Source organism: Dipodomys merriami, unplaced genomic scaffold (assembly GCF_024711535.1).
Source record: "Dipodomys merriami isolate MVZ:Mamm:240054 unplaced genomic scaffold, mDipMer1.0.p SCAF_35, whole genome shotgun sequence".
In the NCBI taxonomy this organism is placed as follows: Eukaryota; Metazoa; Chordata; class Mammalia; order Rodentia; family Heteromyidae; genus Dipodomys; species Dipodomys merriami.
In genome coordinates this window covers 11,796,661-12,040,453 of record NW_027205048.1, presented here as the reverse complement: position 1 = coordinate 12,040,453, position 243,793 = coordinate 11,796,661, and the positions used below count along the sequence as shown (strand labels likewise).

Below are 243,793 nucleotides of genomic sequence, written 5' to 3'. Positions count from 1 at the left end.
ACAGAACTATTCGCACCAGTCAAGTTGTGGAATCAGCCTAGGTGCCCTGCCGCACACGCATACACACGCATGTGCACACACACACACCTGTTGGAGTATTATTTAGCTGAAAAAAAGAAATTATGCCATTTGCAGGAAAATGGATGACACTTCATATTAATTGAAATAAAAGGCAACTATTACATGTTTCCCTTTTATGTGGAACCTAGACCATGTATAGGTGAACATTAATCTATTATGGATATCATGGATGTAAGGGTGGGGCTGCTTGGGAGGGAAGGGAAAGGAGGCAGAGAGTGATGGGGCGAAGCGGTGGAATCATATCAACTAAAATCAACGAATATCCGTATGCAGATGGCATAAGTAGAACCTCAAAAAAATAAGGGTGAGGGGGTCAGGGGAAAGACAGAGCAACTGAAGAGGTAAATCTGATCAAAGCACAACACACACATGTATGAAATGCCATGATGACACAGCTTTGTGCAATCGCAGGAAAGCACCAGACTTTAGCTTCCATCTCTCCAAAAGAAAGAGCCCCAGTGCGGCGGGGGAGCTCCAAGCAGCAAGAGTAGACGTTGCCTGCCTGCAAGGCAGGGCTCACATTTCATACTACGTTCTGCGGCAGTCTGCAGTCTATGACCATCCGTTTGCAGTCTGGCCTTAATTCTGTAAGTCAGCATTCCTTTGACTACAGGACACTTGTTTGAACGTGGGGGGGGGGGGGGCACTTTACCATGCCTTGTCTTGGCAGCCTGGCTTGGAAGTGGTTGGGGAGCTGCCTTTTGCCCTAGTCAGATCTGTAAAGACTAAGTTGAGAGATGCGAAACTTTAGCCTGGTTAAAAGAAACTCAGTCCATATGTGGGCCCCCGACAGGATCCAGAGTGTGGTAGAGATGGAAAAATGTGATGATCACACTTTGTTTGGGACCTGGGAGGGGGAGCGGGGGAATGGGGTAATTTTTTAGCAAGCAGAGGCATGTGGAAGGCATAGACCCGGGAGCTTTTCTGTAAACACATTTTTTTACAAGCAGCATGCTGAACTGACTCATTTGGGGGAGGGGAGGGGGAAACAGAAACGTGGTTGGAAACGTTCTGTTGTAGGTGATACATGTTTTACAGGGCGGTGTGTTGATTGCCCACCATGGCCTGGGAGCCACACCAGAACCAGAGGCTTCCTGGCTGATCTCTGGAGAGGATAAAGTGGTAAACGACTGGGGGAGTTGATGGGTAGATAAAAAGCACCCTGGGCCGGGCTCCGGCTGCTCACGCCTGTAATCCTAGCTACTCAGGAGGCTGAGATCTGAGGATCACACTTCAAAGCCAGCCCGGGCAGGAAAGTCTGTGAGACCCTTATCTCCGATAACCCACCAGAAAACCGGAAGTGGCGCTGTGGCTCAAGTGGCAGAGCGCTCGCTTTGAGCTGAAGAGCGCAGGGACAGCGCCCTGGCCCAGAGTTCAAGCCCCACAACCGACAACAACAACAACAACAAAGAGCACCCTGGTGTGGCATGCACACACAGGCAGAATTCAGACAAGGAAATTTGGAGCCGCATGAGCTGGTGTGCTGCTAAATGTTTAGCAATCGGTTCTTAAGAAAAGGAAAAAGGCCCTGGCTCATAGGTGGTTTGCCCGTGGACCTGGTGTAAACACTTCCACCATGCCTGATTGGAAGCTAGCCACGAGACTTCCCTGGACACCACCTTGTCAAGAGATGCTTGCGGCTGCTCCAGCCTGCAGAGGCGGAAATGACAGTCCTGCGGGCTGGAGGGGGAGATGGAGGGCACAAAAGTGGGAGATTAATCTGGGTGGAGGAGCTGCGGTTCTGAGGAGTAAGCCACCACGCATCTCTTATCGCTGCAGGTCAGACTTGTCCTTCAGCAGCCCCGTGCTGGGTCCTGTCTGGGTTTTCCTGTGAGAACCGTGACCACAGGCCACCCACTGGGCCGGCCACCCTGTCCCTCTCTCCCAAGAACTTAGCTTCTAGAAGCAAATGTGTAAATGAGAGGGCAGCGTGTGGGAGCACTTCCTGGAGACAGAGCATCAGTATCGCCAGTCAGACATCAGGATGACACAACCACACTGGGAAAGAAGACAGAAATCGGTGTCACCAACGTCAGATCAAACCACCGTGTCTGACACAACTATAGTAATATCTTTCTTTTTCTTTCCCTAAGCAGACACTCTACTACTTGAACCACGCCTCCTGCCATTATTATTGTTGTTGTTACAATTACTATTATTATTACATTAATTTTTGGATAGTCTCAAACTTTGTGCCAGGGCTAGCCTCAGACTATGAGCCTCCTGTCTCTGCTCCTGAATAGCTGGGATTATAGATGTGAACCCCCGCCCCCAAGCCTAGTTAGATGGTGACATCTTATACTTTCATGCAAGAGAGCTCAGATAGATTATTTTAGTTCCAGTTCTGGCATGTGATGCTGTATGGCTTTGGGTAAATATCTTCAATTTCACTCTCTTCCTTTGTAAGTTGGTAAGGAGTAGAGAGCATGTCTTCCTATCTCCTCTTAGCCTTATTCATGCAGATGACAGCCTGGAGTCGCCCACGGGCTGAGCCCAAGATGGAGTCGAGTGTGCCCCAAATCTGTGTTCTGCTCAAAGGCAGAGTGTACATCACTTATAAACTGTTCAGAGCACATTCACTTTGAGTGTGCAATAAATCCATCTGATCCTTTCTACAAAATAATAATGAGCCGCGTGGCCACGCCCCCAGCTGGCGATCTGACACGGTCATTACTGCGCTCTAATCGCTGTCACGTCTCGAGCAGCACCAAACGTTCTCAGGTACTTGCTCCTTCCCAGACGCGGGTGGCTGGATGCGGCTCAGGCCGATGGGAGGTTGGATGCCAGGGTCTCAGCCAGCCCACCCCGACCACGCTGGATCCCCGACACCATCCTCCTTTCAGAGGCCCACCACATCGTTGTGTGTGGTGTGTGTTGTTCCGTGCTATCCTGTGGCTCCACAGAGCTTTCCAGAAGCAGGGTCGGAAAAACTGCACCTGAAGTTGGTTGTTGCTGGCTCTGTCTCCAGGCCCACAGTCTGGGGTCCCATCAGGCCTCTGGCAGCGGCTTTACCCTTGGGACCCGGTACCTAGGTCAGGCAGCACAACCCGAAGCATTAGCTGAAGTAAGGCAGCAGTTAAGGAGGTACGCTGGTTGCAGCTTGATAATTGTTCTTTATCCTCCACCACGTGGGTCAGATTCCCAGAGATGCCCCACCTGGATGCCAAGGAGGGGCTTAAAGAGACAGCACAGCTTTTCCAGGCAGAGCTAGTTCCCTTGATGCAGGGATAGAGGCAAGAGAAAGGCCTCGGGACAGAAGGTGTGCAGCAGCTTCGGTGCTCATCGGTGGAGAAGCCTCTGTGTGTTGGGCACTGTTCTAGATACCGCTGGGTCGGAAGGATCCTGGGATTTGAACTCGAGACTTCGCACTTGCGAGGCAGGCACTCGGACACTTTGGCCGTACCTCAGGTCCTTTTTGTTTCCATTATTTTTCAGATAGGATCTTACATGTATTCTTGGGCTAGCTGGGCTACGATCCTCCTATTTCACACTTCCCGTGTTGCTGGGGAACAGGCAGGCACCACCATGACCAGCTTTTTATTAATTAAGATGAGGTCTCCTGAGTCTTTTGCTCAGCTGGCCTTGAATTTCAGTCCTCCCAGTGTCAGCCTCCGGAGTATCTAGGATGATGGGTGTGAGCTACTGACCATGCTGGATCCCTGACACCATCCCTGACACCAACTTAGACCTAGTATGGGGCTTCTTCACCCAGGCATCCTGAATTGCCTTTCCCTCAGACTGCTGTGGCTCCATTGGCGCGCGGTAGCCCTCAAATAGCTTCCTTCCATCTTGCAGCTAAGGGTCCTGACTTATCTGTTTGTGGCTGGGTGGCTTCCGGCTTCCAGACCAGACATGCTTGTGGCACCACCAATGTCTGCTTCCTCTTTCTACGCCAGGAGAACACAGTGAAAGCAGAGTTGCCTTGTTTTTAGATTTACTTATTTATTGTCTCTCTCCCAGAATGTAAAATTTGAGTAATTCTTTTATTTTTTTGCTTTGTTTTGTTTTTGCCAGTCCTGAGGCTTGAACTCAGGGCCTGGGTGCTGTCCCTGAGCTTCTTTGTGCTCCACCACTTGAACCACAGCACCACTTCTGGCCTTTTCTAAGTAGTTTATTGGAGATAAGAACCTCACAGGTTTTTCTGCCCGGGCTAGCTTCAAACGGTGATCCTCAGCTCTCAGCCTCCTGAGTAGCTAGGATGACAGGCCACGGAGGACCAGCAGAGGGGTTCTGTGTTGACATGACCACATATGTGTACCTAGGTCAGACTCTTTCCCCCTCTCCCTCACCCCCTTTTCCTTCCTTCCCCAAACAACCACAGCGGGCCTCACCATTCCATTGTCACACATGTTCAGGAAGTATTTCAACTGTGTTCTCCTTCACCCTGTCTGTTCACCCTTCTCCTGTTTTATATATTAGTATCCCCCAGCCCCCACCCAGTACTGGGACTTGATCTCTGGGCCACTCTCTCTCACTTGGCTTCTTCTCTACCACTTGAGTGTGCTACCACTTGAACCATGCCTCCAGTCCAGCTACTGGCTGGATAATTAGAAATAGGGTCTTGTGGACTCTTCTGCCTGGGTCAAACCGCAGTACTCAGACCTCAGCCTCCGGAGTGGCTGGGGTTACGGGTGTGAACCACTGGCTCCCGGCTGGACCACCCTCCACGTCTTCATGACCCACTGCTTCTGCTGGCTAAGGTCTGGGGGGAATGGATGGCTGGTCAGAGTGAGGCCAGCATCAGCCCCACCTCTCTGGCAGGGTGGCCTGGACAGGAATTGGGGCTCCCTGGAGCCCAGCTACCTTGCTCAGCCCACACAAGGTGAGCTTTCTGTTGTGCTCCGGAGACAGGTAGGAGCAGAGTCCCCAGACAGCTGTGTGGCTGGTGAGCAGTGCGCCTGCGCCCTGAGGACACCCCTCCACACACCGGCTCCCTGCCCCAGCTGCCTCGTGGTAGTCTTGGAAAAGCTATTCAGGCCCAGGGCTGTCTGAGCGCAGCTGGTCAACCGGCTCCCCATTTTCCACCCCGTTTGTAGGTGGGAAATCAGAGTCAGAGATAGCTGTTGAGCCCAGCTGCCCAGCAGGGTGACAGTTATGGCCTGAGACGACTGTCTTTTCCTAAGCAACAGCGAATCAACTAGACGGATGCTCTCTGGGGCTGCATCTGGAAGAGGTGACCTTGTTTTAGTTGCGATCAAGTGCTCCTGCAGTGGTGGAAATGAAATTTTGAGCGTCTGTGTGTGGTATTTGGAGTCTGGGTCACCATCGCCCACGTGAGATGCTAGGGGATCACTAGATGCTATTACTTTTCCCCTTTTTCCGCTTTGTCTTCTCGCTGGAGACCAATAGATCATGTGATTTGTTTTTTGCAGGCATGCCTGCTTCCCAACCTCCTCACACCTGCCTGCTCACCTGAGCAGACCTCGCGGGCCACTGCGGGCATCCTGCTCCTGTTTGCTGCTTCCCCGAGTCCTGGCACGCCAGGTGCCCCGTATGGGTTGGTTGAGCGACTAAACAAACAACTGTGTTCTAAAGTGGAAGACGTCCTGCGTTTCTTAGTTGTTTATTGCAGGTTTGTCTATGTGTCTTTTTCTTTTTAATCAAAACCACTGGCACGCTTTGATGTGGGGACTAGCCATCTTCCTTTTGTTTCATTCTGTTTGATTTTCACTTTGCTCTAGGAAAACCTTGCAGAAGGAAGTAGAACACTATGTGGCGGTGGCTGATGAGCTGTGCATCTGTCTCCCCGGGGAGCTGAGGTGCAGCAGGGCGCCCGCAGACCTGGCCGGTCCCCAGGCTTCAGGCCACAGCTTCGACTTCACGTGCTCTGGAATTCCCTTGGGGGTTAAGAAATCAACTTCTGGAAGCCTGCTGTGCCTTTTACATGACTCATTTGAGAAGCATTTATTTCCCACACCTACCTCTCAGCTCTCCGGGTGTGTAGGGGTCTTCAAGGCCTAGCTCAGACTCCCGCTGGCCTGAGGATATAACATCTGTGGGGAGTGTGTCTGTGTGTGTGTGTGTGTGTGTGTGTGTGTGTGTGTGTGGTCAGTATATGAAAATGAATTAAAAACCAGGAGCCTCAGTGAGTCTCTCTCCAGTGTGCTCTGTTACTTACCATGCAGGAAGCCCCGGAGGAAGCCCCACTTTATTTCCTCTGCAGCTTGGTCACTGTGGGAAACAGATGGTTAGAGCTGGAAGTGGAAGGGTGCAGGGAGGAAGTGGACTTCCAAGCAACAGCCCTCAGGTAGGCATTCGCCATCCATGGACACTTCCTGATTGTGGCAGCAACATCCAAACTCCAGAGGAGAGAAGGTGGCTGCACAGGGCCACCCCGCCAGCCCCCAGCCCTCACCATCTCACACGCCGAGGGAAAGGCAAAGAGGTTTCTGCTTCACAGGACTTGGACCTCCAGGCTGCAGGTCCTCTGAACAGTTGTAGCTGACCCTTCTTCTGTCCAGTCCGTGTATCCTCAGTCACCAACGATGTAGTCAGAGTGGCTCTGTTCTTCCTCTCCCTGTGGTGGCCACCTGCCACACCTCCTGTCAGTGGTGAGGACATGTCACTCCCTGGCTTCTGTGCCAGGTGGAGTCCTGTTTTGCTCATGGAACTTGACAAAGTGACAAGCTGTCACTGCTAAGCCCAGGCCTCCAGAGATCTGTAGCTTTTCATGCACTTAGAAAACTGCTCCTGGGCTGGGAAGGTGGCTCAGTGGTAGAGTGCTTGCCTCGCATGCATGAGGTCCTGGGTTCGATTCCTCAGCACCACATAAGCAGAAAAAGCCAGAAATGGTGCTGTGGCTCAATGGTAGAGCGCCTTGAGCTGAAGAGATCGGGGACAGCGCCCAAGCCTAGAGTTCAGACCCCGCGACCAATAAAAAAAAAAAAGAGATAAGAAAAAAAGAAAGAAAGAAAAAGAAAGAAAGGAGGGAAGAGAGAAAGAAGAAAGAAAGAAAGAAAGAAAGAAAGAAAGAAAGAAAGAAAGAAAGAAAGAAAGAAAGAGGAAAGAAAACTGCTCCTGCTTGGAACCCAGTGCCATGCTGGAGGAGCTCAACCCTATGGAGAGGTACATGGAGGGAAACTGAGGCACTTCTGCTGGCAGCCAGCTGACAGTCCTTGTCAGCCATGCACATGCTTGAGAACATTCCAGCACAGCTGAGTGAGAGAGCATTCCAGCGCAGTGTCTGATGCCAGCACCCTAGGGTAGAAGACCCTGCTGTGTCCAGCCAACTCGAAGAATTGCATGACAGTACCTGGTTTTCAGACACTCCATTTTGGATCAGTTGCTATGCACCAGTACATAAGAGAGGAACCCAGAGGTGAGTTCTGAAGGCAAGAAATAGGATGTGGCTTTCCAGTGCACACAGAGCTGGTTGGTGATGCCACCAGTGACAGGGCAGCTGTCACCTCTCACTTCCCAGCATGCAACCTTCCTTCTCCCGATGTCCTTGACCAGCCCAGTCCTCACGCGCAGCCCCAGCCCCTTCTCTTGGTGATCTGCTCAAGCTGTGTTCATAATTCAGATCATGGGGCTGAAGCTCAGCAGAGAGGAAATGCTGGTTCCACATGACGGCCAAAGTTGTCTTCATTCATCTTGGGCAGGAAGGGAAGCTGAGGCAGAGTTGAGGTCCTTGGTCTCCAGGCTTCCCGCCTACAGCAGGATTCCCCAGGCTACCCCAAGCTTCTCATCTGGAAACCCCATTTTAGCAACACCCTGAATGGGGTTTTCTTTTGGCCAATTCTAAAGATGCTACAACTGAATATAGGTATGGATCCACTTTTATTTTGAACTTGCCTCTGCTGGAGAAAAAACGGAAGTCCCACAGCCCTGCCAGCCCCAAATTCTACTTTCCCCCGGGCCGTAGGTCAGATTCCCACGAGACAGGGTCTGAGGCCGAGATGGTACACAGGACAGGGTGGGCCCGGCAATGGAAGGGTGAAGGAAGTGGCGCTAGAATGAATGAACTGGGCCGGCTGCCTTGGCCCCTCAGGGCCTCGGGGGCCTGTGGTCCTCCGGAGTCGTCTCTTCCTGAGTCAGGTGCGAGGCCTTTCATGCCACACCATGGTCCTCTGCTAGGGCGCCCCGTGCCACAGTTCGGGGGCTCCTGGGACACGGGCTTTGCGTTCTGCACACTAGGATGGACTGAGCGGACTGGGGTGAGTTGGTCACCCATGTTGGCTTGGGTTGTTGCTGGAGATGGCGTGGCCTTAAGGGGGAGGGAGGCATCTCTTCCCAGAGGACAACTCCTCCTTGAGGGTCTTGGCTGCCGCAGAAGGCACTGGCTCTGTGTCTGCTCCCCGGAGGTGCTTGTTTGCCCTGGTGCTCTGGGTGGAGCGATGGCTAACACAGGCCCAACTTCCTTCTGGGTGCTGGAGCGCAGTGGCCCCCTCCTGCTTTGGGTGAGTAGGGATGTGGGGAGGGAGAGTTTACAGAGTCCCTGTGATGCCCCCCCCCCGGGCTCCTGCAGTGCTGGGACTGAGTCTACAGAGTCCTTCCGTGGCATGAGGTGCTGGCTCCGTGTTAGCCTCGAGCCTGACCATGATGCCAACTCCTGTCCTGGGCATCCCAGGGTCTAGGACAGTGAGGATGTGGCCTAGGCCACCACTTAGAGTGCCTCCCTCCCCTCCCCTCCCTGCCTCCCCTCCACCACCTCTCCTTCTCTTCTTTTTCCCTTCCAGTTCCCTTCCTTTCTTCCCTCCTTCCCTCCCCTTTCCCAGGATGTAAGCTAACATGTGGTCAGCGTGCAGCCCACTGTCCCTCCAACGGGGCAGGGTCTGTTACCTCAGCCTCTACCCTGTCATCCAGCTGCCAGCCTTTGAGCTGAGGCCGGCCCCGTGCTAGATGCTGGACCGCCCCTTGGGCGACCTGTGTGTCACCCGCCTGGTGTCCTGGGCTCACCTGGGCTCACCTGGGAGGAGGCAGGGCTTGGGCTTGAAGGCCTTGCTGTGTGGCCTCTCCTCCTTGAGCCTCATGGAACACGTGCTCAGAGCAGACCCACTGCACACGGGCCGGGAGGAAGGCTCCAGAAGCGAGGTCCAAAACAGCTGAAAGGCGAGCAGCTCAGGCGGGACGATTCCGTCAACCGCCACCACATCTGTTTATTTTGTTTTTACGTTTCTGAGTGAATGTATATTTCTGCATGTTTAGAGATTGGCAGCCCTGAGGATGAAGTTTATTTATCCACCAGATTCACATCATATAAACAGTTGCAAGCCGGCCTGGCCTCCCGAGTGGCCGGTGCTCCCCGCTCGGTCCTGCTGCAGGGCCAGACGTGGGGGGCAACTCCGAACGTGAACAGCCTACTTCGGGTGGGATTGAGAACAAGCATCTACTTACCATAGGGTCGCATCCAGATCTTCTGTGGCGGCGCCTGGAGTCATTTAGTTGATTGATTTATTCAGCAAACCATTATTGTTCCTTGCTAAGCTGCTAGATTCTGGTGGTGTGAGATGATGAGGCTGGTGGGGGGGGATGCCCCCTTCCTCCCCGGGGCGGGGACGGCAGGGAGCAGCACCCTAAGGGCTCCTCGCTTGTCTCTTCAGTTTCCCCAACAAGCACAGCTGTCCCTTGTCTCCCTCCAGCTCTGCTCTCAGTGAGAGGAGAGTTGAAGGAAGCTTCCAGAAGGGAGGAAGGGCCCGAGGCTTCAGTGTTAGGAAGGTCATTCTGCATTCTCCACAGCAGCCTCTCCGGACTGGGGGTCACTCTGCACCCAGCCTTGTTCTAAGTTGTAACATCTGAACGTGCTGAGAGCGTGGAGCATGGGCCGTGTCAAACTCTTTCTCCTCGGACCCTAGGGCCAGCAGGAAAACATCCCCAGCAGAGCAAGGGTGAGAACCAGCCACATCCTTTCCATCCCGCCACCTCCCCGAGTTAGGGTCCATAGATGGCCCTCCACAGGGGCCGTTAACAAGAGGGAGAGTCTTGCGACCCGGAGAGGCAGAGGTGTGATTCCGTGCCTGAAAGTGACTCTGCTGAGCCCTACAGCTCTCGGAGGCTGGGCCTTCCTGCCTCCATCCCCAACACACAGGCTTGTTCCAGCCTCCTGGAGCGGCCAGATTTCCTTTATCCTTTATCCGCCAGTGGGGCAGCGTGGGCTGGGAGCCATAGCCGTGGGATTGGAAGCGTGGCCAGGCCTGGGCTCGGGGGGCCCCGGAGGCGTGAGAGAGAAGCACAGTTCCTCCCCACACATTCACTTGCTACCCTAGTGGCTGTCCACAGTGACCCGGAGGGGTGTGATTTAATCCTTGCCACCTGCCACTGCTTATTGAACCAGCCAGAGGTTTGGGCCCATGCTGAGCAACCTGTGATTCCCCACCCCAAAAAATAGAATTTGAAGTTGTGCCCCCTCCCCCCATGTCTACGGCATTGTTTGATCATGAGATCTCTGCCAGTTGAGCTCATCAACTTGAAGTGAACTTGAGAGGATCCATGTAACTGGCACCTTCTAAGAAGAGAGACGGGGGGCACAAGGGACAACATGGGAGTGGAGGAATGCTGAGCAATGCCAGGGGGCCCGGGATGGCCCAGGGAGCTCATGGCCACCGGGCATGAGAAAAGGAAATAGGGGAATATTCTAGAAGCTATAGCTGTGGTCCAGCCCCATAGTCACCTTTCTCTAGGTAGGGACCTCTGGCACCTGCAACCTGGAGATGAGGGTCCCTGTCATTTGGCACCACTGGTGTTGTGTCGCTTGGTTACAAACAGCCTTAGGAAAAGAATACTCCTTGTTTTCCCCCGAACCATCATTACCCCATCTGTTGTAAGTAGAAAAGCACCCCATTAAAGGTATATCTCGTTTAATCCCCAGAATCTAGTAAAACAGACTTTGCAGACCGAAGGGAGATTATTTGCGGGGAGCCAGGTAATCGCGCCAGGCCTTCTCAGGCCTCGTTTCTTCAAGGGGAGCGGAGGAGATGAGGCAGAAGGGAGCCATTTGGCATGCTGACCATGTGGGCCAGGCCCCTGGGCTGCATAGCACAGGAGCTGAATCTGGCCAACACCCGGCCCGGCATGAAGGTAGATGATTCCAGAGTCTTATCTGTAAGGGAGGGAGCCCAGGTACCCTGACAACTCCTCCATCTCAGTGGAGCCCACCCAGACTTCTGGCCCAAGCCTTTCCAGACAGCACACTGGCGTGGTTGTCAGCCTGTAAACGTGGCTTGTGGTGGCAGCAACAGGGAGCCACAGTCCTTCCAATCCAGTGCTGGAAGTGAGGCTCAGCCCAGCCAGGCCAGGTGACCGGTCCAAGCTCAGAAAGCTGGTCAGCCGAGAAACTCATGCACCCCAGGTAGGACTGAAACCCAGATCTAGGAGACTTACCTGTGGAAAGCTAAGGACTCTGTAGCGGAGGTAGGCAAGAGGTAAACCAAGTCAGGTAAGCCAGTTGTTCCTGAGAGGAACGTGGCGGGATCACAGGCGGGAGGAGCTGTGATTCAAGCTGGGGGGGGGGGGGCTGCCCGGGACCAGCAGGCCCTGCGGACCAGAGAGCCAGGGAGAGCAGCCGCGGCCAGCGCTGGGCAACAGCCAGAGAAAGGAGCTGGGGACTGCGCACAGTTGTAGCCAGTTTGTTTGCCTCCATTTTGGGCAAGGGTTCCATTTTGCCCCTTAGCTCCCCCTAGGATGGCAGAGATGGGACAGGAGCCACAGAGACGGCTGCTACCGGCTCTTCATCAATCCTTCTGAAGTCTCCAGCAGACCCTGGCCGGAAGGTGGTGGGCAGGTGGTGTCTGGGCTTTGGGGGGGGGGGGGAGGACAGGCCTCCGGCAAGGGAGTGCCAAGTGCTTCCGGTGTGGAGACGCTCAGCAGGTCACTGGGACTCCAGCAGGCTGACTGCGGCCTGGTGCTTTCACTCCACACGCTCTCCCGAGTAGCTTCGTATTCCAGTTGTCTGCGGGGTCTGAGCCCACAGCTGCCCGCAGATGCCGGCATCTGCCCGTGCAAGCGCCTTTCTGTACGCTGGCATCGCATCTGCATATAACTTCCCACAGTCTATCATCAACTTAAAATCACCTCTCCAGTTATTTCTATGCCCAACATACTATCAACCTGGGGTGGAGAGTCACCATGCTGCACACAAGTGCTGTATACGTTTGGTGGAAATTTGATTTCTTTTTCCTTCCCAAATACTTTGAATCCTCAGCTGGGTGAACCTGTGGTTATGAGATCTGTGAGAATGGAGAGCTAACTGTATACTTCATTTGACAGATGAGAATGTTCTAGAAGGAGCAGACAGGCTCACTGTGGGTGGACTCCAGCACCGCATTCATAGTCCCTGGGGACACGGGCCAGGCCCTTTCCTCTTGCCTGTGCGCTAGAGCTCGCTCGCAGTGCTATAGCCCGGTTGGGGGGGGTCACAGATCCCCCTCCCCCAGTCTATGAGAGGGACTCAGGCTAGCCCACCTAACACCCAAGGCTGGGCCCGGGGGACAGTTACCATGGATTTGCAAGTGGGGTCCTCCCAGGGCTTCCAGTGACCTGGATAGATGACTGGTGCCCAAGGCCGGGCAGCGCGGGCGGCCGAGGAGAGAAGCGCCCGCTGTGTAGAGGTCCCCATGCAGGACAGCTTTGGGGGTGCCAGGGAGGAGGGAGGGGCGAGGGCCGAAGCTGGGCTTGGGGGAGGGAGCTGCGGCCCCCTCTCCTGGAGTTCGGGGCCCAGGCGCACACCCCGGGTAGGCTGCAGACCTGCACCTCGATTTTGTGATCCTGGGTGGAGAGATGCCATCCCGAGCCGGACATGTGGGGCGCTCTACCTGGGGCGAAGCCACCCCGAAGACAAGCCCAAGGTGGTAGGCAACAGGCCGGGGGTGGGCTGGGGGGCAGCCACCCCGCATCCCTGCAGGATGCCGAGCCCCAGCTTCAGGCCAAGCTCCTGCGTCCCTGCTGCGCACACGCCTTGACCTCGCTCGGCACCTGCCCAGCCCCGGACGGCTGCGGGGCGCGGGCAACCTGAAAGCCCCGGGCCTGCGCCCCGGGCCTGCGCCCCCCGCCGCCCTTCCTGTCCATGCGCGGACGCCCGCGGCCACACGGGGGCGCTGGCGCCCACCGCCCGCCTCCCTGAGCGGAGCCCGGAGAACAAAGGGAGCCCGGGGCGGGGCCCGGCTCACCTGGGCCACCTGCTCCCGGCCTTGGGCCCTGCGCCGGGCCGCGTCCGCCCCGCGAGGGAGTGAGCTCTGGGTCAACGTTCCCCTTCGAATCCCCTCTGATGGCCCGGGGACAAAACGTAAGCCCCCTGGGACTCGGCGGTTCCGGCCCCGCTGCCGGTGCTCGGCTCCCTCGGCGAACCCAGGACCCTGGCCCTGGGCCCCCTTGCGGGTGTGAGCACGGAGCTTTCCCTCACTTTAGGACCAAGTGGAGATGATGTCTCCAGCGCAGAAATCCACAGGAAAGAGGAGGAGGAGGCAAATGAGGACCCAGCACCCTGCGGGCAGCACCTGCACTGTCTGACTCCCCACCTTCTCAGCGGAAGCCTGTGAAGGGGCTTCTGGAGACTGAGTTGGAGCTGTCCATCAACCGGCCAGAATCCACCGAGGGGCTGCTGGGTGCAATTCCAGCGCGTTAAACGGCCCCAACTAGCCAGGTAGGGCTAGTGGTTCCCCTAAAAGCCCCTTTCCCCCCAAAACGGTGGTCCACGATCAGTTCCCAAGGCCTTGGCCCTCTTGGCTCAGGAAGCCTTTTTCCCCAGGGCCCACCACCCAGTGTGCCCAGCTGGGAGTCCTCAAAGATCTTCTCACAGAGAGGATCCTCACAGAGAGGAACTGAGCGTGTCTAGAACGTTCCTCAGAGACCAGAGGCCCCCTGAAGGGGCTCCCAGGCTCAGGAAGAGGTTAAATCACTTTCATTTAGTCAACAGTGAAGTGTTGTATGTGTCTGTCTTGAAGTTCCCATTCTAAGGAGTAGAGTTCTTGTTCCTAAACTCACAGTCAGCTCAGGGATGCAAGTTCCCTTGGAAACTTCCAGGAGGAGAATGTGGGAAGCCTGGGCATCCCGTAGCCCAGCTTAACACAGCATCTGCCATGACGGAAATATCCTATCACCTCTGAACTGTACAGTACCACAGCCCTAGCCACAGGTGGCTGGGGAATACTCAAAATGTGGTCAGCATGCCCAAGGTGCTGAAGTTTAACTCTAAATGATCGCATTGATCAGTGACTACTGAACAGCTCCAGGCAGTGATGTGGGGCCAGAGGGGTGGGAGCTGGGGGTATAATAGAAAATGATCATGGAGCTATTTGTCATTTGTCCCACACTGGCTAGCACTACGTGTGTGGTTTTTCTGCAGTCCGCTGGGAGGCGCTGTGGTGGCTGGGAAGGTGGCAGAAGGGCCTGGAGTCTTGCCCCCAGATATGCCGTAAATTACTCACAAACAGCAACAGGCTAGGCTTAGCTGATCTTCCTGGCACATCCTCATTACCAGTAGTCAGGAGGTCAGAAGCAATCTGGTGTGCTTCCAGCCTGAGGTCCAACAATCCTTTAAAGTGGACTTCCTGTGACACCCGGTCATCCTGGAAATGTAAACGTCTCAGCTTCTTTGAGCCTCCAGCCAGAGGCCGGAATCTTCAGCAATGGCCAGAGATCATAGAAGGGTTTATCTCCTAAGGAGGGGGACACACTGAGGACACTAGGGAAGGTGAGGTTAAGGGTGGGGATAGGGTGGGGCACGCTCGCTCAGTGACGTTTCCCAGAAGCACACCTAGCCCTTTGGATAACCTGGGATGGAAAACCCATCTGGGTTGCTGAGTGAAGTGTGGTTTCTACCTGCCCTCCTCTTCCTGTATGGCTTGTCAATCATCTGGAGGCTTTGAGCATTGTAGACATTGCATGTGGCTGGTTTGGCCAACCAGTTAATTGACCAATTTCTCTTTCTTTATATATACAGACAGGCAGATGCTAGGTGCCAAAGGTCAGAGCTTGCCTCTGGCCACAGAGGTGCATAGCACAAGGGGGCAGTGGCGAGGCCACATGGAGGGCTCAGGAATACCCTCCCTGGAGATTTCCGTCCTTTCCTTTCCTTTCCTTTCCTTTCCTTTCCTTTCCTTTCCTTTCCTTTCCTTTCCTTCCCTTTCCTTTCCTTCCCTTTCTTTCTGCCTCCCCCCTCTCTTTATTTCTTTCTTTTGGCAAATATTAATATGTTAGATTTCTCAAACTTTGGCACGAGTCTCTCTTAGGAACACAAAGATTTTCCTACAAAGTCACTGACTGCCATATCTCACCTGAACAAATCTAGAACAATCTCCAACACGATCTCATATCCAGACCATACTAAACATTTCCAACTACCCCCTCATACTGTCTTCAACAGGGTGTTTTGAGGACTAAGAATGCAAACCAAGTTTCCTCAGTTGCCTGTTACATTTTGAGCAACAGATCTGGCCCCCCATTAATCAAAGTCAAATGGGTAGAGGGTTTTTAAGGGTTAACTAATCTCCAACCCAAGTCTTAAGACTTTCCCATGGCCATTTACTTATGTTTAAAAACCGTATTGATAAGATTCACCCTTTGAGCCACCAATTGGCCCTTGAGGCTTCTATACTGAACACTTCAAACTGAGCTGATAAAACGTTAGGCATGAGTAAGAGGGGTCTCATCCTCGGATGACCTAAGGATGCATTTGAACCTGCAGGTCTTTGAAGCATTTACGGCCAGGATCACTATCGCGTCCTTCACAGATGGGCAGGTGATGGCTTTCTGGAAACAGTTAAGTTTTACTCAAAACATCTCAGTTCTATGAAGAGCTGAACTTCTGAAAAAGAGCTGGATGGCATGATGGGCTTGAAGGCCAACTTCCGGTCTCCTGTGAACCTCCTTGCTCTTGGTCGGGTGGGTCTCATAAGGAAGAGCCACAGTGTCTCACACCATGCACCGAGCAGGGAGGGAGCACAACAGGAAGAGCGGCCGCTCTTATTTAAATGCTCTTCAGAGAAGCTCAAGGTCTCGAGCTTTTTCCTGAGCTCTGGGTGTTACAACCCGTGAGGGCTCAGGTCCATTCCCAGCACATAGGGAAGAGGGGAGCAAGGGAGGCTCTTTCCTTGAGGCTAACTGTGGCCTCCAGTGTGAAAAATACCTTCTCTCCCACACTGGCCAACTCCCTCCCTTGCCGCCTTCCAGGAGCACTGCTCGGGAGCACTGCTCGGGAGCAGAGGGTCTTGTCCAGTCCCGGATAACCTTCTGTGCAGATGACCCAGAGTCTGTCTCTGGAAGCAAAGCCTCAAAGCCAGACAGAGCTTCCAGGAGGCCTTCGTCCCCAGGGAAGCCGGGGAAGCCTTCCGCTTGGTTGATCCAGACCCCCTGCTAAGTTTAGCATCACTGCTGTCTCTGGGTAGAGGGATCAATGATTTTTACTGGGTGCAATGCTCCCCGGAGATGGGCAGAGCTGCACACACATTCCAATCCCTCCGAGTTCCAGGAATAAAGAGGCTTGCTGGCATCATGAGCATGGGCTTCCTTCACGTTCCGGCCATAGATTGAGATGTCCTTTAAAGAATGAAATCTATCATTTGCAGGTAGTAACTGGTAAGGTTCAAGAACACTTCCGTACTCAGCCTGTATTCATCTAACTTTTCTATGGCTACTAAGGAGGCTGAAGCGTGAGGGTAGTGCTTCGAAGCCAGTTTGGGCAGGGAGACTCAGCTCCAATTAACCAGCAAAAAGCTGGAAATAAGAGGCGTGGCTTAAATGGGGAGGCCCATTCTTGAGCAGAAAAGGCCCAGAGAGTCAAATCCTTGCATTCAAGCTCCAGGACTGGCACACCCACCACCACCACCACCACCAATCCCAAGAGAAGTTATTTAAAAGAAGATTCCAGATCTCTCCCAGGAAGCCAGTGGCGGTGGGGGGAGGGGTGCTCTAGCCCTTTCTTTTTCTCTGAGCTCAGCCAAAGAGGGAGCCGCTGCGTCTTTTGAAATGTGAGGGGCGTCCTGACTCCTACTATCTGAATGTCCCTACTATCTGTATCTGCGGTCCTCTTCCTTACCATTCAAGGATCCTTGCTGGGGGGGGGGCGGGGGCGGAGAGAGAGAGACAGAGAGAGGGGGGGAGAGCTTCTTGAGGGCTTTTGAGAAAAATAAAAAGGTGACTACTCAAGTCATTTTGTGAAGGGGAGAGTTGGGGAGAATGGGCCGGGGGCGGGGGTGGATGGGGAGGTTGGTGAATGTGACCTTGTCTGGACCTTCTTTCAGTGGAAACCGGTGCTGTTGGCCGCTCTTGGTTGAGTTCAAACCGTCACCTTTAGTTCTTGCTGCTGTTCAGCCTTCACCCCAGAACATCAGCAGATCGGGGCTTATTTATCTATTCACACTCAGCAGTGGAAGCTCATTAATAGGCTGATTAGCAAAACCATTCACGGGAGGCCAGGGACAAAAGGGGTTCCAGCCACTTGAAGAGGGAAGAGAGAGGGGGAAAACTATAAAGAGATTCTTTTCTCATTCAGAAACCTTCTGGGTTGGGGCGAACTTTTTCCAGGGCCCTCCGAGGTTACTGGGGCCTAACTGTGATGCCTAGATTTAAAAAAAAATTCCAAACATGCTTTTTTTTCCCCCTTCTCCTCCTCCTCCTCCTCCTCTTTTTCTTTCTTTTTTTATTTGCATTTCTTACAACTCCACACTTGTGAGCTCTCGGGCTTCCTTCGCGTCAGCTTGGACACTCTCCTTCCCGTCTTCGCATCCCCAGAGAGCAGAGCCTTGAAACTGCATCTGGACATTAAAATAAGTGTTGTCACTTGTTTTCCGAGAGGGCTTCCTTCCCACTCACTGGACATAAAGGTAGCTATGAATGGGGGACAGGGACTTCAAGTTTCCTGCCACATTAATTTATGTGAGAATGTGCCGTTTTTAATGGCCACGGCGGCCCTGGAAGGATTGGGCTGAGAATATAAAGATGTAAGTTTCAGCTCGGGTCAGGCCGACCGACTTCCAACCCAACACACTTTGTGATCCTATGCCTGAGAACTCAGAATCACATTGGACTAAATGACACCTGGGCACCTGGCTTGGGAAGTCGTTTACTCATTTATTTATTTATTATTATTAATTATCTGTGAGTGTGTGTGTGCACACGTGTGTGCGTGCACGCGTGTGTGCACCCATCATGGGACTTGGACTCAGGGACTATGTGCTGTCCTTGAGCTTTTTTGCTTAAGGCTAACCCTCTACCACTTGAGTCACAGAGCTACTTCCAGCTTTTTTTTTTTTTTTTTGCTGGTTAATTAGTGAAAAGAGTCTCATGGAATTCCTTACCTGGACTGGCTTTGAACCGTGAGCCTCAGATCTCTAGAATTACAGGCCTGAGCCACTGGCACCTAGCTGTTTTTTTTAAAAAAATATATTTTAAAGTAGCTGTACAAGGGTTTTCAATTCAACATGTAAGTTTCCGAGAACATTCTAAGCATCTAGACTGATCAGTCTGTTTGCGAATTGGGCTATTATTTTTGTTGTCAAATTTCCAAGCTATAATTTCATAGCCTTGTGCCCTAGGCGTTTAAGTGGATTCCTCACCCTAGGCTTCGAAGTCATTTGCATAAAGTTTTCCAGGTTGCGTTGTGAATAATAATGCTTTTCTATCTTGTGATGTTGGTACCTGGAGAACACAGGACTGCAAATGTTCTGACCTGTTCTCAGGTCTGTGAGCCCCACTTCCATCCTGCGGGGTTGGGTTTGTCCGCCCCCTCCTACCTCAGGCCTCCTGGGCACTCTAAAGCAACTCTGGGTTTAGGGACCTTCTTTATAGAAAAATAATTAAGGCTTTATCCATGTGGACTTGAATTCACGCATGGACCACTCAGGAGCTGGAAGACTGAGGAGGGAGAAGTATAATTTGAAGATAAATTATCCCAAAGACAGCCAAGGGGAATGGATGGATGGAAACATACAAATTCTAATCAGTTACAGCCTAGTAGTTAGTGGAAAAATCAGATTTTTGCACTTGAAGACTATAAGATTTAAAGTGAAGAAATTATCTATTGAATGTCAGCAGTTGTTAATGGCAGAGTTGATTATTTGGGCTTTTTCTTTAATTTTTTTCTATTTTGTTTCCTTTCTCCTTCCTCTCCCGCCATTTTTGTGTGCCACTACTGGGGGTTTGAACTCAGGGCCTAGCGAGGCATTGTCTCTTAGCTTTTTCACTCAACGCTGGTGCTCTACCACTTAAGCCACAGCTCTACTTCTGGCTTTTTGGTGGTTAATTAGAGATGTGTCTCATGGACTGTCCTACCCAGGTTGGCTTTGAACCACAATCTTCAGACCTCAGCCTCCTGAGTAGTGAGGGTTACAGGCGTGAGCCACCGACGCTCCGCCTTTTTAATGTTTTTAAAATTTAAGTTTTGTATTTGCGCTTGGGATGGAATCTGGGCCTCACATATCCTAAGAAAGTGCTCTCCTACTGGGCCACATCCCTAGCTGCTCGTTGGCCCCTTTTGAATTTGTTTGTAATAATCCAAACTTAGGTTGTTAAAGAGCATTCCCCCCCCCCCACAGATTTTAATTTTTATTTATTTTTACTAACCGCGCCGCGATTCAAAGCCAGGCTCAAACCACTAGCCGGCTGTGTTGCCCCGGGGAGATGACTTAACCTCTCTTATCCGCAGTTTCCTTATCAGAAACCCGGAGTTTTACTCTGCGGGGCTACCTATTCAGCATGCCCTTCCCCTGGCAAGGCCTCCACAGAGCCTGCTCCCCTCTTTTCTGCGTTCCTTTTGTTCAGTGCAGAAAAGTGCAACACCGTCCTGCAAACCTTGCCCAGTGGCTCCCTCTTCTCCACACACTTCCCTCGCCCGGGTGCCCGGCAGCAGCCGTCGGCGAAGGCTCTTTCGGGGGAGAGCATCCCGCCCCTCGAGTCCTAGGAGGCCGGGGGGACCACGAACGCCCCAACCCCGGGCCACCCTCGCCGGCCAGAGCGGGAAGGCGGCGGCGACCCGGGGAGTGGGGCGGCGCAGGGATCCGGCCGTCTTTTCGGGAGTCCCCCGCGACCCCGCCTCCCCGGCCGGCCCCGGGGACCCGGCCTCCGGGGGGGGTCTCCCCGCGGCTCCGGGGCGTCGGGAGGCGCGCGGGGCTCGGGGCGCACGGCGCTGATTGGCAGAGCGGGCGCCGCCGTCCAGGAAACGGCTCGGGTTTCAGCGGGGGCGTGACCCGCCGGCGGAGGCGGCGGCGGCGGCGGCGCGGGCGGCGCAGGGAGAGCGCCGGAGAGCGGCGGCGGGCGCGGCGCGGGCGCGGAGCGAGCGAGCCAGCCCGAGACCCTGCGGAGCCGCGCGGCCCCTCGAGCTCGGGCGCCGCGGGCTGCCGGCGCGTGCCTCCTCCTCCCGGGCCGGCGGGGGCCGGGCGCCAGCCCCGGAGCCGAGCCGCAGCTCCCCCGCGGGCTCCGAGCGTTCGCAACTTGGGAGCGAAGTTTGGGAGAGGAACCGCCGAGCCCCAGTCCTTTATTCCTCTCCCTCCCCGACCCCGAGGGTGGCCTGCGGGGGAGCCATGGCCGCGCCCCTCCGTCGGCGGGGGAGCGCCTGAAGCCTCGGAGCCCCGGCGCCCGCCGGAGCCCACCGATCGCTGTCTGCGTGGAGTTCCCCCCCTCGCCGGGGCTGCTCGCCGGCTCCATCCCGACCCGCGCCGGGCGCCGGGACTGCGCGGATCTCCGCGGCTCGTTGCCATTCAAGGTAATCGCCGCGCCGGACGTCCCCGGGAGCTTCGCCCGCGGGAGGGTGGGCGCCGGGGCGCGGGGCGCCCGGTCCCCGCGGGGCGCGGGGCGCGGGGCGCGGGGGGCCGCCGCGCTGGGGGGGAGGAGTGCGCGCCCGGCACTTCCCCTGTGGGCTGGGTAGGTGATGGGGGAGGCGGGTGCGGGCTGACGGCCGGACTTCGGGGAGTGCCGGCTGCAGCATCTCATCCAGATGCTGACATCTGCCTCCGCCACCGGCGCCCCCTTCCCTGTCAGACTCGGGCGGGCGCAGTCGTGCGGACCCGGGACCTGGGGCTCGCCGTGGGGTGGGGACTCCCCCCTTCAGGGGGTGGTGGTGGTGCCAGGTGGGTTCCCCGGAGGGGTGGCGACGGCTGCGCGAGCGGCACCCGCGGGGAGGTCCTGCGCCCCTGGCCGCGCGCCCGGGGACGAGGAGGCGCGCGGGACCGACGTTCCCCGGCGCGCCGCCCGCTCGGCCGCGTCGCCAGCCCCGACGAGTCCTAACTTGCGCCCGTTGCTCCCGCGCCGCCGGGTCGGCGGGGGCCCCCGGCGCGGCGCTGGCTCCGACCCGCGCCGTCCCGGAGGCTGGCGCCGGAGGCCCCCGCCCGGGGGCGACAAGCGTCCGCCGCGAGCCTGGCTGAGACTTGGTCCCGCGGCCGGCGCGGCCCGGAGAGCTGGCGTCTCCCCCGAGCCTCCTCCCCGCCGCCAGCCCTCTCCGCGGCGGACCTGCTTCCAAACTCCGGGCGCCCACTCCGTGTTGGGTGTGAAATGCTATCAACATTTAAAACCCCATTGTCCCCCGCGTCCCCGATCCTGGTAAATCTGCCACCGGCCTCGGCTCATTTTCATCTGAAAAGCCTGTTTAGTTTGAATAGAAAAGCAATCAGGCGCCCCTCTCCCGCTCTCGCTGGAATGTCAATTAAAATGCAGATGTCTCCGCGCCCCCGAGCGCCCCGGGGTGGGGGGTGCACGGGGGTGGTGCTCCCCGCTGCCCCTCCGGCCGGCCGGGCCCTCGCCCTGGCCCGCGGGCGTGGACCGAGGCCGGCGTCCCGGGCCCGGGCCGGCGTGCACGTGCAGATGCGGACGTGTGCGTGTGTATGGGTATGTGTCTATCTTTCCATATGCTCAGGAATCCCTCCCCGGGATCCGAGCCTTTGACCGCCCAGCCCCGGGGAGCAGTAGGCAGCAGACCTCCGCACCCCCGAGCGGGGTCGGCCCGCAAGGCCAGCAGACCTCGCGGGGCTTGCCTGGGACGCTGACTACCTGTGAACCGCGCTGCACGTGCTCAGACCTGTCTGTGGTCAGCCCTGGACAGCACCCCCCCTCCCCACGGGGGGAAAGCCCCGGTGCCGCCTCACAGGGCCCCAGCCCTGGCGGGCCCTGGGAACCCCAACCCAGCCCGGCCCCTTCCCAGGATGGGCCCTTTGCCTGCCTTGGGGAGCCGCCGTTCCGTGCCGAGGTGCACATGGACTGGGGCGCGGCCGGCGGTGAAGAGCCGTCCATTAGAGGGAGGCTGGACTCCGCCCTTCCCCGTGCTGCGGAGAAGAGAGTTCCCTTTCAGGGGGAAAAATAAACACGCCGGGGCTTTCACTGGGGCTCAGACTCCAGGAAGGATTATGGTATTGAAGGCAGGAAGCTGGGATTGTGGCCGCCAGCAGCATGCTGGGCCTGTGTTCCCAACACGGAGTCTTGGGACCTAATTATCCCGCCGAGGAGGTCGCAGCGCACTTTCTGTCCACTCTGGTTGTGGGTCTCCGCCTTCCTGGGTTTTGAGGAGGGGGCCTGCTCCGAACCAGGGCCCCGGCCTGTAAATGGCTGAAATTCAGCTTTCCAGGGCAAGCCAGGGGGCAGATGCAATGCTGAAGAAGGAGCTCTGGGCACTGTTCATTTCTTTCTTTTTTTTTCCTTGGCTGGGCTGGGCCCCGGAGGGGGAAAAGGCTGGAGAGGCTGCTGGGGGCAAGACCTCCCACGGGGGCGAGGTTGCCTGGGAGGCTGAAAATTCCCCTGCGTTCTGGAAATGCTTAGTAAATCATTGAGACCGTTGCTGTCCCGTCCTCCCACATCTATGTAGACATAGAGAGGGAATTTATCGGCAAAGGCTTTTTGGCCTTCACCAGAAAGAAGAGTTGGGAAGAATCCTTCAAGCTATCTATCTCAAGGCACCGGGCGCTCACACTTGTCATTAGTTCCTCCCAGGCCTTTTTTAAGGAGGCGTTTCCATGATTCCTCTCCTCTCAGCCTCTGTGACAGTAAGGAGAGCAGCTTTAGGGCAGAGCATTGGGGAGATCCTGCCAGTGAAGCCCCGGGTCAGGACTTCACACGTGAGTCCAGTGTTTCAGAAGCCCATGAAGCCCCGGGTCAGGACTTCACACATGAGTCCAGTGTTTCAGAAGCACACATGTAGAGATTTTTGTATTAAACATCTCACTCCACCTTCAGTCTTGTAAAATGTGCCCACTTGACGAACTGTAGGAGCCTAAAGTTGGTGCCGAGTTTTCTGCTGTTGAGTTGATCAAATTCTCTTAACTTGTGCATTTTCACCCAACTCTTTAGTCACTGAGGGCTATTGAATGAATTTAAAGGTATTTGGAGCCAGGAACCGATGACTCCTGCCTGTAATCCTAGCTACTCCGGAGGCTGAGATTTGAAGATCTTGGTTGGAAGCCAGTCTGAGTAGACAAATCCAGGAGACTCTTATCTTCAGTTAACCACCCCAAAAAGCCAGAAGTGGAGCTGTAACTCAAATGGTAGAGTGCCAGCCTTGAGTGAAAAAGCCAAACCAGAGTATAAGAGGGACTGGGGATTTAGCTCAGTGGAAGTGCACTTGCCTGGCAAGTGCAAGGCCCTGACACACACACACACACACACACACACACACACACACACACACACACACACACACACACACACACACACACACACACACACACACACACACACACACACACACACACACCCTCCATTTGGACTATTTATGCTTTTGGGAAATTATTCTGTGCCTATGCTTTTGGGAAAATTTTCAAGTAGGTAGACAGAATAGTAAGTTGAGTGCTCCCCTGTAATTTCTACTTTGAAATTTTAGCCAATAGATGAACATATTGAAGTTTCAGAGCCAATCGCACACCCTGAAACAGTGTACATATCATCACCATTCCTAATAATCCCTGCATTATTCATCAGACTTTACATCTGCTGTTTCTTAACCTCCCCTCCCTCGCCCCCCTCCCCCTTGGTCACAGGTTGAAGACATTTATTTAGCAGGCCTGCATTGCCATTTAGCCAGTGGAAGGGAATTCAGGCTTTGAATCCCTTTTGGATCAGCGGCTTTGAATGTATTACAGTTTTCTTCATTCTCTGTGAGTGGCTGCTTGGCGAAAGATTGAAACACACGTCTGTGTTTGAAAATGAATCCTGACAAGTGTAAACTGGTGGGAATTTTTCATAGCCTTCCTGAGATTCTTTTGATTTCGCTGCTCTCCTTTCTTCCTGGGAACTACAGCCGTGGTGGGGAGGGGGCGGGGAAGGGGAAGGGAGGGCACACTGCTCAGCTCCAGCCCAGCTCAAAATGTGAAATGCCTAGCTCAAAGTAGACGCCTCTCCTCTCTACTGGTCAGCTTCCTAAAGCCCAGCTGGACTAAAGCGAAGTTAAACGAGTTAGGTGTGCCAACATGAGCATTTTTTTCAACTTACTTTGGCAGTTGCCCTTGAAACTAAGGTCAGGTTGCTTCTGCTTTTTTTGAGGACGGTCGGGGCGTTAGTTAGCTAGAAGAGATCCCTGCCTAGCTGAGCTGGCTGGCAGCAAGTACCCGCCTGAATCTTAGGGCAAGGGTTTCTGCCCCCGGTGGAAGCACCGAGGGCTCCCAGGTGAGGATGGAAAGAGCTCACGCTGTGCACGTTTGAGGGCTGACCGGCGGCAGTCATCCGTTTGGATTGAGGAGAGCTGGCACTGGGGAAGATTGCACTCACTCACCTCATCTCTTGCAGCGGCAGCAGCGGCAGCAGCAGCGGCAGCCCCAGCCCCAGCCCCGAGTCCAGCGTCGCTCTCCGCTGCCGCCTCAGCGCCCTGGTTCTTGAGCCCCCAGCCGGGCTGAAGGCGTTGCTGGCGGCCCATGCTCCTAGAGGAAGTGTGCAGATGGGATTAACGTCTACGTGGAGATATGGAAGAGGACCGGGGATTGGCACCGGAACCATGGTCGGCTGGGGTCGCTTCATCTGCCTGGTGGCGGTCACCATGGCAACCTTGTCCCTGGCCCGGCCCTCCTTCAGTTTAGTTGAAGATACCACGTTAGAGCCAGAAGGTAAGTGAGTTCTTTTTTTTTTTTTTTTTACTTTTAGGGTACCAAGTTTGGAGTATATTTTGGTGGGGGGTGGTACTTGGTGGGAAAGCCTGTTTGGGCATCAGTTTCCCTTCTAGGGGAGCAAGGAGAGGGGATGCTGAGCCCCTCCCAACACTCCCTCATAATAGCTTGCCCAGGTGGTTTCAGGGTGTGGGTTTCTCTGTGCTGGGTGAGGAGGCGATGGCAAATGCTCTTCAGAGAGTGCCCAGGAGAGCCGAGGGGGTCCGTGTCTTGGCATGATGGCAGGCTGGTGCCCCGGCCTCCGGCCTCTGCGTAGCTGTCTCTGGAGGGAGGGCCCTGCTCACAGGGTACAGCCAACTGCTGTTTCCTCACAAAAGGAACCTCTAAGGGACGGGGCCCACCTCTGAAATGCTGACATTTTATTTTCAAGGTTGGAAGAGAGTAGCAGCTTCTGAAGTTCAGCCTATTAGACTGGTTTTGTTTTTTAAGCCATTGTAATTCGAAGTAGTTACAGCAGTGGGTCCCAGAGTGGCAGGTTCTATTTTAGGGAGACTTGGACGTAGATATACCAAGGGGTTCCCCTGAGAGGTCACAGGGCACACACAGGTAATTTTGGTTTTGGAGACTTGATGGCAGAGGCCAGAGCCGGCCAGCTGGGCGGGTGACACCAGGCTGAAACGCAGCACTCGTGGAGCCAAATCTGGAATCTGCCCCTCAGGTCTTTAGAAGACACTCTCGTTAGCTTCGCTTCTGCTTGGTGAAGCTTTGAAATCTGTCATCAGTAGGGAATATTGGTAGCCGAGTTATTTTCCAAGTGGTAATCCGAGCGTAAAACGGCAGATCCCAGCACTCATCGCCACTTAATGAACCTGTTTGCCGAGTGCCCACCTGGTGTGGCCTGGGCTTTGGAGCCTGCATGGTCTTGAGTGGTGTCTGGCCGGCTGACCGGGCGGGGGACGAATGCATCAGCCACCTGGTACCCAGAGCTGTCAGCTGAAAAGGAACAGAAAGCTCAGCCTCGTGAGCCAGCCAGGGCTGCACCCATCCAAGGTGAGAGCCTGATGGCTCTCCAGTCATGGCCACCAGGTGCCCTTGTGAGACCTGGGAACTGTTTTGGCCCCATGGAGATACGATTGCTTTAACAAGGCCAGGTGTGACTGTATGCTGCTGCCTGCCTGTCTTTCAGAAGGGGAAGCAGGCGGGAATTTTGTGTTGAGGCTTGTTCAGGTTGCAGCTTCTTTGTGACTTGGGCTGTGACATCTCGATGAATGTAATTTACAAGGGTGAGTTCATTTTTTTTTTTAAGGGCTTAAAGTGAGGGGAGAGGTTGCCAGTTCCTGCAAGCCAGGCGGCCTGTATTCCTTTAATTTTAGTCAATAATTAAAATAGATATTCCCCTAATTACTAGTTTCCCCTTGAGGAAGGGGCTCGGCCCTAATGAAAGAATTCCTACAGTGTGGGCTTTAGGGACAGGTTGGTGTGTGTGTGTGTGTGTGTGTGTGTGTGTGTGTGTGTGTGTGTGTGTGTGTGTGGAAACCTGTCATTTTTCACTTCAGGACAAGAGTTACTGTGAGTTTATTTCAGTGGAAAGTATAAAATGGTCCTGGAGGAGCTGTTTTACTGAGTTTAATTATTGGAGGAAGTTTAAAATATCTTTGTACGTGCTGGGAGAGACAGGTGAGAGATAAGAGGGACCAGTGGGAAGAATCAATACACAATAATTGAGCATGTTGAAAGCAGACTCCCCAACGGAGCCTCCAGGGACGCGAATGTGTGCACAGACCTGGGCTCACAGGTCCTCTACTTCAGTGTCCTTTGAGGCAGTTTCCTGAGTCCAGAGATCTCAAGAGGTTGCATCCATAGTGGTGTGAGATAATCAGAAAGTCATGTGTGAGGGGAAGGTGCCAAGCTCTATGAAGAGGAGGGTCTAGAAAAGCAGTTTCTGGAGCTTCTGCACCTCCGTTTCCTTTTTGGTCGCTGGAAGGTCGGGGTCAATGGTCTCTCGCCTCTAGGTTGGTATTTAGTGCTTGTGTTTCCCTTGATGTGAACCTGAAGGTTGGGTGGCAGCATGCTTAGCGTCGGTGTGGTCATCGCTGTGGTCGCAGCCCCAGTCAGCTAGGAGCAGGGGTCCTCCTGGGTCCCTTGTCCCAGCCTTTGCACTGGCTGTGTCCATTTGCCAGTGTTGAGGAACAGATGCAGAACGGTGAAGTTTCTCTTGGAGGGGGAGGCAGCTGAGCTTGTTTTCTGTGGGGTTTGGGCTTGCTTAGTCTGGTCTTCTAGCAACTTCCATCAGATTTGAGCCTGAAGACCAGTTTATTTGCCTTTTTTTTTTTTTTTGGCCAGTCCTGAGGCTTGAACTCAGGGCCTGGGCACTGTCCCTGAGCTTCTTTTGCTCGAGGCTAGCACTCTACCACATGAGTCATAGTGCCACTTCCAGCTTTTTCTGTTTATGTGGTACTGAGGAATTGAAACCCAGGGTTTCATGCATGTGAGGGAAGCGCTCTACCACTAAGCCACATTCCCAGCTCTGTTTGCTGAGCTTTGATGTAATTAGTTTTCAATACCTGGAGGTCAGCTAAAGCAGCCCACCTTCCCTCCCCCCCCCCCCCCCAGGCCCTGGTTGCTGCTGAATTTGTGTGTGTGTGTGTGTGTGTGTGTGTGTCTGTGTGTGTGTGTCTGTGTGTCTGTGTGTCTGTGCGTGTGTGTCTGTGCCCATCTCTCTGTTCATTAGTGTAGCTATAGCAATTGTTAACTTCACCTTTGACCTCCTGAGGTCTTATCTTGGAAAACTTTGTGGTTTAGATAATATGGATTGGACCAGAGAGAGATGTGATCAAGAGGTTCCTGGAAGGAGGCTGGTCTGTCTTTTGGCTCTTTGGGGGAAGAGTTACATTTAGTTCTCTCAGCTCTGTGTGACATCATGCATACATATCATCTTGTCATGTCTGATCACTGTGTGTGTTATCCAGGGTTGGGTCTACTCAGTCTCCTGAAGATTTTACTTGTTGATATTGCAGGCTTGAAGTGATTATTTCCAATTGATCATTCATTGTTCCAGGGCGTGGAGGGGGCTCTTCTCAGTACCAGGTACTGATCTGTGGATGAATGTTCTGAATGTTTGGAGTAGAGTCAAGGGTGATTATAGATGAGGGAGAACTCTTACTTTCAAATTCTTCCCAACAGTGTCACCTCCTCTGGTTAATTAAGCCATTGTTGACATCTAGGGGATTCTTTGTTTACACCAGCCCAGTGGGAGCTAAAATAAAAGGGCTTTTCTACCCCAAACCTTAATTACTTACCCTCCCCCCCCCACTCCTGCGATTCTGAAAGGCCACAACCTGGGGAACAGTAGGTTGCCTGCTTAAAAAAATTTTTTTAAACTACTTTTTGGGGGGAAATCTCCTGAGGGTGAGTGCTGTCCTGGACCAATGGGAGTTGGTCCAGAGTGAAAAACGGAGCATAGGATGTGCAGAAACCTCCGTTAATCACTTTTCCTGGGTGGTTTAAGTTCTTTGTTAGAAAGTACCATAAACACTACAATATCCCCCATTCACAGTAAACTGCAAGTTAAAAGAAAAGAATAATATATGTGCATCCTACGAGGGAGTGATTTAAAATGCCATGGGTATTTTTGTTCCTTACTATGTGTGTTAATATTTAAGAGTTGACTGTAACTTGATAGTTAGCTAAGGAACAAGGGCTTATTCTTGGTCAATTAAACCAAATGCAGGCTTATGTAGTTAAATACACAATGAAGTACACATTCTTTATTAGTATATAAAGTATTTCACAATTCATAGACAAAGAGCTGTGTTTAATATTACTTCTAGAGAAAAAATCTGCCAAGCCTAGAGAATTGGTATTTGTATAAATTTCCGTACTGGCTCCTTCTGGTCTGAAGTGTGTGTGTGTGTGTGTGTGTGTGTGTGTGTGTGTGTGTGTGTGTGTGTGTGTGTGTGTGTGTGTGTGTGTGTGTGTGTGTGTGTGTGTGTGTGTGTGTGTGTGTGTGTGTAAAACCTACCAGCTGTACTGGCTCCTTCTGGTCTGAAGTGTGTGTGTGTGTGTGTGTGTGTGTGTGTGTGTGTGTGTAAAACCTACCAGCTCATATCTGAAAACCCTTTCCAGTTTTTCAGTCCCTGCTGAGGGTGAGAATTGAAATAATCTGCAACAGGAGATGGCTCGGCTATCAGACTTAATGAATAATTTCATGGTTATGAAATAACTGGAGTGATGTTTATTAAACAGGAAGAGTTTGTTTAATGTTCACATTCTCAGGGAAAAGCATGCAATCTCCCTTCTGCTTATACATTGTTTGTTTGTTTTGCTGTTTACTTAGGGTGATTGTGAAAAGCTCCCAGACTTCTTTCATCAGTCCATCTTACTTTTCCATTTCTGCCTAAGTTAATTTTAGTCTTGAAAGGAAGGCATGGGAAATCTGTCTTGGGGTGCCCACATGTTACAGGAGACAGCAAATGCGGCAGTTGCTGCTTTTCTTCACTTGTTTTGACTCTTAGCAGGGTGTCTGGGTAGGTAGTTCAGAAATTATTTGTGGGGGAAGTTTGCAGGATATTATAAACCTCGTCCTGTGGATTATCTGTGGCTATGCAGAAATGTCCTGTCTGCTGTACTTTGTGTGTGTGTGTGCATGCGTGTGCACGTGTATGCATGCATGCTGGTACTAGGTCTTGAACTCAGAATCTGGGTACTGGCTGTTAGTTGTTTTGCTCAAGGCTGGCACTATGCCACTTGAGCCACAGCCCTACTTTTAGCTTTTTACTGGTCAATTGGAGTCTCATGGACATTCCTGCCTGGGTTGGCTTCGAGCTGTGATCATCAGATCTCATCTTCCTGAGTAGCTAGGATTACAGGCGAGAGCCACCAGTGCACAGTTGTTTTTCCATTCTCTAGCATGCCAAGGCTTGGTGTTGCTCATCAAGTCTTGCTGATTTGCCATCTTGGGTCATGATCCTTTAACTGACAGCAACGGTGTCAGAGGCTCTATGTGGCTAACAGGTGAGACTAAAGTAAGGGCTGAACGTGTGGCCTCAGCTGATGGTACTGCAGCTTTTGAGCAACTCTACTCCAGCATTATTATATCCAAGATGGCTTTGTCTAGGAGGATCAAACCTTAAGAGCCCAGCTCTGACTTGCTAGGGGCTCTCAAATGTGAGTTTTTTATTTTTGTTTTTGTTTTTGTTGGTTGTGGGGCTTGAAATCTGGGTCTGGGCGCTGTCCCTGAGCTCTAGAGCTCAAGGCTAGGGCTCTACCACTTGAGCCGCAGCACCTCTTCAGTTTTCTGACTGTCATTGGAGATAAGAGTCTCGCGGACGTTTCTGCCCAGGCTGGCTTTGAACCACAATCCTCAGATTTCAGCCTCCTGAGTAGCTAGGATTATAGGCATTTGCCACCGGCACCTGGCTCAAACATGAGTTTTAAAGTTACGTACAACTTGAGTTCTCTTTTGAGGAAAATGATTGTCTTCATACGAAGCTTCGAGTTTTTCATCAACTGCCTGATTCTGTCTGCTATAGGACAGGTAGATCCAAAGGGATTCAGTCAGGTGACAGCTTTGACCTTGGGTGAGGATTGTGAGGGTTGAGAAGGGTGCTCAAGGCCAAGTTCTTTTGAGGAAACTGCTCAGCACCTTGCTTGGGTGGTTTCTCCTTTTGAAATCAACAGAGACCACACACATTTCATATACAGCATCCTCCCCTTGCTCTGACCATTTACTGTTACTATTGTTTTTTAGGACATGATAGAAAAATCCAAGATATGGTAGCCCCATTTGTGGTGGCCAGAAGGTGTTTTTTTTTTTTTTTTTTGTTTTGTTTTGTTTTGTTTTTTTGTCGGTTGTGGGGCTTGAACTCTGGGCCTGGGCGCTGTCCCTCAGCTCTTCAGCTCAAGGCTAGTGCTCTACCACTTGAGCCACAGTGCCACTTCCGGTTTTCTGGTGGTTTATTGGAGATAGGAGTTTCACGGTCTCTCCTGCCCGGGCTGGCTTTGAACCGCGATCCTCAGATCTCAGCCTCCTGAGTAGCTAGGATTACAGGCGTGAGCCACCGGCGCCCGGCCAGAAGGTGTTTTTATATATATATATACCTAAATCTCTACCACTTATATATTTCTACATGAGTGTATTTAATGATGAAGACAAACCATGATCATCCTTTGTAGGGTGTGTGTCAAGGAAAATAGGTGTGCTCTAGAGTTTTGCTAATTTTGGTTTCAGAAAACTTGGACCACAAATGGAGTTTGAAGATGTTGGAGGTGTCATTTTTCTCTGCTTTGGACTACCATATGTAATTCCATCCCATTGTGGACTTTGGCCACACCATAAGAATAAAAATAAATCTCTTTTACCTTTGACGAGACTGAGTTAGGGAATGAAGCTGTGTGGTCCGCTCCTTTCAACCTCTTGTCCAATGGAAAAAAATAGTAAATTCCATGTCATTTCTGAATGGAATGCACACATATAGAATTTCAGGTTATAGTGAACATGTTTTATGAAGAGGTTAAAAATAGCTTATATGGGAAATGCATATAGATTCAGGAACTGGAACTGAGGATGTATTTGTACATCTATGTAGTCCTTTTTCATGAAATGACTCAATTTGAGCTCTTCTAACATGAGTAAACTTTGCATATGTCGTCAGGATTATTTTCTAGAGGAATTTAAATTTCAACATGCAGATCTGTTTTTACACATGATGGTTTACTATTTTTTTCCCCTCATATATGACCAGTTGTAGTGTTTTTAAACTACCCAGACATTGAAAAAGATAAATGTGATGTGAGGTTGTTGCTGTTTTAATTGAATATCGACATCTTTGTAGCAGGTGGGTTTAGTGTTAAACCAGTTTGAACACCTTCTAACTCATCATCAGCTGACAGTGGAATTAACCTGAAGTCCTGTGTTGCCTTCAAGGAGCCTTCCTCTTCTGCCTTAAGCCTCTGGATTTCCACTAAGTAGTGGGACTTGTTGCTGTCTTAGCTCACTGCAGCAGGCACACTACTTAATATATAACCTAGATGCTGCAATGGTTTCAAATTTAGAGCCATTGAAAGACTAAGAATCCAAATTCTGTACTTGATTTCTGTGTGTATGTGTATACGCCAGTACTAGAGCTTGAACAGGGCCTGGGTGCTGTCTCTTAGCTTTTTCTGCTCAAGGCTAGCGCTCTATCCCTTGAGACATAGCTCTACTTCCAGATTTTTGTTGTTGTTGATTGTTTTGGTTGTTAATTGAAGACATGTGTCCTTGAAGACATGAGATTGAAGACATGAGATCCTCAGATCTCAGCCTCTTGAGTAGCTAGGATTACAGGAGGGGGTCACCAGTTCCAGGCTCTGAGTTTTGCTTTTGTTTTTGTTTTTTAAATAGAAATGAACCAAGTTGTTCTGAACAGTGGTATGATGCGCTTTCTGTAGATGTGAATGCACAGAGGAACTTGGCCTAGGGAGCTGGGCTTGAATGTTTCCACTATGACCTCAGACAAAGTAGATGTACTCTCTGAGGCTCAGAGCTAGTGCGTCTGAAGGTGAATATGTAGATTAAATGCCAACAGCCTTTAAAGCTCCTATGCAGAGCCTGGCCCAAGATGGTAACTGCTGGCTTCTTCCCTATTCCACCCACCTCCTTGTGAGAGTAACTTCAAAACCAATGTTTGCAGGTGCTTATCCTGTAATACACAGTGGTAAGTCTTCTGATGCTGATGGGTGGCCATTGACATTCATTTACATAGAAAACAGTTCTAGGCTCTGAATTTGACCAATCCCTCCTACAGCCTTTTTACTTTGCCATCCTGGGGATTGTATCCTGGGGATTGTATTCTGGGCTTTAGGCTTGCAAGAGTTCTACTATTTGAGTCGTTCTCCCCTGCCTCCCAACCTCGTCTTATCCTACCAATTTAGACTTTAAAATGTCTTATGTATAGTCAGGCACTAGCCGGTTTGCACCTATAATCCTAGCTACTCAGGAGGCTGAGATCTAAAGATCCAGGTTTGAAGCCAGCCCAGGCAGGAAAACCTGTGAGACTCTTAATTTCCAATTAACCACTAAAAAAAGCCAAAAGTGGAGCTGTGGCTCAAACGGCAGAGCCCTAACCTTGAGCAAAAAAAAACTCAGGGACAGTGCCCTGGCCCTGAGTCAAACCCTAGGACTGGAACACACACACACACACACACACGAATGATGGAGATGAAGTTTCGGGGTTGATTAGGTGGGTGTAGCATGCATGCTTCACTGACGAACAGGCTGGGGACGAGAGCCTTTAGCACATAGGGATTGTCTTGGCCACACTTGCCCATTTCCTCCAGTAGCCAGTCGTGGGCTCCGAGTGCCCAGATATCTGGGTTTCCAGTCTGTATGGAAGACAGATCAAAAGTGGTGAAGGGGCCTTGGGTGGTGCCAGGGCTTCATTGTCATTTGCAGGGCTGCTCTGCCCCAGCCTGGGCTCTTGGATGGGACAGGCCAAGGAGTTGAGGGCGTGGCCCGGTAGCTCATTCTCTGAGGAAATGGGGATTATCATGAGTCTGGCGCAGCCCATGCTCCTCAGTCTGTTCTTGGAGATGGTCAGAAGGATCCTGGGGTTGACGAAAGCAGCTAGTGCTTGCCATGAGTGGGATGCTGGGTGCTGGGTACCTGGATTGGCACCTGCATTGGCTAGTTGTCATCCCAGCTGCTTGCACTTCCATTTGTGTGTGTGTGTGTGTGTGTGTGTGTGTGTGTATGTATGCATGCATGTGTATGCATGCATGCATGTGCAGAGGTGCCAATACTAGGGCTTGAACTCAGAGCCTAGACACGGACCCTTCGCTCTTTCACTCAAGGCTAGGAATCTACCACTTGAGCCACAGATCCACTTCACCGGGTTTTTTGGTGGTTAATTGAAGATAAATGTTCCAGGGACTTTCCTGCCTGGGCTGGTTTGGAACCATGATCCTCAGATCTTAGTCTCCTGAGTAGTTAGGATTGCGGTTGTGAGCCACAGCACACAGCTAGATGGATCCCAGGTGACATGATTCCTTGAAGACCCTCAACAGATGGTGAGCATACACCCAGCCAGTCCTTGGAATGGATTGGTGGGTGCCATGTAGGGTTTGAGTTGAGCAGGTAGATCAGTTGTGGAATGCTGTGGTGGCCTCTCATTCCTTCCTGACGCTGTCATTTGACTGTTCAATGTGTGAGGACACGTGGGCTTTTTGGGTTGCTGCTTTGATAATATCATTTTCCTTCCCAGCACTTCTAATTTATACTTGGGTGGGAAATCAAAGCCCACTAGCCTAGACCCCTGTTACTGGGTCAGAGAATAGGAACCCCTACCCTACCCCAAACCCCAAAAATAAAGAAAGAAAAGGCAGAATCAAGGGGGCAGAAGTGGAGATAATAACTTTACCTCCAGTCTTGACCTAGAAAAGGGTTCCTAGTGGGAGAAGAGGCTAGGGAAGCAAAATTCAGCTTGGTGGGGTTAAAAACCAAAACCAGAACTTGGATTGGTACAGGTCAAGATGGAGGTGAGTGGAGGCTGTTAGTGGGCAGAACTTTGCCCTGGTTACTTGTGCAGGCCGATGGCATGTCTGGGGCCGCAGGCATGCAGTGAGGGTTTGTGGAGGAGGGAAATACAGAATCTTGGCCAGAAGGAAAGCCATGGCAGCTTTCTCTAGTGACAGTGTCTCAGGATACCATGACAGCTTGGTAGAGACAAAATGGTAGTAGACATGCTTTGTGTTGGTTGAGACTGGTTGTGGCTTTGAGTTTATTCATTGCTAGGTTTTGAGACTCTTACTATGTGCTGTATTACTCTTTTTTTTGGGGGGGGGTCTGGTCGTGGGGCCTGAACTCTGGGCCTGGGCACTGTCCCTCAGCTCTTCAGCTCAAGGCTAGCGCTCTACCACTTGAGCCACAGCACCACTTCCGGCTTTGTTCTTTTTGCTTATGTGGTGCTGAGGAATCGAACCCAGGGCCTCAGGCATGTAAGGCAAGCGCTCTACCACTGAGCCAACTTCCCAGCCCTGTGCTGTATTACTCTTGAGACTGCTGTGTGCCCATCTGAGCAGTGCCCAGCCTTGAACCCCATCTAGTCAGGGAGATGGGTCTTGGTCAGCTTCTGGCTGTGACTCGTTCTCATCAAAGTAGAGCTGTTCCAAGATGTTCTGTGGAGAAAGCATGGTGCATCTCTTAAGGGAGATGCCAGAGAGCAGCTGAGTGAGATGAGAAGCTGCAGTGAGCCGAGGCTGGAGGACCCGGGCACCAGCTGGGGTGGGGAGAGGTTCTGGAACTTCCGCTCTACAGCACCTGAGACTGGCAGGGGGTGGTCACCCACGGTGATCTCCAGCAGACCCCCCTGACCACACCTTCTCACTAGCAGCCATCTTGCCTGCTGGGATGTTCCCTCTCAAGCTGGTTGGCTTCTCCTCCGTTGATGGAGTGGCCCCGACAGAGGCTGCCTGGTGAAATAAGCGTACAGCCAGGTGAACACGAAGGCCGCCTTACCTTTGTTGTAGAAAGGCGTCCACGCTGGCAGGTATAGTCAGGGAGGTAATCGGGCTGTGCTGAGCTGTCATTTCAGCCCACTCCTTGCTGTCTCTTTTCTGGCACCGCCTCCCTTTGCTTGGTGCAGTTTCTGTCATGGAGGTTCGGAGGTGGGGAGGTAGGTGGGCAGGGCTGAGCACACCCGGCAGGCCTGGTGGGTCTGGGCAGGCGATGCTTCTGCCTCTGCCCCTGCCTGGTCTCAGCGAAGCCACAGAGCCCCTCCCAGCACTCTGAGGATTTTGAAGGCTCCCAGGTCGTTAAGGCCTCTTCAGGTTTGTTTGTTTGTTTTTCCTCCATGCAAATACATGTGGTGGTACCATGTTCATTTAGAACTTCCTGAAATGATGTGGGTTTCAGCCTGCTGGGGCAGCATCTCCAGGGGCCCGGTGGTGAGAAGAGTCTTGCTTCTCCCCCTCTTACCCCCTGCAAATGATCCTGAGGCCCCTACCAGCCCTTCCAGGGTCTGTGGTTCAAATCCACAGGAACTATATCCCTCCTACCTTGGAGAGTCCCTAGCCCTACCAGGAAGGGACAGGGTGGGGGTTGGGGGGAATCTCTCACTGGAGGTCATTCTTATCCAGCTGTTAGCTGAGGAATCACTGGGCCAAGTATCCCCACCCCACTGCCTGAACCCAGGAGTGGGTGAAACCCATTCAAATGAGGAAGGCCATCTGTTTGCAGTCTTCAGCCACCACTCCTTCATTTGCAAATGGCTGGGATACTGCCGGGCAGCCGTGCAGGAACACATCTGCAGCCTCTGAACTGGGGTTGGAACTGGGTTCCTGTTGAGAGAAGAAAGGCCAAGCCCTTTAAATAAACTTGCTGAACAATACCCCCAAAGGTCCAGAGTTGAAGACGCTGGGGGCAGTCTTACCCTCCTGGAATAATTCTTTAACTCTATCTCCTCCTCCTCTTCCCCCTCTTCCTCCTCCTCTTCCTCTCTTCTCCTCTTCCCCCTCCTTCCCCCCCCCCCCTTCTCCTTCTCCTCCTTCTTTCTTTTGTAGCTGGGCTGCTTTAAAACTATCTTTTTTATTCCCAAAGTACTTACCCAGGGAGAGCTATGAACAGAGAAAAGGTCACTTGGATTTGGACAGTGATCTGCCCTTTAAGGGAATTAGAGAGCAAGTGTCTCCAGTTGCTTTATTCATACGTACTTTATTATGTTATTATATCATCATGACATTATTTACTCTCTGTACCATTTATTGAATATTTATCTCAGTGTTGAGGAGGCAAGCCTGCCTGAGCTTCAGTTTCTGGGCGCCACAGGTAACAACAGTTAAGGTTGGAATGGTGGTGGATCCTAAGAACTTGCTTCTGGAATGTGACCAGGCCGCCCACCTGGGCCCTTGGTTTGCGGACTGTGTGAAGCCTAATTCTGGTTTTTTTTTTTGTCCACAGTTGAGGCTAAAAGGCTTATTCTCAGTGTGCCCCGGGTTATAAGTGAGTTCTCCTCTGAACTTTCTGGGGTCTTCTTACCAGGACTTTATAAATCTTTGGTCTCTCTGGCTTGTTGGGTAGGGGAGTTGTTAAGCCACAGGCCTCTTCCTTGCTAAGTCGATCAAGGAGGTGTTGTACAAGGGCATCGATAATGATGAATTTTACAAGACTTTCGGGTGCTTAGTTCCACTTGGTGGCATTGCTGGAATCCCCACTTAGGTAACTTACACACACAAGATGTGACAGCTTTGTTCATTTGAAAAGAAAACTGTTTTGAAGCCAGAGGAATGCAAATTGAGGTTCTCATGGGGCTGGAGAAAGCTGCCCGCTGACCCCCTTGTGTCCAGTGGTGGCCCATAAACAGGAGTCTCTTAAATGTGCACCCTGCCCTAGCGAGAGTACTACCTCTCCATACACACAAGGGCCTTTAGCTTTGTCCTTGTGCTGACCTTGGCCTGCTGCGGCCAGGCTTGGTAGTATTTCTTCCTGGAACCCCTAAGGCTTGGGGAGCGTGGAGCTGCTCATCTTGATGCAGTTCATTGCCTGAGGATGCAGATCCTGAGTTCTGGGCAGTGTGTTCATGGACCGGCAGCATTAGCTCTGCTTTGGGGACCTCTCAGCCCCCAGACCTAGGTCTATGGCTGTGGGGCCTCTGGAAGGTGGCTCTATGCCCAATGAAATTCTTGAAGCTCAAGTTGATCCTTCCTCTGCTGGGCCTTGGGTGGACAAGGAGGGAGAGGGAGGTAGACAGTTGGACTGTTGCCCATGCTACATGGGTAAACCAAAGGCTACAGTGTCTTAATAGGAATCAGCAGTTTCATAGGAGAGCTGTTTGAGCTGGGTTTTGAAGGCCGAATAAGAGTCTTCCAGGCAGAGTAGTAGGATGGTATATATAGGCGAGGAAACAATGCCCTTTTGGATAGGCATGCCACCATGTGATGGGGAGGAGACAGATGGCAGGTACCCCTGAGCAAGGCCCCTCTCTGCCTTAAGAGCGTGTCCTTACTGGCAGCCCCGCCCCCTGTGCCCTTCCTAGCATGACAAGGAGCCTGGGCATTGCCCTGCAGCTGGGACAGGCACGCTGCCCGGTGGCCTTTGTCTGCAAGGCCAGCTTCGGATGGCAAGGTTTCCAGAACAGTGCGTCCTGAGACCTTGGGCAGGTTCCTCTACACACGTGTCCTAGGAGGTGGGGGTGGGACACAGACTCCTCATTGTACCCCAGAGCCAGGCCACAGGGACTTTGACATAACTTGAAGCACCAGTTTCCATTTCTTGGGTGCCATGGAAGCCAACAGCCCATCTCTTTGGGCCACGCTTTCTGAACAAAGGGCCCTATTTTGCAGTGCTTGTCCAATACCTAGGGGTCCTCATCAGACGAGGCTTGATTTGATACCCATGTCTCCTGGTCCTGTGGGACTTTCCCTCATTAATGGAGGGGTTCAATGCCTGTCTTGTGGCCAGGGGGAGGGGAGAGGGAGGGCACCATGTTTGTGCCTTGAATACTGCCCTTAACTGCCTGAGCTGTCAGAACCAGGAGGGAGGGAGGAGGGGGTGCAGATAGAATTGGGGGGGAGGTGAGTAGTTCCTCTTTGGGACAATCAGGTTTCTTATTCTTGAGTGAGTGTGTGCTTGGATCTTTACAGTTCCTACCTTTTTATATCCGCATGGGCCCCAGCAAAATTTCTTTCCTACGCGGAGAGCTGCTCACCCTGTTTCTCAAAGACAGACCTCAGTTGTGCGGGTTGGGCCTAAATATATAGATATAGATATACATATATATATATATATTTAATATGTATTTTTTGTTTTGTTTTCTGGGGCTTGAACTCAGGGCCTAGGCACTGTCCCTGACCTCTTTTGCTCAAGGCTAGCGCTCTACCACTTTGAACTACAGCTCCATGTCCATGTTTTCTAGTGGTTAATTGTAAATACCAGTGTTACGGACTTTCCTCCCTTGGCTGGCCTGGAACCTCGATCCTCAGATCTCAGCCTCCTGAGTAGTTAGGATTATGGGCGTGAGCCATCACCACCCAGCAAAATGCATAGCTTTTAATGTAGCCGTCAGCCATTGATGGGGCAGCCAGGGAGCCAGCCCAGAGTTTCTGGGGCCGAGGTAGCTATTAGGGGTTGCGACATGGGGCATGTGCAAACCTGACATGTGTCTGAGGATGCTCCGCAGTTGGAGAGAGAAAGCCTTGAGGGCCAGTTCACTGACCTGCGTCTCAGGGCCCTGGGTCCAGGCTGCTTCTTGCCCTCCTTCTCCACCCCTCCTGTCTCCCCCCCTTGTACCTCATTTTATGAAGCAGTATTTCTTGGAGTGGAGAGCTTAGTCTTTATCTGTCTCCTTTCCTCCTTAAGAACAAGGCGTACTACCTAGGCCTTATAAGGCCTCTATGGGATGCGGAGGATTTTCATTTTCCTATGAGTTGGTTCTTGCAAAGGGGAAGCTTTGAAGGTGCCGGGCTGTGGTGATTGGCTCTGTGGATGCCACTTTTGTGGCTGGGTCCCCAGCCTCTATGGCAAGCCAGCCCCCCAAAGCCACTCTCTGGTCAACTCCTTGAAGATTGCACCCTAGAAAAGTAGTAGAGGATTGGCTTCTTCAAAGCCCCGATCTTTTTGGCTGCCGCAGGTTCTGGAAAGCCAGGCTGCACATGCTGGCTCTTGTCTGTCTGTCTGTCTCTTCACCTCATCCCTGTGAAGGGTATTCGTGGCTGGCTGCGTGTGGGGTGTCCGGCAGTCAGAGCATTGGGCATTGATTGGTCCAGTGGCCACTTCTTAGCAGAACTTTCCTGTGGTCGCTAAGTCGGGGAGGGCCATGTGGGCTCACCTGGCCTCCTCACATGAGCCCTGAATTTACAGCAGCATGCAGCTTGATCCCTGGGTTTCTCGGTGGGGATTTTGTGGTAGAGGGCTGGGAGGGCACTGGGAAGCGGGGTCATGTTACTACCTTCGCCTCAGTGCTCCTGGCACAGTTCTGCCCAGGGCCTGAGCCCTGCCAGGAGCCGGAGACCTTGCAGCTCCCTCCTTGTCCCCTCCCGCCATGTCCACCAGCTCCTGCCTTTCGCCCTCCCCACCCCCTCTGTCTTTGCTTCCCTCCCTCTCTCCTCTCTTCACCCGCTTCTTATTCCCCTTCCCTCTTTTTTTTCTTCTCCTTCTCTCCTTCCCTCCCTTCAACCCTTCATTTCCCCCTTTCCCCCTGCCTCTTTCTCATCTTTTCCCCTCCTCCTCCACAAGAATTTGTTCAGAAATCTCTCTTGGTCTATCTCTATGTCTTTGTCTGTCTGTCTGTCTGTTGTCTGTATCTCTCTCTCTATCTCATTGTCTTCTTTCTCCTCTGTCTTTGTCTCCTTCAAGGCATTTAAGGGTTGGAACCTGATGAATGAGGGGGCATACTGTCTGGGAGTGAGTTCTGGGGTCACTGCATCATTGAACCTGGGGTCCTCTAGACATCTGAAAGGCAGCATCCTGGGGCACCCCAGAAGCAGTGGGCTGGGAAATGCAGTGTGGTCATCTGTTGGTGTGGACTGCTTTTTCTTCCCGAGCGATTGAAATCTGCCGTGCGTGCTCTGTGCAGTGATTGGACCGGGCAGGGCCGGGCTCCCCATCTGTTCTCTGTTTGCACTCGAGCGCCATTTCAGAAGCCACACGGGAAAAGTTTATGGGCCAACATGATAAAAAGTGACAGTCTGAAGTGCTGCGATCGCGTGTTTGGCAACACGAGGTGTTACCTGAAGCAGCTTACCATTTCCAGACCCCCGCTCTCTTGCCGCTTAAGACAGCCGCCCCATGGCACCAGTGGGTGTGGACCCGGAGTCCCCCGGAGACACAGGCATTCCTGAGGTTTACAGGGCCCCCTTCCTGTCCCCACCCCACCCAGATGTCATGACCTCTGTCTGGATCTGCTGCGGGATGTGGAGGATCAGGCAGCCCTTGCCTCAGTTTCCCTCTGGAATTCCAGCCTTTGTGTGGGTGCGCCCCTCCCCTCCTCCCACCTAGGGTTATGGAGGGGAGGGATTTCCTGGGAAGAAAGGAGGCTCAGGTCAGGAGTCCCACATGTGGAGCCCACTGTGTCCTTCATAGCTTGGGACTCGCTGTGCCCCCTGCCCCAATACTGGAGGTCGGCTGCGTGGGAAGCGGCCTGGTTTACGCGGCGCGTGCTGCCGCTGTCCTCGAGCAGGGACGGTGAGCCTCCCAGAAAGCAAACTTGTCACCTTGTTTGTTCAGCAATTCTAGGTAATAGTGACAAAGAAAGAAGAGCCAGCATTCATGTAGTTTGTCCCGACTTGCTTTGTGAATTTTGGTTTCTAGTGTGCAAGATATGGGGATTATACTGTCTGTCTGCTCCTTTGAAGGAGCATCTGGTGCTAAGCAGGGTGGCTTCTGGAACCTTCTCTCTGGATGGGGTGGAGGAGATTTCCCGGGGATGGCCAGTGCAGGGGAGGCGGTAGGACATGGCTGGGCCAGGAGATTAGCAGAAGGTCTTGGGCTTGGCCTAGAGCAGTATTGATTAGATAGTAAGTATTGATTGGAGATGGTCAGAAGACTGGAGGGGGACTGTTTGCAGGGAGCTGGATCTGAAGGATTCAGACACAGAAGGGGAGCTATGCCCATAAAGCAAATGGCCGCTGGAGGGACATTGGTCTCCACTGGGTCAGCTGTTTGGGTGCTGTGTGGGAATGGAGGAGTACATACGTGATTTGGCTTTCTGTCCCTTTTCCATTATAGTCTTTCATTCTTCCCTCTCCCCCGTTCTCCCCCCTCTCTCTGTGTTGGCCCTGAACTCAGGGCCTAGGCACTGTCTCTTAGCTTTTCTGCTCCAGGCTGAGCCACAGATTCACTTCTGGCTTTTTTTTTTTTTTCTGGTTAACTGGAGATAAGAGTCTCCATAGACTTTCCTGCTTGGTCTGGCTTTGAACCGTGATCCTCAGATCTCAGCCTCCTGAGTAGCTGGGATTACAGGCGTGAGCCACCAGCGTCCGGCTTTTCAAATATTTTTGAAACAACCATTTCTTAATGTTTTTCTCCCCAGGCCAGCCTTTGACCTCAGTCCTTCTATCCACATCTCTTGTGTAGGTAGCTGGGATTACAGGTATACACCACTGTGCCCAGCCCCTTACACCTTTCAGACTTCACTTTGCTCTTCACATTTCAGCCCACAGGGCTGCACTTTGGTGGAGGCTGCTCCAGCTGCCTCACACAGCAAATGCTGCAAAACCGTCTGGAAAGGCAAGATTGGAAATGTTTTAGGCTTGCAGGCTCTAGGGTCTCTGTCGCAACGACTCAACTGTGCCCTTGTCACACAAATGCAGCCCCAGACAATATGTTATCCAATGAATATGGCCTTGTTCCAGGAAAGCTTTGTTTACCAAAGCAAGCTATGGCTGGTTTGGCCCCTGGGCATAGTTTGCCAGCTCTGGGTTCTGGCTGTGGATTTACCCCTCACCCACCATTTTCACTGTGGGCCACCATCTTGTAGGATTCCTTCTCCTCGCATTCAGACCCAGTCCCCCCCGCTTTATAGTCCTTGTGGATTTCTGTTCATTTTCCATTGCCCACTTCACAGGGGGACGGGGGGAAGGGAAGACAGGTCTTGTGGCCTGTTGCTTTCCCAGCATCCATTGGGCTGTGGTAGGTGTTCAGTAAATAGTAACTGAGTGAGAAAAACAAACTTTGCAAACACAACTTGCTTGCCGCTTGGCTCTTTTCCACTCTTGTTTTGGGGGAGTGTCTTACGTTCCATTCAGCTGGTGTTTTCTTCCTTTTGTGTTGACTGTCTTTCGGTGCTGTTTAACCTCTGGGCTCCTCTTGGCTTGTGTGCCTTTGGAGGACCCCTTTGGGAAAGCTTGGGTCCCCCTGTGTTGGCTGTTTGGGGGGTGGCGTGGGGGTGGGGAGTGAGTTCGTAGAACAGATGCTTCCCACATAGTGGGGCTCGGCTTTATTTTTTTCAGTCATGTGGGAGATTTGTTCTTTGGGGTGTGCTCCAGGCAGAACAATCCACCGCCTTGTGATGCGCTGCCCCGAGTTGGAGGCAGCCCAATGCTAGCAAGGAAGCTTTGTGTCCTGGGCCTGGGCCCCGTGTACCAGCCCCAGCTCTCCCCAGGGACCCGCCAGCCCGCTTCACCACCCCCGGGCCAGCTCGGCCGTGACTCTCCTGTTCCCCTTAGGAGCCATTGACTTCCATCTCCTTTCGGAGGTTGTGGGTGGCATTCTGCCCTGTGTGTTTGGGAACTATGATGGTGTTCAGTGCGGCTGTCTTCCCTGTGTATTACGCCCTGGGCAGAAGTGGGGGATGCACAGACCCTCCCAGAACTAGAACCCTCTCTCTGGGCACTTGAGATTCTCCTCAGGGAAACAGGACACTTTCATGAGGAACAGGTCCATCTGAGGAACTGGGGAGGGGGAGGGTATGTGGGTGTGGGGCATCCACTTTACTTCTGGCCAGGGGATTCAGAATAGGAAAAACGCCTCAAGGACTGCTTCATTTGGGCCTTGGAGGATGAGTTGGACAGGCATGCAGGAAGAGGAGAGCAGAGGGGGTCGAGGAAGGCAAGGGACCCCAAGTGGATGTGGGGCTGGGCGACACCAGGACTCTGGCATTGGTGGCTGAGGACAGGCAAGCCAGCTGGGTTATAGGATTTGCTTCTGTGCAGTGGAGGCTGCTGCTCAGCTACAGGGCATTTTCCTTCTTGGTTCTTGGTGGTAAGTGCTCCAGGCATCTATTATTTTGAGAAAAACAGTATATCCCCACTCACCTAGGTCGGTCTGAATCTCCTGACCAGCATAGTACTGATCTGAACTTGAGAGCTCGGGAAAACTCTAGAAGGTCAGGGGTTTTGTAGACGGGATCCGTTTGCTTCTCTTAAATTTGAGACATTTCATATTAAGAAACTTGGTTGTGGGCTGGGAAGGTGGCTCAGTGGTAGAGCGCTTGTCTTGCATGCCTCAGGCCCTGGGTTCGATTCCTCAGCACCACATAAGCAAAAAGAAAAAAAAAAGCCGGAAGTGACGCTGTGGCTCAAGTGGTAGAGCGCTAGCCTTGAGCTGAAGAGCTGAGGGACAGTGCCCAGGCCCAGAGTTCAGGCCCCATGACCGGACCAAAAAAAAAAAAAAAAGAAACTTGGTTGTATGACAGATCGAGTGTGGCACACGCAAAGAAATGTGTATGTGTGTAAGTGAGGGACATGCATATTTAAGTTGAGTGGCAAATGTGCAAGACTCCAATTATTTACAAATAAAAACATTCCAGAGTCCGGCGCTGTGGCTCAAGCCTGTAATCCCAGTTATTCGGGAAGCTGAGATCTAAAGATCATGGTTTGAAGCCAGCCCAGAATCTGTGAGATTCTTATATCTATCTAATTAACCACCACAAAACTGGAAGTGGTGCTGTGGCTCAAAGTGGTAGAGCTCTAGCCTTGAACAAAAGGAACTCAGAGATAGCACCCAGACCCTGATGAGTTCAAGCCCCAGGAGCAATACACATGTGTGTGTGCAAGTGCGGCGTGCTCACGCATGCGCGCGTGCACACACACACACACACACACACACACACACACACACACACACACACACACACAATGGCACAATAAAAGGATTTCCCAGGATTTCCCAAAAGAGCAGGTCTCATAGGCAAGGACTCACACAGTGTCTGGGACATTCTTCCCGCTGGGTTTCAGTTATCTTCAAGGCCTGGGGTCTGGCACAGCTTCGGTCAGGTGCTTTTTCTGATTGCTGCTTTGGATGCCCAGTTGTTCTACGTAGTGCCAGGATGGTTCCTGGCTCAGTGGAACGTGGGGAAAGATGGCCAGAAACCTCCCGGGGGAGAGCCGTTTGCAAAGCAAGAACAGCTTTCTGGGGGATGGATGGGCCTCCACTGACCTTGGTTGGACATTCTCTCCGCTCCCTCCTTCCCATCTGTCTCTGTCTTCTCTCCCACCTCTCTGCAGAGACACCATCCAAATACCAAACCTCTCAAGCAGAAGTTTACGTGGCTGCGCCAGGGGAGTCTCTAGAGTTACGCTGCCCGTTGAAAGATGCCGCCGTGATCAGTTGGACTAAGGATGGGGTACACTTGGGGCCCAACAATAGGACAGTGCTTATTGGGGAGTACTTGCAGATAAAAGGCGCCACGCCTAGAGACTCCGGCCTCTATGCTTGTACTGCAGCTAGGACTGTAGACAGTGGATCTTGGTACTTCATGGTGAATGTCACAGGTGAGTTGGTCTCTCGGCGCCGGGCTCTCTCTTCTCTGTAGCCACTTTATTTATTTATTTTTGCCGAGTTGAATCAAGGTGTGATCTGTGAATTGGCCGTCAGGGCTACATATATTAGTTTATTATTATTGATTAATTTGTGGAGACCAGGGTATAGGGATCACTTTGTTGTTTGGGTTGCTCTCGAATTCCCGGGTTCAAGTGATCCTCCTGCCTCAGACTCCACGTTGGTGCTGGGACTACAGGTGTGTGCCACCATACCTGGCTGATGGGTATTTTTGCAATTCTTTCCTGAGACCTGGCACACGAAACAGGCTAGTCATTACAAATAACAGAGATCTCAGGTGCCAAAGTAGCATTTTCTTCTTAAGAGAGCACACTTTGGAGGTAAAAACAGAATCTGTCTCCCCTGCTTCACTCTCCTCTGCTACTTGACAGTCTCTGGTATTTAGAATATAGGATTGAAATTCCAGATTTTTAATTCTTTTATTAAAAGTCTGTGTTTCTCTCCTCGGCTCTCCCGGCAGTGAGGGGGACCGACAGGCCCCCTCCCCTCTTGTGCCCAAGTTTAATTCTGCTGTCAGAATGTTCATTAACCATCACAAGGGCCACACAGGGGCTGAGTTTTGTTAGGGACAAATTATTTTCTTTGGAGGGAGCTCCCAGAGGCCAAAAAAGTTATGTTGACAGAAAGAAAAAAAATCTTTGGGGATCACACAGTCAGTAAATTTGTCAGGGACTTGAAGACTGTATGAAGCTCAAAATTCCGTTCCAGTCAGTCCATCCAGTGTTATCGTATGCTTAAATAATGTGAACGTGGAAAACAGTCATGAGAGACCAACTGTCAACAAAGACACATGAAGCCCCTAGAAACCATCTTAAACTAAAGCCACCCTGGGGGACCCCTGGGCTGGTGCTATACTTTGCAGAAGTGTAGACAGCCCCGCCCCCTGCTGCAGATGCTCCACCCCCTGGTATAGATGGCTCCGCCCCTTGTATAGATGGCTCCGCCCCCTGGCTTGGCACACACAGTCATGGATGTGTTCTTTTGTGTATAGATACCATCTCATCTGGAGATGACGAAGACGACACCGATGGCTCTGAAGACTTTGTCAGTGACAATAGTAACAACAAAAGTAAGTAACCGCCTGCTTCTGAAGGTCCCCACGACAGGAGTGTGGAGGGGAGTCCTATCTGTCACCTCTGTCAACTTCTGGGCACCACCGAGTTGTGTCCCGTCCTTTGCTGTTTTCCCACCCTCTCTGCTGCCCCAACTTTCCAACCTGAGAATAAACCAGTTTGCTGTCCACCCTTCTCTGCTGCTTGTCCTTTCTTCTCGTCAGTAATTCTTTTTTTCAAAGCAATCGCTCCGTTCTGTCCTTGGATTTCCTTTTCCTTTTGGTTCTCACATTGAGAGATGTGAACCCACACTGCGTAGAGGAAACATGGGAGGGGGCCGGTGACCTTCACTTTGAAGACAGCTTTGGGAAAGGGGACCGAAGTGGTGACAGTGGATAAGAGTGTGAATCCCCTCTCCAGGTGGGCAGCCAGGGTTTGAGTTACTTTACTACTTCACAGCTGCTCATTTAACTTCTGTGCTTCTATTTCTTAAGCTGTCACGTGGTACTAACATTGATATTTTCTGAGTTGTTATAAGAGTAAAATGGGGTCTATTTGTGCAGCACCGGGAAGAGCATTTGTAAATGTTTGTTGCATAAAGAAAATAAAATCTAAGCTGAGCGCCAGTGGTCCATGCCATTAATCTTCTTGGTTTAAGGGTCTGGAGGATCACAGTTTGAACTCAGCAAGGCAGAAAAGCCTGTGAGACACCCCACTCCAAAATAACCAGCAAAAAAAGCAGAGCAAGAGGTGTGGTCAAGTGTAGGGAGCACCTGCTGCGAGCAAGTCAGCCTTCAGAGGCCCTGAGTTTGGAGTCTAGAACGGGCATCAGTAAGATAAAATAATAAAATCCAGCGTTAGGTACATTCTCTAACGACATGGCTAGAATGATTTCCGACTGACGGCCGCTGGTCTTTGCTCACATGGTGTAGTCTACACTTTCTCAAAAGGAATTTCACCAATGAATGAGAGGAGGCCTAAACAATAAGACAGCTACTTATAAAATAAGACTGTAGCTTCCAAAGTGGAGTGTATCTAGAGCTGCTAAAGGTTCTCAGCAATATGAAGAGGAAAATACAAGGATTTCTTCTTCTTTCTTGTAACCACATGTGCACAGCTCCTTCTGTTGTTCACATCCCCGTGAGGGTGGTACATTGGTGAGAACTGACGAGCCTGCATTGGCAGAACGTTGTAGCTGAAGTACAGACAGGGTTGGCATTAGGCCTCTCTCTTGGTGTTGGCCACCCTGTTGGTTTGGACCAAGAGATGATGATGTTGTCTGCCATAGTAGAATCTTACCAAGTAGTTTCACAGCCTGAAATCCCTCCGCTGGGCCATGTACTCATTTTTCTCTTTTGCCCCATAACTCTGGGCCACCACTGAACTTCTGAACCCTCTTTGTAGTTTTGCCTTTTCCAGAATCTTCCTCTGAGTAGCCTTTTTAGATTGGCTTCTTGCATCAAGTCATGAATAATATTGCATAGCGTGTGTGTGTGTGTGTGTGTGTGTGTGTGTGTGTGTGTGTGTGTGTGTGTGTGTGTGTGTGTGTGTGTGTGTGTGTGTGTGTGTGTGTGTGTGTGTGTGTGTGTGTCTCCCCTGGTCTACTTACCCATTCCGTACTGGTGAGCACCTTGGTTGGTTCCATGTTTTGGCAGCTGCCATGAACCTCTGTGTGTAGGTTTTGTTTCGAGGTGAGTTCTCAGCTCTTTTGGGTTAGGTACAGGGCGGTGTGATAGTGGGAGGATATAGTAAGGGTGCTCACATTGCAGGACGTGCTGTCGCCCTCAGCCAGGAAGGAGAGTTCCTGTTGCTGTCTGTGCTCAGAGGCCTCTGGTGTCGGCAGTGTTCTGGCTTTTGGCCATTCTAGTAGGTGTGTAGAGGTTTCTTGTTTTAATTTGCATTTCCTTCATGACATATGATGTGAAACATCTTTTTATTTGCTTAATTACCAGGTGTACATCTTCTTTGTTGAAGAGGTGTCAGGGTTTTTGGTTCACTTTTTAATTGGGTTGTTTGTTTTCATATCGTTAAATTTGAGAGTACTTTGTGTATTTGGGACAATAGTCTATTATTATTTATTTATTTTGCAAATACTTTCTCCCAGTCTTCTTTTGGTAATATATTTCACAGAGGAACAAGCCATTAATTCCTGTAAAGTCTAGCTTATCAATCCAGCCATGGATTGTGCCTTTGGTGTGGCATTCTGAAACTCAAAACCAGGTCGTATCTGTCTAGGTGTAGCTCCTTTGTGTTTTATATTTAGGTCACAATTGGGATCTATTTCAAGTTAATTGTAGAATATTTCTGTCTAGATTAATTTTTGTTTTTGGCTTTTTGTTCTCCAGTTCTGGAACTCTTTGTTGAAAAGGGTTATTCAACCTAGGGCGTGCGTGTGTGTGTGTGTGTGTGTGTGTGTGTGTGTGTGTGTGTGTGTGTGTGTGTGTGTGTGACAGAGAGAGAGAGAGAGAGCGCATATGCATATGTTGGTACTGAAGCTGGAATTCAGGGCCTGGGTGCTGTCCCTTAGCTTTTTCACTCAGGGTTGGCACGCTACCACTTGAGCCACACCTCCACTTCTGCCATTTTGGTGATTAATAGGACATAAGAGTCTCACTGACTTTTTTTTCCAGGCTTGGCTTTGAACCTTGATCTTCAGATCTCAGCCTCCTGAGTAGCTAGGATTACAGGCATGAATCACTAGCACCTGGCCTGGCCTAGCCTGGGGCTTCTTAAAGGAAGAAATAGGTGTTAGGCATCTGATCTGGGATAGACGTGGTATGTGACTTTGTCCCTGAGTCTCCCAAAAGCATAAGCATGAGCAGAAAAGGAAAATAGTTTGGTTTAAGTAGCTAGAGGAAGCTTAGGGCCGTGGTTCTCAAACTGCTGTCTCTGACTGGCAGCCTTAGAAAGGCAGATTCGGGGACCTCCCCGAGTTAGAAACTCTGTAGAGGTTTAGAAACACACTGAAGTGTGACAACTGCTCGGGGACACAGTGAAAGAGGGATTAGTTCCCCATTAACAGTCTCATTTGTGCAGATGGGAAGTGTCTAAAGGTGTGATTGGTCCTCTCCTTCTCAAGGGCTGTTTAATAATAAAATACCCACACTTCCGCCATTCTTCGGCTCTCATGAGGCTGGAGGCGGTGATGTTGGGGACTTGCCGTGGTGGCCTCTGGGCTCAGTCGAGGCCACCAATAACCCAGAGAGACAAAAAGAGAGCAGTCAGTCTTGATGTATTGATCTGGACAGTGACTCAGTAACCCAAGGGGGCAAGTACGGGGACATCGGGTCACGATGGGGTGGGGTGAGGATGCTGGGACAGTTGTTGCCAGCTTGGAGGTAATACTGTGCGCAGGTGCCATGGGGACATTGATTGGACATGGGGTTCTAGCAGCTGTGATTGGCTGGCCTACTGAGGAATGCTTTCTCCTGGTGGTCAGGAGCCCTGCTGACCCTTCAAGAGAAGGTCCACGTGATGCCCTCAAATGTAACAGCACCTCTAGGTTACGTCATGAGCAGGCCGAGCACACAGGCTCTCCCTGTGATGCTGCTGGTGGGCCTTGGGGTGGGGACGGAGGTGGAAGGCTGCTGTGGCCTTGGCCTGACTGTCGCTGCCACCTGGAGCAGCCGGGCACACGAGCCTGGGGTCCATCCGCCCCTGGCCAGCAGAGCTTTTGCCAGGGTTTTGCCTTGCAACCAGCCAGGGCTTTTGGTAATTAGCTCTCAAATGACACCAAGTCTGTCCCTGAAATGGATGCTGTGGGATGATTAAGGGCTGGGGTTAGCTGTCCCAGGCAGACACCGCTGTCGGGTGGTGCCTCTGTTTGGTGCCTCTGAAATATTAGACGCTATTTAAAGTGATAGCAGTTCTTAACTGGCTACTTGGCCTCTGCCATCTGCTAGTGTGATTAGGCGGGTCTGATTCACAGGTGCAGCCCAGGGCGGCCGAGATTAAGCAGCTGTGGCCTGTGTGGACAGAGGAATGCCATGGGCTGGGGTAATTGGCAGGGCGGGAAGGGGGAAAAACAATTTGTTGCCACCTCCATTGTCAAATGCCTGACCCGATTACTAGGGAAAATTGCAGAAGCGCCGAATTCCTTGCATTTTCAACCACCTGGAAACACCCAAGTGTTCAGATGGATTCCTTTGGTGCCTTCTGATTGTCTGGAAATGCTACGAGGGGTATTCTAGGCTGTTTGCCTTGAGTAAAGTTCACAAATGACGCTCCTGTGACCCTGTGTGACATTCTTGGGCTTTGCTGGGGAGAGCCTCCCCTCCCCTCCCCATTTGGGCTGAGACATTGCGTGTTTAGTTCTCTTCTTGTCAAGCTTGAAAATAACGTTGAAGGTTCTTTTTTCCTGCTGGTATGGTAGGTGATCATTAATCTAATTTTAGTGGTTCAAAACAAAATCTTCGTCTGGTGGAGGTCCTCTTAGATTCTGTATAAAGCACAGAAAACATGGGTGCCCCAATACAAGGATAAAAATAACAAGAATTAGCTATTCAGGTGGCTGAGATCAGAGGATCTAGGTTTGAAACTGTCCAAGCAGGAAAGTCTTTGGGGTGCTTATCAAAAAGGTAGAAGTTGAACTGTGACTCAAGTGGTAGCGCGCTAGTCTCCAGGAAAGCAAAGCAAGACAAGACAAAACAAAAGCAAGGGACATGGCACAGGCGCTGAGTTCAAGCCCCAGTACCATACAAAACAAAAACAAAGATTAAAGGGACACACCTGGATTTGATCCCTAGTACTGAAAAATCTCCCCCCTTTTTTTTAAAGGAATTAAACAGTATTGCTCAAGTTCCTCAAAGATGTTCATCTCATGTATCCCAATATCAAGCCAGGCATGGTAGCTCAACCCTGTAGTCCTTCATCCTTCAGCTGTAGAGACTGAGGGATTGCTGTTCAAGAGACTCCATTTCAGCTAATGACTGGGCTGGAGGATGCTTGATGAGTAACCCAGCTGTGGGAAGCGTGGCTAAGTACAGTGGTGTGTACCTGTCATCCCCAGTGTCCTGGGAAGCGCAAGTAGGAGGAACTCAGCCCAGGCGTGTCTGGACATAAAGGGACACCCTATATAACCAATGTCCATAGAGACTAGAGGTCAGGCTTGAGTGGTAGGGCTCTGGCCTAGCAAACTTGAGGCCCTGAATTCAGTACCCAGTGGAGGGTTGGGTGATAGGTGAATATTTGTCAACTTCCGTTTTTCTTTTTTAAATACGTTGTCTTTCTCCTTTGATGACACTGAGATTTGAACTCAGGGCCTAGTGCTTGCTAAGAAAGAGCTCTACCCACTTGAACCACGTCCCTCGCTCATTTTATTTTTGTCTTTTTTTATTTTTTTGCTCATACGGGGACTTGAGCTCATGGCCATGCACTTTCACTCATTTCTCTTTCATTTCAGCCACACTTTGACTTCCAGCTTGTTTCTTTTTTTTTTTTTTCCTTTAAAGCAGTTTTAAGTTTTGTTGGCCTCCTACGTTTTAAAAAAAGTCAAATTTAAGGTCACACCTCTTCCATTTGATGTACTATATGCAGATTGTGCAGAGTATGAAGAGATACAAATTAGTCTATGTCCCCCACAAAGTTATTAGAGTACAGAATCTTCATAAATGCATATTTAAAATTCTTATGAAGATAGATGGACTGCCCCGATGTATGGACTGTCCATGTGTTCCATGACACTTTCCAAAATGATTCAAGGCATGACACATACATCATGTGATGAACACATGTTCTAGTCTTTGTGTCTCTGATACAGCCATCCAAGATGTGGCTTCATGACTTATACAACTAAATGGTCTCAATGAAGTTCTGTTTCTGGATTGAAAAACCACAGATCTATAACCATCATGTGGGTAACTGCTCCAGAATAGACAGAATATGAGTACAGCACTTTTAAAAACAAACACAAAAGAATGGTGTAGATCTGAAGGTGTTTAAATGCTTCCATTTTGGATAATTAACAACCGATATAAGTCTGGTCCCTGAAACTAATGCACCACTAGTCTCTACTAAGGAAAATGAATTTAAAAAATTAACATGGTTTACAGTGTTTCCAATATCACTATATAAAAACTTAGAGAGACCAATTATATCCAGTAGCTTCAAAAGATGGCTAATGACTTCAATGTAAGCTGGGTGCTGGTGGCTCACACCTGTTATCCTGTACTCAGGAGGCTGAGATCTGAGGATCAAGATTCAAAACCAGCCCAGGCAGGAAAGTCCTTGAGACTCTAATCCCCAAGTGGTGCTGTGGCTCAAGTGCTAGAGCACTATCATTGAGCTGAAGAGCTGAGGGACCATACCCAGGCCCAGTGTTCAAACTCCACAACTGACAAAAAAAAAAAAAAAAGATTTCAATGTAATCAACTTTACCAATGTTTGTCCAGTTCTGTTTTATACACAAGGAAACTGTACTCTATAATTTCTTACAAAATAGCAAGTAAGGAATAGATGGTAGGAAATATAGATGTGGAAAGAATATTAATGAAGTCCTTTTCTGTCATTTTCACTAAAGAATCATCAATAAGCAAACACTTCCAGCTTTCTGCTGGTTATTTGGAGATAAAGAGTCTGGAGTGTTTGTCTGCCTGGGCTGGCTCCAAACTGTGGTCCTCAGATCTCAGCCTCTTGGGTAGCTAGGATTACAGGTGTGAGCCACCAGTGCCCGGCTCACTCATTAGATTTGCATACCCATGTTCTACAGTATCCAGGTTGCCCTAACTCTTTGCTCACCTTACCTGACTTAGCTCCTGTGGGCCTCCTTGCTCACAGAAGGGCACACGTGCCTGTTGAAAATCCATGTGTTCTCTCTCCTGGTGTTGTATGTGGAGGATACATTTCAGTGGCAGGACTGCTTTTCCCAGTAGACTGCAGGAACTAGCCTGGATTTGGACTGAGCGGATACTTGGGGAGATGGCAGAACTCCTGTACATCTTTTACGAATCTCATTAACAACAGAGCTGTGCAAGGTCTGCGCTATATATTAAGAGAAGCAGTTGGTGCTTCCCAAAGTATATGCCTTGGGACTCTAGTTCGGAAATTCTCGTCTATCAAAAGTGCATCCTTTTGAGATATATTTGGGAAACACTACAGGTACAAACTCTGAGGTGCGCTGCAGTAAAACATTGTTTAATTTTGCCCTTTTGCAGGCCTTTCCAAACTTAGTGGCCATTAAGACCTTTTAAAAATATTGTATCTATTAACATGCATATGCACAGAAAAACTCATGATGGTCTGGTGTGGGGGATCTGCCCTGTCCCCCCTTTGAAGTCAGGTTCTCCCCTCACAGATGGGAAGGGCATTCTCCGGTCATATTTTAGCAGCTGACTAGCTGATGACCTCACAGCTTGCCAGTGCTAGACACTTCCCCGAACAGAGCAATCCTTGATGTCATCACAAGCCTGACTGCCAGGAAATAATACAGCTAGCTATACTCATGCCCTTCAGTGAAACACATTTTCTCTGCACAGAAAGTTACAATCCCAAATGTTCGTTTTTGAAATGGATCCAGGTCCAGGGTTTTGAAAGGCTGAGAATCTCTGAGCTAGCATAGGAAAGTATAACTACTCCATCCTTCTTCCTTAGTTATGGGGTATTTTACTGGGTACCAGCAGCAGGTAAGAAGACTGTGTGCTTGATGGATGGAGGGATTTTTTTTTTATTACCACTAGATTACATTTAAAAGTGATTAATGAAGCCGGTGCTGGCGGCTCATGGCTGTAATCCTAGCTACTCAGGAGGCTGAGATCTAAGCATCACACTTTGTGGCTAGGCTGGCCAGGCAAGTCCATGAGACCCTAATAGTCAATGAATCAACAACAACAAAAAAAAACTGCAAGTGGAGCTGTGGCTGTGGTTCAAGTGGTAGAGTGTTAGTCTTCAGCAAAAAGAGACAGAGCCGGGGCGGGGCAGGGAGTTCAAGCCCTAGAACCAGCAATTAACACTCCCCCCCCCCCCACCGTGTCCCCCTCCTCCCCGAAAAAAAAAAGTAAATGGCTCTGAAGAACCTAAGATTTAGTTCTTGGAAAGATGATGATTGACCAAAGGTTTGGAACTTTTGCTTATAGACAGCTAGCTGGATCAAGATTCCGGCTGCTGAAAATGATTCTTTCTGTTTTTTAGTGAAGATGGTGGACAAGGTAATTTTCTATTTTGGTTTCAGTCCTGCTGACAGAGCCAGGTGTTTCCTTACTGTACGTCAGAGAGAAAGGCAACTTTTTTTCCCCTCTCTTTTTTTGGAAATAACTAGGGAAAACAAAGGTAATAATTGGCTTGAGATTCCAAACTCTTTTCATCAATTAACCTGCTGATGTTAACAGATTTTTAGCTACCTTTGTTCTAACTGAGATTTTTTTTCCCTTTTAAAGTTGTGTTCAAGTTTCTAGGATTTGCAAGGAACAAAATAGCAAACAACAACAAAGAAAGCATACCGGCCTTCCCAGTATTTGGAAATTCTCCCTAACAAGCACCTCCTCAACATGTGGGTTCTGGCGTCTGATTGGAAATGCCCTTACCATGCCCACCAATCAGACAGCTTCTCCTTTTCGGACTCTCCCTGATTAAACCCTGCAGCCCTGAGCTGGAGGGCTGTGCTCGGAAGGCAGATCCTGGGAATTCCCACAGGGTGATGGGGCGGCCTCCCCCGGGGGTCAGGTCATTTTACTTATGGGTAGTGGAGCCAGTGTCTTGGCGGTCAGCAAGCTGTAGTTTGGATGAGATTCCTCAAGTGAAGCCACAGAGATGTCTTCTCCTCTCACTCGCTGCCAGCTCCGTGCTGTGCTAGCTTTGTGTGTTCGGTGGATGGTAAACCCAAAACAGATGAGGCGTCTACTGCAGGGAGAGGGACATTTTCCCCCATTAGGGGTCAGAGCATTTGAATGTCCTGATTAGTGGTATTTTTAAAAGCCCTAATTATAGACTTAAGACAGAGGCCTTAGTGGAGCTTTAGGGAGTTTGTGAGACTTAATCTAGGAGCTGAAACAGGCTGTGGTTTACTTTTTTATTTTTATTTTTACTTTTGCATCAATAAAAATACATTTGGCAGTCATCAGTGTCCACGGCTCACATAAATCTTGAACTTTTGACTTAATTACTATGGGAGAGTTCACAGGGCAGCCCGGAGTGGTTGACAGAGCACTGCTTAGGGAGCTGGAGACTTGGGGCTAGCATTAGCCTGGCCTCTGGCTGTGTGACCTTGATCAAATCACTTAACCTTTCTGGGTGACATTGATCGCCTCAGCCATCAGGCCAGATGGTCACTGAGGTCGCTTTTGGTACAGTGTTGTAATATGATTCCATGTTTTCCCTGTAAAACATTAGGCTGTGCTCTCTTTTTGATGTGTGTGTGTGTGTGTGTGTGTGTGTGTGTGTGTGTGAGAGAGAGAGAGAGAGAGAGAGAGAGGGAGAGAGAGAGAGAGAGGGAGAGAGAGAATAGGGAGGAAGGGAGGGAAGAAAGCAAAAGAGAAGGAGAGACAGAAAGAGACAGAGAGATGGAGAGAGAGAGAGGCCCAGGTGCTGGTGGCTCAGGCCTGAAATCCTAGTTACACAGGAGGCTGAGATCTGAGGATCACAGATTGAAGCCAGACCTGGCAGGGAAGTCTATGAGACACATATCCAATTAATCACAAAAAAAGCTAGAAGTGGTGCTGTTTAGCTCAAGTGGTAGAATGCTTGATGAGCAAAAGAAGCTTAGGGACAGCGTCCAGGCCCAGAGTTCAAGGCCCAGGACTAGCAAGTGAGTGAATGAGAGAAAGAGGAGAGACAGGAGGCTTTCAATCTTAGCTGTCAGTATTGGAAGACATAAAGGTTTTTATGTAGGCAGGCTCAGTAGCCTATGGTTTCCCATTAAGGTTAAATGGTAGGAACAAACAACCCCTATAATCCTGCCATTTGTTGACACAATCAATATCTGCCTAGCACACAGGTGCCTACAAAGCATGTTGGACCTGGGAAGGACCGTATCAGAAAAGAAAGCCTCTCATTTTATAGTGAAAGCTTTTTAATAGTCATGCATTCCACCCATCTGCACATTGATCCATCCATCATCTAACCCTCCCACCTACCTATTTATTCATGCATCCATTCATCTCTGCATGCCTGTTCTTTAGGCCAACAGCAAGTGAGGCTGCAGCCTGCAGCACTCCATGCTGGCTGGTCAGTACAGAAACACTTCCAGCACACAACAGAAACCAGTCCAGAGAAGGGAGGCCGGGCCTTCACCATGGATGGGGTGGAGTACTTGGGGGTGTGCATCTCTCTGAGCAGCTTGAGACACTTGTTCACATACTTAACATCATCACTAATGGGTAATCACACTACACTAAACCTTGATGATGGAGTTTGACTTATTGGTTGCGATGGAGTCATAACTGTTTCTTAAAATTTGCTCATTAACCCTGGCTCTGGTGACTCACGCCTGTAATCTTAGCTAAAAGGCTGAGATCTGAGGATCGAGGTTCAAAGCCAGCCCGGGCAGGAAAGTCTGTGAGACTCTTATCTCCAATTAACCACTAGAAAACTGGAAGTGGTGCTGTGGCACAAGTGGTAGAGCGCTAGCCTTGAGCTGAAGAGCTGAGGGACAGTGCCCAGGCCTAGAGTTCAAGCCCCACAACTGACCAAAAAAAAAGAAAAAAATGCAGTATTGAGTGACTAAGAGAATGTTGTTGTATTGCTACTGATGGTATCAGAGCCAAAGGGACCACGTCTGTCCACAAGGCTCACTCGTGAACTTCACAGTTGCCAGTGTCACTCACCTTGTATGCCCTGGTTCTCCTTTGTCGTGCGGTGACTTTATTCCTACTAAGATGATACTAAGGGAAGTATATAAAACAGTAGCTCATATCCTTGATCTCCAACAACCTGATATGCTTTGCTTACGTAATCACTCTTACATAAGGCTGTTGACTAAACCTGTGTATTGACCATCAACTAAGGGTCTCGGATTATCTCTGCTTTTGTATGTCTTTAATTTATTTTGACAATCCCTTCTCCAAATCAAAGTTGTTAAAGCTGCCCCCAGGCCTTGTTAGGGAAGAGGCCTCCTTTGGTTTTGACCTGTCTAAGGTTCTGGGCCTGTGCTTCTTCATAGACGCATTATGGTTCTTTGGGGTTCTTCACATTTCTTTCATGTGGTTCTGCTGTGAAGACAGCGGGCAATAGGAATGCATATAAGGAACCAGGTGTGGTGGTGCATGCCTGTAAACCTAGCACTTCGGAGGCTGAGGCAGAAGGATGATGGGTTGAGGCCAGTCTGGGCTACACAGTGAGTTTAAGGGCCCATATTATAGGTTTGTTAGTTTTCTAGATCTAGGTCTAAAAAACTAGTTTCTATCAGGAGGAGCCATTGGAAAACAATAAAATCATCTTTCTTTCCTGCATCATGTTTATTAAAAAGAAATATACTTGACATCTTAAAGGAGATTCAGTGGCAAAAGTTGTGCTTGTACATTAGGAGAACACACCGGACCAGGGCTGGTCAGACAAATGGGATTCTAGCCAGAGAAGGGGGAGGCTGGTCACTGGTATCCATGGCACTCAAACCACTTGGCCCCCTGGCCTTTTCTGTGGAGTTGCGGACAAGTTACAGTTCTTGAGGGAATGTTGTACAATTCAACGTCCAGCTCTAGCCACATGGGTGATCTGCTCCTACTCTGGAGATTTGATTTCATGGCCTCCCATCATGCACCTGGGGCCTGTGATGAGAAGTTTGGCACCCACACCCAGAGACATGGTTTTTATCTGTTTTGCACAGCAGAGTTTAGAGTTAGAAAGTTGCACCCCAAGGAAGTGGCTTCCAGCCAGAAATGCCAGTGAAATGCTTCCACCCTTAAATGACTCTTCCTTCATCTCCAGGACAAAGGCCCTGGTGGCCGGTGTGCTGTTGGCGCAGCTCAGAGCCTTGCAGAACACATGGTTGGAGGGAGATCCTTGTTTGGTCCTGGGGAGGTAGGGAAGAACAGCATTCCTAGTTCCTTAAGCCAAATCCTACTTTTGACATCTTAAGGAACATTAAAAAGAAGAGAAAAGAAAAGTCTGGCCTAATGGTTTGTAAGCACATATCTGTTGATTTCTTTTATGTTGCAAAGAAAGACATTCCAGAGGGTCAGCTCAGCCGTAATTGATGCTATCTGAAAGAGTTACTGCATTAATATTTAGCTAATTCATGTGAATAGGCTATTGTGTTTACTTAAACAAATGACATGGGTGCAGACACCTGACAGCAGGAGGTATGCTTTTCATTTAGGGCAGATTTGTTAACTTCTTTGTGTAGTAACAAAGCTCATAATTTATTTTGTGCTCTCAATGGCTTCTTTTCAGTGACTGTGGATGGATTTTTCTTTTCTAAGTAGAAGCTTTTAAAATGAAAGATTATTGAAATTGTTTCAATGTACGTCAGACCCTGGGGGGCTTGTGATAAACAGAAATCCAGTACTGCCCAGTGAACTCTAAGAATAGGTGTGTTTAGGGGCGATGGTTTCCCATTGGCTACTGTCTGGAATGCAGTTGGATTCAAAGTCAGAGTGCAGCCCATCCCTCCTCCCTCGGTCTCCCTGCCTTGGTTCATCTTCCCTCCTTGCTTCCTTTCTCGTGATTCTCATGGTGACCAACTATAATATTGCCCCTCTTTGTACAGTCTTGGTGTATCAGAGATGCCACGTAAATCCTACCACCTGGATACTTGGACATGCGCAGGATAAAGACGGTCCGGAAGTCCTAGCTCCACTAGGCAGTCGTGGTTCACGCCTGAAATCCTAGCAACTCTGGAGGCTGGGATCTGAAGGTTGCAGTTTGAAGCCATCCTGGGCAGGAAAACTCCTTGTCTTATGTTAAATTAACAACCACAAAGTTGTGGAATTGTGACTCAAGTGGTAGAGCAGGGACAGTACCGAGGCCCTGAGTTCAAGTCCCAGTACCAGCACATGTGTGCACACACAGGAAGGAGGGAAGGAAAGGAGAGAGGGAGGGAGGGAGGGAGGGGAAAGGAAAGGAAAGGAAAGGAAAGGAAAGGAAAGGAAAGGAAAGGAAAGGAAAGGAAAGGAAAGGAAAGGAAAGGAAAGGAAAGGAAAGGAAAGGAGAGGAGAGGAAAGGAAAGGAAAGGAAAGGAAAGGAAAGGAAAGGAAAGGAAAGGAAAGGAAATTAATCCTCAGTGTTCTCCTTGTTCCTCGAGGTGGGCTCATGCATGAGTGTTAGGCAGATGGAGTTGGGGATGGAGGCGGTGATCCCTAACTTGAGAGTATGGGTACCAAGGGAAGCCCTTCCCCTAGAGCACGCTGGGCTGCGTGTAGGAGAGACTTCCACATACAGGCCAGAGGCCACGTTCCTGCTTGCTCGTGTTTACCTCTGGTTTGTGGAGTGCATGTGTGGCCATGAGTTTGACCTCATAGAAAGTAGCACAGTTACAAGTCAGTTTTCTAGAATGTTCAAGGCCCTGTCGACAGATCCTTTAGGGGAGAAGAATATGGGATTTGGGTTACCCAGTTTGCTCAGACAGAAACATACATGTGAAATGTGAAATTGTAGTCCCTGATTTTCATGGAAGTTCAGGACAGTACTGAAGGAGGGAGGGAGGGAGGGTGGCCTTCGCTCAGACCAGGTGTTTTGGACTTTGGTCTTCAATGTCACATTGGTTGAAGGTAAAGTCCTAAACCTTTGGGGAAACTTGTTGCTGGTCCTCCTCCCCCTCCCTCCCTCCCTCCCTCCCTCCCTCCTTCCTTCTTTCCCTCCTCTCTCTCTCTCTCCCTCTCTCCCTCCCTCCCCCCTCTCCCCCTCCTTTCTCCTCTCTCTCTTTGTCCATTTATTTTGGTGTTGGTAGTGGAGCTTGAACTCAGAGCCTCACACTCTTGCTTAGCTTTTTCTCTCAAGGCTGGAGCTCTACCACTTGAACCACATCTCCATTTTTGGCTTTTTGCTGGTTAATTGGAGATAAGTCTCATAGACTTTCCTTCCTGGGCTAGCTTTGAATGGCTTCTTTTTAACTGGAAAATAGGGCTGGAAAGAGTGAACTTTCTCCTGAATCTGATTTGGTATAAAATTCTGACCACCCCTTTCTGAGCTTTGTGGCTTTGTACAAATTTTTTGTTTTAACTGCTTGGTGCCTCAGTTTCCTATCTGTCAACAGTGATTGTCTTAGTGCTGTTCTCATTGGATTGTCGTCAGGATTAACGTGCTGAACAGGTCAAGCTCTTACTTAGAGTAAGTCCTGGCAGAGAAGAAACATTCAGCCACTAATGGTCACTGGCAATTATTAGCAAGTGTGAACAATTTGTAGCAGTATTACGGGTTCTGTGGCTCCTATTTATAATGCATACTTTACTTAGAGATTTAAAAACTTGCCTTCTTTCTTGGGCTTAAAAAAAAATTACTTGTAGCCAGCTGCTGGTGACTTGTGCCTATAAATCCTAGCTACTCAGGAAACTGAGATCTGAAATCGCAGCTCAAAGCCAGCCTGGGCAGGAATGTCTTTGAGACTCTTATCTCCAATTAACCACCAGAAAACCAGAAATTAACCACCAGAAAAATCACTGGCTCAGAGTGGTAGTGTACTAACCTTGAGCAAAAAGAGCTCAAGGACAGCTCCCAGGCCTTGAGTTTAAGCCCCAGGACCAGTCCCTCCCTAAAACAACAACAACAACAACAACAACAACAACAACAAAATCACTTTATGACCATAAGGTCAGAACTTCACATAACATTTACCTGTCATGTCGTCAACATAGGTTTGGGGTGGGCTGAGGGCCCACTGACGTGGATTTTGAAGAAGCCAGCTCGTTTGTCCTAGTGTGCATATGCAATCATTGAATGGGCGTGGCCATCTCAAGTGATGTAATTTTAGAGCACTGAGCCATTGTTACTGTGTTGCTGTGAGTAGAAAGTAGTATTTTTAAACGTGATATGACATGCATTTTTTTTTCTGGCACCAGGAATTGGCGGGGAGGGGAGGGAGAAAAGAGAGAGCGAGCGCAAGAGAGAGAGAGCACCAGAGAGACACAGAGAGTGTCTTGGTGGCTTTTTCCTTGTCAATAGATACTAACCAATATGCAGTCCCTCCAGAGACCGGCTGCTAGGCCAGTCAGACTAGACTTCTGAAAATATTTCCCCCATGTCAATTATTGTCCAAAGATTGCAAAAATATCAGAGCCTTTTCATAGACCATGAAAACAACTGTACCTTCTTGGGAGTTTGTTCATGCAATAAAACTGTCCACTTACGTACATGATCTCAACGTCGTCTTCCAACTCAGGAGCCCCGTACTGGACCCACACGGACAAGATGGAAAAGAGACTGCACGCCGTCCCTGCTGCTAACACCGTCAAGTTCCGCTGTGCGGCGGGTGGCAGCCCCACACCCACCCTGAGGTGGCTGAAAAACGGCAAGGAGTTCAAGCAGGAGCATCGCATTGGAGGCTATAAGGTAGAGCTGAGTTTTTAAAGTACTCTATTATTTCTTGTCGAAAGTCCTCCAGAATTGGCAGGAACGAGAAGGGATATTTCGGGGGGAAAAAAGAACAATTATTATAATTGATTGTGTCAATGTTGAATAGTTAAAAAAAATGCCCTTGGAGTTGGATATAATTTGAAAGTACAATCCCCGTTGGTATTGTTCTTCATACGAGGAGAGTTTAATAACTGCAAGGTTGAAAGTTGAGAGTCTGTTTTCTATATGTTTTATGATCTGTACAACTTACACTGGAGCAGGACTTGAAAAGTTTCAGTGTCGTTGCCTGCCAGAGCCGGATTGCATTAACAGGGCTCGGACTTGGCTTAGAGACAGGAGTGTGAAATGTTCCTTAGTAACACTGTGCCGAGGCCGGCCGAGGCTGGCCTCTAGCCTCCATCCTCAAGGCCTCTCCAGAGTCCAACACAAGGCTGGCACTGGTGGCTCACAACTGCAGTCCCAGCTTCTTGAGGCTGAGGTCTGAGGGTCAATGTTCAAAGCCAGCCTGGACAAACAAGCCCATGAGAGACCCCAATTAACTTCCAATTCACCAGCAAAAAGCTGGAAGTGGGAGCGTGGCTCAAGAGCCTTGGGCAAAAAAGTGAAGTGGGAACGCAAGGTCCAGAATTCTGTACTGGCACCAAAAAAAAAAAAAAAAAAAGGTCGTTTTTGTAACGCTTAAACATTAACACCCAGAGGTCAAAACCCAGAGAGGAATGGGGAGCAGAAGGGAGGCCCCCCTCCCCCTATGAAGTTTGGACTTGTCGCCTCTCATGACTTCTTGGTGGGGAGACAGAAAGCACAGGGCTGGCTTGTCCTTTGGTTCAGTTGTGAGTTAAAGTACTATGAGATTGAAGGGTTGATCCTTCTTTTCTTTTTCTTTTTTTTAAAGGACAAATAAAAACAGATAAAGGTTTCATGAGATAGTACTAGTTAGAAAGGAAGAGTTAAGCCACCAAAACTGTGGTTTTGTTTCAATCATGAGATGCTTGTTGTAAGTCCTGTGATCCTTGTGTTTCAGGGATTTACTTGAATACAATTGAAGTGTAAGAATGGTCAGAATCCTGGTGGCTAATTAATTCTGGCAATTAAGACAGCCTTGTAAGGAAGTACAAAGACAGCCTGTGAGCCACTGGAGGCTCCTGGTCTCAAAATAAATGGGACCGACATCATTATTATGGGTGAGGCGCTTTTAGCAAATCTGAATTAGTGATTACAGATATTGCTGGAAGATGGGGGGGGGGCGGGGAGTGCTGCTTAATTAGGAGCCACAGCTTGATTTTGAACAGGTGCAACTCAGTTTTAATTACTTACAACAACATTTCACTAAATGAAGAGCACCTCTATTTGAAAAGCAACTTAAGGCCCGCTTTGCGGGTCCTCTGGCCTCCGAACATACACGTGACCGGCGGAATTCTGTCCATTCATGTGTGAGCCCCTCCAGTGGAATTTGAGTGAGGAGGGACAAAAATCGAAAGTATATTTTTCTTAAAAAAGAAAAATTCCACAAGGTGAGGCAAAATGGAGAAGTGTCCTTTCGATGGCATTGTTCCTGTTGGTGGTGACCGAGGCCTCATTCCTCGCTGGGACCTCTCTGGTGTAGGAGGAGCTGCAGCAGTGGGAAACCTGCGAGATGGATGACTTATCAAGCACAAATGATTGCTCAACCAGGTTTGCACAAGTGGACATTTATTTTGGGGACACTGGTCACTCAGACTATGCCTCCGGCCCCAGGAAGTTTTGGGGAGTTGAGGAGGAAAGAAAGCGCTGTCAACTTGTGGGAAAAGCATAATAATGATGCGTTGAATCAGATCCAGGTCTCCAGGGCAACACTCATGTCTGGACTGGGCCCTCTACACATGTCCAGCCCCCAGGCTAGCCAGGTCTGTGTTAGGCCCACAGCTCTGTCCAGGGTCTCATAGGGCAGCACGGGGTTGGAGGGGGGTGGTCTTCAGGGCAGGTTAGCCCCTCTGTCATCTTCTCGCTTGTTTACATTAGGTATGTATGTTTGTTTGTTTTGTTGTTCATCGGGCTGGAGCTCAGAGCCAAGCACTGTCCCTGAGCTCTTTTACTCAAGGCTAGCAATTTATCACTTTGAGCCACAGCACCATTTCCTGTTTTTGAGTGGTTAATTGGAGTTGAGTTTCACAGGGACTTTTCTGCCCAGACTGGTTTCAAACATAGATCCTTAGACCTCAGCCTCCTGATTACAGATATGAGTCTCCAGCTCCTAGCATCTCTAGTTTTTTTGTTTCGTTTTGTTTTGAATGCTAGTCTAGGCCTGGCTGCTGTCCCTTAGCATTTTTTGCTTAAGGCTCTAGTGCTCTGCTGCTTGAGCCACAGCTCCACTTCCGGCTTTTGGGAATGGTTAATGGGAGATAGGAATCTCAGGGACTTTCTTGCCCAGCAGGCTTCTAACCACATCCTCCTATCTCAGACTCCCGAGTAGCTGGGATTACAGGCAAGCACCATGGGTGCCTGGCTTCCATAGCTTTTAAAGAAATGCTCTTGGGGATGTTTGGCTCGAGCTTGTGTTGTAGCTGTAGTTCCTAGTTTCTGTCCCCCATCACTGGCGCTGAAGGAGAGAAGGACACGTAACTGAAACTCAGGGGAGGGCGTCAGGTCTGAGGCCTCCCCCACCCCCCACTTCTCTCTCCCCTGTCCTTCAGGAAGGAGCAGAGTGTCAAGTTTTCCAAGGCATAATTTTCCAGAAAGCAAAGACCTGAAACTTTCCACAAACAATGTTTGTTATTTCTGCGATGTTTCCATTTTTCCCCACATAAACCTGTCATTCCACTAACCTTGGTAGGGCTTTGATGGTCTAGCCGTTGCTCCAGCTCTTGTCTACCTGTTTATGGCTCGGTGGCCCTCGTCCATAGCGTTGTAGCAGGTTTTGGAATGGCCAGCACAGGGAGCCCTGGAAACGGGGAGGGAAAAGAAGAAAGGAAGATGAAATTGGAGAGATTAAGAAACAGCAGCTCATTTGAATGTAAATGACCAGTGGAACTGCTCAGTTTTGTTTATGTGGGGACGGACCCCTGCTGAGCCACATTCATGTGGTGGAAATCAATTATTCTGGTTCTTTTCAGCCTGCGTGCTGAGGTTAGTTGGGTATTATTAATATGCAGTTAATATAGTAATAAGACTGGACATGAAACCCGACTCTGTCTGCCTATTCCTGGCCTTTTCCCCCCTCTTGGACCAGACTGGGGCTTGAACTAAGGACCTCCTGTTTGCTAAGCAGGCCCTCTATCACTTTAGCCACTATGCCAGTACTTTTTCCAGACAGCCTCTTGCTTTATATATGCCCCAGCAAGTCTGGAGTGCTATTCTCCTGTTTCTGCTTCGCCTTGTCACAGAGATGACAGGCAAGCACCACTGCACACAGCCATTAATTAAGATGGAGTCTCTGGAATGTTTATTCCTGGGCTGGCCTTGAATCCCTCAATCTCTGCCTCCCAAGTCGCTAGGATTACAGGCTTGAGCCACTGGGCCCAGCTTTCCCGTGAGTGTTGACCAGGGACAAGGAGTTTCAAGCTCTCTGTGCCTCAGAACCCCCCCTCCCCCCCCCCCACACACACCCTCAAGCGAAAAGATTGGGTTGGGGATGTTGATGGCTGATCTCCATGTCTCAGAGCACAGAGTCACTTGCTGAACTGTCACGCAGTGTGTCAGCTGTTTTGTCACATTAAACAATGATTGGGGGGGGTTGTTTTATGTAGAGTTTAGCTTTGTGGCAAGTTATTTTATAGGGTTTTGAACATTTATTGCAGTGTCATGCAGAAAAGCAAGAAAATGACTGGAATAATTAATAGACTACCTCTATTCCAGTTCATTCTTACTTTATGACTCAGGCCTCCAGGATTCTTAAACACCATCTTTCACTTACTTTTCAACATCCAAGATCATAGACTAGGTGAGATCCTGGGACAAAGGCTGCCTTAGCATGGCTGCGAAATCGACACAGGAGCCCCTGGTTTCGAGTGTGCTCAGCCCCAGCGAACATCATACAAATGGCATCATAGAACATTTGTCCTTTTGTTCTGGCTTATTTCACTTAATATACAGTATTTAAGATTCACACCTATGTGGTAGACCAGAGCTCAATCATTTTTTATGGTAGAATGGTGTTTCATCGAGTAAGGTATACCACATTGTGTTGAAATGAACATTGTGAATAATACTATCTATCATCTGTATCTGAATTCTTGCTTTCTGTTGCTTGGAGTAAAAACTTACCTTGGTGTGAAAGCGATGGGTCATGTGACAGTTCTGTTTAGGTTTTTGAGGCTGGCGTTTTTAAAGCGATAAGGTCAAAAGGTGATGAATGTCCTGGCCTCTAATCTTGTGAGACACAGCTCCACTTTTGACTTTTTGCAGGCCCAATGGGAGCTAAGAGTCTCTTGTATTTGTCTGCCTGGGCTGGCCTCCAACTGCAATCCTCAGATCTCAGCCTCCTGAGTAGCTAAGATTACGGCCTCCGCCACTGGTACCAGGCTCAGTGTTGTTTATTGAGTGAAGAGAAGAATATCCACCACTGGTCTGAGAGGATGGAGTGTCTCTGGATACCTCCTGTGCAGCAGCTCTGGTCTGTGTTGGAGGTTATACACCACTGAGTGTTCATCTTTACATTTGTGTGACACCACTGCAACCTGTTTGTGACAACCTGTTTGTGCAGCTGCATTCAGAAGGGACTGTTTAGTGTTCCCAGAAGCCCTCTGGAAACGGAGCTTGGGGGCTGCTGTGCATCTTCATGACAACTGGTCTGTGCTGAGCTACAGTTTGTGGGTGCCTTCCTGAAGGCCAGGGTTCCCCAGAGCTTGCTGTCCTTGTGGATGGTGTGTCCTGAGCCTCATGGCAGCGAGTTAAGGGACTGCTAACTTCACCACCTTGGTCCACCTGGCACCAAGGCCAGTTTCTGGTGTTTGTTCTGCTTGTTATCGAACACCTGGGTGTTTGGAAATGTCTGATTTTTTTGCAATGTGAAAGGCAAACATCCAGGTGACAGCCTGGGTCTTTGACCTTTGCCTTCTCAGTTTGGGTGCCCCACAAGCTAAATTTGCATTCCCAGTTGTCACCCCAGGGCAGCTTGGGGGATTTAGCAGGCACCTTTGGGAGCTTTGGGTAACAGAAGAATTCTGAGCAAACCTGTCCCGGCCACCTTTTTGTCTGTGCGTGGATAGGGAGTGAATGTTTGTAGAATCTACTTTTTTGTGTGTGTGCTTACAAGTAAGAGAGTTCAGGCCCTGAGCTTCAGTCTGCTTTGTTTCAATACTGAAATGTTATTTTAAAAAAGACTTTAGTGGACATAGTTTTGAAACTCCTGCTCTCCGATTCTGTCACTTGGCAGATGGGATATACTGATGAATTCTACAAAGATTTGGCCCTGTGCAGGAATGAAAATAAAGTAGCACGTGTGTGTGTGTGTGTGTGTGTGTGTGTGTGTGTGTGTGTGTGTGTGTGTGTGTGTGTGTGTGTGTGTGTGTGTGTGTGTGTGTGTGTGTGTGTGTGTGTGTGTGTGTGTTGGCGTGGGATTTCTCTTGTCCCTGGCTTTTATGTTTCATTTGGCTAGAAACTTGCAGACTCTGAGGATTTCCAGGGCAGGATTGAGGACAGAGTGGATGGCGGACCAACTATTCTGTTTTACTTTATAAAGTGTGCGATTTCTGTTAAGCTAGAAAAAGCTTAAAAAGGGAGAAAAAAGTGAATAGCAGTCAGAGCCATACCAGGTAATTAAGTACCTTGTTAACAATTCTGTATATTTTCTCTCTGATCGCAGTCTTGTTTATGTGAGCATGCGTATAGCTTTATAGATTTGTGCTCTGGGTCTTCATATTTCTGACCCATGGATCATCATGAATATATTTAGATTTAACTTTTTTTTTTTTTTTTTGCCATTCCTGGGGATTGAACTCAGGGCCTAGACACTGTCCCTGAGCCTCTTCGTGCTCAAGGCTAGCTAGAGCTATACTACCTGAGTCACAGCACCACTTCTAGCTCATTCTGACTAGTTTATTAGAGATAAGAGTCTCATGGACTTTCCTGCCCTTGGCAGGCTTTGAACCTGGATCCTCAGATCTCAGCCTCCTGAGTAGCTAGGATTACAGATGTGAGCCACTGGCACCTGGCTTCAACCTCGTTTTTCGTATACCAGTCAATAGAGTGAGGTTATCCAGTCTCAAAGATTACCAAATTCTTATACTCTTGGAAATTTTACATTCATTCATGGAGGATGAAGTAGATCTTCCTAGTGACTCTTCTCTTTTATATTTTTCTTTTTTTTGTGCCAGAACTGGGACTTGAACTTTGGACTTCACACTCTTGTTTAGCTTTTGTGCTCTAGGCACCTTCACACCTCCGCTTCTGGATTTTTGCTGTTTAGTTGGAGATGAGTCTCTCAGAACGCTAATCCTCTGATCTCAGCCTCCCGAACAGCTAGGATTACAGGTGTGAGTCACCTTGGCCAGGCTGTGATGGAATCCAGCGTGATGCACCGGAGTGTAATGCGGCGAGTTTTACTCTTGTGCCTGGCAGGAATCCTGCTATTTTTCTGTGAGCGAGTTTTCTAGAACTGGCATTAACTAGACTTAAAAAAAAATAATACATGGATAATTTTATAAGATTTTTCTCAGTTTCTGTCCCCGTTTTCCATTTGAGTTTGTAGTTCCTTACAGACTCCGTGAGTTCTGAATAACATTGATCATTCTAATTTCTGCTAATCAGCTGGTAAATAACATCATCTCATTATTGTTTTAATTTGCATCTCCCTGGTTGTTAATGAGCTTAGGCATCTTTTCATATGCTTATTGGATATTTGTCTTCCCTCTGTGAAAGCAGAGGTGGTTTACATGCATTTGGCATAGTGGGCAAAATAATCATAACCTTGAAAATCTGATGGGTTTTAAAGAACCAGGATGAAGGGCACATCTTACATTCCTGTTCTCAGGGTTGTCATTTCTGGTTTACCCTAAAGTGTGGTATGGAAGCGTAATGATTTGATAAACCCCCAAACTTTATGTCCTTGTTTCCTATTTTTATAGTGTGGCTGTTGTAGTAACCTAGCTTGCTGTTAAGCAGTTGCTTATTAGTGTTAGGATATGTCATTCAAAGTGCCAGAATGCCTCCATTGGCAGATTCTAAGGACATCCGACTGGAAAAGGCTACAGCTTATAAAATTTGGGATTTGTGGTATATGTCAAGGAATCAAATACTGGAGTAGCAATGTAAAAAAAAAATAAAAGAAATACTGGGCACAGTGGTTCATGCCTGGAATCCAAGCTACTCAAGAGGTTGAGATCAAAGCCAGCCCAGGCAGACAAATCTGAGGGATTCTAATCTTTAGTTAACCAGCAAAAAGTCCCAAGTAGAGATGTGGCTCAAATAGTAGAGTACCAGCCTTGAGCAGAAAAACTAAGCCAGGGCAAGAGACTCGGAGTTCTAAGTCCCAGTACTGACACAAATAAATTAAATAAAAATGAACAGCACCGCTTGGGGTGATATTGATCAAGCTTCTGGAGGGGGTAAAGTATTGTATAGGGTACTCTCACTTATCAGAAAAACATCTTAGCAGTGTTAACTTAACCAAGCTTTGCGGTGCATGCCCAGGAAATAAACACCCCGGCCCATTGAAGAGAGTTCTTGGGTTGAGTGCCCATGGCCCCCACCAGGAGCTGAGCTGACCGTATGCCCTGAGGGGACAGAAAGGCAGCTGCCAGGCTGAGTTGCCTATGCCAAGATTTAATGTCTTGGGCCAAGGGAACCGAAGTGCCCTCCCCACACAATTCGTGTTCAGTTCCATTTGGAATACACCATGTGCCAAATCTTGGTCCAGGCACAAGAAAAGACATTGACAGTTTGGATGGGGTCCAGAGGCAGGCACTGCCATGATTAAGGGCTTACAGGCATGACATTTGAGCCGGGGCTCAAAGAACTGCATATTTACAGCAGGGCTAAATGCTGGATTACGTGGCTTGGTGACGTCGGGGCCTGTGGCTACATCCCTACGTTATCTTCCATCTGACCTGTTTCCCAGAAGCCAGGGAGAGCCACTCCTGAGAGGCTGGGGGCAAAGGCTCTTGTGTGCACCCATCTGCCTGCAGACGAAGCCAGGCCCTGCTTCTAGCTCTCAGGTTCCAGCTTCAGTAGCACTCAGGGAGCCAGGATTCAGGTAGAGAGTTCTCATTCAAAGTGGGAAATCGGGAGCGACAGCCTGGCAGCATCACTGTCTCCGAAGGGGAGACCTCCCGTCTCGACTCAGCTTCTTCCGCAAGGAGCAAGCACAAAGCAGAGCACAGCCCTCCTCCTTGGCAGATCAGATGCCCATGATTCATGTGACCATCCGTAGCTCACTTGTAGCTCTTATTTCCTGCTGCTAGCCTCATGGTGCTGGACTTGGAGACCACTTCCAAGAGTAGATGTGGAGGAGTCAGGGCCAGGTGACAGCAGAGCAAGGACTCATTCTGAACTCCCAGTAAGAAAAGGGCACCCTCAGCGAGGTTGATTTTGGTCTCAGCCATCACTTTGTTCTGCAGGCGTGGCTTATGTGTCCACACGCACACAGCGATGCTGTGAGGCAGCCTTAGAACCCGCTACCCGATCGACGGGTGCATCACTAACTCTGCTTGGCTCTTCTGCCCACTTAGAGTCATGAAGAGGTGATTTTCTTTATTCTCTAGTTTAGTTCCATAAATCACTCCTCTGCTTGCAAAAGCTTCTGCCTGCATTATTGGATTTTAGGTGACCACGGTTGAAAACACTTGTAATGCCCTAGAAGTCGCTCAGAAGGTCAGTTGAAATTCCTGGACTGATAGTTGGCATTACTGAGCCCTAGCTTTTTGTTTACTTTTGCTTTCTTCCCATTGGTCTGGCATGCCAGGTCTGAAATACTTGGGAATGATTTGATTCCAGTAGAAATAATAAAGCCTTGAACCCTACAATAAGAAAATCAGTATTTTTGTCCCAGTAAGGAAACTTCATGCTCATTGAAGAGTATGGTGTATTGAGATATTTGACAGGCAGGATGAACACATTAGAATCTAGTCTGTTTGCATGTGGACAGGTCGTAGGAAGAAGCACAAGGGCTTATTTTGATTCCAGCTCCTTATCTGTGTAGTCTCAAGGAGTTTGCAAACAAATGAAGATATGACTTTAGTTTCTTAAGGATTCATTGCTGCCATATTTGAAATTCTGGATCTATCAGGGACAGGCAGCATCATCTATTCCACTACCTCCAGGAGTAGGAGGGGCAGACCTAGTTTCCCAAATGGAAATTTCTAGACATCTAAGAAACCATGGTGAAAGAAATGAGGGGCTTTGGAACTAGAAAGGTCTAGAACAGCAGAATCTGGCCCAGGGGCTCCTCATGGAAGAAGGGGCCAGGACAGTCAGTAGCTGGCACGTAGTTAGTGCTTATAAGTATAAATTCTAGATGGTTCTTTACTGCTTGGGAGACTGAGGCTGCTCTGTGGCTGGGCAGCCTGCCATGGGCACTGATAATGTTAGGGCCGATGGCTGGTGCCCTGGCCGCTGGGTTTTCCTGCTGAAGTCCTTTAGTTCATGAATACAGCAGATCCTCTCCATACTCCAAACATTCCTGCCTGCCTGCCACGTCTCACAGACTCTCTGTGTGTATGTGTGTGTGTATACACGCATGTTCACATGTATGTACGTTGTTCTTGCAAGGCCTAGGCACTGTCCTTGAGATTTTTTTTTTTTTTTTTGCTCCAGGCTAGCAACACGACCACTTGAGCTACAGCATCACTTTTGGCCTTTTTTATTTTTTTTTATTTATTTATTTTTATTATTTTGGTGCTTATTTGGAGGTAAAAGTCTTATGGACTTCATTGCCTGTGCTGGTTTTGAACCATGATCCTCAGATCTCAGCCTCCTAAGTAGCTACGATTACAGGCATGAACTACCATCGCCTGGCCTTCATAGGCCTTGTTATCATGATGATTGTTATTTTGTCACCATTCTGATATTAATTATGAGGACAATTTAGAATTCAGGTGATTCTGAACCTTCCCTGCCTCCCCTGACTTCTTGTTCTGGGGGATCATGGGATGGACTAGTGCTGGGGATAGAACCCAGAGCCTTTCTCATGCTGATACACACTCTACCACTGAATTGTACTGTCAGCACCAGACAGTGTCCTGTTAAGTTCAAAGAGCAAAGTGCTCTGTATTCTGTGCTAAAGAACTACCCTTCCATTGATCTTTGCAGGTACGAACTCAGCACTGGAGCCTGATTATGGAGAGCGTGGTCCCATCTGACAAGGGCAATTACACCTGTGTGGTGGAGAACGAATACGGGGCCATCAACCACACGTACCACCTGGATGTCGTCGGTGAGTAGGCATTACTTCATGGGAGCTCTCTGCCACCCGACTGTTCTAGTCTGACTCATTAAGCGCCATCAAAGTGAGACTTGTTTTTCCGAAATTTAAGGAGTCTTGGCTTGCTTTTTTGTTCTTTCTAGAAGGTACTTGGCAGTGTTCTATTTCCTGATGAGCCAGTTATTATTTTTTAAAATGAGCTTGGTAGGATCCTCTAGGTTCCCAAACATCATCTTTATAAGGTACATGTGGTATAAAACATCTTGACCTCCTGGAAACAGATTATTCTGAAAAAATGCGAGTGGGCAGGGAAGGGGAACTATGCCCCAACTATGCCATGCGGCTGCAGGGGCGAGGAAGAGATCTTGCATTGACGGAGACCATAGCTTGCTAGAAAATGGGCATTGTCTAGGAGAGTTGTTAGACACTGCCAGTTTGGTGCATGCTCCTGGTAGGTGTTTTGTCTGTGAAAGGGGACCACAGGTATGAGCTGATGAATACCTTTGGTTTGGAGCGCACAGCTAATCAGGCATTTTTGTTGAACATCTTCAGATCATGTCACCTGTACTCTTAGAAACACCAATTAATTCCCAAGTTTTTGCCTGTTGTGGCTTGTTGTTGTAAGTGGTCATATACCACACCTTTCGCCCCACTCCCATCATTGGGCCCATGTTTTGAGGTACCTGATTGGTCTGCCATTTTCTGTGTAGAGGTTACTGACTTCTAAAGATTCTACTGAAAGCTCACAGGAATCCAGTTTTTGGTCCTGTGACTTGGTAACACTGTACACACATGCTTACCTACCCTCTGTGCATATGTGAAGTCTTTTCTACATCATGCAGTGTGCACGGCCCCTGGTATTCTCTCATTTGAGGGTAGTTCTGGTCTTTCCACAAGGCATAAAACTCTTCAAAGAGACAAATTACAAGACACCTGAACTGCCCTAAGAAAGATTAAAAACCTTTCTAGCCTATCTATCCTAGCTGCTTAGGAGGCTGAGATCTGAAGATCATGGTTTGAAGCCAGCCTGGGCAGGCAAATGTGAGAAACCGTTATCTCTAGTGAACCAGCAAAAAGCTAGAAGTAGAGGTGTATCTTAAGTAGTAGAGAAGCAGTCTTGAGTGGAAAAGCTAAGCCAGACATGAGGCCCTGAGTTCAAGCTCCCTGATATTCACACACACACACACACACACACACACACACACACTCTCTCTCTCTCTCTCTCTCTCTCTCTCTCTCTCTCTCTCTCTCTCTCTCTTTCCCAAAACTGGACTAACTGAAAGGCGTCAGTTTGGTTAACTTAAGATTTAGATTAAAGTAAAAATGAAAACAATCTGATTTTCTGTCAAGTGAAGGTAAATGCTCTGCTTCATATAGTGGGATGTAGTCTTCAAATTGCATAGAAGCATTCTTTACAAAGAATATTTACTTCAACCTTTGAGTTGTTTAAACGACTGAATATGAAGTTTGCTTAAGTCTTCACATAAAGTCTAGTCTAGGAAGTGGCATTGTAGCTCAAGTGGTAGAACACTAGCCTTGAGCTGAAGAGCTGAGGGACAGTGCTCAGGCCCAGAGTTCAAGCCCTATGACTGACAAAATACATAAATAAATGAATGAATAAAAATAAAGTCTAGTCTACACTATTCATAAAAGTATGAGTCTTGCCAGGCATTGATAGCTCATGCCTGTAATCCTAGCTACTCAGGAGGCTGAGATCTGAGGATCGCAGTTCAAAGCCAGCCTGGGCAGGAAACTCCATGAGACTCTTCTCTCCAGTAAAACTACTCAGAAAAACCAGAAGTGGATGGGCTGGGAAGGTGGCTCAGTGGTAGAGCGCTTGCCTTGCATGCATGAGGCCCTGGGTTTGATTCCTCAGCACCACATAAGCATAAAAAAAAAAAAAAAAAAAAACCAGAAGTGGTGCTGTGGCTCAAGTGGTAGTGTGCTCACCTTGAGCTGAAGAGCTGAGGGACAGCGCCCAGGCCCAGAGTTCAAGCCCTACGACTGAAGTATGAGTCTTAGAGCCATTTATTCCTTTTCTCATAGAGATATTTGTGGTATGTTGTTGAGAATTACTAGTTCAGATATGAGAAGCGAATGGCTGTCATGAATTTTCAACACTGACACATTAGAAATCGGCCAATTGGAGGGCGTATGGTTTGCAATGTCTTTGGGCTGTGTGTACCAAATTTGGCATGAAAGGTTTCCACTTTAGGAAAGAAAGTTAGATCCATGCTTAAAGCTCTAAAAGCCTGATTTTGAAATTAAATAATTTATTGAGGGCGGTGGGGGGGCCGTGGGGGGAGAGATTGTGCTGTAGCAATCTTCTGGGGTTCTACCTTTCCACAGGTCTGTACATTGTTCATTAGCATTGATTGGGGCCAGGCCAGCAATTGGGAGTCAGGTCTGGGCTGCTCCAGCCCTGGGCTCTGGCTTGCAGCAAGTTTTAGACTGAATTGTTATGTAAAGCATTCAAAAGCCCCTCACCCCACCTCCCCTTTGAGCTTTCTGGCAGTTCATTCCTATGAAGCCCTGAAATCTCTCTTCGCGTTTAGGGTTGGGATTTGAATTGGGCTGCTGAATAATGGAATTGTGCTGTCTAATGCTAATCCTCTGGCAATCAGTCTTGTTGAAAAGAGCCTATGATTCAGCGGGGCAATGCAGAGTGAGCATGGAGTGTGTGGAGTAATGCCGAGGCCTGGTTATGTCACACATTTGGGAGATGGCCCAGCATAACGCCGGCCAATAATGACACAATGCTTGTTGGGAATATCCATTAAAGCTCAAGTCTAATAATTTTCCAAGCCTTGAACCTTCTTTATAAATAGAAGCCAGAAGTCAGTGGAGTCTAAGACATTTTCAGTAAGAATGGAGGTGGGAAATACTCTCATCTTTGCTCCCAAACCCTAGTAATTGCTTGGAGAAGTGCTCATAAAACAAGAATCGAGTCAGCTGAAGAATACCCTGCAGACTTGCAGTCATCTGATCATCTCTGTAAGGGGAAAGGCAAAGGCTTCAAACTTCAGCAACACATTTAATATACCAAATTTAATATACCACCACGTGGTAGTAGCTTCTTACCTATCTCTCTCTTGCTCAGCAAATCAGAAACTGCCCCATGAAAATGAAGTCCTGCTCTTAATTCATTCTCTCTGGTTTTATTTTTGTTGCTATGATACATAGATTTGTGGTTCAGATACTAGAAAGCATCAAAATGGGTGAGATCTTTTTATTGAAATTCTTCCTCGGAAAGGCATCTCTATAAGCACTTTAATGCGAGAGGCGTGTAATTTAAGTGACATTCTTGTGTTCTGGAATTAAACAGCAAGCCATTGTTGTACGTGAGGGGAGTTGATATTGTTTGCGGGAGCCCTTTTAGGGGCCTTGCTTGAGCCTCATTAAAATTGACACCATTACTTTTCAGCCATTTACAGCAAGGGAAAATTAGTGCGAAGTTCCACATCGCAGTAATTGCAACAGTAATGCAACAGGCTGCCCTCAAGTAGGTAGAGGGATGTGCTAAGTCTTTGCCTTGGTCCATCAGTGATTGTTGTTGAAGCCTTGGATCTGATGGGGCCCTGCCAGCAATAAAGCTGCGCCTAAGATAAGTCATTAACTCTTCTCACTTCCCTTGTATCTGATCGTGAGCTGAGGCCCATGCGTATTAGAAACAAAAGTGGCTTGATATTGTGACAAATGCCCGGAGCCTGTCAGAAGGTGCACCTGGTTACCAGGTGCTTTGGGACTTGGTCCTTTGCTTTGTTGAGCTGCTGTTGTTATCATCAGGACAATTAATTGGAATGATGATCCTTATTTAATTCCCAGGAGGGTTGTATGAGTTTCCTTGAGCTGCTGTAACAAATAACCCCAAATGGATTTTTTTTTTCTTTGAGTGTTAGTTTTTAATAACTTTTATTGGCCTCAACCTGAAGTCTTACTAACCAAACCGGGCCATGTTGTCAGAGGCTTTCCTATTTTCTGCTGAGGTCTGCATCTCTAACTTTGTCACTGATGCCAGCCTGGACTGGCCTGGTTGCTGGGTTTACAGAAGAGGATGGCAGAGTTGGGATGCTTCATGTTGGGTCTATTTACCCCTGCCCCTACCCTTCACTCTTCTTATAGCTGAGGATGGCTGGGTCCAACAGGGGCTGAGTGCTTTGTGAAAGGACTTGGAAAAAACATTTTTCTCTGTGTGTGTGTGTGTTTGTGCGTGCACACACACGTGCATGTGTGCATGGGTGTGTGTGCCCGTAGTGGGCCTCGAACTCAGGACCTTGTGTTCTTGTTTGGCTTGTTTTACTCAAGGCTGGTATTCCACCACTTGAGCCATGCCTCCACTTCTTTTAATTATTATTGGCTATTAATTGGCGATAAGCGTCTCTCAGATTTGTCTGCCAAGGCTAGCTCTGAACCTCAGTCCTCACAGTTCAGTCTCCCAAGTAGCTAGGATTACAGATGTGAGCCACCAAGCCCATTTTGGAAAAGGCATTTGAGCCGAGGTTTCAGTCTAGGGCCTCTTGACACTGATTCAGAAGCCTGGTTGCTTTTTCTCACTCCCAGAGACTGGCTTTGCATTTACACCCTGTCCTTCTTGGACTGGTCACTCCAGAAACCGTCCATAGCCAACCAGTGACTTTCCCGCCTGGCACTGGGTATCTGAGGACACAGGGTACCATGGAGGTAGAAATGGAGCCTCTAGATTTGCCAAGGCCAGTCATGTTCTCTCCATTGGCTTACCTTTCCAGAAACTCATGTCTCGCCCCAGAGTGAAAGCTGCCAGCCCTGACTTGCTTAGAGGCAGCTGGCAATGGCTACCGGTTAGCCCTTTCCATAAATTCTCTGCAACTCTTGCTCGGGACATGACGGGACTCAGCCTAGCAGCATGAAGAAACCTGCCCGGGTGATGCCCCCCGGGGTCTGAGGGAGGAGTCCCTTCTCCCCAGTGCCCAGGTGAGCCCGCTGACACCTGGCCCCATGCCTTTGGCAGCCCATCCCCAGTGGGAGAAGAAATTTCACAAAGTGCCCCCCTCCCCCTCTTTGGGGGTGGCCAAAGTCCTGGGGGAACAAAGGCCCAGCGTGCTCACTGAATCAGGCAAAGGGACAGAGGAATTGTGTCCCCTAAGTCAGATCTGAAGAGTGAATTCTGGCCACACTTATGGAACAGAACAGTTTTTTAAGTCAACAAAGGAATATTAGCCTAGCAAATTAATTAACCAGTGAGTTCATTACCATGAGGATTGCTTCCACTCACCTCCTCAGGAAGAGCACATCTTGGCCCTGGGTTCTTTTATCCTGTGACCCCAGCAGACAGAGGTCTTGACTTTCCATGTACCAGAGAGCAGTCTTGGAGGGAGCATTTAGTGCTATCGGAACTGTGAATCTCCAGATTATGTAACCCCGTGGGGGTTGGCCTTCTGGCCAGGCCTTACTGGATTTTTTCCATATTTACGATCTTGCTACCAACCCGTTCTGTTCCATTTCTTTGTGTAAGGTAGGATTTGGTGTTCTGTGCTGGTGTCGGCTCCATGCATCGGCTCTGGAGTTGTGAAACCTAGCTGGAGGGAGGCAGGAAGCCCCCTCTCCCCAGAAACACTGAGGTGGCATGTCACGGGATCCGTCCCAATGCATACGATTGTGAGGGCACCTGTCACCGCAGAGCCACCGCACTGGGACAGCGACTGAGTGGCAGCACATTCTGTGGCTTTTTGCCATTTTCACCCTCTTCCCAAACCATAGTTGTCACACTTAAGGCCTTAAGGGTCTCAGGGCTGGTGTCTCCTTGCCAGACAAGGAGTGCTGCTGGGGTTCGGGGGTGGGCGTGGGGGTGGGGGCGGCGCTGTTACAGAAGAGAGTTCAGATCTTGTTTTCCATCCTTAGCGAGCTGAATGGCTTTGGGCAATGCCAGCCCCTCTGCCCTCACATCACTCTATTGATACGTGGCAGAGTAATAATACGGATGACCCTTCCTCGCTCTTCCCAGGCGATCCTGCGCTTCCTCCGGTCTCCAGGCTGAGCCCTACACTCAGCCCACGTGTGCCAGAAGGAGCGGTCAGCATGGAGGTGTCCAAACGCCCTCTGCCAGGAGTGTTTAGTGAGCCTGCGCATGCTGCTCCTCACTCCTTTCACACAGCTGGGCTTCCCGGGGCAAAGGCTGAGCGCAGAGCAGGATTGCTCAGATGCTCTGACCAGTAAAGCGAGATTTTTCCCAAAAAGGAACTGCTCTGTGCAGGCCGGGAGAGAAGAGGCCAGCCTGCGGGGGCCTGTGTGGAGGAGACTTGGTGATGGCGGCATTTTTGTTGTGTTCTCTGCCAGCCATCAGCTGTCCTTTGCCCCCGCCACTGGGGGAGGCAGGCCGTGGATTGATTGCTTTCCCTCCTGGCAGGTGGCCTGGTGAGGTGGCCTGGACAGGGCTGATAGTGGGTTGGTTGTCTAACCTTTGGCATTGAGGGTGTAGCGTGGGCACAGGATGTAGGGGTGTTAGAGTCGGGTCAATGTCTTACAGTTTAAGGTCTCTTACCTGGACCACACCTCACGTAGAGATGCCGGTGGATGGAGCTCTTCATCAGAGCTTGCCACATAGATGGCAGGCACAGTGTCTGTGTGCAGGAACACAGCAAGGTTTCTATGTGCCAAATTGAAATACAAGTTGAGCACCTTCAAACTGAAGTTCCCCAATCCTAGTTACCTCTGTGTGTGTGTGTGTGTGTGTGTGTGTGTGTGTGTGTGCGCGCGCGCACGCGCGCATGTGCGTGTGTATACGTCCTACTGATTATATTGTAGATCAAAGCTTGTCCTGGTTTTTCCTCTGAAAGTTTCAGATTTTAAGCCTTTGGATATTAGACTTTTTTTTTGATTAAAGATGATCAATCAGTCCATGCACACATTCCAATATCTGAGAAACTTTCACATCTGAACTGCTTTAAATCTCCAGCATTCTGGAGAAGGCACTACGCATCTTATGGTAAAAACAGAGTTTGATGAGTTACTTTGTGGGTCTTAATGTATTTCAAATTCAAAAGCAGCAAATCTACAAGGCTTGCTCTGAACGTACTTCTTACGGCTTCATCAACAGCTGCCTGTAGAAAGTAAAAGGCTCCTCTTGGTCAGATTTATGCTAACTTCCAGGAAGATGTGAGTGTGGACGAAGCTGTTGAGTTCTTGATCGGTCCTCTGGTTTTGTCCTGGATTCTCTTTCCCTGAGAACACCCTGTTGTTCAAGTCACCATCTTCCTATCTGGTTCGTAGCCAGTCCAGTGCAGGAAGCTGTTGGGAGATGGAGTGTGGAGAAGGTACGGTAGAAGGTTGTTCTGTTTCTTCCTCTGGAAAGAGGTGAGGTGGTAAGGTTGTCATTATCTTGATTGAGGGAAGAGAACAAAGTAAAGCACATTAGCACATGAAGGAGTCGTGGCCTTCTAGCTTTCTCATTTCAACCGTGTGAAAACCCCAAACAGTTACAGTGAAGAGTTGGAAATCTTGGATCTTAACAGAACTCTAACTTTTTCCTTCTTTTTCCCAGAGACTCTTCATTGTGTGACTCTCTTAAATAAGACCTGTGTGTCCGGCATACAGCTCAGATTGTGCCCTAGGCATGTCCTTTTATCAGCAGTGGCCTTCTGAGGACAATCATTGGCTGTCATGCTAGATATGAAAACGCAAGTTCTTAAGTGTCCTTTCAATTATGTATTTTGGAGCTAGAGCTGAGGATTCGAGGTTCAAAGCCAGCCTGAGCAGGAAAGTCTATGAGATTCTTCTCTCCGATGAACAAATGAAAAAATAGAGGCCAGAAGTGGAGCCTGTGGCTCAAGTAGTAAAGCACCAGCCATTGGTGAGAAAGCCAGGTGACAGTGTGAGGCTCTGAGTGCCCGTAACTGCACGTGTGCCTGCGTGCGTGCACACGCACGTATGCACGCGTGTGCACATGCACACACACACACACAAAAGAGAGAGAATCATCCTGTATATGAGATTGTTGCCAACTGTACGTTATGAGCTAGGTCTGGGCTGTGAGCAGAGCAGTTTGGATCTGAGACTCCTGGGATCTGCTGATACTTTGAAGCCTCCCTGTAGCTGATGCTCGTACAATAGAGCATCTGGAACCACAACTCCTTTCTGTGTCTGAGTTTTGTTCCCAAGAAAACAATAGGTTTATTATTCAAATTCTCATGTTGCTTACAGCAAAGGGAAACATTGCTTGATTGTTGGCTCAGATGGGCTAAAAGCCCCTCCTTCTATTCTAGGTAGAGTCTAGAAAAAATGTTTCTAGACTTCTGGAAGAGAGGTTTTTTTATATGGCAAAAGTGATGAAAGCAATCCATGTTTGTGCCATGGACAGCTCACTGTGTCTGTACGTGTCGATCTACTTCAGCTCTTATTAGTGTGGTATACTAAATGTATCATCATTGTTTATAGGTTGTGTGTATCTGTTAGTTCCCTAAAACAAAAAACAAAACACAATGGTAAAACTTTCATGCATACTTATTATGGGGCACCTGTGTGAATACTTTGCTAGAACAGAGTTTTCTTTCTTTCTTTCTTTTCTTTCTTTCTTTCTTTCTTTTTTTTTTTTTTTGTTGTTGTTGTTGGCCGTCGAACTTGAATTCTGGGCCTGGACGCTATCCCTCAGCTCTTCAGCTCAAGGCTAGCATCATTCTACCACTTGAGCCACAGCACCATTTCTGTTTTTCTGGTGGTTTATTAGAGATAAGAGTCTCACAGACTTTCCTGCCCAGGCTGGCTTTGAACTACAATCCTCAGATCTCAGCCTCCTGAGTAGCTAGGATGACAGGTGTGAGTCATCGGTGCCCAGCTAGGACAGAGTTCTCAAGTTGGGCTGTCTGGATCCTTTTAATAGATAATTTAATAGGTAATGTAGGAACTTCGGGTTCCTGACTTGGATTGGGGGCTCTCTGGTGTCCTCAATTTTTGTTTGTTTCTTTGCAAATCATCTGAGAGAAGATAATCTAAATGGGAGTTCAGCATTTCTGACAGGAGAGTATATTTAATCCCTGAACAATTCAAAACAAAACAAAACAGAGCATGTTCTTTTTCCAGCATGCTTTTGCCATGAAGGGAGCTCAGCTATGTAAGACACCAGCTGATGATCGTGCATTCCTGATCCATGGCGTTGCCCTGTCCTGAGAGCACAGGGCTGGGGCTCGTAGGGCCTGGACTCCAGGCCCATGCCCAGCAGCACTCTGTCAGCTGTGTTTACCCCAGCTCCTCAGGAGGGAGTCTACAAAGATCTGACGCTAGCATCTGCATCAGCATCCACAGCCCAGCGTCGGGGACACCACGCGCTCAGTCTTGAGTTACAAGAGAGGAAAAGCTCTCATTTAGTAAACTAGACAACATAAACATACTTAGCTAACTGAGACGTAGGTTTCCCATGACCCTAGACACCTGTCTTAATATTTCCACCTTCTGTACATTCTCTTCCCACCCCTCTTTCTCTCTTCCTTTTGTGCCAGTCCTAAGGCTTGAACTCATGGCTTGAGTGCTGACCTGGAGCTTTGTTTATTCAAAGTTGGTGCACTACTACTTGAGCCACACACCCCTTCTGGCTTTTTGGTGGTTAATTGGAAATAAGAGTCTCACAGCCTTTCTTTTCCCAGTCTGGCTTTGAACTGTGATACTCTCAGCATCTCGAATAGCTAAGATTACAGGTGTCAGCTGCTGGCATTGAAGTACCATGTCTCCTTTTTTTTAAAAAAAAAAATTGTGATAAGAGATACCCAGCATAAAGTTGGCCACTTCAGTAATCACTTGATTCAGTAACATTCAGTACATTTTAAAATTTTATTTATTTACTTTATTAAGTAGTTTGTTAAAGGAGTTTTAACTCCGTGAGTTCAGGTTATAAGTACAGTGCATCTTGTCAATGCCACCCCTTATATTGTTTGCGCCCCCCAATGCATTTGAGGTGCTGCGTGAGCACAGCACTGTCCCCCCCAATACACACAGCACTTCAACTCCAGGCATGTCTCATCATCTCAAAGCCGTGCCCCCTTTTCTCCCCCACCTTTTTTCTTTTCACAAAAGGAAAGGCACCTGGGTTCCAATGGTGTATCACATGCCTGTTTATCCTAGCTACTTGGGAAGCTGAGACCCAGAGAATCATGGTTTGAAGCCAGCCTGGGACTAGACAAAATGATGAGTAAAAAGCAGGGCTGGAAGTATGGCTCAAGTGGTAGAGTGTCACTCCAGTAAGCATGAGGCTCTGAGTTCAAACCCTACACGGGCATGCATTCATAGGTAGATAAGCCTTTCTTGAATGTAGATTTGTATAAGTGGTGATCAAAGAGTTGTCAGCTCAAACAGTTTACCTTTTCTGAAGGCATAGAACTCAGGGTGGCTTAAACATTTGGGGTGTAAGTAATGTGGCGCTCTGCTCCTGTAATTTTCTCAAGATGATCCAAATTGACGCCCAGCAGGTAGAAGCCACTCATCCCCAAGCCAAATCATATCATCGGTGACACTAATTATGGAAGGTGCCTTGCCTCCACCTGCCTGGGTCTCCCCAGGCCCGTCGGGGCCCCAGCCGGCACCTGACTCCACCCAGCCACACCACCGAGCCAACGCAGTGGAATCAGCCGTGTTCTGGGGTTGTCTTTTCACGGGTGTGGTCCACAGATCACTTGTGACTTTAGCACCGAGGGAAAGACACTTCATCTTTCCCCACCCAGGCTTGTTCCACACACTTCTGCTGTGTCGGTGAAAAAGAGGCATGTGTGGTTTTAGAGGCAGCTGATCCTATCCTGATTGCAGGATTGGCAGAGATGAGCGGCCTGGCAGAAGGTGGGGACACCTGGGCCACCAGGCGGAGGGAACAGACAGGGCCATGGAGCCAAGGACAGCAAGCCAATCACACGCCACCAAATTGGATTTTTGTTCTGTCAGGTTCACCAGGCATTGTGCTACACACCTGTAGTCCCAGAGTCGGAGACAGGAGGATCGTGAGTTTGGGGCCAGCCAGGGCAACATAATGAGATGCTGTCTCAAACCAGGCCCTGGTCCAGAAGATGACAAGCTAAAGTACTAGCCTCCGGTGCTGCCACCGGGGCTGTGTGAAAATGCCTTTCTCCCTCCCTTCACAGCCCTGCCTTTTTCTGCTGATCATTTTTAGTTCTCACTGTCTTTTGTGTTGATCTCCAGAGGCTTAGGGAAAAGAAAACACAACTCTGACCCAGCTGGATTTAGCCTGTCTGATGTGAGTCCATTAGGCCTACATGGGACAAAGCAGTGAACTCCTTCTACTAATTGTCATGCGTGTGAAGCCTTCAGCAGGTTGTGGGGCTCCTTGAACTTCAGAAGGCTCTGATGGCTGCCTCCTTGTACTAACCAGGCCTCCTGGTAACTGATTTGGTGCATTTTTAATGCAGCCCCTGCCCAAACCATCACCACCTATCCTTTAGAGAGAGGTTAGACCTGGCTTTAGGAGAAAAGAATTCCCCCCCCCCTTCTCTTCCAAATGGCAAAGGACAATGTAATTTTGATTTTAATCTAAAGACAGATCTGACAAAGCCATCCCCTGATGCTTCCACAAGTGAGAAACCGGCTGCTTCTGTGCTAGAAAATCAGTGTGAATTGGGTCCCTTGGTCGTTTGCTGCCAGTGAAAAATAGCTTTGAGTTGGTTCTTTGTGGCCAGCGCTGTCTAACTTTGGGGAGGAGCAAAACTCAAGACCAGAGCATGCTGGGAAACCTGGCCTTGATTAATTTATAGATGTAATTTAAGAGCCTGGTCCTTCTGGTCCTTGGGATGTGTGTTTACTGAGCCTCTAGACATGACCACTCTCTGCTCTAGGATTTTTTTTTTCTTTTTATGGCCTTTGCTATGTCACAGCAAAAGTTGTGGATCTCCTATGAGCAAACATATTATTATGTCCAGAGGAGGGCTGGCATGTTATAAAGTTTCAATGGTCAATTAACAAAGATTTATTCTTTGTCACTTAGGTATTTTCTTTCTTTTTTTTCCCCCCTTTCCCCCTCTGTGCTCTGTAATTGCCTCTTGGAATAAAGCAGGCTGCTGTCCTAGGGCCCTGTCTGGTTGGTAACTCTTAGCTAGAGAGCAGGATCCGAGAACCAGTGTGGGTATTTATTTTCCCTCAGTGGGGCTGAGCTTTCTGCTTTAGTGAAGTGGACACTTGAAGCATGGGGCCAGACCAAGTGTGTGTGAGAGACGGGGGGTAGGGGAGTGGGGGGAGGCAGGGAGGGAATGTATTTTTTAAAGCACTTCAGTCTATGTTTACTACGCATTTATTTGTAGGAACCTCATTCCAGCCAACTGTCCGCAGCCCCAGCCCCACCCTTTGGATGGCTTTCCCTTGTGTCTTAATTTGGAATTCACACAGGGACCTCTAATCACTACAGGTTTCTTGGCCTATTTCAGGCCCATATATAGATGATTATATACTTACAACCTGCCAGGCTCAGGGCATCTCTGTTTCAAAATTGCAACCCAGAAATCAAGGTGAGCTGTACTTTGCATGTATTTTTATTCCTTGCCCCTCCCCCACCCCCCATGGGAAGACAAGTGTTTTGACATCGTATCTGCAGAGTTAAACATGCTGTAAGAGAGCCTTGACTAGCATTGTGTAAATCTTGTCTGGTGGAGAAGATTTCACTTTGCTTTCAAATAGAAAAGCTGAGCCAATACTGGACTTTCGTCTCTCATCTAGAACTAATTCATGAGCTAATCCATTTTATTTCAGCTTGCTGTGAAAAGTTGCAAACCCAAGGGATTTGATTTGCCTGGGGCCCACGGGGGCTCTGGGGGCTGGGTCGCCAGTGCAGGGGCTACCTGCCTTCCCCCTCTGTCCAGTCAACAGCCATCTAACTTGCTTCCTGCACTCGCACTCCCCCCCCCCCCCCGCCCTGACTTTTCAGAAGTTAGGACAAGAGGCTGGAGCTGTTCTTCAAGGCTGATCACCCAGGGAGATTGATGGCTCAGGACAAGGAGGGGACCTCAGGGCTTGGGAGATGCTGGCATCCTCGGACTTTTTCCAAGATGGTTTAGGCCTCATTCTCTGACTTGTTTAAGGGCAGAGAAGAAGGTTACAAAGGAAATCAAAGCCTCATGTGGAGAAATGAAACCTGAGGCCTACTGACTTTTTAAAAACATTTTCAATAACATTCTCTGAGGTTTCATTTTATACCAAAAGCAGCTGTAATAAGTTTTGGAAGATGGTGTAAGGTTTCTATTAACATGAGCGATCCTGCTTGAAGTTTTTTTGTACCCAAAGTGAGAAAGGGCTGAGGAGGAGAAGGGGTGGCTAAGAGGTTATTTCATATAAGGTGAGAAAATTTGAAAAGACGAATTCAAGTCTGCAAGCAGTAACGTTCACTATGCTGTAATTTGCAAATGAAATAACATTAAGCCATCACAAAGGGTTCTTTTTCCTTTTGGGTGAAAATAGTCTGGATAGCAGTGGAATAACTTAATAACTGGAGCTTAGCAGCGCTTTGACCACAAGTAAAACCAGACTGCAGCTCTGTACCAGGCTCTTCAATGCCATCCCAGACATTGCTTCCCTGTGGGAGATTGGCACAGGCGGAAGGTGGGAGATGGTCTCGTTCACTGGCACATTGGTAGTAGCATTATTGTCCTAGCATGCATAGAGTTTGCTTGTGTGGTGATTTATTAGAAACCAGTATGTTCAGGTAAGAGAACTTGGTTTAAAATTCAGTAGATCTGGCTTATAACAGGGAAGATTGTATAGTACTTTTTGTTTTCAAGAAAAGACATCTTAAGCCAGCTGTCAGTATTTATGTGAAAACACACACACACACACACACACACACACACACACACACACACACACACACACACACACACACACACACACACACACACACACACACACACACACACACACACACACACACACACACACACACACACACACACACACACCAAGCCAGAGAGTGAATTGATACACCAAATTCACTTGAAAATAAACCTGAACAGTTGATAGGTACAAAAGAGCAGATTTTTGTCATCTGAGCATCTGGCCCAGTTGCCAGCTTTCCCCTTGCTGTTAAAGTTCTTGGTAGGGGGCCTCTGACTAGGGAGAAGGAGCAGGAGCGAGTACTCGTAGATTTAACTCTGTCCGTCCCACCTGCTTTGGACCAGCTGCAAACAAACCTGAGTTATCCCTGACATAGCCCAGTAGCCAGAGTCTGGCTTTCATGTGATGTTTGAAGAAACACAGCTTTTAAGATTTTCTGCTCACAAAAACTAGTAGGCTTGCCGGGCACAGTTGATTCATGCCTGTAATCCTAGCAACTCAGAAGGCTGAGATCTGAAGATCATGATTTGAAGCCAGCCCAGGCAGGAAAGTCCATGAGACTCTTATTTCCAATCAACCACCAGAAAACCAGAAGTAGAGTTGTGGCTCATAGTGGTAGAGTATTAGCCTTGAGCAAAAGAGCTTAGGAACACCGCTCAGGACCTGAGTTCAAGCCCCTGAGTTCAAAAAGAAAAAAGAAAAAAAAATCAAGCAAAATTAGTAGGCTTAACTTCTGGGTTCTTTGTTCCGCTTACACAGGAGATTAGGGGGCAGATAAATGACTCCTTTGGGCACTGAAATCCTTCTCTTTATGGTGTAGAAATGTGAGATTCTTGAATGTGTAAGGGCAACCACTAGTTGCATCTTCTTTCTTGTGAAGAAGTTTTTGAAGGTCCAGCAGTAAAGTCAGTTTGCATACAGTCTGGCTCTTGTTCAACAGATTCCACCATGTGGTATTTTCATCTGAAAGTTCCAAATGTAGAAAGACTTAGCTAGCCATCGTTCTGACTTGCTGTATCTAGCCCAGGGCACAGGGATTGAGAGCAGCCTGGAGATGCCCTTGGTGTGGTAAGATGCTTGGGGTCTCCTCTTAACTGTTTTTCAAGTTGGGACAGTCACACCCACAGGGGACCGGTATGTGCAGGTGTGGGGGGATGGAATCCTGTTTGTGAATGGACCAATGATTGGGTTTGATGTGGTCCTGGACAGATATGCCTTCTAGGAAGGTTCTAGTAAGCTTGTAATTGGAGTGCTTTAGTAGACAGGCCACAACTCAGTAGTCTGGTCTTTATCGAATTCTTATTGCTTTCTTCTTCATTTCATTGTTGTAAGAACTTTTACAATGAAATCAACTGTCCTAATACATTTTTAGGGGTGCCAGTACTGGAGCTGGAACTTAGGGCCAAGCCATGCCCCTTAGCTTTTTCACCTAAGGCTGACAGTCTTCTACCACTTGAGCTACAGCTCCACTTCTAGCTTTTGGTGGTTATGTGGGGGTAGAGGTTTCATGGACTTTCCTCGGTCTGGGCTGGCTATAAATCGTGATCCTCAGATCTCAGCCTCCCAAGTAGCTAGGATTGCAGGTGTGAGCCACTGGTGCCTGGAATTCTAGTTTATTATTTATTTATTTATTTATTTATTTATTTTTAAGCAAGAGATGCAAAACTTCTCAGGACATCTTAGAAATGTATTAGGAGACCTTGTGTGTACATGGGATCCACCTTAAAAAGTTAGTCCAAGTCAGGTGCCTGTGGCTCCCACCTGTAATCCTATTAAGGAGGCTGAGATCTGAGGACCATGGTTTGAAGCCAGCCTAAGCAGAAAACTCCATGAGACTCTTAGTTCCAATTAATTATTTACTCTTAATGTTAAATTTGTGATTAAGGTGTAGTTTGGAGCCCACCAAGCCAAATAAGTGAAGAGATGACCATTTATTTGCCTTGCACATTGTCGAAGTCTTTGCCATTGTTTATTAGGTACCTGCAGAGAAACAAGATCTTGGGGTATAATAAATTCTTTTCTAGATTTTTCTAAATAAGCATCCTCCAGACATCTTCTTTGAAGTCCCTTTTGTTGTGTTTCTCTCCTCCCCGCGCTGCCCTTCCCCTCTTCTCCCCCCCCCCCCCCCCCAATTATCCTCAAGAAGTGAGCCAGCAGAGCCTATTGGGCTTGAGTTCCCTGACAGACTTCTGGACAACACCACCTATTTCTTGGTTTCTCCTTTTCCCATCTTCAGTCTTCTTTTCTCTTCCTCAGAGCGGTCGCCACACCGGCCCATCCTCCAAGCTGGGCTGCCTGCAAATGTTTCCACGGTGGTCGGAGGGGACGTGGAGTTTGTCTGCAAAGTTTACAGTGATGCCCAGCCCCACATCCAGTGGATCAAGCATGTGGAAAAGAATGGCAGTAAATATGGGCCCGACGGGCTGCCGTACCTCAAGGTTCTGAAGGTAAGGATTTTATGAATCCTATTAAGAGGCCCACAAGTGAGACCTTCTTTGTAGGTTTACCCAGATTCTTTGATTTCTTGTTGAATGTTAGAGAAGGTTGTCAGTTAGACTGGACAGTAACAGTACATGAAGGAATTGGCAGATCATTGAGGTTAATAAAAATTTCTGAAGAATGTGGGAAGCCTTAACTAAACAGTCAGAATAGTTCAGTTATCAACCCTGAGATCTTAGATGAGATATTTTGTCTTAGCCAAAATCTATAAAGATGGCATCGTGATACTGTCTCCCCTGTAGGGTGGTATGGAGTAAATGGAAAGAGCTTGGAAAGATTGAGACATCATACTCATGTTGTTAATCTGATGTTTTCTACTGATAGGATGTTAGGGCCAATTTTTGGTAGCTAGCCATATTTAGAAACATGTGGGTTTTTAAAAAGTAATCCTTTATAATCCATTCACTTGTTATTTAGCTAGTATAAGTGTGTTTCTGTACCTGTGAAATGTTGAACCAGGACAATGTCTTCCTCCTTATATTTCTTGGGTTTTGTTTTGTTTTGTTTTGCAAACCCCCATCTTCTTGGCTTTTGCCCTCCTAGTGTTTTAGCTCCAGCTTACTCTCCAGGAGAGCATGCACCCACTGAGTGTATACCGTGAATTCTTAGCACAACACCTACCTTGTCTTCTGTGTTGAGTTGCTTTAAAAAGAATGGTTTTGCCATTGGCTCATGCCTGTAATCCTAGCTACTCAGGAGGCTGAGATCTGAGAGCAGTCCAGGCAGAGGCTGCCAGAAAGCCAGAAGTGAATCTGTGGCTCAAGTGGTAGAGTGCTAGCCTTGAGCAAAACAAAACTTAGGGACAGCGCTCCAGCCCTGGATGGCACAGGTGCCTGTGGCTCACGCCTGTCATCCTAGCTACTCAGGAAGCGGAGATCTGAGGATCGTGGTTTGAAGCTAGCCCAGGCAGGAAAGTCCATGAGACTCTTATCTCCAGTTAGCTACCAGAAAACTGACGTGGTGCTAGGGCTGAAAGTGGTAGAGTGCTAGACTTGAGTGAGAAAGCTCAGGGACAGCGCCCAGGCCCTGAGTTCAAGCCTCACAACTGCCACAACAAAAAAGAACTAGAGATAGCTAATGGAGAACAGTCTACCAATGAAGTATTCTCTTCAGCTAACAATACTCAGAATCTAAAAATCTGCAGAAAGATGGCGACTGTCCTGGGAACCACTCACCCACTCACCACCCTTCTCCATCCTTCTCTACCAGGTCCCTTCCATTGTCCACCACTGGGCTGTAGTTTCCTCTTCCTCCATCCACAGCTCTTTAGAACATAATGGAGGTTGTTTTCTTGTGGTGTGTTGGTGGTGGGACCACAGACAGCATTGAGTCTTCCAGGTTGGCCATTATATCGTTCTCCTGTGTCTATTCTAGCACTCGGGGATAAATAATTCCAATGCAGAGGTGCTGGATCTGTTCAATGTGACTGAGGCGGATGCTGGGGAATATATATGTAAGGTCTCCAATTATATAGGGCAGGCCAACCAGTCTGCCTGGCTCACTGTCCTGCCCAAGCAGCAAGGTAACAACGTTTTTGGTTTGTTTTTTGGTTTTGGTTTTGGTTTTTAAAGAAAACTGGAAATAGAAGCTGAAAAGACTTGGTGCTTTGGGAAGCTTCAGGCAGCTTCTAGGATAATTCTTGTGGCCTTGGTACATTGATAATGATCTTTCTTTGGTGGTGCAGCTGGTGTGATGCCAGCAGCCATGGAAAAATGCCCACAACGTTCAAAGTGCCTGCTCGTAATTTCGTCTGAAGATTACCTTCCACCTCCACCCAGTTTTTAAGTCGCTCCTTCTGGTTTGTCTGGTTTGGGCTGCACATTTCCCAGGGTGGTTGTATACTAGCATCATTTGAAACTTAGGCCTACGTTCCTACGGAATTTGTAGCATTTGAACCATCAGCAGGATTCATATCTCCTTCACCACAATTACAGGCATGATAGAATTTGTCCAGAGAAATGTCATTCCTTTGGTTCCATGGCTGATCCTATGCCAAATTCAAGAACCATTTCTCTTTTCTGAGGAATGTTCCTCGGGATGCTCTTGAAGGTACCCGGGCTGATTTTCGTAGTCTGTCGTGACTCATCTTCAGATGCTGATATTACAAAAGAGATTTTAAAAGAAAGTTTTCTTCTGTTATCGAGATCATGCTTTCTGCTATCTGCTTTCAGCCCTCTGCAAGACAAGATGGTTTTGGCTAAAGTAAAAGTTGCCGAGCCTGGTCAACTAAGACAACCACCCTTCCTGGTTGTTCTCACAGAGCCAGAGAGACAAGTGAGGCTTATGCCCTGAGCTTATCTGGAGTATTTTATTTCATCACACAGTAATTTAGATAGAACCATCCCTTTGTCAGTGTGGGAGTCTGCAGCCAAACAGGACCAGAACCCCAAATTAGCCCCTTTGGGCACTCTGTGTATTGGACAACGACCCCTCTATCCAAACCAAAGCAAAGGCCAGCAGAACGGAGCTCTGTGGGTGCTTTTTCCATGTGTCTGATTGCATGCATGTCTAGGTGGTGAAGCCGGTGTGGTGACGGGCCTGTGGAGGTGAGCTGGCCGGTGTTGCTCAGCATCTCTCGGTTGTGGGCTTTTGTGGATGGGCTGCAGTCGGAATCTTCCTGGTGGCCAGCACCCCCCGGAGCCGCTGGTGCAAGGCCTCATGGTTCCAAGGCCCCTTCCACAATCATTCCTATGTCGTCTAGCTGTGTTCTTGCTTCCTTTGTTTTCTAGGCTGCCGGTGTTAACACCACGGACAAAGAGATTGAGGTTCTCTATATTCGGAATGTAACTTTTGAGGATGCTGGGGAGTATACGTGCTTGGCGGGTAACTCTATTGGGATATCCTTTCACTCTGCATGGTTGACAGTTCTGCCAGGTATATACTCTTCTTCCTTTCCGTGGGTTTTGTGTTTTCCCCTTTCTTTGGTTGATTGCTATAAAAGTAACACAGCTTCTGTGCTCAGAAATGATCCCTTGTATCCTGTGTATCAAGAATTTTCAAAAGATTCAAAATGGTCCCCCTTCCCCCCAGGGATCAGAGAAGTTGCCTTAGAAATTCACTTATAAAGAGATCCCACGCTTACTTTTATGATAAAGTCAAACATGCACCTTTAAAACCCAGAGGGATGGTATGCTTTCCTGCTGAGTCACTGAGCCCATCCCCTACCTCCATTCCTCTTAAGAAAGAAGTTGAAATTACTTGGTAAAATGCAAAGTAATTTTTTTCCCATTGCACATGCCATTTGGCTAATAAAATCTTAGCATTGTATCCAACTTTGCTTGTATCTTGGTTAAAAAAAGAAAAAAAGCAAAACCAGATCTCTATTGAGGTGCCCTGGAGAAAGCACCTCTGAATTGTAGGTGTACAGAAGCCGTGTGCTGCCTCCTTGAGAATCGGTGGCTTGTTGCATGTTGCGCTAGTATGGGCTTTGAATTTGCCTTTATTGCATAGCATGTCTGGGCCATGTTGGTCTTGATGTTCTTTCTGCCTTACGGAGAAATGAACATCAGGGCGGTGCTGTTGTCTACTTACGGCCTCTGTGTCTTTAACTGACTTCTCTAATCCAGCTTTCTAATCCAACTGTCCTCTGATGCATTGCCTTTCTACCATTTCCTTTATGAATGCCTTGATATTAATGCTTTGTTTTTAGCCTATAGAGCCTATACGCATGCTTGTTTGATATTTAGTAAGAAGTTGATCATTCCATTTTGTGCTGTGCGGCTGAGTGTTTTGACTAGCTTGCGGATGTGTTTATATTTTCCTGATTAAAACATATAAGCTTCAAATAATTCCATTGCATCCATTCCCCCCCCCCCTTTGGTTGTGAATATTTTCTGTAAAACGAGATGTCTCTCGTGTTGAGCTTGCTTTTACATGCAGTATTGTATTCCACCATTAGCACTTGCTAACCAACGTGCCATTAACAAAATGCAGTGACCGAGAAATACTGTTTGGAAATACACTGCGTATAGTTAGGCCATTATCCAGACCTCCCTGACACATTTGTGGATATTGATATAAAGAAGATAATTAATTATGTATGTATATTGTGCTTATATATATTCACATACAAAACCATTTACATACTAGCTTAAGAGAAAAGTTATATGGATATATCCGTATAACACGGAAATTTGAAATGGTTGCTAAGAACTATTAAAACTTTATACATCCAGTTGTAATGATTTTATATCATAATCAACTAAGGAAATGGATTGTTTTGTTTGATTAGCTTTGTGAACTATATTAAGGAATTCCACCAAACTTTATTTGGCCAGCCCACTTAGAAGGAGCCTTTGGGATTCCTCTTGAGACTGAGCTGCTCCTACAGTCTCCTTGGAATCAAAAGTGGGCATGTGCCTCTGGAAGGATTTTCAGTTTGGTTTGCATTCAGGGGCTGCCATGAAAGAGGTGTGGCTACAGCTGGTGGTCTTGGCCTACACAAATTCTGGAGGAATGTGGTTTCATAGCCTCCCTTTGCAGCCACACGCTGGTAGCAGATGTCCCCTTAGGCTGGAGACCGTGACCACCCGGGCCCTGGCATTCCAGTGAGGAGCACTCGGTTATTTGCCTTGTACTGGGGAGGCACAGGCAAAGAGATCTGTGGCCTCCCGGCCTCATCCCTCCTTAGCATTGGGTTATTAGAATTCCATCTTGCCTTTTTGAAGCCTGTATTTTGCCTAGGATGCATCAGTCCAGTGTGCTAACTCTGTGGCTTGCTTATCTGTTCCCCCCCTGTAACCTGCAATCTAGCTCCCGTAAGAGAAAAAGAGATTACAGCTTCCCCAGATTACCTGGAGATAGCCATTTACTGCATAGGGGTCTTCTTAATCGCCTGCATGGTGGTGACGGTCATCGTGTGTCGAATGAAGACCACGACCAAGAAGCCCGACTTCAGCAGCCAGCCGGCCGTGCACAAGCTGACCAAGCGCATCCCCCTGCGGAGACAGGTAACAGAAAGTAGATAAAGAGTTCAAAGACATTTACTCCTCCCACAACCCAGCCAGCTCTTGGATCTCTTCCTTGGCTTTGATGACGGTGAACTCTATGTAGGACGGGTTCTAACATGCCACTCCGTGGCATCCGGCTCATTTTCAGAGATTGGAGAATCAGCTTGTAGTGTCTCCCTTGGGATGATGAATGGGTCCTGTTCTAAAGACAAGAAAGGACAGTGGTGGGGCAAGCAGAGAGCTAGTCGGTGGGCCTGGGGACACTGGAGGCAGTTCCCTTCGTGTGAGTTTGACAGAACTCAAGTCTGATGGTCTCTTCAAAGCATAGGCATTTTACAAGTGTGTGTGAAAGACAGGCATCAATATTTGGATAGGGCTATACTATTATCAGAAAAGAGGCTTCAGAGCTCTTTGACTTTGTTTTGTTTTGGTTGGGTGTTTCATATTTTGTTTTGTTTGTGCTGGTACTTGTGCTTGAACTCAGGGCCTCATGCTCTCCGTTGGCCTAATCCCCTTAAGGCTAGCATTCTACCACTCGAGCTACACCTTCATGTCTGGCTTTTTTTCTGAGTAATTAGACATAAGAGTCTCATAGACTTTCCTGCCCAGGCTGGCTTGGAACCAGGATCCTCAAATCTCAGCCTCCTGAGTAGCTAGGATTACAGGTGTGAGTCATTGATACCCAGCTGATTTATTGTTTTAAATCAAGATCAGAAAACCTATGGCCTGCAGGTTATATCTTAATTATTGTTTATTTTAAACAGGTCCATGATTTCTTTCGAAACTGAGCTTTGGCCAAATCCCTCTGATTCTTAAAATAGCTTTATACACATCGCATGCATAGCCTAATGTCAGTAGATGAACGGTGTGGCCATGTATTCATGGATGATTTTGTTGTTGGTGGTAGTGCTAGTCATGGGGCTCGAACTCACAGCCTAGGCTCTTTCCCTAAGCTCTTTTTGCTCAAGGCTAGTGCTGTACCATTTTGAGCCACAGTTCTACTTCCAGTTTTCTGGTGGTTAATTAATCTCATGGACTTCCCTGCCCAGGCTGGCTTTGAACTGCAATCCTTAGATCTCAGCCTCCTGAGTAGCTAGGAGTACAGGAGTGAACCACTAGCACCCATTGGTAGGCTCATTTTTGTATGGAACTGACAAAGGATTGCTTTTAGCCTTGGGCTTGGTCTTTGGTGGCTGCTTGGCTTGTTTGTACCCTCTAATTGGTTTATTTGCTTTAGGGAGATGGGCTAAGATAGAGCCTCATATGGGCCAGGAACCAAAGCCTGGCAGAGGCGAACAGTGAGAAAATGTCTTCTTTTCCTCATCTTTGTGAAGGTGTAAGACAAAGGTACATGTGAATGCATAGTCTTCCTGAAAGTATTTAAAACTGGTTCCAATAAAGTTATTATTGTTTTGAACAGAGCCAACAAGTTGGCTGTGTTTGAGTAGAATTTGAATATGAATGTACATGTGAAAAGTGCAGATTCATCATCAGTCTCAGTCCCACTCATAGAATTTCTTTTTTTGGGAGGGGGGGCAATCCTGGGGCTTGAACTTTGGGCCTGGGCACTGTCCCTAAAGTCCTCTTTGCTCAAGGCTAGCACTCTACCATTTGAGTCATAGTTCCACTCCCAGCTTTTTTCTTTGATTAACTGGAGATAAGAGTCTCCTGGTCTTTTCTGCCTGGCCTGGCTTTGAACCTCTATCCTCAGATCTCAGCCTCCTGAGTAGCTAGGATTACAGGCATGAGCCACTGGCACCTAGCTTCTCTCTCTCTCTCTCTTACACACACACACACACACACACTCTCTCTCTATTATTTTTATTGTTATTTATAAAGGTGATGTACAGAAGGGTTATGGTTTCATAGGTCAGGTAATGAGTATATTTCTTTTTGGACCATGTCACTCCTTGCTTTGCTCCCTCAGAATTTCTTATTCAGTAAGTCTTGGCCAGGGCCAGGAATGCACGTTCATCCCGTCCCCAGCTGGTTGTCAGAAGTACTTTGTGTAGTGTTCTTTCTGGACTGAGCATTAGGAAGGATTTGGACATCAGTGGGCTTGGCGTGAATCTGGCTCTTCTCAACCCAGCCCCACACTGCACACTGAATGGGTCTTTGTTAGCTTCCCATGTTTCCAGGAGGACTTTTTTCAGTGAGGCTGAGGATAGAAACTGGAATGTGTGTGAAGTGCAGGCAAATGACCAAATTATTCTAAGACATGGAGGCACGGGGGAGGGGGGGAGAGGGAGGAGAAAAGAGGCTCATTGGGTTACTTTTGCCACCAAGAATGCTCTTGTTATGAATTGAGTGCTACCGCTGTCATTTGTGAGGCCAGTTAAGCAATGACGAGGGGCAGAGCCAGGTGCCTGACCAGTTTCTGGGGAGAAACTAGTACTCTTAGACCTTGACCAGGCCTTCATCACGCTGTAGCCAGCCTTCCCCAGCATCCCTCCTGACCAGTTACCTCTGGTCAAACTTCTAGCCTCTTCCATGTTGGCTGATGGCTCACACCTGTCATCCTAGCTACTCAGGAGGTTGAGATCTGAGGATCGCAGTTCAAAGCCAGCCAGGGCAGGAAAGTCCATGAGACTCTTACCTCCAATTAACCACCAGAAAACTGGAAGTGGTGCTGTGACTCAAGGGGTGGAGCGCTAGCCTTGAGCTGAAGAGCTGAGGGACAGCGCCCAGGCCCAGAGTTCAAGCCCCATAACCGACCAAAAAAAAGGGGGGGGGGTCAGATTCCTATTTGTGTTATTTCTTTCTCTAATAGGAGCAAAAGAAGGAAACCTGTAATTTAGCCTAGCTAGGCCCATTGTCCTATAATTATTGAATCATTTTTTGAGTAGTGAGTACATGCTCTCCTTTTTACTTTGTATAAAAGAGGCAAATGCTCTGAAAATCTCTTTGACGTAACCTTAGTCATCGTGTTTTTCCTTCTCTCTGGCCAACTGGTGTTTCTTCTTTGCTTACGTCCCCTGAAGCTAGTCACTTTTCTCCTCCTCCTTATGTAATCAAAGGAAAAACTAGGATTCCTCTCTCATTTTCTTCCTTCCTTTCTTTGACTCATTGTTCTTTGCTTGGTCTAAACCAGGTTCCACATGAGACATAGCCTGTTGCCTTTGGGCACCGGCCCAAAAATAAAGGCTAGCCTTTTATTTTATTTTATTTTTGTGCCAGTCCTACGGCTTGAACTCTGGGTACAAGCTGTCCCTTGAGCTCTGTCCCTGAGATTTTTTTTCTTTTGCTCAAAGCCAGCTCTATACCACTTAAGCCACAGCTCCCACTTTCAGCTTTTTGTTAATTAATTGGAGAATGTCTTGGACTTTACTGCCTGGGCAGGCTTTGAACCACAATCCTCAGATCTCAACCTTCTAAGTAGCTAGGATTGCCTTCTAAGTAGCTACCAGCACCTGGCTAGTGCAAGCCTTTATTTGAAGTGTTGTTGTTGTTTTAAACAGGGTCCAATAGTGTAAGAGAAGCCCAGAAAAGTGAGCAAATGTCAGTTCCCCTGGGAAAAACAGCTAGCTCAGAGATTCCTGGGTTAACATTGGGCACGCCTCAGCTCCTCTTCATATATGTCAAAAAGGGGCCAGCTGCTGGTCTTGCCCGGTGAAGACAGCCCCTCCTGTGGAGAAGATGCTATCAGATAAAAGGCTCATTGCATTGTGGCTGGAGGGAAAAGCCCACAAAGGCCAGCAGATAGGCTGATGACAGAGTGAATACCACAGGATGCCAAGCATGCCTTTACCTGACAGGTGAGCCTGTAATCAGAGGTCTGGAGGCAGCTTGCTCCCGGGCATTCCCAAGGAGGCCCCTTTCTATCTGGGCTCACCAAGCTCCTGTTGGTAGTGGAGTGCAGGCCCTGGCTCCCGTCTCCTCTCCCCTGCACACATGCACACCTGCACGCAGCCTCTCTCTCCCCTCAGCCCCACACTGTGGGGCTTCTGTTCATAGTTTGCCCTCCTCACGCTTACTATTCTGTCTTGAACTTCCGGTGTAACACAGACATTTCAGCTTAGGTTCTTTTTGTTGTTGTTGTTTCTTCTGAGACAAAAGATTATTACTTTTTTTCAGCACCAAAGAAATTGTTCCTTGTGCTTCTTTTGCAGCAACTCTGTGTGTTGTGAGACTTTGCATGCACTTTGATGGTTGGAGAAAGAGAAGCAGCTTTTGGGTGGGAGCAGACCCATAGCATGAGATGGTCAGGGCCCAAGGCCAGGGCTCCGATGCTGTGGAGTCACCTGCTTATTTTCTGCTGCTCCTAGGGCATTCCATGTGTTAAATAGGACCCACAGGAGCTAGTCCAGATGGGCCTCCTGGAATTCAGGGCCTCCTGCTTCTTAGACAAGTGCTGTACCACTTGGAATCACACCCCTAGGTCTTTTGCTTTCAGTGTGTTTTCCAGATAGGGTCTCAGACTGTGATCCTCCTATCTGTGCCTCTCGTGTAGCTGGGACTACAGGTATGCACCACTGCACCACACCTTAGCCAGTGGGTTCTTACTTTAAGCCTGCTAGACAAGCCCATGAATATCAAAAGCAGCCTGGGCGCACTTTCACCGAAGGGAGGCCTTCACTTTCCGTGCTTTCTAAAGAGGTAGGCATGAGTGCAGAAGGGCCACAGAGGACAACAGTAGGTCTCCCGGAAGGTACGTGAACTAGAGTATGAAGAGAAGCTCCCATAGGGCAGGCTAGAGATGTAACTGTTGGTTAGTTCTGTCCAGACAGATCCTCACCCTGCCTGGCTCAGGTCCTTCCTTCACATCTGTAGCTCACACCATGCTATGGGGGTGCTCTTGCCTCACCTTGTACTCCCCCTTCTACCACTGATCCAGGCAGAGGGAAACCCAGAGGAAATCAAGAGCATCTTGTAATGCTCACTTTAAGGTCAGTTATGTTCCAGGGGACATTAAAAGAGGATGGGGAGGAGGACCTGACTGGACCTTGTATTTCTGGCCTTTAAACACACCCAGCTCCACAACGGGAAGTTCTGACTCGCTCCCTCCTTGGCAGCCTAATTCGTCAACTTGCAATCTTCTCTGTAGAGTGCCCAGCCCAACAGTGTGATGGGAGCCTTCGGGACTCCAGAGGGCGTTCGGGCGGCTGGAGTGGTCATGGATGACCTGCCTGCACTTTCCCACAGCCACCTTCCCTTCCCTCCCCTCCCCTGGACTGTCCCAGCCTCTGGAAGACGCGTGCCTCTGACTCAGATCTGACCTGGATTTCGGCTGACCACGGCTTCGGGACGGCGTGTCGGTGCCGTCTCTCCGGTCACTCAGCCGGCCTGGGGAAGCAGAGGCTTGTGATGGGAAATACTAGACTGATTAACTACCTGCTCTAGTGATTTATATTTTGTTCTGGAGGGGAAAAAAGAAACATCCACTCCTAGAAGATCCTTGCAGCTTCCTCTCGAGTGGAGGGTGAGGCCTTTGTTGGGAGCATACCGCACCCTGGCCTGGTTTGGGAGCAAAGGACAGGGCCACTGCTTGCAAGGCTGCGGGTTCTCGGGCAGTTAGTGGTCCAGTCCCACGGGGTTTGTCCATCTCCAGGAATAAACACCAGTGAGCTGCCCCCCCCCCAACCAGCATTTTACTTCCACCTTGTTCTCCTCCCTTTGGGGTCCCCCTAGGTGTCAAATTTAATCTCATGTAAAAAGATAACACTATTTCTTGGTGGCTGTTTAAAAAGGAAAGACAAAAAGAAAACCACTTCCTTGCTTAATTTCCCACCGGTACTGTGGAAATAGACGAAAAGCACATTTAGTTAAGAGTTTGATTTATGACACGTGGTAAAGAGATTCCGGAGAGTAAAGAAGCTGAATTGGAGACTGTGAAAAGTTTTAAACAAAACAAAACAAAAACATTTGCCAAGATTTGGGTGGGGAAACAGTTTACCAGTGTGCTAGCATTTATTATCGATAAGTAACTTTTGTCTTACTAACAGTGGGGTATTTCTCAATTAGTTGGAAAGACCACTCCAGAACTCACCTTTCTAGGGTTGAAATGGTAGATTCTGTGACAAGGGAAGTTACGATTTGGTGTTAAGAAAAGAAAAAGTAAGAATTATGTGGTATGGAGGAAAAACTTCCAAAGTGGACAATGGGAACAGGGTTCGGGGCAGAGGATGCCTGGTACCCTGGCACCCTGGGGTGCTGTAGGTTTGGCCCGGCCCTTGGGACGGGACCCCTTTCAGAGGAAATGGAAGCAGAGAGAAAGCCAGCCAAATTTTACAGTCCCAGAGGGGATTTTAAAAGCATAGTAAAAATGTATAGAAGTAAAATTAAGATACAGCTCAGTGGCAGAGCAATTGCCTTCCATACTTTCATACACTTAGGCCACTTTCTTACTTTTTTCCCCTCTGGCGTTTATTGTGTGTGTGTGTGTGTGTGTGTGTGTGTGTGTGTGTGTGTGTGTGTGTGTGTGTGTGTGTGTGTGTGTGTGTGTGTGTGTGTGTGTGTGTGTGTGTGTGTGTGTGTGTGTACAGCTCAGTGGCAGAGCAATTGCCTTCCATACTTTCATACACTTAGGCCACTTTCTTACTTTTTTCCCCTCTGGCGTTTATTTTGTGTGTGTGTGTGTGTGTGTGTGTGTGTGTGTGTGTGTGTGTGTGTGTGTGTGTGTGTGTGTGTGTGTGTGTGTGTGTGTGTGTGTGTGTGTGTGTGTACTGAAATGTGAACTCTAGGCCTCATGCTCTCCCTTGGCTTTCTACCCACAACTGAGGCTCTACTACCCCTGCTTCTAGCTTTTTGCTGGTTCATCAGAGTCTCTTGGCTTTCTTTGTCCGACTGGGCTGACTTTGAACCACAAACATCAGATCTGGCTTTTGACTAGTAGCTAGTATTACAGGCGTGAGCCACCAGCACCTGGCTTCCTTTCTGTTTTGTTGGACCACGCTGTTTCCCAGATTTATACATTCAGTCCAAATCTCTGCACTTCAGCTGAACAAAATTCCAAGTAAACATGGCTTTATATTGTCAGAGTAATGACAAGAACAAAGAGGAAAGGTTTCCATGTTTAGTTTTTGTTTGCTTGTTTTATTTTGAAAGCATCCATGTTAGAACCTTGTGGAAATGTGTTTGGTGTGTGAATGCCTGCTGTGCTTCGGGGGTCATTCCCTTTGGGTCAGAGGTTTGCCACAGTCCAGTTAGTGTCAGATTGAACAAATGTGCCTCAGTAATCCCTAAGCTGTATTTATTTATCATCCACACTTTGTCTGGGTGCTGGTGGCTCCTACCTGCAATCCTAGCTACTCAGGAGGTGGCAGTTTGGTTCGAAGCCAACCCAGTCACATAAAGCCAAGAGACTCTTATCTTAATGAACCATCAAAAAGCCATTGTGGAAGCCGGGACCTAGCGGCTCACTCCTGTAATCCTAGCTACTCAGGAGGGTGAGATCTGAGGATTGTAGCTCAAAGTCAGCATGGGCAGGAAAGTCCTTGAGACTCTGATCTCCAAGGAACCACCAGAAAACCAGAAGTGACCCTGTGGCTTAAGTGGTAGAGTGCTCGCCTTGAGCTGAAGAGCTCAGGGACAGAGCCCAGGCCTAGAGTTCAAGCCCCATGACCAAAAAAAGAAAAAAAAAGAAAAAAAAAGCCATAGTGGATCAGTGGCTCCAGTGGTAGAGCATCAGCCTTGAGCAAAAAAGCTAAGGAACAGTATCTAGGCCCTGAATTCAAGCCCCAATACCAGCATAAATAAATAAGTAAGTAAATAAATAAATAAATAATAAAAAGGCACTCCTTAAACACAAATGTACATCTATGATGATAAAATTCCAATGGTCTAGAAAAATCTGGATTAAAATACCCTCTCCCCAACCTTGATCTCTCCCCAAAAATGAGCTATGCTAAGTCTTTAGACATCCTTTTTAGAAGAGTGCTTACCTTCCTACTCACTTGCTTACTCTTCTCCTTCCTTCCTTCCTTCATTCCTTCCTTCTTCCTTCCTTCCTTCCTTCCTTCCTTCCTTCCTTCCTTCCTTCCTTCCTTCCTTCCTTCCTTCCTTCCTTCCTCTTCTCTTTCTCTCCTCCCTCCCTCCCTCCCTTTCATCGATTTGAATTCAGGAATCTCATATTTGTTCTGCTGATGCACTACTTCTTGGGCCATGCCTTCAGTGTGGCTTTTTGTTACTTTTGAGATAGGATCTTGAAGATTCTGCTGCTTTGCCCACATCCTGTCCGCTAAGCCTCCCTGAGGAGATTGGTGATTCTCGGGTGGTGTTCAACTGGGATGAGTCTCTGCCTTCTGGACATTCACAACACTCAGCAATGTGGCCTCTGGTGATTTCCCAATCTTTCCCCTTTCCTGTCGGTTGCCACATACCAGTCTTGCCCCATGCGGGGTGGTCGGGAGGCTCTGGGGGCCAGTGGTAAGGGGCAGTGTTGTGTCCAGCAGAACTCATGGGCCTGGGCATTTGGAACCTGCCTTGCAAGCAAGGTCTGCAGGCGTGAGCCACAGCACTCAGCTTGCTATTTGCTTCTGCAGCCTGGACGCTTGGCCAAGGGGCTCTCGGCTATAAAATTATCAATTTCTTTGATTTCTTGGCTTATTTTTTAATTTCTAATTTTTGATCTGCCACAATAAATAAAACATTTCTCATACCAGCTGCTTAGAAAAATTTAGGACTAGCTTCCCCTTGCCAAAAGATCAGTCAAGAAGCTCAGAAGTATATGCACATATGTTTTAAAAGAGAACAGAAATTTCCTATTTAAATGGCCTCTTAATTTGAGTACCAAAAGCAATTTCCTATTCCTAATCTCTCCTCCTCCCCCCAGCTCATTCTTGGGCATCTTGGGTTTCCAGCCTGCATGAAGGGTCAGGGTCGTCTGGGTTTACAGAGGACCTCATCAGGGCTTTCCCAGGAAGATGGTGCTGGTGGGCAGGACGAGTCATGGGAGAATCTGGGACCCATCCCAGCAAAATGTGCTCACCTGGACTGAGTCTCTGCCAGCTGGGTTGGAGAGTGTTTGTCTGCACAGGTGGGATGATTCATCCCTTGCTGGTGGGCTGCTTGGATGGTTCATGTTTAACCTCATGTTGGGTCAAAGTCTTATTCCTGGCTTAAAGCAGAGCAGTGTTTTAGCTGCCCATGATGAGACCAGGACTGTGGAGACACATACAGAAGGGGCCTTTGGCTGGGCTGTGTGAATTCTCCTTCACAGAAAGCAGACACAGACTGCTGGGAATCAAGATACAAGAGGAAGTCTCAGCTCTCCTGATAATTGTGAAGAAGGGTGTTTTTTTTCCCTTTCCCTAGATGCTTTTCCCTCACATGTCCAGTGTACTAGTTTCTAAAACTGTAGCCCATTTTCACCAAATGGCCTGGCCATCAGCAAATTTCCAGGAAGTCTGGGGAGAGACAGAATGCCCCCCAGTTCCTTAGGTTATGTTGAATAAAGGAATATGGTGATGTTGGAATGTCCTTCATATTCAAATCCTAAGACTGCTCTGCTGGGGATTTTTGTTTTGCTTGTTTTTCTTACCAGTCCTAGGGCTTGAACTCAGGGCCTGAGTACTGTCCCTAAGCTTTTAGTTCTAAGGCTACCAATTGGAGATGAGAGTCTCTAACTACAATCCTCAGATCTCAGTCTCCTGAGTAGCCAGGATTAAAGGCGTGAGCCACCAGCACCTGGCTTGCTGGGGATATTTTGGCTTTGCATTTCCAGAGACAGAAGCAATGTGGAAATCTTAAATGGGTTTATGGCATCTCTTGAGCCTCAGCATTAATCCAGGATTGGAGTGGTGCGAGTCTAAAAGGAGCTTGGTTATCAGGGGCTCCAGAGTAGATACTGGTAGAAGGCCATACTGAAGCCATCAGGGTCTTTCCACACACCCTCAAGTGGCTGTCCTAAAGAATTAGCACGAAAAGAAGACATACTTGGTGCGACGTACATTAACATTTTTGCTTGACAACCTGATCTTCGGACCATATAATTTGGGTGAAATCTAGTGCTGTCTGGGTGGCCAGGGCAGAGGAATTGGAATCCAGTGGTTTTCATTTTGGTCCGTGACTTCATCTGCCCCCACTCCCCCCACTCCCTTCCTTTCCTAGAATCGATATTCTGGCTGGGCCCTGGCTGACTTCCAGACTTCTCAACTTGAGCCACAATTACATCTGTGTCTTTGCATTTTGTATCCAGGTTTCAGCCGAGTCTAGCTCCTCCATGAACTCCAACACCCCGCTAGTGAGGATAACAACACGCCTGTCATCCACGGCCGATACCCCAATGCTGGCAGGGGTGTCTGAGTACGAATTGCCAGAGGACCCGAAGTGGGAGTTCCCCCGAGATAAGTGAGTTCTTGTTCTTCTGCTCCACGTAGCCCTGAGCTGAGGTATAAATGGAAGTATTGGATTGGCATTTTCTTTTCGTGACCTTTCACTGCAAAGGTCTTGCTCTGGCATGTCTCAACAGGCATGAGATGGCATTTCTAAATAACCAACTACTCCTGGAAAAGAAAGAGATTTTTTTCCCCTTCTTTTCAAGCAGGGCTATAAAATTCTGGCTGGTGTCCAAACAAGATGGCATCTGGTTATCATTTGATTTATTAAATTTCTAGACAATTCAAACCTAGTCAGATGGAATAAAAGTAGGGCTGTCCAGCCTTTAAAACAGAGTTGACACTCCAACTTCTGTAGTTTTGTAGTTTATGCCTTTGGAGAAATCAGATATAAGAACGTAAATTGCCTGACGAATCTTTACCCAGTTTGGCTGTTTTTAATGGTTATGAATGCACTATCAGCTTGAATGTTCTTCAACTATGGTAGCTGACACTGTCCAAGCCTTGCTGGGAGCTGTATATCTCTTGGTCTGATTTTGGGCTCTGTTGGATTGGATTTGAACATTGGGTAACCTTGAGTGACCTACTCAATTCTCTCTCTCTCTCTCTCTCTCTCTCTCTCTTTGAGTTCCTGTCCTGGGGCTTGAACTCAGGGCCTAGATGCTTGAGCTTTTTTTTTTACCACCTTTTCTACCACTTCATCCACAACTCTATTTTCAGATATATATATATATATATATATATATATATATATATATATATATATTTTTTTTTTTTTTTTGGTGGTTAATTGGAGCTAAGAGTCAAAAGAATTTCCTGCCCAGGCTGGCTTCAAACCTTGATCCTCAGATCTCAGCCTCCTGAGTAGCTAGGATTATAGCTGGGAGCCACCGGTACATGGCTTTTGCTTCTGTGGATTTTATTGCTGTGACATGAAGACCATTGTACCACCTCTCAAGGCTGAGCACAGTTCTTGGCTGTGAGAGTCTCTTTCATTTCTGTTCATGACTTGGTAACCTGGAGCCTCTGAACTGTGAATCTCAGAAAGATGGTGGGGCATGGCCGAGAGCCATAGCGCTACTGGCTCCCATCCCCAGGCAGATACTAACCAACTCACCCCACCCACATACAGAAGTCATCTTCATGGAGTGCTGGCAGCTCGCTCAGGGTCCTTTTTAGTGTGACTGGAGTAATGGAAAGTGGAAACACTGACACTTTCTGCATCATATAAGCTGCAATAAACATAATAGTCTTGACATTTACAGTGTCTCCCTGAGATTATGCTGGAGACATGTGTGACATATGCATCTTGTACATGCATACATACATACATACATACATACATACATACATACATACATATATACAAACATACATACATACGTACTTATATACACACACACAGATTTGGAAACACAAAAATAAGCTTTCCCAGACACTGGCTCTGACAAACTCTGGTTGGAAGGGAATGTAGCTGATTTTGGTTTATGCAGCTTCATGTGAGAAGTTTATTCTGCTACACAAGTCAATTTAGAGACACTAATGTGTATCATAAACCAGAACCAAGTAATTGTTAGCATTCAATTAGAGTATGAATGAAGTCATTTCATGTGTATTCGTGTACTCTAGTGAAAGGACATTCATTCATTCATTCATTCACTCATTCACATGCACATCCTTTAGTTCTTCCCTCATTCATCCAAGGCCTACTGGAGAGGCACTGGAGGGCACTGCTCAGAGGGAGAAAGGAAGGGATGTTTCTCATGAACCCCTCCAGTCCCCTAACTGTGTATGGTTATGTAAATAGCTGGTTCAAGTACACATTCCTTCGTGTATAACACTGAACTGCTGGTGGGGCTGTGATTGTATGTTCAGAACTCACAGCCTTCAGGTCAGGCTTGCTTTTTGCCACCTGTGGCTTCACAGTCAACAGTGGGAATCTGTACGTGGCTGCTCAACCAGCTCCTACCCAGGGAACCCCGAGTATGGAAAATCTGAGTGCTGTGCGTTTCCAAACAGCGTTTAGCACAAATGGAGGTGGAGCAGATTTCCAATGAATGAAGGCTATTTAGCTGCAGTTTATTAGATCGGCGGCAGGAGTTATACAAAGAAAGGATTGTTATGCTTGTACTAGCAGGGGCATTAGGACATAAATTAGCCATTTTTCCAATGCAAATGTTTATTTTTCTGCCAACATGTTAAATTTAATTTTAGTTCTGGATAGAAAGAGAGGTCAATGACCTCAACATAGCATACACTGCCCTCTGGGGTTTTTGTTGTTGTTATTGTTTGTTTTGGGTTTTTTCCCCCCTAAGCCATTGTGTACTTACTGTAAGTACTGTTTGCTGATAGGACCTCAGGACTTTGTTGTGTTATACTTAATAAACCACACTCATAACTATTCCAAAGACTTAATTCTTTTGGCTCGTGGCATGCCCAAGGATAATTCCTAAGCTTGAAGAAAAAAGTAATTTGTGATGTGTACTTTGGGTTATCTTCATCATTAATTTTAAGTAGCCACAAGAATTTCTAAACTTAAGGCCAAAAAGAAAAAAAAAACTTGCCCATTTTCCAGAATTTTCTTTCCCCTTTAGTGAAAAATTAGAGATTCCTTAAAATGCAGTTAAGATTCATATCCTGTAACTTGGCAAAGAAGGTAACCATAAAATCCACTGGTATTTGAGTAATAGGGGTCTTAAAGCTGCCATTTTTACAGGGACATACACACACACACACACACACACACACACACACACACACACAAACACACACACACACACACACACACACACACACACACACGAACAGCCTTTGCCATTTTTTCCTTGAGACGTTCTAAATTACAAATATTTAACTGGCTCAAGATCAAAAGTTCCTTGTCGTGGGCACTCAGGGAGGCTGACCACCTCGCTCACAGGGATAGCTTCCATAAAGAAAATAAATTGAGACTACAAATGTGAGGTTTAATAGGTGTTACACCAGTCACTGACATTCTTTTAAAAGACATCACTAAGAAAACACTCCTGTGCGCGAGTGCCCCAAGTCTCATTAGCTCCATATGATAAACACGGCAGGCTTTCGCAAGAAGCCACTGGAAAGGTTTTTGTATTTCATTCTGGAATTTCCCGCGTTCTGCCTGTCCACCAGATGCTACCTGCTAATCCTCTGTGTATACATTCAGGCTGACGCTGGGCAAGCCCCTCGGGGAGGGTTGCTTTGGGCAAGTGGTCATGGCTGAAGCGGTGGGAATCGACAAGGAGAAGCCCAAGGAGGCCGTCACTGTGGCCGTGAAGATGTTGAAAGGTGAGTGTGGGCAGGGATGGGGGGGGGTCATCTTATCAAGAATATCCCTTCTGTGCCATGTGAACCCAGCACTGGTTGGGTCAGAGAGCACATAGCTGACCTAGAGGTTGAGACGTTTTCAGGATAAATCAGCATCTTAAACAGACTATTTATCTTGAGCTTGTGGCATTCACTTTGTACTTTGAGAAAGAAAGGCCAGTTTTATTAACAAGCAGTAGCTCCTCAGAATGGCTTAGTCTTTGCTTTCTTAGAGTGACTCCCCTCCCCCTTTATATTTTTATGGGCTTAGAGAGTATCCAATCACTTGAAATTGAGGATTTTTTTTCTTTTAAGTTGGGGGTTGGTAGGTTAGATTCTGAATCCAAACTTTAACGTGCAAATAAAGAGAAATGAGCATTTAGAGAGGGAGCTAAATGCTGCTTTAAAAAATTATTATTACTATTAGTTTTCTTTGATCCTTCCTTCCTTCCTTCTTCCTTCCTTCCTTCCCTCCCTTTCCTTCCCTCCCTTTCCTTCCCTCTCTTTCCTTCTCTCTCTCTTTCTCTCTCTCTCTCTCTCTCTCTCTCTCTCTCTTTCTCTCTCTCTCTCTCTCCTTTCTTTATTTCTTTCCTTATTCTGCCAGTTTCAGGGATTCAACTCAGGGCCTCTCACTTCCCCTTAGCTTTCTTGCTCATGGCTAGTATTATACTGCTTGAGCCATGTCTTCGGTCCATCATTTTGCTGGTTAAGTGGAGATAAAGTCTTGAGGCATCTTCTGCCCCAGGTAGCTTTTGACCTCCTATTTTCTAGGTCAGTCCCCGGCGTAGCGAGGCTTAAAGATGTGAGCTACTGGACCACAAATGCCATTGGCTGGGGGGAGTCACATAGAGCCAAAAATGAGCTAGCAATATTGAGACTGACACAGAGCCAGGGGGACATTTGACAATGGTCCTGGGATGCAAATGTCCAGTTGTGTTTGTGGGAATCTGGACATTTCTGTGTGATCCGTCCATCCTGCATCATGCCTGTGTCCCAATGCTGAAAGAACTCTTCACCATTTGCTTACTGTCTGTATTACCCTAAAAGCTGAGTTAGAGGAAGTCTTACCTTACAAGGCCTGTCGTAGTGCATCTCAAACCCAGGGTTTCCTAGGCTTCCAGGGAAAGATGTTCTGTCTTTGGGGGTGTGTAAGGCCACATGCACATGTGCACGAGGGAGTAAGGCCCTTTCTTTCTGTGTGGGTTTCCTGGGGCACACACCACCTCTCTCCCTGATTAGGAAAGAGTCTAAAAGCTGTCTTCTAGCTGTCCCCCTGAGACTCCCAAGGGAATCTGGGTGGTCCGAGTGCTCCCTGCTTTGGGGTTTGATGCCAGGGAGGAGACAGCAGGTGGCTGTGCACCAGGACCTCCTCTGGCACCTGAGTGGGTGTGGGGAGGACCAGGCTCTGCATCTTGAAGGTATTCTGACTCGGCTAACGAAACCCAGAGTCCAGGGTGACGTTGCAGGAAAGGAAGTCTCATTCTTGCTTCCTTCCTTGCTTGCTTCTTTTTTTGTGTGCTAGTCCTGGAGCTTGAACTCGGGGCCTGGACACTATCTGTTTGCTTAATGCTCTACCACCTGAGCCACAGGCTCAAGTGGGAGGCATAGGTTTATTTTTTTGGCAGTTAATTGGAGATAAAGAGTCTCACAGACTTTCTGCCTAGGCTGGCTTTGAACCATAATCCTCAGATCTCAGACTTGTGAGTAGCTAACATTACAGATGTGAGCCACCAGCCCCTGGCTAATTATATCTCTTTTTAAGCTACAGCTGGCGATCATCCCCTCCAAGATGTCCAAGCTGGTTAGCCCTGTAGATGGCTAAGGGCCTGGAGGGCTCTGTCCTGAGCCCTGTGTGCACAGACCTCCTTCCTCCTTCCCTCATTTTCTTCTGTGAAGCTAAAAGCTTCTGCAACATCGTTTCCATCCGTGCCCTATTTCTTTTTTTTTTTAAGTCAGCTCAGATTTTTCCATATTGATACAAGTATAGTTCAGTGGTGGAGCTCATCTGGCACCCATAAGGCTTTGGGTTTGACTCTCAGCATTGCAATAATGCAAAACAACAAAAATAAAAACAAAATTAGCTTGAAGGGAGGTACCCTGGAACAGCCTTGCCACTTGCCTGAAGCTCACTGCTGCGCGGGGGCTGGAGCACTCTTTGAGAACAGTAATTGGAGCACTCTGAAAAGTCAGTACACACAGCCCTCTCCCCACTCATCTGAACACACACGCTTACCTATGCACTCCTGGGGGGCCTACTAAGCCTATCTTTGAATGAGCTAAAAGTTTCCTTAGAGATTCTTACTCAGGAGCTAGTCTGTAGTTAACTGAAAGACTCCTACAGTGTTTCCTTCACTCGTCCTTGGAGTTGTTTTCAAGCACCACGAAGAGTTTTCCAAGGTCCCTTACATAATGGTAGAGGGCAGGATCGCTGAGTAGAAGACCTTAGCCATCAGAGCACTGTGCCCATTGCTGACTTTTGACCCCATGATCCTCAGTGAGCACTTTGACACCAAGCAGGACATTCCCCTGTCCCGGCCCTTTGCTCCCTCGGTGATAAAATGAGGGTCATGGTTGGGAAGGCTTTCTTGGCCCTAAAACTTAATTTCACATTTTGAACTAAGAGTTTGGCAACAGACAGTGACAGCCAGATTCACGACTCGCCTAATTCATGTTCATAGATGATGCCACAGAAAAAGATCTTTCTGACCTGGTGTCGGAGATGGAGATGATGAAGATGATTGGAAAACACAAGAATATCATCAATCTTCTGGGAGCCTGCACTCAGGATGGTGAGTAGGGGAAGTGCTTCCATCCATGCCCCTTTTTAAGTTCTCAAAATGAGAACTAATGATTTGGTTAGAAATTCTTCTCTTAAAGCTGGGGATGGAGACCGGGGAATCCTTGTGTTGCTAGGGTAGAAAATGGCTGTTGGTCTGCTAAGAATAACTTCAGGCTGGGGAGGCTGAGATTTGAGGATTGTGGTTTGAAGCCAACCTAGGAAGACAAATCCATATAACTCTATATCTCCAGTTAACCAGTAAAAAGGCAGAACTGGAGGCATAGCTCAAGTGCTGGAGGACTAAGAGCGTAAGGCTCTGAGTTTAGACCCCAGTGTGGTCACTCTTCAAAGAGAGAAAGTGTGAGGAAGCTAAGGCTGTCTCCCCTGGGGGGGGGGGGGGCGGGGGGAAGGGAGAGCAGGACTCTCCTGCTTTCACTGACACACTGGGAATCAACTTGACAATAGGTAGTAAAATTGATTTTGCCTAAGTTTGAGCCATTTCTCCTATAGGTCTATTCAGGAATCAGCAGCTTTTTTCTATATATAAAGGGTGACTGTAGACATGTTTAGACTTTGAATGGTTGTAAGTACTCATTGCCTTTCACAATAAAGGGATGAGTACACCTGGCTGGGGGTGAGCCAGTAGAAAAGTGGACAGCGCCAGTGGCTCACATCTGTAGTCCTAGCTACTCAGGAGGCTGAGATCTGAGGATCACAAGTGGTAGAGCATTAGCCTTGAGCATAAAGAGGCTTAGGGGACAGTGCCGAGGCCCTAAGTCTAAGCCCCAGTACCAGCAAAAAAGTTCTTGGTGCCTCTGTGTAGGTAGAGTGGGAAAATGAACCAGAAGAAAACACTAAAGGGAGAAGACACATTAGCCATTACTTTGTAAGAGAGGAGTGTGATGGGGAAAGGGCAATGAAAGGCAACCGTGTCTTTGTTTTATGTCCTAAAGCTTTTTGACATTATTAGGACCAAATGTGGATGGTCATTTTGGAGCTAAACACATGGGTGTTTGTATCTGAGAGGGAGTGCTTTGCTGCAGCTTTATTTGTGTGTGTGTGTGTGTGTGTGTGTGTGTGTGTGTGTGTGTCACCACTGGGGTTTGAACTCAGGGCCTCACATTCTTGCTTGGCTCTTTTTGCTCAATCAAGGCTGGCACTCTACCACTTGAACCATACCTCCACTTCTGGCTTTTTGCTGGTGAATTGCTTTTCATGGACTTTCCTGCCCAAGCTGACTTTGAACCAGGATCCTCAGATCTCAGCCTGAGTGGCTAGGATTACAGGTGTGAGCCATTAGCACCTAGCTGCATTTGGCCCAGCACCAAAACAATGACTAAATCCACACTAGGTTGCAGTAAGTAAAAGCTTCTTGACCCGTGGGCAGATCCTGGCTTCACTGTCACAGCAAGCATCTTTCTCCCTCACAGGGCCTCTCTATGTTATAGTTGAGTATGCTTCCAAAGGCAACCTCCGGGAATACCTCCGGGCCCGGAGGCCTCCCGGCATGGAGTACTCCTACGACATTAACCGTGTTCCTGAGGAGCAGATGACTTTTAAAGACTTGGTATCCTGCACCTACCAGCTGGCCAGAGGCATGGAGTACTTGGCTTCCCAAAAAGTGAGTCCTTTACCTTCTACTTGGTTGGGTGGAGGCCAATGAAAAGTGTCTTTGAAGATGCCAGGCAGTGTGGGCATGCTCGTTTGGCAGATCAAGCCCTTACATGTCTTGTACAACTTGGAAAATATTTAGGGCATTCTTCACCTTCATGTTCAATGAACTCTTTTTAAAAGGCTGAAGCGGCCTCTTAAATTCCTAACAGCATTGCAGGGATGAGCAGGAAGACATCTCTGCTCAGAGGCCCGGCTGGGTTTTGTTGTTGTTGGTGGTGGTGGTGGTGGTCATGGGGGGCTGAACTCTGGGCCTGGGCACTGTCCCTCAGCTCCTTAGCTCAAAGCTAGGGCTCTACCACTTGAGCCACAGCACTACTTCCAGCTTTTTTCTGCTTATGTGGTGCTGAGGAATGGAACCCAGGGCCTCATGCATGCAAGGCAAGAGCTCTACCACTGAGCCACTTTCCCAGCATGCCTTCCCTCCCCTCCACTCCCAAAAGCTGGGTTTTATGCCTCTGTACATCCAGCTGTCCAGCTAGACTCTACATTCTAGTGCGTTTGGGTTTATTTGTTTTGTGGCTATTGATTTTGGAGATAGAGAGCTAGGATTTTGAGTTGGATAGGTCTTTAAGAATAAGAACGAACTGAAGGGAGGTTTGAACTCCGTAGAGTCCCTGATGGCAGAGTTTTTTGGGTCTCTTTCGGTGACTGGCTGTGGGCAGAAGTTGGCCAGGCTCTCCCCCCCCCATCCCCTCCCCCCCCCCCCCAGGTAAATTGCCTACATTCCAAGCATGCCACTTGCAACCCAAAACATTCCAGTTAGGCAAGTGCCCAGACTTCTTGGGACATTTGGGACCCAAGCCACCTTCCTCACTTCACCTCAGGTAGTGGGGTACACAGCCGGCTCCTGGGGCCCTGCCCCTACTTGGGGTGGATCTGCCTGCAGCATCAGCTTTCCTTGGCTCCCCAAAGAGGAGGTGGGTGAGATCTGCTGAGGGCATGGCCCCTCGTCAGCTGCAAGGCGGGGAGGGTCACAAACTGGATCCCTCAGGGACTTTTCTAATCTCAGCAGGGAAGTGGGCTCTGTCCGCCAGAGTATGAAAAGATGGAGGGGCTCGGGGAGCAACAACACCTTGCCCGATCCCTGTCTCGGCCCTCTTCCCTGTCTCATAGGAACATGGTCTAGGGCTCTCGGTTGTTATTTTACTTTTTTCTACTTTTCCGGAGAGTCTAGAGCTTAGGATTTTTCCATGGATTCTTTTCCCCCTGTAAAATCTCCCAACATACAGGTTTTAAGAAACTCATGAACAGGCTGGGCACTGGTGGCTCACACCCATCATCCTAGCTACTCAGGAGGCTGAGATCTGAGGATCACGGTTCAAAGCCGGCCTAGGCAGGAAAGTGTGTAAGACTCTTATCTCCAATTAACCACCAGAAAACTGGAAGTGGCGCTGTGGCTCAAAGTGGTAGAGTGTTAGCGCCCAGGTCCAGAGTTCAAGCCCCACAACAGACCAAAAAAAGCAAAAGAAACTCATGAACAGTTTTGAGTCCTGTGATTCTGTGCATGCGCACTTACTCGGCAGAGGCTGCCAATCTGAATATCACTGGCGCCAGAAGACAGCCAGATAGATCCAGACTGTGGCACACATGACAAGACATTAATTACATGAGAATGTCACTGTCACAAAAGGGAAAAAATTGCTGTGAGACCATCCCAGATTCAAGGAGGCTAAAGAGACAACAGCCAAATGTGAGGGTGTGATCTTGGGGTGACCGCTTTGGGGTAGAAGTTGGAGGTTTTTACAAAAGCTCTTGTGAAAATTTTAGAACTTGCATATGGCCTGTATTTTGGTGACATTGCTGGTGACATTTGGTGACATGTGGCAAAGTTGAATTTGGAGCCAGGCGAAGGCAGCATTGTGTTCGCTCAGGAGATACAGGTTGCAGATCCCTTCCAAAATATTTGAAGCCTAAGTGTTTTAGAACTCACTTTTTCCAGAGTTTGGAGTATTTGCATACATTCGCATATAATGAGACATTGTGAGGAGGAGACTCAAGTCTAAACACAAGCTTCACCTGTGTTTATAACACCCAAATAAACACATAGCCTGAGGGACATGTTTATTAATGTTGGTGTCTGGGAAAACAAGTTTTATGGCATGGAATTTTCCATTTGTGGAATCACGTCACTTTTAGATGTTTTAGAGTTTGGCTTTACAGGTAGGGATGCTCAACCTGTAAATGCTGAAGAATGTAGATGTGTTAAGTATGCTGATGTTTGCAATTCACTTTGATGGAGTTCAGCTATAAAAGTGTGCATAACGTGTGTGCGTGCGTGTGTGTATATGTGTGTGTGTGTGTGTGTGTGTAGAAGCTGAGCGTGGAGAGAAAGTGAGTAAGAAAATCTGGCTAACATGCATGGGCATCCCACTATGCCACCTTGTTGGAGGTATCTTGAACTATCTGAACTGCATTGGTGGCTCTGTGGAGGAGGCAGTCACCTGGTGTGGGCCACTTGCTGGCCTTGGTCACTCTGAGCCCAGGGTAGGAGATGGGAAGGCCAAGCTGTTAATACAAAAATGGCATTAGGGCTGGCATCATCATTCTGTTCTGTTCACCCACTGATACTCCATAGGCCTCCCCAAAGTCCCGTGCCCTCAGTCAGCTCTACAGTGAAATGGATGTGGTTCTTGTCCTCATGGAGCAGGAACTGTGAGTGACTATAAAAGAGATTGCCGATCAATACGGACTAAAAATAAATTGATTCAAAACTTGGACATAAGCCAGGGGCTGGTGGCTCACACCAGTTATTCAGGAGCCTGAGATCCCGTTTAAAGTCAAACCATGCAGAAAAGTCCCTGAGACTCCAGCTCTAAAATAACCAGCAAAAAGCTAGGCTAGAAGCATGGCCCAAGTAGTAGAGCACCAGTCCAGGAAACAAGCTGAACAAGTACAGGGCCATGAGTTCAGGGCCTAGAAGCCCCAGGTGGGCACTCTGGGCCTTGCTCCTGGTGCCATTGTAGCCATGGAGGTGTGATAGGACTGGGTTTGCTGATGTTGGCACGGAAGATTAGAAGCCCCTAGTCTTATGAAAAGTGACTTTGCTTTGGGCCAGGGATTATTGCATCTCAAGACAATCAGAGAGAAGTTGGGGGTTTGATTTTGGACACATTTTGCTATCATGATTGAGAATTTTGAAAAGGGGAAAGATAGAAGTTGTATATAATTCCTGATCTTCCCACTTGAGAAACTGGACAGTGGTTAGACCGCAAGACACTGTAGGCTTGGGGATTGGGAGGTGAGGTAGGGGGGCAGATTTCAGTGGAAAATCTAGAGCTTGTGTTGAGCGACTGAGAGCCATCGGAGGGCAGAGATTAGCCAACACGCCACAGGTGAAGAAGCGCAGCTCCAGGCTGGAAGCCCACAGGGGAGCTGTGACTTCAAGCCACAGCGAGGCGCAAAGTCACCTAGGGAAGAAGCTCGAGAAGAGGAAGGCTGGAGGGCAGTCCTGGGAAAAGTCCTGAGACTGATGGAAACCACTGGAGATAGCATGGAGGCCAAGAAAAGGAGGGAGGGGCCTCAGAAGGGGGCTCTGGAAGGGGGAGAGGTCAACAGAATGCCCCAGCTCCCGATGAGCAGAGAAGCAGATTGGATTCCCTCCCTCCCTGCTTAGCCCCTTTGTGGTTTAAAGATGCTCAGTACAGTAGAAAGAGAACTTGGAGCTGGGTCTCTGGGACTTTTGCAAAACGGGGAAGTGACTATGTGTCGGAATGAGAGGATGGGAAGAGGTAAGCGCCCCTTTAGGAGTGGTGATGGTAGAAATCAGGGATGTTACAGTCACCACCATTCTTGGAGAGCTGGGGCTAGCCAGGGGCGGTGAGAAGCACCTGACAGAGTCTTACATAACTGTCAGAGCCACTCTGCCATCGGTGTGATCAGGAACTCCGTCTTAGGCTGAAGAATGCCAGGGAAACCTGGAACCTAGAACTGACTGTGAATGACTGGTCCCAGACCTAGGTTCATGGCCCTCAGCCCTGCTGTGCCCTGCTCTCATGGGATCTCTGCCTGTCTCTGGACTCAGGCAGGACCCTTGTTGTCCCTGTTCCAGGCTTAGTTAACAGCCTAGTGTGGCTCACTCCTTGGCCCTAGGGAAGAGGCTGAGGTTAACGGGACAATAATGTGTCCCAGGGGATTGTGTGGTTCTTGCATGAAGCTGTCTGCACTTAAGGACCTAAAAAGAAGGTTTGATTATTGAAGATCTTAAGACTGTCCCCCTTACAGCCCCGGGGGGGGGGTGGGGAAGGGAGGGCTTAATCAGATGTATTGTACTCATAACTGACATGTTGAATGGAAACTCCTTTGTACAATTGCTGAAAGCTAATTTTAAAAAATTATTATTAAGAAAAGCAATCCATTTGTGATCTCATGTGAATTCACCGATGGCTCATGCCTGTAATCTTCGTTACTCAGGAGGAGTTCTGAGGATCCAGGGTTAATACCAGCTCAGAAAGACAAATTCATGAGGCAATTTCTCTATCCAGCAAAATGCTAGAAGTGGAAGTGTAGTTAAAGCAGTAGAGCACCAGCCTGGATTGAAAAAGCCAAACAAGAGTGTGAGGCCCTGAGTTCAAGCCCAAGTACCAACATTTAAGATAAAATCAAATGCAGCTTTACTGAAGGGGTGGGGAACAATGTTCCCCTCACAGAGTCTACTTCCACTAACTAAGGCATCTTCTAGAACGTAAATCTAAGCAACAGGGCAAGAATCATGCCCCTCCTACCTCTAGCCATCCCCTTCCTGTGGGGCTGATGGCCTTTTGGGAGATGCACTTCCTGCAAGGAGGGGGCAGAGGAAAACTGCCAGGCTCCTATCTTCAAAAGCAGCTCATTAGACAGCTCCCTGGGCCGGACGTGAGCCTGGAACTGCAAATATTGGAGTGATATTCTGTCGCTGACCTTAAGCAACTGTCATTGTGTTTATTGGGTGTGTATTAGGGGTAGAATCACACCACTAAAGCAACACCCATGCTGTTTGTAGTGACATGGCTAGTAATAGGATATTTGAGCCTTACATGATTAATAGTTATCTTTTTTGGGGGTTGGTTGGTTGGTTTTTAGTTCAAAGCAACTAATGTTTCTTAAGGAAATTCCAGAGCCAGTTTAACATTCAAACTTCTAAACATGAGCAGGCCTTGACATCCCCATCTATGAAATGGATGTAACCACACCCATCTGCCAGAGGTTGCCATGGGAACTATATATATATAGGGTCAGCGATGGCTCACTGTCAGCAGCACAGAGTTGTTAGCCTTCCTTCCCTTAGCAACCCTAAACCTAATCGAAAAGGGGGTACCACACTGCCCCGGGGCCCCAGTTACATGAATAGTCAGGGCTTTGAACTGGAAAACAACTCCAGTTTCTGTGAATTGATGGGGTTTGGCTTGGCTTTCATTGTTTTTTCTTCTTCTTGGGCACTGGTTCCAACTCTTTGGCTAGCCCAGAAGGGAGCCTTTGGGGTTTCCTGGCATCTAGGGGTGCGGGGTGACTGTGCTGGACAAGATGGTGATGGTAGCTGGGTAGTGTCTCTGTCACAGTTGAGTTGTGATGTGTGGTCTGAGCCCAGGACGGGGGAAGCCAGATTCTTCTGACCACTTGCCTGCCAAGCACACGGAGCACATGTCGGGAGAGCACACCACCAGGAGAGCTTGGCCCGGGGCTTAGAAGTTCAACTAGAAGAGGCCTCCAACCCAGGAACACAGCCCAAGCCCAAAGCGGATCTGCACGTAGCTCTGGGAGCGCTCACATTTCCTGCTCCCAGTCTGGCCCAGGCCACACAGGCTTGATGGCCTTCCGGCCTCCCTATTTCTCATCACCCTGCCACAGAAGCAAGTGGACACAGGGACCACAGGGCTGGCGCAGGAAGACTCATCTGTGTTTTAGAGAGGTGTAGCCAGTAGTTGGTCCTTTCATGAAATACCCAAAGATCAGCCTTGTTTCAATTTGTCCAATGGATGGAGCAAGCTGTGCTTCCTGAGCCTTAGCCATGGCCAGTACCCTGTGTAGGAGAGAAGTAGTTTATGGTGGAATTTGGCTTTTTGTCTTTATACCACCCTTCTTCCGAAAATAGAGGGGAAATGATTTGACATAATAAAGTACAGCTAAAAACACTAGAGGTACAAAAGCTTATTGTTTGTAGACAGAAAATGTAGAAGCTATAAGATTAGACCTGCTGTGTTCCAGTGACTCATCCCTGTAATCCTAGCTACTCAGGAGCTTGAGATCTCAGGATCATGGTTCAAAGCCAGTCTGGAAAAGAAATCCAGGAGACAGCTATCTCCAGTTAGCCACTAAGAAGCCAGAAGTGGAGCTGTGACTCAAAGTGGTAGAGCACCAGCCTTGAATGAAAAAGCTAAGGGGCAACACACAGGGCACAGGTCTTGAGTTCAAGTCCCAGTATAAGCACCAAAGAATAAAAATTTTATTTGTTTTTTTTTTTTTTGGTCCGGTTGTGGGGCCTGAACTCGGGGCCTGGGCGCTGTCCCTCAGCTCTTCAGCTCAAGGCTAGCGCTCTACCACTTGAGCCACAGCGCCACTTCCAGCTTTTTTTCTTTTTGCTTATGTGGTGCTGAGGAATCGAACCCAGAGCCTCAAGCATGCAAGGCAAGTGCTCTACCACTGAGCCACCTTCCCACCCTAGAATAAAAATTTTAAAAGACTAGATGTTTCTGTGATCAGAGTTGCCATCACGACTGTGTCTCATTCCAGACATCAGTTGCATTCAGCCTGGTATGGGCCAAACATGGTGAGCAGTCGGACTGAGAATGCGGATACATGTGCACTAGACACGAGGCAAGCCAGCGGAGGTGGAAGGCACCATCAACCTGTGTGGCAAACACAAATCATAGGGAGGTGGAGGGGGACCCAGGCTGAGTTTGCAAGTGGCAGCCTGCAGGGATGTCAGGTACAAGCAGTGGCCTCAGCCTGGACTGAGGCTGAGGTAACAGAATGGGGAAGACACTTGGGAGATGTGAAGCATGCCAGTGCGTGGAGGACGGAAGAGGTCAGAAGGACCTCGGTGTGGAAGTGTCTCAGCACAAGTTGAAGATAAGCATGTGGGTTTCAGGATGGGTTGAGGTAGAGCTGGGAATGCACAGCTGTTGTTTCTGCGTGGGGGCTGACGCCATGAGGACAGGCGGAGACACGTGTGCCACACAGTTCTCCACTTTGGAGAGTAGAGAACTGCCAGCCCCAGCGTCCGAGAGGATGATGGGAAGGAAAAGAATAAGCCAAGAGAAAGAGAGTCGGGGAGGACTCCACAGGGACCAAGAGAAGTCAATAGTATGTGAAAGGGAAAATTGGAACCGGAGGTGTGTCTCAAATGGTAGAGCGCCATGCTTGCACCAAAAAAAGACAAGTGAGAGTCTAAAGCCCCAAGTTCAAGCCTCCGTACTGGTACAGCAACAAAATCAGAGAGGGAAGATGGAAGTCATATGAATCTGCCCATGAGGCGTTCCTCACCCGCTGTAGGAGGGGTACACGTCACTCATATAGAGAGAGGAAATGTGACCACTAAACCATTTTGAGATCAAAGAGCTGTAAAGAGTATATCAAGTCACACTGTTAGAGAAGTGATCAAGGGGTGACGAATATATGGTATTGGATTTAACCCCAGGGTCTGAAAATTTGTTGGGGAAGAACAAATGTTGAGCTAAGAGATTTTTAGGGTGACATCATCCTAACCTTGTGTCCAGCAGAAAGACAGACCCTGGTGCCATGAGACAATTGCAGATAAAAGGTGTTTTCTGGATTAATTTTGCTCTTCTGAGATGCCTGGGGGCTTGGGTAACTTGTTTATTTTTAGTTAGAAAGTAAATACCAGTACCCTGTTTGGGACTATCAAGGATCCTAATGGACAAGCTTAATTTTACAGCCCCACTAATGGCTTTTGGAGTATGTATACGACAGCCTAGTTTTGACTTGTGTGTTTTCTGTGCTGAGTTTTAAGCAGTGAGAATGTTTCCTTCTGGTGCCGGAAGTATTTTGAAATTTCTTGTTTCTCTTGGTTTCAGTGTATCCATCGAGATCTAGCAGCCAGAAATGTGCTGGTAACAGAGAACAATGTGATGAAAATAGCAGACTTTGGACTGGCCAGAGATATCAACAACATAGACTATTACAAAAAGACCACAAATGTAAGTCTACACCTAACTTTGTGGGAACGGGTGAAGTGGGGTGCAGAATGTTCTAAGGTGCAAGTTCATAAACATCCAGGCTGGAGGGAGCTGTAGGCTCATCCTTTTCCTTCCATTATTATTATTATTGTTATTATTATTAATAATAATTTACTCTTCATAAACTCCATTGAGTATACATTTGTAATCCTAGCTACTCAGGAGGTGGAGATAGGAGGATTATAGTCCAAGGACAGCAGGGCAAATGGACAAGACCCTACCAGAAATTAAAGCAAAAAGAGCCAAAGTGTGACTCAAGTGATAGAGCACTTGCCCAGCAAGGCCATGAGTTCAATACTGTAAAAGCAAACTCCAAAAGCCTTTCAATAGAAGCAAATTTAAAATATATCTGAGGTTGATTTAGTTTATGCGAACACCCCTATTCGCATAATAATCACTTGTCTCTAGGTTTTTGTCAAGAACTTTCCTAGCTGAAAAAGAGCCTGGAAGTTACTGGGTTAATTTTTGCTTAGAGGTGGGTCAGGGTGTGTCTATGTGCTGGGGCGATGGAGAATAATGAGACACTCAGGAGGTGGTGTCTTATGCAGGAGTCCAGATTACCGATAGCTAGAATTGGAGCTTATTTCTCCCTTAATGACTGACAGATGAAAACCATTAGAGTATCAGCTCTTGAACCAGATGCAGCTCATTCATTGGCCTGCTGCAGTAAACTTGCTTTAATCTGTGTGCTTCTGTCCATGTTTGCAGGGGCGACTTCCGGTTAAGTGGATGGCTCCAGAAGCCCTTTTTGACAGAGTGTACACGCATCAGAGTGACGTGTAAGTGTCCCCTTCCCTCTGGTTTCTTTGTGGAGTTGGACTGCAGAACTGTTGCATTGTCTTTGCCTTTCTTCATGCTTTGATGGCTGTTGTGTTTTACATATTTACAAAAGACACAAGAGCCAGCTTAGAGTGGCCTAGTACCCAGGTCTTGATCACTAATAAACCTGCCTTCATAGAACAGCAGCTGCCATCCTCTTCCTGCCCGAGTAGCAGTGCCCTCCACCAATAACGGGTGTGCTACCAAGTTTTGGCAAGCTGTTGGCATGCTCTTCACTCCTCAGACTTGGTGGTGCATGCTTGTAATCCCAGTTCTCAGGAGGGAGAGACAGGAGGATTGTGAGTTCAATACCAGCCTAAGCTCTATCGTGAGATCCTCTCAAAAAACAAAAAGGCTGAGGATATAGCTCACTGGTAGAGAGCTCACCTAACATACATAGGGTTCAATCCCTAGCTCAAGAATAACTTTTTAAAGAAGTGCTAAGGACAACTGCTCACACCTATAATCCTAGCTACTCAGGAGACTGAGACCTGAATATCATGGTTCAAATCCAGCCTGAGCAGATAAGTTTTTGAGACTCTTAACTCCAAGTAACTTGCAAAAAGCTGGTACTCAAGGTGTGTCGTGGGTGGCCAAATGTCAGCCATAAGTGTCAGCCCTGAGTTTGAGCCCAAATATCAGCAAAGAAAATTAACTTCAAAAACAAACAAATGTTGGGGGTTGTCATAATCTCCTTGATAACATTCTAGATATAAAGTCAAGTTTACATATTATTTCTACTATGACACGCTTAGGAACACGGTTATGGTCAGCTTCTAACTGATATTGTAGATACGGAAATTCAGTTGAAAAGATACCATCATTGGGAACAACTGGGTAACAGGTACTATTTTTGGCAAGTGGCTGAGAGTGTGAGTGTGTAATTACTCCAAAGAGAGAAAGAGTTTCAGAAACCAGATGAGCTTTTTAAAAAAATTGGTATGAGCCAGAAAATTGAAGGTGGAGGATGGGAGCAATTCAGCACTCAGCTGGTTGGGCCTGGCGACAATCCTGGAAGGAGGGTGTCTTAATTCCAGTTTATACAGTGAGCCAACTTAGGCCTAGAGCTGTTTCTACCTATATTGTGCACTTGTGCATTGCTGGCGCTCAGTAGAAAAGCAAGGGTGGGTTAATTCCTGCAACTGAGCAGCATAGAGCTGCTGTGGTGACAGCAGTGAACCGGGGATTCTCTGCTTGACTTGAGTTCCATGAACCAGGCTTAGAAAGTCTTGGGTCTTGGAAAAGCCAAATATCAGTGGTACCCTGTGAAGTATGTTCCGTTTCTGTGGTATGATTCCCATTCAGGACACAGAATTCTTATGTCCTCAGCCCAGGCAGGGCTTCATCTATCCCGTATCAGCAAGTCACAGAGCCTTGTGCCCGGGGTAATCCACTAGCCACCTAGGGCAGGGGTCCTGTCACAGAATTGGCTTGCTGCTCAGACTGGGGCTTACGGTCCTCATGTGAGCCTCACAGGAAGATGGAAGGCTAGGCAGCAACACATCCATCATCAACATCCATCACCACGTTTGTGATGGGCGACCCAAAGAGCAGTCATGGGGCGTACCTGTCTATGGCTGGAGAATTCCAGCCACACATCCACATGACGTCATCATTTAGAGACGCTCCTTGGGGGTCAGGAAAAGAATGAACTGCGTGCGGGCAGGGCTCGTTTATCTTGAGCTTCGGAAGTGAGTGGGTGTGTTTAGTTTTAACCAGGCACGTTTAGGTTTCTGTAATTAGCATGGATTCATGATGCAGTATTTTCTCTCTCCTTTGCAGCTGGTCCTTCGGGGTGTTAATGTGGGAGATCTTCACTTTAGGGGGCTCACCCTACCCAGGGATTCCCGTGGAGGAACTTTTTAAGCTGCTGAAGGAAGGGCACAGGATGGATAAGCCAGCCAACTGCACCAATGAGCTGTAAGTGTGCCATTGCTTTGCCCATCTGTCACTCTCCTTCTGACTTGTTTCTGTTTCCAAGGCCCTGATTTTCTAAACATGTTCTAACAAGAGGCATCACTAAAGATCTCTAGGTTCAATCTCTGAGCTAGATAGTGACACTGGCAGCCATTACTTGGCCAGAAGGACGACTGTCCTGCCGAAGTGTCTGAGTGGGCATCTGGCTGCCCAGGGCAGGCCATGGCAGCCAGCCACCTTCCTGAGCCCCGCACTGTGCCCAAAAGCCACGAAATACACATGGATCAAGCTAGAATGCCACGGGGTTGCCCTTGCGGAGAATAAGGGGTCATTTCTGACCTCAGCCATGGCCGGTAGAAAATTCCGGAGCATCTTTGACCATTGAAAATCACGATGACAGATGGATATCAACTGCCCTTCTTCAGCGCTAATGAACTAGTATCTGGTTGCCTGTGTTTCATCCATATTTTAGGGCAGAGAACTAGAAATGTGTCCTGGTACCATCCTTAGGGTACTCTGTCTGACTATAAAACCATGAGCTGGTTTCTAGAAAAGTCTACCTCGCTCTGTAAGTGGACTTCTGTTGTGTTAGTGACGCGTGCCTTGTGCAATAGAATCAATGCTTTGAAAAGAGGGCTCCCCCCCCCAGGACTGGGGGAGGGCTGGTGAACTAAGAAGGTGATTGTCCCAGAGACTGCTCTCCATTGTGTGTTGCTTCATGGGGATTTATATCAGTAATCCCATGAGTGCTTTTTAGTGTACAGTGGACGTCTGATGAATGGCCACATTTTATAGTATATTATATAAAGGCATTTATTGTGCTCTTTGTCATGCCTATTGCTTTTTCCAACATAGAGGACCTGTCGAAACTCATAATCGAGATAAGGCCCGAGAAGCTTGGCCTACCAAATTGCCAATCAGGTCATGTGAAGCCCCATACCAGTGACAGATTAGTTCATGAAAACCTTACCTTAAACGTTTGGGTTTCAAACTTGACTTTTTAAGCTGAGGTATCTCTAACAACTAGAATCTTTCAAAGAAAACCCAAAAGCCAGGTGCTTGATGGCTCCTGCCTATAATCCTGGCTACTCAGAAGGCGGAGATCTAAAGATCATGCAAAGCTAGCTCAGCCAGAAAAGTCTAATTAACCAGCAAAAAGTTAAAAGTGGAGGTATGGCTCAAGTAGTAGAGCCTTGAGTAAAAAAAGCCAAGTGACTGTGTGAAGCCCTGAATCCAAGCCCCAGTGTGAGCACACAAAAACAAAGACGTTAAAAAACAAAACGAAACAGTGAAGGCAGGCAGGCAGGCGAAGTGTGGCTCAGGTAGCAGTGTTTGTAGAGGAGGAACAGACCCCAGGAACTGGTCACAAGCAGTTTCCTTCTTCCACCCCTAGACATGCCTAAAAGTGAGTTATCATAGTGCCAAGCTGGCATAAGGCTAGCCCCAAGAAGTGTAGCTGAGTCTTTCTTTCTGTTTTGTTGTTGTTGTTTGCAAGTCCTGGGCTTGAACTCAGGGTCTGGGCACTGTCCCTGAGCATCTTCTGCTCAAGGCTAGCACTCCCTCACTTAAACCACAGCGCCACTTCCATTTTTTTTCCTTTCTGTTTATATGAAACTGAAGAATTGAAACCAGGGCTTTGTGCATGTTTCTGCCACCAAGCCACGTTCCCAAGACCCAAGCTGGGTCTTTCTTGATGCAGAGATCTCCCTAAAGTATTGTAGAGAAGTGAAGTGTTTTTTTTTTTTTTTTGGGGGGGGGGTTGTTGTAAAATCAAACTGGCCTTCAGAGAACCAGCATTAGATCTTTGAAGAAACCAAATAACCATACACTCCTCATCACATTGCTCAGAAAGCTCTGAAGGATTTTCATTAAGGCACATCTCCATACTGCCTGTGAAGGCTGACTCTAGCTGTGTATCCAGAGCTAATGAGGTTAATTCACCAAGGAAATCCATTTTTTCCAGGTATATGATGATGAGGGACTGCTGGCATGCTGTGCCTTCCCAGAGACCAACGTTCAAGCAGTTGGTAGAAGACTTGGACCGAATTCTAACCCTCACCACCAATGAGGTGAGTAAGAGAGAGCCTCCTTCCAGAAGCCCGAGGACCCTGCCTGGCTTTGAAGAGAAGCTCGTATTTCTTTTTAAATGCAAGCTCCCTTGTTGGAGTCTGTGGTTGAGTTTATCATTCTTCCATGGGGGTCAGACAGAGGTAAACTCCATGCTCCTGTTCAGGCTCAGTCTTTTCTCCAAACTACATCTTGTGAATTCTGATTCAAGGGACCAGAGACCCCAAGGGGGCCCCCTGAGATGCACTTGCGATGACTGTGGTGCTGTGGCCTGGCTCGCAGGGGGACGTGGGAGAAGGGGAGAGAAGGGCAGCTGTAGCATTTTGAGGGTATGGAGGAAGGAGCTCTGTGTTCTGTACTTGCTTTACGCTGAGCCTTGGTAATTAGTGTGAGAACTGACTGTGTTCAGCACAGTTGTGCCTGCCAGGATGTGGTGAGGCTCTGATCCTACCTTCTGTCTGTCGTGCTGTCTTCCGTAATCTGTCTGGCAGAGGCTGTGGCTTATATTTCTTTCTGTCTGTACGCATTCCACTTCCTGTAATGAGTGACTTTTGGGGATTTGTATGGGAGAACTAGTACGTTTTGAGGAGACACTCATTCTTCAGCCACTTAATACCCACTACATGTTTGTGGCAGCTACAACATGCAGATAAAATGATCTTTAAGTTTATAGGATGAACATACTGTGAGCAAGAAAGGTGATCAACCCACAATAGCATGTGTGTGTGTGCGCTCACACATATACTTGCTCAAACGCACACGCGCGCATGCACATGCATGTGCATGCACATGTGCATGCCAGTACTGGGACTTGAACTCCGAGCCCAGATGCTAGCTTTTTCAATCAAGGTTGGTGCTCCATCATTTGAGCCACACCCTTAGTGGTTAATTGGAGATTAAGTCTTATGGACGTTCCTGCCTGGGCTAACTTCAAAGCGCAATCCTCCGATCTCAGCCTCCTCCTGAGTAGCTAGGATTATAGGGGTAACTACTGGCACTCAACTTACAAATTGTTAGTGATTTATGTGATACTCAATAAAGAGCAGCATTTTTTTTCACACAGAAGAAAGAAAAGAGACAGTTGTCTTCACTACAAAAGATTGAATAGAACTAATGCACTTAATTTCTGATTTAGAAAATTATTTGATTGATCTTTTTCTTTAAAAGGAAAAAAGGAGGAAAATTCTTCCTAAATCAAAAAAAAACTTTTTAAGTCAAATGTAGTGATATGAACCCTTCACCAAGCAACTTTATCTTGCGATTCTGACTGTGGTTTGTGCTGAATAAAGGGAGAAATTGCATTTAAATGAACACAGCTGACCTTCAGAAGTTGAAAGGAAAGAAATAGTTCAAGGGAGAAAGAAAAAAAAGCCTAACTTTCTTCTTCTGCCAAAACTGTTGCTTCTAGTATAAGTTCCTTTAACCCTAGGCTGGGGATCCAGTGATACTCCTTTTTTTTTTTTTTTTTTCCTATCAGATCTGAAAAGTTTATGGCTTCATTTAGAAACTGGGGGGGAAGAAGAACCCCACTAAAGTTGTCTTTTAATAATCCCACACATCCATGTCAATGTACATATTTATACATTTACATTTCAAGCAAGTCTGTTCAGACTGAAATTTATATGTAGTACCCTAACCTAAGAATGCAGAATACCATATTGTCTAATGGATATAAAAATCGAAGGTTGCTTTCCTTCTGAAAATCATTACCATATGCTCAAGAAAAATGGTTCCATTTAGGACAAAATTTCATTTTTATCATTGTAAGCAAAAAGCTCTCTTTTGATGTGGTGGGCGTGTTTGCCTCTCGTTATGCGGTTCCTGCTGAGGCCCTTGGACCGACGCACTCCCTTCTTGGATAGGGACTCTTTCTTTTGCCAACCCTGGTGATAAATTATAGTAGGGTTTTTGTCTCTTAACATGTGTGGTGGCCAACATTCCACAGGCTCTTTCCTGATAACACGGAGGCCGTTGGAGCTGTGGTCTGTTACTTTTCGCCCCCTCTTCGCAAAACCACATGTCAGAGAGAGTCACTGGCTTCTGAGTGTACGAGCAGACTCACCCCGCATGCCAGCTCTGTCAAGACAGCAAGACCAAGAAATCTTTTTTTTTTTCTCTTGTAGCTTCAAGGCAGGGTCAGCAAATGCTTTCTGAGAAGGGCCAGAGCATAAACATTTTCAGCTCCGAGGGCCATATGGTCTCTGTCGAAGCCCTGCTGCCATCACTGTGTGAGAGCCACCCAGACTACATGTAAATAAGTGCATGTCTGGCTTCCCCTACAGCTTTATCGGCCCTGAAACTGGAATTTTGCATAACTTTCTATTACTTTGTCTTTTGGATGCCATAGGATAGGACTCTTAATCTTTTTTCCACCCGTTTACGAATGTCTGATAACTATTCTTAGGGCTAGGTGCCAGAGGCTCCTGCCTGTCATCCTAGCTACTCCAGAGGCTGAGAGCTGAAGATTGCAGTTTAAAGCCAGCCCAGGCAGAAAAGTCTGAGACTTTTATCTCCAATTAACCAGCAAAAAGCTAAGAATAGAGGTGTGACTCAAATGGCAGAACATCAGTAGCTAAGGGAGAGCTAGAGGCCCTCACAAGCCCCAGTACACCTACCCTCTCTCTCTTTTTCTCTGTCTCTCTTCTCTTACTCAGACACGCAGGCGCACGCACACACGCATCCTCGGTTGTTCATTCATGGGCTGTACAAACGCAGGCAGAGGCTCACGTCTTGTCCTGCCGGAAGGAAGTGACCCAGGGCGACCTCAGCGGCAACACTAGCGGGGTGTTGTGGGGAACAGGAAAATGTTTGAGTTTCAAAACCCTGAAACTTCTATTTCCCTCAGCTTTCTCTTAATGTCCCATATGGATTTAACATCCATGAGTGTACCCCAGCCTTTTTTGAACCTGTTTACATTTTTAACTCAAGAGCTTCTGAGAGTAATGAATTACATCTGTGACAGTACGCCATGAATGGGCAGTATTCCCCTTCAATTATTCTAGAAACTGCAATAGGAAAATACAATTCAGAAAATAAGGTATTTGTGGCCTTACTATTTAAAGGGGTGTTGTTGAGCTTTTCTGTTTTGCTGAGAATTGGGCTGAGAACTTCAGGGCACTGTGGAGCCAGGATGCCCCTATGTTACTATAGGTCACTTCCCAGTACTCACAGTGCCACAGTTGTCTGTCTGTCTGTTTGTCTATCTGTGTCTGTCTATTTATATTCAGTCTTGAACTTAGGGCCTCAAGCTCTCCCTTGGCCTTTTTTGTTCAAGACTGGCACTCTGCCACTTGAGCCACCACTCCACTTCCAGCGTATTGCTAATTCATTTGAGAGAAGTCTCACAGACTTTCTGCACAGGCTGGCTTTGAACCACGGTCCTCAGATCTCAGCCTCCTCTGTAGCAAGGATTGCAGGCTTAAGCCACCAGCACCCATACAGTTTTATTTGTTTTTTCGGTTTGTTTTGTTTTTGCCAATACTTTATTCAGGGTGGGTTCTAAGAGGAAAATGAAGGGTAGCTCGGTGAATGAAGTGGGGGTTTTGTGCAGTCCGGGTGGTTGGGGCTAACTTTAAGCTTTCAGAGATTCCCCTGTCCTGTCCCCATTCTGATATCCATGTCAAAGGGGGCTGTGTTTGAAATAAGACTCTTCTCTTCCCTCTTTCAGGAATACTTGGACCTCACTCAGCCTCTCGAACCATATTCACCTTGTTATCCTGATCCAAGATGAAATAAAACGTCTCTCTTCCCTTCTTTCAGGAATACTTGGACCTCTGTCAGCCTCTCGAACAGTATTCTCCTAGCTACCCCGACACAAGGAGCTCTTGTTCTTCAGGAGATGACTCTGTATTTTCTCCGGACCCCATGCCTTACGAACCCTGCCTGCCTCAGTTTCCACACATAAATGGCAGCATTAAAACATGAGCGAATGTGTTTTCCTGTCCTCAGCCAGGAACCTACCTACACTGAGCATGGAGGCCAGGCCTCCCCGAGCCTGCCACCTCCACTTGTATATACGGATCAGAGGAGTCAAGGATTGGAAATGTAATCGGCACATGTGGAAAGGGTTCTACAGTTTGAAAACATGTCTTCTTTGCCAGGAGAATGTTTCTGGAACCATGGACAGCCGCCATGTCACCCTCTGACCCACCACGGGGACTGGCTAGGACCCAGATGGACTCAAGGCAGATACCCACTGCCTTCCTTGTTAATTTTGTAATAATTGGAGAAAATATATTTCAGCACACACTTACAGAGCACAAAATGCAGTATATAGGTGCTGGATGTATGTAAATATATTCAAATTATGTATAAATATATATTATATATTTACAAGGAATTATTTTTTGTATTGATTTTAAATGGATGTCCCAATGCACCTAGAAAATTGGTTTTTCTCTTTTTTTTTTTTAATAGCTATTTGCTAATTGCTGTTTTTAGACAGAATTTCTTAATTTTCACCTAGCAGAGGTGGGAAAGATACTTTTGCTTTCAGGGAAAATGGTATAACATTAATTTATTAATGAATTGGTAATATACAAAACAATTAATCATTTATAGTTTTTTTGTAATTTAAGTGGCATTTGTATGCAGGCAGCACAGAAGACTAGTTAACCTATGGCTGGAACTTAACTAATTGTCAGATCCTTTGAGAAGAGAGAGATTTAGAATATATGACTAATCTGGGGGGAAATGGAGTTTTGATTAATTTGTGTTTAAACTCTGCTGTCAGATGATTGTGCTTAAACATCCTAAATGCCCGTGTTACAGGAACCCATTTCTAGGAGGGTGTTTGGTTTTGGTATGCAGCTCAGTCTTCAGGCCAAAGCAACAAAGATTCAAACTGGTCCAAATGACACCAGCGTCCTCCTTCAAAGATGCCTTAATCCAGTCTTTGAGTTTAGACACCTCAGTGGAAATGACAGCAGAATGGGTTCTGTCCGGCAGCTGGCTTTCTGCCCTTGAATTGTGCATTTCCCAGATTAGTCTGTGCTTTCTCCCATGGATTTTGATCATGGTTTCCAAGTTCTCTGGCATCAGATAACAGCCTTTGGTGATTTTCGAGCCCTATCAGGGAAAATTGAGACATAAGGATCATTCTGCTGAGAATGTGGAGAATCCTTCCATCTTCCTATGGGGATTGATTGCTTCTGTCTACTTTAGACGAGACCTCACCGAAAGATCTGGCCTGATACCAATATCAGCCTAAGTACCACCATGTCGTGAATTCCATATTAACATCTGGTTTGCCTTTGGCAACACCTACTCACTTTGCTATAGTCACGCTACGTGAATGCAGATCACACTGATTTTATGTGTTACAAAATTGGAGAAAAGTATTTAATAAAGCCTGTTAATTTTTATACTGACAATAAAAATGTTTCTACAGATATTAATGTTAACAGGACCGAAATAAATGTCACGCAGCTTATTTTTTTAAGACTTGTGTCTTACCAAATGGCTTCCTCTGCTGGGGCAGGGTGGGGTGGAGATTGTATACTGGGTGGAGTGAATTTGGGAAAGACAAAGCTGAAGGCTCTTTAACTCTAGCTGGTGTGACTCGCACAGGGGTTGAGTAGGACCAGCGGTCTGGGGACAGTTGGATCCAGTAGAAAAACCAGAAGTTGCTTCAGCCCTGGCTGGGTTGCTTACCTGTGTGCCTCACTCAGGGGGCGAGCCGTGTTTCCTTCCTGAGTCTTACCTGTTCCCTGGGTAAGCGGCAGGAGAGAGCTATATGCAGCGAGGTGTTGAGGAGGAGGAATGCCCAGAGCTCCTGCAGCCCAGGGACCTCCAAATCTTTTTGGTTGGTTTCATCATGATTTATGGAGAGTAGACTGTACTTTGGATTTTCCCAAAAGAAACATGGATTCTTTTATTTTTATATATACCACCCAAGACGCCAAAGAGAGCTGAAGTGGTTTGCTTATGTGGTTCCGTGTCGGTACTGGGGCTTGAACTCAGGGATGTGTGCTCTCGCTTGGCTTTTTCACTCAAGGCTGGTACTCTACCACCTGAGTCACAGCTTTGCTTACGGATTTTTGCTCATGGATTTTTTGCTCGTGGATTTTTCTTTTCCAGGCTAGTTTTGAACCTCAATCTTCAGATCTCAGCCTTTTTGAATAGCTAGCATTTCCAGTGCCCTGCGAGAAATAAGTTTTGCTGGTCAGTTAACACATGGATGGATGACCCAGAAGGCCAATAAGTCTTGGAAGGCTCTTCCTTCTTCCCAAGACAGAGGAAGGAGACAGGCTTCTTTCCCTTCTTTGTCCCCCAACTTCAGCCACATTCTTGGCTGGCATGAAATGATGCTGTCCCTGGCGGTGGAGTGAGGCTGAGGGTTTCACCAGGCCCAAGGAGAGTGCCAACAAGAATAGCCCTGTTCTGCATCTGCCATGCTCCTGTGCTTCCATTGGTAGAATTATGATCCTATTAAATGATTCAAAGACAAGGTGTATGAAGCTAGGAGTGTAGCCCAAGGATTGTGTGTTTGCCCAGAGAGCCTGAGGGCCTGGGTTTGTTACCAGTACGGTAAAATAAAATAAGGCATGTGAAAGCCTAAAAGTAGTGTCACCTGATAAGCACATGGGCACAAGACAATTCTTATCTGAATCAGGCCTCTGTGTGTGTGTGTGAGTGTGTGTGTGTGTGTGTATACGCGCACGCACGCATGTGCGTGTGCACGCGCGCACATGCACACGTGTATTCGTAGTCAGGATAGGATTGTTCCACCCAGGTGTATGTGTAAGCTGCTAGCCATCTACCTTAGCACTTCCCACTGTTGCCAGGATTACAGATACGTTCCATCTCTATCAGCTTCCTTCTATGGAAATGGAGTCTTTTTCTGCCCAGGCTGGTCTACAATCACAAACCTCCCATATATATATACAGTCTCCCATAGTTTGGGAACACAGATGTGCACCACTGCACCCATCTATGGATTGAGAAATGGCCTTTGAGAAGCCATCACTACTCTCAGCATTCTAAAAGGAAAACACGGTGCCCCAGAGCAAGCTCTTCCCATTTCTCCTCCTGGCTCATATGCTGTGTGTAGATTGCCTATAAGAACTTATACCATATGTGGCCCTTTTGTGTCTTATTTTCCTCACTTAACACCTTATAGCATGTATTATTTACCTCATTCCTTTTCATTCCCAAGTTACAGTCTGTTGTGTGGCTATACCATTCATCCATTGATGGACAGTTGGGTTGTTTTACTTTGGGACTATTATACATAGTACTACAGAAGTGTTTGGTCACGTCTTTCTCTTGGGTAGATGCATAAGAGCGGAATTGCTGGGTCATATAATAATGGTGTCTAGTCTTTAGAGGAAGTTGCGTCATTTCTAAAACATCTGTATTCTGTATATTCCCACTAGCAGCATCCTGGTTTCTCCATGGCCTTGCTAACATTTGCCATCGTAGTATGGCATTGTAGTGGATGAGGTGCCTTCTCATGGGTTTAATAATTGAGGAGAAAAGATTCCCTACCGGAGTTTACAGAAGATACTTTGATGAATCGGTCTGGTTTCCACAGGTATAAAGTGGCTGAGATAGCTAAGAAGCCCTGTGGGTCCTTGTTGTGTAGAAAGGCCGGAACACTGGTCTATTCCATGTTTGTCGTTTGGGGTCAGGGAGGAAGGAAGCACAGCCTCGTGATTCAAAGGGGCAGACACTCTTCCTAACTGCTTCTCCACCTCAGATCCCAGTATTCTTCCAAATACAGCCTAATGACCTTGAGCAATCCGTGGGGACTGATTAATGCACCATTACTTATGTATGCACATCAGAGTCCTTTTTACCCAGCCTGCATTTTGATGTCGTTTATTTTTTGATGTTTTTAGAGACGAAGGCACAGTTTATCTTCTCTCACATTTCATCCTCAGGAAGCCTTGAAGTGACTTGGCTGTCTATTCTGGGCAGGGATAGCAGGTTCTAAGTGACATTCTGGAATAGCGCCCTACCTTGTGCCTGTTTTCCTGGGGATTCCAAGGAGTTTGAATGAACCCCTCAAAACTGCCTTGCAGTCCTGTTTCAAAGGTCTCATGCCCTGGATAGACAGTGAACAGGCCAATCAGTGTGGATCCCTGAGAATCGCCATATAAATAAGTCCATAATTAAAAAGCAGGAGATTCCTGCAGGTTTGCTAAGTGGAGGTCCCACAGCATGAAGCAGGATTTAGCTTAAAACATATAGATAGGCATTTTTTTTTCTTCTGTGCCTAAGAAGGTTAAAATTTCTTGTCCTTTTGGAACGGGCCTTTTCAGGCTCTTTGTCTTCTTCCCATTCTTTTGTTGAAGACAGTTGAATGAATTCTATCTGTATCCCTTGCAAGTCAAAATCCAAAGCCCAATGTCCTTAGAAATGGACAAGGCACTTAAGATATTAACAAATTAGGAACAAAAGAAGGTTGGACATATTGGGGCATGCCTGTAATCCAGGCACCAAAGGTTTCTTGGTCTATAAATGTGATGACAAATGATCTCTATATCAAGTGGTTATGGAGTTAAATAATTTTTATCTGAAAAGCTCCAACAAGTATATGCTACACAACACTCATACAGTATCTATCCATCTATCTTCTGTCTTATTTACCTACCTACCTATCCATTCATCTGTCAATCACCCTTTATCATCTATCACTTATTTCCACTTTTCTCTGGATATAATCATACAGATACGTGTCTAACTATATATATATTTTTTTAGGTATATAATCTATAATCTATCAATATAATTGCCATTATAATTGTTAGTCAGTTGCAAATGAGACTATGGTCATGTCTCTTTTTTTAAAATAGTAAACATCTACTGTGCTTTAAGTCATTATAAAAAATCATGAAATTAGCCGGGTGCCGGTGGCTCACGCCTGCAATCCTAGCTATTCAGGAGGCTGAGATCTGAGGATCACGGTTCAAAGCCAGCCCAGGCAGAAAAGTCTGTGAGACTCTTATCTTCAATAAACCACTAGAAAACCAGAAGTGGAACTGTGGCTCAAGCGGTAGAGTGCTCGCCTTGAGCTGAAGAGCGCAGGGACAGCGCCCAAGCCCAGAGTTCAAGCCCCATGACCGACCAAAAAAAAAAAAATCATGAAATTATGTTCATAACATTCAACCTATTATGTTCACCTTTAAAAACAACCATTTGTTCTACAAACACAAACCTGTCAGTCTTAAAGGGACAGTTACATACTATGAGAATAGCATGGACCAAGTAAGTGGTCCATGTGGTTCTAAAGGCAGACTAATGGTGGTGGCAGAGGTTCCAGGGTGGGAAGGGGCTGCAGAGGGGAACTCTCTGGGCCCAGGTGGTGTAGTGACAAGAGAATCACAGTGAGTATCAGGGCAGGAGGAAATCTCACATGGAAAACCAGGCTTGGTGCTGGGTTGTTGAAGCCTTTGAACCTGTGGGAGACGTGGATCTAGCCCGGGTCACCCTGCAGGGTTGGAAAGGCTGTGACAGACCTCTCCTTTCCACAGGGAAGTTCTTCAAGGGCCTGGTTGACCACAAGGAATCTCATTCTTCAGTGTTTCCCATAGAAGAAGGCAGCTGGGCCTTCACCCAAACTCCAGGTAGTCTCTTCACATTGGACTGTGACTGGTGCCTTTTGTGGAAAAAGGTTGTGTGTGACTGCACACACTAGCACAGCAGGACAGGAAATCAGAAACCTGCTCTCTTTTCTGCCATGGTCTTTTCTCTCCAGGAGTTTGCTTTTCTGGTTGCCTCTTACAGGACGTAGATGGAACCCAAAATGCACAAGTCTCTCATCCATTGCTAGCCGTTACCCAGGGGCAGCCAACGCTGCGAGGGAAATAGTAAAGTCAACATACTAAACCGAAACCCCTGCAGTGAGTCACTAGGCTGGGTGTGTGGAGGAACCGTGATCTGCTAGGCTTAGATCAGGAGCAAACGCACCACGGCCCACAACCAAACTAACCCTCTGCCTGCTTGTTCTGCTGTTAGCAAGGAGACATTTGAAAGTGGTCGAAGAACATGTTTAAAATAAGATAGAACATGAGACAGGGACTAATGATATAAAAACTCCAATTTCAGAATCCATGAATAAAGATGTATTGGCGGACCATGCCCACTCATTTACATAATGCTAGTGCTGGCTTTAATGCTATCAAAATGAGCCCGAGAGCAGAGGCAAAGCTGAAAACACTCACTACCCTCCACTTCTCCTTAGAAGTTCCACTAGCCCAGCTTATGTAACGAGGTACCAGTTGGATGCTTTGTGGACAAGGACAGTAGCAGGTAACAAGGTCCTGAAACTGCGTGATGATTTCAAAACTGGGGTCCATTGGAAAGATAGGCCTAGGAATGGAGATGAATGCCATGAAAAGTGCCCAAGCATTTTGGAGACAGAGGCCTGTGTTTGTCTACTGTCCTGGCACCATTCACCCCCTGCCCGCCCAGTGCCATGTAGCAACACTCCATTGCCCTTCGAAACTGGGTGGCCGCAGAGATCCACAAACCAAAGGCTAAGTAAATAATGTGGTTCTTCCACAAGGAGGGAAGGTGAGAGGTTGCCATTTGGTTTCAGGTAGTGCTTGTTTGGCATAAATTAAATCAGGTCTCTCCAGTTAAGTAGCACCTCTGTACTGGGTTGCTTGGTCAGGCTGGAATGCCAGGTTCAAGGATCCAGGACAGCCCTCCACATGGATGGATTGGCCACACCAGGTTCTCTGTCACTCTGCTGTCCCTCTGTGCATTAAGATTTTCATGAATGAAATGTGTACTGGTGGCTCATGTCTGTATTCCTAGCTACTCAGCTAGGAATCCTAGGAATTCCTAGCTACTCAGATCTGTGGATCATGGTTCAAAGTCAACTTGGGGAAGGAAAGTCTGTGAGACTCTTCAGGTAACTGGCAACAAAACAAAACAAAACAAAAACCAAACCAAAACAAAAAACAGAAGCGGTAGAATACCAGACTTGAGGAATAAAGCTAAGAGAGAGTGCCCAAGTTCTGACTTCCAACCCTAGTGCCAGCAGACACACACACACACACACACACACACACACACACACACACACACTCACCGAGATTTTCATGAAGGAGAGGGCAGGCATACACACTCTTCAAACTCCTCTCTGAGCACAAAGGGCATCATCATGCTGAAATGTACTGGAGTCATAATGATCTAGTTCACCTAGACATGTAACTAGGTGTGATTCCCCTCGCCCCCCATTATCTGCAGTTTAAAACATCTGTAAACCTCAGTTGCTGAAGGCTCAACATGAACCAAGAACCACTTACCCCATAAATCAGCCTTCAGCTCCCCCACTGTAAAGAGATCCTGAGAAAATCTACATATGCAATAAATGTGCACAGGTAATGGAGACTGATAATAAAAATGGTCAGATCTGGTTTCCACTGTTCCCTTGTCCTTTTAAATGAAGTGGAAAGCAAATCAAGCACTAAGCCTTTATTTTTCTGACCTGACAGCAGGTGAATTTAGTCAAGTGCAGGAGACATGAGCTGAAGGGGAGACCCCCTCATAAAAGAAACCGGGTGTGTGGAGCAGCTCTGGGGAAGCTGAGCCTGCGGCCTATTCCCCAAGGGTGAAAGCCTAGAGCCTTTTAAAGACTGGGTGAGTGAAGGGAGAGGGCAAGGATGGAGGTAGTGCTGGTGAAGGTATGCATTGTTGGCCTGCCCTGATTTACATGGCACCTGTGCCCTGGAGGAGAACCTGAGAGGGGACATTTGTAGTTGTGTGCGTGAGCGTTTGCACACATACTCTTGTAGATCAGGCTTTTACAGCTACTCAGAACAATAAAAACATTCAGGATTTTTCTGGGGGCCCCACCATGAAATGCTGGTTGGTTATTTAAGATCTCCACATGACCCAGGAGAGTTCAGATGAGGTCCGGGACTACGAGGAACACAGCAGCTGGTGAGAAGGGATGGTGTGTGTAGGGACAAGGGAGGCACAGATGGTTCTAGAATTTCTTTTGAGGAAGAGTTGAGGGTGTGAAGTTGGCGTGGACCTGGGTTTGGGGACCTGGGGATTTGACTTGGAACTGCTTTTGCACAGCAAGTACCCTGCTTTTCTATACACAGGGTGCTTTAGGGGATTGAATTTGAGGGGCTGGAGACTGGACAGGAAGTAAGAAAACTCTCCAGGCCAGCCTTCCCTGCCCCCCATTTATTCTAGAAGATGTAATTAATCTGAACAATCTTGCTTCTAAGCCTGTCTCCCAAGCAGTCACTCAGATCAAAGTTCTAGCCGCCCCTGACCCGGCTGCTCTGCCATTGTTTTAGGTAGAAAAGCACCTGGAACCTTCTTCACTTCATGCCACCTGAATCTCTTGAAGAGGTCACGCCTTACCTGTGGAGGAAGCTGGAGGGAAAGGCCTGGCTGACCTGGATACCTTCACAAGACAAACCACGAATATTTGTCTTGCCAAGTTACAGCAAAGGAGACCCTGGGCAGAGGGTTTGATTTAGTTACCATAAGGCAGATGCTTTGGCAGTTGGTAGAACCAAGAGTCACAGAAAAGTCTAGAAATTCATACTCATGCCCTGTTTCCTCAGGAGGAAAGTCTGTGCAGGCAGAGTTGGCATTAGGTGAAGAGAAAGGGGGGGTATACATTCGGCGCTGGCTCCTTAAGTCTGTCCTAAAGCAAAGCTTATGAAGTTGGTTTGTCGAGAAAGATTCTGCCAACGATCTCGGGGCTCTTTTTCCCAACCTCCAGCCATCCAGCAAGTCACCATTGGAATCTAGAAGCTGGACTTCACCAGATGGACACCCCTTGACAAACACTCAGGTCCTGTGAGCCCAGGTTTCTCAGGTAAACCTCACCCTCCTAGACTCAGCTGTTGTTAAGTAGCATCAGGAAAGCCCTGGAAAGAAGTAAGCCATGGTACAGAGTTGAATGGCATCTGAGAGTCTGGTAAACAAGAAACAGCTGCCCCTGGCCATGAATGAGATGCCCCCGCCCCGATCTGGCTTCTTATCCCAGCCTCAACCAAGGGACTCCGAGGCCAGGGATGCAGCAGACCTATGGTGGGCAGGCAGGGCCTCTCCAGCTGGCTAACGCTTCCCTGGGAGCAGGTACTGGAGAAAGAGCCCCAGTTCCTTTAGGAAACAGAAAATCATGCTTTCCTGGAGATGGAGGAGTGTCCCCCATGTCCTGATACCTGAGGCCTAGGGGTGAAGGTGGCCCCGCAGGCCTGCTATGTAATAGACACCAGGGAAGCCCTCTCTCGGGGAGTGAAAGAAAATCCCATCCGAGAGAATGTCTCTTCATGTGTGTGATGAATCTGATTTGTCTTTAAACTGATTGCACGGGAAGGCGGCCTACTGTGGTTGCAGAAAACCTTTGAAAGACAGAAATGTAGAAATCAGAGCTCCCAGGGTGGTCTTTGCATGGGACTGGTGAAAGGGGCCGGGTGTGAGAATGGCCTATTTTTGATCAGCTTATTCTTCCTGCAGGATATGAATTGTTATTGCCTGGAAATGGTAGCTTCTCCTTACAGTGGCTGGCCTCTGTTTACCATCGCTTCCTCCGGGCCTCCTCCTGGCTGGGTGACTTTAAGGTAAGGGCCTTAATCCCTCCGGGTCTCCATTTCCTCATCATCGAAATACAGACAAAGGTATTGACAAGATCCCGGATTCCCAGGCTCCTAGGAAGGACTTTGTTTGAGGGCAAAGCTGACAATTTTGATCTGTGTGCAGACCAGGCGGGTTATCCTAATTGCTGAGCCTCCTTCAGTTGGCTTATCAGTTCCCTTTCATTCCAGAATTTAGGGAGAGCCTATCTGAGCAGTCACCTGACACCTTTGAGATCTGTGTGGAAGGTGTTGTCCACCTGAACTCCTGAGTCACCGGCAGCTCAAGGTTGCCTCTGCTTTCCAGGAAAAACAAAAACAAAACATAAACACCATACAGGGTGAATGCAGACCATGGCTTGAAAATCTAAGGTTGTAGACAAGGCCTTAGAGTTCACCTTGTCCCACCACATCTACTCACAGATGGGAAAAACTGAGGCCAGAGAGGAGAGGCAGTGACTTCAGGAGAGCCTGGGCAGGAACCCAGGCCACAAAGCCCCACCCCTTCCCTTTTGTCCACACAATAAAGTCTGCCTCCATAATGCCAGGAGGCCACAAAAATCTCAAAATGGTGCCACTGATCTACGCTTTGTTTGTCCTATGCTGTGTCTAAAGTATTCTGGAATCAGTTCTCAGAATTAAAATGAAGAGGATTTCATAGGCCCAGGTCTACCTTCAGAATGTGTCTCAGCAATTCAGATGTGGGCTCACATTTCCTCGTGGCCAAAATCTGGGAGGGAATTACAACTTGTTCCTTTCAGACAAGTCACAGGAGCCTACCTGGTCAGGGCTGCCCTGGCATGTCTGTCCCTGATGGACTCTTGAGTAGGGATTGGGTCTTTAATTCTCCTGGACTCTCTGACACTACTCCTAGATAATAGGTGATTCCTCTTGGGGTGTCTTCTCATTCCTATAAACCTCAGCTGAGAAGCAAAACCAAGAAAGTCACCCTAGTCCATAACAAAATTCTTTTTCTGTGTATGTGTGTCTACTAGGGTTTGAACTCAGGGCCTGGGTCCTGTTCTTTAGCTTTTTTGCTCAAGGCTGGCACTCAGTGGAACTATATGGCTCCACTTCTGGCTTTTGGTGGTTAATTGGAGATAAGGAATCTCATGGACTTTTTCTGCCCTGGACTAACTTTGAAGCTAGATCCTTAGTTTTTAGCCTCCTAAGTAGCTGAGATTACAGACATGAGCTACTAGTACTCAGTTTATAGTAGAATTCTTTCCCTAAGGTCATATGAAAATGCGAACGTCTCAGATTTGGCTTGTGCACGCTGTGGTCGTTGACCTAGTTGCAAAGGAAAGTCTGATTTTCTAAAAGAAAATATTCTATTTTCTAAAAGAGCTGAGATGGCGCTGGTGTGGATGTGGAGAAGTTGCTCAGCGTTTCCATGAAGGACACTTTCCAGGCCCCCAAAACCCAGCCACAAAGATGTGTTTTGGGATGAAAATTGGTCCTTCCCCAGCCGAACCTGGGAATCTTTATTTCCAACCCTTTCAAAAGATTTGTACTCTTGAAGTACAAATATGTGTGGTCTGCGGCTTGCTAGATCCTGCTTGGGGTTTTGGATTTTGTTGCATGACATTTTTCCAACCTCTAATTTTAAAGCCATCCTCTCCTATATTTATTCCACGGTTAAGGGTTGGTATTTTCTCTCTCTCTCTCTTTTTTTTTCTATGAGGGAGGATTACATAAAGACGGGCTTTGTCCACATGCCCAGTTGAGCATGCAGACAGACCTGGGGCCTTAGCACAATCCAAAAGTAGATGTTTCGTAAGTGTGCTAATGTATGTTAGCCAAAAGAAGTAAGTGGACCTGATTTGATTATAAATTAGGAAGGGTTTGCATTTCCACGGGTGCTGTGCTGCTGCTTCTCGCTTTGAGCCTGGCAATTACAGATATCTGTAATGATCTTGATTGTTTTAATGATCAGAATCAAGAGTTCCAGGCTTCCTGATACAATTATTTTCAGGGAAAATTTAGACTCTACTGTATCACATATTCATTCATTTCCTTCCCTCTATCTTCGTTCTGTCCATCCTTTCTTTCTCTCTTTTTCTTCCTTTCTTTTTAATTTATATATTTGTTGAAATTGCGTGACGGAGATTTTCGCTTTTTGCTTTTATTATTTATATTTTATCTTTAATTGTACAAAAGGGTTTCAATTCAACATGTCAGACTATGAGTACAATGCATCTTGATTTTTTTTTGGGGGGGGGGGTCCTGTCGTGGGGCCTGAACTCTGGGCCTGGGCATTGTCCCTCAGCTCTTCAGCTCAATCCCATGATCCTCCTGATCTCCACTTCCCAAGCAGTTGGGATTATGTGTGTGAGCTGTGGCACCTAGCTAGTTCCAGATTTTAATTGCTATGAATTTCTGTCACCTAATACAGTGTCTGATCCATACAATGTATTTTGAGATTAGTAATCATTAGTAATGTTTATTAAGCATGTCAGAAACCTGGCAGTATGTCAGTGCTTTGCACAATTTCAGTTTTCATAACCATCCATGAGGCATTAGTGCTCTTAGAATTCCATCTGTTGATGAGAAAATAGAGGTATGGAGAGGATGTCTAGGGTGTCTAGGTGCAGAGCCTACCTATTGGCTGAATCTGGGCATTCATTATTCTGTTTTCCAATAAGTGAGTCTCAGGTTATATGTCCTGATAATCTTTGGGTAGACTTGAGGTATAAGCCTCAATATATATAGCAGCAACTTGACCCATTCCTGGTAGGTTTTCTCTCTTGTTCTCTGTACCAAATGCTTGGCCTCTGTAGCCTTCACCTCCTTAAGTAGCAGGCCCTGTGAGGTAATGGAGATCAAGACAGGAAGGAAGAATAAATTGCTGTACCCTCTTTGGAGCAGAGCAGACAAACTAAAACCTGAAATTCTGATCTGAGCAAACATCTCATAGAAAGTGTCAAAGTCCCACTGACGAATTAGCCCCTCCATCACCATCAGCATTATCATCGTCATCATCATCATCACCACCACCACTATCACCTCACCTTCATTATTTGAGAGTCTCTTTGAGTTTAGAATTAGATTGCAGGAAAAAAAGAAAGAAATAGAATGGAAGCAAGTCTTCATGTCCAAGATTGAGTTACAGATCTCCATTCCTTTGTTATATGGCATCGAGTTGTATGTGAATGACCCAGGTAAGTAGACCGCATTGCTAAGGTATCTGTAGAAACTCTATTCAGGAGTGCTGAGCTGATTACCTCCGTTCTATTTGGATACAATTCATCCATCTGACTGGTTAGATCCTGTCCTCTCCAGAGGCAGGTCCTCTTTAAGGAGGTCTCTTTTCAAAAGTCTTGTTCCCAACCACAAGAAGCCTAACAAAGGCTCAAAAAACAACAGCAATAAAAAGCCCTCATCGGGCTGCTTCTGCCCTGAGACGGGCAACCACGGCTTGTCTCCGCAGTGTAATTTCCTCCCTTGACTCATCCCAGCAACCCCCACTCCCGGTTTTGATGTGGTTCTGGGGAGGCTGATTCACCTCCCGGCTCCCGGGTTGGAGTGCAGGTCTTTGGGTTGGCCAATCAGGAGGAACCAGGAGAGGCTATGTAACCATTGGCCAGAAGTGAACATGTGACCTGAGTTGGTCCAATCAGAGGGCATTTCTGGGGATGCCAGATAAAGATGCTCTTTCCCTCTGAATGTATCTGAAGAATCCCATAGTCCTTGGGGATACTTGGAAATGCAAACCACAGTGCTCTACCCCAGGCCTGTTGAATCAAGCCTGCCCTCTGGATGACTGAGCAATACCAGATGTGGGGACCATGTCTCCATTTCATTCAGTATGAAGGTGATCAGACTGTGGTGACCTGCTCCTCGTCACAGCTAGTGAGAAGCCCATCAGTCCAGACCTGGCCTCATTCCCACCTACTCCTTCAAGAGCCATCTCTGTGTTTTCATAAGTTGTAAAAGTACCAGACATCTCACCTTGGACATTTCCCCCTTCCCTAGACCCTGTCCTCTAGAGTTGAAATTCATGTACTTTGAGTGAAGCCTTCTGTTGCTCCCCTGCTTCTGTGCCACACCATGGACTCAGTGGTGGCTGCATTTTGGAGACTTCAGCAGCAGCCAGGATCATGCAATGCCTTGGGACAGGGCCACAGCAGACCCAAGCCACAGGGCATGCTGGGAAAAGCCTGATGCCTTCACTTGGAGGAGCAATTTGCTAATCATCTTTTAGTTGGCTCCTTCCCACCACCGGAGCCTCAGTTTTGGTTACCCCACGCTTTATTTTGTGGGTCTGGAAGGTTAGGGTAGGGGTGTGTGTGTGGTGAGTGTGAGCTGGTCTTTGGCCAGAGTCATGGCTCCAGTCTGGAAGTCCAGGCATACCTAAGTCGTCTCTCGTGGTTCCCAATGCCATATTAGGTTGCCCCCTCTGAAGGGTGGAATCTCTGACTCATCCTCCCCTCCCCTGCCCCCTCCCCCTTGCCAGTTTGAGCCAAGATTAGAATTCACTCAAATCTGTGAGTTCTAAGGTTTATGTGTTACTTCAGTTTAGCAAAGGACACCTTGTTTCAAGTCATACAAAGAAGCCCTTTCCTGAAGGGGACTTTTTTTGTTGGGGGGGGGACTTTTCTTGACAGCTCAGTTTTATTTTATTTTGCACCACTGAGAACATGATTTTCAGTGCCCTGGGTTTAATGCATGGTGAGCAAAGAGATGCTGACCACCACCAACCCACCATTCTTGAGCTCCTGAAGGCTTCCAGGCAGCTCTGGGCGTCTTAGTACCCACACCACAGTCCCACCAGGGAGGCAAACGTTAGAGTATCAGAAAAAAACAGTGCTGAGGCCAAGGCTGTGCAGTTGAGTGGTGGTGTCAGACCTAGGGCTCTGGCCTCGCGGTCACTAACTGTGTTGTGGCAGTGCGGCGAAGGTGGCGGAGGGCTGTGATCATCACATCTGCCTTGGGATGCCACAGTGACTCCATTAGGGCAAAATGGAGGGGCCCTGAGCTATCCCAAGGGTCATTTGGCAGCAGCAGGTGGAAGGCGTGCTCACAGCTCGGGTCCAGGAAGAGGACAGCCACTGTTTCTTACCTTGTATTTGCTCTGAGTTACGTTTCAGGAAGAGCATGCGCAGCCACCTCTGCTGGGTTCTGGTCCTAGGTCTTGACTTGGGGAGGGGCAGGTATCTCGACCAATTGTTGAGTTAGACTGCTCAAGGGGCCCTTTTCCAAAAGGAAATCACATACTGAAAAGCACAGATGTCGAGTTGAATGCCATGAACGCCAGCAGTGCACACAGTACTGGTGTTGGGTGGGAAGCCTAAGGTCTCTGGCCCACTGGCTGTGTGGTGTCTTTTCCCTCCTACACCCCAGCCAGGTGTACAGTGCTGAGTGTGTTGGCCTGACCACACTGGTCCAGGGCTGACTGGCCATTCTGAGAGCTAGCTTGGTGCAGTGGCTGGTAGTGACAAGCAAGCTGAGAAACCAAGACCTGCCAGAACCCTGGTTCTTCCTGCACCTATGCCTTTTCTGTCCTCTGAGACTCACAGCCCTGCTCACTGGAAGCCTGCACATCTGCAGGGACCAGCTGGGGCTGGGTATTGGGGAACCCATATACTAACGCTGAGAACTTTCCTTTGGCTCCCATACTTTGAAGCTCTGGGGTAGTGTTAGAAACAGCTTGGGATATTGGGGTGTCATGTAGGAATAAGGACACCGACTGGAAAGGCAAGCTTTAAGTCTGCATGCTATTGACAAGAATCTAAGTGAGAAAGCTGCCTGCATGGACATTTACCCATGTGTTATCCCAACGTCAGGGGGTCCTGCCCGCCGGCTGTGTTCAGGTTTACAATCTGCTCTGTGATTAACTAAAGGTTGATCTCTTTGCAGGGAAAGGAACTAGCATTTGCATCTTGGTGGGCAAGTCTGGGCAAGTCTTCCACACTTTGGTGGGCAAGTTTCACACACAAAGGGAGGAGGGGTTTATCAAGATTCCCAAATTAAGACCCTGGAGGACTAAAAATAGACAGTGACACCCTTTGATAGATAAGTGTGCTTTCTCACCAGCAGGAGAGGCCAGCAGGTGACAAGCGGGGATCTGGGCTGTCAGGACGGGGAGGCTCTTGGGATGAAGAAGCCAATCGTGTTTCCTTAGGAAGGGAAGCTGAGGCAGGCTGGAGAAGTAGGGTCACCCACTGATGATCGATGGGGTAGGGACCTGGGGTCTCTTGAGGTCTAGTCTGCCCAAAGGTGTGCCACCCACTGGCTTCTACTCTTCCTAAACCATGGCTGTATCATCCACCTATCCATTTGGTCTACCAGCTACTTTTCATGAAACCAAGTACAGTAGGCCTGGCAATGTGGGAACACCAGAAATGAGGCAATCTATTCCCCACCCTCCGGGAGTTTTAAACACAGAGAAGAGGAAATAACCACAGCAGAAGGCTGTAGGCCAAAGATTCCACCTCGGGGAATTAAGCTAATGCCTCTTCTCTTCTCTGGTTTCAGTTCAGAAGGAGCTAAGCTTGCATCTGTCTTGAGAATAAGGGAACCCATGCTAGAGGAGTTGAAAGATGGAATCTGTGAGCCAAGGCTGAGGGCAGCTGGCGTATGTGTACATGTGGAAGTGGTATGTGCACACAAGACTATATACATGAGGATTATGTGTGCAGGAGAGTGTGCAGGTGTTTGCAGGCATGCAGACAGGGGTGTGTACATCTGTGTGTGTGCATGTGTATGTCTGCATAGGTGTATGCCATTGCTGGAGCTGGGATCAGCAGTGTTGGCTGCAGGGAAGGAGTGTGGATGTTTTAGGCTTGTGAGAATCACGTGTGCTCTCATGTTCTTGTCTTGGCCAATGTTTTTAAGAATGTAGAATTTAAGGCCAGGTGCTAGTGGCTCCCACCTGTAATCCTAGCTACTCAGGAGGCTGAGATCTGAGGATTGTGTTTTGAAACCAACCCTAGCAGGAAAGTCCATGAGACTCTTACTGCAATGAACCATCAGAAAAGCCAGAAGTGGAGCTGTGGCTGAAATGGTGGAGTGCTAGCCTTGAGGGGAAAAAGCTAAGAAGAGGGTATGGCCTTGAGTTCAAGCCTCAGTACTGCCCTCCCCCCCCACACCCTCCTTCAAAGTTAAAAACTCTAGCAGTGCCCTTCCCACCTGGGCCCTGGAGACCTCTGCAGCTCAGCAGCATTACACCCTTCCTCTCTGCAGGTCTGGTTCCGTGCCTCTGCAGTAATCCAGCAAGCTGCAGAGCAAGGCCTGCCCACCTCACCCCCCTTAGGCCATCCCCCTCCCCACGCCTTATCTCCAATCCTTGAAGTCCTCTCTTCAGGTAGAGTGGAGAACCTGCCTGGGCCAGCTTAGGGCTCAGGCCACTTTGAATACTCTAAGAACCTTGATATAATCTGCCGGAAAACAAGAATAACTCAAATTATAGTCTTGGGCTTAATCTTTCCGATAAAAATAAGAAAAGGGAAAAGAAAGAAAAGGAAATCTAGTAAGCCTTAGTCCAAGATGGTTTTCTTAGACACAACGTAGATAGGATCCAAGAGAAAAGCCTGGGAAATGGAACTGATTAGATAACCCTGTGATCCTGTGGAGGGGCTGAGGGGTGTCTCTAAGGAAGCTGGTGTTGACCTTTGGTAGAGATGGTCCCCTCCCTGCGGGGAAACCTGGCTGCGGGTGGGTGTTATCTCCCAGGGGTGGGGCTGAGAATGGAAGAAGTGGAAAGTGCCATTGTCTAGAGTAGCAGGGGCAGACATGAGCTGGCATGCCAGCAGACAGGTCCACAGCACAGGTGCTGTTGGCAAGTGCCAGAAGCTGTGTCTTTCTTTAAAGAAACTTCTGTTCCTGTAGCAAGAAGAGGCCTTGACAATACGGAAGCTTTCCCAAGTATATGATGTGTGAAGGAAGAGGACCAATGCAGTTTTTTGGTCCAAGGCCCAAGTGGACAATTCTAGTGATAGCTTGAGGTGACAAAGGAGTTTGGGTAGGGAAAGCTACCTTAGAGAGATAAAGAGTAATTGATGGTGATCTTGCACAAAGAACACCCCCCGCCCCCAGTAAAACAGCATAAAGATGGATAGAGGGCGTTTAGATTAGGTTTCTGATGGTTTCTTCCAGTTCTGAGGTTAGAACTAAAACTGTGCCATTTCAAGACACAATCCAGCGGGAAGGTCTGCCACAGCTGCCTGCACACTTGTCTGGACAGAGACCCCGGCTCTCAGGGTCTCGATTGTGCACACATATGCCTTGTACAGATAAGAAAATAGTTCACTATCAATAAACCAGTAAAGCTGAGCTCTAGTGTGGCTCACACCTAAAATCCTAGCTGCTCAGATGACTGAGTTCTGAAGATCTTGGTTGGAGCCAGCCCACATAGAAAAGTCCACCAGACTTCGATCTCCAATTAACCAGAGAGCTGGAAGTGGAGGTGTGGCTCAAGTGGTAAAGCACCAGCCTTGAGGGAAAGCATGAGGGCCTGAGTTTAAGCTTCAGTACTGGCACACACACACACACACACACACACACACACACACACACACACACACACACACACACACTCACTCATAACAAACAAAAGGCAGCTCAGTGTGTGGGTTCTTTGGATGGATTGCTTGGAATTCAAATCACATCCCTGCTTCCTGCTACTTGTATGATCCTGAGCAGGTATTTTCCCCCTCTAGACCTTGTGGCTCTCATTTGTCAAGTGGAGATATGATTAGACTCTAATTCTTAGTGGTTGCTGTGGGTCGGAAGGTGGTGGCGTGTGCTAACTCCCTACGCAATGCCTGGCAGGTGGTGATGGCTGTAGGAGAGGCAGGTCCCTGGATGTGGTGTAGGTTCTGCACTCACTGACCTTATGAAGATCACTGGAGCCATAAGACCTGCCCTGTGCTACAGAAGGTTTCGTAGGTAAGAAATCTGCTCTTGTCTCTGTCATCTTCCTCTACCTAGTAGAACAGCAGTTGAAGCATGCTCAAGGATATTCCCAGAGACCACAGACTTTCTGCATTGGATGTGTAATGGGAGTAGAAAATAAGCTTTTAGAAGATTTCAGCCACTGAAATACTAGGTTCGGAGTGGCAACATAGCCTGGTGCCTCCTAATTCAATCACTTAGGAATATTGTATTGTGGGTGAGTTGTGTGTCCCTTGGTTTGTTTGTTATTGCACCATGGCCTATTGTCTTCTGACTAATACAATCACTTGTCATTCCTTCAGTGTTAGGATACAGGTGGCCGAGCAGAAGTCCCCTTCTGTCAGACGCACTCCCTGCTTTTCTGGGAAGAGGCAATGTGACAGCATGTGATGCTGTCTCGCTATATACTTGGTGCGTGTCCTGCCCAGCTGTCTCCAGCGCTGAGTGCCAGGGCAGACTGCTTGGTGGCTTGGCTGCTCTGGCCTTGGCATCCACACTGCACACCTGCTTGACCGGGCTGTGAGGTCCTGGAGGAAGGGGATCTGGCACAGCCTGGTGATATGTTCTGCATATACAGGCTACTATAGGGTTGCTAAGACCTCCAGGGCTTGTGAACCCTCTCTCACCATCCCCAGTAGGCTGGACCATTCCCATTGGCACCCAGAACAGCTCTCCGCTGTTCCTTACCTCTCTGCCCATGGGGACACAAGCTGTCCATTGGTTTCTACCGGGTTTGATTCTAAAGGAGGGCAAGAAGGAGTTTGAGATATTTATTCCTTCTACTCTATCCCCAGCAACCTTCCCATGAGCTCATTTGGGCTGGCCTTAGCACAGGAGCCGCCTCTGGGGTACCAAAGCTGCAGCCTCCTCCACCACTGGGCCTGTGTGGCTGGGGGGGGGGGGGTGAGGGCTGGCAGGGAGGGAGGCACCTTGCCTCAGGCTGCCATTGTGTTCTTGACTGTTAATCATGCCACATTCCCCAGCTCCCCCCTTCCCCTGTGCATCTGTGTGGTTCCCCTGGCCCTCAGTTCCTCCTTTTTGCAACAGAGTGGCTTTACCCTCCTCTCTCCCTCATGCCTCAGTTTCCCCCTTATACTGCAGGCAAGTGTCTGCCTTTTGAAAAGCAAGCCCTGCAGGATTCTCTTCTAGTTGATATCTGGAGTATGTATTTCTTTCCTCCTTTCTTCCTCCTCCTCCTCCTCCTCCTCCTCATCTTCCTCCCCCTTTTCTCCTCCTCCTCCTTCATAGGGCTTGAACTCTAGGCCTAGGCACTGTCTCTGAGCTCTTCAGCTCAAGGCAAGTGCTCTATCACTTGAGCCACAGCGCCCCTTCTGGTTTCCCTGGTGGTTAATTGGGAATAAGAGTCTCACGGAGTTTCTTGCCCAGGCTGGCTTTGAACCTTGATCCTCAGATCTCAGCCTCCTGAGTAGCTAGGATTAAGGTGTGAGCCACTGGCGCCCGGCTGGAGTATGTGTTTCTGCAATGCAGATTTCTCGCCTCTAATCTGTGTCTAGATCTTTGCACACAAGCAGACAAGGATGGAAGACATCTGAGAAGATGGTTGGTACTTGTGAGGACTTGTGATGTGTTGCGTTATCAAGGCCTGGTACATTCCAGTTGTTTGTGAAGCTTGCTTTTGGGGTGTGGTCACTTTCCTGTGTAAATGACGGTGTGGTGGGTGGGTGTCACTCCTGCAGCACTAGGCGGTGTACATGGCTGTGCATGGTGCGTGTGCTGCACCGGGGCAGGCTGGCTTCTCAGCCTTCATGCACACACTCAGAACCAGAAGAAGAATAATTGCTCCTTTGCTCATGGAAACCCCTATCTTTCCAGGCCCACCAATTTCAGCAGTATTTCTGTAGCTTCACCTATGATGGAAGCCCCGGGATATATATTCTCTGAGACGGGGAGTTAAGCTCTCCCCCTCAGCATCTCTCGCTCTCCTTCCTTTGCTGTTTATGGGCTATCTCGTCTATTCTGAGGAGCAGAGACAGAATATATGCTTTCTTTTTTGTTTTTACTTTTGCTCAAGGCTAGCACTCTACCACTTGAGCCACAGCGCCACTTCGGCCTTTTCTGGGTACGTGGTACTGAAGAATCAAACCCAGGGCTTCATACATGCTAGACAGGTACTCTACCACTGAGCCACCTTCCCAGCCCATCATATGCTTTCTTGTAAGTCAGGCGCTGGTTTTGGAACCATCTCATCTTTCCACTCATTCACGGTGGATGAACTGCAGGCTTGGGGTAGGGGAATGAAATAACTTACCCACGTGGCAGAACTGGGCTGCAGCCCAGGTCCAATTCTTGCCCCATATGTCAACAATTCTCATATTCTTGGGACAACTTTTTTCTCTTCCTTCTCCTCCTCTTCCTCATCTTCCTCCTCCTCCTCATCTTCCTCTTCCTCCTCCTTCGCCTCTTCCACCTGCTTTTCTGCCTCTTCCTGTTTGTGTGCTGGTATTAGGCTTGACCTTAGGGCCTCCTGCTCTAGCCTGGGTTTTTCACTCAAGGCTAGCTCTCTACCACTTGAGCCACAACTCCACTTCCAGCTTTTTACTGGTTAATTGGAGCTAAGAGTCTCATAGACTTTTCTGTCCGTACTGGCTTTGAATTGTGATCCTCAGATCGCAGCCTCTTGAGTAGCTAGAATAAGGGGTGTGAAGTACCAATGTCCAACCTTTTTGGACTTTTTATGTTCTTCAAAATGATCAACTATTCCCCAAAGCTGTTGTTATAAGTATTATACCTCTTAATCTTCATCCTACTAGAAATTAAAACTGAGAAGACTTAGTACATATTTCACATAAAGTTACCATAGTGAACCCATCACACATGAACACACATAACTATTTAAAAATAATTTCCCAAACAATAAAAAAGGAAAAAATTAGAAGTTATTTTACACTTGGTAAAATTCTTACTGTCTCCTTTAACAGGAGACAGCTGGCTTGTGTGGCTGTTCACTCAGCCTGTGCTGAGACCACAGACCCTATAGATGGGAAAACCCGATTCTATGCTTTTGTAAGAATGAGAACACAAAAACGCAAATGTCTTCTTAGTGTCACTATGCAAATTGTTTTAAATTCATAAATCCTGGAAAACATCTCTGGGACCCTCACTGCTGCCCAGCGATGTTTTGAGAACCATTGCTCTGTGTTACTAAAGTCTGCCTTCTGTTGGTTCCACCAGTCTAGTACATCTAGTCTGCACAGCCTGGTCTTCACGCATGCTCAATGGGCTCACAGCGAGGGTAGAAGAGGCTGCCTTCACGCTCTGCCTTCTTTTCTCTTCCACCAGATAACACCAGCCACTGAATTCAGCTCTGCTACTGGAATCCTGCAGAAAGTTGTATTTTGTGATGGTGAATGATGTTTTCTGCACTATATAGGCACTTGTGAGCATTCCTGACCAGGCTTAACAGGACTCTGTGAGCTCATCTTTATGATGCTTTTATGACTCAAATCAATCCATACCACTCATTTTAGGGAACAAGCAAGAAAACAATATAGCTTCTTCCAGCAAATTGGAGATAAGACACCCCCCCCCCCGCCCCTGTGAGTTGAGAAGATGACTGGGTGGAATGTGGAGATTTTTATGGCCTGTTCTGTATGACCCTCTAATGGTGGAAATATGTCATTATACATTTGTTGAAACCCATAAAATGTCTGAGACCACAAATGGACCCTAATGTAAACAGTGGATCTTAGTTAATAATTATGGATCAAGATTGGCTTGTGAGTTGTAAAAAGCTTACCACCCTAATGCAAGAGCTAATTCTAGGGGAACATGGGAGGGGTGATGGAACTTGGTTATTTTCAACTTATTTTTTTGTAAATCAAAATGATTCTGAAAAACACTGTGCAAGCAAAAACGAAACCAAAAAAAGTACCTCTACAACAACAACAACAAAACAGCCTGGCACTGGTGGCTCACACCTGTAATCTGAGCTACTCAGGAGGCTGAGGTTTGAGGATTACAGTTCTAAGTCAGCCAGGGTATGAAATTCTGTGAGATTCTTATCTCCAATTAATCAACAAAAATGCCAGAAGTAGAGGCCTGACTCAAGTGATAACGCTCCAGTTGTGAGTGAAAAAGCAAGGCTCTGCCTGAGTTCAAATCCCAGTACGGGCATCAAAAATAAGTAAATGTCCTGAGTCTAGGGTCCACCTGAGCCTTGTGTGTTTTGACACCTCTGAACCACGGTCCCAGCTGGACTAACACACTGACAAACTGATGTCTTAGATGAAATATCGTGCTTGCTTTCTTTTGAAAGCTTCAGCTCCCAAAGTCTACAGTAGCCTGAACTAGGCCATGGAGGGTGTAATGCTAGTGGTGACATGGGTCATTAGGGGACTGTGTATAGAATTGTGCAGGATGGGGGCCTCCTCACCCCATCCTAGACAACAGGCTGTAGGCACAATGAAGCAACGGCAGGATGCTACTCTCCAAGACTGTTCACTGCCCGGGAAGATCTGGAGTTTGCCTCAGCTCCTGTGCCCAGGAATTCAATAGGAAGAGGTCTGGTGATGGCGGACGGTTCAGGGATATGGTGACTCTTGAGTGATGGTCACTAGGTTGTTTCTCCATTTCCTGTTGTGGTTAGAGCCTGGTTGAGTTGTGAGGAGGAGTTCCTGTTGTTCTCTCCTGGGGGACCTGTGAACCACAAGGCTGGGATGAAGTTCTAGCAAGAAAGGCCCCTGGGGTGTTTGTCTTAAAGAGGTGCTAGGGCTTGGGTTCATACAGGTGCAGGGTTTGTCCCCTGAAAATGAGATCAGGGTGCGTCTCTCTCCTCACTCCAGTTGTGTTCTAGGCCTGGCCGAGCTGCATGCTATACCTTTACCTCGATAGCTGTTTGCTCTTCTGAGGCTCACCTGTCTCCACACACCTGAGTTCTACACACTCTAGACAACTTTCCATAGACTTGTATCTGGGATGTGTGCACAGAATGAGCATCTCTTTCCCCTGCACCTTCAAGGCTGGCAGGGTCAAGCAGCACACTTGATTCTGGAAGGTTCCTACCACAGCCCAACAAGCACATAGTGTCTCCAATAAATATGTGCTTTGGAGACAATAAGTAGTTGTTCTGAGATTGAAAGCGGAGACCCTGGTGACAAGGTATGCTGTGTGGGAGGGGGCAGGGGGTTGGGGGGGGACTCCCAGGGTTTTCATGGGATTTTCCACATTCTGGTGGGGGGTATCTGTGTGCACTGGAGGACAGGCATTGCTGTGACCCTCTCAAAGAATTTCTTTTCTCTTAGTTGAAACCTAATTGGTAATATTATAACTTTCAATGTAATCATTGACCTAAATGAGTTGTATTTTTATCTCAGCAGGAGCCTGGCGGGGCTGAGAGAGACAGCCCCCCCCCCAACCCCGCCAGGGCTGAGTGAGGGGGAAATTCTTACCAGGATACCAGCGCTGGCAAAGTGACACCACTTCTGCCCTGAGATAAGATGGAGACTCACTTAGGCTATGTTTTAAAATCATAAAACCTTGAGTCTCCTGGATGGGGGTGTGGGAGATAAACTCCGTGTGGGTCTGCAGCCTCTGGACGCTGCCAGAGAGCTGACACAGCGTGTGAGGCAATCATTGAACCCCAGATTGCAAGACATTCCAGTGTGTATGGCTTTGCCCAGGCGCACAAAAGACCCCTCACTATCTTAGATTCCGGAGTGAAGGTCAGGTTAACTATTAAAAGAGGACAGACAGTGTTTCCAGCAGAACTTCCAGTCTATGTATGGCATATGCCATTCTTCCTGATTCCCTTGGCAGATCTTACTTTAAGCCTGGTTCTCCCTATTTTCCAGCCTGAGGGTTGCAGGTGTCTGTGCTTAGATAAATGGGGCTTTCCATCTATGGAACACTAAGTGAGCAGCCATATTGTCTACCCTGGAATGGACAGCACTCATGGAAGTGTCCACTATGGCTAAAAAGAGTCAGAGGACAATGGAGACATCCAATCATGGTGTTTCCTTGCTGACTTGGGAGTCCCTGTGTTAGCGAGAGAGCGCTGCTGGCCTTCCTCTTCAGAGAGAGAACAGATCACATCTTCCACCACAGGTGCACACATGTTTGTGGCCATTGTGTGTGCGAGTCTAGAATCTTCTTTACTCGGCATCTTTCATCTGGAGGACACGATTGTATTTTCCTTGAAGATACTGATCATTCTGGGAAACACAAGGGAGGCAAAAAAAAAAAGTGCTCTTAAATAACTCCCAGACCAAATTTAAAGCATACATTAATTATGTTGAATTCCTACAGGAGTCTCTTTCTCTCCTATCTCCTGTTTTCATCTGCTCTTTGAAAAGGAGGATTCTGTGGCAATAAAGGGCCTTTGCCTATTTAGCCTGGCCACTTACCCTTTTTAGCAGGTCATGATTTTGTTCACAAGAGGAATTTTTTTTTATGTGGTCCAATTGGTATGGAACGCCATTCTCAGGATCAGCGGATTTACATCTGTTTTCTGCTATTTATTTTTTAAGAACGAGAAAACACTTTAGCAAAAATGTAATCAAATTTACATGTTAGCAGTGAGGGTTCTTGGTCTGGCAGGTGCCAGAGACCTTATTGCAGGAAAGGAGAGACATAACAGAGAAGGTAACAAGTGACTGGGGTAGCTGGGTGTGGGGTCCACATCTATACCTGGAGCTACTCTAGGAGTGGAGAACTGGAGGCTCAGGGCGGGAGGTCAGTGGGAGAGGAAGGAGAAAACTGTTCTTGAGACCCTATCTCAAGCTGAGTCCTATTCCTGTCATCCCAGTTACACAGGAAGCATACCTACAAGGATCATGATGAGGCAGGTTGTAGGGGCTCATGCTTGTCATCTTACCAGAAGCTGAGATCTGAGGATCAAGGGTGGTTTGATACCAGTGTGGTCAAAAAAATCCTTGAGACTCTTCTCTCCAAGTAACTAGGGAAAAGCCAGAAGTGGAACTGTGGCTCAAGTGGTAGAATACCATCCTTGAATGAAAAAGCTAAGGGAGAGTCCAAGGCGCGAGGCTAAGCCCTTGTGCTGACAAAAGTGGTCAAGGTGTGTGTGTGTGTGTGTGTGTGTGTGTGTGTGTGTGTGTGTGTGTGTGTGTGTGTGTGTGTGTGTGTGTGTGTGTGTGTGTTATAGGGTAGGAGTTAAGACTCTAGTAGAGAAATAGCTAGCACTATTGCAAAAAGGGCAGGAGTGTGGCTCAAGCGGTAGAGAACCTGTATAGCAAGTGCAGAGCCCTGAGTTTAAGCCTTAGTACTGCCTTGTCCCTTCCCCCCCACCCTCCAAAAAAAGAATTGACCCCAGAACTGCAGGACAGGCTCCCAGTAACCAGCTGAAGTATAATGGGGACAGGAACCAGAACCAGACTTGACCCGTTCAAACAGCCTCGCAGACTGTCCACCCTGGATGGCCAGCGCCGCTCATCCCTCTTTGGACTCTGTGTCCACAGAGAAAAAGCGGGTGACTCCAGTTTCTAGAGTTCAAAAAGAAGAATTCTGAAGGATGTGCTTTGTTCAACTTAGGTGGTGTGGTCGCCAGCACAGGAGGCTCCTGAGAAATGGGAGTTGAGCCTCTACGCACTGGCCGCCTTTTTTATGGATAAATAACATTGCATTGCATGGACACACCATAATTTGTTTATATATTCACTAGCAATGGACACCTGGTTGTTATGATTAGTGTGCTATACACATTGATTGGCATGCACCCAGATCTCTCTTGGCAGTGCTGAATAAGTATTCATCTTAGAAAGATGGCACTGAGGTTATCACCCAGACTGATTTCCCCATCACGATAGCAGCTCCTTGGGATCATAGAGAAGGCAACGGAGCTGGAGTTCTTTCATGTTAGGGTTTATGATTTTTTACTCTGGGTTGTTGGGAAAGTTATTTATTTATTTATTATTTATTTATTTATGGTTCCTGTCGTGGTGCCTGCACTCTGGACCTGGGCGCTGTCCCTCAGCTCTTCAGCTCAAGGCTAGCGCTCTACCACAGCGCCACTTCCGGCTTTTTTTCCTTTTTGCTTTTGTGGTGCTGAGGAATCGAACCCAGGGCCTCATGCATGCAAGGCAAGCGCTCTACCACTGATCCCAGCCCCTGGGCAAGTTATTTAAACCATCCAAACTTCAGTTTCCTTATCTGACAAATGGCTGACTAAAATGGCAATCGACAATTGTAGGCTACTTTGAGGATCTAGTGCTGCCCAGATTCACTTAGTTATTAACAAATACCCGTGGGCCTTTCAGAAAAACCCAGATTCCTAAGCCTGGGTCTCAGACTCCTAATGAAGGTATTGTGGCATGAGGCCTAGACATCTGCACCATTCCCCAAATCTTTAGGAGCTGAGAAAGAGTCATGTTCAGACCTGTCACTGAAACCAAATACAGGCAGCCAGCCCCAACCAAGCTCAGGAACCCAAACCCAGAGGAAGATCTACAGATAACTCTTCTCTCTCCTTCTACCTACAAAGAGAGAACAAAGGACAAGTGCATTACATTGCTTTTGTGTGTTGCGGGGGGCTGGTATTGGGGCTTGAACTCAGTGCTTTACACTCTCACTTAGATTTTTCAATCAAGGCTGGTGCTCTACCATTTGAGCAACACCTCTGTTTTGCCTTTTTTTTCCTGCTTCATTGTAGATGAGGGTCTCACAGACTTTCCTGCCTAGGCCAATCATGATCTTCAGATATCAGCCTCTTGAGCAGCTAGGATTACAGGTGTGCACCACCCCATCAGGGCAACTGCATTTTAAGGAATACTTGCAACAACAATCACATCGCATCACAACAATTTGAATAATGGGCTCTTTTCCCATCTAAACAACAAAAAGAGATTAGTCATTCCTGACAGAAGCATGCTGGATGTTCTAAGACCAGTTGCTCTCTGCTTAGCTTATCTTCTGGTTATGCATTGGTTTCAGTTCTAGTGGAGGGGTGGAGGGTGGAAGGTGGAAGGCAGCAGCCTGCTCATCACCCTGTGATACACAGGCGAGAACTCTCCACAGATAGATACACATGCAGACCTGAGACTTGAGTGCAGAATTTAATATCCAACAAACCAGATCAGTGTTTTCTTCTTATCCTTGTTCTTTCTTTTAGTTCCCCTCAAATAATAAGAGGAGTGGACAGAGGGAATGTTGTAGCAATAATTTGTTCCAGGCTTCAAGAAAGCATATTTGTGTCTTCTGAAATCCTCTGAGGGGGAATATATATATATATATATATATATATATAAAACTCAGATTGGCTTGGAGATGAGGGCTGTCAAATAGATTGAAAGCTGGATTATGAACCAAGACTAATGAGACTTTGCTATGTGCACCAACTTAGGGATGGAGTCCAAGAGAATCTCAGCGAGGTCTTACAGGGGAGGTAAACAGCCTATTAATTAAGGTAGCAGATGGTAGTAAATTGGGAGATGCTTCAGATTCCAAGGACAGAAAAAGAAATGAATGCCAGGGAGCTGGGTTGGGTGGTTTAGAAACCCCAGCACGAAACCAAATACAGGAAAATAATAAGAGCTGCAGGTAGTTCTGGAAGCCAGAAGTATTGGAAATACCATGGGGGTCAAAAGACACAAGAAATGTCAGAGGAATGTTAAAGGAGCTACTGGAAAAAGCAGTCTGCCATACCATGGCAGGGTTTCAGGGCCCGGGGTGTTTGTTGGCTTGGTGCTTGATCCCATTTCTGGGTAGGAGTTGTCTCAAAGTCTCTCTGATACAGATTTGCAGGCAAGGAAGCTGCCCGCACAGAAGGGTCTAAATCACGTGGAGACTGAAGCAATAAATTGGACTGGGGCAGGGAGGCAGGGAGGGAATCAGGTGAGCCAATAGGAGCTGTGATTTGGCCCAAATTGGAAGGCAATAGGAGAGTTGGAACATGGCCCTTGGATCTCAGCTTATGGTCATCACTGACTCTGGTAGTTAACTGAGATAATCACCTAGGCTTTCGAAGCCTCAGTTTCCCCTCTAATAAAAAAAACAATGAGAACAACATTTCTTCTACAGATACTGAGAGTTTAGGTGAGATTTGTATGCAAATCACGTGCACACACTCTTCCCCCTGGCCGCTCTGTACCGTGACCATGATTGGCACAGATTTATGGGAGGAGAAGGTGAGGGACTCTGGGGAAATGGTGGTTATCAGAGATACAACTGTTTCCATTCTTGTTTTCTATGCAGGGGAAGAAGTAGCCCCCCCCCCCCCTTATTATGGTGGAGTGACATTTAACTTGGGGATTAGAGTTTAAAGCCATCGCTTGAATCGAGAATCACATATGGTCAAAATTACCCTTGAAAATCCCTACAATTGCCCATAAAATATAGTGCTGTGTTATCCTGTAAACAGTGCTTTTAGCCTGCTTTTCTTCCAGCGTTGGAATGGATTGCAGTCTGCTATTATTGTTTGTCTTTTAGCTGAACAGCAAGCGAAGCGGTTGACTTGTACTTGGGGGCCATGCTCTATGGAAATGTTGACCTAATAATTCTAAAATGGCACTGGGCATGATGGCATGCTTGTCCCAGGGGAGCTACGAGCTGCCCCGGAACCAGAGGCAGAGCTGGGGCTCCCTGTTCTCCCCGACTCCTTTTCTGCACCAGGCAGGTAGAATCATGAACCCTTTCCTTTCTCTCGGTCATTGGGCTGCTATCCCAAGATAAGTAGATGATGTATTATTTTGTTAAATAAATAACTGTCCTCCAAGGGCTCATAGGGAAGTTGGTGCCCAGACTGAGATGCTGTCAGGAGGGGGGTGGAACGTTTAAGATGTGGGATCTTGTGCTGGTGATGGGGAAATGGAGGTCCTGGCCCTGTCTCTACCTCTTCACTATCTCACTGGCTCAACATATGTGTGCTGTTTCCTCAGCCACCTGTCCTACCACGATGTTCTGCCTTGTCCCAAGGCCAGGGGAGCTAAAGTAAACCTTTCTTTTTTATAAGTTTGTTTCTCTCAAACATTTTGTCACAGCATTAGCAAGCTGACTAACACAGATGATGTGACTTATGAGCCTGCCTTCCTTCCTTCCTTCCTTCCTTTTTTTTGTCGGTTGTGGGGCCTGAATTCTGGGCCTGGGCACTGTCCCTCAGCTCTTCAGCTCAAGGCTAGCACCCTATCACTTGAGCCACAGCACCACTTCTGACTTTTTCTGCTTATGTGGTGTTTAGGAATCAATCCCAGGGCCTCATGCATGCGAGGCAAGCGCTCTACCACTGAGCCACCTTCCCAGCCCCCAAACCTTTATTTCTTATTGTCCTGGGAGCTACAAGTCTCAGATCAGGGCACTGCTGGCTGGGGTAGTAGGAGAGCTCCCTTCCTGCTTGTGCCTGCCCATTGTCTAGAGAGAAAGTTCTAGTTGCTTTTTCCTTCCCTTTCCCTTCTCTCTGTCTCTGTCTCTGTCTCTCTGTCTCTCTCTCTCTCATGCTGGTACTGAAGCTTGAAACATGCCTCCACTTCTGGCTCTTTTCTGGCTAATTGGAGATAAGCATCTCTTAGATATTTCTTCTAGGGCTGGTTTTGAATCATAGTTGTGTGATCTCAGCCTCCTGAGTAGCTAGGAATACAGGTGTGAGCCACTGGCACCTGGCTCGAGTCTCTTTCTCATCCCCTCCTAGTTTTTCCATGTTCAGGACTTCATGGGAACATAGTTATCATGCACAGGGCCCAGCCCTAACACCACAGTCAGGGCTTGAACACATGGTTTTGTAGGGACACACATGTGCCTCCAGATCAGAATTGAATTTACAATGCCTCTGAGCGGAAGCAGCGCAGGGGCTTGGGCTGGCTGGCCAGAAGCAGCGCAGGGGTCAGGCTGGCCGGCCAGGGGTATTGGGGTCAGGCTGGCTGGCCAGGGGTATGGGGGGCAGGCTTGGGTGGCAAAGATAGTGTACGATTTGGAGCTCCACGCTGTTCAGCTTGCCCAGGCAGGACCCTGCTGGATTCTGTCTAGGCACTGAAGAGGTGGCCCTGCCAGATTGCCAGTACGTGCGGAGCAGCGTACGCTCAGGTGAACTGACTTACATGAACAGGGACCAGTGAAAAGAACTCACTGAGCAACAATTTACTCCCCTCCCCGGGAGCCGGGAGATGGCTAGAAATGATAGCATAGCCACTGATGGTTCTTCGGTCAGATATCTGATTTTATTTTTACTGAAAAAAACAAACATCTTGGGGATTATTCCTATTGGTGTATAAAGAGCTTTCTTCTTTTGTGACTGAGGTCAAATTTACATGACATGACATTTTAACTCCTTTATAGTATACAATTTCAGCAGCCCCCAGTACATTCATAAGGTTTTGGCAAGCATCCCCACTGTCTAATTTAATTGGGGATGTGTTTATTATCTCAAAAAAAAAAAAAAAAAAAAAGGAGACGCTTTGTACCCATGAAGCAGCCTCTCTGCAGTGGTTTTCATTTGTATTACCTAATAGCTGATGTCGACCTCCATTCTTCTCACTTGGAAGAAATGTGTTCAGAGTCTCTGCCCCCTCTGACAGGTCTCATTACCTACCCCAGGCTGGCCTCAGCTTTGCTCTCCTCCCCTCTCAGCCTCCCGTATACTGGGATTTATAGGCATGCACCAGCCACCACCATGCCTGGCTCTTTTTCTGTCTTCAATTGGGTCATCTGATTTTTGCTTGTTGTGGTTGTTGTATGAGTTTCTTTTTTTAAAATGTTCTGAGGACTAGACCCTTATCAGATAATATGACTTACAAATATTTTCTCCTCTTCTCTAGAGTGCCAATTCACTTTTTCGACACTATCTTTGATATACAAAAGGCTTTAGTTTCAATGAAGTCCCAACTTATTTTTCTTTTGTTTTAGTTTTGATGGAGTCGAATTTATTTTTCATTTAAAACCCAAAGGCCAAGATTATGACATTTTATTGACTGCATTTTCTTTTAAAGGTATTGCAGGGGTTAGGGTGTAGCTCAATGGCAGAGAATTTTCCTAATGTGGGCAAATTAGCAGGATCACACCACATCACGCCCCTACACTCACACACTCACAAACACAGTCACGCGCACGCACACTCCCACATTAGTTAACACTTAACATTTAAGCCTTTGATCCACTTGGAGATCATTTGGGTGTGTGGTGTGAGGTAAGAGGTCTAATTGCATTCTGTTGTATAAGTAGCATTCTCTGTGTGTGAGTGTGTGTGTGCGCGCGCGCGCACGCGTGCGCGCGAGGCTGCGCTGGTACTGGAGTTTGAACTCAGGACCTGGGTGCCAAGAAGCTGTCCCTGAGCTTTTTGTTGTTGTTTTCTTCTCAAGGCTTCTACCACTTGAGCCACAGCTCTTCTTCTGAGTGTGTGTGTGTGTGTGTGTGTGTGTGAGATTAATTGGAGATAAGAATCTCAATGGACTTTCCTGACTAGGGTGGCTTTGAACCTTGATCCTCAGATCTCAGCCTCCCAAGTAGCTACAATTACACCCATGAGCCAAGGGTACCCAGGTCATTCTTTTTTTTACAATTTCATATTAATCTGTTACATTGTTTCTTTAACTTGTTTTCTGTTCTGTTGTACCATCTGGATTAATTCCAACCCTCTACTTCTAAGAACAAGGCAACGATAAAATTCTCATCTATAATCACTTGCTACATATCTGAGCCTGTGTATAGGCTCACTCTCAAAAAGCAGAGTTGCAGAATCCTAGACTCATTGCCTAATTGTTCTTGCTCGTGGCTGCACAGTTGTGCATGCCCTCCCAACAACCTTAAAGATGCTTCCCTGGACTCCTGCTGATCCAGTAGATCTTTGCCAACTAGATGGGTAGTTCTAACTTGCAATTTTCTTGTTATGAGCCAAGTTGTTATGCCTTTTCACATATTTTAAGAGACTGGACAGTTCTTCGCTATAACCTTTTTCTTTCAACTGTTTTCTGTTGGATGCTCAGTTTTTGTCTTGCAGGAAATACTTACAAAGCAAATCAAGTAAGTGCCCATTATTCATTTTTAATTTGCCCCGAAGTTTTATCAATAATATTGTTTATAAACTGGATGTGGCGGTGCCTGCCTGGATCCCAGCTATTTAGGAAGTATAGATAGGAGGAGGCATAGGTAGGAGGGTTGTGGTTCAAGGCCAGCCAGGGTAAAAGTGTGAGACTCTACCTGAAAAATAAATCAAGGCTGAGGTATGATTCAAGTGGTAGACTACCTGCCTAGTAAGCATGACCTCTGAGTTCAAATGCCAGTAAGTACCACACACACACACACACACACACACACACACACACACACACACACACACACAGAGTAATGTTTTTTCTTCACAAGAAAAACATTTTCTAAAATGTTTTAATCTTTTAAGATGGTTGAGTTAACTGGCTACTATTTTACAAGTGTGTTGCATTTTGATCTTACGTGTTTATAATTTCAATGCATCATTTAGCCTTTAACATTGCCACAATTATGTGGTCCTATGGTGTGAGGTAGGGATGCTTTTTCTCTTTTAAATGATTGAAGTAGTTGCTTTTGAGGTCAGATAGCCTCTTCCATGGAGGGGGTGGGGGGTGGGGGGTGGCTTACAGGGAAGGTTCTGTTCTGAGCTGAGGGAAACCCAAACCACTTCAGTTTGGGTGCAGGCTGAGAAGAGCATCTCTGGGCAGATGGCCTATTGTTGACCTTTCCTGCTAAGGAAGCCTAGAGTAGTGGTCCAGAATTAGGACCAGCAAGGGTGCAGAATTAGGCAGATTGGCTAGAAACGCATTTATCTCAATACCTACTTGCATGCTCCCATGACACTTCCAGCTTCCTGAGGGGGATTTGCCACATCTAGTATAGGGGCCTAATAACAGTACTTGGAATCTTGAAGAAGGGAAATCCTCAGCTCAGTGCCTGATCTGCTGAAAGCACAGGGGACAGCCATCAGCATCCTAGTTGTTGTCATAGTTACCATTACCTTATACCTGCTACTTCCTGATGGCTACAACTTTAGCCCTGCACCGCCTGCCCTTCCCTTTGGTTGGTGGTACTGGGAATTGAACTCAAGGCTTTGTGCTTGCTAGGCAGGTTCTCTATTGCTTCAGTCATGCTCTAGTGTTTTTTCCCACTAGTTATTTTTGAGATGAGCTATTCCTTCTGTCGGTGCATGTGTCTGGGCTATGATCTGCCTGTTTTTAAATTCCCATTGTAGCTGGAATGACAGGTATGCCCCACCATGCCCAGCTATTAGTTGAGCAGGTCTCATGTATATTTCTGGGCAGGCCTTGAACTCTGATCCTCCCAATTTCAGCCTCCCTAGTAACTAGAATTACAGGAATGAGCCACTGGTATCTAGCAAATCTACCTTTTTTGAACACAAAAATGACTGAAGTGCTGGCTTCCATCCTTTTTTCTTTACCACTTGGACTGGCTCCTTCATTGAGTCCCTCTTCTTCAGGATAGCGTGCACTCTTACCCTAGGGAGATTCTAGGCTCTTCTGGCTTCTTTACCTACTGCTCAATCTTTTTTTATTTAGTTGAGATAAAGACACAAATTGAGTGTAGTCTTGGCACTCTGCTAATTTGAAGTCAGTGTGTCTATTTACAGAGGATAAACTGAGGCTCTGATGGTAAAAACCTTAGGTAGTCCCAAATGAGTGGTTTGGGACTCAGTTCCCCAGGCGAGGCGCCATTCAGGCAAGCACAGCTTCAGGCCTGGTTGGATTGATGTCTGCCTCCAGTGGCCAGGCGGAGCTCTGGGCCTTTTTCTTTCCTTTCCTAGATGACTAATAAAGCCATCTCCTGTTTTCCCTATTTGGGGAGGGGGCACCCACCTCAGGGAGGGTACCCCCATGTCCCAGGAGGCCTCTGTGGGCAGTGCTTAGCGAAGCTAACCAGCAAGTGAGCTGGGAGGTGCTTACTTTCAGTCACCGGGTGACCTGGGGTGGGGCCTCAGGGGAGGGATGACACAATTCACTGAACAAAAGAGTCGAATTCTTGCCTTTTGAGCTTAAAAGGAAAAGATAGATGAAGAGATAGGCTTGCTGCTCTCAGCTGGGGAGACCTGCCCTGCCGGGGATCCCAGCACCAGAGGTGGACAGGGCCCAGCTGGGTGGGGGGGGGGGGGAGGGGGGGGGATGGGCTGCAAAACCAGAACTTGGGTCTGGGTGAAGGAATCCAAATTCTGGGGTATCTGAGTTCCCCTCTAGGAGGGGGGTGAGAGGGATTGTGAGGGTTGGGGGTGAAGGGGTGGGGGGCCACCCCTTTCTGGGTTGGAACTGGTTGCCAGGTGATCTTTAGGAGACTGACTTGATATCACTTTGTAGATCTCCAAAGCCGGAGGTGGATTTCATTTTTAGGGGACTCAGTCTTACTCAGTTTGGGGCTCTCTTCAGCACACAGTTGGGAATGAGCCGTGGACGGTGTTGCTTTGAGACAGAGGAGTTGTACATCCGCATTGTACATCTTTGCAAATAGCCTACACCCACTTCATTGTACGCTTGAATAAATGGGTCAGCTTTAGGGCATGTGGATTAGATCTTAATGCTATAAGATAAACTGTCTTTTAGAAAAAAAAAAAAATCCTCTACAGGGCTCTTGAAGGGGGCCCAAATGAGAAGAGACTAAAGCAAAGCTTGGTGTGCATCACAGTACCAAGTCTGAACCCTGATCTGGCCAAGACTCAGGTGGCATGGCCAGAGGGCTAGAGGTCAGGGAGTCCACCCCCCCCCCCCCGCGTCCCCTTCCCCCTCCCCCCCCTCCCCCCCCCCCCCCGTAGCTGCAGGGGCAGAGGTTCCCCTGGGGAACAGAGCCTCCTGCCTCCCTGGCTGGTCTCCCCTGCTCAGGCCTGGACAGGCCTCCAGGAGTTTAAGTACCATCTCAGTGGAAGAGTGCAGATTTACAGACATGAGGTGAGGGACGGGGCGAGGAAGTCAAAGCAGTGCCGTTTCTTCTACTCCTGACTCTGACCTGGGTTGTGTGTGTGTGTGTGTGTGTGTGTGTGCAAGCTCAGGCATACAAGGGCTCAGGAATAGGGCCGCCTCCGCTCCTGTTTCCAGCCCTTGTGCATTTTTTGGATGGAGAAAATGCCTGCAGTCTGGGCAAACAGACGAAACTTTTGAGAGGCCAGGGATATGCCACTGTCATATTTATAATCGAAGCCTTGTTTATGTTGAATCAGACCCGGCTCTCTGTATAATTGCTGTTCCTCACATTTTGAATATTTAAGTCCAAAACACATTTCAGGGAAAGAGGAGAAAGCTTTTGCTCGCAAATGAACCAGCAAAATAAATCATTGTGTTTCTGACATAATGCCTACTACATGCTTTTTCAATGCTTAGTTCTGGCAGAAACATCTTAAACACAGACACACACAGACACACACACACACACAGACACACACACACACACACACACAATCTTATAATTCTTTCTGAAAGGCTCATTCAACAAGCTGGCCCCTCCCAGTGGCTAACCCCCACTTCTTTCTTTTTCTTCTCTCTCTCTCTTTTTTTTTCTCTTTTAAACCAGCCCTTCTGGTGAGAGAGCAAGAGTGCATACAGTCTCCCATTGTATTTGTAAAACAGAGCCCTATCAGTGGAGAAGTAATGATAACATTTGTAGTTATGCAAGTTGAGATAACACAGATCAGATCTCTATTCTGGGATAGGAAAGAATGGCCTAAAACTGCCTAGCTGAATGTGTTCATATGTTCTGGTTTTACAGAAGCCTCCAGCACCTTTTTGTTCATTTGTTGGTTTGTTTGTTTTTCTGCAGAAAGTTCTCTAGATCAAAGCTCTTCTGAAAGTATCCAGAAAAGGGGATGCTGTCCTAGATGGAGACCCCATGTTCCTGTCCTTGCCTCAAATTCTCCTGGCTAGTTTTGCTGGCCAGGAATGATGAGGGTTCTTTTGCTTTCCAGTTGGTAATCTGACCTTTTGGCTAGAAAGAGGGAAGGCTAATGTATTCCCTTCAGCCTGGGCCAGTGGAGAGATAGCATCGGTTTGCTCTGCCATTTGGATTTTTTAGAAGAAAGGTGTTATTCTGGAGTTGTGTTTAAGCTTTCCAAATCTGATTTCCCTGTGGGGGATTCTGCAGCATTTTTTCCCTCAAACAACATGCAAAATACATTGATACCTGGGAATCTGAACAGTGGCAAGAACTAAAAGTTGTGATTTCCAAGGCATGCCAAGCCCCAAACCTGCTCCCAGGAATGTGTGGGCTTGATGAAATCGAGACCAGAGGCCTCACAAAGTACGCTGGGTTTGGAGAGCAAGAAGTGAATTTAGTCAGGTACCAGTGGCTCACACCTATAATTCCTAGTTACTCAGGAAGCTGGGATCTGAGGACCACAGTTCAAAGCCAGCCCAAGCAGAAAAGTTGGTGACATTCTTCTCTCCACTTAACTAGCAAATAGCCAGAAGTGGAAGAAGTGGGGAAGTCCTAATCTTGAGGGAAATTGTGAGGCCCTGGGTTCAAGTCCCACCATCAGTGCACACACACAAAGAAATAAAAAGAAGCGAACCCCTTCTTCTGTGTGTAAGGCGTCTGCTTCTCGTTTGGTTGTTTTTTCTGCTTCAGTTTGGGGGTGTAGTTCATTTATTGGAGAGAGGAGGTAGTCTTGGATTGTCTGTTGGTGGCAAAAAAATAAAGTCTTGCTATAGATTGAATGTCCCAACTTAGAATAGTTGGCAACACATTAAAAAAAAAATTTCTATCTGACTTAAGTGTAAATACAGATGCCAATAATCATAATTTTCAATAAAATTATGGAGGCTATTTTCTTGCCTTGTGTGTGTGTGTGTGTGTGTGTCTGTGTTTCTGTGTGTGTGTGTGTGTGTGTGTGTGTGTGTTATGCTTGAATTCAGGGTGCTGTCTTTTAGCTTTTAGCTTTTTCACTCAAGGCTGATGCTCTAGCACTTGAGCCACATTTCCACTTCTGGCTTTTTGTGTGTGTGTGTGTGGGGGGTAATTAGAGATGAGAGTCTTACAGACTTTCCTGCCTACAATGTCTTTGAACCTTGATCTTCAGATCTCAGCCTCCTGGGTAGTTATGAGCCTCCAGCATGCTGCCTAATTTCATTGCAAGTGTGTTTTCATCTTACTTTTCTGCTGGACAGAGATGTCCTAGTTTTCTCCCCGTTCCACTCAGATCAATCTCCAAAAGAAACAGGAAATAGGAATGCAGACATAGAGTCGTGAAAAGCATCAACACAGTCCTAGGCTTGGGGCAGGCTGTGGGAGGAATTATATAAGGGAAGATAATTTTTATTTATTTTCTTAAAAAGACATAGTTTCTTTCCTGTCTCCAGACATGTTTTTGAATTAAAAATTATGGTTTGAATCCTGTACAGATGTTGACATTTCAAAACCAAACCCATTGCCCATGGGTTGCTAAGCAACCTGAGCAACCCTATCATTCATGGTTCTTAGGACAGAAAGGATTCCAAAAGACAAAAACAATGGAGTGTCCATCTCTAGAGTGATGGAGTGGGCTGGGACGAGTCTGATGCTGGCTGTAGTTAGGAGTGAGCTCCTTCTGGCTTTGCGTGCTCGAACATGAATTTCAATTTCACTGTGCCATTCTCATTATCTGTCTACATGGATTCCCCTTCCTGGTTCTCAGAAATAATTAAGTAAAAAGTCCTTTCACTCACTGCATTTTTTTTGGCATTGATAAAGACATCAGAAGCATTTCAAACAATGTGGGAACCAGTATCAGAGTGGGTCTTTGAAGAGTTCTTTCAAGACAGTTCTGACAAACAGGCAAACAGACCAATTAACCCTAGAATCTAAGTTCTGGCTGCTTTAAACTCTCTTCAAAAGAAATTAGCCCTCCTCTTAATAAAGTGGGTGTTGGACCATTTCAGATATTAACGGCAGCAGAGTGAGTCAATTGGAAAGGAAGGACATTTTCTTGAGGTAGCTGAGTGAGGTTTTGTTGCAGTGGCCACATGGAAGTTAGAAAAAATTCCCAACTCCTAGTTGGAATAGATCCTCTAAGTGGAATCCTACAGAATAAAAAAAAAGAAGAAGAAGAAGAACTAGCTCTGAATAATAAAAAGACTCAGGAAGAGAAGGAAGTGTCCAGAAGTAAATCTTCCGGGTTGTGTTTGTGGTTAGAGTGAAGACAGCGTTCCGTTCAGGGAGCTCCCGGGTGATCAGCCTCCACGCTGCTCTCCTTGCCAAGGGAGGCTTGTAGTTCAACTGCTGATTCCTTATTGACTTTTCAGATGGCTGGGGAAGAAGGCCAGGAGCTGGCGGGCACAGCTGATGAATCGTCAAGGCCCTGGGTGTTGTATTTATGTTACCCTGATGCTGACTCCTGAGAGAGAAAGGAGATTGTTTGCTGAAGGGGAATCATGTTCACGGACTGGGAACACATAGTTTGATTTTGGATCATTTAGGTTAAATGTCCATTTCCAAGAGTCGCATCTCACCTCTACACTCTCTCAAAAGACAGACACAGATCTTCCGTGCAACGGACCTTCTGAGAAAACACAAAACATTTAGTGTTTGCTGTGCCAGCATAATTGTTTGACAGCAAAGAGTAGAGAGGGGGAGGAGGGGGAGAAAGTAAAGCAATCACAACTCCTGGGCAACGGAGTAGGTGGCAGAAGGGGACAGTTCTTGGACTGATGAGGTGCTCTGGGCACTGGGGTAAACCTGCACATGTAGGAGAGACATTTCCAGGGCAACAAACTTCTTTGGGGATGTGGGATGAGCCATCTGATTGACATGTATTCTGTCCACCTGAGTTTCAGCTTTAAGACTCCACGTAGATCCCTGTGGCTTCCTCCTCGTCTCCCCCAGTCAGCCCTGTTGCCAGAAGGAAAGCAAGAAATTTACCCAGTAACTAATGAGTGCCGAGACCTAATTTGCCTGTCATGAGTCCCAGATTCCTCCTGCACAGTGAAGGCCCTGAGGCCTGCTCTGGACGCAGAAGCTGGCCGTGGCTGGGTCACCTGGCGTCTTTGGACTCTTGGTCTGCTCAAGGTGTGACACTGCTCTCAGGCTGGCTGGGGCCCTGGGTGTGGAAGACTTGTCACAGTGGCAAAGCCAGGGAAGACCTTAGGCCCCCTCCCCTCGCTCTTCACACCTCTCTGTTTCACTTCTTCATGCTTGGCTTCCCTCCAGCCATCCTCACCTCTGAAATCAAGTTAGGAAGGCAAGGAAAATCCCTAAGGTGGAGCATCCATTTCCTGACCTGTTGCTTTAAGGTTCTTTTGTAGTTTCTCTTTTATAATCTAGGAAAAAGAAGGTTCCTTGCCTGTGGGTGACATACTGGTCTTCTGCGCTCCTGGGGTAAGCATCCAAAGAGGGAGGGTGTGGGGGGGATTCCTTCCTTTAACCCCCTTCCCAATGCAATGTCTGTCTGGAACCCTACAATGGTCAAGGAACTCAAACTCCTATGTGTCAGGGGCATACGAGGTACCAGGGCTGCAGGGCCAGGCCCTTGGTGGCTGCCTGCACCTCCGGCATCTGCGCACCAGGCACGTTTTTCTGGGCCCTGAAGGTTGCTGCTCAGCCCCTCATTCCCTTTCGTCAGATCCCCAGGTAGGAGGGGTCCCCCCTTGGGAAGGGGTGGCCACGTGGGATGGTTCTCTGTGCCACACCTGTGGCCCCTGGGCTCACCTGCGGCTCACACCACAGAGGGCAGCGGGGCTCCCTAGCGGGTGGAGGTGCACCCTCCATAGATCACCAACGTGGTGTTTTGCTTGAGTTCAGACACATTCCTGGGGCTGCCTTGAGGGAATGCTTAGGGGTCCTACTCCATGGCTTTAAGATTCCTTCTTGGGTATTTCATCTCCACACTCAGTTCTTAGGGTGTGCTTGTGTGTGCGTGTGCGCATGTGTGTGCGCGTGTGTTGGTGCTGGCAGCTTGGGATCCCTTGTGAACCCGTGATTGTCTAAGTTAACTTCTATTCCAGCTTGCTTTCTCTCAACCTGGGAATCCTTAGTTTTTGTCAAGGATAGGATTCATCGGGCTGTTGTTCATTTCTTTGTGTATGCTTTGGAGATACATTTTACCTGACAGGGAGAAAGAGAGGGAGAGGGAGAGGGAGAGAGGGAGGGGGACAGGGACAGAGAGAGAGGGAGAGAGGGAGGGAGAGAGAGAATATGGGCATATATATATATATAGCTTTACTGATATTTAATTTACACGTTATTTTATGTATACAGCTTGATGAGTGTCTGTAGCTTTACATGGCTGGACAGCCATCCTTACAATCCAGGTTTAGCATATTCTGCCACCTCAGGGAGTTTCCTAGTGCCCCAGCCATGTCAAGCCTGCTCACCTGACTGCTCTCTTTTCTGTTTCTGTGGTGTTGGCATTTCTAGCTTTTCATGCAAGTCGGATCATATGGCAAGTGTACTCTCATTATGTGCATTATACCTCACACTTTCTCCCGTCCAGATTTCACTGGGTGAATGCATATGCTAGCATGCCCTTGCGTTACTTGTACTTGCAGCTGGGCTTTTTTATTTGGGGGGGAGGGTCACCCCTGATTCAGGGCTGGCCAATCAGTCCTTTACCTTTCCATGTGGGGGTGGGTTAGGTAGCTAACTTGTCCCAGTTTTCTCAGAAGCTTCCCAATTTTAGCACTAAAATTTTCATCTTAGACGCCCCTTCAGCTGACTCCCCGAGGCTGGAGAGAATATCAAAATATCAAAGCTAGATTCTCTCTGGAGATTGTAGCTCCTAGCTAGTCTGTAGTGAGAAAAAGAAAATGTGCTGATGTGGATACGCGGAGAATGGAGCCAGGAGAGAGATTCCAGCTGCCTGTCTGCACTTCCTGTGCTCCGTAGCATGACCCCTCCTCAAAGCCCACCACCCAGGGCCTTTTGTGTTTTGCCTGATTTATGTTAAATGGAGCTTCATCACCTCCACCAGAGGAATCCCGATGAAAGGAAATCTCTGTCCAGAGCTTTGCTGGGCCTCTCCTTCTCATTTAATCTAACAATAAACTGCGAGCTAGACAGCAGTGTGAAATTCTTAAACGAAAGATATAGAGGCTCTAAGATTTTTTTTTTTATTGGTTGTGGGGCTTGAACTCTGGGCCTGGGCACTGTCTCTGAGCTCTTCAGCTCAAGGCTAGCACTCTACCACTTTGAGCCACAGCGCCACTTTGTTTTCTGGTGGTTTATTTGAGGTAAGAGTCTCATGGACTTTTCTGCCTAGGTTGGCTTTGAATCGAAATTCTCAGATCTCAGCCTCCTGAGTAGCTAGGATTACAGACGTGAGCCACCAGTGCCTGGCTGGCTCTAAGATTTTAAAGAAACTTAGAATTAATTTCCCCAAAGCAGTGAGAAAGCCAAGAGTCACGTCCAGGTCCAGAGATTCTAAATGGAGGATTTTTGTGAACATGTTGTGCTGTCTTCCTCCTCTACAATTGATAATCGAATTCATTAATCTTGGCTAGATATTGGTCAGTGTGACATCTTATTTTGAAAAATGGCAGGGAGAGTCATAGGCTAGCTTAAGATTTAATTTCCTCCTTCTCTTCCTCTTCCTCTTTCTTCTCTTCCTCCCTCTCCTTCTTCTCTGCTTCCTCCTCCTTCTCCTCTGCTTCCTGCTCTTCCTCTTTATTTTCCTCTTCATTTTTCAACCTCTACCTCCTCTTCTCCTCCATCTGCCCCCTTCCTCTTCTTCTTTGCCAATACTGAGATTGAACTCAGGGTCTTGTACTTGCTAGGCAAGCACTTTACCAACTGATCCATGCCTCCAACCCTTTTCTGCATTGGTCATTTTTGAGGTAGCCTCCCCCTTTACGACAGAGTGAGGGGGCTGGGCTATGATCTTTCTCCTTGTTTAATCATGCAACAGGTGCAAACCACTATGTCCAGTCATTGATTGAGTTGGGGTCTCTCAAACTTCTTTTTGTTCAGACTGGCCTTGGCCTATGATCTTCCATCCTCGCTAGGATTGCCATACCCAGCTAAAGTTCATTCTTAAGGTCCAGTTTCTTCCTTTGGGTGGGAAAGCTGTTGGTGGTAGCTAAGGGTTTTCTCATATTTACTATACCTTGGCATTTGCATATTTAATCTTGACTGAAATCCTGTAGAGTATCAACTCTTTCAGCCTACCTTACAGACAAGGAAACCAAGCCATCCATTTGCTTTTATTGCTTTGGGGATATGAAATGACATTTCTGAAACCAGGCCAGGAATCCCAGGGGCCCTTCTGTACTAGCCGCTGGCCGCTGTGGGAGCTGGAGGAAGTTACTCACCTCTGACTCCCCTCACCCCATCTATCTGGGGAGCAAGTGCGAGAGTTCCAGAGATTATCCGTTGAAGTGATTGACTCATGGTGACTGCTCAATAAACATGGATCACTGTGTTCCGGGTCTTTTCTCATATGTGTCACTCAGATTTTATTTATCGAGAGAGGAATCATTCACATAGCACACAGATTATTTATACACATAGAGCTTTATTTATTTACTACTTCTCTCCCCACTCCCCCACGTTCAATGACAGAATTGTTGAAGAAGGCTGGAGAAACAAACTCCCTCTCGTTTACCACGGAGAAGTTCCAGATCTGGAGAGCAGAACTGACTGAAGGCAGATGCAGTCTGCTCTGTGAGCAGGAACCCATTGTCACCTGGGGGCCACCCTAAGCAGGAAGCCATACCATTAGTTCCAGAACAAGGGTCCAACATGGAAGTGTTCCTTCTGCTTTCCTAATCACTATGCTTGCATCTGATCAGATGAGCCTGAACTGGAGCAGGAGAGGATTCTGGGAAATATAGTTTTTAGCTTTCTAGCCTCTGCAACTCAACCATGTAAGAAAGGAAGATAGAATGGGTATTAGTTACCAAAGGGATATTAACTACCCATCTCTCATGCTAGAGTTGCCTTGTAGGAGTTTGTAGGTGCTTCTGAGTAGAACTGCTGTTCTCTTGATACTCTCAGTGAGATTACTCAGTGCTCAGATGAGGAGCAGGATGCAAGTGTGGCAGGAAGCCGAACTCTCCAATCCCACACTGCCTCCATGAACTGTGAGCCCAAGTGCTATGAGACACACCATCTCTGGGACATGTCCTTCCCTGCACTTCCTGTTCTATGCTGACTGGATAATCTGGATGTGGTGGGAGGCACTTTGGACCAAGGTTCTAGTGGGTCTTTGCTAGTAACAAGTTGTGATTTAGCTTACGTCCTCATTTGCCAACCTGGGGGGCTGGATGAGCCCCTGAATCACACCTAGCAACCTCTAACCTTGTAGGAAACAAGTTCACATGCGGTCACTTCATTCCAGAGCAACACTGCAGAATTAACATCCTTCTTTTCAACATCAACATTGTCTAAACCACAGTATCTGGGTGTACGTGGTTTCTGGTAAAAGCAGAGGCCGTGAAACCTCTGTGGGTGCAAATATGGACATAAGTAGATAATAAATCTTGATAGGAGTATAAGACCACTGTATTTGGATTCAAACCTGCTCACCCTCACAAGATGAAGTTTAATTTGATGTCTCAGCTTCCCAAATTAGGCAGACATTCAAAAATGGAAGGATTGTGGATTGCATCCTGAAAAACCAGAAAGTAGAAGTAGCTGTCTAGAATGTTAAAATGGAGGCTGAATTTCATTAATGGAACCCAGGTCAAAATTGTGCCCTTGGCCTTTGGCTCTGGGCAGGTCAAATGTGAATTCCTGGATTCTGTCATCCTGACATTTCAAGGGATGAAAGCCACTGCCTTGAATATGCACGTAAAGAATAGCATGCAGAAATAGCATGCCAACATTTAAATTCTGTTCAGAATTCCTAGCAGTCTGAGTAATCTTGGTAAACACAGGTCACCTTTTTAAGAAAACCCAAAGAACTGGGTATCAGTGGCTCATGCCTGTCATTCTAGCTACTCAGGAAGCTGAGATCTGAGGGTCACCATTAAAAGCCAGCTGGGAAAGGAAATTTGGTACAACTCTTATCTCCAATGAACTACCAGAAAAGCCAGAAGTTGAACTGTGGCTCAGGTGGTAGACCTCAGGGACAGTGCGTAGGCCCTGAGTTCAAGCCCCAGGAAACACACACACACACGCATGCACGCACACGCGTGCGCGTGCACACACACACACACACATACACACACGCCCTCCTCTGAGATGATTTACCTGGCACACCCCCAAGTGTCCTGGAAGCTACCTTCTTTCTGCCTTTTACATTAACAAGTCTCTCTGGACTCTTCAGGAATCCATCCTTTATGGGGCATGAAGCTCTTTACAACAGGGCAGAACTCTTGTTCAGAATGTACGTTTTCATGGCTGCTCCAGATATTCGCTATGTTATAATTTTAAATGAGCAAACAAGACTCCAAGGGCTGAATGGATTTTCATTCAGCTCAAGTTCATCATTGGATAGAGGCCTTGGGGAATAAAGTCTAGGTAAGAAATCCTAGGTCAGAGAACAAGATCCTGACAGTCATTTGATTATTAGTTCTTCTTAACCTCTTCTTCTGCACTCAAATAACTGTGTGCACAGCTCACCTCTTCCCAGATGCTCTTCACCATCCCATCCTTCATTTTTTTTATTTTGCTTTTCCTCCCCACTTCCCTGAATTTTTTTCTTGTGCTTGAATTTTCTTGGGTACTCTCCATTAGCTCTTTCATTCAAGGCTGGCACTCTACCATTTGGGTCACAACTCCAATGAAGGATTTTGGTGGTTAGGCGAAGATAAGAATCTTGTGGGCTTTTCTGTACAGCTTGGCTTGGCACTGAACCTTGATCCTAAGATCCCAGCCTACTGGGAGTATTATAAGTATAAGCTACCAGTGCCTAGTTGTTGGTTTTTCTTTCCTCCCTCCTCTTCCTCCTCCTCCTCCCTCTTCCTCCTCCTCTTCGTTGTCTTCTTTTGCCATTTCTGGGGCTTGAACTCTGAGCCTGGGCACTGTCTCTGAGCCTTTTTGTGCTCAAGGCTAGCACTCTACCATTTGAACCACAGCACCACTTCTAGCTTTTTTGAGCAGTTTATTGGGGATAAGAGTCTCACAGGGACTTTTCTGCCTGGGCTGGCTTTCAACCTCGATCCTCAGATTTCCGCCTCCTGATTAGCTAGGATTACAGGCGTGAGCCACCGGTGCCTGGCTTGTTTTTGCTTTTTTAAAGTAATCTTCAGTGTGCTTTTTTCATTCTTGTAGTTGGCTGCTTTCTGAGAAGTTTCCTAGTATCCATTATCTTGGACATTTTACTCAATTTGGGTTGATATTGGTGGTTTACCCTTTGGGTATGTTTGGTTCCCAATTACTCATCCCTAATTATTGATTAATTACCCTCCCCATCTCCTCCCTGTACCCTCTTCCCACATACTCATGAAAATAGATAGATCTTAGCTGCATTGACCAGTGAGGAGTTTCTAGCAGTTTTGCCAGGCAGCATGTGAACCTCCTCAGAGGTGAGCAGAGAGTGGAGCAAAGCAGGAGCCTGTCTTCCCCAAACCACGGGAGCCACCAGCAGATGCTTAAGGCCAGAGACTAGACAAGGAGAGCAAGAGGAGAGTCACTGAGGGCAGCACTGGGTTTCCTAGAGCAGGGTTGCTCCGGTGTGAGTAGTGGGTGGTCAGCTTCATTTATTAGCCAACATCTACCATGGCCACTCTGTGTGTGTGTGTGTGTGTGTGTGTGTGTGTGTGTGTGTGTGTGTGTGTGTGTGTGTGTGTGTGTGTGTGTTCGCAAGCGCACCTATGGCTGACAGGAGCCAGGAGGCATAGTCTTGGAGATGGTTTCGAATCCATTTGGAAACATGCAGCTAATGTGTATCCCCCACAAACCACCTATTAACCATATATTATGGTGGGCAGAGAGCTACACTGATAAGAAGCCCAGTACACATCCTCTGTCTTCTCTTTGAACTCAATTGTGTGGGTCTTGGTTTGCCCTTCTGTAAGGGGAATTGTCTTAGTCTGTTTAGGCTGTCAGAACAAAATCCCACAGAGCAGGAAGACTAAACAACAGACATTTATATTCTGGAAACTCTAAAGCCAAGGCACTGGCAGGGCTGGGTTCCTGGCCAGGCTCTCTTCCTGTCTTGGGCACAGTCTTTCTCTGAGCATGTGCAGAGGGAGAGAGACCGCTCTGAGATCCCTCATAGGGACACCCAACCTATGGATCATGGTTCTGGCCCTATTTAAGATTAACTATCTCTTCCGAATGTTTCAAGTTCTATATCTAGAAACGAATCTCCAATGTAATTGCATTAAGAAGTAAGCCTTTAGGAGGAAATTACCTGGGTCCCGAGGTCTGAACCCTCATGAAGGGGACTGAAGAAGCCTGGGTGATCCTGTCTGTCCTTTCTGGCACATAAGTGTGCAGCAAGAAGATGCTTTGTGTGAAGCTGGGTGAGGCTTTGTGTAATACTCATCCGCTGGCACCTTACGGCCTTCAGCACTGTGGGCAACAAATTTCTGTTCTCATTAGTCATCCAACTGAAGTTATTCTGTTACAGTAGCTCCAAGAGACGAAGCCAAGGCCTCATATATAAACACAATTTCACTGGCCTACATAGGGCTTCAATGTCTGAGTTTGGGGAGCAACATGGTTTGATCTGCAGCAGAAGGGATTCTTCAAACAAGTCTTAGGGAAAAAACGATTCATACAGGAATGTGCACAGAACGTGGGACTTTCCAAAAAGTGAACCCTCAGGTTTGTGTGAGTACCAGCCAGGTCAAGAAATACAAGCACGCCACCATTCGGAACCTGGCTTCCCTCTTAGTTATTCCCTGCTTTCTCCTCGGGAATAGTTACTACAGTCTGCTGTTTTTGTGTATATGCATCCTGGGGCTTGAACTCGGCTACTGGGTGCTGTCCCTGAGCTTCTTTTGCTCAAGTCTGGCATGCTACCACTTAAGCCGCACCTCTACTTTGACTTTTTGTTGGTTAATTGGAGATCAGAATTTTATGGACTGGCTTTGAACTGCAACCATCAGATCCTAGCCTCCCAAACAGCCAAGATTATAGGTGTGAGTCACCGGCACCCTGCTTGCTCTACATTTTTTACATCCCTCTTAGCTCTAACCTGCTGTGACTCTAGATCTAATCACTATGGACAGAGTATCTCTGTGGCCCTGGGCCAGAGAGTTAGAAATGACGTCCAAATTGCCTAAACTCTTTAAAGACCACCAGCATTTAAGGCCTGGATAATTCCTTTCACCTTCATCCGAGGATGATCAACCAAATTCTGTATCTGCTGTCTCCTTGTGTACTTGGCACTGTGGTTCTGAGGTTGTACTGTGGGTCAGAAAATTCCTGCTTTCATCCCAAAGCTCAGTGCCAAGCTACAGAGCTATTTTTTTTTCAAGTGGTGCAAAATTGAGCTGGGTGGGTACATCATGGTGCTAAGCTATTCCTTGGGGCTGCCAAATTGGGACTTGGCTTGTGTACTTATGCCCGTAAAAGGTTGCTTCAAGCAAAGAAAAAGGCCTTTAAGTGTCCTGATTTAAAACATATACACATACACACACAAATGTGCTTGCATGCACGCACACACACACAAATGTGCGTGCACGCGCGCGCGCACACACACATGATCAGAAAGGCCCTGTATCACATAATATGCTCACCGCACACCCATTCAAATGATGTTTGCAAAAGGAAATGGATTTGAAAATTCTTTGAATGGAAAAAGTGGGTCTGGATGCTGTTCAGAGACATATGAATTCGCGAGGCTTTACTAAAAAGTTGGTTTCCATCAAGACTTAGGATCATTTCACTGTGGCTTTTGCTGTATTAGAGGTTTCTAACCTCTTTCAGTCGGTGACGCAGTTGGAGCAACTTCTGATGATTCACTGGGGTGCAAGCGACCTTCTTTGTCTCTTTTCATCCACCATCCGTTCAGCCCCCGTTGAATCAGGTCCTGCCGGACTACGCGGGCACGCATGCGCGATGTATTCATGTGTGCATGCACATGCGGACCCCTCATCCTCACTGTCTCTACTGGTTACCCCCACTTTTGAAAACAAATGAGGTCAAAGACTGCCGGGTCCAAAAGCTAGTGAGAGGAGGCATGGAAAACAAGGTGCTCCTGTGGGTTCCTTTGGTCCCGATGGCCTGTTAACATGTGATTCTGGGGAGCTGAGATGCACACTCTGTCTCCTCCTTGCCAGGATTCAGTGGTGAATTCTCACCAGGTACGTGACTTCTGCTGAAGGAGAGACGCGTGGAGTGGTGCGCATGGTTACTTAGGGGGTGTGGTTTAGGTGTGGACAGGTCCCCAGCTCTCAAATCGCTCTCCAGTTTTACTATCTCATCTGCTTGTCCAGCGACATAGTTCTTCCTGCTGAACTCCATTCCTATGTGTGAAGGATTTTTAGCCCAAGGCATTTTGAAGAAGAGGCAGGGGTTCCGGCCTTCCGGGGCTGAAACTTAGTGATTGATCAAATGGCCCTGGTCAGGGGGCCTGTGAAGTAGGTAGCTATGGGGCAGTATGGGGGAACAGGACAGAGTTGGGCAGGGTCGTGGGTGACCAAACCCCATTTTTTGGGGGGGGGTGTGTTTTGGGTATCAGTACTGGGGCTTAAACTGAGGACTTCTCCCTCCTACATAGTTTTTTTTGCTCAAGGCTAGTGCTTTGCCACTTGAGCACATCTCCACTTTCAGCTTTTCGCTGGTTCATTGGAGATCAGATTTGTCTGTCCAGATTGGCTTCTAACTGTGATTTTCAGATCTCAGCCTCCTGAGTAGCTAAGACTACAGGCATGAGCCACTGGCACCTGGCTCCCATTTGCTTTTTAGTAGCTATATGCAAGGTTGTATTTAGTGCTGCAACAGAAAACCAGAGCCACCCTGCTTCCAGATAAGTACTCACTGCAGGTTAAATGCTTCCAAATAGCCTTGAGTCTGCACACTCCGGGTAGGTAGGCCCAAGACCTCTGCTTACACGAAGCATGAAGATATTGGGCATATTCATCTGCAAATGCAGCTCCTGTGTGATTTCCTAGCTAGTCACTATGGTTCTATTTCCCCAGAGTAAGAAAGTAGACCTATCATTCTGCACTGACATAGCCCTAGGGTAAGGGCGTGGGCCTAGGAGCTGGAGCCTGTCCAGTGCCTGTGATTTACTCAGAGGAGAATCATAGAAGCTGGGAATTCATCAAGCAAGGCAGCCTTCCGATGGGCTTCATGCAATCCCTTACAGAGGCTCGAAGCTTTTTAAGAGATGTAAAGCAAAGCAGTTCTTGAATGTGAGTCCATGCAAGACTGCAAATGAAAACACAGGGTGAAACTCGATCAAACCTGGCACTGCTCGCAGGCTTGCTCCGGGCGGAGGAGGTTGCTATAGACTGGAAAATGTAATTTCAAGGGGGCCTGGAGAGAGGCTGGGATAAAAGCTAGTTTGTTTTACTGTACATTTTGAGGGGGAAAGGCTTAGGAAGTACCTTAATAGCTGAAATGAGAGATGGTTCTAGAAGACAGTTTGATAAAAGGAAGGGGCCCCCAAGCTCTCAGCAGGAGAAGGCATGCTTCTTTAATTGTCTGGAATTCATGGACGTTTTACTCTGACAACAACAAAGCAAAATTGTGGGTGATCCGAGTTTTGTATTTATCAGCGTGAAGGCAGCAGAGGGGAGAAAGCGTTGGAACAGTGAGGGGTGCTCTAGCAAGTGGCTCTGGGGGTTGAATGGGGCCACAGAACCTTCCACCTGTGACCCCCGGAGCTAGGGCTGCCTGCAGCTACCAAGGTGATGTCTCAGAATGGAGTTGGGAGGAGAGCTGCAGAATGGTGGTGCCGGAGTGGGGTCAGCCAGCTCTAGGTCATCCCTGCTCTGATGACACAGACAGTCGCCCTCTTTCTTTGATGTAGAGTAAGCCAGGGAGGTGGGACTGATTTGCTTCCTCAAAGGGGAGGTGACAGCTTGCCCTGGCACGGCAGGTCAGAGCATTTTAGGTAGTGTGTAAGTTAAGCCAAGAGAGGAGAGTCACATCCAGGCCCTGGTTTTCTACAGCTGTTAACGAAAATTCTAACTGTTTGAAAGTTATTCCTGGGGAGTCAAATGCTTTGGGAAATTCCAGGTAACCCAGAGGACTCTGAACAACACATGACTTGAACGGATGTCTTTTAATGATGTGGGAGCTGACCCTGGGTAACAGGATCAGCAGGAGTCAGGGGTCATCATCCTGTAGCTGGTGAAGATGACTTAAAAGGGAATGGCACTGCTTCCCTTGGAGCTCTTTACACACACTCCCTAGGTCCTGTATTTCAGAGATTACATCTGAATTAAAATCTTACCTCTGAGAACAGAAGCACAGTTGTCAGACCAGCCCAGTCCAGTGAGGAAGACATTGCACTCGTAAGAAGCCTTTGCTTTGAATCTACAGCTTCCATTCTGTGGTTCTGAGAGGCCCTTCTCCCCTCATTGGAGGTCTTTGGAAAGGGGGCACCAAGTGAGATTGCTTGGCCCCTTTTAAAGGAGGGGTGGGTGGGGAATAGCTCTGTATTTTGATGCTAAGGTAGATTTTGATAAAAGAAAAGTTTTAGTATTATTGAATATCTAAGTGATCACACACCCCAATAGAAACATTTGCCTCCCAAATAACATAAAGCACTACGCAATTGTTCTCCCCTTCTCCTCAGCCCCTCTTCCTTATCCTCAGGCTAAATGCCTTTACATCTACAGCCTGGCCAGCTATGAAATCCATCAGGCAATTACCCATCATGCAATGTGTATATTTATCGCTACGTGCTACAGGGGTAAGCAAGACCTGTTTCCCTCTCCTCAGAATGCGTGGTAGTTAGTGTGGAAGGAGTTAGAACTTCACTCAGGAGGCAATGACAGCCATGGGTAGCTTATGATCAGGCACCTGGCAGTTCATGCTGTATTCATAGAAAGCAGCCTGGGACCAGGGGAGATCAGGAAGGGACCTAGGAGTGCAGGACATTCTCTGAGGGTACAGTACAATGGCCCATGCAGATGGAGCCGTGGGAAGGGAAGGAGAGGAAGGGGGGCGGTGTGGCCTCATCTAGGGCAACATGAATGTGAAGAGTCACTGTTTTCTAGCTGGGCACTGGTAGCTCATGCCTATAATCTAGCTACTTAGAAGGCTGAGATCTGAGGATGATGGTTCAGGGTCAGTCTGGGCAAGAAAATACACGAGACTATTATCCCCAATTAAGCATCAAAAGAGCTGGAAGTGGAGCTGTGGCTCAAGTGGTAGAATGCTAGATGTGAGCAACAAAACTCAGGGACAGCGCCCTGGCCCTGAGTTCAAGCCCCAGGATGGCACCCAAACAAACAAACAAATAGCAACAACAAAAACCAGTCACTGTTTTGAGGACAAAGGATGAGCCCAGTTGAGCTGTTAAGCTTGAGAAGACAGAGTAAGAATTTGTATACTCTGCTTAAGTGGCTGGTGTCCTTCTACCAGAGATGTCCAGGTTCTCTTCCAGGGGTGTGTGTCCAGTGAGCAGCTTTGGAAATGGCAGTTTCTTCCAGACCAGAAAGTAGGTTGGTTTGCTGACTAGTGAAATAAAGATACTGTCAGACTGAAGGTTCAGGCAGGTTTGCTGGGAGCCCATGATCAAAATGAAACTCACGCTACCTACTGCTCTGTGGGCAATAGCACAGGACCCAGGAATCTCATGGGCACTAGCCTTTGTGAGCCAGAGGTCGGCAAACATAGGCCAGCAATGGCCCCTCTCAAGCCATAGGTGCTCACTTAGGATTCTTAGTGAGAGCACTACCCAGCCTGTCCTCAGGGCTTTCATGACGGTCCTACACCTTTTCACGTGTGATTCACTGGCTGCTCCCAAAGTGAGCCTGAGCTCCGTGAGGCTTTGAAAGATGATTCCCAGAGGAGCTCTCTGGGCATAGCCACTGAAACGCTGTAGATACCTTCACCTGCTGTTGAAACTAGAGCCTTTGTGAATAGCGTAACAGATGAGAGAAATTACTTTCCCTGCATGAATGATGGGTTCAGTGTGTGTGGACTGACCTGCAGTGATTTACAGACCCCTCCCTATTGTGTGAACAGGTGGAAGAGTCTCAAGGGAGACTGAGAGTCAATTGGCTTTTGGCATGATTCCCCCCTCCCCACATCCAGCCCCAGTGGCTGGGAGAGTGGGAGAGTGGGTGCTGGTAAAATTGACCTTCAGAGATCTTTCTTTCATGCATATGCCATGGAAGTATGGAAGGGACAGTGAAGAGAGCCTCAGCTTTACAGGAGAGGTTGCACGCCTGCTTTCCTGTTCTGCACATTCATCTGGCCCACAATTCAGGCCCAGTTTAGAAGAAAGGATGCAGGGAATGGAGCCCCAGAGATAGCTTATCAGTGGACGCCACTGCTACTCATCCAAAAGAATTCACTAATTGGGTATAACCAAACCAACTTGTATTGAGTCTACAGCTGGCAGCTACGAGGTGTGTATTACCGATGTCTTCACTTGACAGGTAAGAAATTTGCTGCCAGCCAGCCAGAATGCTACCTCCAAGATTCAGAATGTCACCTTTATTTGTTCTGCTAAAGCAAACCGAACCTCACTCCTTCCTCATCGTGAAGAATGAGCATGTAGCAAGGAAGGAGAAGAGATTTTATATATGTGGAGTTTGCAATTTAAAAGAGATGACTGTCAGAGGTCTGTATTTTTAGAATTCACTGCCAGGGGCAGATAGCTATCCTTGTGCATAGGCCTGGCCCAGCCCTCTGGCTTTCAGCCTCTTCCAGCTCCAGGGGATCTGAATATAGTCTCTCCACACTTCCCGTGGGTGCCTTTCTCTCCAGTTCATTCTGATCTTATTCTAAGGAGCAAGGAAGAATGCTGTACATGACTTGGGTAAAATTGGAATTCACCTGTTTGGTGGTGCTTTTTTTTTTTCTTCTTCTTCTTGTAAGTGCTGGTTCCAGGAAGGTTGGTTAATGAAACCTTTGTAATCGATCCCTCCCTAGAGATAGTCTCTTTCTGTTGATAAGGCTTGTTTTCACTTGATCTAACCCAGTCATGGAAATTCTACTGTATTTGTGGGAAGTGATTTATGAGGGACCCTGGTAACTCTTGGCTGATGATGTTGTGCAGGTGAACAACTGGAGTGAGATAGTTTTCCTGCCCAATGAAAAGGAAAAAAGCGTGTGTGTGTGTGTGTGTGTGTGTATGTGTGTGTGTGTGTGTGTGCGCTCGTGCGCTCGTGCGCTCGTGCGCACATGTGTGTGCACACATGTGCATGTATGCCACTGCTGGGTTTGAACTTAGTGCCCGAGTTCTTGCTTAGCTTTTCAAGGCTGAGGCTCTGCCACTTGAACCACAATTCCACTTCTGGCCTTTTTGTAGATGATTAGAGCTAACTGTCTCACCAGCTTTCCTGTCCAGTCCTTTCAACTGAGATCCTCAGATCTCAGCCTCCTGAGCAGCTAGAATTACAGGCGTGAGCCACAGGTGTCTGGCTGAGGCACTGGCACCCTGGGTTGCCCCTGGATTGCTTAGAGTTTATGTAGCACGTGCATGAGGACATCCTTGTCTGGGGCTAACATCGGTCATCTACTCACAGCACTGGAGTCCCACAAGGGAGTCTGGGAGAGGGTGCTGACAAGAAGGATAATGGGCAGGGTGCCCCTGAGCCTCCTGTGGCCTTGATAAAAGCCTGTTGTTGGAGGAGATGCTGGCTTGAGGGCGAGAGGGCAGAGGAGAGGCTGGAAGGAAAAAAATCACTCCTGGCTTCTCCTGGCTGGCTCCCTTTCAAAAGCGGAATCTGTGAATGACAAACTTAGACCAAGTCTATTTGGAGAACTCAAAATGCAGATAATGCACAACCATTTTCCAGTTCACACATAAAATCATTGATTTTTTTTTTTTTTCCGTCGGTGTGGGGCTTGAACTCTGGGCTTGGGTGCTGTCCCTGGGCTCTTCTGCTCCAGGAAAGCACTCTACTGCTTGAGCCACAGCGCCACTTCTGGTTTTCTAGTGGTTTACTGGAGATAAGAGTCTCAAGGACTTTCCTGCCTGGGCTGGCTTTGAACCTCGATCCTCATATCTCAGCCTCCTGAGTAGCTAGGATTACAGGCATGAGCCACCAGTGCCTGGCTTGTTGATTTTTTTAAAATATGGTTTTAGCTGGGTGCTGGTGGCTCACACCTATTATCCAAACCATCCTGGAAGCTGAAGATTGCAGTTCAAAGCCAACCTGGGCAGGAAAGTCTGTGAGACTCTTATCTACAATGAACTACCGAAAAAAAGCTGCAAGTGGAGGTGAGTGCTTGCCTTGAATAAAAAAAAGCTCGGGATAGAGCTCTAGGCCCTGAGTTCAAGCCCCAGGATAATGCGCGCACATGTGCATGCACATGCATGGGCGTGCACGGCCCCCCCTCCCCCACACACAGAGTCTATGGTCTGACCTGGATTGTGCCCCCCCCTCCCCTCCCCACACACAGAGACTATGGTCTGACCTGGATTGTGGCAATGGCTTTGTGTACTGTGGGCCAGAGGAGACTGTCCCCAGGTGTCCTGACTGTAAAGCACAGGGAAGAGCTGAGGGGCGGGCAGTGACGCCCCTCTCACTGAGCCCAGCACTCTATCTGCTTCCCTGTGGTTCCTACCAGTGACCTGCTGGGCCCAGAAATCAAGCCTCTGGCTGTGTCCTCTCGCCCTGGCCCCTTCCTGTCTCCTGCAACAACCTGGGGTCAGTGGACATTTCCAGCCTCATTTCTTGAAGGCATTTAAAACCAGAGGAGAGGCATAGATGCTCCTAATTAGCTAGCTGGTTGCCCCACAGGGGCGAGCTTTGAGACAACCCTCAAAGCACAGGCGTAGTGTCAGCTGCAGCATCAGTGGCATTGCAGGCAAGGAACAGATGCTAAATGCCATTCTCTGCCTGTTCTGACAGGGTAGAGCAGGCTGGCGTGGCTGGAAAGAAGCCAAGCCCCTTCTGCTCACATGGCCAGCACCGCGTGGAGACTAGGTAGGCATCATGCCCATCTCTTGGGCTCAGAAAGTTCTTCAGCTTGGTTGAAGTGGTCTTGGTTGCCAGCGTAGGAGGAGGTCACAGGTGAGAAATGGAGTCATCTCTGCCTAACAACGAACTCTGTTAGTAGCATGTGAAATGCTGGAGAGCAGAGAGCATCCTGGGCCTGGCTATGTGTCTGTGTCTGACACTCAGCCAGACCTGGGTGCAAGGAATGCAGGTGACGTTGGCATGCAGGCATCGAAGGCTTCACCCTCAGGCTGGTTTATCCTTGTCTGGTCCTGTGAGGTTTTCTTTTGGTTGTTTTCCTCTGGTGCTTGGCTTTGCTTGTCTCCTGCCTCAGGCTTACATCGGAGACAGAGGTAGAGCTGGAGCATCTGATGGCAAAGGCCTTCCACGTGCACTTTCCTCTTTAACTGCTGCATGTATGCCCGACTGTGTGCTTGAACTTGACATTGTTGGCCAAATGTTTGTGTCTATTCACAACTACCATCACACCTTACTTAAGTTCCCATTTCATGTAATCCTGACTGGAGATAATTAGCTTCAAGAATAACCCAAGAACCAAGATCCTAGCCACTCAGAAGGTAGAGATCAGTAGGTTTATGGTTTGACGCTAGCCTGGGCAAGAGGTTTGTGAGACTCCATCTCAATCAGTAGTGGTATAAGTTTGTGTGCTTGTCGTTCTCACGGTGGTAGGAGGCGTAAATAGAGGAGGATTGAAGTTCAGAATGGCCTAAGCCATTCATCTCAGAAGTGAGATTTAATCTCCTGAATAACCAGAGCCTGGATCAAGTGGCAGAATGCTGCCTAACAAGTACAAAGCCCTGAGTTCAAACTGTGTTACCTCCCTCCCCCTCCCCCGCCAGGAAAATTACCCAGAGGACACTGAGACAGGCAGGCCCAGAGATTACTTGGTGAAAAGCCTTGATCCCTGAGGTAGAGACCAGGGACGAATGTTGGAGTTGTTCGTTTGAATGACATTTTATGCAGCCCATTGGGCAGAACAGGAAATGTGGGGTCAGGGCATCCTCCGAGGCCTGTGACCCTTGCAGCTTCCCAGGGCCGAGGCTTAGAAAAGGCCCTCACTCAGTTGAATTTTGCCTTACTAAGTTTTGAACAAAGGGGTCTTGCATGGGAATGCTGTACCCCAGTCATACTTGGTGGTTGCATGTGAAGAAAATGGGAGAAATGTGTCAAGTAGAATGAGATTTTACTCTTAGGGTCCATTCATTGTATAGAGGGGTGTCACTGTGCTGTTTCCATGCATGTATATAATGTGTTCTGACCAAATTCATTCCTACTCTAGTACTCTTTTGTATCCACCTCTTCCTTTTACAATATTTTAAACAAGCCAGGCACTGGCACCTGAAATCCTAGCTACTCAGGAGGCTGAGATCTGAGGATTATGGTTCAAAGCCAGCCTAGGCAGGAATGTCTGTGAGATTCTTATCTCCAGTAAACCACCAGAAAACCAGAAGTGGCATAGTGGTTCAAGTGGTAGAGTGCTAGCCTTGAGCTGAAGAGCTGAGGGACAGTGCCCAGGCCCAGAGTTCAAGCCCCATGACTGACAAAACAAACAAACAACAAAAAAACCCATTTTAAACGGATTTCGTTACTCTACTGAAGACACTGGCTTTGTTTTGATGTCTGTGGAATTGTCCAGGAGGTTGAGGCAGGTGAGGAGAGCAGTCCATTTTACCTAACAGAAGAGTTAGGTAGCCTGTCCCAGATTGCATGATTTAGAGCACAATTGTCATGAAAATCCAGACCTGGCTTTCTCCCAAACATAGCAAAGAAAAATCCAGATGCCCAGTTGAACTGAAGACAAGCAACAAACAGTAGGTTTTTGGAACCCAAGTATATCTCAAGCATTATTTGGGTTAAACTTACAAAATAGTTACTGTATACTATATGAAATTCAAGTTTAAGGGGAAACAAACCTTTGGTGTTCTTCCTGTGTCTACCCCTCCTTCAGCTCCTCCATCCAAGGAAGAAAGAGTCATGGAAGAGGTGAGGGGTGGCGTGAACTGAAGGGTGGGAAGGGGAGAGGAAGGAGAGAGGGATATTCAGAATATACTGAGAGTCAGTTTAATAGGTGTTTAAAAATGAATAATCTTTCCTCTTTGGCCATGTTGGTTAGCTAAGATTTGTAGTCACACACACTGACTTCAGTACCCCATTGTGTCTGAAAGTTAGAGGATCCTCCAATTTTGCATGGGCTGAGAATCAGGAAAGTGGTTATTTGATAACTGGGCTTCCCTCCCCTCCCCTCCCCTTCCCTCCCATTCCTTTCCCGTCTTTCCTCTCCCTCTCTCTTTTTTTTGTCACCTATGGGGCTTGAACCAAGGGCTTGAGAGAGTCCCTGAGCTTTTGCTCAAGGCTGGTGCTCTATGACTTTGAGCCTCAGTTCCACTTCTGGGTTTTGAGTGGTTAATTGTAGATAAGTTTCACAGGGAGGTTTTTTTTTGCCCAGGCTGGCTTTGAACTGTGATCTTCAGATCTCAGCCTCATGAGTAACTACGATTCTAAGCATGAGCCACCAGTACCTACCTTCTTTCCTTTCTTCCTTCCTTCCTTCCTTCCTTCCTTCCTTCCTTCCTTCCTTCCTTCCTTCCTTCCTTCCTTCCTTCCTTCCTTCCTTCTTCCTTCCCCCCTCCTCTCTCTCTCTCTCTCTCTCCCTCTCCCTCCCTTCCTCCCTCTTTTTTTTCTATCCATTATATTTCAGGGGTTTAAAACCTTTCATGACAACCTCAGGAGTAAGTGGGGACGTCACTTCTAGTTTTAAACATTTTCTATGTTGTAGGAGAACGCTAAAAGGAATTCCAAATATGGAAGGCCACACTTCCAATGCTCCAGCCACTTTAAATACCCTTCAAAGAAAGTGCCAACAGAGCAAGAATTAAACGCCCCCCCCCCATCTCCCTTATTATGTTCCTGCCTTCTTAAGATCTTTGCATGCCTGTGTCAGACACAAGTAACTTTTTACTACTATCTTAAAACAGAATCAGGAGACATTGACACTAGAAAAATGTGGGCGCGTTTTTCTTTTTCTCTTAGAACTAGCATGTATGGTCAGCATGTGTGCCTCTCCCTTTCATGTGCTCCTTTGGATTATGCCTCCTGTCTCTCCAGCTCTTTGTAGTTAAAGAGGTGAGGCCATCCTCACAGACACTAGAGTGTGGGGTGCTGTTGCTCTAGGATGGAGCTGTGTCTGCCCAGTCCACAGCAGTCCTGAGCTACAGGGTTCCCCGCTTGAGCTGGGCTCCATTGGAGGCCGCGTGGAGCCGGGGTTTCTCTTTCTTTCCTTTGGGAGTGTTGGGAGTGTTTTCTTCCCTATCTGTTGGGGTGGTTGTGAGGAACAAACGCCTGTTGGAGGACCTTCAGAACACACTTGTGTTGCCTTAAAAAAAAAAAAAAAGAAAGTTTATTATCCCACAATCCTGGAGATGATGACTTCTTCTTCCTCCTCCTCCTCCTCCTCCTCCTCCTCCTCCTCCTCCTCCTCCTCCTCCTTCGTCATTGTCATCGTTGGGCCTGGGGCTAGGCACTGTGCCTCAGCTCAAGACAAGTATTCTACCCCTTGATCTACAGTGCCACTTCTGGTTTTCTGGTGGTTTCGTGAAGATAAGAGTTTCATAGACTTTCCTGCCTTGGCTGGCTTTGAACTGTGGTCCTCACATCTCAGCCTCCTGAGTAGCTAGGATTACAGGTGTGAGCCACGGGTGCCCGGCCCCTGGAGACTTCTTAACTGACCCTTGCTCCCTCTGAAGGTGCTGGGCAAGGGCACTTCCTGTCTCTCCTGGCCTCTGTGCACTCCGGAGGCCCTGCCCGCCTCATTGCCCTCTCTGCCTGGCTTCACCTGGCTTCTCGCTGGGTCTCTGTGTGTCCTTCTTCTCTATCTCTGAGGTCAATCTGGTTGGATTGAAGCTCTACCCTCTGCCAGCAGCCTGTCATCTCCAGTCTTCCTTTCATTACCACTGCAAGGACTTGATTTCCAAATAAGGCCGCATTCTGGGGTGGAGAGGGACATGCATTCTGGCGGGACACCATTCGCCCCCGACAGAGCTCGGAGCCTAGCGCCAGGCTTTCATACCCTGACCTGCCCCCGCCATGGGTACTTGTGAGCTTAGCCAGGATTTGACAGAACATTCGCGATTCCCTCCGAAGAATAGGCAGTTTATGGAATGTCTCAGGAAACATCTTGTAGGTGGCTACCAGGTGCTCCAGGGCAGGTGACTGGAATCGCTGCTCTTTGGGCATAGCACAGGAGAGTGATGTGTAAACAGGTCATTATAATACGTCTACCTATCAGACTGTGAGAGCCAAGGACCCTATCCAAGCTGTTGACTTCGTGCTCTGGCTCTGGCCTCCGCCTACCCCCTGGCCTGGCAGCGGGGCCTGGCAGGCTGCACACAGGTTAATCTTTTCTCATCGCCCTCTTCTCAATCCTGTCTACTGTCTCTTTCTGGCCTTTATCTTTCTTGGATGCACCTCAGCTGGCATACCTCTATTTAATTTTTATTTTTCCCTTGGTGATGGATATCTGTGCCCTTTTTCAAAAGACAAAATAAGCTGTTTAACTTCCCTGCAGTAGGTGGGGCGTGGGGGCGGGGAGGGAGGGTGCTGTGGTGTAGGCAGCCTTCCTGGGTATTGCCAAAGCAGTTCCTGACTCGCATTATTAATTAGCTCACCATATATATATATTTTTAAAGCACACCTTTCTATCCATCCCTGTTCTTGTCTTCTTGGCCCTACTCATAAAAGGGTGACGAACTTAAAAAACCAGGTTGTTTAAATTTATGTTTTTAAGTGCTCAGTAGAAGAGGCACACAAGATGTGGTTTGTTGACTGACTGAATGTTGTGTTTGTTGGATGAGCTGAGGACAGTGTTACACACGTGGACCTCTTTGGCAAGGCTGAACTCATCCTTCAAAAAATTCCTAAGATGATGGTTCTCAAAATGAGCAAGTGTAGCACCAGTGGCTCACGCCTGTCATCCTAGCTACTAAGAAGGCTGAGATCTGACTGAGATCAAGGTTCAAAGCCAGCCTGGGTAGGAAAAGCTATGAGACTCATCTCCAATTAACCAGAAAAAAGCCAGAAGTGGAGCTGGCTCGAGTGCTCAGGTGGTACAGCGTCAACCTTGAGCGCAAAAACTCAGGGACAGTGTCCAGTCCCTGAGTTCAAACCTCAGTGTGTGTGCATGCATGCATGCATGCACGTACACACACACACACACACACACACACACACACACACACACACACACACACACACACAGAGCAAGTATATGGGAGTTCTATAGCTGATGGAAGGCTGTAAAACAGGAATTCTCAGCCCCAGTGTTTTGGCTTGGTGAGCCTAAGGAGACTGCCTAGTGATGATATTTTGTGGAAGGTTCCAGGTGTCTGGCCTGTAGCTGGGTTTGGATTTGTCATACCCAGATTGTACCCTCCATGAACCAAGTCTGTTGATAAAATTGCTGTCTTCCGGGTAAGATCAGCCACTTGTTGTTGTTGTTAGTCCTGGGGCTTGAACTCTGGGCCTGGGTGCTGTCTGCGTGCACTCTTCAGCTCCAAGCGAGTGCTCTACTGCTTGAACCATAGCGCCACTTCCTGTTTTCTGGTGGTTTATTGGAAATAAGGGTCTCACAGATTTCCTGCTGGGTCTGGCTTTGAACCGTGATCCTCAGATCTCATCCTCCTGAGTAGCTAGGATGACAGGCGTGAGCCACCGGTGCTCGGCTGAGATCAGCCACTTTTGTCCTGAAGTGCTGGAATGTGTGGCATAGGCTGAGAGTCACCGCCCATGTTTCAGGCCATGTTTCGTGGCTCGGGTCCTGCCCCTGACCCAGCAGCTCTGCAGGGCCTCTGGGGAGGGTCGTTTTTAGCAAGCTCCTGTGGGGTACGGCCACCACCTGTTGCGTCCCTGCTTTGGGAACCTCGGCGCTCCCCATCCCATCCTTCCCCAGGGAACCTGCTCCTTCACGCGGAGTGCTCCCCTCCCGCTCCTCCATTGCCCACTGGACAGGGGTGGGTTGCCAGGCCTCCTGCTGTTGGCTGCCATCAGGACCAGAGTGTGTGGACTCAGGCGGATCCCTCTCTATAGCTTGGCTTGCTCTGGTGTCTTTTTCTGACCCTAACCCTGGGGCTGAGTGCAACGAGTTTTCCCGCCCCACTGAAGGCAGGGTGGGACTGGCTGAGGCTGGGGACCTGGGACACGTCTCATCACAGGTCGCTCAGAGCAGGGGGCACAGGCTGTGAGCCCTGAGCTCGGCCCTCCCCTCCTCCTCTCCCTCCTTCTCTCCTCTCCTTCCCCCCAGCTTGCTCCTCGCAGGGGGCTTCGTGCTTTCCTGAAACAAATCATTTGCCCTCCAGATCTGGGCTCTGGCTATCACTTGGTTCAAGGGGTGCGATCTTCTAGTAACCCTAGGTTTAGCCCGGGGTACAAAAACAGGGACTGTCCCAGGAGAACATAAAGCCTCTTTGTTGGGCTGTCTTATCTAGAGCACCTCACAATCGGAGGCAACATGCCCACTGCACGGGCCTGTTTCTCTGGGCCTGGTAAGCCTGAGCCAGAGCCTTTGGAGCTGTGTGTTCATCACAAGTCTGCCCTGCAGTGCCAGGATGCTTCGCCTAGGCTCCCCTTCCTTCCCATCCCCTCCCCTGTCCCTCCCTAGTGGTGGTGGTGGTGGTGGTAGTGGTGGTAGTGGTGGTATGTGTGTTGTGTGCCAATCCTGGGGCTTGATCTCAGGGCCTAGGCACTGTCCCTGGGCTTTTTTGCTCAAGCTAGCACTCTACCACTTGAGCCACAGCGCCACTTCTGGCTTCTTTTGGTGGTTAATTGGAGATAGAGTCTCATGGACTTTCCTGCCTGGGCTGGCTTCTAGACCTTCCCCCTCCTCAGATCTCAGCCTCCTGCGTAGCTAGGATTACAGGCGTGAGCATGGGTCCCCCACTTTGTGTTGTTCTTGTATAGTTGCATTCTCCTCCACCTCTCTGGTCCTGTCTCCCAGCCCTCGTTAATTTGTTCTCCATCATTATAATTCTTCTACTTCGGGAATATTATGTAAGTGGACTGAGATATTGCCTAACCTTCAAAGGCTGCCTTTAAAAACAAGCAAACAACACAATTTCCTAGAGATTCATCTAAGGCCTTAGATGCATCAAGAGTCCATTCTTTTTAACTGATGAGTAATATTCCATGAAATGGATATACCACAGTTTTCCAACTTTGTGGAAAAATTATATATAAGGCTGCTAGGAATATTTATGTGGGCTTTTATGTGAAGGTAAGATGGAAATTGTTATGTTCCATTGAACGAAAATTATTTTCTGGAGTGGTACTGACTTATTTTACATTCTTATCACTAATAAAAACAAGAAGTGAATAACAGCAAGTTATGAACACATGTGCATGCATGTGTGCGCGTGTGCACGCACATACACATACACACCAAATGTAAATATCATATCAAGGATGTAGTTTCTGACATGGTGAAAATTCAGAAGTCTCCTTCTGGCAATGTGCGAAGAATGGTCCAGTTTCCCCATCTTGTCACCAGCATTTGGTGCTGTCATCCTGACAAAAATTACGCCCTCTGCCCAGTATTCTGGGGGTAAGTCTAAATTTACTGACAACGCTCAATTTGCTTCTGGATAAGCTTTGCAAAATTAATTCTTAAAAAACCCTATATACTGTTTTGCCCCAAAAAATGTTGTTTGTGCCTTTAAAAACTTAACTCTGGGCTGGGAATGTGGCTTCGTGGTAGAGTGCTTGCCTAGCATGCAAAAAGCCCTGGGTTCAATTCCTCAGTACCACATACACAGGAAAAGCTGGACGTGGTGCTGTGATTCAAGTGGTAGAGTAGCTCAAAGGCAGTGCCCAGGCCCTGAGTTCAAGCCCTAGGACTGACAAAAAAAAAAAGACTAATGCTGAGCTGTCTCTGGGCTGCATGATTTGGGAAGTATATGCCCCTGTGCATTGCCTTTGCAATAAAGACTCCTATGATTTGGCTTATTAATTGTGGCATCCTTTGTTTCTTGCTGATTGAGTTACAACATGGTAAAGTATTATTCTGGCTTAATTTGACATAGATCTATTCTAGTTGTGTCTCCCATTTTGGTTGAGTTGTTCTAGTTTGTGATTTTTGAGGAATTGTTCCATTTCTTCTAAATATTCACATTTATGATCATAAGGTTGTACGTCACTTTTCTGCTTTTCTTCTGCGCGGTGCTACTTACCTTTTTGATCCTGATGCCTGAGATTTGTATCTTCTGACCTTTTAAAACTTTTCAGTGTTGCTGGAGGTTTATAAACCTGATTTTTTAAAAATTTTAAAGACAGAATCAGCTTTTGGCTGGGAGGTGTAGCTTAGTAGTAGAGAGTTTACCTGGCATGCATGAGGTCATGGGTTCAATCCCCAGCATTGAAACAACCACCATCAAAGACCTAACTTTTCATTTCATGACTTTTAATGTGGTTTTCCTGGTTTCAATCTTATTAGTTTCTGGACTTTGTTATTTCCTTCCTTCTGCTTGCTTAGGGCTCGTTTTCTTCGTTTTCTGGTTGGAACAATGAACATGCAGTTAACAAAAAAGAACATTAGGAAGTTGAGACAGGTCTGGGCCTGGGTGTGGGGAGTAGTGGGAGGGGGCAGGCCAATGGAGAGGGGGGTGGAAGGGGTCTATAGTCAGAATAACCGGGCTTCGGGGTGAAAATGGAACAAAGAAACTCCATGAGACTAGCAGGGGAGGGAGAGGGAGGGAAGGAGAAAGGGGAGAATGATTAAGATGCTATGTTTAGTGCTCACTTCTGCAGCATAAATTAAAGTTGGAATGATACAGAGATGATTAGCATGGCCCTTGTGCAAGGATAATAGACAAATTCATGAAGTGGTCCATATATTTTTTTAATGCACTGTATATATAAATGGACATGTTAAAACGAGCCTTCAATGGACAACTCACAAAACCCCCAACCCACCATGGAAGCAAATGATAGCAAAGACAGTGACAGGCTTTTAGCTTCTGTGGGAAGTGGAAACACTGTGTTCTGGCAGCACACGATACTGCAGTTATATTTAAAGTCCTCAGGTAGATGGAAGGTGAAAACGTAAATGTGTACAAGTACTCAAGGTATTCACAAATGACCACCATGTGTGAATGCACAAGATGTTCTTAGTGTTTAGGTATTCTAATTTTTTTTTGGTGCCCGTCCTGGGGTTTGAACTTAGGACCTTGTGGTTTTGCTTAGCCTAAAAAGGCTCAAGACTAGCACTAGGCCTTGAGCCACGTCTCCCCTCTTGACATTTTGCTGGTTAATTGGAGATCAGAATCTCTCAGATTTATTTGCCTGGGCTTCAAATGAGGATCCTCAGATCTCAGCCTCCTGCATACCTAGGATTACAGGTATGAGCCACCAGTGCCCAGCTCAGAAGATAATCAAACCTTGGTTCTACCAAGATGGGGCAGCCCCCTTCCTCCTGGAACTTCCTGTGCAATACAAATCCCTAGACATAACTTTAACCAGATCCATTATGATTTTACCTTGTTAGGTGATGAGTATTTTTGTTATTATAAGCATTCCTTTCTTTGGCAGTCCTGGGATTTGGACTCAGGGCATGGTTCTTCCTAAGCAGGTGCTTTGCCACTGGATCCATGTTCCAGGTCTTTTTTGCTTTTCTCGTTTTTCAGATCAGGTCTCACATTGTGTGTGTGTGTGTGTGTGTGTGTGTGTGTGTGTGTGTGTGTGTGTGTGTGTGTGTGTGTGTGTGTGTGTGTGTGTGCGTGCGTGCATGCGTGTGTCTGTGTGTCTGTGTGTGTCTGTGTGTGTCTGTGTGTGTGTGTGGCTGGCCTAAAACTGCAGACTTTCCATGTGGCCAGGATCATAGGTGTGTGCTACCAGGGGCTGGCATTTCAGTTTTTGCCTGGACTGGTTTATTCTCCCAGTCTCTATCTCCCATTCCTTTACAGGTGGGAGCTACCATACTAGCCATCCCATACACTTTTGAGCTTTGTGAAGGATGCAGTCACTGGAAATAGTTAGGCCGGGCTAGAGCAGGGCTCTTTGTAGACAAATTCATCCTCATGACAGAAGCAAGACCTTCCTGAACACTCCATGTGATAATGCATGAATTCTGAGCTTTTTCAGGCAGACTGGAAGGCACTAGTTCTCTGTCATGTGGGGAGAGAGTATCAAGTACTATTTCCTCTACTTCTTTCATGTGGTTCTTTCCCCGGCCTTGGTGGTTTTCTCGTGCCCATGCACTGGTCAGTGCTGGGCTGACTCCTTGCAGTAGACCCTCTGTCTGACTCTGCCTTCCGCTCTGGGGAGTTCTGTTCTCTGTCCTAGGAACTCAGGCTGCTTTGGGCTTCTCAGCTCTTAGCATTGTGTTCTCAACATAGGGAGTTTGTGAAGCCCTACCTCAGTTTCCATTCTTGTGCCACATCCTACAAATACCGTCAGGGTAATTCCTGGGCCTCCCTTGTTTATTTTCTGTGTTTTAGGGCTCTGTCTGCTCTTCATTGCTTGGTACCTCACATCTTGCTTGTGTATAACCTGGCTCCTTGATCTCTTCCGATGAGACATCAGATCCCTTCTTGTACTCCTTCTTCATTAGAACATCTGCACAGCTTTAGAAAGGATGTGGTCAGGGCCTAAGCCCACCCATAAGCTCTGGAGTGAGCACTGAGAACCCAGTGCACAACAAGAATAACTAACTTAGCTGGGCATTAGTGACTGACACTTCTTATCCTAGTAACTCAGGAGGCTGAGATCTGAGGATCATGGTTCAAAGCCAGCCAGGAAGAAAGCTCTGTGAGACTGTTATCTCCAATTAACTGCCAAAAAGATGTAAGTAGAGCTGTGCCTCAAGTGGTAGAGTTCTAGCCTTGAATGAAAAAGCAAAGAGACAGTGCTCAGGCCCCGAGTTCAAGCCCCAATATGGGCATATATACACACAAAATAGAGTGACAAGTTAGCACTGGTTACTCCTATACACCAACCACCCCTCCAACTGACTCTGATTCTCACCCATGGCCTGATAATAGAAGTGATTTCTGATTAGTTTTTTTTTTTTTTTTTTTGTCGGTCATGGGGCCTGAACTCTGGGCCTGGCGCTCTCCCTCAGCTCTTCAGCTCAAGGCTAGCGCTCTACCACGTGAGCCACAGCACCACTTCCAGCTTTTTTTTGCTTATGAGGTGCTGAGGAATCGAACCCAGGGTCTCATACATGCAAGGCAAGCACTCTACCACTGAGCCACCTTCCCAGCCCTCTGATTAGTTTTTGTTGTTGTTGGTTGTGGATCTTGAATTCACAACTTGGCGCTGTCCCTGAGCTCTTTGGCTTAAGGCTAATGCTGTACCACATTGAGCTACAGAGCCAATTCCAGTTTTCTAGTGGTTCATTGGAGATGAGTCTTTGAGGACTTTCCTGCCCAGGCTGGCTTTGAACTGGGATCCTCAGATCTCAGCCTCCTGAGAATTACAGCCACCAGTACCCAGCTTGAAGTGATTTCTTATGAACAATTCCCACTCATGCTTGCTATTTTAGATACTCTGTACAATTTTATGTTTGTAACAAAACCTTGGTTTGGCAAAGGTATTCTTATCAGCATCTCACAGAAGAAAAGACTGAGAGCTGGAATAAGCACAAGCATCTACTGTTCGTCATCGCAGGCTAGTTTTCTAGCGCAGCCCCTGCCTGTCATACCACCCGACACCCCCAGCTGCAGAGCGCGGGCTCTGTGACACTTGAACAACGCGGGCGCTGCCTTCACCATCATTCCTATTCCCTGTGATTTACTGGGTTTCCGAACGCTGCCCTTGTGTGTGCAATGACGTTGACATCTGGAGGCTTCTTTTCCTTTCTTGGTTATGATATTTTTGTTGTTCTTTCAGTCCTTTTAAAGAAAAATTGGAAAAATCACGTATGAAACCCAAAAGCACACAGATAGCATGAGTAAGAAACGAAGAGCGTGCATTGCGCTTACCGGAGGCTTTAAGAAGACATTGAGGACATTAACAAATTATTATTTTTGTTTTTACAGAAACTTCAGGTGAGGCTGAGGCTCAGGTGCTCTGGTTCAGCTCCCCAGAATGTTTCATTTGCTAAGCTCTGGGACCCAGATCCCCTGGGGACGGGAGCCTTCTCTCCACCCTCCCCCCCCCACTAGGTGCTTTGAGAGGAGTCATTTGGCTATTTACAAAGGAAGGAACACTTTAGGTCTGTTGTGTAGCCAAAAGTAGAGCAAACAAAAATGGAAATGCCTCTGTGGGAAGGAAGAATGGAGCAGCTGTGACCGTGCTGGCCGAGCAACAGCTCGCTTTCTGTGCCCGGACTCAGAAACTGCAGAGGAATCACGCCAAGTGTTTCTCCGTTCTGGTGTGCGGCCCACAGGGTGGCCATCTTGAAAGTCGTGCCCTTGTCCGTCAACCCTCTTGCGGAGATGAACACAGCATCTCTGTTTCTCTCAAGAAAGTCACCTGCAGGCCTTCTAAGAGAGACCACAGATGCACTGCTATAAGGAGAATTCATTCTTTTCTAAATCACTGGGAGAACTGTCCATCATGCGTGGCTGCTCAGTGTGCAAAGTCCCGTGGTGGTAGCTCTTGTAGTGAAAGGAGTCATTGTATTCACACATATACCCAAGCTCATGCACACATGTGCACATATGGCAATCTCTCCCCACCCCCCCATAATAATGGAGATTAAACTCAGTGCCTTGTGCTCATTGGTATGCCCCAACCATTTTTGCTTTAATTTCTCTTTCAGATAGGGTCTCACACTTTTGCTCTCCAAATCCTCTTACTGTTCCCCCCCTGGGAGCTAGCAAGTGCCACCATACTGGTCTCCTTTTTATTTTAAAGAAAGAGATGAAGCAATATATTTTCTGATGTTGAAAATCAATCCTGTACTCAATGTGAGAGCCGCTGCATGTACTTACCTCTTACTTCTCTATTTCATATCTTCCTTCCTTCCTTCCTTCCTTCCTTCCTTCCTTCCTTCCTTCCTTCCTTCCTTCCTTCCCCCTTCTCTCTCTCTCTTTTCTTTGTGTCGATTCAAGGGTTTGGACTCAGGGCCTCATGCTCTTGTTTGGATTTTTTTTTTTTGCTCAAGGCTAGTGCCTCTACCACTGTGCCACACCTCTACTTCTGCCCTTTTCCTAGTTAATTGGAGATAAGAATCTCTTGGGCTGGCTTTGAAATGTGTTCCTCAGGTCTCAGCCTTCTGAACAGGCAGGATTACAGGCATGAGCCACCAGTGCCCTGCTAACTTATCACCTTTCTTCTCTCCTCATTTCCTATGATTCTGTGACCTGTGGGCAAAGCAGCTGCATGTTTGGGCTTTGCATCTTCTCTGTGCCAAGAAACCTAGCTCATGGGTGAGAATGCATCTCCATTTTCTACTTAGGAAGAATGTATCTATGGGTTTCAGGCTGAGGAGAATTCCCAAGGTTAATGTTGGTCTTGGTTAAACTTCCCATACTAATTTTTCCCCCAGGTCCTGGGGCTTGAACTCAGGGCCTAGGTACTGTTCCTAGCACTCTACCACTTGTGCCACAGTGCCACTTCTGGCCTTTTCTGAGTAGTTTATTAGAGATAAGAGTCTCATTGACTTTCCTGCCTAGGCTGGCTTTGAAACTCAGATCTCAGCCTCCTGAGCAGCTAGGATCACAGGCATGAGCCATTTGCGCTTGGCTCCCATACTATTGAGTCCCTGGGTATTTCTGTGTCCACCTATCCATGCTGCCTTGATCTCCTAATTTCCTGCCTGTAGCATTTTACCCAGACTGCTCCAGCGTGTCTGATGGTCTTGGAATCAAAGAGATTACCCTGGGCTCTTATCTCACAGGAAGAGTGCTATTCCCTTGCTGCACCCAGTCTCAATTAGTCAGGACTCGGGATGAACCTAATCTGACTTAATTAATTCATGCAAATCTCTGAAAGACTGAGACGAACTCTCCCGGGAATAATTGGGTTTTCATCCCCTGCATTCCCCTCTCTCCTTGTAGTTCCAAACACTGTACGTTTTCACCCATTCCAATATTTTTCACAGTAGGTATTTTTCACAGTATGTGCAGCTCATGAAGGGTAGAGGAAGGAGAGAAAAGCATTAGATTGTTGGCAATGCTTTTTTTTTGTTATTGTTGTTGTTATCAGATAATTTTCTTGTGTAAGTCTAGGACTTGCAGGGAAAGAAAATAATCACAATGTTATCACATAAATTGATATCAAAGAATGGCTATGGATTGTATTGTTATGTAATTGTATTAGTAACTAGAGCTGAATTGTAGAAGTTTTCTGGAGCTCTCTCCTATTCTGGGAATCAGTGAAGCTGGTGATTTCTTATTCCAGAAGAAGGAGGGTGGGGTAGGTGGAGGAAGGGAATGGAAGTGGTCGGAGCAGAGCTGAAGCCCTGTGCACACTATACATCCTTGTCCCGAAGGAAACAGGAGCAAACTTCCACCCAGGCTTGGGGTCAGGCTATTAGCCCCTGACAATGACTAGAACACAGCAAGCCAGATTCTGATGGAAAATAAGGATTAGGCTGGACACTGGTGGCTTATGTCTGTAATCACAGCTACTAAGGTTCAAAGCCAGCCCAGGCAGAAAAAGTCTGTATGCTTCTCATTTCCAGTTAATCACCAAAAAGTCAGAGTGGAACTATGGCTCAAGTGGCAGAATGTCAACCTTGAGTGAAAAAGTGAAGTGAGAATGTAAGGCCTGAGTTCAAACTCCACTATTAACATGCATGTGTTCTCTCTCTCTCTCTCTCTCTCTCTCTCTCTCTCTCTCTCTCTCTCTCTCTCTCTCTCTCTCTCTCTCTCTCTCTCTCTCTCTCTCTTTCACACACACACACACACACACACACACACACACACACACACACACACACACACACGAATTACTGAAACAAGGATTTAGAAATCTGAAGACACTGGGTTAGGGGGAAAGCAAAGCCTCCATTACAGAATGGATAAGCCATGGTGGGGTGGTGGGGATAGGGATGCTGAAGGCCCTTGACCCCAGAGTCCATCATCTTCCCGGTGGTGAGCATGACCTGATGCTCAGACACCTGTGCCCAGCTGACGAGAAAACACAGGTGCTTCCTGTCCAGGCTGGGTGCATTTGACATGATCTCAGACTCCACAGAACTCAGTCTCTTTGGGGAGCTGGTGGTTCCAATAGACACTGAGAATGCCAAGTGGTAAGGGCTACGGGACCATTGCAAGCATGGCTGATCAGGACCAGATACGGCGACATCTGCCCAGAGGCTGTTGGCAAAGGTTTTCACAAGGAAAACCTTCTAGAAATTGAAAGAGCAAGTAAGGGCAGGTGAAGAAAAGACATCTCAGACAAGAGCGGTGGTGACGAGTGCAGTGGGAGTCCAATTCGAAGGCTGGAAATCTTGACAGGATGGGAGATGCTTCCTGGGGCCAGAGGCTGCAACTCTCATATTAAATATGTTGACTTAGGGCTTCATGTCTTACTCTATAGGCTTCCATGGAGGATGAATTTGAACAATAAAGCTTTATTAACACAGACAATTTACATTGGAAACATCTTGAGGTGGTACCCAACATCAAAAAGCTCTGAAGTGGGGCTGGGATTGATTGTGTTTATTTCCCCAGGATCTTCCTTTGGGGTCACTGTGATTAGTGAAGTACGTGCATGGGTGTATGCATGTGTTTGTGCATGTGTGTGTGTGTGTGTGTGTGTGTGTGTGTGTGTGTGTGTAGGGGGGGAGATTGGAGATGGAAAAGCTACCAAGAGATGTGCAGAACCGTCTAGGCAACTGATCCCGGTGCTTTAACATTTCACAGCAAATTGAATAGATGATGTGGCAGTTCCCCATTAATCCTGGATCTCTTTTTAATGGTCAATTAAGTTATTTCAGTTGTTGAACACACATGACACTAAATTTACCATTTTACTGTCTGGCAGCGATAAGTGCATTCATGCACTTATGTAATCATCTTCAAAATTCATTCATCTTCTCAACAAAACCCTGTAAGATCAAATAACAATTCTCTTCTCCAAGTGCCCAGGGGACCTCTCTATTCTCTCTCTCTCTCTCTCTCTCTCTCTCTCTCTCTCTCTCTCTCTCTCTCTCTCTCTCTCTCTCTCTCCTCACCCCCCCACCCCTCTCTGTCCCTGTGATCCAACCATTGCAGCACCTTGTCTGTTAGCAATATTTACTGTGATGCTTGTCTGATGTGATTGTCTGTTTCCCACGTTATCTTCTGCATGCATTTATTAGAATTCTTCTGTGAGGGAGAGCTGTCCTCTTTCCCCAGTTACTTATTCATTTGATTGTTAATGTTATTCTAGACACTTGGGTATTTATTTTATGGCTCACAATCCAATGCTAGCACTTAAAAAAGTCACGCTCAGATCCGTGAGTGCGAGACACGGCATCTCCTCCAGGCTGTCTCCGGCATGTTCCTTCACAAGTCTTCCTCTCACTGATTTATCATCTTAGTGCTTCCTTATTTTCTGGCACAGGAAATTCGAGGCTGATCTTTTGCTATCCCAGCTCCCTCCTCAGAGCCCATCATTCCTCCAAGGAGTCCAGATTTGTTTTATTTAGTGAAGATATTTAGGAGAATGATATTTGGAAGCCACTATCTGGATTGGGTTATAGAAGTTGTTCATCTAGGCACACACATGTCTAGATTTCTGCATCATCGTCATAGGCTTTCCTTATCTGCAACTTCCTTCTCCAGCAACAGGAAGCCCTCCTCTCACCTACTGTGTGATCTGCACTCGGTCCATTCTAATGGATTCATAGAGTAACTCAGAACAAGTGCTAGCAATCACAGCTGGCTCTGTCTCTTGCCTTATACTTCCAGCAGGAAATGGTTCCGTCACATTCCCCAGGGCTCTTCTTCCCAGAGCTCAGTGGGGTGATGTTCTCTCCTGTGTAATGGGCTAGGCTTCCTTGTTCTAGTGGAATTCTTTCAGCTTGGGAACTTGGAGTCTTTCTGTTTTTCTTTGCACAGAGTAGCTGGTCAGTTTGTCCATTATTTTTCAGGACACAAAGGGCATTAGAAACAGTCCTGTGGTTCTCATACTAACTAGTACACAGGAAAAAATGTGTCAGTCACTGTCCGTCCTCTGCCATCTCCCTCTCCCTGTCCCTCGCTTCTCACTCATCTCTCCTACCTGGCTCTTTGGTTCTGACCCAACTTTTATTATTATTTTGTATTCCCCGCAAACAACTACAGGAATGGTTGTTGTTGTTGTTATTATTATTATTGGTTGAATTGTGTCCTTGATTCTAGCCCTTGGTACCCTAGAAGGTGACATGATTTGGATATAGAGTCAGGGGTGTCACTCTGAGGTCAGTGGGTGTTTTCTTCATGTAATAGGACTAGTGTCTCTATCAGAGGTAGGAATTTGGGCAGAGGCACACAGGAGAACATCATGAGAGGATGAAGGCAGAGGGTGGGTGAGGAAGGCCCAGAGCTAGGAATGTCGAAGACCCCCCTCAACATACACAACTGGAACTGGGGGGAAGGTGGGGAACACCCCCAGGGGGCTGCCAGTACCTTGCTCTTGGCCTTGGAAAGGGAAAGTCAGTAACAACATTCCTTAAGTCACTCAGTTTGTGGTGCCTTATTACAGTAGCCCTGGGAAATGAACTTACTCTCCTTCCTGTTCATAAACAGACCAGGAAGCGTGCTCTAGTCTTTTCTTCTTTCACTCTACAGGAGAGACCCTCCTCATTTTAAATATCCGATACTGGCCTGTAAGTTCAGTGTACTGGAGTTCGTTCAGCTTCCCTTCTGTATACAACCACAATAAATCACTGTGGCTATCACGAGTGGCTCACACCTGTAATCCTATCTACTCAGGAGGCTGAGATCGGAAGATCAAGGTTTGAAACCAGCGTAAACATAAAATTTCATGAAGATCTTACCTCCAATTAACCATCCAAAGGCTGGAAGTGGAGCTGTGGCTCAAGTGGGAGGGGCCAGGCTTGAGTGAAAAAGCCAAGTGAGACCTCAAGACGCTGTGTTCAAGTCTCAGTACAATGGCTGTGGGCATATGTGTTTCCATCCAGAGCTTTGCATGGGTGGAGCTGCTAGGGAGAAGGCTGTATACTCATGTGGTTTGATTACATTTCCTTCAGATCAGCCATGCCAATTTGCATTCCTCAAGGAATGTACGAGAAGCCTGGGCACAAGCTCATCAGAGCCAAGATGTCATATTTTAAAAACCTTACCAGTCTCCTGGATGAGAAATAGTGTCTCAGGAATGATAAATATTCTGTTTTGACGGTTTGTATATCTACATCCGCGAGGCTTTTCTTTTCTCTCCTCTGGGTTTGAATCCCAAGCCTTTTGTTATGCTCAGATTAGCCCTGTCTGACAGATTGGATTTCCAGGTAGGTCATCAACCAGCTGGATCAGGTCATCAATTAGAAAATAGGTCTTCTCTTGTACTGTGGTGTGGGATTTGTGTTATTCTAGCATATGTCCTGGTGTTTGGAACCAGTTCTTCTCATTCCTATTTGCACACTCAGCAAGGAATGGCCCAGGACTTCCAAATCCTTACTCTTCATGGGGCTGTAAAACATGGGCTGCCCCAGAGCGCTCAGCTCTCAGAACTTGAAGACCCCAGAAGTATTCCCCATGGTCTCCTCTGCCCAGATAAGACATTGAGGCAGAGGGAAGACCAGTTGACTTGAGACAGGAAGGAAATAAAGACTGAAAAAAAAATCCCATTTCAGTCTCAAAGTCTAAGATTATGACACTAAGAATATATATTGAGTTTTTCTTAAAGACAAAGCAAAAGAAAGAACATTTGATCCCAGCACTTGAAAGGACATGTTCTTTAAAACCCTTTCTCAATCCTCTAATCTTCCTCTGCTTCCTCTTTCATCAAATTAGGGAACTCAGGCAGAGTTTCGGTGATTACACTGAGTGTGTTGTTCAATTAAGTCATTTGCACCGTTGGTTCAGCCATCATTATTCATGGCTTAATATCTTCTAGGCAATTAAAAAAAAAAAAACAAAACTACTGATGCCTGGTAAGAATCTCTGAGTGGAGCCTGGATGTCAGTGTGTCAATGTACAGTGGTCAACACATCCCTGGCCCCCTATGATTCTCCAGGGAGTGAAAATGACTGTCCTCTCTACAGATCTCCAGGAATTAATTAGTTCATCCATTAATTTTTGGCAGTGCCGAGGATTGAATTTAGGGCTTTGCCCTTGCTAGGCCGGTGCTCTGTCAGCGCTGGACCTCCAGTCCCCTTTTCTGTTGGTTATTTTTGGGGTAGGGCCTGGTTGTATGCCCAGGTAGGCCTGTACTTCCCTGTGCTTACCAGTCTTAGCGCTTCTCCATAGCTGGGAGGGCAGGCATGCACTAACTTGCTCAGCCATTGGTTGAGGTGGAGGATTGTGAACTTCATTTTGCCAGTGCTGGCCTTGAACAGTGATCCCCCAATCTCTGCCTCCCCCGTAGCTAGGCCCCCACCCAGGCTGGCCCCCACTTTGGATGGATGCTGCAGATTGGGGGAATCACACTTTGATACTCTTTTTTTTTTTTTTTTTTTTGGGTCCAGTCGTGGGGCCTGAACTCTGGGCCTGGGCGCTGTCCCTCAGCTCTTCAGCTCAAGGCTAGCGCTCTACCACTTGAGCCACAGCGCCACTTCCGGCTTTTTTCTTTTTGCTTATGTGGTGCTGAGGAATCGAACCCAGGGCCTCATGCATGCAAGGCAAGCGCCTACCACTGAGCCACCTTCCCAGCCCTGGGAATCACACTTTGAGTAGCAAGGCTAGACCCTTGAGGGGCAGATAAATCTATTGCATAGCATTGCCTGTGAACATTATTCTGACACTGGAGGGACCCTTCCGCAGAGTCCTGCTTGTTAGCTTTTTATCCCTCCCTTCCCCGACTCCTTCCCTCCCTCTTTCCTTCCTTCCTTCCTTCCTTCCTTCCTCCCTCCCTCCCTCCCTCCCTTCCTTCTTTCCTTCCTTCCTTCCTTCCTTCCTTCCTTCCTTCCTTCCTTCCTTCCTTCCTTCCTTCCTTCTTTCCTTCCTTCCTTCCTTCCTTCCTTCCTTCCTTCCTTCCTTCCTTCTCTCTCTCTCTCTTTCTCTCTCTCTCTCTCTCTCTGTCAGTACTAGGGCTTGAACTCAGGGCCTAGGCACTGTCCTTTAGCCATTTTGTTCAAGGCTAGTGCTTTAGCACAGCTCTGCTTCTGACTTTTTAGTGGTCATTTGGAGATAAGAGTCTCATGGACTTTCCTGTCTAGGCTGGCTTTGAACCACGATCTGCAGGTCTCAGCCTCTTGAGTAGCTAGGATTACAGGCATGAACCACCTGCACCTGACTCTGGGTGAGTTCTGAAGGAGGCCTTTGCTGTGAGGCCAGACTGTGACTTAGTCCCTGAAACCTAACACCCATGGCAAGAGGCAGCTCGGCTGTGTAATCCGTACTCACTTCTGTCCGCAGAAGCCACCCAGGCGCTGTGCATGGTGGAAGGGCCCTTCTGTTCTATTCTCCACTCTGGAGCACATGCTCAGATCCTCTGTGAGACCCTCCCCTCCCCCTGCCCCCAATCAGCAACAAAAACAATCAAAGTTTGTCTACATGAAACACATCTAAGGCTGACCCATTTGTTTGCAGAGATGACCCACGCGGCACCCTTGTCTGAGCCGTGGAGCTGTTCTGCCAGTTTTGATCCAAGATGTGATTAGTGGTTAATGGGCCTCGAAAGGCATCTTTATTTATGACTGGGGCAGATCACTGTTGTCTTGATACTGATCTTTCCCCATTTTCTTTTTGGTCCTTTGAAATGCTCAGGACACTGGGCCACTCATTGCCTGCAGCATTCACTTTAAAACTCATTTCCTTTTGCAATTAGTGTGGTGTGTATTTCATTGTTACTGATCCTTAGCTTGCTTTTCTTTTAGGCTAGAGGCCGGAGCTGAATGAGGAGGACAGGCTGTTTTAATGGCACGGGGCAGATAGATGAGAATCTAGTTTGAAAATAAGGTAGAAACTTTTGACCAGGGATCAGAGCCACGCTCAAACAGTGTCATTATCAAGTAGTTGTAATTATTATTTGACAGTACTGGGGTTTGAACTCAGAGCCTTGTGATTGCTCAGTTGGCGCTCCTTAAGCCCTATTACCAGCTGGGCTTTTTGCTGGTTAGTTGGAGATGTAACTTCTTATTTTTTGTTTCAAAAACCTGTACTGGCCTTGAAATTGAGTGGATCTCAGCCTCCAGATCTCAGCCTTGAAGTAGCTAAGATTCCAGGCGTGAGCATCCGCAACCCCGCCGGAAGTGGTGATGTGGTCCTACAGGAAAGAAATAATTGGATTTGGGGATTTGGGAAAGTTAATTAGATACATGGTAAGCTTTCAAAAATGTGTTTTTTGCTTGGAGGTCTGTATCGATGCTTAGACAAAGTGAGGGAGGCGAAACACGGATTATTCAATGGGTGGTGGTACCTTTGGCCACTGCCAGGGTGGAGGCCTGCGTTGGCAAGGGTGCTGACATACTGGGTCTTGAAGGGGACAGAGACTTGGATAGCACCACCCTGAGTCCTAGGGGCTCCAGGTCTAGGGAGGAGCTGGCTAAATGAGAGGCAAATTCAGCACAAAGTCAAAACACCCAGGGCTCAGCGACAATGCAAGGAGCCCCGTGGGCTCCTGTTCCCCCAGCAGGAGGAAATCTTCCCTATTTATGTCCCAGCTAGACAGGCTGCCTTTGCCTCAGGCTCAGCCCTTCCCAGAGGAGCATCTGTGAGCAGCACCAATCCTCCCAAAGGAGAAAGGTGCCCTGGCATGGCACGGAGGGGGGTAGGGGTGGGATGGGGCCAGGGGAGACCTGTAGTCCCTTCCTTGTTCTTGGGAAAGGATGAGAGCGTTTGGTGCTCAGCACTGAAGGTAGTCCTCCGTCCTGTGTTTTAATTCTGAGGCAGGGAACCAGGACTGCTGGAAGGAAGGTGTGTCCAAAGGAGGGAGTCAGGGGAAGGAGAGACTCAGCAGCCCCCCGGGTTTGGGCACTCTTTTGGGGGTGACGGGGAAGAGGCATGGAGGAGGATGGGCCTGGCTTTGGAATGCAGGTGTGGGGAGCAGGGGCGCAGGCATGCAACACCCTGAACCACCTCAGTGTGATTTCATAGGCAGCCTAAGAAGACAGAAGGCCAGGTGTGGTGGCTCTTGCCTGTAATCCTAGATCTCAGGAGGCTGAGATCTGAGGATTGAGGTTGGAAGCCAGCCCAGGCAGACAAATCTGAGAGATTCTTATCCCCAATTACCCAGCAAAAAGCTGGAAGTGGAGCTGTGGCTCAAGGCGTTCCAGCCTTGAGTGAACAAGCTAAGCAAGACCAAAAGGTCCTGAGTTCAAGTCCCAGTACTGTTGTTGTTGTCGTCATCATCATCATCATGTGGAATGATGGGACCTTGGACAGCACAGGAGGGTGTGATGGTGGCTGGTGAGGAGCCTTCTGTGGTGGGCATCTCCATGGTCTTTCAGTATATAAAGAATGGGGGCCAGAAGTATTTGGAAAAAGCCCCATTAATTTCATATCACTTCAGATTTGGAAACCAAAAGTTGAGACTGCTTTAATGGGAAATGCAAGGGTCGTTTGGGGTGGGGAGGTGGTCTTGGCTGAACCAGGGTGCTGTGCTGAGGGAGGGGAGGACAGGAACAGGGGAGGGGTTGGGGAGAAACTGTGTGGGGAGGAGGGGGGGGGTCTGGGGCAGGTGGGGAGAGCACCGGGAGAGGGCGGGAGAGAGAGAGTGCTGCAGAGAGTCAGTGTGCTACCTCACGCTTTTCTGTTCTGTGTGTTCTCTTTCTAAATCTATTCTTATGTTTTTATTTTGCAGTCCTAGGGATTGAACTCAGGGTCTCAGGCTTGTTGGGCTAGTGCTATTTGGCTAGTGGTTATTTTGGAGATGGGGTCTCAGGAGTTTGAAACACGATTCACTGACTCTCAGCCTCCTCAGTAGCTAGGTATATATACTGAGCCACGGGCACCTGACTATAAGATAACATGAAATAAAGTTCATGGATGATAAGGGAAACCGAGAAAGCCAAAATGAAATTACCAACCCCTCCACCAACTCTCAAAGTCATAATATATATACTTTTTAAAAGTTTGTCTACATTTTTCTTTTTGCTTTTGGTCGGTTGTGAGGCTTGAACTCTGGACCTGGGTGCTGTCCTCCCTGAGCTCTTCAGTTCAAGGCTAGTGCTCTACCACTTGAGCCACAGCTTTTTCTGTTGATGTGGTATTGAGGAATAGAACCCAGGGCCTCATGCATGCAAGGCAAGCACTCTACCACTGAGCCACCTTCCCAGCCCTTTCCTTTTAAAATTGTTACTGTAAAGGTGATGTACAGAAGGGCTTCAGTTCCGTAAGTCAGGTAATGAGTACACTCCTTTTTGAACAGTGTCACCCCTTTCCTCACTTTCTCCCAGTTTATATACACTCTTAATTAAGATGTTAAATAAACTGGGCATCATGACATATGCCTGTAATCCCAGTACCCGAGATACTGAGGCAGGAAGATCATGAATTTGAAGCCAGTCTAGGATATGCAGTGATTTCCATACTAACCTGAGATGCATAGTAAGAAAACAATGAGGGCTGGGAAAGTGGCTCAGTGGTAGAGTGCTTGCCTCACATGCATGAGGCCCTGGATTCCATTCCTCAGCACCACATAAACAGAAAAAGCCAGAAGTGGCGCTATGGCTCAAGTGGTAGAGTGCTAGCCTTGAGCTGAAGAGCTGAGGGACAGTGCCCAGGCCCAGAGTTCAAGCCCCATGACTGACAAAAAAAGAAAGAAAGAAAGAAAGAAAGAAAGAAAGAAAGGAAGGAAGGAAGGAAGGAAGGAAGGAAGGAAGGAAGGAAGGAAGGAAGGAAGGAAGGAAGAAAGAAAGGAAAAAATGATAAGACCCATTAAATAACAAGAGTTGGAGGCAGGTCTAGTCATTAATGTAATTTTGGAATTGTGATGGACACAGATGATATTCTGAGACCTTCAACAGCTGCCATGCGATAGGAATTGTTTTTGATATCTTTTCTGGCAAATATTTTCATGGTCTGTGGTCTACTTTCATGATGGTGGGAAACGTCAGCTTCCCGTCAGCATGCGGGAAGTCGCAGCGGATGATGGATGACTTGGGAAGTCAGGTTCAGTTCCCGGGGATGTCAGAGCCAGCCACTGCTTTTCTGTGGGCCCAACTTTCCTCTTTCCATTCTTACCCTCCAGAGCAGCACCCTGCTCACAGCATCACTGGGGTGAATCTAGAACAGGCCTGTATTCCTCTAGTTAGCTCTAGAGCAAGAAAGATGGCGCCCGTGAGTATCCATGTGGGAATGAGGTAGGACCTGAGGGTGAGACCTCAGAGTCAAACATAAAAACCAATTTGAGTTGAAGCCCTACTGGCCTACTAAAGTGCCTACTGCCGCCCCCTTCCCCACCATAGAATGTTCTAGAAGGCTAGGGTGAGACCAAAAGGCCTCATTACCCTGAAATACAGCAAAATATTACACGTGTGGATTTGTCGAGACAGAAATGAAATGTCTCTTGATGACCATGTTGTCATTTAGAAACCTCACTCCAAGTTTATTTTGGGAGCAAAAAAAAACCCATTGTCCACAGCTCGAAACAGAAAGAGTTCTGCCCATAATAACCCAGCACCTCGTTAGAGACATGAGAAAATATCAAGTGGACACTAATTTTAACAATGTTTAGACTATAAAACCACAATCTCTTCTGCTATGACAAGTCACAGCGGTCACCATCGCTGCCGTTTCTGTTGGCCTTCTCTTCCAGGATGTGTTCCCTTTCCCCTCCCCACCCCCTCATTTCCCCAGGCCCCAAACACGGCAGAGTCCTGTGAGTGACTTGAACTGTTTTCCTAGGAAGGAAATCTAAGTCGGCCATGTTGGGCCTTTAGAAATCAGAGCCATCTTACATTTGTTTTTTTGGACAGCTCAGAGCTCACCCAGAGCAGTGATACTGTGTGCTGCGTCTGTTGGAATTCGAACTATCTAAAAAGGCCATAGCTATGACTGAAGACTTTAGAATGTGGTGTGGGAGAAATATGCCACAGCGCTTACAAATAATTGTGTTTTTCTCCATTGGGCCTGGAGAGGAGATCACGAGGGAGCTGGGTACGTGTTGGGTGATGCATCTTAGCAGACAGCCTCATGAATCAGACTCCAGTCAGTTGTCTAGCTTGGAAAGCAGAGCCCCAAATGAGACCCAATTGTACCTCACGTAGGCAAGGAATTGCAAGTCTCTGCGAAATGCACGCTTCCCATTGCACACCGTCTTGCCTTGGAGGATCTAAAGAACAGAATTATTGGCATTCTTTCTTCAAGAGCCAGCTGTGACTTGAGTGGTTAGGCTGGCTGCATTTTTCAATGGCTGCCTCTATGCGTTCATGAAGAAATTAATAAAGTTCCTGGGCCCTAGAGCAGAAGAGGCTTTGTTTCCTGGGGTTGCTGCAGCAAATTAACCACAAATAGGGAGACTTAAAAATGATAGAAATGGGGCTGAGAAGGTGACTTAGTGGTAGAGTGCTTGCCTCGCATGCATGAAGCCCTGGGTTCGATCCCTCAGTACCACATGCACAGAAAAAGCCAGAAGTGGCACTGTGGCTCAAGTGGTAGAGTGCTAGCAGGTAGCAAAAGAAGCTCAGGGACAGTGCCCAGGCCCAGCGTTCAAGCCCAGGGCTGGTGAATTAAAAAAAAAACCCAAACAAACAAACAAAAAAACCCAGAAATGTATTGCTCACAGTTTTGGCACTCCAAAGTCCAAAATTAAGATGGCAGTAGCTGGCTTCTTCGAAGGCATCAAGTTTGACTCTGTTTCTGGCTGGCCTCACTCTTGGCTTTTAGAAGACACAGGAATTCTGATCTCCGACCATGGAGATCAGAGATCAGGTGGTTCTCCACTGGGCCGTGTCCCTCTGTCTGTTTGTGAGAATTACTCACCCCAAATCCAGGGTAAGTTCGTCCAGAGAGCCTACTTCCAAACAAGGACAAGCTCACAATGATTACGAGTAGAGGTTATCATTTTGGGGGGAGACTATTCAATGTATCACCAGAAGTCCCATGAAACAAAGGGAGTTAGGTGTGGGGAGAGGAACTTGGATTGGAAAGTGGGGCAGACGGTTGGGTGCCAGTTCTGCTGCTGTGGCAGTGTGTAAATTACTTAGCCTTCTCAGTTGCAGTATTTGTCCTTGTACTGGTACTGGGGCTTAAACTAAGGCCTCACATTCTCCTTTAGTTTTTCTGCTCAAGGTTGGTACTCTACCACTTGAGCCACAGCCCCACTTCCAACATTTTACTTGTTAGTTGGAAATAAGGGTCTCTCAGATTTATCTGTCTAGGCTGGTTTTGAACAGAGATCTTCAGAAGGCAGCCTCCTGAGTAGGTAGGATTACAAATCTGAGCCACCAGCACCTGGCCCAGCTCTGTTATTTTGATTTTCACTTGTGATATGAAGATAATGATACTACCATTGCAGATTTTGTCTGATGATGAAGATGATTAAGTCCTCATGCAACGCCTGGGGTGTAACAGGGACCAGCACATGACAGCTCGGCTCACTGTGTTTAGGGCCAGACATGGTGTGGGGCAGCCAGGGTCTGTTCTTTTCTGTCCTTACGGGCAACAACCTCATTCTGATTCGATATAGCTACTGTCCAGGCATTTCTAGTATGTTGGTGCCCCCTGGGCTATTCCTTTTCTCAGTGCTCCTGCTCTCTCTGGTAACTTAGGACTAGACCACACCGCTATCCTGCCTCGGTCTTCAGCCACAGTCCCTTGTGCTGATTGAGCCTAAGTCTAAAGATTAAAGGGGGGGGGGTAGGGAGGAGGAGGAGGCACTGGAGACTTTTGCCTGTAATCTAAGCTACCCAGGAGGCTGAGATCTGAGGACTTAAGTTCAAAGCTAGGCTACTACCTTAAACTCCATGAGACTCTTATTTCCAGTTAACCAGCAAAAAGCCAGAAGTGGAGATGTAGCTCAAGTGGTAGACTGCCAACCTTGGGCATGAGGCCCTGAGTTCAAGCCCAAGTACAAGCACATACAAAAAAAAATTCACCCTCTTAGTAATAAAGCTAGGATTACAGGTGTGAGCCACCAGTGTTTGGCTATTCTGTTGTTTTCTTATTTATTATCTGTTTTCTGCTAGACTAGGTTGGTGGTCAGTAATCATTAAATAGAAATCATGTTTCTATTGCTTTTTACTATATCCTTATGTTTAATGCTGGCAGCTAATAAATCTTACTTGAATGGAATTCAGCTAATAAGTGCTGCCCAAGCAGACCAGAGGTTTGCGTCTCCTCCACCTGACCCAGGCGTCACTGAAGGATGGGTTGGAATTGGGCTTGTTGGGGAAATGGGGCTGATGCCTCTGAGTGGCTCCAGGGAGTGGCCTTAGGTTTCTCATGCACTAAATTCCAGCAGTCTTCTTGGTTTTGGTGTCTGGATCTCATCAGTTTTGGGGGGAGGGGGGGGGAGGCTATGTCAGCAATTCTCTAAAGGGTTCTTGTGCTTCTGGAGGTCAGAGGTCACTGACAAGGCCCACCTCATAAACTTTGCTGGTAAAAGACTGACATGGCATGGGACGAGGGGAAGTACTTCACATCTCAGCCTCTGGAGTAGCTGGGATTACAGGCGTGAGGCACTGGTACCCAGATCATTAAAAAAAATAAGCCTGCAGCCCGCATGCCAGGAATGGGCCAGGTCACTGCAGTGGGCTTTGAACCCTCAGCAGCTTGAATCCTCTAAGCACTTAGAGACTCCTGGGTGGGTTTGCAGCAGAAGGCGTGCCAAGCTCAGGTCGGTGTGTAGAGTTTGGGGCAAGCGGAGAGTGGCGTTAGCACAAGCTGCGAGAATGAACCTGCAGCGCGGGGCGAGGAGAGAGCTGGGCTTTATTTTGTTTTTCACACGTTAGGTGGTGCTTGTGGCAGACAAGTCCCAGTAAAAACACTCTGAAAAGAGGCTTTGTGTAGGAGCTGGATGTCATTGCTCAGCTCTGTCGTGTCAGGAATGTCTCCAGATGTATTGACTTAGGAGCAATTGCTGGGTGCCATCTGGCCTCACGGAGACCGTGCTGGGATGGAAGAAATGAAATTTGTTCACCACGCCATTGCTCTGGCTGCTTATTTAAAGAAGGGGAGAAAATATAACTTCTTGGTGGGGGGGGTCTGGGGGGGAATGCCATTTGAAAATAAGATGTAAGGTTTTCAGGTCTCAAACTCCAAAGTCAGCCGAAGTGTTTATAGAGACTTACAAGCCAGCTCCCCTTTGCTGTCGGATTGTGTATAGAAATTTTGCTCGATGTCGAACTTCTTTGAGACCCTACTGTTTCCTGTGGAAAGAAGTTAACCCACTGGGTGCTGAAATGTCACTGACTAACTCACTCTGTGGCTTCCATTCCAGGACAGGGATTTCTGCTTTATCCTGGCTTATAATAAATAGCCCGGTTGTCACCTGGTGCAATATTTTCATACAGAGAGGCACCTCTCCAGGAAAATTCAATTTGGATCACTTTGAATCTGTCCTTGTCCATTGGTGCCTTCCCCAGCAATGGTTCTTCTTTTTCACTTCATTTCTTTTTCCCTCTCTCTCTTTTTCTCCCTCCCCTCCCTCTCTCCTTCCTTCCTTCCTTCCTTCCGGTCCTAGGGCTTGAACTCAGGGCCTGGGTGCTGTCCCTGAACTTTTGTGCTCAAAGCTAGCACTCTACCACTTGAGCCACAGCTCCACTTCCAGCTTTTTCTGAGTAGTTTATTGGAGCTAAGAGTCTCATGAATCTGTCTGCCTAGGCTGGCTTCAAACTGAGCTCCTCAGATCTTAGCCTCCTGTGTGGCTAGGATTACAGGCGTGAGCCACCAGCATCTAACTAACTCTTTTTGTTGTTGCTATTTTGTTTTTGGAGCCAGTTCTAGGGCTTGAACTCCAGGCTTTTCACTCTTGCTTAACTTTTTCTGCTCAAGGCGCTGTCACTCTACCTTGAGCCACATAGCCACTTCCAACTATTTACTGGGTAAGTGGAGATAAGAGTCTCTAGGATTTGTCTGCCTGGTCTGGCTTCTAACTGTGATCCTCAGATCTCAGCCTCCTAAGTAGCAAGGATTTACAAGTGTGCACCGCTGGCCTCCACTGTGGTCACATAACTCTTAAAAGGCAAAGCCAAGATCTGAATGCAGACACGTAGATCCCGAAGCCCACATGGCATCTCCATCTGATGGAAATCCTACAATCTGCAGGCCGACTAGAGGGAGGAGAGATGGCCATTCCAGGTGTAAGGCTGGGGGGGGGGAGGGAAGGAGGGGGGAGCCACTGGGCAGGGAGGGGCGGGAGATGTGTTTCTGCTTCAGCGTTACTTCACAGCTTGTCATGTTTATTATGTCCTGTCCTTACATCAATCCTTTCTGGCAGGCAGGAAGGCACAGTTTATTATCTTATTCCTACAGCTTTGAATCTACACGTCTCAATTTTATTTGGAAGTGTTCCAATGTCAAATAATCCCTGTTGCGTTCCCACGCTCATGTGAGCTTGCCAGTGGAGGAACCCCTACCCACGTGGGACCAAGGTCATCTCGGTACATAGCCAACATATCTGGTGCCTGGGCCTCAGTCTCCCCGGCCTGTAAACGGGGTTCTATGACCTCTTCCTTCAACTCTGACATTCTAACCTCCTAAAGAACAGGTGGCCGAGCTAAGGAAGAGCTTAATCAGTTAGCTATAGGAGGAGATTAGACTTTATCAAGTCTTCTGTTGTGCTGGTTTCTACAAGAGAATAGCAAGTGGGACTTATGGTAGATAAGTGAGTAGTTTACCTTCCTTAAAAGTTTATTTGTAAAACTGTCCTTCATATCCACTTAGACCCTCAGATACAGCCATGCCAGCTCAGGCTGACTCCCTCTCAGTACTCAGGGATTAAGAGCCATCTTTCCAGCAGCGGACTGACTTCTTTACTCACCTCAGTAACAGAGGGCAGACTGGGACAAGTGGGTGGAAGCAACAGAAAGACCAGTCCACTGAGTCATGGATGTAATACCTACCCAGGAGCAGTCATGGTGGTCACAGGATGTCACCTGGGGTGTTCTGTGTGTCCTCTGAGTGCAGCTCTGTGTGTGTGTGTGTGTGTGTGTGTGTGTGTGTGTGTATGTCTTTACCATCAGATGGAGAGTTATTTTTAAAGACTTCAGAAGACTTCCAGGTGTTTTTGTGTTGTTATTGTTATTTGGTTGTTGTTTTTTTGGTGGTTGTTTTTGTTGTTTTAGGTTTTGGGAACATCCTGGGAAAAAGAAGTTTTATAGATCTCCCTGTGTCAAAGGCTCTCAATGTTACCAACTCTAAAAGTCAATGAATCATGGAGAAGTCCTCCACCACATAAACACCACCTACAAAACACAGCTGAACGGGAACTGGAAAATTTGGATGGACTAACCCAAGGCCTTTCTGCCCCTGTCCCATCCATCTGCAGTCAATTCTGTGGGGCACCATTTGGAATGGAAGAGGGGGGTTTCACTCCCAATTCCTGCCTCCTTAGCTTATCAGCTCTGCCGTTTCCTTTCTCCCAGGACCCCTGGCCTGTTTTGGGGTTCCTCCATCTGCCCAGGGTGCAGGGCCAGCTCTCTGACACAGTGGTCAAAGTGGAAACGCTGCACCCTTGATCAGGAATAATGTGGTGATAGGAGGATTCTAGCCTCACAAGTCCCGAGAACAGGACTTCTTCCTGCGTGCTTTACTCGGGGAATACGTTCTCCAGGCCCATCAGCTGGAGTGTTCATGCTTAAGGAAAAATTCTCTTTTAGACACAAAGGCCAGTCTTTGCTGGCTGGGACGTGAAGGTCAGTCATGTGGACAGCGCCAATGTACTGGAAAGAAATGATGGGAAGGTCTTTGGACAAGGTTAACCAGGAAGTCTTTAATCCCTTCCTTTAATTAAACTCTTTAATTCTTCCTTCCTTCCTTCCTTCCTTCCTTCCTTTTTCCCTCCCTCCCTCCCTCCCTCCTCCCTCCCTCCCTCCTTTTCTCCCTCCCTCCCTCTCTTCCTTCCTTCCTTCCTTCCTTCCTTCCTTCCTTCTCCAATACTGGGGCTTGAACTCAGGACCTTACACTCTCACTTGACTTTTTCACTCATAGCTGCCACTCTACCACTTGAACCATACCTCCACTTCCAGCTTTTTGGTGGTTAATTAAAGCTAAGAGTTTTGCAGACTTTCTTGCCCAGGTTGGCTTTGAACTGCGGTCCTCATATCTCAGTCTTCTGAGTAGCTAGGATTACAGGTGTGAGCCACCAATGCCTGGTTCATCCACGGCTAACTTGTCACTCCCCATGTCTCCTCTCAAAAGAAAAACAAACAAAAAAATAGGATATAAGCAAGACATTCTAGCAAAACTTCTTGAAGAATTTAGAAGAACTTCTTGAAGAAGTTTGTAGAGTTTAGTTGCTGAGGTTTAGTGGGTGGAAGTGGTGAGAATCATTTGAGGCCTTCGTTTCAGCCACCTCAATACTGCTGGGGGAGAAGCCAGCAAGAACTCAGGGTGGAGCCTCAGTTCCATCACCAGGATGGGTGTCTGGGTGTCCACAGCACCAAGGCCTCGGGGCCTTGCATGGCCTTCATGGAAATTGCAGAGATCTGCAGTGGAGGGCGGGTTTCAGAGGTGAGATGCTCCCTGGAGCTTCCTGCTCCTGGCGAGCAGCCCCGTGAGAGCGGCCTCTGTGGATCTTGGCAGGGGTTGGCCGGAACGGGGAAACAGGACAAGGACAGAACTGGAGTCCTGCGGAAACAGTGAAGTGATACTTTGAGTCTCAACATTTATTTGTTTGGGTTCATTTCAGATCTGGGGCAGAGCTATGGGAACGGGTGCCCTCGGGTGGAAAGGGAGGACCACGCTCCTGGCACCTGAGGCTCCGAGTGACGCAGCCCACCTGCATGCGTGAGGCTTCCTGGCACACCGTGGGCTCCTCCACTGGTCTCCCACCATCCCACCCTGTCAACACCCTGAGCTTCCCAGCCTTCTAAGGACTTCCAGTGAGGTGTTCTGTTGTTGTTTAAATGTTATTCCTTTCTCTCTCTTTTTTTTGTTGTTGTTGGTGGTCGTGGGGCTTGAACTCTGGGCCTGGGCGCTGTTCCTCAGCTCTTCAGCTCAAGGCTAGCACTCTACCGCTTGAGCCATAGCGCCACTTCCAGTTTCCTGGTGGCCTATTGGAGATAAGAGTCTCATGGATTTTCCTGCCCAGGCTGGCTTTGAACCATGATCCTCAGATCTCAGCCTTCTGAGTAGTTAGGATTACAGGCGTGAGCCACCAGTGCCCAGCCTTTTCTTTTTTGAAAATTAATTTTATTTATTTATGTTTTTATGGTACCAAGGAATCGAACCCAGGGCTTCATGTATGCTAGGCAAGCACTCTACCACTAAGTCACAGTTTTAGCCCCTCATGTTTTGGTCGCTAAAATTTTGATCTCAGGAAATGTCTTGAGTCTGTGTGATAGATCCTCTTCCTTGATAGAGAGATTGATGAAGCTGACCATGGAAAATGGGTTGTGGGCCTGTGAGTTGTTCATCATAAAATCAGTTGGACAAAGCATTTTTTCTTTCCTTTGGATCAGAGTTAAAAGCTGTTATATTTATAATAATAATAATTATTATTATTATCATTGTGTTAGTACTGTGGCTTGAACTCAGGCCTTAAGCTCTTGCTTGGCTTTTTCCACTCAAAGTGAGTGCTGTAGCACTTGAGCTGGCTCAGTCTTCAGAACTTTTTGCCTCGGGTTGGTGATCCTTAGGTCTCAGCCTTCTGTGTGGTTAGGATTACAGGTGGGAGCCACCAGCACCACCCCTTTGTCTTTTCATTTCTGTCTAGAATGATCTATTCATTTCAGAAGATGGCTTTCCCTTTGTTAAAAACAACAACAACAAAATGAAAAACCTCATCTCCCAATTCTCCTAATCAAGCTTATCTAAAAGGAAGATCTACTGGAAATGTATAGATATCAAGCTTTATCCTGGAGCCTTATCTAAGAGTGTCTGATAGGGTTCTGAATTGTATGCCAAGATGGGAGGAAGCCTTCTTGGATGTCTATTCATTTCAAATATAGAAGGAAACTAGGTTGGAGTGGATGCTAAATAGGTTTCTGTCCCTACGTACAGTGCTTTTAAAAGCTTTGCTGATAAAGCTGAAGTGAATCATAGTCTTTCAGATACTGATTTATTGCAATCAACAAATGTTCCTCGTCTTCAGTGGAACCTTGGTTACTTCCTAGGTGATAAGAGAAGAATACTTAATTTTTTACAAGTTGTATTTGAGTAGTTGTACAAAGGGGTTCCAACCCAACATGTCAATTTATGAGTATAGTGCGTCTTGATTCGTGTCAGCCCTGCCCCTCTTCTCTCCCATCTAAAAATATGCTTTTTGAAATTAATTATCAGACATTTTGAGTGCCCACTCCTGGGTGTTGTGAGGAATGCTCATTTCATCTCTTTCTCTAGAACGTTCTCCCTAAAATGAATTTCCTGTACCCAATACCTAGTGTTCAGAAGGTAACACAGTCTTTGAAGCTGTTGGTATTTGCAGCTTCTTTGAAGTTTGTGTGTGTGTGTGTGTGTGTGTGTGTGTGTGTGTGTGTGTGTCCCTAAGACTGATCACTCTCTGGGGACAGGAAACTAGTATTTGTCACCACTGTCATCATCACTGTCTTCTCTTCTTCCCCTCCCTCTTCCACCATCTTTGTCTTCATCTTTGGACTTCTTGGGTACTTAGAAAATGCTCCTTGTGTAGGAATTGCATGAACTTCCCAACAGCTCTTGAGTAAATGGGCTGTTGCCTATTAGGTGAAGAATCATCTCCACAGGTCAATGACCAAGGCTCAAACTGGATCAAGACTGCAAGCCAGGCCTCTGAGGCCTTTGTCCTTAGCCCTCCAGGTCTAGAGAGGCAGAAGGCCCACGTCATGACCCACAGGCACAACTAATTGCAATGTCAACTCCCGGCTGTAAGACCCACTACCCCCTCCTGCAGTGCAAGTCTGTATGGGGAGCGGACTCACACCCATGGCCTCTTGCTGGGCAAGCCTCCCTCTGAGTGATCTGAACACACACTACTTCTTGGGAAGGCTGATAAGCCTGCTGGTGCCTTTTGGGTTTGTAGTTTGGCTGGGCACTGTAAGCAGTTCCGTTTATTTTGATATTGGGTAGTCTGCGATGTGAGTGACCCCAATCCATAAAGATCACCAATGAAGCCAAAGACAGCGCCCTCACTGGTGTGAGTTCCCGGCCTATAAGCAAATCCCACCTTTGCCTTGTATCCTTCCTTCCTGGGGCATGAGGCCCACTGAACTTCAGTTAGTTTCTGTCAGAATTATCCCAAATTCTTTCTAGGCAGGACCCAATGGGGTGACATTTTTCTATATTGCTGAACAAACAAGTGGATAAAACCCCAAATCAAAGGGTAAAGAGATAAAAAAAATAGTAATTGTGACCTTTAAGAAGGGAAAAGACTCTCAGATCCCTTTTAAAAAATTAGCTCAAAATTTTAATTTACATTGTCTGTGTTTGCTTTTTGTTTGCACCCCATCTGAAAAGGAATATGAAAGAGGGAACATCTGGTTTTCTCAAGCTGTGTGCTCCCCAGCTCTGAGATCAAAGCCTCTCATCCCAACTTCTAGGTCTTATAAGGCCAAGGTGACCAGCCCATTCCTCAGACCTGCTTCCTGGTCACTGGATGACCCAGAGACCCTCCTATCACTGGAGTGACAGGCTTATTGGTTGGCACTGGGGTGGGGGTATATTCTAGGACCAGGGGCTCTGCTCACTGTCTCAGGCAGCCATATTGGATTCCAAGAACTCACATCCTTCTGATAGCATCTCAAGAGAGAATCAGCAGACCAGACAAAGTGATGGTTCACTTGCGAACCTTCCTGCTGACCACACCACAACCTCAGCACCACCCTGGCAACCTGGCTCCAGGGCGGTCCTCAGTGCTTTGGAGATTGAAGGATAGTAACTTCAAACCGGAGGACAGCAACTCAGCCTCAACCATAAAGCTACCCAAGCCAGCTGCCATAGCTGAAGGTACTTTGCCTTCCTCTAGCAAGGCAGAGCAAGCACTCAGATAATACTATACACACATGCAATAACTGCGTATGTTTTTATATATGCACACATTTTAAAGTTCACATATGTAGTTCCTGTCCAAGGTTTTATTTAAAGGAAGAATTCTTAGGGAATTCTATTAGATTCTTCTCTCCAGTTAACTGCCAAAACAAGCTAGAAATAGAGTTGTGGCTCAAGTAGTAGAGTGCTAGTCTTGAGTGAAAAAGCTAAGGGATAGTGACCAGTCCCTGAGTTCAAGGCCTAGTATCAGCACAAGAAGAAGGAGGAGGAGGAGGATAAAAAGGAGGAAAAAAGGAACAAGAAGAAGGAAGAGGAAGAGGAGGAGGAGGAAAAGAAAAAGAAGAAAAAGGAGGAGGAAGAAGAGGAGGAAAGAATCAGTTATATTTTTTTCTTTTTCTTTTTCAGTTATGGGGCCTTAACTCTGGGCCTGGGTGCTATCCCTGAGCTCTTCAGCTCATGGTGAACACTACCACTTCACCCAAAGCGCCACTTCTGGTTTTTTAGTGGTTAATTGGAGATGAGTCTCATGGAGTTTCCTGCCTGGGCTGGCTTTGAACTGTGATTCTCAGATCTCAGCCTCCTGAGTAGCTAGGATTACAGGCATGAGCCACCAGTGCCTGGCAAACAGTTATATCTTAAAGGGCTATTTTTTTGTTCAGTCAACAAAAAGCCATGGAATTTCCAAGGTGCCAAGCTCTCTTCTAAGGGCGTCACAAATATAACTTCATGGAGTTTCATGACTATCTCAACAGGTAGTTCGGCTCAGCATGTAGTTGTCTGTTTTGTAGGCAAGGGTGTGCTATAGCTGTGCTTCTGTCCTGCAAACACGGCCTCCTTCACCACTGATAGCTGTGACTCATAAGTCAGACAACCAGTTACTTGACTTACTATGGTTCTGGCACTGTGGTAACCAGCAAGGTCACAAGGGCAAGGGTTCAGGGGTGGCGAGACCCCAGCACATGTGGCTGTCAAGCCTCCGTCTGGGGTCTGGACAACCTTGACAGGGCCAAGCGGTTATTAGATGGTAATGACTGTAGGCCGCTTTGGATGACCAACAACCTGAACCAGATGTGCCACAGCTCTTGGAAACAGAAGTCTGAGTTACACTGATGAGACAGAGAGAGAGAGAGAGAGAGAGAGAGAGAGAGAGAGAGAGAGAGAGAGAGAGAGAGAGAGAGAGAGAGAGAGAGAGAGAGAGTGTACATGCAAGAGCACAACTCTACTTCACCTTTTACTGCAATGTCCCCCAGTCAAGTTCCCATTTCACTGATACTTGGAGTGATCTTTAGAAATAAGAAAATGATTGACTAATGGCTTAAGGAATCAGCTGTAGTCATAAGCTGTCTGAGTTTTATTACAAATTATAACATTATCTGAACATTATGAAATAGAGAATAAGTAGAGGATCAATAAGCATCTCAGACATTTGTCCTATACAATATATAATTTATCCTATACAATAATAAGAATAATATATAATGTATACAAGGCAGAAGAAGAGTGATGATGCTCTTAGTATATTTCTAAAAGCTATAGTGAAAAATGTGTCTTAAAATGACTTCTATCCTTAGTGTAGGTTTTTGTAATATTGCTGCAGTAAGTTACACAAAAGATGGCTTTTTTTTTCATTGTACCAGTACTGGGGCTTGAACTCAGGGCCTTATACTGTTACTTGTCTTTTTCATTCAAGGCTAGCACTCTACCACTTGAGCCATACGTCTTCTACTTCTAGCTTTTTGCTGGTTAATTGGAGATAAGAATCTCAGAGATGGGGCTGGGAAGGTGGCTCAGTGTAAAGTGCTTGCCTTGCATGCATGAGACCCTGGGTTTCAATTCCTCAGCATCACATAAGCAGAAAAAGCCAGAAGTGGTGCTGTTGCTCAAGTGGTAGGATGCTAGCCTTGAGCTGAAGAGCTGAGGGACAGCGCCCAGGCCTGGTTCAGGCCCCATGACCAGCAAAAAAAAAAAAAAAAAAAAAAACAAACAAGCTCAGAGACTTCTTTTACACTGGCTGGCTTCAAGTTGCAGTCCTCAGATCTCAGTCTCCTGATGAGCTAGGATTACAGGTATAGACCTCCAGTACCTGACACAAAAGATGGGTTTTCACTTAAATAAATCTAAGGCCATTTCTTGTGACTCCCTGGAAGTGCTATGTTGTTTTCAAGTGTGGTTAGGGAGAGAATCTGAGGATAAGAGCTTACCTTTCCCCCTGTGTGTTGAAGTCTCCTCCTTGCCTCTGGGTGAGGTAGACTGGTCTCTGTAGGACCATCAGTGACTGAGGGGTCTTAGGTCTGTGGACCCTGGCTGGGGAAGGGGCGTTGGAGTGACAGCTATAATGAAGGGGGAGTATAGCCCTGGAAGTGGGCACCGTATAAAAAGCCTTCCCAGTGAGAAGAACTACATTTGTGACATGACTGGATTATTAAAGGCTCTACTGTCACTTAGGAGTTAAGCCTTGGAGCGGGAATGTGTGTGTGTGTGCACGCGCGCATGTGCACGTGCATACATATATCCACATGTGTACATGTGCTGGTACTGGGGCTTGAACTCCAGGATGGTGTGCTGTCTCTTAGCTATGTTGCTCGAGGTTGACACTCTATAGCTTATTGGTGGTTAATGAGCCGTAAGAGTCTTAAAGACTTTCCTTCCTCTAGCTGGCTTAGAGCCAAGATCCTCAGATCTCAACCTCCTGAGCAGCTAGGGTTATAGGCATGGGCCGCCAGCCCTTGATGGAGCTGGCTATTTAATGAATGAGTGAAAAAGAAAAATAAATGATAGAATAATTATAGCTGAACCTAAAAAGGGCCATAGAAGGGCACGGCCAACTGGAGTGCAGAAACCAGATCAGATTTGGTGAGCCAGAAAATTGCTTGTAGACAGGGTATGAGGGTGTTTGCGCTGGACTGGACAGACTTGTGGTGGTTTGAAGGATATCAGGAAAAGTTAGGCAAAGAGATTCCACCTCTGAGGCTGAGCTCTGGACATTGATTTCTTACAGAGAAGCGGGGTAAGGGCTGTGTGGTGCTCCCTAAATTTTCTGGTTTGGGAAAGGACAAAGGGATTCCTCGATTCCCCCATTTTTCTTGTTCCTTTCTCACTCTGTTTCTTCCTTTCTTTTGTCCACAAGTATTTATTGAGGGCTTCTCTGGCCAAAGCTGGTAAGGTCAATCTTCATATGAGCGGAACATACAATATATTTCCATGATTTATAACTTTTAAATATTTAGACTTATAGGGCTGAGAAAGTAGCTCCACAGTAGAGTATACTAGGCTAGCACGCACAAGGTCCCAGGTTCAATCCCTAGCATGGCATTCTATTTAGATGTTTGGCATATGGGCCTCCATTTTACTCAGGTTTATGACTCTCTAAATGTTAGAATCAGTCATGGCCACTTGATCTCAAAAAGGATTTGTAGAAAATAATTTTTTGAGAACAGATCTAGTCTGTCTACAGGGAAAAATCACCCATCTAAGTTTCTGGATCTGCAAGAAAATGAAAATATATCAAACTAATGTTTTTGCTTTAGCTACCTTGACTTATCTCTCTAGGTTATCTTTTTTCTCTATCTATTATTTATCTAACCAACTGTCTATTCATTCACTTATCTATCTGTCATTCACCTACCCTCCCACCTGCCCATCTACCTCTGCCTTTCTACCTATCTATCTGTTCATCTATTTATTTACCTACCTATCTATACCTTGCTCTTTTAGGGCTTTTTATTTTTCTAAGGTTCTTTCTAGCTACTTTGCTTCCTCCATGCAGCCACCGCATCTATTTCCTTTGAGACATTTTTCTTAGAGATTGCTTTTTAACCATAGGCTGCCTGGCCAAAGCTGTTAGACACACCAGTGAATTTGTAGGATTATTGGATTTCTGAAGTCCGTATCTGTGCCGTTCCCAATTAGAGGCAAATTTCTGACTTCATCATTTTTTTTTCTTTGTGCTGGGAAGATGCTTTCTTTCTAGCTTACTCTTTTGCTGAATCCTATTACTTCCAGCCTCTGTGTTCCAGCCCAGAAGGTGATGAATTTTAATGGGTGAAGAAATGGGGGTCGGATGAGGTGTCTATATTTCTGTTTGTGTGTGTGTATGTATATGGATATATATATATATATATATATATATATATATATATGTATATGTATAGTGACTTGTGAAGTTTTATGTCCAAATTATTTGTTTGTGTTCTTGTAGCCACTGGAGAAAAGATATAGAAAAGGAATATTTTTCTCTTCCAACTAGAAGTGGGACTTTAAACATAAACCATATTGTATTTGGAAATAACCTCCTAGTTTTAGCTTGCTCACAGGAATCTTATCGCATTCTTGAGTTCTAATGAAATCCAAAAGACTGGCTGGCCATTAGTAAAGCAGTGACCATTAAACAATGCTCAGGTTACCGCCCATATCTTTCCTTCCCTGAAGTATGCGATAGCTACCATTTTAGTAAATATGATACAGGAAGTCAAATTTTAAGTTATTTCCTGGTATCTAAAAGCATTTAATAATCTTCAAGTTCAAGATGATTGTGGAGTAGTTTTCTCAATGATGTGTGTATATGTGTATGTAAATATATATCCATAGTATGTATTTATGTTTTTCTTTTAAGTTGTTTCTGGAGTCATCCCACATGCCCCTGGCCAGGTCCTGGGCTTATGTAGGAGAAATGCTGTTTTTTGTTTTTTGTTTTAACAGCAGTTGCAATGTCAAAGAGTCACCCCAGGAGGAGTGTTCCAAGCTATCAGTGTAACTCCTAAAGACACATTTATTTAATCCTGACTTGTCCATAGAACTGAAGCCATCAAGACCCTCCTTCTTCCTTGCCAACAGAGTAATTGCTACCACATTTAACTCTATGAATGTGGTACCATTTCCCTGCAATTGTGGTTAACTAAGAAGAAATCCTGAGACACATAAACCTTGGTTTCTGCGAGACATATATGCTTGTCACTGTAATACGAGTGCCTGCCTTTACAATGGTATCCTTTTAGAGAGCCAGAGTTGTCCGAGACTCCTTGGAAAAGTTCTTGAAAGGCTTTGGCATTACTACAGACTTTTTTTTTGAGGGGTGGGAGTACAGATTAGGGAACACAGGTGGGGGGCAGATTCTTCGTCGTCGTCGTCTTATTTTTGTCAGGAATCTGGCATTGTTCAATAGCAGCCATTTAGAACCATTTTTGGTGGGGGAGGAGGACAGAGGCCCGAGAGTCTGACCGCATTTGAAACACTAGCCCTGAAAATGTTCCAATTTGTTGGATGGGCTTCCAAGGGGGGAATGTCTCCAAATTGTGGAAACTGAGGACAATCACTGCATTGAGATCAAAGAGACTGCTTTATCTGTTGGCACCTAAGAACACGATCAGAGGGAATATTGGCCTGTCAGCAGGAGAGGTAAAAGAATTATTTACCAGAAATGTAGGGAATTACAGGGGCCTAAAAATGTAAGCATCCATTAAAAAAATCCCATTCTAAATCTGGCATCTAATAGCCTTGGTCTGTCCTTTCCTGTGGCAGCCATCTTGGATTTAGCGTGACAATCTGGGGACCTTGATTCCTCTTCCTGGTGGAACCATGGCTTCTCCCTTCATGGGAGCCAGTGGAGGAGCTGTTTCCTTATTCAGTTCCCTATTCATTGGAGTTTCCAGAAGAACCATAAAGGTCAGGAAATAAACAGACACCATGGAGAGCATTTCTTTTTTCTTTCGTTCTTTCTTTCTTTCTTTTTTATTTATTTTATATTTTTTATTGTGAAAATACTGTACAAAGGGGTTACAATTACATGGGCAAGATAATGAGTACATTTCTTATCAAGCATTGTAGCCTCCTCCTTTGTTTCCCCTTCCCTTCCCATCCTCCTCCTGCCCCCCCAATCCTTCCCCCTCCCCACCACACCAAAGTTGTAAAGTTTGTTTTCATGGAGAGCATTTCTACTCCAACACACACATACACACACACACACACACACACACACACACACACACACACACACACACACACACGGATGACACAACATCTGTTTGATTATATTTTTCTTTTGGAAATTTAGAAAGCACATTCATAGCAACTTAGCTCTCCTGCGTGTCTCCGAGTTTCCCTGTTCACATGGACAAGTCCTTTTAGTGTCCACATTAAGGGGGTAAGGTTTGTTTTCCTTTTAAATGTGCAAAGTAGAGCATGAAAATATTCAGAAACTACCTGTTGGCTAAAGTGAGCGAGCAAGTCAAAACACAGAGCAAAGGGTCTTGAATTTGGATATGGGGGGCTATTGTTGATTCTTCCAGTCTGCAAATATTTACTGAGCACTTCCTCCCAGCCAGCAAAATAGGCAGACTTCCAGATTTTGCAAGCTTCATGTTCTAGAGGAGACAGACTTCAAATAAATAATGACAAACATATAATTACAGACTGTGGCAATTGCTATGAAAATGAAGTACAGGATGATTAATGGGAGTAGAAGTAGGGACAGTACTGGGATCAGGGTTGGGGGAAGTGTTTAGGGAGTCCTTTGACTATCCAGGAAATGATACTGAAATTGGAACCTTTAGTTCAAGTGGACTAGGCCAGAGAGATGGAAGAACTTTACAAGGAAAAGGAAGCCCATGATTTTAGAGAAGAGCTTGAACTGCTGAAGGCCGTAGCTGGATTCAAAGCTAGAGATGCAGGGGGGTTATGTGGAGAGCCAGAAAAAGGTTGGGGCTGGAGAATGGGAGGTTAGCTGTGAGCAATAAGCTTCTCTCAAGCAGAGATAGTTCCTGCTTTCCATAAGGAGAGGATAGGGCCTCTTTTTAGTTTCTGGGAAGGTTCTGATTCAACTGTGGAAGATCAGATGTCTTTAGGGCAATTTAATAAAGAATATTCCTCTGTTTACTGAACCCAAATAGGAAGTTTAAGCCTATTGCAAATAGAAATCACTGCAAAGTATGTAGGTGGGGCACTTTGGTCTTACTGTCTCAGTAACTCGGTGTCTACTATTGATTGTACTGGAAGAGCCCCCAAAGCACAAGAATCATGTTGGACTTCATCTTCCAGAAGATTCACAGAAAGCCTGTTTCAGTTTAGTCTTGTCAGTAAAATCTCTGACATGTCAGTGTGATTCTCTGAATATTCCTGAGCTGTTTTGAAATATACAAAGTCAAGACAAATAACTCTTCTTCTTTCTCAGATCCTTGAAGCAAATGATTCTCTTAAGCTTTCTGTACAGAAAGATAGAAGATTTTTACCAAGGAGACCCCAAGAGAGAAGCCAGGACTCAGTCTGGCTCATGTATTTCTCTGCCACCATTTTGGCTGCTTCTACTGGGAACTTGGCCAGATCACCTTGAGAGAAAAAATCATAGAGAAATTACGTGATTTCTGACCTTGGTTCTCTGTGTTGGCTGCTATGTGAGGGATAAAAGAACTTCTTACCAAAATGGACTTTAGAGGTGTACAGTACTGGCAGGGGGGAGATACCGCTTTTCCATTTGTTCAATCACTGAGTAGGTGGTAAAATCTTGCTTTGTGTCTTACAGGGGATCAGGGTCTTAGGGGACTCCCCTCCTCCCAGCACTAGATTCCACTCTGACTCTACAGAGCTTACCATGGAACGAGGATATAAAGTTCCAAGTTCTTCTATCCCAAAGTAGTGTTAAGGAAACTCTATATTTATAGTTCAGCCAGTACCTGAGGACATTATTTTAATGGCTGTGAGGTGTTCTATGAAAAGCACGTGATACAGTTCCTTTAGCCATTTCTACTTTGTTAGGAATGTATTGTTTTTTGCAATCGTGATAAACATGTAGGAATATAGTATCTTGCTCATCTCTCATGATGGCTATCAAATAAACTCCACAGATGTGTAGTTACTAGAATTGTAATCATGTTCCCGGCTTTTGGTACACTCACCAAATCGTTAGGGCCCACGGTTGAAGTATTTGTTTTTAGATGGGAGTAACATGTTCTTATTTGGTGAGCTTGCTTTTACCACAAGGACACAATTTTCTTGTCTTCATCACAGTTCTCTAAACTACCAACAGATTGCAGTGTCCCCATATTATTTTGATACCTTTGTACCATTAACAGGTCACAGAGGAAAACTACCTGGTATGACAGATAAAGCCACACAATGGAATATTATTCATCCATGAAAAGAATGAAATTCTAATATATGTTCCAATGTGGCAAACTTAGAAACCTTATACTTAGTGAAAGAAGGCAGACACAAAGGTCACATACTGTATTTATTTGTGTATTTATTTATTGTATTTATTTGAAATATCCTCAATGGGCAAAGGTATGAGGGAGAATGTAGATTCATGTTTGGCGGTGGGAGAACATCAGAAATGTATGAAGTGCCATTGAACTATAAGCTTTATGTAGGTTAAGACAATAAATACATTGCTTTGGTTTGTTTTTGTGCTGATCTTGGACTGTGAACTCAAGGCCTAGGTGCTGTCCCTGAGCATTTTTGCTCCCAGCTGGAGCTCCGCTGTTGGAGCCACAACTCTCCTTCCAGCTTTCTGGTGGTTAATTATAGATAAGAGTGTCATGGTCTTTCCTGCCCAGGATGGCTTCAAACCACACCTTTCTCAGATCATGTCGTTTGTCTTCAAAGAGACTTTCTAATAGGATACGAGGTAGCTTTCTCAAAATATTTGATGGAGCAGCTGCAGTGCCAATATCTTAACATGGCGGTGAGGTGCTGCTTAAGGGAAGATCAGCCCTTGCTGATCAGCTTGCTGGGGAAGTTCATCTTCATAAAACCTTCTCTGGGGACTTTCATTTCCCATTTCATAAGGAATGAATCATTGACCATAAAGTTGACTAGAGTAAGCCTCTGGACATTAAAAAAAAAACCTGAATGTGAATTGTACTTAATTCATCTGGTCTCAATTTCAGGAGCAAAATCTCCATATAGCTCTGTAAGAGTTGGCAAATAACTTGCTCACTGGAAATCTCCTAATTATTGGGAAATGGCATTAAATCTTTTTCTCTCACTATCACTGAGATGTGAGATTAAAAAAAACACTTTTGGCTTTAGTTATGTATTAAAATCGATGTTTCTGAGTGTTTCAAGTTATTGATATCAAATAAAAGTAGTATTTTGTCTGGGAAAAGTGAAGAAGGAAAGAAAAGTACCTCCAGAAAATTCCATTAGATGGTAATAATGGTGGAAATGAAATTTCCATTAGTCTTATTAACAAAACCTAGGGGACTTTTGAAAGGTATTTTAATAGAAAAATCTAATTCAAGAGACTTACAATTAAACGTCAAAGATGAAAAAAAAAATGAACTCCCTCATCCTTATAGTTAGTAGATTTGTGAAGAAAGAGAACCTGTGTCAAATCCTGGCCAAACAATGACTGGGTCATTCACTTGTTCATTCATTCAGTCATTCAACATCATGGGGCAGGGTCTATGTGCCTTGTATCCTGCTATGATCTGCCACCAGAAAGATTAGATGAGAAATTTTGATATGGGGGCTATTACCGAGGATTCAAGGAACATAGATTAGCAGTGCGGGTGTAACACAGATAGGAAGGTACCTTGTAATGTAACAAAGTCTAGATGAAGAGAAATAGGCTTGCATGCTGGAGAGAGCTGAGATTCCATACAGCAAATGGCCATGCAGTAGACAGGGATCAGAGGATGGTTATGGTCTGCGGGGGACATGAGGGCATTCCCCTTTGATCAAAGCAGAGAGAAAGACACAGGGTAGGGAGCAGGGTAGAGCTGGGGGGGATGGCTCTGGGGAGTGCTCATCAAAGTGGACATTCTGTCCTGGATCTGCTAAGGACCTTGGCTGTCCCCTTGGCCAAGCCTTTGCTGTTCTTACCTCTCCTCCCTCCTCAGCTAAAATCCTTACACGGAGGAACAAATAGGACATGTTCTAGGAGCACTTAGAAATCTTGGACTTAAAAGGCACTTTACAAAAATTTAAATACAAATTATTTCTCATTTTATTTGGGGCCCTGAGTATGTGATGATTTGAGAGAAACAGCATATTCTCTGGCAGCGAGTTCTTACACAGCCTTCGATGACTTCAAGCCAAACAGGGGAAGGGCATGTTGCACGGGAAGAATCTTGTCTCAAATGCCTTCTTTCGAAGAGGAAGGGGGTGCTGTCCAATTATCCAAAGTGGAGGGGTGGTGAAGATGGACAGTGAATTCAAGAGGGTCCTGAGAGGAAGACCCTCTTAGAAACGAATCTGATACCTAGGAGAGTGCTCCGAGACAGACTGGAGGCCACGAGAAGGTCAGATGACCGCAGAGGAGGCAGGAGGAAGACCCACAGTGCAGGTAGCCATTAGTACTAGGCACTTTCCTGTTCTAGGAAGGCTTCTGCAGGAGCCTGTGAGGTTTATAAGGCCCATGAAATGATTTGGTACGTGCTGGGAGAGACATGTATGCTTCTCACAAGCTTGTCATTGGCTTATGCAACCACCTGCCTGTACTGATAACTTTGAATGGGTCTCATCTATAGTGTGTGTGTGTGTATTTGTACACCAGTACTAGGGCTTGAACTCAGGGCCTTGCACTCTTGCTTAGTGTTTTCATTCAAGGCTGGTGGTCTACCACTTGAGCCACACTTATTTCTGGCATTTCGTTGGCTAAGTAGAGTTTCAAGGATTTGTCTGCCTCAGCTGGCTTTGAACCATGATCTCCAAATCTCAGACTCCTGAGTAGCTGGGATTATAGGTGTGGGCTACCAGCACCCAACTCACATGGTGTGATAAAGATCCAAATGGCCCCTTAGAAGCACAAAAGGCTCCTTACCCCAACAAGGCAGTCATGTAAACAGGGTCAGAGAGTGCCAACGGACAGCAAGTAAAGATCCAGATTAGCATTTAGTATTCCCTTGGCCCAAATGGAGTTCCTGGTAGCTTTTCTTTTCAACCTACTCAAATTCCCATGTGCCATCTCCCATCCTCCACATGTGAAGGTGGTAGTAATATACCTCCTCCAAACAAAAGCATCATGGTGCATTTGAATATTTATCATCGGTACCAACTCTCCAACATGTCCTCCAGACTGTAACTTTCATGAGAGTGCAGATCATAGCTGTCTTCTTGACCTTGTTTTTGCCCAATACCTGAGAAACTGCCTGGTACATAGTAAATGGGAAATAAATACTTATCAATTTGTTAAGTCAGTATCACTTTGTAATTAATTCATCATTCTGTCCACCTATGTTCTTTGTGCTTGATTCTGGGTATGCCTGAAACAAGAAACTCACTGATATACAGAGAACTAGGTAAAACAAGACAGCAAAACACATATTCCAAGCTGAGGCGGTGTGGTGGTTGGTACATGCCTATAATGCCAGCACTTGGGAGGCTGGGGCAGAGACACAAATTTGAGGCCAGACTGGGATACATAGTGAGACTCTGTCTAAATAAGCACACAATTCAAACATATTGTGTAGTAGCAGTATAGACAGATGAAGAAGAAACTACATTTATTACATCCCCACTAGGTGGTAGATTCTGTGTTTGTTTTCCATGTGTGTATTTTTTTTCTTGTCACTCTTGTAAGGCACGAGATCCTCTCTAGATGAAGACTGTGGCCATCTATCGTTAGTAAAAAGTTCCCAAAGTGTTCAGAAAACAGCTTGGTTCGTTATGTTGGAAAGAGAGCTGTAGAACTGGCCAAAGAAGAGCTGTCAAGGACAATGGTACTAAGACTTGTAGGGACCATTTTTCGGCAAGACTGCACCCATGTGGAGGCAGGAGATGGAAGAGGAGATACTTGTTGGTGCTCTTTCTCCCGATGATCCACAGAAGAGCAATTCTAGTTCAATTAGGAGAAGCAGCAGACTATGTAGAATTGTATTCATGTAGATGAGGAAAGGTGGTACGTCTCATTCTGTTTCCAAGGCATCGTCTCCATGAATTTGAGAAATGACAGGCTTTCCACTCAGTTTCTTTTTAAGGATAACAGTGCTCACAGGGAAGGGAAGACCTGTTTGTCTTCCCAGAAATGGATTACAGTCTTAAAATTAGCAGGCTGAGTCAACATTCTCAAGTGCTGATGTCTACAATTAGCAGATTAGAATTTTCCTTAAAGAAAGCATTATCTTTCAGATGAGGAGAGTGCACAAAATGTTCTTCATGCATTAATTTCAGACTGCTTCATTGGACAGTAGCCTTTGTTTGAATTTAGGTATAAAATATAGATCTAAGTAATCAGCCCCTCCCATCTCTAAATTATATGGGTCATTGACTTGCCCTTAACTCCAATTTGACAGCCCCATTCTGGTAGAAGAAGAGACTAACAGTATCATGTTCCTTTGCCCTAGATAGTTAATTCATTTCAGATGGTCCCAGGAAGTTGCAACTCAGGCTAAAAATGGGGCCAGGGTAAAGACTCTGGGGGGGTCCACAGATTGCCCCTCCCCATTTCTTCTCCTCTACAGAATAGGTCATTAAAAATAAAATACATGTTTGCTTCATGCCTATAACTTCCATTTGTTCAAATACCTACCACATTGTAATGTTAATTAAGAATGTAGAATGATTTGTAGTTCTGTTTCTTAGATCATTTCCTCAAGCTTAAAAGAGGTAGACCGATGTAGAAGTTTTTGTTTTAACATTATATTCTCATTGGAAGCTAAAAACAAAAAACCAACCTGACCGTCCGAGAGGTAGGACCATTTGTCCTGCCTGCTACCCGGAATCCTGCATCAAGGTAGAGCCCTGCTACCTCTGTGTGCCTGGCTGTGGCTTCGCCTTGGCAGCTGGTTGGTGGAGGTGTCCAATGATATGATGCCCTCCCGCTTTTGATCATTTTGACTGGCTGGCAAGGGGCTTCTGTAACCAATTTACAGTACTCTAGGTTGCTTTCAGGGGGTAGCGTGGCATCTGATATTGACCTTGGGGCCTGGCCTTTGAGTTCCTCTCCTCCTATCTATTCACCATCAGACCCCAGGGAATGAACCCTAGGCTCTTTTCCTTTGGCACTCCAGGAGGCATCCTCAGAGCATGCCCCGGTGTCTCTGTCTTGGGGTCTTCCCCCAAATAAAGGGGGACGAGATGGCAAGGCTTTGAAGGATGCCCAGGCAGGACACCTGTCCTTGATCAGTCTGCCAGCGAGATCCCTGACCCTCACTTGTAAATTGGCGGGGCTGTGCAGATGCTTCTTGGTTTCCAGCTTCCAATTTAAGATGGGATTATTGAGGTAACTGATGTTCTTTCTGATGCTAAACACACAGTACACTAGAGGTGCCACACTTTGACATCCCCTGCCTACCGAACACTGCTGCTTCCCACATAGCACCTGGGGGTGCTTTTACACTTGCTGTGGGAGGGCTGTCGGTGTCCTTGAAAAGTTGTCATAAACTCACCCACCACCATCTGAGGAGAGTGTGTGAGAATGCGCGTGCGCGTTTGTTTCTCCATGTGAAAGTCTGTTTTGCCAGGAGACCAATGCTTTGAGAATCAACAATGCATGTATTCCCGGCTAACAATGGGGATTTAGAATGCTTTGAAGAACTAGTGACTATTTCCAATCTTAACAGCTGTAAAAAGTCAACCCAACTGCTAACATCTGTCTCAAACCCAACATTAATCTTCAAAAAGCTTGTCCCAAGGAGACATCTAAATACGCCCTCTTTTATGGCCTGTGCCCCAGCATAGAAAATTTTATGGCTTTGCACTGCCCCCCATTCCTACCAGCCGCTTTGCTCCATTCAAACCCCGCCTTCGTTCTCTCTTCTCTAGGGTCCTGGGGCCGCTGGGGCCTTCTGCCTCTTGTGCAGTTGTCCTTTTCTGTCAGGAGGTAAAGGGCATTGGCACTTTGTGTGCCCTACTTCCCCCACAGGCCATTGTCCAGGATCACATAAAGCAATAATAAAGACACCACCAGCGTCCAACCCCATTGACTGCAAGTGCAAAGAGAGGGGAGACGCCCGAGGACTTCATTGAAAAGTCTGTTACCAGGACCAGGGCTCTGAGACAGGCTGGCTCTTTTCTTGTCTGGAGTCCAGTCCTGGAAGAGGGGCGGGGAGCTGTTTGGACAATATTCCTCCTAGGGTATTATGGGAAGTGTCTGCCCAGCCTTTCAGGGACTGAGAGGCCTGTAGAGGTCCCCTGGCGTGGAGAGGACTGGCCACTTCAGAGGAGGGGAGGAAGGAGGGAGCACTGGGAACAATGGTGCTGTGGGCTTCGTGGCTCAGAGCTCTGTGCCCCCGCAACTCCCCCAAACTCTCCTCCTCTGACCTCCTCAAAGTGAGCCAAACAATGGAATTGTGGGAATGCCAAAATTGAAGCAGCTTGCTCAGGAGTTTTGCATTTCTGCTTGAAGTCTTGTTTCCATATGGAAGGAGGTGGGGGGGGGGGGTGAGGCGTGACCCGGCTTGATGGCTCTGTCAGCCAGGGACAGCCACCAGCCTAAGAGTTTCTGACTTTCTTTTAGGCATTTGAAATCCCTGCCTATGACCAATGGCCACAGCATGCTATAAAAGAAAGACCCAGCTTTGAAGCAGACTGAAGTCTGCAGATCAAAATCCTTTTAGTCATTATTCAATGTTGGCAACATTAAAGGGGTGCTGGGCAGCCCTCCCCCCAAAAAAAATCATTGTTATTAAAGAGCTGACATTCAGCCTTCTCCTCTGCGGAGGGCTTGGGAGGGTGAGGGGGTCCTGCTGGGTTACGAGTGTTTTGATTGTCAGTGAGTTTGCTCTGCTGTTACACATCCATTTCTGAGCAGTGAGTTTCCAGTTCATTCCATTCCTGCATGATAATGGTTGGTGGCTGAGGTGGCCTGGGTTCCTTGTGTTTGGAGAACTCATCCTCAGACTTGAAAGATCTGTGTCTGTTTAAAAGAATCCAACCACAGCAGAAACAGAGATGAAGCGCAGGGTCCTTCTGATGAGTTTCCACAGTGCTTTGGTTTCGATTGAAAAGAAAACCTACAGCCGCCTTTCTGCCGCCATAGACTTTTACTTTTCCATTTTCTTTTCTTTTCTTTTTTCTAAACGAGAGAAATGCCCCAAGTTTCCAACCTCAAAAGGATATTTTGATTCAGTTCTACTCACAGTTTCCTGTGGGACTATGCATTTCTTATCTGCGTGTGTGTGTGTGTGTGTGTGTGTGTGTGTGTGTGTGTGTGTCTGTGTGTGTGTGTTTTCCTTCCTGGTGAATATGGAAGTTTTTTTCACAGGTCTCCATAGAGATTACATGTATAAGGGAGGGTGACCTAGAGCAAAATATTTAATCGCAGTTGACGCAGATACCTCTGCTTCTGGGCAGAATGCATTTGGCAGGGCCTGCTCTGAGACTCAAGGAAGAAATTTCTTCCGAGAGCCTAAACCACGTGGGATTCAGAGGAAGGAATGAGGCTGAAAAGTAAACCAGATAATCAATGTATTCTGCCTTCTCTCATCAGAAATATTCTCTCTCTCTCTCTCTCTCTCTCTCTCTCTCTCTCTCTCTCTCTCTCTCTCTCTCTCTCTCAATAGGTGGATGGAGGGATAGACATGGGTAGATATCAAGCATCTATTTACTTCTTTTTGGCTTTCTGAGGCTGTTCTTTGCTGTGTAGCTCACACTGGCCCGGAACTTGCTATGTAGCACAGCTCACCCTCGAACTCAGGATCCTTCTGCCTCACTCTCCCAAAAGTGCTAGGATGATAAGCATGTCCCACCACGCCTGGCTTATCTTTAGTAATATACTATATATATATGTATATATACACACACATATATATGTGTGTATATGTGTGTATATATACATATATATATATACATATATACATATATTCTCAAATTCTTTAGTTCTCTTGATTAAAAGAGAAAAGGAGTGGGGAGATTCGGAGGGAGGTTGGCAGGGCTGTCCAAGGCCTTGCAGGCTGCAGCAGGCTGTGGAAGCCCCTGGGAGTGATCACAGAGCAGGGGTGTGTGTGTGTGTGTGTGTGTGTGTGTGTGTGTGTGTGTGTGTGTGTGTGTGTGTGTGTGTGTGTGTGTGTGTGTGTGTGTGTGTGTGTGTGTGTGTGTGTGTGTGTGTGTGTGTGTGTGTGTGTGTGTGTGTGTGTGTGTGTGTGTGTGTGTGTGTGTGTGTGTGTGTGTGTGCGCCCCCAAGGTAGAATGGGTGTTGGGCCTGGTGGGCGGTATTGAGATTCCCGCCAAGAGGAGGACCTGGAATCTTAGCTCTCCTTTGAGAATGGATAAGGAGACTAATACCGATATTCCGAAGGGAGCTGGAGGAAGCTTTTTGACGTGCTTTCTAGCCTGGTTGGTGGTCAAGATTTCATGGTGTATTCTTTTTCCCCACTCAGTGATATATATTAAATATGGCAGCTTTTTATGCCAGTCATAGCTCACTAGAGTGATTAGAAAAAAAGTCTCATAGAGCAGATACCAGTGGCTCATGCCTGTAACCCTAGCTATTCAAGAGGCTGGGATCTGAGGATCATAGTTTGAAGTCAATCTAGGCAGAAAAGTTTGTGAGACTTATCTCCAATGAACCACCAAAAATCTGGAGCTAGAGCTGTGGCTCAAGTGGTCGAGTACCAGCCTTTAGTGAAAAAGATAAGGCCTTGAATTCAAGTCCTAGTACTGCCAACCCCCACTCCCACCCCCCAAAAAAGAAAAAAGTTTCATGGCAGCAACCAGCTGAGGAGGCCAGGACGAGGCTGGTTGCATGAAACAGTCACAGCCACTGAACAAGGCAGCGGACAGCACTTGAACTCAGCCCCTCTGAGGCTCCTCTGAGCTCCGAGGCCTCCCTCCCCTCCCTGGTCACCTCATTATTATTCTCGGACCTGGGTGGATGTGAAAGGGAGCATTGTTTCAGAATCAATGAGGAGCTGAAAGCGTGTTGTATGCTTCAAGAGCCTCCTTATCACCAGTGCCTGTGGAAGACTGCTCCAAGTAAAACACATTATCAGACTTTGTTGACTTTCCAGGCCCAGCAGCTCTATTAATGGAGCTCTTTATATCCCTGGTCTTTATGAAGTGGGCTTCCTTGCTCTCCTTCCCTGGGAACTCCCAAGTAAAGCTCTTGCTGAAGAATGACAAGGGCATTGGAATTGGATGGTTGAATGGAAACCATTTGCTCACTGGCATTCGTGCTTGCACAATAGGGAAATTATATCTCTATATATACTTTTATATTATATATGTATATCTATATATAATGTGTGTGTGTGTGTGTGTGTGTGTGTGTGTGTGTGTGTGTGTGTGTGTGTGTGTGTGAGGAACATCTCCATTCTAAGAAGGAATAATGGAGTTTGATTGTTGGCTCTGATAGTCTCTTTCACGCTTGAATTTATGATGCAGTACTTCATATACTTACTATCCGCCTCCTGAGAAGGTTTCTTCTAAATAGACTTGTCTGTCATTACAAACTTAAAAAACAAATTTTAAAAATGCCTTAAACCCTTCAGAATCCAGGTGACCATCTGGTAACTTCAGCTTGCCTGTAAATATCACTCTAGAGTGATAACATGGCTTGTTACTTTACCTTTTGCTCAGAAAGGGCGCTCTCCCACCTGAGCCAGGTCTTCAGCCTTGCTTCTTGCTGGTTATTTGGAGATGGGCTTTTTTTCTTGGCCCCCACGAGCTTCTAACTGTGATCCTCCGCATCTCAGCCTACTGAGTAGCTAGAATTATAGATGTGAGCCATGAGTGCCTGACTCCTGTGGTAAATTTGAAAAGATCTAAATGGCAAATATTCAAGACTTTCACTAGAATTCCTACTTGTTAACTAGGTTCTTTTTATTACTGCATGATGGGCATTTTGGAGGTGAATGGTAGGCTCTAGAGGACCAGTTGTTTTAAGCATACAAGACACATGTCATTCAGGCACCAGTGGCTCACCCCTGTAATCCTAGCTACTCAGGAGACTTGAGATTTGAGGAACCTAGCCTGGGCAGGAAAGTCTGTGAAACTCTTATCTCTAATAAACTACTCAGAAAAAGCCAGAAGTGGTGCTGTGGCTCAAGTGGTAGAGTGCTAGCCTTGAGCACAAAGAAGCTCAGGGACAGTGCCCAGGCCCTGAGTTCAAGTATCAGGACTGGCAAACATTAAAAAGAAAAGAAAAAAAAATTGCACGTTACTGTTGATTCACTTTATACAGATCCATAACCAGAGCTTTGTTGTGTGTTTGCCTTGATTTATCTAGTGTTTAAATATGTATGTCACCACGAAAAGAGATTTGAGGAATTAAAAAAAAACCTGTTTGTATCTCCTTTTGAAATATCACGTGGTCTCCCCAGGCCCACGATTCCCACCTCTCACAGTAATTTCTGTCTCGGAGGCTGCCAGGTTGTAATTTCTAAGGACATCATTGTTCTTCTGAAGGGTGGGGGGAAATGTCTCTGTATCAAAAGTAGAAATAGAGGAAATTACTCAGATGACTGTCCCTGGAACAAAGTGTGGGCCAGGCTGCTTCTGCTGTGCCAATTTCTTACTGGGCTCCAGAATTCCTTTCCTTTTGCTCCCTTCCCTGTGTGTGGTGGGGTGCATCTTCCATACGCGTCTGGCTCTGTGTGTGGTGTCCCCTCCCTGCTCTTGCTTTTGGTCTTGGTAGAAAGGTCACCCTCTCTCTCTGCTTCTTCGGTTCGATTTGCTGGTCCTGCTCATCCTGCTCTGAGCTGGCTGAACAAATACCTGCTCACATTTCCTTGTCGTTTCATCCTTAAGAAGAGGCTGGAGCACTTCTGTTTTTTTGTTTTGTTTTGTTTTTTGGTCATGGGGCTTGAACTCTGGGCCTGGGTGCTGTCTCTGAGCATTTCAGCTCAAGGTGAGCCCTCTACCACTTGAGCCACAGTGCCACTTCCAGTTTTCTGGTGGTTAATTGAACAAAAGAGTCTCATGGACTTTCCTGCCCAGGTTGGCTTTGAACTGCGATCCACAGATCTCAGCCTCCTGAGTAGCTAGGATTACAGACACCCAGCACACTTCTGTTTTTGACTTTGACTCAGAGTTCTACCAAGCTTGGATCTATCATTTTGTTGCCATTATCCAAGTTCCAGGACAGAGTAAGTGTGCAGTAAGTGTTTTAAAAAAATCAGAACAGCATGGAATGGCATCTCTGTCATCTGGATTTGAGTACTAATAAAATACAGCTGGTTCTGATGCCTCATAACTGTAATCCTAGCTACTCAGGAGGCTGAGAAGTGAGGATTGCCGTTCAAAGCCAGCCCAGGCAGGAAAGTCCGTGAGACTCTTCTCCAGTTAACCAGCAAAAAGCTGAAGCTGAGGTATGGCTCAAGTGTTAGCCTTGAGCAAAGAAGTTCAAGGGCCAAGCCCAGGCCCTAAGTTCAAACCCTAAAACCCAAAACAGAAAAACTAAAAAGCAATGCCATTTTCTTAGAGACCCTCCTAACAGGATTTTAGGACTATTTGTTGTAGTTTCAACACAGACTGACTGCTGGGGAGACGAAGCCCCTCCCTTGTTTTCCTGGGGAGCAGAGCTTGATCTGAATAATTATCACGGGTGGGTGACTGTTCCTTTGGGGTTGAGTCTGCACCGAGTGGTGACTGGCTGGAACCTAGCAGGGTGGGGGATGCACATGACAACCAACAAGTTAAGTTCGGGAATGAATAAACCCTGTAAAGAAGGCAGCCGAGGTGGGCAGACTGGAGCCACTCGGGGTCAGCAGATGGAGATCAGACACTCCTTTTCCCCACCCACCCCTCCTACCTCTTATTTGCACTGAGACTCCAATGAGGAGGAAGCACCCTCTTCTGGGAAGCCAGGAAGAAGCGTGCCCTAGCTATCTAGCAAAGAGCAAGTGCAAAGGCCCTGTGCAGCTGAGAAACAAAGGTGAGACCTGATAGCTGGGAATTCTAGTGAGGCACGTAGTATGAGGTGAAGGGAGAGAGGGGAGGAAGTCCATGGGCCACACAGGAGCGTGGGCTTCTTTCTTTCGTGGTGTAGCATCAGACACAGACAGGAGGCCTCCAGATTCTTTCTGGCAGACAGGTAGTGTCGAGGAGGAATGTCCCGTCCACTCTCCTCGCTTCCTGCTTCCAATCATGCCCTTAATGAAGCCTTGCACTTCTCCGAGCTTTAAATTCCAGCTGTGCAATCGGATTAATCCTTCCAATGGGATTAGGTCATTCTTTGTTCACAGATACTGACTCGATTTCTACTGTGCCGCAGCCTAGAAATGCACCCATGAATAAGACAGGTCACATGATTAAGAGAGGTCACATGATTCTGCTCTCTCTGTGTGGAAGAGACAATTCATAATAAGCAAGAGCAATAGGGTAACTTCAGGGAGTGATCTGAAGAGAAAGGACACGGAAAAGGAACCGCTGACCTAGCAAACTGTCTCCATTTTACCTTCAAGGATAAAGAACCAGAGAAGTTAAGGGTCCAGCTCCACCAGGCCAATCAAGCCAGAAGGGGCAGGACTAGAAACCAAAAGCCTATCATCCTGGTTTGTTGGAACCCAACCAGCGGGAATACGCCATATGATAGGAGTCTATTGCAAAAGCCAGGGGCTGCGCAGCGGGGAGGGGGAGCGGGAGGGCAGATACTTCCCAAATCATGCAGCCCCAAGACAGCTCAGAATTAATTTTTGTTTTAAGTCACAAACCACATCTTTCCCCCCCCCCAACAATGTATAGGGTTTTTTTTGTTTTACAAAGCTTATTCAGGAGCAAAACTAGGCAATCTCAGTAAATTTAAACTGACTTCCCCAAATAAATATTTTGGGGGATTTTGTTTGTTTGCAGCACCTGCTGAGCAAGCAACAGTTCTGGGGTCAGGGGCCTTTTTCCTTGGGGGACAAAATGGTGTCCCTGCTGTCAGACTTGAGGCTGAAGGACATAACCTCCTTCCGTTCCACGGTCCTTGCTTGCTTATTTATCTATGTATTTATTTTTACAGCACTGCTTAGTTCGTTTTCTCCCTTCTCCACCCAGGGCCCAGGCCTCGGAGCAGTGGCAAGGCCCGGGCCCCAGTGAATTGATCTTGGCTGTGTAGGTTTCCAAACCCCCGCTGGGGACTGTCTTGTTGTCGCTTCTGATGCCTGGTGTGATTTGGACGAAGACCCAACGTTTAGGCACCGAATTTGTACACTCAGTGACTCTGGCAGGAGGTGGGGTGAGTAATAAGGGGAAGGAATTCTTGTTCTGGGAGCCTTTCCTGAGGAGCATGGTCTAACCCTCCCCAGGAGATGGGCCTGGGTTTGAGGTGTGAATGTAGTTGAAAGATATCATGTCAAGTATTAGACAGACAGCTGGAAGACAGTGAAGGAATTGTCCAGGGTGTAGTGTGTGTGTGGGGGGGGAGGGAGTGGCACAGGGAAACACTCGCTTCTCTCTAGAGAGCCCTCCTCACCATCAGCCCCATGCCCCTGGACTCTAGGTCCTGCCTGAGATGCCATCTTTGGAAAGGTGGTGTCAGGCTGTGGCCCCTGCCTCCTGCCCTGGACCCACAGCTCCTTCACGTCACAGCTGCTCTCTGCTGAGCAGCAGAGTTACAAACCGCCTCCTTCCATCCGCCTGTGCCTTTCACCCGGACGTCCCACTGTCTTACTAAACTGAGTGTGTGCATGCGTGTGCCCCGTAGTGGGGCTTGGACTCAGGATCTGGTACTCTCATTTGGCTTTTTTACTCAAGGCTGGTGCTCTACTACTTGAATCGCTCCTCGACTTGTAGCTCTTTCCTGGTTAACTGGAGATACAAGTCAAATGGACTTTTCTGCCTAAGCTGGCTTGGAACCTCCATCCTCAGATCTCAGCCTCCAGAGTGGGTGGGATTATGGGCGTGAACTGCTAGCACCTATCTACCAAACTCTTTTTTTTTGGGGGGGGGGTCCGGTTGTGGGGCCTGAACTCTGGTTCTGGGCATTGTCCTTCAGCTCTTCATGAAGCTCAAGGCTAGCGCTCTACCACTTGAGCCACAGCGCCACTTCCGGCTTTTTTTTTCTGCTTATGTGGTGCTGAGGAATTGAACCCAGGGCCTCATGCATGCAAGACAAGCACTCTACCACTGAGCCACCTTCCCAGCCCCCTCTACCAAACTCTTGAATGGAACTTAGACTCAACTTGTGCCAACAAATCTCTGCTCCTTCTACCCCTTGACTCTGACTGATGGCAGACGTGGTTCAGATGTTCCTTCAAAGATGAAGATACTGCCCCGTGTGCAGCCAAAACCTCACCCAGGCACATAGGTTTATTAAAAAAGTGTACTGGTGGTACTAAGTACATCTCTAGGTGTAGCTTTTATTAAATAGGACGGGCTTACTAGGTGCCATGAAATCCAGTCCATCTGCTATGGTTCTTCCTGCATAGCTTGACCGGTGGGTGAGCGGTGACTTTGTATCTTTTGAGAAGCTGAGGCCCAGGCCTGTGCATTGGCTCATCCACCCCTCCCATTTCAACCCTACCAGGGGAAGGTTCTAGAGCAGCATTACTCCCTGAAGGTGCCTGCCCGGCTTAGATACTGAGAATGGTTCCCTGGGGGTTGTAGGACCTTTATCTTTCTCCTGGCCGCAGGGATTGGGCCACCTGGAATTTTAGTGTGAAATCTTGCAGCTTGGACTATTTCCTCATTCCTGCTCCCATCTACCTAACTCCCTACCTTAATAAAAACCTGCTGTCTTTCTAGAGTTTTCTATGCCAGTAAGCATCACCACCCTTTATCCCATTAGACAAGCCAGGAGACAGGAAATTCACCGCTGATGGTCTCCTTCACCTCTACCCCAGATCCAACACAGCACCATTAACACGGCGTTGTACCATTTGCCATTAGCCCTCCCCTCCCCTCCCCCTTCCCATCCATCCCTCCCCCTCCCCATCCATCCCTCCCCCTCCCCATCCATCCCTCCCCCTAGCTGTCTTCCCTCGCTCCTCTCCACCATGCAGCAGCTAGAATGCTGTGCTCCAAAGGTGCAGTTGAACTCCCTAGGTAGATTTTTTTAAAATTTGAGATAAGGTCTTGCTATATAACCTAGGCTGGCCTCAAACTTTCAGTCCTCTAGCCTGAAACTCCTAAGTGCTCGAGGCTAGTATAAAACCGTAATCTCTTGACTTGGCTTACAGAAACCTGTTGAGCCAGCCCCTTCTATCTCTGCATGGCCTGATTGTGGCCATCCTTCCCTCATATTCTGTCCCCTAGGCCAGGCTGGTCTTTCCGTTGTTCATTCCTTTTGACTGGAATCTCTCTGGCTCCTTATTCTGTGGTTGGGTGGAGCTCAGATACTTCCAGTTCTTAATACCGTTCAGGCCTCTCCTGCCCAAATGGAACCCTTTCTCGCAAACGCTCATGACACTGTGAGGCCATCTGTAGTCCTTCTCAGGGTTAGAATATAAACTATTTTGTCATGTGACCATCCACTAGCCTGTGACCCACTGCTAGTATAAGAGTCAACATTAGAGAGTGAGTAGAAGTCTTCTTACTGAGCAGTTATGGTAGTTATGATGATGGTGGAGGGGAACAGACAATGTCTTGAAGGACATGGTGGTATCAGTCCCAGAAAAGTGGGTTAGAGTTACTAGCCTGAACAGCTATCACATGACTACAAACGTCAGCTTCCATCCTCACCACCACCACCACCACCACCACCACCACCATCATCATCATCATCATCACCACCACCACCACCACCACCACCACCACCACCACCACCACCACCACCACCACCACCACCACCACCACCACCACCACCACCACCACAACCAAAATCATCATCATTGGCTGGGCACTGGTGGCTCATACCTGTAATCCTCACTACTCAGAGGGCTGAGTTCTGAGGATCACAATTTGAAGCCAGTGCAGGCAGAAAAGTCCCTGTGAGACTCTCATCTCCAATCAACCACTCAAAAAAGCCAGAAGTGGTGATGTGGCTCAAGTGGTAGAGTGTTAGCCTTGAGCACACAGGGGCTCAGGGACAGTTTCCAGGCCTTGAGTTCAAGCTCCACAACCACCACCAACAAAAATAATCATCATCATCACCACCACCACCACCACCACCACCTCCATCATTATCTCAATCATCTTCATCATTCTTACCAGGGTCACCAAGTCCATCATCATCACCGCCATTACCACCACCTCCGTTATTACTACCATTACCATTAGCATCACTATCCATCCCCACCTCCACCATCATAACTACTGCCATTATCAATCCCACCATTTCTGCCTACATCATTGTTACCATCATTGCTCTCATCATCATTACCATCTCGATCATCATCATCATCATCATCGCCATCTTCACCATCTTGTTCTCCTCCTCCACCTCCTCCTTCTCTGCCTCCTCCTCTTCACTATCATGTCTTCTTGGTATATTAACCCTAGTGTTACAGCAAGATCAGTTAATATTTTCTCATTTTAGGAACTGGAACATAACGAGTCATTAGCAGTTCTTAAACACATCAGAGTTTTAAAATCTGATATTTCCCTCAGATATTGATATTATCTTGTTTGTTTGATTTTTTAACTTAATAGCGCTTTATTTAGTGTGTGTGTGTGTGTGTGTGTGTGTGTGTGTGTGTGTGTGTGTGTGTGTGTGTCCTGGGGCCTGGGCTCTCTCTATGTGTGAGCTCTTCAGCTCAAGGCTAGCACTCTAGCACTTGAGCCTCAGCTCCACTTCCTGCGTTCTGGTGGTTCATTGGAGATAAGAGTCTCACATATGACCATATAAAATGATGTCAACCCCAAGACAGGGACACAGTGGTTTTTTCCTCCTTGCTATTGTTTTCCACATACTTACACTGGACTATGTGATTCTTTTGTTTCTTTTGTATGTTCCTCCCACATGGTATAACCCCTGTTTTCACTGTATCTGATCCGGTGTCCTGCATCTTGTATATACATTTTTATAAGTTGGGGAGGGGAAGGGATATAACAAAATGCTGAAATAAGGATACAGGTTGACCCATTATAACAATGAGATGTACAAGACACTATACTGAAAATGAGCTTTACACTTTCGGGGCAGGGGGGAAGAGTTGGGGAGGTGGCAGTGGAGGGGGAAGGTTAGTAGGGGAAAAACAGAGGAGGAGGTAACAATGTTTGATAGGAAATGTGCTCATTACCCTACTCATGTAACTGTAACCTCTCTGTACAGTATTTTTACAATAAAATATATATGAAAAAAAAGAGTCTCACAGAATTTCCTGGCAGGCAGGTTTCCAGCTATACTCAATCTCA

The 243,793-nt window shown here is 47.3% G+C and overlaps 2 protein-coding genes and 1 non-coding gene across 15 annotated transcripts; 2 read left to right on the top strand and 1 right to left on the bottom strand.

Annotated features, from left to right (window-relative positions):
• Nucleotides 1–19,908: 19,908 nt before the first annotated feature.
• On the bottom strand, nt 19,909–20,940 carry LOC138803853 (basic proline-rich protein-like). The gene has a single exon (XM_069987923.1). It carries the CDS (start codon nt 20,938–20,940, stop codon nt 19,909–19,911), a length of 1,032 nt encoding a protein of 343 aa, XP_069844024.1.
• On the top strand, nt 20,303–129,791 carry Fgfr2 (fibroblast growth factor receptor 2). Of its 13 annotated transcripts, none has more exons than XM_069988182.1 (18): nt 20,303–20,713; nt 24,715–25,028; nt 44,943–45,209; nt 46,268–46,345; nt 61,570–61,739; nt 71,985–72,108; nt 88,138–88,328; nt 91,110–91,254; nt 93,133–93,329; nt 103,465–103,616; nt 106,785–106,906; nt 109,603–109,713; nt 111,134–111,324; nt 119,387–119,509; nt 120,257–120,327; nt 122,150–122,287; nt 124,248–124,353; nt 128,019–128,203. In XM_069988182.1, the coding sequence occupies exons 2-18, from the start codon at nt 24,863–24,865 to the stop codon at nt 128,079–128,081; spliced, it is 2,415 nt and encodes an 804-aa protein (XP_069844283.1). In that variant the 5' UTR covers nt 20,303–20,713; nt 24,715–24,862; the 3' UTR covers nt 128,082–128,203. The 13 variants fall into 13 exon arrangements, with proteins under 13 accessions (XP_069844283.1, XP_069844282.1, XP_069844281.1 ...); XM_069988181.1 differs by lacking the exon at nt 91,110–91,254 and adding an exon at nt 89,755–89,902 and having other exon boundaries at nt 93,133–93,336; nt 103,466–103,616; XM_069988180.1 differs by having other exon boundaries at nt 20,306–20,713; nt 128,111–129,791.
• Nucleotides 129,792–192,393: 62,602 nt separating this feature from the next.
• Nucleotides 192,394–192,496, top strand: LOC138803988 (U6 spliceosomal RNA). Its single transcript, XR_011365113.1, has one exon. It is a non-coding gene; the product is annotated as a U6 spliceosomal RNA (small nuclear RNA).
• Nucleotides 192,497–243,793: the final 51,297 nt, after the last annotated feature.

Excerpts from the sequence above, each read along its gene's own strand:
- LOC138803853 (XM_069987923.1), bottom strand. The coding sequence starts at position 20,940 with ATGAGATGCTGCAGCCGGCACTCCCCGAAGTCCGGCCGTCAGCCCGCA.
- Fgfr2 (XM_069988177.1), top strand. The coding sequence starts at position 24,863 with ATGGGATTAACGTCTACGTGGAGATATGGAAGAGGACCGGGGATTGGC. Across the intron at positions 45,210-46,267 it reads CTTCATGGTGAATGTCACAG|ATACCATCTCATCTGGAGAT; the intron begins GTGAGTTGGTCT and ends TTTTGTGTATAG. Across the intron at positions 88,329-89,754 it reads CGTACCTCAAGGTTCTGAAG|CACTCGGGGATAAATAATTC; the intron begins GTAAGGATTTTA and ends TGTCTATTCTAG.